The sequence below is a fragment of the Pyrus communis genome, chromosome 10 (assembly GCF_963583255.1).
Source record: "Pyrus communis chromosome 10, drPyrComm1.1, whole genome shotgun sequence".
Lineage (NCBI taxonomy): Eukaryota > Viridiplantae > Streptophyta > Magnoliopsida > Rosales > Rosaceae > Pyrus > Pyrus communis.
Genome location: NC_084812.1, coordinates 65,063 through 345,627, shown reverse-complemented (window position 1 = coordinate 345,627; position 280,565 = coordinate 65,063). Strand labels below are relative to the sequence as shown.

Sequence of the window (280,565 nt, the reverse complement as noted above, 5' to 3'; positions counted from 1 at the left end):
TACACAAACAATCGAAGGAAATAAATATTTTATTACTTTCATTGATGATTATTCTAGATACTGCTACATATATTTGATCCCAAAAAAATCAAAAGCCTTGGAAGTGTTTAAAATTTATAAAACTGAAGTTGAAAATCAATTGGAAAAGAAAATTAAAATAGTAAGGTCTGATAGAGGTGGAGAATACTATGGCAGATATACACAAAATGGCAGGCATCCAGGGCCATTTGCCTTGTATTTACAAGACAATGGAATAGTGGCTCAATACACCACCCCAGGTACACCCGAGCAAAATGGGGTTGCAGAGAGAAGGAATAGAACCCTAATGGATATGGTAAGAAGCATGATTTGTAGGGTTCACTTGCCTAAATATTTATGGGGAGATGCAGTAAAAACTGCAAATTATTTGTTGAATAGAGTGCCTTCAAAAGCAGTTGAAAACACTCCATTTGAATTATGGACTGGCAGGAGACCGAGCTTGAATCATTTACACGTCTGGGGATGTAAAGCAGAAGCCAAAATTTACAATCCTAGTAGTGTTAAACTTGATCCCAAGACAACTAGTTGTTACTTTATTGGTTATGCCGAGAGATCAAAAGGGTTTAGATTCTACTGTTCTAGCAATCAAGGTCCTAAAATTGTCGAGACACAGAAAGCAGTATTTATGGAGCATAATCTGGATGTTGATTCTGGGACAAATGATAATGATTTTGTGTTTGAAGAGGAAAGAGACAATGACACTACTATAGAACATGCAAAGGCTTCTTATCTCGAGACACCAACAATGGCAAGTGAAAATCCAATGCACATGCATAATGACACGGAAGCAATTGAAAATCCAATGCACATGCATAATGACACGGAAGCAATTGAAATTCCAATGCACATGCATGATGACACAAATGAAGTTGAAGGGAACATGAATTCTGAGCAAGGAAATAATGTGGGAGCCACACCACCGATTGATAATGATGTTAATATCAAGCCGATGGACACCGAAGCACTAAACATGCAAACACAGCAAGGACGAGACGGTGGCATAGTTGAAAATCAACCGGTGGTCCTGAGGAAATCAACTAGGGTAAGGAAATCAACCGCCTTAGAAGATTTTGTGTATATGACTGAAGCAGCAGCCAACGACATTGATTTGTCAGAATTTGATGATCCTAAAAGTTTTAAAGAAGCAGTCTCAAGTATAAATGCTACCAAATGGATAGAAGCAATGGAAAGTGAACTGGGATCGATGAAAAATAACGAAGTCTGGGAGCTTGTAGAGAAAACAGAAGATATGAAACCAATAGGTTGCAAATGGGTATTTAAGACCAAAAGAGATTCGAAGGGAAACGTAGAGAGGCACAAAGCGAGACTTGTGGCAAAAGGGTTTACTCAGAGAGAGGGAATGGATTATAAGGAGACCTTCAGTCCTGTTTCAACAAAAGATGCATTTAGAGTTATTATGGCTATCGTTGCACATTTTGATCTAATCTTGCACCAAATGGACGTCAAGACGGCATTCTTAAATGGTGACTTGGAAGAATGCATATACATGAAGCAACCAGAGGGATTTATAGAAGAAGGGAATGAAAATTCAGTTTGTAGATTGAAGAAGTCAATATATGGGTTAAAACAAGCATCGAGACAATGGTATCTCAAATTTCATAGAATTGTTAAAGAGAATGGCTTTGTTGAGAATCCTTCGGATAACTGCATATACTTGAGGATCAGTGGGAGTAGCTTCATAATATTGGTCCTTTATGTGGATGACATACTACTTGCAACAAACACAGCTAGCTTATTGGATGAAACCAAGAAATTGCTGCAACAAAGCTTTGAAATGAAAGATCTTGGAGAAGCTTCGTATGTTCTTGGTATTGAAATTAAAAGAGATAGGAAGAATGGATTACTGGGGTTATCGCAAAAGGGCTACATCGACAAGGTTTTAAAAAGGTTCAACATGGCTTCTTGTGGCACTACTGAAATGCCAATTTCAAAGGGTGACAAATTAAGCAAAGAGCAGTGTCCCAATAGTGAGTTGGAAAGAAGAAACATGGAAGGCAAACCATATGCCTCTCTTGTTGGAAGCTTGATGTATGCACAAGTGTGCACAAGACCTGATCTTGCTTTCACTATCAGTGTTCTTGGGAGGTTTCAATCAGACGCAGGGGAGGCTCACTGGAATGCAGCCAAGAGGGTATTAAGGTACCTTCAAAGAACCAAGGAACATATGCTTATTTATAGGAAAACTGATGAGCTTGTGTTAGAAGGGTATAGTGATTCAGATTTTGCCGGATGTCCAGATGACCTTAAATCTACTTCGGGTTATGTTTTCACTATGGCATGTGGTGCAGTTTCGTGGAGAAGTGTGAAGCAGGCAACAGTGGCAGCCTCTACCATGGTGGCTGAATATCTCTCATGTTGTGAAACTGTTAATCAAGCTATATGGTTGAAAAATTTCATTGCAGGACTTAGTGTAGTGGATTCTATTTCGAGACCAATTCAAATTTATTGTGATAATAATGCAGCTATTTTCTTCAGCAAGAACAATAAAAGATCGTCTGCAACAAGGAATTTAGATATCAAATATTTGATTGCTCGAGAGAAAGTAATGGCAGGATTGGTGAAGATTGATTACTTAGAGACCGGTTCTATGATTGCAGATCCTTTAAACAAAGCAGTTCCAGTTGTGGTTTTCAAGAAGCATGTTGCAAAGATGGGTCTGTTAGCTAGTTTTGATGATGTTAATTAGTGGGAGCAAGTAAATTTTTGAACATGCTTCGTTATCAGTCACTAGTTCACTTGACTGGTATTTATGAGTAAGTATTAATAAAGTTTTCTTCATTGTTAAGGTTTCCCCACTACTGAAGTCTTAAAGCTGTGAGGTTGTTTCAAAGTTTTCCCTCTAGATGCACAGCTTTAGTTATGACAATATGTGTATATTTTATTATGCATAATGGTTTTGACAATATGATGATTGTCAGTAGGACAAACAACCAAAGGGTTTCAATATGAAACATTAAGATGAATTGATCTATCGATTCTTAAGGGGACCAAGTGCAGAATGTGACAAACTATACATCTACAGACACATTTTACACAAATTTTTTGCATCTTGTGGGAGTTCAATGTGTTAGTTAGTTTTGTGAATGTAATTATGGGGATATTGTTCGACAAATTGAACATGTTACCCTTTAGTTCTTCATGAATACTGATTAATGACCTGAACTTGTATTCGTGATTCAAGTTGGTACTGATCTCGTGGCCATTTAAGAATAACTTCACATAAGGCCAGCTACCGTTGAATCAAGTGTCAGCTCTAGTGGGAGAATGTAAGTTCTAATGAGAGCTGAACACTTGATTATCTTTAGTTTGGAAACGTGAGGATATAAGAGATTAGAATTAACTAAGGTTGTAAGCTGATAAGGATTTTGTATAATAGGAGTCTCAGCAATAACAGTCACGATAGTGTTGAAACACTTGTAATGGATGTGAATGTGAGGTTTTGTCGGTGATAAGGTTAGATTAATTAGGATGGCATAATGGGAAGAGTCCTGATCAATCATCATCGTATACGGTATAAAAACAAGGGTCCCTGCGCTCACTCAGATAAGCAAACAAAAGAATACTCAGATCCCATTGATTGAGCAATTGCATCCAGTTGAGGAGAGCTGCAGAAGATCCCTAGTTTACAAGAGATGTCTTCTTCAGGTTAGTGGTTACTTTGGTACTGTGATTATCCTATTCCGCTGACTATATTCAGACTAATCTAACATCTATCTGAACTAAAAGGAATCGGAACTAAAGATACATAATCATGTGTTTAAGCAGCAAATTTAACCAATCATGTCAACAATAAAAATATGTGTTTAGGCTTAATATATAGTTACATAGTCTAAACACAAAAACCTAAATTAAATATAAAACCGATGTGTTATAATCCCACAGTATTGACATATAAACAATATTTGCGTGTAATCACAAAATACCAAAAAGTGTAAAATTCTAAAGGAAATCTCCACAAACATTTCCAGGAAAGCTGCATATTCTCATTCTTTTCTGGATTTCTGTCTCCAGTTATTTTTATTATTAATTCATAAGAAAACAAATCTTCTTTAAAAGAAAAGAAGGTGGACAATGCAGTGGATAAGATATCCACTGGGCTAAGCAAACTAAAACTGAATAACTTACCGAATGCATCAACAGATATAGCAAAACCTAATTATCCATGAGTTTTAAAGAAACTGAAGCCTGTAATGATGCTGAAAAGTGTACCTGATGAAAGGAATGACAAACAACCAAAAAATTTCTACAAATACCTTGAATTTCTATATTATATTACGTTCAAGTTTGGACAATTGAGTACGGTAGAAAGAAGGAGAAAACACGACATTCCCAGGTTAGTGTTACACTGCAATACTGGTGCTTATTAGACTACAAATATGAACATTTTGTTCTCATGAAGTTATACATTTGTTGAAATACTGTAGTATAAAGAACTTTTCTAATCACCTTGTTTATGTTAAAAAGAATTAGGAACTGATCATAAAAAGCAACTTGCTCTTTTTTTTATTCTTTTCTTCCATTTGGCGTATCCTTTATGTTGTCTCATTATAAGGGAAAAATTATATTCTCATCCCTCTTTCTTCTATTGCATTGATTAAAATCTTTTTTCTTTTTAATTTTTTATCAAGGTCCCTAACTTTTAATGAACACCATTATTTCAGTTATAAATTATTTATATATCAACATAATTAAATTTTATTTTTAAAATATATTCAATTAGTGTTAAAACATTACATTTGGTGCATTTATATTTATGGATAAACTTTGTATCATATATTTCTATTTTTATTTTGTACCATTTTTAATTTGTACCTTTTTTTTAATTTTAATTTGTACCCATATATTAATTTCATTTTGTGCCCATATTTTTTAAAATTTTTATTTATACTCATAATTTATTTATAATGTACCCGTTTTTCTTTATAAATGTACCACTTTGTTATATGTAAAATATACCCTTTTTTAATGTAAAATCTATTTATTTATTGTTAGAATGTGTACATATTTATAATAAATTGTACCCTTATTCAAATTTTTTGAACATTATGGGTGTGACATCGCACATCGCCCAGAGGAGTGATCCTTAAATGTATATTCCCATCCTTACCTAGCACGAGGCCTTTTGGGAGCTCACTGGCTTTGGGTTCCAATTCCATGGGAACTTCGAAATTAAGCGAGTAGCGCACGAGAGCACTCCCAGGATGGATGACCCATCGGGAAGTTCTCGTGTGAGTTCCCAGAAACAAAACCATGAGGGCGTAGTCGGGGCCCAAAGCGGACAATATCGTGCTACGATGGTGGAGCGGGCCCGGGAAGTAATCCGCCCCAGGCCAGGATGTGACAATGGGTACATTCGTTTGATATTTATTATTTCAAAGGTATATTGTTAACCTATTTTTATCTATTTATTCAATCAAAATTTTTGAGTATTTTCTTTTTTATTGTAATCGTTTTTAATTTATATGCCATATAATATGGGATTTTAAATCCCATAACATGTTAAGTAATTAATATCAAACATATGAGAATACATATTAATAGCAATAATGAGTTGTACAAAGTCAAGGGACTTTGATAAAAAATTATATACTATTAAGGGTTTAGTCAAAGAATATTAGTGGCTAGGGACCAGATCTAAAGTCTCTCAATTATAAAATAAGTGGTGAAAAATCATATATGATTAGCAACTTAACATAATGTACACAAATAGTCTTACTTAATCATGTTATATAATTTTCTAAGTAGACTTCATAAGGCGGATCAAACTTCAAAGTCAGAGTCAATAAAATTAACTTAATTATCGGAATCAGCATATAAAAGGCTTCAATGAAATTAGGGAAAACTTGATATAAGTCTAATTTTTTTAGCCAATAGTAGGAATAGTCTAATTTATTAAAATAGGTCCAATTCCTTAAATTTAATTATTTTATTATCAATAATTATCTATTCAATGATAAGATTTATTATTTCTTCAAATTATCTCTTTGATTATTTCTTTTTATTTTTATTTTTTATTATTTCTTGTTCTTCCTCCCCATTTATAGATTTTATTTTTAATTTTTATAATCAACCTATATCACAGGTTAATTATTTTTTATGTATCTATACGACAGATTCTTTTTTATAATTAACGTGTCACAAATTAATGTGTCTTGCTTATAGGTATATTATGTTTTTTCCTACTTTATAGTTAGGTTTCATATCTCGCTTGTAGGTATAATATATATTCATAAATTTGTTACTTGAGTTAATTATTTTTATGTATCTATATGACATATTCTTTTTTATAATCAACGTGTCACAAATTAATGTGTCTTGCTTATAGGTATATTATGTTTTTTCCTACCTTTTAGTTATGTTTCATATCTCGCTTATAGGAATAATATATATTCATATATTTGTTACTTGAGTTAAGGTAGAATATTTTGTAGATAATTTATGTTAGTATATTAGTTTTTGTTGTTGTAAGATATTAATTAGATTTTTTGGAGTTGAAAAATGCATAATATTAGAAGATTTTTAATTGATTTTTAATATTTTAAAAAAATATAAAATGAGTATAAAAAAAATAAAAACATGTAATTAGATAATTGGACTCACTCCTAAAAACCATCTATGTTTTTGAACCTAGATCTAAAAGCCCCATGAAATTAAGAGAGTCCATAAACCCGTCATCAGTTAGTTGGAGATTACCCTACCTAAGAAAAAGAGAGATAACAAGTCAATACATTGTAACGTGATTAGGGTTTATTTTTTCACCAAAAAAAAAAAGATCTAGTGTGTTAGTGCGAGGCATGTTAGGCCCATTGGATTAAATCCAAAAAGCTGCATTCAATTCACCATAAGGCCTCGTTCCCAAAGCAGACCAAATGAAAACACAATCCTACCGAACAAATATCGTATCAATAATTCGGTTCAAAGTTCCTCGTCCAAACGCACCTTAAAAGAAGTAACGGAGTGAAATTAGATCGTTTACTTCAAAGGGTAGCATGAGAATTGGCTTCTGAGGGTCCAAAATGCTGGAGGTATGCATTAGCCAACATGTGACCCAACTGAACCTGGGATTTGGTGGTGAGGTGCAGATGATCATCTTTGAGCTCCAATCCCTTTGCATCCACGCACACCACACTTTCATTCAATGAGAAAATTAAAAAGCCAAATCAGATAAATGGTTCATGTGGTTGTAAGGTATTCGGAAAATAGTCTCTGTGGTAAAAAAAAAAAGGGATTTAAACTCTCGTGGTGTAGTTCATTAGCAAATTTAGTTCAAAAATGATCTTTCCGTCGCAGGATAAAATTGTACTTTCAAGCGTGCACTTCTTCGTTAGATTTCCATATGATGCTTATCAGACCTTGTGCTTTTTGTAGAGACAACCACCTTCCCAGCAACAAGAAAAGCAGGGTAGAACCCAACACCAAATTGACCAATCAAGCCATTGTCTGCACCAAGATCCTTGTTTCCCTTCAGAGCCTTCAAGAACTTTGAAGTACCACTCTGGGCAATGGTTCCAATGAAGCCAATGAGTTCCTCTTTTGTCATTCCAATACCAGTACCCGATATAGTGATGGTCCCATTATCTGGATCAGATTTGATACGAATCTGTAGCTCTTCAGCATCTCCAAGCAGAAAGGACCACACAAAAATCTCAACTTGTCCAATGCATCACTAGCATTACTCACAAGCTCTCTAAGAAATACCTCCTTGTGTTGCTCTATAGACTATGAACTATCAAATCCATAAGCCGAGATACCTCGACCTGGTACTCGAATTTCTCACCAGTAGCATCAGTGGCCTCCCCGGCAACGGCCGCGTCGCAGCGGGTGGACACTCGTCTGTTCCTGCTTTCAACCTTCCACTTCGCTTCAGTTCTGCACAATTCTAAAATCAGCACTTAAAAAACCCTATTTTTAAGTGAACATCAAATCAGCACTTAAAAAAACAGGGGCAGATTGTCCACCTTCCTGTTGGGTGCTCTTCCCATCTTTTTTTTATTTGTGCGGTTACGGTTAAGTCATATCAATATTTTATATTCCTATTACTTTTTATCTTAGTATCTCTATAAAAAAATTAATATAAAATGTTAATGTGGTTTAACCGTGATCGTACAAAATAAAAGGAGATGAAAAGGGCATCCAAATAAAAGAACAGACAATGTGGCTCCTAAAAAAACACTACATTTTGTACATCAAATCATGCTCTTAAAAAAGCGTTTTTTTAAGCAAACATCAAATCATGCCCTTATCCATTTGGAAGAGGATTCTTTATCCTCCTATTCTTATTCTCTTCTCTCACACATTACTTTTTGTCTTATTATCTTTATAAAAAAAAATCAATATAAGATGTTAACGTGGCTTAACCGTTCAAATAGAAGGGTAGAGAATCCTCCTCCCTACCCATTTACCAAATGAATTGGATCTATGATAGAGATCCTCATGAGCAGCCCATCCGAGTTGTTCAAACTTAATCTAACGGCTGCAATTATTATAACTTTCAGAGAAGTTTCCTATTTAGAGTCTTTGGATCAAATTTCAACGGTCTAAATGGACTACTCAGGAGAATCCCCATCCTGATCTAGGAGAGGATCCAGTTTCCATTTTGAGTTGTCTATGTTATTAATCTACATTTTAAAAGGATCACAATCTCAAATCAGCATTTAAAAAAAAACGTTTCTTTTCTTATTGCATGCAAGTGAACAGTCATCGTTTAATGAAAATTTTAAATAATAAGTACACCTGTATATATTTCAAAACACACAACCTTTGCCCTTTCATTTATTATATTACAATAATACAATATTTGTTTTAATCATTTAACATAGCAACAACAGTTTTATATAAATATTTATAAAACACTCATACATTTTTTTCTTTTGTTAAAAGCACATTTACAACAAAAGTTTATCAAACGCTCAATAACTTTATATTACAACAGTTTATTCTCACACCAACGGAAGTAATTTTTTTTTTTTTTTTTTTTAAATCACAACAATACCAAATTGCCTTATCTTTTAGCCAGAAACCGAAGCTCCATACATCCTTGATTTATTGTATCACAGAGTTTATGTATACATAATATTACGTGGTTGGTTTCACTTGATTAACCCACACAGAGATCGACGGTGCTGATTGGATGCATTGGTGATGATCAGACTGCAATGCCACAGTGGTCTTTGACAGTGTAAACAGTTCCGTTTGAGTTGTTGAGAAAGTCGGTAAAATATTCAGATTGATCAATCGGTTTGTAGCGGACGGGATGCTCCTCGTCAATCAACTCTTCCGGCGTCTGGCACTTGCCAGTCTTGAACAGAAACAGAGCCAAAACGAACCTTTGCGTATCTTTGCTTATTGTCACTCTGTGTTTGCAAGCTTGTATTTTATCATTGCTCCAAACCTACCAAAAAATATTTATGCCATATTATATACAAAAAAAAAAATATTTGAATACGTGGAACTTTTCATGAATTATTTGTCACCTCACTTTAACTCAATTCTCATCTCAACATTATAAAACATTTTGAAAAAATTATAAGATGGTAGAGAGTCCACGAAGATTCCGACTTTTAAGAAAATCTCCTTAGCATTTCTCATGTTGCAAAAAAAATTTATTAATTATATTGCATATTTATGTCTATTTATATAGCTTGAGTGAATTAATTATTGTATGATGCCGTATACAATAGTAGCACCTGCAAAATATCGGCTGCGATGAAAGTGAAGGACGATGGCGGGGGTTGACAGAGCACCCAGTCCCCGTTCTTGGTCTGCACCTCCAAGCCATGGCTGTCGTTCACCTGATGCAGCACCGTGGTGAAGTTCTTGTCGGTGTGAATAAAAACACCCACGTCGGTTTCAATTTCCTCCGATCGCTCGTACTTGAGGAACGACATGTGGTGAGTGTTGGTGTTAATATGTGTATCATGGTACTGGTCTACACCATAGCTTTCGAATATCATCCTTGTCACTATCCAGTCTAAGTTCATCATTTGCGTTGCATACTCGTTCGAACTTCGACTAGTTAACCAACAAACAAGTTAATATCTGTAAGTACGACAGTCTCACAACATAAACTGCATGCATATCAGCAACTGTAAGTTTATCTGATCTTATAAAAAACTGTAAGGTCGAAATATCAACAATATCAATAAATATCGACAACATAGATAACTTATCTACAGTTTAAAGTATTTCATTAAAAATTTAGTTAGAGAATAACGTGAAATTTTCATTTCCGTTGGGCCAGAAGAGATTGCTGAACTTCTGGCATTCAGCAGCATCTGCGGCGTCGTCCATTGCCAGGCTTTCATGGATCTGAGTGGCGTTGTGATATGCACCCAAGGTCTTCTTGGTCTTGCTCTTGACCTTCATCTTGGCTTCACGGGGGAAATCCATCAACTCTTTGAAAGTCTCCAACATGGTGCTGCGAAGCTCTTGGGGGACCTTGTCGCCGACTAATGCAATGAAGCAGCCCGTTCCTTCGAGTGCACGGATAACATCTTCGCGTATCCCTAGCCAAGAACTCGACCCCGGCTTCAACTCCTCCTCCTTGGAGAAATCGATCACCGGAATCCCGTTCTCCGATTGCGTAGGCATGGTGTGATTAGCTACTTAATTATGTGTATTTTTTTTCTTTTCACACAAAGTGAGCTACTGTGAGATGCATTTCATTGTGCCGTATATAAATATCAGCTGCAGCCTCGTCATCACCTAATTAGGGAAGAGATCCATTCCATTAATATCACCGGATCAAGTGATCCGGGTCTTTGAAATGTCATCTAACGGTAAATCTGTTTTGATCATTTAAAAATTATAATAATTTTTAGACGTTGGATAAAATTTCAAAAATCCAAATTACCTGATTCGGTGACCTTAGTAGAAGAGATCCCGAGATGACCTACTTCCACCTAATTAATATCCGCAAAGATTTTTAAGCGTGTCAAGTGGTATTATACTATCAATCTACTTACTATAAAAAGAGTAATGTTATTTATACCATGTTTTTGTACCATATTTATATATTATCTTAGGTGGCATCTGATGTGGACAGACAGATCGTTTAAATTAATCAAAATTTTAAATTTAATTAAATATTATTTAATGAACCAATAATTAAGAAAAATTAATTAATTAAATAATAATTATGATATACGAAAAGTCTTTCTCCTTACTTCTTCTCTCACTTCTTTGCTTTCCCAATCATGATTTGGCGTGCTTGTTCTGCATGCTTTGTTCTTTGATTAGAATCCCTGTTGAAAAACTTGCAAAACCCACCAAATTCATGGTTTTATGCCCAATGAAAAATATAAAAAACCTATCGGTTGAAAGGGAAGGGGAGGGAAGGAAAAATACTCCTTGTATGCTACAATCATCATTTAATGTATTAATTTTTCTTAATTATTGGTTTATTAAATAATGTTAATTAAATTTGAAAATATGATTAATTTAAATAATGTGGCTGTCCATATCAAATGGTGATATAAAAGCATGATATAAATAAATAACATTACTCCTTGAAAAATTACTAAACATCATTGTCTTAAAAGCTGACTTTATATATTTTAGTCATTAACTATCTAATTTTCTATATAAGGACTAATAAAACAATTTACTTAATTTTATATAAATTGTGCTGATGTTCGTAGTTTCTAAAATTCCAATAATGCATTTCCAAGGTACGTTGCAACACTTGACTATCCCATGCACAATAATATTTGTTTTGCAGACTTGCAGTCGTGATCATTTCTTGTGCTGATGTTCGTAGTTTTTAAAATACCATAATAGTTTACAGGTACGTACACTCGTGAATCATAAGTTGCAGCAGTATGATTAACTATCTCACAAAATAATATTTGTCAATTATCTCACAAAATAATATTTGTCTTCCAGTCTTGATTTAGGTAGGGATGAGATTGTATAAATTATGAGAAATTCTTATGAGATTTTACCCTGTCTTATACTTAGATAATATCTTGATTAAATTGTAATTCTTATTGGGTACTACTATAAAATATATGCACAATAGGATGAGATCAGACATAACTCTGAATTTCATTAAACTCTCTCTCCCCTCCTTGCCGCACCACCCCTCTATTTCTCTCTTCCTATTTGTCAGTTAAATAGGCCTTACAACACGTTATCAGCACGCTTTAGCCCGACGCTGACATTGACGCTAAGGAATTGAAGGTTCATGGATGAGGTTCTACAAATTCAAGGCTTAATTTCAGTTTTAGCCAATTAGGTTCTCCTACAACACAAGTTTGATATTTTATCTGCATGAAAACATTTCCTATGATGCATGAACCCCCAATTTGTATTTTTATACATATATTGTATATTGCATATATTTGTCAATATATATGTTCATGCATACGCAAATGAGATTTAAAATCGATATAACTGGTATGTGAGTTTATTCGTCATCAATCATTTTAGTCATTTTCTGAAAAAAGAAAACCCGTTCAAAGAAAGATAAAATGACAAACATACTCATAATTTTGGTCAAATCATATTGGCCCAATGTTTACTATATAGAGGGTATTTTTGTCCTTTTAGTTCTTATTTAACATAGATTTTTCATAAAATGACGAAAATAATCAACGATAAACAAACTTAATGACCACTTCTATCAATTTTAAATATCACAAACAAAAATGAGAAATTATACTAATGACCACTTCTGCCATCTCCTCTCTCTGTCGATAATACTTCATCGGTGATGTAGCATTCTGATAACACGTAGGCCCTTAGATATTGGTCACGTGCATTAAGCGTGATATAATTAGGAATGGGGCCTGGCCTGACTAATTATTTCTCCAACAGCTTTATAATGCATATGTTGTTTGGTTGTCTTTTTATCCAGTATTTTATTGGGAAAATGTTATTGGCACTTTAAAATTTTCATTTTACATTATTTATAAGTTTATTTTTTTATTCTAATATAGAAAATTTAGAGTGTAGAATAAAATTTTTGAAATGTTAATAACAATTTCTTTTTATTATATGTAAATATTTTATATCGTGGAGTTTTATGTACATCGGCTTCAAAGTTCAGCCGATTTCAATTTCGCCCCAACAGAAAAAGTAAAATAAATAAAAGCTGAGGGCTCAGATTTAAATAAAGCCCAACCTAGAAGTTTCAAGTGGACCCTATTTCCGCTGTCATAGAAGGCATACCCAAAGCCCAACTGTGGAATCAACTCAGCCCATATGTTAGCGAATTTGGGCCACGAAATAGCCCATCCAACCCACAGGGCTCAACTCAAAAGAGTAAACGACTAAAATACCCCTCCACATTGTCTGTTTACAAAAACCCTAGCCCTAGCAGAGTCTTGACTCTCACTTGCTCTCCTTTCGTTCGGCCGCTGATCTTCAACAATGGTGAGCTTCCTCTCTCTCTCTCTCTCTCTCTCTCTCCCCCTCCGTTTCCTGCATCTGAACTAATTTCTGCGCATTTACTTATTTAATCTCGTCAGTAAAATATAGTAATCATTCATTTGAGTGATTAGTGTTTTCTTATTTTCTCTGGACTTGTATTCTTTGTTTTTGTATGAATTTTTTCTTCATTTTACACAAATTAATATATGTTTATGTGTCAATTTATGTCTAAATTTTCGGATTAAATCGATATATAAATTCATTTATTTAATAAATAGATACGTATGCATTGTCGAATCGGCAAAACCGAGTGCAGTTGGTTGATGTTGTTTATGCATTATGGAGTCATTTGCTTAAACACTAATATTTATGGTATCCTTTGTGTTTCTGCTCCATTACCTGTTATATTTACACACACACACACACACATATATATATATATATATGAAGTTTTGAGGAATGATTGAACATTTGGTTGAATTATTTGTTATAGCCGTTCGTCAAGTCTCAGAAGTCTAGGGCTTACTTCAAGAGGTTTCAAGTCAAGTATAAGAGAAGGAGAGGTATTTATTTGTTTCATGATAAATTGTTTTTCCATTTCGCAAATTGTTAGTGTGCATATGATCATTTTATTTCTGAATGTTGTCCACAGAGGGGAAGACCGACTACCGAGCCAGGATTAGGCTCATTAACCAAGACAAGAACAAGTACAACACACCCAAGTATCGGTTCGTTGTGCGATTTGTATCCTAAAAATTGTCGGCTAGCATTTGAGCCTTCCTAGTTTTACTTTATATTTATGTTTTTGATAAAAATCTTCTTTTAAGTTTTTTTTTTAATGTTTCTTTCGTCTGTGGGTACTGAGTTGGAATTTAAGATGGATGCTTTTTAATGTTTGTGCCTTAAATGATTTTTCTGGCATTATATGTGATGTTCCCCTTAACCTGGATTTTAGACCAACAAGGATATTGTTGCCCAGATTGTATCTGCCAGCATTGCTGGCGATTTGGTTCTCGCTGCAGCCTATGCCCATGAGCTGCCACACTATGGACTTGAAGTTGGTCTGACAAACTATGCAGCAGGTATTTCCACCGTTTGATTTATTTGCTTTCTTCATTCTGGCTCTATACATATAAGTTCCTCTTGTGGGTTAGTGACAGTATTTTTATGATCAGCCTACTGCACTGGCCTACTCTTGGCTCGTCGTGTGCTGAAGAAGCTTGAAATGGATGACGAATATGAGGGGAATGTTGAGGTAGTGTGTTATTTTTTGTCTATCCAATTTGTTCCCTTTATATCTACTTTTTGTGTGTGTGGCCTTACTAAATAATTTGTCTGGTATTTTAGGCAACTGGTGAGGATTATTCTGTAGAGCCAGCTGAGAGCAGGAGGCCATTCCGTGCTCTTCTTGATGTTGGCCTGATCAGGACCACCACAGGAAATCGTGTATTTGGTGCCTTGAAGGTGGGTACCGCATTTAATGCTTATTTATATTTGATGTGGCCAAGTTTTTTTTTTTTTTTTTTTTTTTTTTAACTTGTCATGATTAATATGTTATTTTGTAGTGTTCTTTCTTTTCACTTTGATGTGAACTTTCTTATACTGATGACAGTTTCTAATTAACGGTTTTGTTATTTTCAGTCGTTAACATTCCTTTCTGTTGTGATTGTCTGTCTGTATAGCAATGTTTTTTTTTGTTTTTATCCTTGGAAGCCTTGATTAAAACATTTATTTGCATGCCTGGTGATGAAATGTATATTGGTTCCTGGTTGTACTTTATTTTTCATATTGCTTCCCATGCTATACAGAACATGGTCTTTCGTTTAATGTAACTGAATTTTTAATCCACTTGGAATGTGGCCTAATCAGTTTAAATAATTTTCAATTGATTATAGGGTGCTTTGGATGGGGGTTTGGATATCCCTCACAGTGAAAAGAGGTTTGCCGGTTTCTCCAAGGATAGCAAGCAACTTGACGCTGAGGTTCATCGCAAGTACATCTATGGTGGCCATGTTGCTGCATACATGACAGTAAGTTGAATATTCATTTCATGCACCAGCATTAACCTGACTGGTCTAGAATAATGATGTCGTTTGGTCAAATTTCTATATGTTTGTTTCTGAACTGGGCGTTGAGTTCAGAATTCTTGTCAGGCATTCTCATCGCTGAATATTTAAACTGTTTTTCTTGAACTTGTGATTGTTTGATTTTAGACTTTGGCGGATGATGAGCCGGAGAAATACCAGAGTCACTTCAGTGAATATATTAAGAAAGGTATTGAAGCGGATAACATCGAAGAGCTGTACAAGAAAGTTCATGCTGCCATCCGTGCTGATCCTACAATTAAGAAGACTGAGAAGCCAGCTCCTCAAGAGCACAAGAGGTAAAGTTTGATTGATTGCTCTACTCAGTTGATGTTTTAAATCGTGCCCTAGTTTCATGCATTTAAATTAACAAATCACATTGGAGGAGCGAGTATTTGTAGAGTCTTCTTGCTCAGTAGGAAGTAGTCATCAAATGATTCGAATTTTCATTTGTGTAACAGGTACAACCTCAAGAAGCTTACCTTTGACGAGAGGAAGAAGAAGTTGGTTGAGAGGTTGAAGGCCTTCAATGAAGCTGGTAACGATGAAAACAGTGACGATGATGATGAGTACTAAGCATTTAATGGGATTTGTGCTCTAGTTTGTTTCCTCCCTAGGACATCTGTTTAAGTATTCTCGATAAAATCTTTTATCTTTATAATTCAGACATTTGAAGAATATGTTTCTTGTTTCGAGGTTCGAGTTAGAAGCGCTACTAAAGTTTTGACAACGTTATGAAAGTTATATTTTGTTTTGGCTATCCAAGTTTCCTAGTTACCAAATCTTTTATTGCATTTTTTTTTTTTTTGTAGCGTGGTAGTGGGGATATAAAGCTTTGTGTATCTTCTTTTAAAACCATGAATTTTATGCTCATGTGGTTTTATTTTCTCTTGCTTTCATTTCTTAGTTAGTGAGCTTTCCTCAACTTGTTCCGGAACAGTTAGGTCCTGTTTGATAGAGTCCTAATTGTCAAGTAAAAATGGTCATGTAAATTGTGACCAAAACTGTATTTGACACAAAACTAGAAACGAAACAGTTATTGAATGGATCTTGGATCTATATCGGATGTGGTTGGTACAACTCGCAATTTTTGTGGTTTTTAGTTGGAAGGGAGCCGATGGGCTAGGGAATCCCGGCCATTCAAGAGAGAGATTTGTGCCATTCAAGGGTTGGTTTTGTGTGAGGTGGACTAGCGAGACAGACTAATAAGGGCAGTAGGAAATTGAGTGGTTCGAATTTCTTGATCCGTCGGCTTAGGGCACAAAAATGTGGAGATAATCTGAATTCGAATTTGGTATCAAAAGCTCAAAGAAGTGACAATCTGTATTTTAGTTCATTCACTTAGTCATAGGTACGACTGATCTGATTCACCTATTCAGATCATTTTTTGATAAGCTTTTCTTTCTCTTAACTTGGACTAGGTGAATGGATTGGCCATGTACGTTCAAGTTTCTAAAGGTTTAGAATCCAATAATATTTTCCGATGCGTATTATATTTCGGTTTATACTAGAAAAACCCACGGAGGAATGGTATATGCCGTATTCCCGTATCTTTGATGCGATTGTGGACTCAGTTGAGTCAATAGTGACACAGATGAAGTTCACGTTTTGGCTTACGAAACAAAGAAAGGGAAGGGATGGTGTTGATGAAAGGCAGCAAATCAGCCACCCTATAGACGTGGTGGGCCCACAAAACCTTATCTAGTGCCAACCAATGATCTTGTATTCTCAATGACACCTAAATCTTCATATTTCCGCATGAGATTTTCCCCACATCTTCACTATTGACAAGAAGAGTACAGCATATTTTACAAGTGACGGAGATTATGGCGCATCCACTTGCGTCACCGCCACCTACCACCGCCGCAGCAGCAACAATCTCAACAGCGGCAACTGACAAGACTACGCGTTACCGGACAGTTGGTTTCCGAAATGTCAGGGCTTCCCATCAAGCTTCCGATGACCCCCATGCTGCGAACAATAATCTCGTTAACCGCAGGTTAGGTATTTAATTATACATTCATGCCACCATCTATGGATAATGTACATCTATATGGAAATAACAGTTTGACAAAAATGCAATACTAACTCGTTAAAATCGCGTCAAATTTAGGATTTGTCTACAAAGAAAATGACTTGTTATTACATTTAAAAGAGTCAGGCATTTTCATTATGAATATGTTTTCGTGACAAGCTAGTGTGATGTGGGGTTTATGGTGCAGGACTGTGGGTTTGGGTTTGGCGGCTGCTGCTCTGAGCTTCAATGTGAGTAACCCAAATTCAAGTGCAAATGCGGCAGCCAGGAGGCCTCCACCGCCTCCGGCGGAGGAGAAGGAGAAAAAGGACCCTAATGTGAGTGGTGTTTTAGCAAAAGTGCTAGCAAGCAAAAAGAGGAAGGAGGCCATGAAACAATCGGTGGCCAAGCTAAGAGACAAAGGGAAGCCTATCCAAGAGCCATCTGAATAGTTTCTTTCTTTCTGAAATTAAGTAGCGCACTTTGGAATTGTTTGTCAGTCTTCCTTCCTTTTGAGCCACCAATTCTATTTCCAATATTTGATAGGGCGCGCGTTCTGTTGGAGATTCGAACCTAAAACCTCAAGTTTAAAAGTAATGTCTCCTTAACGATTTGAGCTACGAATTTCGTATGCACGTGCTTATTAGTACCACAAAATTACTTTTGTCATTAAATTATGTGGAATTAAAAGTTGAAGCTAAAGCATCTATTGCATATGAAGATCCCGCATGTGCCTGGCCGTAGTCTGATTCTTCAATAGAGCTTGCCCCGTCATGATAACCACAACTTCAAACACAAGGCGGGGCAGGGGCACCATAACCGGAATATATATGGATAATGAGGGTGGTTATAAGTTTGTGGCGGCTGCGGTATATGGATAACCGGCACTTCCATAATCTCCAACAGCACCCAAAACTTCCATACCAAGCAGAAGTATGATTAGGCCAAGTAGGGCATAAGGAAGAGCAAGCTACATGAGCTCCATAACCGTAAAAACGACAAAAGCATGCACAAAGGCAACGAACAAATGCCCAAACAAAGAGAACGAGACAACTACTAATTTGTAAATGAATCATGACTTTCTTGTTTAATGGAGATTAAGATAGTGTAGTTCTATGAAAAATTATAAAGAAATACGTTGAAATAATTTGCACTAAATTCATGTAAAGAAGATTTGAGCAATATGCCAACTTAATAAAGTTTATTAGAGATTACAGATCCATAAATTGCTTGTGGAGTCATATTCAACACTAACAATTCATTTCGTGTTGCAGCTGCTGACTATAATTATTTTTTAGATCCTCTTGTCTTTTGCATGTAGAGAGTTACTTTTAAGATTTTGACAATGTAATCTTTGGCATGTCTACCAAAAAAAGAATTTTGTGACAGATAGTTTAACGACCTGTAATCTTAATTTGGATTTAGGCAAATTTTACTTTGATATCCTCCTTGTTCAATTATTTTTTTTTCATGAGAATCGACTTTAGATGTTCCGGTCTAAATTTAATATTGATTAGTTTTGTTTGGGCAAACCCATTTTTCAAACAAAAAATGATTACATTCAATTATTGTCCTTCAAATTGACATTAATTAAACTCAATTAACAATCTATTCGACGGAAGACATACTATTTTGTTGCATGATTTTAGATAAATGTTGAAAATTAGAGATTTCGTTAACATGTGTTTGACAAAATGGATACAACACAACACCAAAAAAAAAAAAAAAAAACAAAAACAAAAACAAAGCCAACAGAAGATAGACACAACGCATGAACACATAAGCAAAACTGATGGATTTAATTCCACAGGTCTAGCTCCCATAAAATCAAAATCTCTCTCTCTCTCTCTCTCGCTCTCTCTCCCCCTTTCTTCTTCTTCTTGTTAACTAATTAGGGCCGAGGGCCTGAGCTTCTCAACAGCCATTACTACAACCAACCCAAACGGCAAAATCTCAGAAAACATAAAGCAGAGAAGAGGACTCGATTTCAGAAATGGAGGGAGGAGGGCGATCGGCGGACACGATGATGTCAGAGGCGGCGCCACCGTCGCAACCGGACCCTAACCACCCACAGCAACATCCTCCACCGCCACATCAGGCGATGGGGGGAGTGGAGAGCATTCCGGCCACGCTCAGCCACGGCGGCCGATTCATTCAGTACAATATCTTCGGCAACGTCTTTGAGGTCACCGCCAAGTACAAGCCCCCCATCATGCCCATCGGTAAAGGCGCATACGGCATCGTTTGGTCTGTATCTCCCCTCTCTCTCTCTCTTCATTCCTCCATTTCTTCATTTTTTTTGTTCAAATTTTCTGTCTTTGTGAAAGGAAAATGCAAAAGATTCATCATTTTTGGGGAAAATTAAATTTGATTGAAATTTGAATGATTGATTAATCGTGAGAAATTGCAAAACTAATAGCTCGGCTCTGAATTCGGAGACGAACGAGCACGTTGCGGTGAAGAAGATTGCGAATGCATTCGACAACAGGATCGATGCGAAGAGGACGCTGAGAGAGATCAAGCTGCTGCGGCATATGGATCATGAGAATGTTGTTGCAATTCGGGATATAATCCCTCCGCCGCAGAGGAACTTCTTCAATGATGTTTACATTGCGTATGAGCTCATGGACACTGACCTCCATCAAATCATTCGATCCAATCAAGCTCTATCCGAGGAGCACTGTCAGGTTCTGGCTCGTCTTCTACTCTTCTAAATTCTCACATTTTTGGTATTTTGCTCAAAACTAAAGACGATTTCTTTACTTGTAACTAAAGTCATACTTGATATGAGTGTGTTGGTATTCCATGTGAATTGATTCATTTGTGCATTTTCGGGTTATAAATCTGAAAAAGGCAAGTGCTTTGCCGTATTTGCGTGTTTTTCTTGACAATTTGGACAATTGTGGCACGACAAATTGTTCCTCTCGATGTTCTCATTGATAAAGATAAAAAATGATTGGAGAAAATTGACCAAGAGGAAAGTTTTGGTTTGTAATAAGAATTCTCGAGCAACCTTGAAAATAAAGATTAGACATTAAGCTTCTTTCCTTTTCAGCTACGCCGGTTGTTTTCCATGGAGAATTGGTTTCAAGATTAGTTTTATGTACTTCTTATCAGACTTCCTTATATTTGTATTGTGCCCCATCAAAGCTGTGTATTTTATGCAACTTAGATGACCTATGGCTCTTTGAGCACCTAATCAGCAAGTTGCGTAATAAGATGAACCAAACTCTCCCCTCCCTCTCTTTTCTCCCATTACATTTGGTCTGTTCAACTTGGAGTCTCCTGCTTCTATAAATTCATAATCTTTTTATTACTTATTATTATTTCACTGAAGATCTAATAATTACTCTTTTTTTTTCTTTTTCTTTTTTCGGTGTATGCAGTATTTCTTATATCAGATCCTCCGAGGATTGAAATACATTCACTCTGCAAATGTTCTGCACAGGGACTTAAAACCTAGCAATCTTCTCCTAAATGCCAATTGTGACTTAAAAATATGTGATTTTGGACTAGCTCGAGTCACCTCGGAGACTGATTTTATGACCGAGTATGTTGTTACCAGATGGTACCGTGCCCCAGAGCTACTGTTAAACTCTTCAGATTACACTGCAGCTATTGATGTATGGTCAGTAGGTTGTATATTTATGGAATTGATGGATAGGAAGCCGTTATTTCCTGGCAGAGATCATGTGCATCAGCTTCGTCTGCTTATGGAGGTATCTTAGTTATGTTTGCTTGGTTTGTTTCTGCAAACCTAGGATCATATGATGGACAAAAAAATATCGTCATCATTCTTATTATTATAACTGTTTTATCACAGTACAGGGTCCTTGAATAGCATATTGGCTCCTCCATGCCATATTTATGTTACACTTAGACATGAATAATAAGAATAACATGTCTCACACTTTGGACCATTCCATGACGATATGGAATTGGAAATTAGAATCTCCATGTTACTAAAATTGTACATTTGTAGTGTAGATATCTATGAATCAGTGTGATTAATCTTCAGAAACCTTGCAGCTGATTGGCACCCCATCAGAGGCTGAGCTGCAATTTCTAAATGAAAATGCGAAGAGATACATTCGGCAGCTTCCTCTCTACCGTCGACAGTCATTTACTGAGAAGTTTCCTCACGTCCATCCTTCAGCAATTGATCTTGTTGAAAAGATGTTGACATTTGATCCTACTCGGAGAATTACTGGTAAGTTGCCTTTTCTAAAATGTTCACAAGTCTGAGTAAAAATAGTCAGAGTTTCCCCTACTTCTTATGTGCTTTATTGACTCGGAATAACTTGTTGCTGACTCCCATTTAGTATGTCATCTTCATGTGTAGTAAAGTTGAGTACTCCCACATTAGTGTTGCCTTAATTATTTTAGCCACCTTAACTGAATATGTTTGCTTGTTCAAACAATGAAATCAATAAATCACAAAATAGGAGTGTTAGAAAACATCTGTTTTTGGATATCATTTAAAAAAGAAAAAAATTATCTCTAACAGTTCATTTAAGGGCGATGAAGGTTTCTCATTCCCCCTCAACCACCCTTCTGCTAAACTACAACCAAATCCAACGATCAAGCATATGGGTTAATCTTCATACTCCCCGTTATTCTCTATTCTACAGAACTTCCCAAGTTTCATTACTGATGTTTGGATCTGCCATCAGATAATAGAATTGGGGTGGTGCTATACACACATCCCCTTCTTCCTTCAACACACCCTCTCAATTTCCGGCAATCGGATCGAATGAATTGAAGAGGATCAAGGGACAGAAATTAACAGGGAGCGTGTGGAAGGTAAAAAGGGGGGGTGTGGATGCCACCACCTTAGAGTTGTAGCAATCAACAATTTCCCACCTTCTTAGGCTTGGGATGTCAGCTTCCCACTGACTTTAGGTTATTTGTTGTGTGGGTATGATCACCTCCAGAGAATAACGCTTTGGTAGTAGTTCTTACCTTTCATTTGGTCATCCATGGAAATCGGCCTTTTCACCTTCTAACACCTTATAGTCGTGTGTTCATCTCAAATTTTGAGGCTTTTCCTTGCTCTTCCAATACTGGACATCATTGCCGTCAAAAACTTTAACCCTATATAGAATATCTGTTACAAAACCACGTGTTACCATGCATTTTTGTGGGAAGTCTTGCATTCAATTTGGTATTTCTTCCCTAACTACAGTTTTGCTCGCGCTGCAGTTGAAGATGCCCTAGCTCACCCCTATTTAACATCTCTCCATGACATCAGCGATGAGCCTGTTTGCATGACTCCCTTCAGCTTCGACTTTGAGCAGCATGCACTCACTGAGGAACAGATGAAAGAGCTGATCTACCGAGAGGCACTTGCATTTAACCCCGAGTATCAGCGACAGTGAGGAATTTGCTATTTTATTCACGTGGATTTTCATATATGTGATCTCGAGGTTCCATCTGTTCAGTGATCGGGATTGATTTTTCATGTAAATATTTTCCATCCGAGAGTGGAAGGTTCTAGATTTGAATTATTGATTATCTGTATCGGCTAGTTTTGATTTCTGTTTGTCTAATTATTGAATTGAGCATAATGCTGATGAATTAATATTTTCTTTAACACATTTCCAAAAGCTTGAGAATCAATAAAGATCTCCGATCTCTGTTGTTGTTTCATCTGATCGTATTCATGTGCCTTCGTTTTTCTTGTCCATTTCCAGCCGTAAATCCGTGCTGGCATTCCCTTCGACCTGGATTGCACATAGGCTGTGTAGGACGAAGCTGGAATGCCAGAAGTCGACATCCATTTATGAGCCGAATGAGATGAATATATAACAAAAAAGGGGTACACGAATTCTTTTCGAACAAGTGAATATACCGAATGAGATGAATAAAACGAAACTATCTCCTCTACCAAAGAAACCTCACCAGTGCTAACTGCTGAGGCAACTAAATATATCATCTTAGCGAAACAAATGGATTCTTGTAGGCAAGAAGAAGACAATAAAGAACAAACTCATCTCCTACTGTACGAAGATACACACCAATAGCTCATCTGATCCCGTTAGGTCTTCGCATTCCCGAAGAATCTTGAAAGTGGCACGGGACCTTCAGCCTTGTTATCGCCACTGCTCGAGTGTTTGGTCTTTGACCTGTGCTTCTTTTCCTTCTTTGTTCTCTTGGACCTGGACTTGGATCGTCTCAATTCTTGGTCTTCGTCTTCACTGCTGGAAGAATCTGAGGATGAGCTCGAGGAGCTAGACTCTGAAGATCTCCTTCTTGAATGCTACAAAGCACAAAGTAAGAGGAAAATATTAAACCACTTAAACAAGCACAACTACAAAAAAAATTAAAAATTAAAAATAAAAATAAAAAAATTGTGGGCAGTGGGCACCTTTCTCTTTCTGCTGCTGCTGCGTTTCTTTAAATCTTTATCCTTCCTATCTGCGAGGACACATATTCACCTTCAGAAAAGAGGCTAGTAGAGACGAGGAATAGTTTGTGTTTATATTCCATGTCCATGACACCCACCTTTCTTGCGATCAGACTTACTACTAGAGTGGTTTCTTCCATTGGCAAGCTTGCGAGCCCTTTCGGCATCCAGTTGAGCTCTGTATTCTCTCATCATTCTATCGGTATCCTTCTCCAGTTCTCCCTTTCTAATTTCATCTTCCTAGTGCAGCAATACATTAAAATTGACTGAAAATTTGCACGTAGTGAAGAAGACTACAGATGCAGAAAGCTTTTGAAAAAAATGAATGGTAGCAAGTAGACAATACAACCATGTTATGACAGAGTAGGAAGATAAAATATTAGAGCAAATATCAGTTGAGAATTAGCTGAACCCAAACATTTCTAAATGCGAAATGCTAGGCCTAAGTAGTCGGGACTACAGGCCAATATCAACGACAACATCCTCATCCTTCTATCTTCCAAATCCAAATGCATCAGATCATGTAACTTACTATCAGGCATAATCAGAAACTCAATTAACATGTTCCTTCTACAACACATGATATCAAGAAGGTAACACAGCAGCAGAAATAGATAGAGGAACGTCCAAAGCAGAAAAGAATACCTTTTGCTTCTGTTTATACTCCTCCCAGGTAATTGTGTGAGAAGTTTTGAGGCTAGCCAAACGAGCAGCATGCCACTCTGGTGAATGAAATGAACCATCCATCTGCGACAGTCCTCATCAGTGAAAGTACAGGAGGATCCAAGTATTATATTGGATTATCGAGTCAATTCTCTAATAGAAAGATGATACATACTTACATTTCACCAAATGTTTACCCTAAAACCTTAATATGGTACCCTACTTGAAATTGACACGAATTTCACTGTGCATATACCGATCGAAGTAAAGTATGTATGGGGGTGACGTGGTATGGGAATCAGAAATGTGCCCCGTCTGACGATAACTCTTTCGGTGTTTAAAGTCTTATACATGAGTGGCATCTAATTACAGAAGTTTAGTTTCTTGAGATAGATTAATCATTATCATGAATCTGGTAGAGGTACTCCACAAACTGTATAATTGCTCACACTAGTCCCATCAATTGTGAGAAAACCAACAACATCCACCTTACGAGTTAGGCTGCTAAAGACACCGATCTCCAAAAGCTCGTCGTTCATCAACATACTTTTAACACATACAAGAGTTATGGATTATGGAGGATGCACCCATAACTCCATATCTATGAACCCATGCTAACCGTAGTCAAACTAGAGTGGTGATAAAGCATCTAAATTTACAAGTAGATGGTATTCAACACTCCACACGAGATACGACACAAACAATTCCTTTTAACGAACACCACATAATCGTAGAATGTCAGATAATATAACCACAAATTTAGTAAACAGTAAACAATTACAACACACCCGTTAAGAACCAAGATCGAATCTTTTCAACAAGGTTTCCTTAGAAATCACATATTCCATTGCACAGTAAGCAGTTCATCGAGAAAACTAAAAACAGGCAACTGAATTCGAATGCAAATAAATAGCAGAATTGAAGAATGGGGGAGAAAATTGAAACTAGTGAGGTAGTGTGGAAGGGTACAAACCATGCCGTCTTCAACCTCATCAGGGCCAGCAGAGCTGGAGCCGAGCCTGGATCTCTGCATAGCCTTGTAAGCTTGATTTTTGCCCATTTGGAAAGAGACCCAGATGAGAAAATCAATCAATCAAAAAGATACGACTCGAGTATCCGCGGAGGACAACCCATGTACCGAAATCGAGAGAATTTAGGAACAGCTAGAAGAAACGGGGAGGTTGGGTTTGGGTTTTCCAAAGAGGTGTGGCTGTTGCCCCTCGTCGTATGAATTTGGTGATACAATCACAAGGTGAGGCTGTCAGGACGAGGCCAGCAGTTTTGTCAAAGGAACAACGACGATCACGTGTTCGACCTTAGAGATTTAGATGACGTGTTCGACCTTGATTCGTCTGGCTAGAAGTTAATAATATAAACACACACCAACGAGAAATTTTTAGTTATGACAGAAACACATCACGTGTTTTTATATAAATTATGAAAAATTTTAATTTTTAACTCATTAATCTTTTAACACACATATCTCAAATATACTACCTCATATAATGATCATTTTGAAAAATCTTCCAACCAACAACGGATGACTCATCGTCCGTTTTCCAAAGAATAATGCTAACTCCTCCGGCTATCAATCCATCAAATTTCATGTTATTTAAATTTAAATTACATATTAATAGAATGATTTTAAATAAAAAATTTATTTAATTTTCGATCATAATAAAAAAATGAAGGATAATGATGTAATTTTTCAAAATAAAATTTTACTATTTTTTTATTTATTTAAAACATCACATTTTAACAACTCTAATTTTAAAAATTAAAAAAAAAAAAAAAAAAACAAAATTAAACCTATCTTGCTCTCTCACTCTCTCACTCTCTTCCTCTCTTCTTCAATTTTAAACAAAAATAAAACATTTTCATATACACTTTATGTGTGGGCATATACTAGTATAATTTAAAATTTTGATCTCTCCACCATTTTTTTTGTCTAAAATAAAGAAAATATATAACTTATTTGAAAGTGCGGAAGCCATCTCACAATTTTCCGCTTTACAAGGATCCGAGGACGTTTATAACACGTAGGGATGGCAACGGGGCGGATTGGATTTGGATGTGCCATCCCCATACCTAAACCCGTTTATTTTCCCCGAACCTAAACCCATAGAATCCCTGAACAGTTTTCCCCATAACCAAACCCATTGGGTGACGGATTTGTGAGCGGGGAACGATTTTCCCCATTATGATATTTATATATTTTTTTATATTATTAACTTGTACAAGTTTTCAAAAACTAGCATCACTTCACTGTTGGGCGCATTGCACCCTCTGAGCACCACCGGGCATGTCATCGTCCTCATCATAGGCCTCTTGCTGAGCTTGCCGCTGCTTCCTGCTCATCTCCTCCTCCATGTTCACATCATGCAAAGTCGTCTCCTCACACTCGTTCACCTCCATATCTGTCAGGCTTCAATGCATGATTATTAACAATCCTTTTTCATATAATAAATATTTATCTCTTTTTTTTATTCATAGATAAAATGGTTCGGTTTTGGGTATGGGTTTGGGGCGAATACCCCAATAACCATAATCAAATCTGAAACCGAAAAATTTACCCTACGGTTGCCCATAATCGTAAAATACTTGAAATTTTATGCCCAAAACCGAACCATTCGGATCAGTTACTTGTGGGGATCGGATTTGACGGGTTAAATTACCATCCCTAGTAACACGCAATCTTATTCATACTTTGCAAAGAGGTTGTTTTCATGACTTAAACCCGTGACATTTTAGTCACACAAAAAACAATATTTTCGTTGCTCCAAAACTCACCCCTTGATTAAATTTCTAGTATGGAAAACCAAAAATTAAAAAAGAAAATGTTAGCGAGGTCAAGAACTTAGCCATAACGATACTTCGTCGGCCATGCTTCTCTAAAATATCTTACATGAATTTAAATATGCTTATGATGACACGACTTTGGCAAGAAAATACGCTTTATGATCCTCTCCACATTAAGTAAGGTTAATTTTGATATATTCTTAATTGTGTCCGAGTATCAAGTAGAAAATTAAAATTGATTAAAGGTGGACAGCGAAATTGGTATTTGGCAAGTTGGGCTCTAAACAGGCTGTATATAATGCGAAGAAACGTGATGGGCTGTCTTCGGTTTGGACTTGAGAAGTTAATAGTGGGCCTCCAAATTTTTTCTTGTGTGTAAATAATCTTTTAGAATGACCTAAATTTATTTTAAGAAACATGTGGTGTGACGAGAATGACTCGAACTTTCACTTATAATGAATCTTGTAAAAATTTTCAAAGTTGATTTAAAAACATGGGTTATAACTCACAATTTTTATGAAAAAAAAAAAAATTAAAATTTTAGATTTAAGAAATATTTAGTTTTAACGTGATCCTACCATTTATTAGGTCCTGAAAATACTTTTTTTTTATTGATTTTTAAAGTTGAAAAATAGAAAAAATAATAATATAAACTAATAGTATGCCCCCAAATATTTTTTTTGTGTCGAAAATCTTTGGAATGTCCTATATTAATTTTAGGAAACATGTGGAGCAACGACAACGACTCGAATTTTTGCTTATAATTAATCTTGTAAAAATTCTCAACATTGATTTGTAAATGTGGGTTATAACTCACAGTATTTGTGAAAAAAAATTGAAATTTTTGGGTTTAGGAAATATTTTGCATGGGAGCTAAGGAAATTTTTGCAAAATCTTTGGATATGATCCTACCATTTATTAGGTCCTAAATTATTATTTATTATTTTTAGATTAGAAAATTAGAAGAATAATATAAACAAATAGTCGGCCCTAAAGTTTATTTTTTATTTTTACGTATCGGAAATCTTCGCAACGTCTTAGATTATTTAATTTTCAAATTTAATCTACAAATTTATTTATCTAGCGTTACTCTTCATCTTAAGTTAAAAAAGTAGCATAATACATGTAGAAAAAGAGTATTATTATTCATACCATGTTTTTATATCACATTTCTATACCACCTTAGATGACATTATTTGAATTAATCAGTTTTGCAAATTTTTCAAATGACATGGTTGTCTACATCAAATGACACTTAAGATGGTATGAAAATATGATACGAATAACATTACTCTTACAAAAAGCCCTTACTCGATATACGTGTCAGCACTTTGTTTTTTTGTTGTAAATTAAAATAGGTACACAAGACAATGATGGGATATCAGGACATGAAACCTTGTTTGTGAATTGACGAGAGAAATACTAATACAAGATATCACTGTAACACGGTGAAATTTGACATTTTCCGTAAGAGAGGGTGAAGGAGATTGTATTGGGAATTTGGGAGCAAGCAAAGTTAATATTTGTTGACAGCTTTACAGCAGCGGGAGAATAATTCTCTTTACCAGTTTGAGGTGGCATGGCAGGCTCTCCACAGAGAGACAGGGCACGAGCTCCTAAAAACGACGCGTTTCGGGTTCCCAGGACAGGATGTCTGTGAGACTGCGAGGTAAAGGAGGTCCTTGTTAATTCACGGGTTGGCCAAATTGTCAATGCGCGAACCACGGGTTTGTACTGTGCCATGCATGCACTCGCACACTATATATATATATATATATAAAGGTTTGTACGGCTTGGCGACCTCTCCAAACCAGAGTCCATCCATACCTAATTGTAGGGGTGGTTCGGTATGGGATACCATACCGAAACTAGTATCCCGAATCCCAAACCAAAATTTTTCGGGACGGGAATTTGAAGACCAATCTCAAACCAAATTTTCGGGAATCCCAAATTTTGGGAATCCCGAAATATTTTCGGGATTTTGGGACAAATCGGAAATCCCAAATTGAAATATGAAATTATGAATTGTTCTTCAAATATATAATTCAAGAACACATTCATGAACTAGGAATTTCATTTCATTCACACTACCATTTAATTGAACACTGGCATGTCTGACTGTTTTTATCATAGTCAAAATTCAAATTAATTAAACCTTTTTTGCAATCTGTTGAGAGACAAAAGAATCAAGCCTTTTAAAATCATCAGCCATTGCAGCAACAATAATAAAATCCACATGAATATCAAACAGAACATGAAAATATGCAAGGTGTAGGGCATTCCAGGTTGCAGAGCATGAATTAGAAACTACTAGCATCAATTATAAAAGAATAATATATATATAATAATTAATATTATATATTTTCGGTTCGGTATGGGATTCCCGAAATATCGAGAAGCCAATCCCGAATCCCATACCGAAATTTTGGGATCGGTTCGGGATAGCATCCCGAAAATTTCGAGAATTTCGGTTTGGGAAATTTTTGGTTTGGGATCGAGATTTTTTCGGTTCGGTTCGGGATTTTTGGGAAATTTTTCCACCCCTACCTAATTGTGAAGGCCACCAAAAGCTTTTAATTTGGGGAGTTTTAAAAAAATATTTACAGTACTGTTTATTTTTAACGAAAAATTATATTTTTATTTTTTTTTAATATTATTCATTACACCTTTATTTTTTATTTTTCATTAAAATTAAAGTTTTTTTTTAATTTTTCGTTAGTTTTTCTTTTAATTTTTCCTATAACCTTCTATTTTTGTTTTATTGTAGGATGGTATTAAAGATACATTAGCAAAGAAAAATTTAATTGGGTAATACTCTTTAAACGAGAGATTTATCAGTGTATCTAGCACTCGTCCAAATACATTAAATGCATTAATACAATTAATTAAAGATTCAAATTTTTTTTTATAACTGACTGTATTATAACACACAGCCATATCCTTTTTTATAGAGATAGGACCCCACTCCACTCGATGATTTACTTGATTTCTGGATAAAAATTAGATAGTGTAAAGCCTGATTAAGCTATCATCAAAGGTAGATTTATAAAAGAAAAGTTTTGGTAATCATTACATTTCCACGGTGATGCAAGAATCATTTCAAATCCATATGAAAAAGAGACATTATTTTAGGGTCAAACGTGAATAAAAATGACTTTTTGTAACGCCAAAAAAATATTGAATATTCAAAAACCAAAAGGCCCCTTAGCCATCTCCTACCAAAAGATGCCGCCGAATAACGTAAAAAGACTAAATTTTTAGACTAAGTTTTATAAATTATATGATGTAATTGTTATGGATTAAATTACTATTTAAGAAGGAGTGTTATCTATATACTTATTTTTACTTCTCACGCACCTTTAACCTGTTTTCGGCAATCAGATTAAATGAATTAAAGAAGTTAAACGACAGAAGGTTAACAATCTTTATTTAAGTGTTGACTAACTTGCATATTTTATATGAAGTAGGATTTTCTCCCCCTCTTTTTTTTCCTCCCCTTCCCTCCCTCCTATTTGAACAATTACAGTTAAACCATGTCAACATCTTATATTAATTTTTTATAGAAAGAGAAAGACAAAGTAGAGAATGTGAGAGGTGGGGATAGAAAGGGATAGAAAGAGAAGAAGAGATAATTCTAGTCCATTTTATATTGGACATATTGCATTTTAAAATTTTATCCGAAAATTTGATTTACCTAGTATTATTCTGAGCATATGTACTGGCTAGCCTCTAGGCAGCACCCAATGAAATTCTCTCATCGAATGAGGACCCTCTTCGAATCCTCTTCGGATCCTCTTTGTGAGGATCCTAAGGATCCTTTAATCATATCCGTTCATCATACATCGTACGGTCAGTTTTCGTCAGGTACTATTTATATTTAATTTTAAATAAAAAAATTTACAATAATTTCTGATCGCACAATATACGATGAATGAATGTGATTGGAGAATCTTCGAGATCCTCATAAAGAGGATCAGGGATCCTCATTCCTCTCATCTCATGTTCTCCTCCCATTTTTTCACCTTTTTCCTTTATTTTTTTCTATAAATATATTAATATAAGATGTTCAAGTGACTTAATTGTGCCCGTTCAAATAGAATGAAAGAGATGAAAAAAAGAAAAAGAAAATCTTACTCGTTTAAAAACGTCCCCACGCACTAAAAATCCATGGGACCCCCTCACCCCCTTTTTTAAGGCTTTTTCTTTCTATTTTTTTCACTAAAAATCCTACTCCTTTAAAAACGTCCCCACACACTAAATTTTTTACAACTTTTTCACAAGTTGTTAGACCTTGTGCTAAAATTCTACTTGCTCTGGAGTACTCTGTACTCTCGATGACTTAAGGGTTAAAATTTCCTATATATAAAAGAAAAAGATAATTTGAAGTATTCTAAAAAATTCCTGAACTTTGAGGTTTGAGCTGTGAAAAGAAGATAAAAGAAAAAACTTTACATTTTGGCTTTTCATTTTTACATTCAGTCCTCATATTATTGTTTTCTTTTTCGTCCTCCATCATATTTTTTATTTTATTTTTATCTATATAAAAAATTTAAAACAAAAAATTAACGCAACTTAATTTTAATTATTTAAATATATATATATAAAATAAAATAAAAGAAAAGAGAGATAACCTACACCGTACTCTCATGACTGTGTTTGTTGTTGTGTGATAATTGTAAGAATCTTTCACACAGTGACACAGGCAAAACAAAACTCCATATCCCAATAAAAACACAGCATTCTGTCTGTCACAAATTTTAACGCCTCACTCTCTCTCTCTCCTCTCTCCCGCTCCCACTTCAAGATATCATCTTTACCTTTCTTCTCTAAGTTCACACGATCAGAATTACTGTGTATCTCTCTCTCTCTCTCTCTCTCTCTATCTTGTCCGTAGGTGAAAACTAAATGGAGTAGAAGGTCACTGTAATGGCCTGAAATCTGCCCAACTACCATTCTTTTTTGTTTCTTCTACTCACACCACCACCGCCATCACCACCACCATGTAGACTCTTTTCCTCTCTCTTACTCTTCTCTCTCTAGCTCGCTCTCTCTCTCTCTCTCTCTCTCTCTCTCTCTCTCTCTCTGTGAACACAAACAAGTACATTCTTTTCCTACAACAAAGCACAGCACAATGCCAGCCCTCAATCCGCTGATGATCCTCTTGCTCACGACTGTCTACTTCTTCACCACCGCCACTTGTTACCACCACAACCGCCACCTCCTCCACCAGCCCCTTTTCCCCTCTGAGTCCTCCCCTCCAACCCAACCCCCATCCTCCTCTCCCCAATCCCAGCCCACCCCAATTCCCAAACTACCCTTCTCTTCCTCCTCCTCAACCCCTCCCCAAAAACCTTTCTTTCCCTCCTCCTCCCGCTCTCATTCCCCACTGCCCCCTCCCTCCCCAACTTCCCTCACCTCCTTCCCCGCCAACATTTCCTCTATCCTCTTTCCCAGAACCTCCTCCTCCTCATCCTCCTCCCACCGCCACGTCATCGCCATCGCCGTCTCTGTTTCTATCACTGCCTTCATCATCATCGCCTCCGCCGCCGCTTTTCTGTACTACCGTCGAAGCCGGCAGCTTAACCCCACCTTATCCGACGATAAGGCCTCCAGACCCGACAGTCTGCGTCTGTTCCCGCCGAACACCGCCTCCTCCGACGCGGTTCACAAGCATTGTAGTAGTACGTCCAATACCAGCAGAGAGTTCCTCTACCTCGGCACCTTAGTTAGTCCCCGAGGAACTGACGAAGAAAACGCCGCGAACACGAGCAATGCGGGCTTGACGTTCGGGGGGTCGAGCCATTCTGCCTCGCCACCTTATCAGAAACTGGGCTCGCCGGAGCTGCAGCCGCTTCCGCCACTTCCCAAGCACAATTTCAGACGGAGCTTCAAGAATTCCCAACTGGGTTCCGACGACGAAGAGGAGTTCTTTTCTCCCAGAGGATCTTCCGCGAGTCCCAAACATGGTGGCGGAAGAATAACAAGCTCCGACAGAGTGTTGAAGGCCGTCGATGGCGTCAACTTCGGAAGCAGAAGCTTCAATTCGAGAACTGCATCATACCCATGTTCGAAATCTGCTTCCCCAGCAAGTTCTGGGTCTCGCACGGTCTCGCCAGCGTTGAATTTGAGCCCCATAAGCTTGAAATCGAAGTCGCCGGACTCAGTAATCAATTTCCCAGCTCCATCGCGGCCTCCTCAGATACCGGTATCATCGTCTCCATCATTATCCTCGTCGTCCTCAAGAAAATCTGACCTTTTCGGGCTGAAGAATCACTCTCCAGAGAGAAATAAAAGTTTTGTTCCGATCAGACTTTCTCCTCCGCCTCCTCCGCCGCCACCCCCGAGGTTTTGGGAAGCTCCGGTTGGTCGAAATCCGAACACAGGGCCACCGGTTCTTATCACGCCTTCCCGGCCTGCTGTGCTTCAAACTTCGGGACCCATTTTGGCGGGTGAAAGTTCAGAGAGCAATGAGATAGTGGAAAAGAATGAGGAGACTCCAACAAAGCCAAAGCTGAAACCTTTACATTGGGATAAAGTTAGGGCCAGCTCAGACCACGCCATGGTGTGGGATCGCTTGAAATCCAGCTCTTTTCAGTAAGACAAGAACAAATTTCTTGGCCTTTTCTTTTCTGTCAATTTTCGCCGCCAAAGTCGGATCCTCTAGCTTTTTGTTGTTAGTGAATTGTGTTTTTTGTGTGTTGCAGGCTGAATGAGGAGATGATTGAGACATTGTTCATGGTAAACAATTCGGGTTTGGCATCAAATGACAATGTCCGGCGACAGATTCTGCCCTCTGTGGATCAGGAGAACCGCGTGCTTGATCCGAAGAAGTCTCAGAACATTGCAATTTTGTTGAGGGCGCTTAATGTTACCCTGGATGAAGTCTGTGAGGCACTTTTGGAAGGTAAGTAATAATATTCGATTCTCGCTTATTGCATTTTGTCTAATTTTAACATGTTCATTTTGAATTAGTGATGTTGGATACCGCAACTCATGTTCGGAAATGAAGTTTGATAAAATGTGTTTGCATTTATATGAACTTTTGTAAATTTGGCAAGCAGGTAATTCTGATGGACTTGGGACAGAACTGCTTGAAAGTCTATTAAAGATGGCTCCGACCAAAGAGGAAGAACGGAAACTAAGAGAGTTCAAAGATGAATCGCCGTTTAAGCTTGGCCCAGCTGAGAAATTTCTGAAGGCGGTGCTCGATATACCTTTCGCGTTTAAGAGGGTGGATGCAATGCTCTACATTGCCAATTTTGATTCAGAAGTTGATTATCTCAAAAGGTCTTGTGAGACTCTGGAGGTAAATCTTATGTTCTCTTTCGCGTTTAAGGGTGCAATAATTTCTATTTTGTTGATTCGTTCTCATGCTCAAATATCCTGTTGGAGCTAGCTAATGAGCATCTATCTGTTTAAATTCAAACCTTCCTGTCCATATTTGATGATGGGTAGAAAGACTTGAGGCCTCATGATTTTGATTCTTTATGCAAGTCAAAAGTTGTACAGTGAAAAGCAGAATTTTGTTGGCTGCCTTTTCTCTGTAGTTTAAATTTTGGTTCAAAGGAACTGGTTTTGAAATATGTTCAGCGGATGACGTGTTTGGTGTAACCACCGGACTGCCTTCGTCTTCTGTTGGTCACTTTCCACTTCTGGTTGATCCGTCTTCTATTTTAATTGTAGTCCAACCAATTTTACTATTAGTGCTTGCTAATCCGAGCCCGTTAATTCTGTCTGGTGTTGTACGCCGTTCTGGCTTTAAGAACTTGGTGATGGTTACAACTGTGGGGCGTGAAGCTCTCAAAAGTATGATTGGCCGGTCTGCTAGACTCGGGAATTCTGTGTCTGCTTAACATATTGTAGAAGCTGACTTTATACAGAAAACTAAGGGAGTTCAGTAACATGTACTATCTGATTGCAAAATCAGTTTTCTGTCTAATTTTGTGGTGTGAATTATTGTTTTAATTATAATACTTATGCTTCTCAACTTTGCCTGAATTGTTTTGCATAAATATTACCAGCTATTTCTGACACAACTCCCTTAATACAGGCAGCTTGCGAAGAATTGAGGAACAGCAGAATGTTCCTCAAGCTTCTTGAAGCAGTGCTCAAAACTGGGAACCGCATGAATGTTGGCACTAACCGTGGCGATGCCCATGCCTTCAAGCTAGACACACTTCTCAAGCTTGTAGATGTGAAGGGAACAGATGGGAAAACCACTCTGTTACATTTTGTTGTGCAGGAAATCATCAGAGCTGAAGGTTCGCGTCTCTCTGGCATGAATCAGAATCAAACAACCGAGGATAGTCAACAATCTTCTTTCCGGGATGATGTTGAGTTTAGGAAGCTTGGCCTGCAAGTTGTTTCAGGATTGAGTGGGGAGCTCACCAGTGTAAAGAAGGCTGCTGCTATGGATTCAGATGTTCTTAGCAATGAAGTTGCGAAAATTGCTGGTGGAATTACAAAAATAGCAGAAGTAGTAAAATTAATTGAAGGAAGTGCATCGAAGGAGAGTAGCCAGAAATTCTTCGATTCCATGAGTGGGTTCTTGAACAAGGCTGGGGAAGAGATTGTAAGAATTCAAGCTCAAGAGAAAGTTGCATTCTCTATGGTAAAGGAATTAACAGAATATTTCCATGGGAACTCAGTTAGGGAAGAAGCTCATCCCTTCCGAATTTTCACGGTGGTGAGAGATTTTCTTTCTATTCTAGATCAGGTGTGCAAGGTGGTTGGAAAAGTTAATGAAAGAACTATCGTTGGGTCAGCATGTCAGTTCCCCAGGGTTCCGAATGCAACCCTTCCACCGGTTTTTCCAGGACTCAGTGCAAAGCAGCATGATGGTTACTCGGATGATGAAACCGTGATTTCGACTTAGTGCTTGAGTTTATGTTGTATGGATGGGATGAGCATCTGGCTGGAGCTTTTGATGAATTGGTTACCTTTTTAGGTTCAGCACCCTTCCTTGTACTTATATATAAAATACACACAAGATTTTGGAATTGTTCCATCTTGTGTAATATATAGGGGGAATTAGATCAGAAGATAATAAGTTGTAGTAGAACAATATTTTGGTCTGATGTATAAATTTTATTAGTTATATTTAAAGCTTCTGGTTCGGTAACTGCAGATGTCTTTTTTTTTATATTCCCAATTCTCTCTTTTTATTTATTTTTAAATACAAAATGTGCAAAAATTATTTTTACAAAAAAGTGACATCACTTGACTAGGATTTTCCACTGACGCTTGCCTTCCCTCCTTGCCAAGTTCACAAGGCAGCAAACTGGGAGTTCTCAGCATCCATACGTTCAATCACCCGCCGTGCTTCCTCTTCTGTAGCAGGAACTACGCTCCGAATCCGGATCCCATCTTTCATGGCTTCAGGAGGGACAGAGAATGTGAAGTAGAATTTGTTTGATACCTGTTCAAACATATAGCAGATATGAAAAGAATTAAATATCTAAGCTTCCCAGATCAAAGCATTTGTAAAGCAGGAAAAAGGATTTCATTTCGTATTTCCTACGGAAAGTAACTGTCTTTCAGTTTCACACAATTGAGATCAGATTATCTGCCTGAAGATCATTTTTGACAGACTTTCAAAACCAACCCACTCGTTTTCTTTAACCTTCTCGTTAATGTAAGCTAATGTGCTCACCTCACTGGACCTAAGCTCTGGCTGTGTAACATGAGCAACGACTTCCACGTTTATCAGAGGTTCATCTGGGTTTTCAAGCTCTGTATAGAGAACACAAGACTTCAAACGGAGAAAATTTCCTACATCGACCTGCATCAGGAAAACAACCATCATTAGTGACCCCCAAACATGTGCCCAACATTTGATGAAAGTTCTGTATTCATTTTTTTATGGGTAATAGGCTCAAAACACAGAGAATTAACAATTTAAGTTGGATATAAAATTTTGATGGGTAATAGGCTCAGTTACTTACAGGTCTAACAAAATCAACATGATCAACTTCCAGAAAGTGTGGTGCTACACCAGCAAATGCATATGTTGTTGAGAAGGCAATTTCAAATGCTCTTCGCATCAAAAATCCTCCAAAGATCCGACCATGGATGTTCCTTTGCTGTGGCTGGCAAATAAAGGAGTTCTGGAGGCAAGTATCCCTTATAAGAATGCTATCTCGGTCTGCCAGTGCTGGCATGTCACAGAAAACTCGACCTTCGGCTAACAAGGCATTGAGTCTGTCTGTGTCCTGCTTTTCAGTATCTGTTTTATGTTCTGCTCTTTTCTTTTTCCTCATTTTATTCCTCTTATCTGCTTCTTCCCAGAGCAATTTTTCTTTCTCAGTCTCAGGCAATATCTGGTTAACCGGAGCTGATTTTCCAGACTTAGAATCACGGGCTACAAAAGTGAAGTTTGCTGTAAGAGCAGTGGACTCTGATGGGTATGAGGATCCTGCAAATTAAGTTTCGAATCTATAGTCAGCCCAATGAAAAAAAAATCGAGATAATTAGCAACAAGAAACTAGAAATTTGGTTACGTAAACTTCAGTACCCTGCAACGATTGAGTCACTTCCAGCTGAATTTCCATGGATGACTTCCCAACCCATATGACAGCCCCACCTATATTCAAATCAGTGTCGACAAGGATAGGTTTTTTCAAAACCATCTTGTCAACAGAAGCAGTCACCAGTAGCAGAGGCCTTGTTGTGCCATCTTCATTGCAGCAATGCTGGCCAGCAAGAAGTTCAAAAACTAGGATCATTTTCAAAGAAGTAGCAACCCTCAACATGTTATGGATCCCTACCCAACAGCTAATTCAAGAAACAACCCGTTACGCAGAAGGCTAATTCGAGCTAGCCTCAACGGCCAATACATCTCGAAAGTTAAGGCATTTTACAAATCCAATATTTCAGTTAGCGGATCAAGTTGAAACTCGGGTAATATTTCCGGGACTAATGCTCCAATTTATGCAAGAACAAAAACCAAGTTATCAGCCTTTTGTTTTCCCTACCAATCCGAATTTCAAACCCAACAGAAATCAAACAAATACTACACAACAAAATTGCAGCAAGAATTGAACTACTCTTTTAACTAAAAGACTTAAAATTGATACCTTGAATGCAATGGTTCCAGCAAGAGCATCGAGATCCTCAAGCAACTTCCCCATTCTAATCCCATTCCAGGGGTTCCTGTACTGCTCTCTCAGTTTATAATCAGACGAAAACTTGTACAGAATACTGGTCCGACTCTGCGCCGGAGTCCTGGCCACCAATTCACTCTGCGGAGGCGCGTCACCCGATGCGTCCCCGCGCATCTTTGATCTTGCTTCCCACAGAGCATTTGTGACAGGGGAACTGTACATTCCAGGCCATAAACTTATCGGTTTTCGAATAGAAGAGCCTGCATCGATGGGCTGCGAACTGTCGTGGGGCGAAGTCACTGTGGAAACAACCGGGATTGGCTGAGAAGGGTCGGAATTTGCGGTTGAGAAGGGCCTGGTTTGAGTGAATGGCGGGGGAATAGGAACGAAAGGTGGGATCTTGAAGGTGGGTTTTGGCTGCTGTGGTGGATTTGGTATGTGGGTAATGGGTGATTCAGGTGGGTGTGGTGAGGAAGGATGAAGATTTGGAGTGAGAGTGAAGTAGGAGGCGAGTGATTGGAAGGATGAAGATTTGGATTTGGGGGTGAAGAGGAGGTGGGGAAATGGTTTTCTGAGTGGTGTCATGATGGTTCTATCTTCTACGTGTGGAGAGAGAGGAGTACGTCATTCACATTCTGGGTGTACTGGAGAGAAATTCAGGAGCAGCAGCAGCAGGAGGAGGAGGAGGAGGAGGATCTGTTCTGTTTAATGGTTGGTTGGGTTCCAGTTTTGTAGCTGAAGGAGCTATTTTCTGCTCCGATCACTGCGCGAAATGAACGTTATGGTGTTGGCGCTGGCGGCTTAATAAGTCAACGTCTTGGACAAGATCCTTTTCCTGGGGATCCGGATATCGTGACTGTTCATTACATATCGTACGGTTGAAAGTATAAATAATCCTTAATGAAAACTGACAATACGATATACGATGAACGGTCACAATCACGAAATCTCTAGTAGATCCTTTACCATGTTTATTTACGAGTGATATGGGTTACTTCTGTTCAAGAACAGTGTTTTTACCTTTTTTATTTTTAAAACAAAATATTGAAATTTTTTAAAAACGAAACGTTTTTAAAATTTTCATCAAAACATAATCAGAAACACTTTTAATTGTTCCCAAACACTTTTCACCAATAGTGTACGAAATGTGAAATTTAGATGCAAACACAAGATGCGAAAACACTGCGATAATCAACTCATCTAATGTAGAAGTATTGAGGATGATGAATTAAAATATAAAACTTTTTTTTTTCTGAACAATAAAATATAAAACTTCAATGCACGCACTTTTACTTCTTGAATATAAATCCCTTGTAAGAAAATATATATTCAAGGTAGGTTCATTTCGTGATTTTATTCTATTACATATATTTTAAATTCATTTAAATAATGAGATTTGTGTCCCTTAATATCGTGAATAACACTAATTAATGTAATTACGTCTACATGTGCAACTAATTGGGGTTTGACCAAGGAAAAAATAACGAAAAGTAAAAATAACACATGGTGGATGGAGAATAAGGCCCAATCGTGGAGGTTGGAGGTGGGCTTACAAATACACCCCAAGGTCCAAAAATCCCACCCTAATATATACAAAGCTGTGGCAGCGAGAGCTTTGCAGTTATAGTTAATCTCCGTCTCTCTCTCGCGCTCTCTCAAAAGTTAAAAGCACCGGCAGTGGAACCAACAAAGGTCAGTGCTTTTGATCCGCCGCGTCTTCTTCTTCATATTTCACACCATTTTTGTTTCTTCTTCTTTTAGCCTCAGCTGTTATATCAACTACTCGTTTCGTTGTTGTTCTTTTTCAGTTTACAGATTTGAGGGATTTTCTGAACTTGCCCTTTCCAGGGTTCTTGAATTTGAGCTTTTGCCTGAATAAAGGTTGAATTTGGGATGCGTATGACGATGGAAATGCAAATTAGGATAAACCCAGTAGCAGCATAAATGTGTTAAGGACCTTTTATTTGTGGAGAATTTGTTCATGCCTTGGGTTAAGTCTAGCTCGGTTTTTCTTCTTTTTATTTTTTAATTGAAAAAAAAAAATGGTTATCCTTTGCTTGTTTGATGAATTTACATGGCTTTGTTTCGAAGACGTATATTTTGTAATCAAAAGGATGATTCTTTAGCACCCTTTTTGGTGTAGAAATGAGTAATTCCAGAAATTAATTTAGAAGAGATGCTTGTGTAGACCTGTGGACTTGATGCTCATTACGCTTCTCACGTTAGGTTAAGGAGTTGTAAGTTCAATCACAGCAGAATATGTTGTTGCAGAAGGAGGTTGGAAAGGTATTCCTTAGCAAAATTGTTTGTATAATTAGGCGTATACTAGGATCCTTTGGAATATAGCCTTTTGTCCAATGATCTTTCTAATTTTTAATGGCTGTCTTTAGAGTTAGATTGGTTTAGTTAGCTATTATCAGAGCTACAATAGCAATAGGCATCAGTTTAGTGGATTTCTGCTCTTCTTGAACATTTCATGCTCTACGGTCTTTGTACTTCGGTTGAAAGCTTTTCACAACTTTTGTTCTTCTCTTTAGTTTTCTTCATAGATAGTGTCCGTGTTTGTGTAATTAGAGTTAATCATCGGATAGCAACAAGCTATAATTCTTTGTTTGGATTGGATTGTGTAAGAGGGCGAAGTCTGTATTTACTGTGTTTTGCACTGCGATGATTGGTTGATGTATCTCTGTTCGTTTCAGTAGCTCTGCTTTTGCAATTCTTTATGATAGGTACTAGTAATTCATCATGATGGAGTTTTCTTGTCTATCTGTGTTGTCTCCTTTAGTGCTTTAATTTGGTTATGATTTGAATTATCACAGGAGGTACAAGGAGTTAAGATTTAGGATAGAGAAAATGAGTGGAGGTGGAGAGAAAGGGACAGGAACCACAAAAACTCCGGCAGATTTCCTCAAGTCAATTCGTGGGCGACCGGTTGTTGTAAAACTGAATTCTGGTGTTGACTATCGAGGTATGTTTCTTTAATTCGATTTTATGCTCGCCTTTTCATGCCAGTTTGGTTGTATTCAAATCGGGGCCCAACATATTATTGTTAAAGTTTGCAAAGTTATTTTGTGTAGCAAAGATTCAAGCTGCACTGCTGCAGGGATCAGTATATTTTGATGGCTCAATTTTCTTATGCAGGTATTCTTGCGTGTCTTGATGGGTATATGAATATAGCAATGGAACAAACCGAAGAATATGTCAATGGACAGTTAAAAAATAAGTATGGCGATGCTTTTATTCGCGGAAATAATGGTAATTATCTAAGCATTGTCTTGTTATGTTTCTCTTTAGTGTTGCCTCCAAGAGAAATAATTGGATTTGTTTTGTTTGCATTTATGCAGTTCTATACATTAGCACGACGAAGAGGAATGTGGCTGATGGGGCTTAGTCGTTTTATGGAGCCATGTAGATCATCTGCTGTCATGCTTTATGCAATTATGTTGTAATGTAAGCTTACATGGGATCATGAGAAGGAAATAGAACTCGTCGACTCGGTACATTTTTCAGTATCTATTTTGGAATGAATGAAAGAAATGATCTATTGACTGATGATTAATTGTTGTTCAGATTTAAGTCTGGCTTCTCAGGATGATGATTCTTTAAGTCTTGTTTAACGAAGATAACATCTGTCGAGCGTTTCTTCACAGAATTTCGTAGTGGCACCATTTGGTTTTGTGTTAGTCGTGTGTCCTTGGGAGTTTGTCGTGAGAGCTTAAAAAATAAGTTGTGCTTTGCTAGTTTATGCATAAAGTTGCAAGACTTTCATATCAAAATGAGATGGTCAGCATCCAGTTGAAATATCTTGGCGTACAAGAACCAATGTGAGACGCTATTAGTCTTCGAATTCCTATTACAATTATTCGACCCCGAAGGAGAAATAAGATTCCTAATACATTTCCCTTGGTTTACATTCTTTATACATTTTGCTTTTGAACACACAAGAGGTCATGATAAACGCGAGCGGCGACCTGAGATAGGTTCCAGAGTATCCTTTGCTGCTACTACTTTACTCACCAACAGCTTCCATTTAGCCTCGTCTTTCTTGGCCTGCTGCTGCATTTTTTCCTTCAAATGCCTGAAACCACAAGAGTAGTAGTTAAGATGCCTGTGACCGTCAAACCCGAGTTGTATTATTCACTAAAATGGAAAATATAAAAAATGTAACTCCGGCAGTAACAGTATTGATCCGAGGTTATGATACAATATAACATAAAACCTCTGAAAGGGTAAGTACTGACCAAATGCCAACCAAATATGAACTGAAATTGGAGTTTCTTACCCTGAGAATGTAGGGCAAAGAAGTGCATGTGGAGTTCTCATGCTTACCTACACAAAGGGACCTTGCACAATTCAGGCTCATTGCAAATACGAGAATGCAGCTCAAGAAGCTGCCACATGCGTTTGCAGTGAGCACATCCACCAGGAACCCCAGTTTTACAGCCGGAGAAATGACGAACTAAGGTCTCAAGCCCCTTGCAAGCAGGAAAACTACAGGCAACTTGGCTTCCTTTAAACACCTTGTCACGGGGACCTATAGTTCTACATCCATCCCTACATATGTGGAGAAGGGCTTCCATTGCCTCATACAGTTGCAAGTACACTTTTTTCTCTTCCTTTTTCTTCAACCTCTCTTCTTTCCTCTGGCACAAAAAATTGAATCCAAGATCTAAAAATTAAATGAGAGACCAAATGAATATATCATCTCAAAACCAAACATACATGTATTATTTTGTTTCTTCCCCCTACAAATACAGAGTAAGATAAGATATTTGAAAAAGGAAAGAAAAACTAGCTTACAGAATCTGCTTCAACAACGGACTCTAGCAGTTCTTGTTCAAGTGCAGGACTAACTCGCTTCATTACTTTCCAGCCTTCGGTTGATGATATGGCTTTAAAGTCCTTCACAACCATGCGTACACAAATCAAGGATAGCCGCGGTGCATCACACTTCCTTGCCAATTGAAGCACATCGACCACGTTTTCTTTGGTAATCCATCCCTGCTCAAGAATGTATATACAAACTCTTTTCAATGATGGAACTGAGTAAGAGTGTGACAAAACCAACAAATGGAGAACAAATTTCTTCATCTCTTCCTTTTCATAGCTGCATGGGACACAAAAGAAAATATTTTAAGAAATTTAACCGGATCAAGAAATTCAGATATAAAAGGAGGAGCGTACTGAACTACATAATTCAAAAATACCAGGATGAGTAAAGAAAACGGATGAATGCGTAGACAGCTTCATAAGGTACCCCAGGAATCTTAATGTATCTCATTCCATTTCTTACTTTTGATTGCTGCAGGAATTTACCTAGCACCGGTGACGCAATCGTCTGCACATTCAATAAAAAAGGAAACTTTTTAGCCATATCCTTACCTAGAAATTTCATTCAGGATTTGCAAAGGGATGAAATTATTGGGTTAATTCAATTAACTTACCAGAACACTAGAATGAACTGGAATACACGATCCATCCTCGATGCAAATATAGACATCCGCACCATATGCTTCTTTAAAAAGCTTGTCCCATGTATCAATTGTTTCATTTGGGACATAGCAACTCTGTGAAAGCCTGTTGAAAAGTTTATTTTGTGTATATGCTTTACTAGGGACAGGAGGTGGTTTCGGGATATTATGGCTATAGGACGTAGAAGAGGTTGGGTCTTCCAGAACAGGTAAAATGTCATCTGGGTTCGCTTCCTCTATATGTATATTGAAAGATCCAGAAAAGGAATCGTGAGTTGAGGATGGCCAGGGTGAGTCGGGAGTAGATGAAGCCATCGGGCTGTTGCGGTTTACCTAAAAGAACTATAAGCAAAAAAAGTATGATAGAAGATCTGCACAAAAGAATTAAACGAGCTTAATAAACGCTCTAAATGATTTTTGAATGTTCTAACACAAATTTTAAATGCACTAATTACATTAAGATGAAACACCGCACGGAATATTTCTCCTACAATGATTATGTAACAAAAGATATTTCAGAAACATATCTATTTATAGGTATGGCTTGAATGGTATCTCATGGTTGGATCATATCATGAAAATCCACTTAACAAGTAACGTCAACAACTACTAATGAAAGAATGGAAAGACTTCGATGCCCCATATAGGAAAAGAATAAACTGCATAAGCCATCTTGACTTATATGCCAATCACAAAATTGCTTCTGTAATGGAGGGACACATCTTCTTAGCGGTAATTCCAGTTTTGGAAACAAATCTTTCCTGCATGCCTAACTTTGAGATTAGAAATTTCTTATGTGTCAATCTCAACCGGCGATGCAGGAATGTATATATTCCCAAAACCAGAATTACCGCTAAAACAAATAAGATGTTGGTTGAAAAAACTTTGCATATACCTTACATGCTCCAGTTTACAGGAAACAAGGCATCAACGAATCTATACACAAATTTAAAAGTTTATAACTTCAACCGTCCCGGAGTGGATATATTTCTTACTTGAAGTATGGAAACACCAATAATTCAAAAGTAAAAGTCTCCCTAAACAAAACATATCTTAGTTAGTAAGCAAAACTAAAATAACACATCTGATACAAAATCTAATCTTGGTCGTGTAACGGCAACGGTGATTAAATTATTACGCACCAAGACACAAGAGCTTGAGGAAAGTGCCGAAAGGCAGATCCCACATGCACCAACTGAGCCTAATCAAATCTTACTTCTCCACAATTTAAAACGATCACATTTATTTATTTTTGCAAAAGCTAACTAAAAGGGGGCGACCCAACTAACAAGGTTCCCTACTTTGCGAGTGCTCTCGCGGGGATGATAGTCTATAGTATGCAGTCTTACCTTGCTTTGCAAAGAGACTGTTCCCCAACTCGAACCAGTGTCCTTGGGTCACAAAAAGCAACTTTTCCGTTGCAAAAGCTAACTGATAGACTAAAATTATGGTACAATTTTTATTACTTTATTGTAAATAATAGAGCTATTACATATGCTTAGTACTATAAAAATTCACAGGAAAAAACAAACGGAGAAGAAAAATGGATTGAAAGAACAAACTTTGCCAGCTAATTAACTATTCAAGGCTAATTAACTGGATTGTATTAGTCCTAATGCCCTGTTTGGATATCGAGAAAATTCAAGAAAATCTGAATCATACCTTGTATAAAAAAGCAAATATTCTCAGAAAAATTCGAGACTTGCGCCGATCTTCCCCGCAGTCTTATCACTCATGCTAGATACACATTCAAATGCCAAACGAAGCTGAAACCAACAAAATAATCAAAATTTCTAATAAATGATCACAGAAAAAGGAATTGAAAGCAAAAATCTACAGAATAAAGCGAAACTGTAAAAATTATATCCAAAATCTACAAAAAGTCACTAAAATCTACAGAAAAAGGGTAGGAAATAAAGAAATCACCTGATAGGAAGAAGAGAGGTTGGATGATTGGAGGATGTGAGAAATGAGAGTAAAGTTTTGGGAGGCGGAAAGAGATGGAGCGCACGGGATTGCAGAGGAAGAAGAAGAAATGAGTCGGTGACAGAGAGCGACGGACGTGTGTCTGTCTTCTAAAATACGAGGGAAATCGTTCCTTGCATAAACCAAAAACCATACCCGTCCGTTATTTATTACTCACCTTTTCCTCTCTACTTTTTCTAAATATTTTTTATTATTTAACCCATGTTTATTTCTCAAGAGAAATACAAACCAGCTAGATTACAACAATTATTGAATATAGTCACCTTACATATACATACATACATACATATATAGGCTCTTTAAGAGGAGGATCTTCTTTTTTTTTGTTAAATAGGGATTAGTCGTGGAACCCACTCCATATCAAATTTCAACGATTTGAACCGTTTATTTTGTAAGTCTCGATTTATAGATCATTCTTACAAAAATTCAATTCAATCCGAAATCATTTGCCTATTTAATTATCATGATGAAATTTCAATGTTTCTTAGATAACAAAGTGTTCATCAATTTCTTTGAACTCAATTAGATGCCTCAAACATTTCTGGTTTGGTTAATATTTTGCAAGCATGATCTATAACATACAACTTACAAAATAGACGGTTCGGATTGTTAAAGTTCGATGTGATATAAGCCCCACAACTCATTCCCATTTTTATAAAAAAAAATGGGAGTCCCTCCCCCTTAAAGTGAACATTGACAAAAACAAAAATAGTGCCAGACTATGTAGTTAAACTTGGGACCTGATTCACATAGATAATTTGGTAACTACTGGCAAACGACAATCAATACAATGCAAAGAATAATATAAAAAAATCATGAAAGATAAGATTTATCGGAATGTTCATCATGAAGAAGAATTCTCGCTTATCATGTGCTACATATTTATAAAGAATTGTAAATTACATATAGGATTATTGGGTATTTGAGTGTTGGATTATTAGGATCGTTTCAAAGTCAGCCAATATTCCATTTGAGTTGGACTGAATTGTATCCAAGTAAAGCTATTAAACTGAATAGATAGTATAGGTAAGATATTTTCATTTATGATAAAATAGCACACCTAATTGACTAGTAAATAGTGAAGTTAAAAACAATATTATTAGTAGTAGATCTATTAATAGTGTAATACTCAATTTCCTCTCTAAAATCTAGAAATGCCAAGTGTCTTTGTTAGATATTTTAGGGAAGGGAACCCCACAATCCTTTTCCCAATTGCCAAATTGCAGGAGAGTTCATAACTACTGTGATATTATCTACACTAAAGAAGTAGGAGAGTAGGTTAAATCTCACAATGAACTAACAACAATATGATTCAAATTCGTTTTTGATGAGAATCGAACTTAAGACTTCTCATTTATAAGTGAAGAATAATACCACTAGACTTTAGTACTAAGTGAAAACATAAATCATGCGTTTTGATAAGAGAAGATATGGGACATTGTTGGGATGGATGATCTGATGGGCTGTGGTGGTATTCTTCCCTTGCCCATACGATCATTTCGTGGTGGAAATAGAAAAGCAATAAGAGAGTGACACGTGGATGAGTTGAGAGAGAGAAGTGTTGGACGGCTACGACCTACTAGGAGAGAGAGAGAGAGAGAGAGAGAGAGAGAAGGCCAAGGAAAGGGACGGTGATCAATTGGTCGGAAAGGGGAAAAGGTCGAATGCCGCATGGGAATGGAAAAAGACGGGTGGATTGGTGGCTCCACTTGGTCGTAAGAGATTGCCATCTCTACCAAGAGATAAACTTATATGACAACACATATATTGTCACAATGAGGTTTGAAAGAAAATTAATCCATATTTTTGTATCATTGAGACGAGAGGTCGTGTTTTTGTGATAAATAAGTCTTTTTTCTTAAATAAAAGAGATGCCCTTAAAACTAATATATTATATACTGTCTCCATGAGATCATCAATTATATATGTCATCATCATGTATTCAAATAGTACACAAATTGTCCATTAAATGGTTATCAAGCAGTGTTACTAGTTGCAAAATAGAATATCTCCTTCAAACTCAACCCATATTATTATATATTCACAAAATGGAGTTTTCTTGGGAATTGGATCCTCTCCAAGGCAAATCATCGGGATCCTCCTGACCAACTAACACGGATCGTTAGATTTTGATTCAACGACTACAAACAGGAGAATCCCTATAAAAGTTATAATAATTGTAGTCATTGGATCAAAATCTAACGACCGTGTTATTGGGTCAGGAAGATCCCGAGAGTTTACCTCGGAGAGGATCCAATTCCATATTCTTGTACCAAAAATAGTAGTATACTAGTCTTTCAACTCAAAGCCTGAAAAGTATAGTCATACATGAAACGGGCCACTCAAGCTCGGCCTCCTCAGTAAAATTTTATGGGTTAAATTAATAGATCATTCAAACCCAACTAAATAAATTTATAGATCACCCTCCAAACCAGCCCATTAAATTCACAACTCATCTGTTAACACCCGTTCACGTAAATTTACTGTTTCGCATTAGCAAAAGCAAAAACATGAAAAGATGGAGGAAAAAAAAAAGGGTAAATTACACAGAACTATCTTAACTATTGGATCATTAACAGTTTCATACCTCGTTTTTAAAAAGTTTCAATGTCATACCGTATCTTCGAATTTGTTGTAATGTCATACCTTCCGTCAGTTGTCTGTCAATTCTTCTGTTAAATGTTGACATGGCACACTTTCTATTAAAAACACTAATAAAATATTATTAAAAACTAAAAAAAAAATCATTTAATATTTTTTAAATATTAAAATAAAAATTAATTAAAGAAAAGTTATTAAAAGAAAAAAAAAAACCACCCCATCTTCGTCTTCTCCCCCCCTCCCAACCCCCTGCAACCTAGAAAGAAAGAAGAAGAAGAGGAAAAAAAAAAACATTTTCATCTTCGCCGACCCCTCATTCCCTGTAACCTACCCCTTTCTTCCCCTTCCCTCTTCCTCCGCACCCACCCTCGCACCCACCCTTGCTCCCACTCTCTTCCCTCCTGTACACACCTCACTCCTTAAATCCACACCCATTCCCCCCATTTTCTTCGTGCCCAATTTCTCCACCCACGGAATCGATGGAAGACAGGATCTGGGTTGTAGGGAGAGGGGGGTCGGGGAAGATGAAGATGCTTTTTTTTTTTTTTAATTTTTTTGTTATGGGTTGTAGGTAGTGGGTGCGGAGGAGGAGGGAAGAGGAAGACGGGAGGAGGAAGAAAGGGGTGGGTTGCAGGGAATGGGGGGTCGAGGAAGATGAAGATGGGTTTTTTTTTCTTTTTTTCTTCTTCTTCTTCTTTCTTTCTAGGTTGCAAGGGATGGTGGGGGGGGGGGGGGGAGGGAGACGAACATGGGGTGGTTTTATTTGTTTATTTATTTAAATAACTTTTATTTAATTAATTATTATTTTAATATTTAAGAAATATTAAATGATTTTTCTTTTTAGTTTTTAATAATTTTTTTTTTAGTTTTTTTTAATAGAAAGTGTACCACGTCACAAGCCACGTCAACATTTAACAAAGGAATTGATAGATAACTGACGAAAGGTATGACATTGCAGCAAATTCGAAGATTCAGAATGACATTGAAACTTTTTAAAGACGAGGTATGAAACTGTTAATAGCCCAATAGTTGAGGTAGTTCTGTGTAATTTATCCAAAAAAAAAAAATGAGAGGGAAAAGCATCGGGTTAGAATTAGATTACTCTCTTTCTCTGATCATCCCCATCCCAGTTTTCGTGGAAACTAAAATTATAGGTATTTCATTGATTTTCCAATCCCACTTGCGAGAACTGATGAGGCGATTTTATACCATATATTATTTCCTATTCTTGGTATATTTTGTTTATTATTTTGGTGAGATTTTGATGTTTTGCTATATGTTTTTAATGTAGGACATGCGAACTTGTTTTGAGCATAAAGTAATCAAACGGTGGAATTTTTAAGTGATTCTAATTGGAGCGGGTTCGTGAATCTATCAAGAAGGTTGTTCAAAATTTCCTAATTTTATCTCGAAGCATCTGATCGTGGCGAATTAATTTATGCTCAGCGCGCTGTGCTGATAGATTGGGCTGCAGAGCTTATTTGCGACTTTTGGGCTGGAAGATGATGGATTTTGAACTTGGGCTCTTCTTGGAACTTGAAGAGAAGGTCCTTAATTTTAATCTGAGTTATATTAAGCCTGTTTTGGAGCCCTAAAGGTCCAGAAACGTGTCTATCCCTTTGCTGGGCATATTTCATAGTCAAAATAGGAATGTAATTTCTAGTTATATTTTTATTATTTTATTTCCTAGTTGTCACGTCCCGGCCCGGCGCGGGACCACTTCCTAGGCCCGACTCCACTACCGTAGCACGATATTGTCCGCTTTGGGCTTACCATTCCCTCACGGTTTTGTTTTTGGGAACTGACGAGCAACTTCCTAGTGGGTCACCCATCATGGGATTACTCTAGCCTCATTCTCGCTTAACTTCGGAGTTCTTACGGAACTCGAAGCCAGTGAGCTCCCAAAAGGCCTTATGCTAGGTAGGGATGAGAAGGATCACTCCCCTGGGCGATGTGGGATGTCACAATCCACCCCATTAGGGGCCCGACGTCCTTGTTGGCACACCACGGCCAGGGTTAGACTCTGATACCAAATTGTCACATTCCGGCCCGGGCGGGACCACTTCCCGGGCCCGACTCCATTACCATAGCACGATATTGTCCGCTTTGGGCTTACCATTCCCTCGCAGTTTTGTTTTTGGGAACTCACGAGCAACTTCCCAATGGGTCACCCATCATGGGATTGCTCTAGCCCCCTTCTCGCTTAACTTCGGAGTTCCTACGGAACCCGAAGACAGTGAGCTCCCAAAAGGCCTCGTGCTAGGTAGGGATGGGAAGGATTACTCCCTGGGCGATGTGGGATGTCACAATAGTTTTTAGAAAACCTTTTCTATGAGGGTTTTAACTTGGAGTAGTATAAATAAGGCTTTTTAGCCATTAGGATTTTGGGGGGAGAACGCAAGCATTATTTTGGAGAACTTCAGACTTTTTACCTACAAGGTGTTTTCATTTTTTTTTTTCTAGTTAATATATTTTCTTTAGGTTTTATTATGATTGTTCATAATATGTGATTTTATTAATTTGCTTATGATTTTATTAAGCCTTAGCATGAATATGTGATTTTATTAATTTGCGTATGAATTGATTCATGCTTGCTTTGAATTATTAATCACCGTGATTAATCTATCTAATTGTCTTAGTGATTCACGACCATTAGGGTTTTTAGACAAATAATTTGATGCAATTTCTGTTGGAACATCACCCTGAAATTAATTGAAGAGGGCTTTTTGTGATTAGTAATTGTAAGTTCACTTAAAGCGAGCATCACGCTCTTAAGGGTCGCATGTTTTCAAAGGGTTTTCACAAAGCTTAATGAGTCTTGCATGTTTATATTTGATATGATCATCACAGACGGGTTGTATGTTGGATATCTGTTTTCGCTTGAACATCACGAGGAAAATATGTATTTGGAAAGCCTAACCTTCAAAGCTTGTATGTAGAAATTCATAAGTAATTGGTAAAATTGCATAGGATTGTTAAGGGGACTGTGGAACCCTAGGCTTTTACAATTTGGTTTTCAAAACGTTTTCCTTTATTTTCTTTACTTTGCTAATTTCTTTAACCTTTTTAATTAAGTTTGTTTTTATTATTTTAAATTTCAAAATCAACCTTTGCGAACCTTTGTTCTAAATAATTAGCTAAGAATTAATATAAATACAAATTATTCATTTAATCCCTATGAAAAATACTTTACTTGAGTTGCTATACTACGACCAGTGGCGAAGCTACATAAGGATGAGGGGTGGCTGCCGCCCCTCCACTCGTCAGAAAACAAGCCCAGGAGCTCCCCTTTGGTTCGGCCGGAAACTGGAAAGTATGGACGTTTTCTGGCATTTGCTGCTGTGCAGCGCCCCCTGCACGCAGCAGGGTTTGTTTTTATCCAAAAAAAAAAAAAAAAAAAAAAATCTATTTATTAAATAAAACAACACTGTTTTACAACTTCATTATAAAAAAAAATATATATATATTTTTTTTTTGGGAAAACCACTAGTTCCAGTTAGCCATTACCCTATTCAATTTCCTATTTCTCCCACTTTACCAAACACGACAAATCCTCCCATTCCCAGCTTCCATTTCAATCACCACCCAGCCACCATGCCATCCTTCCCAATTTTAGGTAAATTTTTTATTTTCTAAATTTATATTATTTCAAACCTTATTTAATTATTTAATACGAATTTTTGTTTGATTAGTATAAAATCATAGGATAATACATTAATATGGTTATTGATTATTGATATGAATTCTATTGTTATTGATGGGAATAAAATTATTGTTTAGGGTAAAAATTGAATTCTTGATTATTTATTGATTAGTTGAATTATTGAATAATATATACGATTATTCATATTGATTAGTTGAATTGAATTTTTGTTTATGAATAATTTGTATGATTATTAGTATTGCTTAATTGAATTGAATTGTTGGTTTGATTAGTTATTAGTCACATAAGTATAGTCTAAGAGTCTAAGAGTTTTTATTTATTTATTTCCCTATTATATCGTTACGTAATGAAATGATACTATAAGAAACAGTGCTTAAATCCTCCTTCATATATTCCGAGTAGTCCTCCTTCTCCTTCAAATATTCCAAGTAGTCCTCAAATATTCAAGGTAGTTCACAACAAAGTGAGGCCACTAAGTTGGATGAATTATTGACTAATCTTTTTGCAGACCTTGGACATAGACATCGAATGATTGCTTATCCACCTAATTATTGCGAAGCAATTCGTAGACACTATCTCCAAAATGATCATTGTCAACCTAAAGATCACATCATGCCAAGACAAGCTAACAACAATCGCTATTTTATCACTGGCTGGAAGATCAATGGTTGAGTGATAGCATGATTGTTTACATTGACATATATGTATTTACTTTTATTGGCAATGAGCCTATTATGTGACATCTTCATGATATGAAACATCGCCGGCAATAATTGTAATTTGTTTGTTTTGATAAATTGTGGAAGACATTACTATATAAAAGGATTTGGTTGTTGCCATTTTTTTTAACCTTGCACTCTTTTAAGTTCGCCCCTCCCCTCGGCAATTCCTGGCTTCGCCACTGACTACAACAACCTTGTTCTCTTGCAAGTATTTTTAAATATTTTTATCTCTACTTTTGTAGGTGATAAAAACCCTATCAAGAACCTTCCTTATGCTTACAGAGCCTTTTGCTTTTGGTTAATTGGTCCACTCCTCCCCTGCCTTGTTCCTAGAGATCAACCTAGAATTTCCCCAGCAAAAAGAAAACGAAAAACAAAAAACAAAAAACATGGCAAGGGTTTGTGTATTGCTTGTGGTGGTGGTGGTGGTTGGAGTTCGGTGAGGAGACGAAGGGGTAGCGGACCGTAAGGTGTGGTGGTGGTCACTAGAGTTGCGTGAGGGATTTGGGTGGCTGCTATGTTCTCAGTCTTTTATCACGTACCAAATAATTAGAAGAGATAGACCCACAAATCGCCAGGTGAGTTCAAATTTACCCCTTAAAGAAATGGACGAAGTTGCATTTTAATTGGCAACTAAGAGGAAACAATGCAACTTGCATTAGTTTTCAAATAGTATGAGTACCAAGTTTCGATGGTCAATATTCGAAAGCCACGTGCATGGACTAGATTCATCGCCCTATAACATTTTGGTTGAATAATATAATGCCATGCAAAATGAAATGTATGCATAATATTTTATTATTAAACTGAAACTCTGTGAAAAAAATAAACACGTCAACTCGGGGTTATAAGGTGGAACATATTTCAGATTTAATGAATCACGAGGCCTAATTTGTCAAGTCAACGTTATGCATGGACCACAAGTCGTTGGTATTTTCTAACTATTGAATCTTGATTCCTCGTGTAGAAAAATAAATAGGGTAAATTATACAAAATCACTTTAATTACGAATCAAACTATAATCTCATACATCATATTTTAAACATTATAATATTATATCTCAACTTATGAATTCGTGCAATGTCAAATATCAATTAAATTTTATGTCAATTTAACTGTTAAATGATGACATAGTAAAAACAGGATCCACTCATTCCCCCACTGAAATAAAAAAACTAATTAATTATTATTATTATTTTTAACAATATTAATTAAAAAAAAACTGTCTTCCTCACTCTCCCTGCTCTCACTTGTCTCCCTCTCTCACGCTCTCTGCTCTCACTTGCAGAGAAACAATGGCAGCCATGGCCGAGTCTCCCGACTCATCCTCGAGAACCTCGACCTCTCCTATCATTCAACCGAGTATCCCGACTCATCCTCAAGAACCTTGACCTCCGCGGCCTTGTCGTCGGTTCGCTGGGAATCGTCTTTCTAGATCTTCGCCTTGTCGCAGTCACCAACCCAACGTTCCCATCCCAAAACCATCACCTCATTCTTTCCCTCTTACTCTCTCTACTCACACTCCAAACCCCTCATCCACACCCAAACCTCCTGCCCCCGCCTCCACAACCTCCACCAAGTCATCTGCCCGTCCACCGGCGCCCACATCAGACTTGTGCATCGTTGCCCACATCAGATCCCAATTTCTCATCAACACAAACTTGGAGAGAGAAAGGGGCATCACCATCAAGCTCCAAATTGCCGAACATGGTTGATTCAAAGAGTCGGATTTGGGCTGATTCAAAAAGGTCGAGTCTGAGCTTCGTAAAAAAGGGGTCTGGCTTACCATCAAGCTCCCGATTCGTTGAACACGGCCCTACAAACAAGGTTGATTCAAAGAAATCGGGTCTGGCCTTCGTAAAAAAAGGGGTTCGAGTGGGCAGGTAGGTGGACGTTATGGGAATGCTAACGAGGGCAGATGAATGCGAGATTGCAGCTTTGTGGTTGATTGCAGGCGAGACACAGGTGCGGCGGAGATGGTTGGTTGCAGGCGGAGATGCAGGTTATTGTTGATTGTTGCTGTTTTGCGGGAATTGAAGTAGCCCAGGAAGAAGGAAAGAAAGACGAAAAAAGGAGACAAGTGAGAGTAGAGAGAGTGGGTCAGTGAGGAAGAGAGTTTTTTTTTTAATTAATTTTAATTGTTAAATAAAAAATTAATTTTAATTGTTAAATAAAAAATTAATAAATTGATAAAAACTAATTAATTTTTATTTCAGTTAGGGAAAGAGTGAGTCTCGTTCCTAACACGTTATCATTTAACAACCAAATTGATAGAAAATTTAACGAAGGACGTCTGATATTGCAATGAATTCATAAGTTAAGATATGGCATTGCAATGTTTAAAACATGAGGTATAAGATCATAGTTCGACCCATAGTTAATGTAATTTTATGTAATTTATTCTAGAAAATAATATAGAGGGATGATGGATCTCCCAAGTTTCCAAATGGAATATGTCTAACTTGCATTAACTCATGCAATCAAGAAACAAGTAAAATAGGGCTAACTAAGAATGATAATTGCTTCTACTTAATAGGACTGGGGTTTTTAATATCAATCCAATATGTATATATACTTGTTCTTGTTCTCTCCCTATTACTAGCTAGTTCCCATTGCATGAGCTGCTCGACATTGATCGATCTTATTTACCTATGAGAGAAGGTTTTTAGTATGCTGGGAATACAGTTTAGTAAGATAATTTGTCAGAGTCTTTTTTTTTAGGTTTTTAGCCAATTGTATCATTACATTTAATATACCGAGCCGTATTTTCAGCATACTGAAAAATCTCTCTACTTATTGAGCATGTGCTGGACTCGCAAATCGACGTGTAGTGCACGCAAGAGATATATAAAAAATAGATAGAGGCGTTGAGGGTTTCAACCTAACAGTCGTTGTATTACATGCGATTGTGATTTAAACCTACTCAAAATTTATGCATATATGTACATATCGTTTATCAACATGATCTCTAGGTGGCTAGCTACGGTATTCAATACGTGCGTTTGGTTGTTGATGATAAACTTGTCGTTGAGAATATCAAATCCAGTCGAGAAAGAGAAAGACCTTGTATGCGCTCACCCTCTAGCTATATAAACATTGCTTACATTGTCCAAATTATTAGAGAGAGAGAAAGAGAGAGAGAGAGAGAGAGAGAGAGAGAGAATGGAAGATGATAAAGGTTACAGAGCTCACGTGTTGGTAGTTCCTTATCCTGCTCAAGGTCATATAAACCCATTTCTCCAGTTCTCCAAGCGCGTTGCCTCCAAGGGCATCAAAGTGACTCTAGCCAACACCATCTTCATCGCCAACTCTTTGCAGCCCAAATCATCCGGCTCCGTCCACTTCGACACCATCTCCGACGGCTACGATGAAGGCGGCTTTGCCCGAGCTGAGAGCATCGACGAATATCTATCCCGGATGGAAGCCGTGGGATCCAAATCCCTAGCCGAGCTCATTAGAAAGCACCAAAACTCACCCCACCCTATAAATTGCATTGTTTACGATCCCTTTTTACCTTGGGCTTTGGAAGTAGCCAAACAATTTGGTGTACTTGCCGGTGCCTTTTTTACTCAAACATGCACGGTCAATTACATTTACTATCTCCAGCATCGTGGGAAACTGACGGTTTCTTCTATTCCGGGCTTGCATATGCTCGAGCCCCAAGACTTGCCGTCCTTCATTTCTGTCCCGGGCTCCTATCCCGCTTACTTTGAGATGGTGTTGAACCAGTTTTTAAACACCCACAAAGCTGATTTCATTTTTGCCAATACCTTCTACAAGTTAGAGCAAGAGGTACGTACGTCTATGTTTAATTAACTAATTATTAGTAAATATATAATTGAGTTTCTTGGTTTTGGTAAGTCCAAATGGAGTGGAATATTATAGATTATCTTTGTATTAAATATTAATTGAGTAATGTTATTTAGATGGAAACACTTGCTCATGCATGCGAGTCCTATGCAGTAGTGGTTTTGTGCATGTGCAAAAGTTGCCCTTGCACGTAAGGCCTTCAATTTTAAGGGCCTAAAAAGATATCTTCTACGCGTGTACCAACTTGATTTGTGGCAAAAAAAAATGTCATCTTTGAGAATTTTTTTAGGTTCTGCATGTAAATAAAAGAAATATGAGCTTCATGTGTAGGTAATTACATGATTCCAACAATATTATTTTTTTCGTACGAGTTATGTCTATTATTTTTTTAATATGGTAAACTAATTTATATGCGTTACTATTATTATGACACAAGAAAGGTAAAATTAATATCCATATGGATTTAATCGCTCATCATAATTAGGATGAGTAATAACATATGTTGACAAAATTAGAATTTTATGGCATTAAGTTGTAAATGTGTTGTAATAACTGGGTATAAATGTCCACGTGGCAGGCTATTTGAAATTGGAGTTTTATTTGAATTTTTAAAATTAAGTGGGTTTTTATTTAAAAAATAAGAATTTAAAGAAAAGAAAACTAATGAAAATGACTTGAAGACTTTGAGTTTTAACAATAAAAATAAAATAAAATGTAAAATGAATAGTACCATAATTAACTTTTTAAATAAAAAAAATATGATTTTTCGTTAAAATGAATTTTTTTTTTTTTGATATCTAAAGAATCTATTGATTAACGAATATGCAATAATTACGCAAGTACAGGTGGTGGACTCCATGTCAAAAGATTGTTCAAATTTGTTGACAATAGGGCCGACAATCCCATCTACTTACTTGGACAACAGCATCAAAGACGACAAGGATTACGGGCTTCATCTTTTCAAGTCCGACTTGACCTGCACCGACTGGCTCGACACGAAGCCAGCAGGCTCGGTTGTATACGTGGCGTTTGGTAGCATGGCCAATCTTAGTGACAAGCAGATGGAGGAGCTAGCATTTGGGCTGAAGGAAAGCGGCGTCCACTTCTTGTGGGTGGTTAGGGCTTCGGAGGAGGCAAAACTTCCCTCCAAGTTTGTCCAAGAGACAAGTAACGGCGGTAAAGGGTTAGTGGTAAAATGGAGCCCTCAGTTGGAGGTGCTGTCGCATGCGGCGGTGGGGTGTTTTTTCACACACGGCGGGTGGAATTCGACGATCGAGGCATTAAGCTTGGGAGTGCCAATGATTGCAATGCCGCAGTGGACCGACCAGCCCACTAATTCCAAGTTAGTTGAGGCTGTTTGGAAGGTTGGTGTTAGAGTGAAGGCTTATCATCGCGATCTTTACGATCAGATTAACGATCACGATGATGAGAACGCTAATGGGATGGTAGGAAGAGAAGAGATTAAGCGCTGCATTAGGAAAGTGATGGGAGATGACAAGGGTGGGAATGAAATGAAAAAGAATGCCAAGAAATGGAGGGAGTTGGCGATCGAGGCTGTGAGCGACGGTGGCACTTCGGATAACAACATCCAACAATTCGTGTCCAAATTGACAGCCACAGCTTAATTATTACTTAGTATTAAATCATCGTTGTTGCATTCTAATGTCTATTTGTCTTCTTCTCACATGCACTTGAGAAGTTTTATGTTTTATTTGTTCGACGAGTTTAGCATTGATTTATTATGTGGTTTAACTTAACCCATAATTTGTTGTAGGAAAAATAAAAGATGTGCCAAGCATTTCAGTCATTATATATGAATAAGTTTTCTGAATAATATAAGCTATTTCAATCATTATATATGAACAAATTGTCTTATTCTCACATTAAGAAAATAAATTATCGGTTAAATTAAACGACACATTAAATCAACGTTAAACTCGTTGAACAAATAAAATATAAAACTTCTCACTTTTATTATGCACGTGAGAAGAAGACAAATAGACATTAAAATTCAACAACTGAATGCCTAATTATTTCAGTCACTATATATGAATAAGTTGAGTTTTGCGTTGAAAAATAAAAGATGTTGCCAAGCATTTCAGTCACTATATATGAATAAGTTTTCTGAATAATATAAATTGTGGTGAAGAAAAGTACGCCGCCGCTTCTGTTCCACTCTTTTGTCTTTTATGTGAGAATTACATATAACTAATTATTTATTTATTCCAACTGAATGCCTAACACTCACGTGTACAGGAGAAAAAGTGTGACTAATCTCGGTAAACTTCTTCTTCCTTTTTTTTTTTGTCATTTAACTTTAGGTTACGTGGCACATAAATGCAAAATTAAATTTCTGGTAGTGTGCTATCCAAGTACATTTTTGCTTTTACTTTACGCGTGTTTAGTATTTAAAACATCGATATAGCTAGATGGAAATATCAGTATGTAAATTCATAGAAATATGGATAAATATTTCGTATCGATTGTTTTTGACAAAAATTATGAAAATTTGCAATGGAGATATATTAATTCATTTAGATTTAGTCATAATTAAAGAAAAAAATTTGTAAAAATTCATCAAAAGTTTGAAATCTGTAATGAATTCCGGTAAATTTATGTACATTGATTTTTTAATATTTTGGTGATATAGGGTGAAATTTGCATTTCACCTCCTCTACTTTTCCGTATCAATCTTTGATTTTTAAGAGATTTCAACAAAAATATGGAGAATTTGTTAAGTATTATAAAGAGTGCATGTGATTTGACACACTCCGATTGAGATCAGGGCATGCTGGCCGTCACGTGGAAGTGACGTAACCATGTGCACAGTGCGGAAGCTAATAAAATAATACTGAAAATAGTAATACGAATAAATAAAAACTGGTTTACATAAAGTAATAACAAGTGCAAGCATAAGTGTGACGCTAAGTTCAGAGCATAAAGCCTAAAGCAGTCCAAAAGAAAAAGACGCAACAACAGTACACCCGAAGGTGGCTCTACGCTGGTGATCGTCTGTCAGAAATGCCGGGAAAAATCCTCTGGGAAACCACCAAACATGCTAGCCAACTAGAACCTGGAGGGGAGCAAAACAAAAGCGTGAGTGGGCAAAAACAAAGCTTTTCGAAAACCATTTAATAAATGAGTTCTAACCCCTCGCCGTAAAACCTGTATACTTCCCAGAAATATATATATATATATATATACCAATCATGCTCAAGAATATGCTATGCCAAACCTCAAAATGAAATGTAAGCGCTCAGGTAAAAGTCATATCAACATCATATAAACTGTCAGCCGGAGTCACCTAACGTGACCTGTACGGCTGAATCTAGAGCTCAAATCTCAATCTCACTAACTAGACCTGCACACGAGTCGGAACCACTTAAAGTGGTCTGTACGACAGGTCTGGGTGTAATGTATAAATACGCTCAAGTGCTACGATCACGTGAAGGCTGGGCGAATAATCGCGGGTCACCTACAAGTCGGAACCACCTAGAGTGGTATGTACAACAGGGCTGTGCACCTAACTTGGATCCAAGCTGAGCGTGTGGTGCGAGAGGTGAACATCACGTGAAGGACTGTGCCCAACTCTGGGCGGGAGCACTAACACCGGGGGGTTATGAGCTCTCTATGCATCTCAATCACTATTGAATGTAAACATAAATTACACTTACCTGACATTTACCTGTGCGTCCACAACACCAATACATACACATATATAAATGCAACTAACCATGCATAACAAATGGCAATATAATATATGGCATAAAACTAATAAACGTTTAATTCGATTTCTGGGAAAATATAAGTATATAGGTATATACGGAAAACCAAAAGCCCACTCACTGGTATGTGGAAGGGTCGTAACCCCCCTGCCTCGGGATAGGATTCACCTATATGCGAAACAACTACAAAAACGTTAATTTTAAAACACATAACCAACATTTAGAAATAACTTCTCATACAATGCTCAAATGGGGTGTATGAATACACCAACGTGATCTACTCAACCTTAGGAACATTCCCATATTTTTAAAATAATTTTTCACCGTCGCAAGCGCCCCCATGCGCCGGCCACCCGCAGGCACGTGCCTGGCACGCTGACGACGTCAGGAATATTCCGTTATCCCTAACGGTAACCGTCAACGGCGTCAGGAATATTCCGTCAGATTTGACGGAATATTCTGTCGTCTTCTCCGGCGAGGCTCCGGCGCCGGAAAATCGTAAAAACTTCAAACCTTTGTAACTTCTTCGTTTTTCAACCAAATTTCACAAAATTGGTACCAAAATGAAGCTTACAACGAGAGGAAAAAAATCATACCACTTTCAAGTGCTAAAATCCACGGAATCTCACCTGGAAAATCACCCCAACTCCGGCCAACCTCGAAACTCGTGATCCCGACGTCCAAAACCTTCAACCGAACCACCCCGAGCCTCCTAGGGACCTCACCAAGCTTCCTACAAGCTTGAAATTCCCAAAAACATGAGAAATTACGTGTGCATGAACAGTACCAAAATCGGGCATCCCGAGTTCGACGTGAAAACGAAGGTATTCTTACCTGAAATGGGTATGGTTGGACTCCTATGAGCCTCACGAGCATGGATATGTGCTTGGTTTCTTCGATCTGTGGAGGTTTAGTGTGTTTGTGTGTGTGTCCGTACAATGGAGGAGGAATGGGGAAGGGAACTGGGCACGGGATAGGGGGTACAAGGCAGGGAAAGTGTGTAGGTGTAGGTTAGTGTGTGTGTGGTCCAAAACATGCCAACAAAAACCCAAAACAACCACAACACGTAAGGGAAACGCACTAGGGGCAAAATCATCTTTTCACGTGTACGTTTTAAAATTCCCGGGACGGGCTGTCACATGATTGCCCAAGCTGGGGTTTCAACTAAGAAATTTTTCATTGTGATGGGAACACAAGTAGTACACCATGTGTTTTAATAGAAATGGTGGAAAATTTTATTTTTTAAGTTATTAACTTTTTAGCACACATATCTCACCATTTTTATAGTAATACATGGTATACTATCCCGTATACCTATTACGCTGAAAAATCTCTCGTTGGCAGCGGCATGAGAGGAGCTTGGTTGATTGGGTTTGAGTTAATGGAGAGGAGTGAGTGCCGGGTGGAGTGAGAATTAGGAATGCAATATGCTTGGCCGCCGTGGGAATATGACTTGACTTTGACTATATATGTTTTCCTTGCGGAGGTATCTCCCTACAAATAATGCAATCCGCAGAAAAGTAAGTTGTTTTGAATGGACTTGTAAGCACTACTCAATTGATTTCCTCGTCACCTCCAACTAATTATTATTCTCTCTGCAAAGATTTCAACGACTTGAAGCCTTGTAGGGTACGTTATATATATATAGTAATATGAGGGACACTAAATATGTAAACTAACATTTATTAACGTTTAAGTAGTAGTTTAATAGCCACTTAATACTACGGTCTAATGATATTTCTTTTCACTTGTAAGTAAGAGGTTTTATGTTTGAATCTCGTGGACGGTGAATTTGATATCAAATTAGGTTGCCCATTGTATGGTTTAGCCGAACTTCACCTCCCCTTAGTATAAAATATATTGTTGTACTTAAAAAATTCTTAGTGTAAAATATATTGTTGAACTTAAAAAAATAAAAGAAAAAACAGTAGCAGTCCAATCATCAACTTTCATATCGTTTAATTTTCAAAATTTTATTTATAAATTTAGTCTTTCATAACATTACTCATATATAATATATATGCACACACATACCAAATGAGTGGTCGTGGTTGGTTAAATCCACTCCACACCTCTCTCCCCTCTTTTTCTCTTTAGTTTTTTTTTTCTCTCTGCAAAGATGAAATTTTAAGCGTTCAAATAAGAAAAGAGGAAATGAAAGGGAAAAAAAGTGGATAGAAAATCCTTGTCCACACTGCACAATCCACAATTTTTTCTTCAATTTTACTCGATACCCCCATGTTAACTCGTGTGCAATTACCTTCATTTCATTCTTACCGGTAGTGTGTACATACAAAATATAAAAAATAAAGGCATGGCCGACAGTGTGCGAATAATATGAAGTACGTAGGTATATGATGTAGTGATGATGTAGGGTTTGGTTGTTGCCAAATTGAATACATCAAGCCAAAGTCTCATATAAATGGATCTTGTGTCAGTGATTGGTAAGACAACGGAATTAGGAATTCTTTCTAGTTAAGCCTACTTTAACGAATTCGCCACGAATTTAACACAAACAATTTTAAGTTTTAAAGAGTAAAATGATGATTTTTAAATTTTAACAGACAAAGTGAGATCAAAGTTAAATTACAAGAAACGTAGTTAAAAATAAGTCTTCAACTAATTTGAATTTTATTAGTTCGGATACGTAAGCAAAAAAGAATAACCCGCATGATCCACAGATTAAGTTTTCTCCCTTTCCCTTCCGGTTGTAATTCCCTTCATCATCAATATATTCACCTTTCCACAAATAAAGAATATCATCTTTTAATTGTAATAGAAGGGGGGATTTTATATTTCTTATATTAAGTAATAAACATATCTCTCTCTCTCTCTCTCTCTCTCTCTCTCTCACGTCTTTGGTTTAACCAATAGAAGATTCAAAAGCACTTCTCTTCCGTACGGGAGTAGGATTCTCCTCTCACACTCTTCTTTTTCGCTTGTTCTCTATATAAAAATTCAAAACAAGATGTACACGTGGCGTAATTGCAGCTGTTTAAATAGGAGGGGATAGAAGGGAAGAGAGATTAGGAGGAAGATTAGGAGGGAAGAGAATCCTACTCCCTCCCTTCCGTACGTATGGAAAACCAAGCCTATAGGATAGGGTTGGGCAGGAAAGGACAAGACATAAGCTAACCAAATCCACTGTTGGCCAATAACTACAACCATTAAGAATCTGATTCGGGCATAATCAACCTCTCATAACAAAAGTAAGAGTAGGGATATGCAATTATGCATGCTACCATCTTACTCTAAACTCTCTTCTCCTCCTCCTCCTCTTCTGCTGAGTTTGCATCTTCCGACCGACTGCCCAATCTCACAATGTCTTCCACAAGAATTTTCCCATCTGCCACAACACACCAAAAACAACCATCAAAATCAGGAATCAAATCAACGCATACGGAGACCAATGCTAATTAATCGGATGCATTAACACAAGCAGTGGATATTCAGGAGAACAGATGAGCCTAGCACAAGAACCAACACAAATTCACCCACCTTTATCTTTGGAAAGGTTGCCTATCAGTTCTTGGACACCCTCCTTGCCTAAAGTATTCTTCAAGTAGTTCGCAGCGGCTGCAACCTCCTCGGGAGTTACTTTCCCATCAAAATCCCTGCACACACCATTGAAAATATTAACTGCAAGAAGAAAATAAATGCCGATACCATCCTCAAAGCTGTAAGGTGTTTATCACTCAACATGAGTTTAAAATTCAAACCAACAGTTACGGTGATTTCAAAAGTTAACTGTATCAGCTCTTAAACATATGGTAGCTAATAAATTCAATCGAAGGTTACCCCATCAAAGTTTAAAATTTAAACTCACCAGCCATCATGTTTAGACTAATCCTATTTCTGATTATCCTGCCCATTATCACATGCACATCGCAACCAGTAGGGAGTATCGTTTCAATAAGAATGGGAAGATATTCTTATTTAAGAAGGCAGGGAAGATGTGAAAATACATGCTAAATATTAACACAACAGAGGAAGCAAGATTTAAAATCAACAAATCACCTGTCAAGCAATCGCCAGCGATCACCAATTTGAGCATCTACATCATCAATTTCCTTTTCAAGTTTGTGAAGCAGTGAATCAACCTGAAATACACAAAATAAATGATGATCCATCAAGTAAACAATGGTAAGCATGGTATAAGTAGATAACTTGGAATTGAATATCTAACCTTGTCTACGAGGGCTGATGAAACCCCCCCATCATCACCTTCAGCCTCAGCATTACTGTCATTTTCATCTCGAGCAGCTTTATATGCCTTTAAGGCATCCTTTTCACCATTTGTACCCTCTTTATCCACCACGCTATTGTAAAGTTCAATCTGGAAAGATCAAAGAAATCAACTTAAGCAAACTATCCTTCTGAATTGAACATTATATGATAGTGCATGCATATATTCTATAGACAGAAAGCTAATAATTAAATGCCATTAAAAGTCATCAATCTGCACATTCTTCAAACAAAAAGGGACAAAAGCAACAAGCAGAAACATAGAAATGACTCAGAACTGGAGGCAATAATTATGATGTATGGTCCTGTTTAACTGCAAGCAGTTATCCTTACAAATGTGTCTGCCGCATATACTGAGCAAGGGAACACAAGCATGCATACCCAAAGATAAATGCTTTCATCTTAAAAGATACCCAATACAAACTAAGAGCAATTAAATGTTTTAAATTACCTCCTTATTGACAAGCCTCAGGAACTCTTCACGCTCTCTACTCACAGACTATTATTCAACAAACAAAAAATAAGAAACTTGTTAAGCTTACAGTGTGGATGATAGTGCTTGAATTTTGGTAGAGAAAAATGAAAAGAGAACACAATATAAATATTGAGAGTTATTCAGTCCAGTCCTTACAGATGCAGAAGCCAAAACAGCCAATGCACGACTTATTTCGCAGAGCTTCTCTTGCTTTTCTAGTGTCCTTGCCCTGGCTTGGTCTTGTGCTTCTTTGGCTGTTGGAATAGTCATCTCCTTCAATGCCTTATCCTCTTCCTTGGCCTGAGATTCCTTCATTCTGGCTAGCTCTTCTTCCTCTTTCTCTTCCTCCTCCTGTCACATAATAGTTCAGAAAGCCACTCAGTACAAATAAGGCTCAACAAATTAGAGACAGAAGTGAACTGTTACATCTTAAATTTCTTTCTTCAACTAAAGTTTTCTAGGTCAGATGATAGTCATAACATTTTATTTCAGGAGTTTTTCTTCTGCTTATCATTTGTGTTTTTACTTTTTGATTGCTCGTCCTTTTCTTGGTTCCAGACAACTCCAAACCAAATGCATCAAAACTGGCTTATAAAAATACACGTGCACTCACGCACACATATGTTTAGTTCTGGTTACTAAGACACCAATAGCTATTTATAAGACCCTCAAAATAAAAACCAAACTATATTTCAACCTTGATCATTTCTTCCTGCATCTCAAGGAACTCCAATTTCCTCCTCCTTTCAGATACAGAGTCTTCAGAGGGCAATGACGTAACACCAACAGTATCCACCACTTCATCTGGCAGAGAAGACAGTGTAGCTCGAACGGCGTCAGCTGGCATCAACCTTCCAGACACAATGAAGGCCCTGCATTACGCACATCAAACAAGAGTGAAGTTAAACTGGCTCCACTATCAAGATATGCATGAACTGTAGGAATTCTGAATGTAAAAGCAATAATCAAGAATTAAACAAAGCCAAAGAGTTTGGTGTGCATTTTGTGGAGCCTAAGGATACCTGGAAAGGATCAAAAGCGAAGATGGCATGGAGTGATTGAGAGACAAATCCAACCAATCACGAAGCTACATGAAGACGTTAATGAATAAATGAGCACCGAGATCAGCTTTGATATATCATAAATCACCAAGCTACATTAACTACTTATGAAACTGAAAAATATAATTCAGACTCTGAGATTCCCAAAAAGGTAATTGAAGTTTCAACCACCTAATCTGCAAACAAAGAAAGGAGTATCTAGTCTAAGCATAGTATACCTGCTGGCGCATATCTTCCACAGAACGCAAACCAAGCATTCCGCGCTCCCTGCATTCCTCGCGCAGCTCATCTTCTGTAAGGGATTCCACACCTTCTTCTTGAATTAACTTATCATCAGCCTTAATCCTGACCAAAAAAAAAATGTTAATAAACATTAAAACAATACTCAACTTAACTCATGTTTAGCAGCATTTTCGATAAGTTCTTTATCTTCATAGTAAGAAATTCTTTGATCAAATTCTCTAAGAAGATAGTATATGCTCTTCTTGAAAAGAAGAATTTGTATTTCTAATGATTTACTAAAGATTTCATTGATGAAATATGAAAAAACATATACAACATAGATGACCAAGCTTGAACAAAGACCTAATCGAGCAGAGCCCAGCATGAGGAGCCTAATAAATAGCTCTAATTTAGTATTCACTTTACTGTTCTTGTTTCTAAAGGAGGCTACAACAAAACAAATGTGCATCTAATATGCTAAGATATGCATCTCACCGCTGGAGTCTTTTCCGGAGCATATATCTCAAATATGCATCTGTTCCATAAGGGCTGATGTTCATATATTTGCACATACTGACTAACCGAGGCCTGCATGCAACAGAAAACAGAGTCACTAACTTCACTCACAAATGCATCCCCATCACATTCAAACACAAAAACCTTGAGAAATCATGATAAAAGATAACCTGCTGATGTTATCTAGGGTAAGTTCATCATTAAACAACTTGGCAAACCCCAAGATCTCCTCGTTAGAAACACGAGCACCCGTTCTAACCTACACTTAGAAATAGACAGGTTTGCACAAAAGAAATATTGGAGAAAGAAACGTGGAAAGTGGACCATAGGCAATGAAAGCCACACCTTGTTTAAAAATTCATCTAGATCTTCTGCAGTTTGCTTAGCTTCTCCACTCCTTGAGTTTTGAACTTCCTTTGCCATTTCTTTGGCCGTGTCTTGAAGGAACTTAGCGTATTCTATTCTTGCCTTTAGCCTCCTTTTCAATGCTTCCTACACATTCATTAAAAAGTTGAAATCCAACATTCTACAACACAAGGGGAGCAAACAAGCCCCTAAGCATATGTGAATACTTAAGATTGTTTTAAAAACATACTATATGTGAGTACCAAACAAACTATGTGTACATGTATTGAAAACACAAGTTGGTGGGAGAATGGACATGCAGAGACATGACATGGATCATGCAGGCACGCATTTAAGCAAACTCTTGAACTACAGAAGATATCTCAAGAGGGAGAAATGATATATATATATATATATATATATATATATATATATATATATAAATGCGAGTCCTAGGAACAATGACGCAGACGCAGACGCAGACGCAGACGCAGATGCAGAATCCAAGCTAAATCCACTACGAAATATGCAATCTCTACCTCTTCCTTCAATTTGTCTTGAAAAGTTGATGGCAGCATGTTGGGAAACAATTTGAGGAATACTGGCAGCAAAAATTCCATGAAAGGAACAATGATGAAAACCGACAAGGGAACTAGCCTAAAGATGTCAGCTGTTGTGCGGGTGAGCTGTTGTCTCTCCCTTCTAGAGAGAGTCTTGCCGCCAGCAAGCTTTAGCAGCAACCTCGAACATATCCTTATATCGGCACCCAGTAGTTTAATACCCAACCAATAATGCTGCAATGTGGATATAAATTCCTTCTTCCAGTGAACAAGTTTCTTGCCCCAGTCTTCTCTGCATAACCAAACAAGCATGAAAACCGGCATGTGGTAAGATGAAATCGTCTTTGATTAAAAGATGAAATCTTGTTGATAAAAAGAGCTAAGAAATGGGCGGATGTGGGCGTAGCCACACATTCTAGAGCGGACAGCCCACTCGAACCCATCCCGCAGTTTAGATTAGTTTAAAATAGAATATCGCTTGTATAAAAAATAAAGAAAAAGCTGACGAATGGAAAATGAAATGAAATAAATATAACCTATCTATTCTAACCTAACCTGCTCATGGAAGCTATAGCCTTCAAAGCAGGGCCAATTCCCAGGATGGTGGCCCAAACTTTCTGCAACATGGGTTTGACAGCCTTGTACTTATGAGATTCTTGCAACTTCTTCGCCTTGGCGGCTTTTGCAGTGCTCAATCCCTGAACAGCTTGATCGCAGTCCTCCGGAGATGCCTCCTTTCTTTTCTTGGCAGCCAAACGCTCGTTCTCCTCGTCATCACTGGGACTGCCCCCCTCAGTCGGCTTAACGGGCGTCGCCGCCGCTGCAGCTGTGGACGCATTTCGAATCGCCTGCGACATCCACCGATGATGTATCCCCATCGGCGAGATATAGACATACCCCAATCGCCGGAACTCGTCTTTTGCGACGGAAACTTTATCATCATCGTCGTTGTTGCTGCTGCTCTTAAGCGTGAGGATACTGCTGAAACCCTTGGACTCCAATTTCTGAGCGCCATGGGAATGCCCGAGCCACTGGAATCCAGGGCTGGAGCGAGACGACGCCGTTACATGGTCAGTGAGGATTCTGTTCCTCCTGATGATCGCTCTGGAAGCCATTTCTCAATTTCTGCAGTTTCGGATCTCACACATAATCAATTGCAGCACACAACCGAAACTATGTCGTCTCAAGGTTTCTAGAAACCACTCGATTGAAATGAAATTGAAACTATTTACCAAGAAATGCGAATCAAGGAACCCAAATGAAAACCTCAAACCCTGAAATCCTCCTCTTTGACTTCTAGGGTTTAAGGTTTATATATTTATCAATAATAAACAATTTTTTACAGCAACAAAGTTGACCGTTCCAACTCTTTAGGAATATCCAGAAAAAAAAAAAAAAAAAAAAAAAAAAAAGAAAAGAAAAATACGACTTGTTATCCAAGAAACTGACGCCGTCGAAAAACACGATGCGTATTTAATAATTTTTTTTTATAATATTTCATTTCAAGAAGGGTAGTTAAAAATAAGTCTGAATTTAGTGAATTAATTGTATGGTTTTCGTGTTAGAACAACATTTTTTGCGATTGACCAAAAGGATACTAAGGAAAACTAGTGAAGCCTGTGAAGGTATATGCTCAAAGATTCGTTTATATATGCTGAATTCTCACTCAAATTGACAGATATTTGGCAATAAACAAGGCAAGGAGAATTCTTTGATTGCAACACATCCGTAATAAGAAACTACAAAACAACGGATTTGTCAAATTTGCGACGAAATTCTGCGTAGGTTCTTGTCATGAATTGATGCAAATGATCCCCTACTAATTTTCATGATTAAGAGCCTAGAAGCACGAGAGATTTTCCCACCCTTGGCAGCATCGCCAAACAGAGGTTGATGCAGAGATTGATGCGGAGACAGAGGTTGATGCGGCAACAGAGGTTGATGCAGAGGCATGCTGCAAAAAACACCGGCAAACTCAAAATGTGTGGAAGCTCATTTCTTCTTCCCGCCCTTGGCAGCATCGCCAGCCTTGGTCTGCACAAAACAATGAAAATGATGAGAAAATCACAAAATAGTCAAGGCACCGAAAACATAACAAGGTTCAGAAAAGTAAAATCTGCCAACAATTTCAGGTTCAAGAGAACAAAAAAAAGTACCTTCTTTACTCCGCGGATCTCCTTGGCTCTGTTCTTCCTTTCCTTGAGTTGTTTCCTTGACTTCTCCACCTTTATGTCCAGTCCATTCTGCACAAGTGGCCATGGTTGAGCGAGTGAGAGAGATTGAGACTGTCCGCATGTGTAGATATAAGGGATTCAAGAGACAAACCCCCAAGGACGTCCATTTCAAGCCAATCCAAAAACACATGCAACAACTAAAAGATACCCTATTCACCAAAATGATAGCATTCAAAACCTACTAAAAAACACCTATTAACTTGGGAAGGATAGCAAAGCATACTTCTATAGCGCTTAAAACCATTATATACCAGAAGCAGAAGCATCGATAAATCATATTATTCAAATTCTATGAACTCTTCCCGTGGAAGGCGATAGATTACAGGATCGAAATAAATTAATCAACAGAATTTAAAACAGAAGCACCTCCGTTAGTAATCCTTTGTTCTACAGTTTATGAATAGCCTGAAAGGGCCTTTTTATCAAACTCATACGACAAGAAGGAATCCAATTAATGCACATTTGAATGACGAGAAATAAAGTTATGTCGAAGCATGAAGAACTAAAATTTACATGCAATGTGCTAGAGAAAAAGAAGTAAAGTTACCCTGATCAGCCTGTACTTGGGCTCGTACTTCTTTGCATTCTCAATTGAATCATAAATCAAACCGAAATCAGTGGATTTCCCCCCTCCAAAATGGGTGCGGAACTTGAAAACAAAGATGGCATTTGGATCCCTCACTTCATACAACCTTGCCAGTTTCTCCTTCAACTCCGCCTACATTACCACACAAAACAAAAATTCTTTTCAGCTGACAAAACAAACAATCCGCCAACCAAAAAAATAAAGCCACAATCAAAGAAAACGTGTGAATAACAGCACTGGCACGAAATGTACAAATTAACAGCTACAAACCGTCGATACATTACAACCCAAATCTCGAAACCACTGTCTAAGGTTCGAAACTTATCTTTAAACTTGCAAAATACCATTAAGCCAACAAAACTAAAGTTTTCCGTAGTAAAATGTTGACACTAACGTTAGATAATCAAACGACAGAAAACAAACCTTGGAAACATTCGGTCTTCCTGGATGCAGGACATCGATAACCTGCAGCGAAGCAAAGGATTTACACACTCCAAGTTAAAAAGTACAAAGATTTACATTTCTGAGTAAGGATTTTTACAGCTTACGATCCCACATTGGAAGCACAGTTCAGTTTACGATATGGTACGTTTTTCTAGTTGACCAAACAGGAGAATAGTAGTAGGTAGAAGACTCACGAATTGTTTCCTGGAGAGGAGACGGTTGGTCATGAACTTCCTTGTCCGGATCGTCACCGCCTTGCTATCCGCCATTGCTGTCTTTCTCTACCTGTGTTTCAATGCCTGCGCCTCCGTGCCTCTTCTTTCCTTCTGTGCGTGCGTGCGAGCTTTTGGAGGAAAGAAGAAGACAAAGGTTTTTAGATGCTACAACTGAAAATATGTTGGGCCGCTCTCCAAAATATTTCTCAACCCAAGCCCACCAACTTCTTTTTTTTTTATCTTCTTTTTTTCTCAAATTAAAAACACCACTTAAACTTTCAAATAATTTTTGTGGCTGTAAATATTTTTATTAGTATAAAAGAATTCTAAATATTTATTGTAATTTTTTCTTTATATTTGTTAAGAAAATATTTTCCTCACTATCTTTTTCTAAAAACAAAGGCCAAGCGCATAAAAAAAATAAATGCCTCAATCCAGAAATTATTTCTCATTCTTTGTTAACATTTAAGTTTTAGCATGGCCATTTTTTTCTAGACACATTAGCAAATCAAATTTGTTGTTTTTTTTATCAACGTGACGAGAAATTTGAATTTGGAACCTCTTTCCGTCTCTGGGAGAGAAGTTCCACTAAAAAAATAATTAGTTGGCAGGGATCGGATCATTGACAAAACAAAATACAGTCGGACAAAGCCGAACAAAGGTGGTTAATTAAATTGAAAACGTGGCATGATACAATGAAGCAGGTCAAGTTGAAGATAGCAACTAGCAAGGCAACATGAAATAGGATTATAGTATTATCAACGGATGTATCATGTATGTATATAATAGGATAGTATTCATGTACAAGAAGATAAAATTATCCTCTTAATTGATAATTAATTAATTAGATGGCAATGCAGGTGGTGTAGGGTGCGACTGCGAGTCAACCAGGATGGACCAGAGAACATGCACATCTTCGCATGGACAGGACCTCACATCCTTGTACAATATATATATCCCTTTTCCTGCAAGTTTGTACATTAACAAGAACAAAATAAAACAGAAACAAAAAAAAGTATGAAGATCGTATGGATGTTAAATGAGAGCTAGAGAAGAGATAGAATTAGATGGCAAAAGGAGAAACGAGGAATTGCGTACGCTTTCTGTGGCTCGAGTGCAGACGATCCCAGAGCTTCTTCAACGGGGAGACGAGGGAACGAAGCCACCCCATTGAAAGGAAGGAATGAATGGGGAAGGAGGATGAAGCAGTTTTTAGAGTTTAAATGGCGGGTTTGTTTGTCAATCATGCTACAAAGGTATATCACTCTTGTTGACGAGTCTTTGTCACATCCTTTTTCTTCCCCCCTACCAAATTAAGGAGCAAACCCCTTCTCATTTCTCAATCCCAACCATTCTTTTTCTTCCTTTTACACTTGAAAACTCATTTTCCTTCCAACTGACATAATTGTATTCGTGTTGCTTGCGCCTCAAGCCTCTCTATCTCATGCAGTTAATCGGTTTTTTCATGCTCATTTTTGGGTGCTCGTGTTTTCCTCGTGTCAAATACAGCGTTCGAGTTTGTGAATTTAGCAATGAGGTGTAGGAGTCATAGTAGTTAGAGATAATGTAGTAAGGATACAAGCAAGATATTGGATTAGTCTTCCTCTTCAACCTGAAGGAACCTACCTTCCATATTACATTTACAAAGTGGATGCCTTTTTGACCCATGAACGTTGTATGAAAATGCTCGATTAATTCGGATAAAACGGTAATTAAGACTGAATAATTCCATAAGCAAAGTATCGATTACGTACGGAGACAATTAATCTAATATGATTGGATTACATTACCAATTTACACACACATGTGGTTAATTTGTCTACGTTATGGGCTCCATCTTCACCCAAAGGAAAAGCAACTTCAGAAAGGCTTCTTATTCCCTTCTTCTGTACACTTTACAGATCGTACGATAACATCACTCTATAGATCGTTTCTTTTTCGCTGCAAAATGCGGTGATCATCCTCAAATCTAAGGGTTTCGGATGAAAAGATAATAGAATTTCGGAGGAGTACATTATTATCTGCGTTCGTGCGTATGTAAAACAAGTCATCTATAGGAAAAGTTTTTTCTTTTTCACACATGAATCTAGCTAATACATACTAGAAAGGAACTGTTTCAGCTCCATGGAAAACAAAGATTATGGGAAAGTAATTTTACTTTTTACCTAGGCTGACCCGATTGCTTACTCTAATCCAAAGCCTTCCCTCTTGATTATTAATTACACTGCAACGTCAAGGCCCGAGCAGCTAGTCTACCCCTAAGTCCTTTCCTCTATTCGTTTTGCGATGGAACTGAGACTGCCTCCTCTTATTTCCTGCATATCAGTACAGTTAGAAAATGAAATCTACAGTTTCATCGTGTGTAAGAGAAAATACTATGAACCTTAAGAAGATGCACAGAAGATGGACATACCAAGGAAGCTTAAACGTGTCTTTCCACCATCCCTGCTTTGAGCAATTCGCAACTATCCTGTCCAACCGTACAATAATCTCAGAGAAAATGGGTCTCATGACAGGTTCTGGATCCCAACATTCCTCAATCAACCTGCATGCATATCATTGTAGCATCATCATTTAAGCATTACAATTCCCCTTTCAGATACGATGAGAAAAAGTTATTGCATATTAATCAGTAGACCCTTCGGTGACTTGTATTGAAATCAAACTTACTCTTTCACTACAGGGGGATAGCTTTTTGATTTGGTCCTCAACTGCGGTCTTTTTCCTTCCAAACACATCAGCTTCACAGATTCTTCAATAGGCTTGGGATGGAATGGTTGTATTCCCTCAATCATCTATGAGAAAACACATCCACGTAAGGAACAAGTTAACGCTTTATTTCAATGTAATAAACAACAATGTAATGTTTTCCGCAAAGCATAAAAAGAAAAAACCATGCCAAAAAATCCCCCAAATCAGCGGTGTTTTAAAATAAGAATCAAAAGTCAATGTCTGCAAGAGTGCCATATTCACAGCACAGTGTTTATGTGCAGCGTGTGTGCTTGAGAATGCAAAATACTGACAAGAAAGGAAATATATTCTAGAAACCTAGGCAAGTAGAGCTAATTTAGAAGTGCTGAACTGACAATGAATCAAATTTTATAACACAATGAAGATAGTAAATTTGTACCTCATATAATATAAGACCGAAAGAGTAGGCATCCACACTTCTGTCGAAAATTTCATCTTTGTAGATCTCAGGTGCCACATATAAACCTAGAATGAAAGAGGAAAAATTATAATTCAAATTCTGGTGATGTGCATGCGGTCCAAGAAAGTTAAGCAACAATCAGAATTCAAAATTTTAATTATGAATATTTCTCTACTCTTAAAAGACGAATAATATTATCATAGAGTGCACATGGGAGAGATGAATTCAAGGCAAGAAAGTTATTCAGTTGTACAAGAACTTACTTGAAAGGTCAGTGCCAGCACAAGGCTGTGCTAGTTTTGCTTTGTTAGGTGAAATTTTTGACAACCGTATCAAGCCAAATCCAGCTACTTTCAGTTGACCTCCATTATCGAGCAAAATATTTCTGGCACCTTACCGAAATTTCAAATATTAAATAACCTTTCATTCCAACCAGAGAACCATCAAAATTCAATAGGCAAGTATTACACATGTGCATCAACTTATGCATTCGGTTGTCTTACTTTGGCTTTAAGTCGCAGTGGATTATTGGGTCTGGTTTACATTCATGAAGATAATTCATGCCCCTGGTAACAAGAATAGGGAAAGAAAAATGTCATAAATGTGAAATGGCTGAACCTAGCTACAGACGTCAGAAGGAAGAACTTGCTTGAGGTACTCATAGATATGAATCATATGATGCAATTTATGTGCTTTTCATATGAACATAAACTTATTGTGTGTGCGCGTGCGTGTGCTGATTTCTATTTAAATGGGAAGATTTAAAGGAATAATTTGCAGAAAAAGAAACACATGCCTTGCAATGTCAAGAGCAAATCTTAGGGCTTTTGATGGAGATAAGCGCCCTTTCTTTTGAAGATAGCTTCCCAAGTCACCCTAAAATATCACCATCAAAGCATGCCAAGTCATGGTTAAGATATTTAAGTGTATAATGAGTGGACAAGCACACATACAATTTATATGCAGAGAAAGAGAAGATTACTTTTGAATGATACTCTGACACAATCATCATCGGTATATTTTGGGTGACAGCACCAACAAATTGAACGACATTAGGATGCCGAACCTTCTCTAACAACTCCAGCTCATGTTTGAAAGCATTACTGTTGGATTTAAGGAAATATGAAGAAAGAATGCATCACAAAACAGTCATAGAAGTCTATAACATAAAATTGTGCCATCCCACACTGAACTAATGGCTCTGCAATTAACTAAGGAGCAATCAAACAATAACAAGATTATATAAATTGTATTACATTAGAATTAAGTGGTAGTACAACGTCACCTAAACGGTTTTCAGGGAATGAGGGTACATACATGCTTTCAGGGTCCGTGTAGCAATCCTTGTCAAGCATCTTTACAGACACCTTTGTACCATTCCATTTTGCCACTTGATACGATCCCTGTTGAGAAAAACGGAGAAACATATCAGTAATCTATCTAAATAACAAAGCACACGTTACTTGTGTTGCCCATTTGCAGCATTATGCACGTCCTGAAGGGACTCAGACTTTCAATTTTCCCGAGTACAAAGAAACCGCGTTCAATTCACCGAAGACTTTAGACACGACATATCATAAGTACTACTACTAGTAGTAGACTGGATCGTGCATGAACATTGAAAAGTAGAGCAGAAATCTATAAATGGTGGAGAAAAGGGGAAAAGGAACAACCTTTGTGATACCATCGCTCTTTCGAACTTGAAGCTCTAATGGATTGAGCTCATACTCTGGAACTTCTCGAGGATTCGCAACAGTCATTGGTGTTTTCCTGGTTTTCTAGAAAATAAAACAAAGAGAATACAACAAATGCATGAATCTCCACATGTAGACAGGCTAAAATTTTCAATCAGAGAGAAAGAAGGAAGTTGATCGGGGTATAGACCTACCCGAACTTTGGCTCCACGTGCCTTCAGAACGTTGTAAACTTCCGTATTCCCGTAATACTTAGCATCTGCAGCAGCCTGTTCACATTCAACACATTTGAAATGTTCAATCTCCCCCGTTGTAATATCGCAAATAATACGAAATTGTAAGCATATGTTTTTTTTTTCTTAATTATATTTACACTCATAATATTCTAACTAAAATTTGATTAATTTAAGCAAACACATTAACACAGAGAGAATTAATCGAAGGGATAATTATATTGATTCATCATCATAAGATAGATAACAAAGAGCGTAGCAAGGAAGGAGTACCGTGCTGCCCCAGCGATCACGAGCATCGATATTGGCCTTGCGGGAGAGCAACAGCCTAACGACCTCGACGTGGCCCTCGCAGGCAGAGATATGGAGCGCCGTACGGCCGTCCAAATCGATGCTGTTGACGTCGATGCCTTGATTGAGAAGGTCCTCGACGCCCTGGACGTCGCCGCGGCAGGCGAGGAAGAGGAGGTTCATGGTGGAGTCGAGATTCTCGGGGACGGAGAGATCGACGACTTCGTCGTCATCGTCGTGCGAAGGGCTGCGGCGGATGGGGTCGAGGGAGGACTGCCTGCCGAAGCTGAAGCGCAAGTTGTTCCTCTTGGGGTCGAGCGAGGATTGGCGGGTGAACTGGCGGCTGAGAGTCCGCTTCAGCGACCCCGTGGAGAACTGCCGCGATATCCCCCGCTTCAGCTGCGCCGCGATGCTCTCCATTTTAATTATTCTAATTTAATTTAATCACTCTGTCTGTCTCTCCCTGAACTTTTCGATCAACTTTTACTGCAGATATATATATGGTGGTGGTGGTGTTGGTGATTCAGAATTTGCAAACTGCAACTGCAATCTTTGTGATAATTCAAGTGCAGCAATTGCAATTGCAATTGCAATTCAATGGAAGAAGTATGCGCATGCAGCAGCTGCTGTTATACAATTACAGATACATGATCATCCTTGTCATCTTCTTCTTCTTCTTCTTGTTTTTGCTGGGATCAACTTGTTCCCGCCGGTAATGCTGGTGGCGGTGGTGGGTCGGGATCGAGAGCTTGAATGTGGGGTCCTGAGAGAAGGAGTTAGGCTCTCGATTCCGATCGACGAGGTGAGAGGAAGAGAAAATGAGGTCTGGAATGAGAGAGCGAGAGAAGAGGAGAGAGATGAGGAGAGATCCGAGTGGGGCGCCGCGCATTCAAGGAGAGAGAGATGGAGGGGGAATGCTTTTATTTTTTGCCTCCTGTTTCCACACACTGCCGCGGAAAAGCCGGTTTGGATATTTCCTTTTAGTTAACGGTTTTATAGCAAAAAGTTTTGAAATTGGCCAAACTTGAATGTCTTTTGATCCTTTAATTCAGAATCTATCAATATGGTTTCTGAAATTTACCGTCACACTTTAATCTGATCCCTTCATTTCGTTTTTGTGAAAAATTCAGTTTTATTGCCCGCGTGACACGCAAAACAGAATTTTTTATGAAAATTTAACTGAATGATTAAATTAACATGCAATAGCAAATAGAGTGACCATGTTAATTGATTTTGAAATTAAAAAACTAAAACTATTTGCGATTAAAACCTTTGAGTAATGGACAGCTCAATCTTCTTTTTGGACGTATAAAACGCGGCAACGCTACAGTTTGCTTCAATTTCTGTTATTATTTGCGTCATTATTCAAGAGCAATTACCTGTAATTTTGTCAAAGAAAATCATTTCTTTTTATTCATTTTGTTTCCCTTCTAGCTGAATTTCGTTTGATTTGGTAATGTACCGGGCACAGCAGCAGATAAGAATGGCATGGATGATGCCTAAAAGAGGAATTAGCTGCCTCTGCCACTCTGCCACTCTGCCTCTGTGTAACAGCGTATGGTCCTTTTTGTCCCCGCCCAGCACTAAATACTAAATAGGGTAAAATTGGAAAAAATAGATGACTTTCTGATAAGTTTTATGCTTATTGTCTGCTCACGTGGGAGTGACTTTTATGCCACAAATACACCGTTGAATCGTTGATGTATAAATTTTTTTTTGCATACGATTGTATCAATTTTTTGAGAGACGTGTCATGTAAATTAGAGTACTTACGTCTATTTTACGCTTAATTCGCTTCCCCGTCCTTTGAATTTAATTATTTAGCAAAAAAGAATGTGGCTATGTTTACATGAAAGGGATTTTGATTTGAAGTAAGGTGTTAACATATTTGTTTTTGTTTGTTAAAGTTTGGACTGAAATGATGCGATGAGTGGATGAATCCAGTTGCAAGTCATCAGTGGGTCTGGCCGACTCGGTCAACCCAGAGTATGGAACACACAAGTTGAATCAAGCTGTCCCTTCGATTCATTAAAGTATCTTATCATCGTCTCACACAGTGAGTGCCCGTGATGAAACAGATACCAGACAATTCTAGTGCACGGGATAAAAAAGAAAACTAATATATATCTCCAAGTTGCACGTGATGAAAGAGATACAAGGCAACTGGCAAACCCTCACGCGTTAAGAGAGACCAATTCCCCCCACCCAAAATGTTATTCCATGCCATTCTCCAATACTCCCAATTCTCACCAAACAAAGGCAATTGGCAAACCCTCACACGCCCTCCCTCTCTTCCTGTATCCAGGCTTGGGACCGACAACGTAAGACAAACTTACAAAGGCGGAGTTATATATCCAATCCAATAACCACCTCCGGAGAGCAACAATACTTTAACCATATGTTAAGACTAAACACAAAGGTAAGCACTACGTACATGGGATGCCCACTATGCCACCACTTCATCCAAACAAGAGCACCCATCCTAACAAAACAAGGATTAAGGAAGATCATGTCATTCAAACCTTGTTTGATCGGGCAAGATCAATCCAATTTCTCTATGTTATTTGAGAGGCCCTCAAATGAGGTAAACTTTCGCCATGGGCGATGAAATAAGGTGAATTTTCATTCTAACTGATCAAGTGTGCGTTTCTCATCACAAGAGTCCCAGGCACCACAAACCTATCACCTATCTAAAAATTCAAAAGAGGCCAATGATTTCTATAGCATCACATATCTTGATGCATTCAAGCTTATTATTGCTCAAAGCAAGCAGAGATAAGCCTATATCAGAAACAATCAAATTAAACATCTTTGATATTTGCAAGCACCAACACGGGGGAAGAAACTAAGAATGTAAATGTCTATCATCAATTCAACTCAATACCTTGGTGATCATGCAACTTGAAATTGATTCAGCGAATTAACATCAAACACAGTCAATACCAAATAGTTAAGGATTCATTTATCCAAAAGATAGTCACAGCGAAGACAGCTAAGCTACCTACACAATTTAATCCAAAAACCAACACTTTCAGAAAAATGGCAAGGGAATAAGGTATGCAAACCTTGAATGTTTTCTGATGAGTCAAACATCTAAGTGGACTTTTATTGCCATCTGAACTCATCGCAAAGCTAAATTACACACTAGTGTCAACATAAAGAAGTGAACGATAAAGCATTACTTTCTACGCTTGTTGGGACCGGTCTTGTACCCACCCTTGGTAGGCTTTCCCCAAGGTGTTCGAGAACCCTTCCCATGAGACCCACTACTCTTGCTCTTACCCTCACCTCCACCATGAGGATGATCAACTGGATTCATTGCCACTCCTCGAACCGTTGGTCTGATGCCTCGCCACCGGTTTTGCCCAGCCTTATAGAGTTTCTTGGGCTTATTTCCATCACTTGGGACTGTACCAATTGTAGCCCGGCATTTAGAATCAATCCACTTTTCAACACCTGAAGGCAGTCTCACTAAACACCTTGAAACAGTGGGTTCTTTCAAAATCTTTGCAAAAGTGCCTGGTGCTCGAACTAACTTGCCACCTTGGCCCGGGTTCATCTCGATGCTGTGTATTTTGGCTTGAATGTGCATATCAGCAAGCGGCAAGCACCTTCCGTATTGTGAATTGATATCATAGTGAAACAACTGATTACTTGAACCAGCTACTTCTGTGGAAAGTATAACATTACTAGTAAAGTTCATTTCGGCAGCAACTAGATCAATGCACATAAAAAGAAAGGCTTTTCCTAATTTCGACACCTGAAAATGGACACAAACATTCTTAGGATCATTGCTAAAAATTATATGGGTGCAAACTTGCAAAGGTAGTTTAAAGAGCAGAAGAAAGAGATGACACCAAAGAGGAGGAAATGAAATAGCACAATATCAACATAGAGAAGACGGTTGTTCATTCACGGATACAACGGTTTATTGATCATCGTTTTGCTTAAGAAAAACAGAACATCTGTAGGAAAGGAAATAGCACAATATCACCATAGATAAGACGATTGTTCATTTACGGATGCAACGGTTATTTATTGATCATTGTTTTGTTTAAGACAAACAGAACATCTGTATTATCTTATCAAATAGAAACATCCCACATTCCACGAACTATGGCACAAACATCCCTTGAAATACAGCACTTCAGTCATCAAACTCTAGGCGCCTACTACCTACCGGCTCTGCCATAACTCTCTGGTTAACCCTATATGGCATTGACCTTATAGTTGCCGGCTTATTTTTCCTAATTTTTTAAACTAACAAGCATTCGTATATAAATTATACAGACGATAACTTCACTCAAGAATTCACTTCAAATCTGCGTAATTTTTCTTACCCTTTCATTTCTCAGAAACCAAACAGCAATTTGCTCACATATCCAACCCAATGAGCTTAACATGCAAGCTTAAACATTTTTAACAGCTCGAATCAGCTAATTTAAATTGATGTTCAATGAGGAAATGGCATGAAATGAAATACCGGTGGAGAGAGTGCGATTGGAGGCGCGGGTGGGGACATTGATGACGTTGGAGTGGCGTAGGAGCCTATTCAACAGGGAAGACGAAGCAGCTCCAGCTCTCCACACCGCCATACGATCCACTTCTACCCTTCTAGCTCTAGGTTTCCCTCCACCTCTCTTCTTTGTTCGCGCAGCGGCCGCAATTCATTCGGTGCTCTGCGTTTGGCTCCTGTCATTCCTAATACCGCCTTTAAACTGAAACGACCCCGTTTTTGTGTAGCTTAATTATGAAGGGGTTTTCGCTGTGATTCACTCGTTAATTTTGTGAGCCACGGTCAATTACTTCAACTAATTCCTTTTAGGATAATACTTGCATCCCAAATGACGGAATGCACATATTTCTTCTTTTGTGAATAGTACCATATATTGAGCGTATAAACATAATGATTGGAACCATTCGATTTTTTTTAATCATCATTTAAATATTACTCTTACAAAAAAATCATTCAAATCGAAAATCGTTTAATCATCCAAACGTATAAAAAAAACTAATGGACATCATGGATATGTTCCTTGGCACCTACACCATTAATTTGTTCTATACATTTCAATAACTAAATGTTCCTCTCTCGTTAGGTGATTAAAAAATTTAACCTCTAAGAAGAAAAGAAAAATGAGAAAAACACTTTGTCGAAGATTCCCACCCACCCACCACACACCACCATGTAACTTGTAGTTTCTTTTGTGGCCGTTCTTTTACTCTAGCAACAAAAGTGTTTATGATTGTGGTTGCTCTCTTGCCTTATTAATGAGAGACCTTTGTAGCATCTATGACTTAATGCTCAAACTTGATTCTTTGAGTTGCAACTGTTGTTTATTGTTGAGGAGGTGGTTCTTGTATTGTTTGTTGTTTTATGTCCGTAGCTAAGAACTATAAGAGGAAGCTCAGGGTATATTGGAAGTGACTCATAGTAATGATTCTTTATTGATGATTGCAAGATTAATAGAAAGTGTTACCGTTTTATCCCTATGATGTTGATATGATATAGTATAACAACTTAATATGTTTAGTCCTTGTATTCTCGATGAATTTATAATGAAGAAAATTTGGTGCTTTTTTATTTACACTTGACATGTCTTATTAGTTGAAAATCATAGTATGCTTATGAATATATAGAGATTAATAAACATGAATAAATCGAAGAATGAACCGACTACAAACGAATATAATTTTATTCTTAATTGAAAACAGAGATTTCTAACACACTAGTTATAGAGGACTAATCATAATCACATGCAAAAAAACAAAACTCTAAATTTAATGGACTAGGCACAAATTCTAACTTAAACCCTAATTTTTTAATTTTATTTCAAAAAATACTTATTCTCCCGATCGGACCACGTCATTCCCCAGTCAGGCCAAGAATTTGAGTGGGACCGGATTTGGGTTCACTCGGATTCAAATCAGTAGGATTTTAAGAATATTCTTAATCATCGTATATCGTTAATCACAAATAATTTTAAATTTTTTATTTAAAATTAAACATAACTATTACTTAACGAAAACTGGTTTGTATAATAAATTGCTATCCTCACAAAGGGAACAAGATCCTCGCTGGATCCTTCTATCAGGATCCTCCGGCTGCAGTAATCTCGTCCGTTCAACCGCAAATCGGACGGTCAAAAGACAATCACCCGTGTGCTGACAGCAACAGAAGCTGCGATGGCAATAGTGGCCTCGGATCCTCCGCCTCTCGTGGATGTCGGAGAAGACGACGGCCCGGGATCGTAGCAGCGGCCTGGAAGAAGGCGCAGCAAAATCGGCTAGAAAAAATGAAGAAATTTTTTTGAAGAAGCAGCAGAATTGCAGAGAAGAAAGAATAAGAACTGAAGAGGAAGAAGCTGCAGCAGCAGAACCGCATAGAAAAAGAAGAAGAAAGGTGTTGGGGAAGGATCCGGATAAAAGGGATTCGGAGAGGATCCAAAGAGCTCGGATCCTCATCCAGTGGGACCAACGAAGATACTGACAAAGCTGACATGACCAATCCCAAGGGTGTTATCGTCAATCGATTTAACTCGATATAAAATGCTCTGCTTGAATAGCGTCGTGTTCCCATTCGTAATTGGTAAGTCTTAAGTTACACTAGCAGCTCTCTCTCTTTCTCTCCAATGGCGACCATTTCTTCAGCTTCAGTTCGCACTCCGAACTTCTCTTCGTCCTTCTCCTCGGAGCACCTCCAATCCCTCGGGTTCTCTGAAACGCTATTGTTTCCTCTGACGAGTTCAGCTTCGAGATCAATAATCCATAGCCATGACCGCCACAAGCAACTCGCGGTCTCCGCTAGAAGCTTCGACCAGAATATCTCCGACAGCGGCTTCTCTTCCAACGGCTCTCCTCCTTCGACCGCCCGCTCCAAGTATGCACGCGTTATGTATAGATGTAAATTTGCGTGTTTCGTTAAAAAGATTATTCGATTTAATTTGTGATTAGTGATTGATAAATCAGGGTAAGAAGGCACACGATTTCGGTGTTCGTTGGGGATGAAAGTGGAATGATAAATCGGATAGCAGGGGTGTTTGCTAGGAGGGGATACAACATCGAGTCCCTGGCTGTTGGTCTTAACAAGGACAAAGCTCTCTTCACCATCGTCGTCTCCGGAACCGAAACGGTCTTACGCCTCGTGATCGAGCAGCTTAACAAGCTCGTCAATGTTATGAAGGTTTAGCTTCTAATCTAATACAAATTTCTGATTAATTAATGTATTAAAATTTTAATTACTCTAGGTAAAGTGTGACCTGCAGCCTTATGTGAGCTAATATTTAGGATTTTTATGTACTCCTGGTCACTTGTGCTGCAGTATGTGTTAAAATATTGAATGCATTTGTAAATTATTTTGTTTACTGATTTTTCAGTTTGTTTGTTTGTTTTTTTATAACGTGGCGGGTAGGTTGAAGATCTCTCAATTGAGCCTCAGGTGGAGCGTGAACTAATGCTTATAAAAGTAAATGCCGATCCAAGCTATCATGCCGAGGTAGTTATAGAATCATCCCTGGTATTAGACATAGCTAGTATTGCTCAAGGTTTTGAAAATGCCTATGTTTACGATTTTCTGTTTTTGTTTATATTTTACCAGATCAAGTGGTTAGTGAGCATCTTTAGAGCAAAGATTGTGGATATCTCGGAACACTCGGTAACCATCGAGGTAATGATTGGTACACGTTCAGTGCAGATGTCATCTCTAGGCAGGCCTTTCGTTGAGACCAAGTGAATGTTCATACTTCCTCCATTATTTATAAGATTGAGCATCTGTACATTGATGTGAAGTTTGACTTTTACTCAGGTCCCAAAACCAAGTTAACCGTTTTTATATTATTATTTTTATGATATAGGTGACAGGAGATCCTGGGAAGATGGTTGCTCTGCAAAGAAATTTCAGCAAGTTTGGGATCAGAGAAGTTGCCAGAACTGGAAAGGTACCTATTTGATAGAGAATCATTGAAATTCTCTTTTCTTCTTCACCTAAGATCTCATTCAGCAGTTTTGAGTGATGTGTCATGCATCAATATATTTTGTTGTTCTTGCCTGTAGATTGCCTTGAGGAGGGAAAAGTTGGGTGCATCTGCTCCATTTTGGCGATATTCAGCAGCTTCATATCCTGACCTTGGGAGAACAGTTCCTGTGGATGCTCTTGTGGGGGTTGAAAACGGACTAGTTAATGCTGAATCTGATGTGTCTTCTGGGGTATTTTCTTCCACAGCCTTTGGTTTGATTAGTCCTCACCAAATGCATCTCCTGTACTCTGTTTTTTCGTCTCCCATGCTTCTTACAATTTGATGAGATTACGTATGAGGTTGACCCTTTTCTCTGGAGAAAATGGGAATTATCATGCGCTTTTTGATTACTTGATTTGATGTTATTTATTTCAGTCTCGATATACATATAATTCCATTCTAATCATAAGGCCTTTCATAATACAAGAGTCATTATGAAACTTTTTCTGTAGCTATATTATCTGTTGATAAGCTGTTGCTACATTTAAATCTCATGAAAAAAACCTTTATTGAATGCAATCTTTCCCTTCTTTTTAATCTTGAAACAGTGATTCTATTATTTTTGTATGTAACTGCAAATCATCATTGACTTTTCAATTAATACATATACATTTGTTCACGAAGGGTGATGTTTATCCTGTGGAGCCGTCTGATACCTTTACTGTCAATCAAGTTCTTGATGCTCACTGGGGTGTTCTCAATGATGAAGATGTAAGTAAATCATATGATCGCTAAATGGTAATTTTTCAGTTTCTATCTCTTTCAATGGGGGTGCAAGTCATACCCTATCATAATCACTGGGTTTTTCTATTTTATTTTGAGAATACATCAAAACACTCAGTTTCTATCTCATTCTAAACCCTACCTAATTTTGTTGATTATTTTTCTTTGAGCTACGCATTTCAGACTAATGGACTTCGATCACACACTTTATCCATGCTCGTGAATGACATTCCTGGGGTTCTCTACATTATTACTGGCGTTTTTGCCCGAAGGGGTTATAACATTCAGGTATATTTTCTCTGCTGTTATTTCCTCCTCTCTGTCTTCTACTCAGGCAGCAAGTTTTAGGCTTCTGTTTAAATGGGCTGATTTATTGCTACCAGAGCTTAGCTGTTGGCCATGCGGAAGCTGAGGGGCTATCTCGCATTACTACTGTTGTTCCTGGTACAGATGAATCAATTAGCAAGTTGGTGCAGCAGCTTTATAAGCTTGTCGATATTCATGATGTAAGAATGTTAACTACTCCAAAGAAGGCATTTTTCTCGACATGTTAAAGAAAATATGTTGGTTCTCATCTGTTGTGATTTATGCAACGAATAAATTTAATGCCATCTGGTGAATGCAATTATAGTCTATGCATGATTTGTCTGTACTGCACCACATATTCTGAGTCTTGCATTCACATTTTTGACCTAAATTGCCTGATTATAGTCTCCCCTTCTTTCACAATCATTGTTAGTTATAAATGCTGGTTGAATAGCCTGGGAGCATGAAACATCATCAGTCTGTTGTTGTCTTCACAACTAAGTCACTCTCAGATATGATGGAGGGAAAGAAAGAGAATAAGATTTAATTGGGAGGGGATAGTCCAAACCCAGAAGTCCAGCACTTAGATGGCTCATCGCCTTGGCTTCATAACTTCTTTGCACCCTTTACTTTTGTCAGAATAGTTTTGGACCTTTTTTCCCCATAATTTCAGTATCCATAACACTAATAGTCTTTCTTATGTTTAAGTTAAGAATGGTGGCCTTGATGTGAATAACAAAATTTATAACTTTTGACTTGTTCAGGTTCAAGATCTTACCAATTTGCCATTTGCCGAGCGGGAATTGATGTTGATAAAAATTGCTGCGAATGCTGCTGCTCGAAGAGATGTACTTGATATTGGCAACATTTTTAGGGCCAAGGCTGTTGACGTTTCTGATCACACAATAACCCTTGAGGTGAATATTCCCTTTTCATATTATATATATAGAGGAAAATACCTCACTTGCTATGACCCGACGTGAATGACGCTATAAAGTACCTCAAGATGATGTATGTGGGTGATGATGGATGCTAAGGGGCCATTTTATGTTGTTAGAGGACAGATCTCGCTGTTGGTAACTTGGCACTGATCAAATTACTGATTTGCTTTTGTCCAGCTAACAGGAGACCTGGACAAGATGGTTGCATTGCAGAGGTTGTTAGAGCCCTATGGAATTTGTGAGGTTTGTCCTGCAATCTTTAGTCAAGTCTTGAAAATTTTGATAAGGGCAGCTTGCATCATGAGTCTTGGCTTAGTTCTGTGAATGCGGCATAATTTGCCTTGGCTATATTTTATGGGCCGACTCCTTAGGCAATCACAAACTTATTTTCCCTCTAGATTTTTTGGGTGGCATTATTGCTTCAAGATATCAACAATTCTTTATGGATTTGGCAGGTGGCGCGTACTGGACGAATTGCACTGGTGCGTGAGTCAGGTGTGGATTCGAAATACCTGCGTGGATATTCTTTTCCTCTGTAGTTGGCACTGGCTGGTTGATAATGATTTGGGAAACTTGAATGGGAGCACTTGTAAATGTGTGCAAGGTGCGCAATCTTGTGCGTACATATGAGTCAGATGGCAGACTCCAAGTTGAAGGGCTCAAGCAGACTGACTAGTACAACTTCAACTTTGTGCTTACACTTTTTATTGCAGATCACCTTCCGCTAGGATATTTGTTTGTGTTTTTTTTTCATTAGTAGAAGATAAAATCTGTGTTTGCAGAAACAGAACATTGTAAGTATTCTGAACATCACACTAGTATAGCTGATCTGTAATGCGTGTCTTTCTCTACTCGAATTTTGATCATATATGCTGGAAATTGGAAAGTTTGAATTGCTTATCCTCTGTTCTCTTTGTTTGCTCGTTTTTGCCCACACCAACTTCTCCATTCTCTTTTCTTTTCTTTTGAATTCAGAGATGGAGCAGAACAATATAGTGTTTAAAGGGAGTATATTAAGCATAGATGTCATATAGTTTTGTTATTATGTGATTCCGGGGTATTTTGCACTCCAATGTTTTTGGCCGTTAGATCAAAACCTCCGAACTATTTGGTAACGAACGAGTATTTGGTTGTACTATAAAGTCTATATAATTGAATGATAAAAGGTTGTGTAAGATTATATATAGGAAGAGTACTACATTACGAATATTTTGATTGAGTAGAAAGGAATGGATGATAATAGTGTCACTCCTTGGAAACTAAGACAAGTTGCTTTCCTATATTGCGGCCAGAGAAGAGGCCGACGAGGGCTTTAGGAGCATTGTCAAGGCCTTCAGCAATGTCTTCCACATAAGTCAATTTGCCTTGTTTGATGTAGGATATGACCAGGTCTAGGAACTTTGGATAAAGGTGAAAGTGATCCGCCACTATGAACCCTTCCATGCGCACCCGATTCCCGATCATGTACATCAAATTCTGTACACCTGCAGTCTGGCTACCGTCGAACTGTGAGATCATTCCACACGCTGCAATCCGCCCTTTGAATCTCATGTTTAGTAGCACTGCATCCAGCATCTTTCCCCCAACACTCTCATAGTATATGTCAATGCCTTCCGGAAAGTACCTGCATCATACACCCACATCTCGTCGTATACTTTACTTCGAATGAATATTTGGGGATGGGGAAATCAAACTCAGGACGTTGGGTGCAGGGATGAATGCTCTTAAAGTTGATCTCGGTTACTATACCAACCTTTTCAGAGCTGCAACCAAGTCGGTCTCTTCCTTATAGTTGAAAGCTTCGTCGAATCCAAACTTGTTCTTTAGCAGATCGACCTTATATAGTGTAAATAATATTGTAAGGAGATCTATTCAAAGCTAATATAAATGAGAAGTGGTTTTGATTGATGCTAGCAATTAGCATATATAGTTAATTTTAAGTTACCTTTTTTCTGCTTCCAGCAGTTCCAACAACATAGCAACCCGACAATTTGGCAAACTGGCCAACAAGCTGGCCAATCGCTCCAGCTGCGGCGGAAACAAAGACTTTCTCCCCCGGCTTAGGTGAACAAACCTCATAGAAACCGGCATAAGCAGTCATACCATTCATGCCTGCGTAATAAGAAAGTGAAGAGATTCAATCAAGAGGATAAGTATATGTATACGAATATACAGGATCGCTCAAGCGCTAACGGGTTACCAAGAATTCCAGTATAGTAAGAGAGGGGGACATCAGTGTGCTGAATTTTTATCAAGGATTCCGTGGCCGTGATGACACTATATTCTTCCCAGCCGGTAAACCCCCAAACCAAGTCGCCTTTGGCGAATTTGGGATGGCCGGAATCCAAAACCTTAGACACTCCGTATCCGCTTATAGGCTGACCAGGTCTGTACATGTCGAGGGCGTAGGAGGAGGAAGCGTCGAGCTTCTTCATGCGCGCAGCCATGTAAGGGTCGCACGAGAGGTAGAGATTCTTGAGTAGAACGCCGGTGAATCCCCGAGGGAGCTTGAGCTTGATCTTGCTGGTGCTCACGCACATGTTGGAGTCCTTTGGATTCCCACTCATGAGATGCTCCTTAAGTAACACCTGCTTGTTGCTCACTTCCTCCACGCCCTCCGCTTCGACATTATTCGCCATTGCAGCCTCGTCTCCGTGTTAGTAACTTTTTCTCTGTTCAGTTTTGCAAGATTAGAATTAGGAAATCCAGATGCGAAGAATGCAGGGCAAATAGAAGAAGTCCAAGAGAGAAGAAGAGGGGTTTTCGTGAGTGGTAGTGGTGTGGACACACGTGCGATTGTTTGTTCTAGTTCGATGCATGGGCTAGCAATGTCGTCGTGTCCATAAATAAAGGCAAACCTCATGACTCGCCTAAAACGTGTAAATCCTTATCACCTTTTACTCGTTCAATATTTCTATATTTTTTTTTTTTTTTGTTTGATGTTCAAAATCTTCTGTAACTAAAATTTTATATGGTCTCTCTATTTGAGTAACACGTGATTTGAACTCAAGTATTGGAGTTTTAGACTGCTGTTTTTGTCTGGCTTTTTTACCAAAATTATACATATTGACTCTCTATTCAACGGCAGATTTAGAAAAACCTTGAAGGATTTCAGTGTTAAAGTACAAGTTTTTTAGATAGAAATAAGCGCGAATTCACTGAGGCATTTTATTGAATTTTATTGCACACTTGGTGGGTTCATTATCGTCAATCAAACTGATTAGTGATTGATAGAATTTGTTGAGTGTTGTCAACGCGACTTGTCAAAATATGTCTTGGTAGGCACAAAAGAGACTCATACTAAACAATGAAGGGTCCTTGGAAGGGAGGAGGATTCTCTACCCTCCTATTCCCATCCCCTTTCATCCCCTTCTCTCACACACTGTTTTTTATCTTATTATCTCTATAAAAAAATCAATATAAGATATTGATGTGGCTTAACCGTGACCGTTCAAATGGGAGGGCATGGAAGGGTAGAGAGATTAGGAGGGTAGAGAATCCTCCTCCCCTTGGAAGACCTTCAAATGTATATTTTCCATACTCCAGATGGTATTGAGACCATCTTCGTTCAAATGTACATCTAAGTCTCCATGTAAAGCCTTTTCAATTATTGATGCTCTGATTTTTGAAAGAATCTCTTCCCTTGTAATATTGGATGGATTTAGTTAAAAAAAAAATGGTTGATTTAACAATCCAGAAATTTTACTTGAGCTTGGTATTAATACGTGATCATGCTAAGCTTAATCAGAGAACATTTATTAAGGGAACAAAACAGCTCCCCTCAACACAATTATTTATAACCAGAACATGCTGTTACAAAAACCACCTCGTACAAGTTGTCATTTACTAGTTACACACACGCTTATAGGGACTATTGGGCGTCTGTGAGTGATGAAGTCAATCCCTGGAAACTAAAACCCCCTGCTTTCCAACATTGCGGCCGGCAAAGAGCCCTATCAGAGCTGCCGGAGCGCTCTCAATGCCTTCAACTACATCTTCCACGTATGTTATCTTCCCTTCTTTTATGGTGGTAGTACTGTTTCAAGAAACTTCCCGTAGAGATGATAGAAACTAGAAGCCACGAAACCTTGCATACGGAGCTGTTTAGAGATCATTGACGTTAAATTATGCACGCCTTCCTTCTGCTCAAGGTTGTACTGCGAGATCATCCCACAAACTGCGATTCGGCCATTCATCCTCATGTTTAGCAGGACTGCATCGAGCATCTTTCCCCCAACATTTTCAAAGTATATATCGATGCCTTCAGGAAAGTACCTGTTACGTAAATTACACATTCAGAATATACATGTTTAGCCCAATGTTTAAGCAATATATAGGAAGTGGAAAATCAATCCAATGTTTAAACAATATATAGGAAGTGGAAAATCAATCTCACATACTCAAGAACCTTTCATTTTCTAATCTTCTCTCTCCTTCGAAAGATTGGGGATTAGATCTTAAGTTTTGTTATTTATGTTAAGGCCTTTCAGAAAAGGGGTCGTATTGTTGACACATGAAAAACTCAGTCTGCCTTCAGCAGATTAAAATTAGAAACAAAAATGCCCCTTATCACCATTCATAAAGTTCTGATTCTGATCAAGAGTTAAAACACATTACACAGATATATAGGACTGACCTTTTTAAGGCAGCATCCAAGTTAGGTTCTTCTTTATAATTGAAAGCCTCGTCAAACCCGAACTTGTTCCTCAGCAAATCAACCTTAACTCGCAGAAGGGGCATACAAATATATATCATTGAAGTGCTTCAATTGACTCCAGCAGGTTGAAGAATAAAAGTAAACGAGTTTAACACATTTGATGGCAATGATGATAAAAAAATTATTGGTCACCAACACCATTTGTACATCAGCACAAGATGATCTGTTTCATTTTTCAAAATTTGCAAACCACAAAAAATCGTCACACATACATGTCTTTACAAGAATATTCTGAGTCACAGCTATGAATTGCCAATTAATGTATTAATTCCTAATTTCCTATTTATTACCAAATAGCAATGACTCACCTTTTCTTTGCTTCCAACACTCCCAACAACATAGCAACCCAACAACTTTGCGAATTGCCCAACAAGTTGACCTACTGCTCCAGATGCGGCAGAAACGAAGACTGTCTCTCCTTTCTTTGGACTGCAGACCTCATGAAAGCCCGCATAAGCAGTTATGCCAGGCATACCTACATCAAACAAATAAATTAGATGAGCCTTGAGCATCAAGCAGGACATAGCATGCATATAAATTTTAAGCCTTACATATTACTATAAGGGTAATGCTAGGGAAATCAAAATTTTAAACCAAATATTATGGAAGTTGATGATTAGATTATTACTTAACTGTTGATAAACGTGCTTATTTTATTTGGGTGACACATTATTTGGTTTGAAATTTTGGTTTCTCTAACATTATCCTTATCAAAAATATTTTTCACGATGGTTTAAACTGATTAGGATGGATTAATTTATCAACCAGAGTCTAGCAGAGAAGAATGGTACAGATCAAGGCAAGTAAGTTACGTTGAAAATTGGACTCAAGTCAATCAACATATAATAATATGTGACGACATGTAAATTGGACTGAAGACTACTTCACACTTATTCAAGAGGTTAGTCCCTTATGAGCTTCGCACTTAAATTTCATTAGTCAAATACAAACATATGAGATCAGAGAATTCAGATAGCTAGTTATGTGCGGCAGAAGCAGTTTTCCGAAGACATCAACTTCAAAATTGGTGAAAACAGCACTAGAAGCATACCTAGAATTCCAGTATAGTAAGAGAGAGGGACATCGATGTCGTGAATCTTAAACAGGGCCTCTGTGGCAGTGATGAGACTATATTCTTCCCACCCGGTCATCCCCCAAATGAAATCGCCTTCCTTAAACTTGGGATCCCCCGATTCCAAAACTTTAGCCACTCCGTATCCGCTTATAGGCTGCCAGTCCACAGCATTTCAATATCAATGTCATCAAGTTAGTAGTACTAAATAGGAACAAAAATGCAAGCTGTTTTGTTTGGCCAAGAAAAATGACATTGGTTGGATTACGTTCATCACAAAATTAAAATGCAAGCTTGAATTAGTCTCTGTATATTATAAAGCAGAGATATTCAGACACCAAGGGGAAATTGTGAGGATTACGTTCATCTCAAATCCTTCAGCCCCATTTGTAAATATAGAGAAATTAATGCTAACAATTCTAAAAGTTTAACAAGTTAGGGAGATCAGAGAGGGATGATGAACTGACCGAACTGGGGACGAAGCAGCCGACATAACTGCCTGGTTCGCGCTTGGTCATGCGGCCTCTCATATAAGGGTCGCAGGACAAGTAGAGGTTCTTCACCAGAACCCCATTGGAACCTTCTGGAAGCTTCAGCTCGGTGGTGGCCGCGGTGACTAATTGCATGTCGGATTCTTTGGGGAAGCCGGTGACATAGTCTCTCAATATCACCTGCTTGTTGCTCGTCACTTCCATTTTTTATTCTTTTTCTATTGAATTTGCTTCTCTTGTTACAAACAGAGCCGATCGCGGAATGTTTAAATGCGCTGTGAGCAATCAGCAATGTCAAGTCAAGTTGTTAACGGCATTGGTCGTTTATTTCACCTTTGTCGATGCAGCTTTGCCGACTTGATGTCCGCTTTGCCGTCTTGATGTCCGCATCTTGATGTCCCCTTTGCCGTCTTCATGTCCGCTAGTTAGAGAAGAACCTTGATGAATTTTTAACGTTGGTTGAACGAGGAGACGTCTTTCCAACTCAGAGATGGTGGGGAGCCTCCACGTTATAGTAAGTACTTTTCTTCTAATTTGTTTCATCAGATGAATTTTTAACAATTGCACATTAGTAATCAATGAAGAAAATCAATTTATGTGGGGTGGTCCTATCATTTTCATACTTGAATGCGTTGGTTTTAATATGACACAAAAAAAAAATGAATTTGTTGGTTTGTGGTTGGATTTTTGGGATTTGGGGTTTTACTAACTTACCGATTCAAACTAATTCACACGCATTCTACTTTTGAGACATCAGCTTGAAGCAACATGTAGATTTTCTACTTTACTGCGATTTTATTATACTGTTAAGAACGTAAAATTAGAAAGAACTGCAATGAAATTGTATCAGAAAACAATTTCTTTTCTTCTTCTGTATTGACACATGAACTGCACCTACAGAGCAATCCATTTCTTCATTTCTTCAACCTTATCAACAGTAAACCCCAAATCCCATAACAAATTAGTGGATCATGCATTGCTCAAAATGCTGGGGGAGGCAAGTTTCTAGTGACACACATGTACGGGGCACAATATGCAGTGGATTTAAATAGGTACTCATATTCATGCAGAAAATGGGATCTATGTGGTATTCCTTGTTGTCATGCCATGGCTGCGATTACAAGACAACAGAGGAGGCCATGTTGCCCAAACTTCAAAAACTACAAGTGAAGGGTTCAACCAGCACCAATCTGTGATGCATCCAAGAGGAAGCCAAGAAGTGCTACAACACCAATCAGTTATAATTGGAGAACCAAGTGGCAAAACTTCCAACAAAGGTTCAAGCAAACTATCCAAGAGAATACTACTGAGTTCCATAACCAAGCTATGGTTTTCAATATCGATGTCAATGACTACGGTGCGTTCATGAAGTACATCGGAGGTCTTTCCGACAACATTCAGAATGAACTGAAATTATTCACCGTAGAAACTACTGAAGAAGCTACTAACTAGGGCCCTCCCATCGAGGTAAAAAACAAAAGAGCTAACTTAAAAGATGACAAACAGAAACTTGGCAGTAAATCTGATTGGAAGAAAAAAGGGGAGGAAAGAAAGGAAGGTCCAACACAAAAGAACTATTGTGATCACTTTCAAACCAGTAGACATGCCAGATACAAGTGATGGATACTTCACCCTGAGTTATGACCGAAGCAAGTGATCAACAACCAAAGGTGAAATGACAAAAAGGCTACCTTGACTAAGCAAAAAGTAGAAGAGTTTCCAGAACTGAAAAACATCAAGAAGTATGATTTTCGTTTTTAAATCACTAGATTTCGTTAAGTATTGAAGAAGTTATGAACATTTAAAGTTTATCTAGTTTCCGGCAAGTTTTCTAGTTTTTTCGCGGACCAGCCACCATTCAAGCTACTTTACAGCCATCTCCGGCAACCATTGGGCTTACAAATAGGTATAATATTGTTCCACACTTTTCTATCTTCGTTTTGATATATTATGGGTCGAATTTGGTTAAGAAACGATTGAGTTACGAATATTTGAAAATTGCCCAAAGAATTTTTAACGGAATGACCAAAATCATGAATGGTGGACAATCTCATGGATCATTTCTATTGATTTTTAATCTCAATGACCATTTCTATTAATTATGCAAATCTTAGGTATCATTTTAGATATTTAGCCAAAATTTAATCTCTTTAACCTTGGCTATTATCAAATGTTATAGCCTCGGTATCTTGGACTCTTAAGCCATCTCCAACCGAGGGCTGGCCAGATGGCTCGTTTTAGCCCTTTGGCCATCTAAGATATTAATATTTTAATGAACAATATAGGGCCGTATTTGCCTCCGTCTTCAACCGGGGGCCAAAGGGCCATAGAGCCAAACATAATTTATTATTTAAATTTAAAAACTACAACAACTTAAATTTAAAAACTACAACAGTGATTGGCCCAAAAAACCAAAAAAATTAGAACTTAAATTTAAGAAATGGTTTAGGTATTTATAGGAAGGAAAAAAATTAGAATTTTTTAAGAATTTAAAAAAAAAAAAAAATTTGAATTCAACAGCTAGTCAGCTAGCCATTGGATTCAAATTTTTGTTTAAACATTCTTGTCGGTTATAAACACGAATGTATTTATATTTTTTTTTGAATTTCTGGCAAACCCTTTGGCCCTTTCAAATTTTAGAGGACCTACGAGCCATCTGGCCTAACCCTCGATTGAAGATGATTTTCAGACTAATTTTAACCCTTTCATCATCTAGATCCTTCCGTTGGAGATCCAACTGGAGGCGATTTATTTGACACTTTCAGCGGTATCTGAGACACTACTCCACCGTTGACAAGAACAAGATAGCTAGATTCAATATTTCTAGCTAGCTAGCTTATAGGAGTTGTGAATTTCATTTAAATTAAACGATCGACCAGCATATATATATATATATATATATTTACCATCACGTCACGTACTGCTACTTTAACTTTTACATAACTATATAATTTTACCAATATTTAACACCACTTGACAGTTGACACGCACAGAAAATACCGCATCATGGCAATTATTGTGCGAATATGAAGGTAATAAATTGAAGAGTTAAGTACAAAAAATTACCTTAATTATGAGTCAAATGACACTTTCATACCTCATATTTTAAAATTGACAATGTCATACCTCATCTTACGAATTTGTGTCAATGTTATACCTTACGTTAGCTTGGCCGTTTATTTCTCAGTTAAATGCTAACGTGACTTGATCCGGGATCCATTTTTATTAAAAAATTATTAAAAACAAAAAAAATCATTTAATATTATTTAAATATTAAAATAATAATAAAAAAGTACATAAAAAAAAAAAAACATTAGCCATCATCTTCCCTCTCCTTTCGTGCATCTCCCCCCTCTCTCTTCCCCATCATCTTCCTGCAACCCAGCAACCCAGAAAAGAAGGAGAAAGAAGAAGAAGAAGAAGAAGAGAAAAAAAAAAAAAAAAAAAAAAAAACCCAAACCAAACCAAACCCAGTTCATCCCCCCTCCCCCCACCACAAACCCAACCCCCTGCAACCTAGAAAGGAGGAGGAAGAAGAAGGAAACAAAAAAAAAAAAAAAAAAAAAAAAAAAAAACAACAACAACAACGGGAAACCCAGTTCGTCCCCCTGCAAAAGAAGAAGATTAAGAAGAAGGAAGAAGAAGAAGGAAGAAGAGGGAAGAAGAAGAAGAGAGAAGGAAAAAAAAAAAAAAACAGCAGCAAACCCGTCCCCTCCCACCCAACCCCACCCCCCCCCCCCAACCTAACCCGCAGAAGAAGAAGAAGAAGAAGAAGAAGAAGAAGAAGAAGAAGAAGAAGAAGAAGAAGAGGGAAGCAGAAGAAGAGAGAAGAAAAAAAAAAAAAAAAAAAAAACAATGGGAAACCCAGTTCGTCCCCCTGCAGAAGAAGAAGAAGAAGAGGGAAGAAGAGGGAAGAAGAAGAAGAGAGAAGGAAAAAAAAAAAAAAAAAAGCAGCAGCAAACCTGTCCCCTCCCACCCAACCCCACCCCCCCCCCCCCCCCCCCCCCCCAAAACACCTAACCCGCAGAAGAAGAAGAAGAAGAAGAGGAAGAGGAAGAGGGAAGCAGAAGAAGAGAGAAGAAAAAAAAAAAAAAAAAAAAAACAGCAGCAAACCCGTCGAAGAAGAAGAAGAGAGAAGAAAAAAATAAATAAAAAAAACAGCAGCAAACCCGTCGAAGAAGAAAAGAGAGAGAGAGAGAGAGAGAGAGCCTCAAATCTTTTTAAGCACATGCAATAGGTCCATTCTCTTTCTTATGTGGGATTCACACTCTCAACACATCGTTCACATGTGATGAAATTTTAAGCCTAATACATGAACAATACAATTTAAGTGACATAGAGGACATATGCTTGTTCGGTTTCACAAATTAATTATATGGTGAAACCTCAACTTTATTTCGTAATAATAAGTTTTCCTGCACATCCAAATTAATTATAAAACGTGGTGTGAATTAAAATGTAGTAACCAAAATATCCCAAGTCGCGTCTGTTAAAGAAAAAAGTAAAGATGTAGGAAAAATCCAAGTCGTCTGTTTAAGCCAATTTGATAACATCCCTTTCTTTTCCTGCATAATACAACGAATTCAATTCAATCCAAGTCGTCTGTTTAAGCCAATTTGATAACAACCCTTTCTTTTCTTGCATAATACAACGAATTCAATTCAACTCACATGAAGGTTTCCAACCTTTTTCTCTCCTCTTTCTTCCTGTTTTCAAAATTTGAAGAATATTCTTAGTCAACATATAAAATCAATAATTATCAGAAAATTCAAACAAAATTGAATGGATATAAAAATTTCTATTAAAATAATTAAATAAAATCATGGGCAGTAGTTTAAAAAAGAAGTACAGGCATGGAGTATAACTGTAAAACGGTGAACAAAAGAAAGAATGACGAAGGGAAACAACCATTTGAACTGCTTTTGGAAACAAACATAGGGAATAAAATTAAAACTGCTTGTTTAAATGCATAACTACTCAGTTTAGAGATAAATAGCAAGGATGTTCGCACGTTGCTGCCAGTTTTAAAGCCGTATAAAACATGTAAAAGAGTTCTAACTATATAAATAGATATATAATGAGGGACAAAATACATGTCCAAGGGTGGAGTACTATTTACATAGATGTGAAAATTTATGTGCAACGTTATTTACAACGAGGAACCGAATAGTCCAAAGGCGGAGTAATATTTACATACATGAGTAACAAAGTAGATGTCTAAAGGTGGGGTTCTGCGTTAGAGCAGTTCCAGCGTGGGTACCCTCCCCCTCAGGCAATACACTATGTTATCCACACAGTGAACAGTAACCGCCCTTAATGAACAGTAAACGTCTTTTGCATCTTCACCGTTGCACTTCAATAGGCCTAGCAATAGGCAATAAAATAATAATATTTTTTTTTTTCTGGGAGTAAATTCTCTTGCGTTGAAACTGTACCACAGGACACCCAAATTTCACATACATGTTTTGGAATGAAATCAAGTCGCAAAAGTAAAATCTTATGACATTTTCGAGGCCCTACCCTGCTCGGAAAAATGATGTTTCGCCGAAGCTCTCTTGGCTTGGCAATTTGTGCACCACAAAGATGAGGGTTGTAGAAAAGAGAGTTTCAGAAAACCATAACTTCTAAATTTCTTCCTTTCCATCCATCTATATCTTTGAAAAAACAGAAAAAAAAGAGACAATACGACATAGGTCCATCTCTCGATTGTTCAAAATTTGAATTAAAAAATGGCACAAAGAGTGGAAAAGGAAGAGATTCATCGGCAGAAGTGCTTCAACGTCGCATCGGCCACCGCCACAGCCACTTCATCGTCGTCGTCAGCGGCGATTGTTTGAGATAAAATAGAGGAGGATGGAGAAGCAAACGGAGACAAAGAAAGAGGAGATAGAGGGATGCCAACGTCGGTGAGAAGATCGGAAATGGTGGCATGAATCCACCGCCCTGGAGCTTGGGCCTGCTCAGGCTCGCTCGCCAGCCAACGCTGGACTTCCTCCCTCGGGCAATCAGGCCCTGTTCCGCAACCTATCCCTCGAGCAGTTGCTCCCGCTGGAGTTGCTCTTAGGTACAACCCTCTTCTTTCTTATTACATGTAAGTTTTCTTTTGTTTGTTACATTACAAATTGGAAAAATGGAAGTTGTTAGTGTAAATAAGTGACAGTCTTTTGTCTCTCAAATCCTATGTTTGTACTCCAAAATTATCCACAAAAAAAAAAGTGAAACCTACGTGCATATAATGTTATAAACTCAACAGTTGATATGTTTGTTCACGTAACTTATGGCACTAATTAAAAGTGGTGTACCAACCACAATGACAAAGTAAAGAAACTTAAACAAATGAATATCATATGTTGTGAAGAGGCTGCAAAAATTGCAATAGTCAATCGAAGGAGTACCATTCAAGATACTCATCTATAGATACCCATTTGTCTAATAAAGTGGGCACAGAACTACAGAAGCCTTTGAATAATTTTCACCAAGTGAAAAGATTTACACTGTTTTCATTAGCTGTTGCTTTTCTTTCTTTTTTTCTTTTTTTATCATGAAGACAACTTTCATTAAAATAAAAACTAATACAAGGCCCCAAAAGAGACGGGTAAACAACTACAAAGAAGGTAAAAGGCCCAAGCAAAATAAGAGTAACAACCCAAGATACAACGGGAAGCCCATACAAACTTAGGCTCGATGGTCGCTGAAAACAAACAATAAAAAACCCTAATCTTCAGCAGCAAAGACCACTTCGCCACTGCTGTCACATCCTCGGAGAAAGCCAATCTCTGAACCGAGAAAATAGACACTAGATACAAATCCCCTTCACAAACCCCTACAAAAATATACAAATAAAGTAACATATGGGAAGAAGGTGAGTCTAAATGAGTGTGTAACATACCCAACACTAGGCCTCGATGGGATTCGGCATGCCGGTTTGGGAACGGGAAGTGATGGAGGAAAGTGGATCTGACATCCAATTTGTGATCGGAGCCTGCCGATCCGAGCACATGGTGGGATGAGGATGAGGTATCATAGCTGAAAAGGGAGGAAGAGAAATTAAAAGACAGAAAGCAGGTGAAAAAACGCCAGATAAGGGGCATGAAGCCCATGATAATTGAGACTCGGCTCAAGGAAAATTGAGATTAAAACGAGAAATAAAAAGGTAGGGAGAACAGTGAAAAAGGTGAAGGAAGAGGAGGAGGGAGGTAGGGAGGGGGAGGAACATAGAAGATGAGAGGGGAGGAAAAAAAAAAAAACTGAGAAAACTCAGGAGGAAACAAAGAAGAGAGAGGAAAAGAAGAAAGGAAGGAAGGATGCCTGCGGCACCCAAGCCAAAGCCTATGGTCAGTGGTGAAGTTGCTGGGAAATTCTTTCAAAGAGAGAATTTTAGAGAGAAAAATAGTAGACTTTTTAGAGGAAGTTGTTGCTTCTATATATGCCAAAACTTAAAAGATGACCAAAACACTAACATAAATTGAAGGTACCGAAGTCAGTGGGATTGAACATTTTGAAGTAATCTCTTGATGAGGCTGCTTCATCGCCATATACTGAAGTTAGAATGACCAAACTACCTCCAAATCATGTTTGATGAATCTGAATTGAAGCATGCTAAAGAATCATTATCCTAACCCACTCGATAGCCCACTCGGGGCCTAAACGCAGCAGCCCAAACCCATTTGTTTTTGGTGAAGAAGGACCTAAATGCAGAAACCCAATGACAAAACCGTGAATAATTCAAAATCAACTCCTTAATGAATAGTGCAATTTCATCTCCAACTTTAGACTATAGTAACTAGAAAATGTGCCCGCGCGATGCCGCGGGACTTGAATACATGATGTTGAGTTGTCTGATGAAGATATGTTTTATCTGGATAAATTTAACACAATGAAGAATGAAGAGAGGGATAGATGTGTGAATGGGGTTGATAAGATATGTAGTTTTGTTTTTATATACATTCAACTTAACTGATGTGAAAAGACATTGATCAATTAACAGAACGAAAGTGAACGTTTTGGTTCCTTAATAAACAGAAGTAACATGTAGTTTACACAAATGTCGGCCCTGTAGTAAAGGTGGCAAAATAGATGTCATTTGAGTTGGGCACATGTTTGAGCAGTTGACAAAACATATAAAAACTGTTTTGTTCTTATTCTAGCATCATAGTTTTGAAGCACAAACGCGCAAAGTAAAAACTATGCAAGACGTTTGTTTCTTTAAGAAACAGCAGTAACATGTTGTCCACACATATTTTGCCATTACATTTAAGATGACAAAATATGTCTTGTAGGTTGGTTATCTGTTTCAGTAGTTACCAAAAAACAAAAAGAGTGTTTCGTTGTTGTTGAAGCAGCCAAGTTCTTAAGCTAAAATGTTGAAAGGCAAAAAGATGTAGAAAGGCCTGCTGCAGTCGATCACGGAGATTGTGGTGTTAACTTCTTCTGAGAGTGGACATCTTCCGCACTATAACAAAGAATATAAATTATAGTTTAACAAATGCTACCATGATGTTTGTTATGTAGGTGTCTGCTGGAAAAACAAATTGTAATTTACCTATCTTTGGTTTTTTTGGTTTGAGATTTTGTTCTGAGTGTGGCTATCGGCACTTTGTCTGCTGGTTCAATTTTGGGGACAACCAGATTGTGGAATTCTTTAGCAATTCTAGCAGAATTGGTTGTGTCTGTTTGGTCGCCGCAAGGTTTTTTGCTGTCAATGAAGGTACAAATTTATAAGGTTAGAGAACATGTAGGGAAGGGAGAATGGGACCAGTGAAAGAAGACAACTTTGGAAACCCAGCTTCATGTAAATTTCATTTCTCCCTTGCGGCAAGAAGTAAAGAAACATGGAAATCAGTTTGATTTCTGCTGTGTTAGAATTATTGATACAGTGAATGCAGCATGGCCTTCCAGTGTTAAAATTAGTGATACAGGTACAAAAACAACAAAAAATCATGTGCAAATGAATCAAGTGTTGAAAAAGCAAAGAAGAAGTAGATGTTCATTATGAAACCTATAGTAAGAAAAAAGAGAGCTCAAATATGTTGGCTTGGTTTGCAATAGTATAGCTGGTAAGAATGCAAGTGGAAGAATTGTTCTGAAGAGAAATATATAATCAAAAGCAACTAAAAGTAAGCTATTGGAAGAAATTTAGAAACTCACAAACACCAGCACTAAGTCAGACGCAAGCTCAACACAATTTAAATAGTAAAAATTCAAATATATATATATATGCTCTTGAATTGAGAACTTCATCAAAAGAAGACTGAAATATCGTTGAACATTGTTTTGGCTAATCAAAGTTAAAACATAAGAAACCAATAAAAAAAAAAAAGAGTTAAATGGAATCCCATGGTTAATGGGGTATCAAATTGTAAACACTATAAGTCTAAAATTGTAGTATACTTAAGAGAAGCATGGTTTGGAAGATTGTAAACACTATAAGTCTAAAATTGTAGTACACCTAAGAGAAGCATGGTTTGGAAGATTTACACATGAGATTTTAAAGCAAGAGAAAACTTTACCTGTTAGATTTGTCCGGTTCATTAGGAAACAATGCTCTTTTTGAAGTCTTTGTGGGTGCCAGTAACTGGGGTTGTTGATTTGGTCGGTGAGAAGGCATCACTGGGCTGGGGGTCGCTTGAGTCATAATATGTATCCCTACGGAGGGAGTAGGTGTTTTTGGTGTGACCAAGGAAATTGTTGGGCTCGAAAGCGGTTGATCTTGGAGTAGTCCATGAACTATGAAGTCTGTCTTTCCAAAGTCAGTGTTTTGATTTCCAAAAGAGAGCTGAAATTGTTTTGTTGTGCCGACCAAATTTTTTAGAGTTGGTGGAAGTATGAAAGGATCCTCATGTCCATCCTCTATCACCAGAGTGTGGCAAGAAACACGAAGTATTTTTTCGGCATGTCTTCCTATCATGAGGAAGTTATGCTGATTTGTGCTATCTTCCACAATAAGATCTATTTTGAACCTAGGTAAGATGAGGATATTTGGTTGTTAGGAAAAGAATACTGCTAATAGCAATCTTGTGGGTAATGTACCAAATGCAATAGAACCACTGTAATGCAGGGTATGCATGTATAAAATGGATGGAAAGACAAATTATTTAGAATTAATTTACCTCACATCAACATATTGTGCAGAATGAGAAGTGTATGTTTGAAAGTTTTGAGTTAATGAATCATGGAACAACATTATAAGCTGATTTTAGCTGCTGGCTCTATAATGTAGAAGCACAAATGGAAATGATGGTTCCCAAAGTTTGTAAGGCATAGTTTAACAATTAATATGATGTTCAAAAGTTGTGCACTGGAAGTTTAATTCCAAAGTAATGAGCATGTGTAAATATGAATAAGCACGACTAAAACACATAAAATAAGGATGAGTGCAACCCAATGACATAGAAAATAGATTGTTGTAGGCTACATTCTTAATTGGAACAAATTTAAAAGGATATTTGACAATGGTCCTATTTAGAATCACAGCTGTTAAGCAGAAAGTGATAACCAAAGAAGAATTTTTGAAATGATTGTTGAATGTATTTTTTTATAGCAAGGCTTGGGATGCACACCATAGGGGCATCCTTTGTATGGATGAAGGATCATTTATGTATTATGTAATCCTTGGGGAGACGACTTATTTGTCATAATGGGAAGATAATAAAAAAGGATTCAGCAACGTATTATAAGCATCATATGTAAAATAGGTGTAAAAGTATATTACCATGGTTCGGGTAATCTGTTTATGAACCCATGTTCATTGCACTCAAACGATTCAGAGTTTTTCTTGACAACTTTATGGCAAGACGGGCATGATTTGTACCACCAACCCTTAGTCAAATCGAATTCAACAATAGTTGCTTGGCATACGAAACTTGCATTCTGTTATGGAAACATGAGGTTTTGAAATTAACTTTGCAAACATGGAGTATAAACAGATAGAGAAGCAAAGCAAGAGATGGTCAAGTTAGATGCAGCACGAAAATCTATTAGTAAAAAGAGGTGGTTTCGGTGAATAGTTTGGTGATGACAAACTAACCTTGTGCAAGGCAGGATCAAGTAAAAGCAATTCGTCAATTGTTTTTGACTCAGTAGTAGCATTGACTGCACGGCCCGTATACATCTCAGCTGAGGTGGGCAGGATTTGAAGAGGTGATCTGCTATGCTTAAACCTGTTTTGTGCATGTTTAGGGTGAGAAAGATTAATTGAAGAAATATAAACGAAAAAGTTATTAAAGAAGGGTTGTCGATTTACTTGTGTTTGTATTCAGAGAGTTGTGGAATCTCTGGATTGAAAACACAAACGGTTGATCCTGTGCTTCCGAGAACAGGTTTTCCTGTAAATATGAGATAACAATTAACAAACTGAAACTTTAAGTAGTTAGATAAAGCATGGCAGGGTATAACCTTGGTATTGTTTTACTTTCAGGCTTGTGAAAGCACAAAATACGAGTGGCAAAAGTGCTTGTATTCCACTGGTCTCAAAACCTGTTGCAGTCTCTCCCCATAAGGTTATTCTCACTGTTTTGTCTCTGTAAGTAATACAAAAGATGATGGTTTGGTATATGTCATAAATAGGGTGGCATATAAATAATATTTAGAGTTTAATGTAAATAGTAATTACCTAATGTTTTGCAAGTTTAGATTTCTCTTCTTTGCAACTCTTGTGTTCTGGATAGTGATTTCTTCAGTTGGCTGCACAGCCGTTAGGCAACCAAACACATCTACATATAATATTTAATGGGAGGAATGAGTGGACACTGAAGGCAACAAAAACATATAAATGATCAACTTAGATGTTTGAGTGGCACTTGAAACTAAATTTGTTACCTGTAAGCTCAACATCGTTGTCGATTCTTTGATGAAGTTGATTAAGCTCAATTAAATTGAACCAGTGCATTGGGAGTTCTTGACTTGTTTTGTGAATAGGAACGATTGTGGTTTTCCTATTCAATTCAATGATAGCTGCATGAGGGACAACCTTGCTTGATCTCTTGTTGTGAATGACACGAAATTTGTTGATTTCATATGCATTGCCGACACTTAGATGGTCCAAAAAAAATTGGATGTCTCGACCGTTCATGGTTCCGTGAACCGCATCTCTCTTTTAGAAGGAGAATTTTAAGATTAGACATAATACTAAATGAGTGGGATAACATTTGATGCATATAGTTTAAGAATCATGTAAACATGCAATATAGTCTATTTGTGGCTACTTAGATAGCATTTAAGATCATATGCAAGATGACAGTGGAGATTATTCAGAGAATCAAATCGGTAGTAGTTGAAGCAACTTTGCAAAATGACATTTAGTTTGATTTGTATAGGTTAAAAAACAATGAAGAAAAATTAAGGAAAAGAAGACTTGATAGTTCATACTTAGTTTTGTTTCTAGAGGCATAAAAGCTTCGTCAAACAGAACAAAATATAATATTTGTAGTGAAATCCAAAGATAGGGAAAGTGTGCATGGTGCACTGTGAAATTTTATTTTATTTTATTTTTTTTTGTTGAACAAAATTTATTGAAAGCCATGCCATCATATGGAGAAAATAGGTTTTTCATTTGTTGTTTATTTGCATGAACTTGTTAACCCAGTATAAATTTAATGTTAAGCCCAAGATCATATCTAGTGAGACAATTAATCAGACAAATGGTAATTATGTAAGCGATACATAATTGGGTAGCAGAGTGTATAAATCAGTTTCTTTGTGGAATTTAGTCTATGTTTGATTACAAAGTTTGTTGTACTGAGAACATGGCATGCACATTTGGATACGTAAAAATGCTACCATTCAACAATAAGTAAGAAGGTGTAAAAATCTTACATCCTTATCAACGAAGACGCAATCAAGACTTATAGGTTGAGGATTATCTCCAATGCTTTTCGTGACCCATATTCTGCATACCTTGATGTGGAGTTTGTTTGCTGGCTGGTATGGCGTCAGAAAATGAACTGCTTGCTCCTCCATTAATCTAGATATATAAACAATTTAGGACCAAATTAAATTCAAAATTGAATAACGTGATTTAACAACTAAGTAGTGAAGTCATGTTTACAAAAATAAACAAATGCACAAAATAATAATACAAAGTTATACCTTCTTGTAAATGTTTTAAAACATCTTTATAAACTATGTTTTTTGTATAACCGTAGGGCATGTCGCTATTGTGAGCAATAACGATTTTGAGACCCTTTTTTGAGGTGACTCTGGATAGCGCAACATATAGTTGTCCATGTGAAAAAACAGTTTGCGATAGATATAGGCCAACAATTTTTAAGGATTGTCCTTGGCTTTTGTTGATTGTCATCGCATAACAAAGTTTAAGAGGGAATTGTCGCCTTCGTAGAGTAAAGGGATATTTATGCTGAGATGATTCAGTAATTATCCTGGGGATATAAACTTTTTCACCAATGTTGCTTCCCGTTATGATTGTTGCTTGTATAATTCTGTCGTTCAATTGCATCACAACCAATCGTGTTCCATTACACAATCCACTGCTTTGGTTTAAATTTCTAAGCAACATCACTGGGGTGCCAACTTTCAAATCTAACTTGTGGTGCGGTAAACCAGGTAAATCAAGTTGGTTTAGAAATTCATTTGGATAAAGCACATCTAAATTTTCTAAATTTTCTGTTGAAGAAGAGACCGTATCAAAACTAAGATAGGTACGATTATCGCCGGGCACCATACCCAACATAAAAGCGTTTATTTCAGTTGTTGTATCATTTCGTGGTGTGACAATAGCTCTTTCTTTCAAATATGGCACATCTCGGAAATTAGTTTTGAAATTTGTGTACACAGCTGAAACCATAGCTTTGATAGGATCTTCATCAAAACGGATAAGGAATTGTTCTGGAATTTGAACCCAAGAGCTTTCTTCATTAGTTGAAGGTAAAGAGTTGGTAGCAGTATCGTTTCCAATGTCTAATATCCACTTTGCAAAATGAGTGAGTTCTTGTTTTTCTCTTTCGTCCAAACTTGGTTTCGAAAGCCTCATGTTTTGCTTCAAACAAAATTTTGTTAAATATGGCCAAAGGTATGAACTCGTCAATGAAGCTTCGACAATGTCAGCAACACTTCCGTTTGGAACAACAGGAAGAATTTGTCTGAAGTCACCTCCAAAAAGAATCGGCTTACCTCCAAACGGCAAATGGTCAAAACCTGGTTTTGACCCCTTAAGAACATCACGAAGGGACCTATCTAGGGTTTCAAAACATCGTTTATGATTCATAGGTGCTTCATCCCAAATAATGAGAGTAGCTTCACTGATTAGGGTTGCAAGATGAGTCCCTTTTTTAATTTCACAAACTGAGCAATCTGTGATGTTGATAGGAATTTTAAATCTAGAGTGAGCCGTTCTTCCACCAGGAAGTAAGAGGGAGACAATTCCAGATGAAGCCACTGCTAAAACAATTTGATTTTGGGATCTAATTCTAGCTATGATGGTGGTCCACAAAAAAGTTTTGCCTGTTCCACCATGACCATGTACAAAAAACAGGCCAGGTCTGTTGTTGTGAATTGTTTGTATGACACTGTCATAAACATATTTTTGCTCTTTATTTAACAGCTTGAATAGGTTTGAGTGCTCATGTTTTAGTGAGTCAACATTGTAATCTAACTCTTCCCTCAAACTCCTATTTGTAATTCTATCCATCATCAACTTGTTTGGTTGTGGTAGGTGATGCTTTGACAAAGAACTATTCGAAGCAGCAAACAATTTTTCTAACTCGTACAAAAGTGAATTCCTAAGTTGATCTTGGTACTTAGAGACATCTTGTAGGCCAAAAGCATTCATCATGTTTTTCGAAATGTCATCACACATCGTCTTCCAATGTGTTTCAAATAGTGTTGATGGATTAGCAACATTACAAAAGAGAACCAATGTGACAAACAATTACCTTAATTGAAAGGATGACGCAGTGACAACAGCTTCTAACATAGCACTATTCCATTCCTTATCATCCCCTAATAATCCAAGCGAGGTGCATGCAGCTTGGAATGTGGGTTCAAGAATGCCTTTGACAGTCCTTAAATCATTAAAACTAAAGCTGCCTTTTTGGTAATTTAGTAGCAACCTCAAATAGTATAATTCACCCGCAACAGGGTGAATATACGCAACCCTTCCTAGAGATCTACCTCTTTTTCTACGGGTCCACTGTTTTTCATCATTTTTCCAAACATACTTGGTAGGGAACTCAACGTAAGCTAACATACGTGCATCAGGGTCTTGGACATTGGTTTGAAACCATTGGGTTAACATAGTGCTTTCAAGATTTGGGTGGTTAACAACATGGTTTAGATCATCAGTCTCTCTAAAAAGAACATTTTGGTCAGATGGAAGGTGTACAGACAACCTCTCAACCGATGGTTCTCTAAAATGAATGTGAAATTGTAACAATCTCCACACTGCTTCATATGGGCATAAGTATCTACAGTTTAGGTAAGCCACAACCTCATCAAACTCGTCATCCTCAAAAACAGCTCTAGTTCGATCAACACCTTTAGTTATGTACTTAAAAAGATACTTAATGAGTGTTGATTGACAACATGATTCAACGTTTATATGTGCTTGATACTTCAACAATAGCTCACGGTTGTAAGGGACAACAAATGTATTATCTAGCTTGATTCCGTTTTTAAGAACAAACAGATTTTGTATATCTCGACGCTTATATGCAACGAAACCCTCTGTGGAAAAAGTGGTTTCACTTGTGAAAGATTTAGGAAATTTTTTTGAACATTTGTTTTCTTTCATGCAAGGTGAAAATTGATTCGCAACACCACATGGGCCGTGGATCATGTATTGCGAAACTGCATCATAGCCAGCTTTGTCACGTTCTTCATCAGGAAGCTCAGCCGAAATGATAGAATCAACATCGTAAGGAGAATGACATTTATAATGTTGATTGACCCATAGCAAGATATGACAATGAGGAAGACCTCTTTTTTGGAACTCAACCGTGTAAATCACTGTTTAAAAAAATAATAAATATGCAGGAGTATCAAAACCATAGACTCTTAGGACTTGCAGTGATAAAATAGAAACAAATAAAAGGAAAAAATTGGTCAACAATAAAGAACTAACCAGATTCGACATCGCCAAAAGGTTTTCCTGATTTGAGGTATTTAATCAAATGGTCAAGTTTTGCTTTAAAAATTCTGGAAATTAAATCTGGCCTGTCTTCAGCTTTACAACCAGGTTTATCACGCAGATCTTCAATAATTTCAGGCCATTTAGCGTTGCATGTGAAAGTGATAAATAAATCAGGATTTCCAAGGTGGCGACATATAGCCATGGCATCTTGATAATTATTTATCATATATCTAACACTGCTAGTAAATGAAGTTGGGAGAATGACCCTTTTGCCAACAGAAGAACTGGTTGCATTTCCTGCTTTGAGCGCTTCATGAATTCCTTTAAGACCTTCTGTTCTAAAAGAATCTTGATTTGCCCTAATGAAATCTAACCTATCTTCTTCAAGTGTCGCATATGCATCAACTAAGTATTGTTGAAACAATCTGCCGCCTTTCAACAGGGTGTCACTATGTCCTGGTCTATCTTGAATTTGATAACCCAAAAATGCTCTCATTGATACCCCCCCAGTCTTTGGTTTTTTGCCCCTAAAATTTGGATTCCAAGGAAGACCTTTCCGGTACCCATCTTGACCGTATGGGAAAAGAAGAGGATATTGTAGAGCCATGTATTTAGGATGTAACTTTGTGATTCTTTGGAGGCCATCTGTCCTATGCTCCACAACAATATCTCTTTCGGTGTGAAATTGGCCAATGTCCCCAACTATTAAGCCACCTATCTCGTCACATGTTGGCAAATTGTATTGTACATCATGGTTACTCTGTGCACCGTACAAACGTAGACGTAAATTACTTGTGGAGCTTTCATCAATTCTATCCCTGGCTTGCCTAAAAAGTTGAACAACCTCATTACACTCGTCTAGCATTTTAATGAGGCCACTAACAACCTTTTGATCGAGTTTTTCAGATGCTTCTGATCTGTTCAAACAACCGATACGATTACTGACTTCATTTTGAGTGTCATAAATGTAGAGCTGTGCAAATTTAGGATTGTCGCTTTCTGGAGGCAACAAAGAACCCATCAAATGATGCACTTGACCATTAATTTTAAAAACATATGGACCTCGACCTTTGTTGATCGATGGATCAACTTTGGCCCCCATTGAAGTTAATGCCATCATTGAATTATACGATCTAATATTTCTTTTAAACTGTAAAAAGCTTTGAGAATTTGTGGGGTTTAACAATTCATCCAAAAAAATGGGTGTGGGTTTAGCACGTGGGAATTGAACTTTTTGACTCATGCAACACGCAGTAAACTGCGGGGTAGAAATAGAAGAAGTACGCTCAGGATGGTTTTTTGTCTGCTCTGCAGACCAAAATAGAGCATTGCAATATTGACATTGGCAATTTCTTAATCCAAAATCAACATATTCTGGATCATTCCCTATAAAAACAATGAATAATAAAAGCATACATCAAACCAATTGATAGAAGTTAATTAACGAAGATAAGCAAAATTTTGAAATCAGCAGCAAAATGTAAACAAAGTTATATTGAAAGAGTGCATACTCTTTCTTTTTTTCTGATAGGTTGCCTGCCCAGTGATGAGCGGGTTTTTAACAGAATGAATAGTTGGAGCATCTTTGGCTAACAACCGGCGCATAGTGGCATGGTCAGCAAGAAAAAGGGGTACAGAAAGTTGATGAGAACTTGTTCCAGCAGCTGAATGTGAGGTAAGAAGACCTCCAACAGGAGTATGTTGTTCAAAACTTGATGTAAATGTTTGGGGAGGGTTGTTTCCTTTGTTTAAAAATAGTAAAGAGGTTGAAGTATTGTTGTATTCGTCGTCATAACTGATGGGAACATCTTGTAATACGATATCATCAAGATTAACAACCGCAATAGATGTAGGCGAATCAGCACGCTCAGTTCTAGTGGCATTCCTAGATAGCCCTATTCTTCTAGACATAAATCTACATAAACGGAAAAAACCACACAGCAATGGTTTACTTTCTAACAGAAGGAATGTGACGATGAAACAACTATGGTAACCATATGAAATGAGCGGTGAACCAAAACCCATTCAAGCAAAAGGTCTTCAGAATCGCAAACACTTTGTTAACATAATAGTAAAAACATAATCCTAATCTTTTTAGATTAGAATGAAGAATAGAGACAATTGATTTGTAATTGTTTCCTGAAATAGTGTGGTTTGTCAGTGCAGAGTGGAAAATTAATGATTAAAGTGAACGATGATTGCAAAAATATGGTGATAAAGGAAAGCAGCATAAATATCGAATAACGACGTTACTATGATCCAAAAAAGCATGCATTGACGATTGAACATGTAAACCGAGAAAAGAGTAAAAATAAAAAATAAAAAGTTAAAGGTTCTTTAAAGGGACAAAAATCTAACCGTTGTAGAGACGAAAGTGTAGCTGTGAATGAATGCCACCAAAGAACAGTGCAGGACTCCAACGATAAAAACAAAACCTAGAGAAATAGGAAGACAAAATATAAACACGTATATAATTAGAGAGAAGCCAAAGACAGAACAAACATCGAACTATAAAAACTAATGCACGGCTCAACGACATTAATATAAGACATGCATTTATAAATTTGACAGAAACAAACAAATTATTTAGGTCTGACTCACTTTAGACTGATAGATAGTGCAAGATGAAAAGTGTATATTTAAGAGTCTAAGCCCTTAATTTCCAACAATAAATATATTTTAACAGTCGAAGACGGAGTTGCACCTCACGTAGTTAATGAACAACATATAGAAACATTTGTGATGGATGCTAAAGGATATGCATCATTTGAGAGTTCGAAGATTAAAGCTTGCATTCAGTATGTGTTAGATCCTATAAACGTTGGAAAACTTTTTCATTAAATATGTTTAGGGAAACATAGAAATCTACGATGTGATTCCATTGTTCCGTTTCACAAAGTTGGTAGGTTGGACTCTTATTAAACGGTGAGCTTGATACAAATTATTAATGATAGAAATACTCCAGGATGTTTTGAGTTTAAGCACCATCACTTAAACATGTCAACACGTCGATAAGTTGACTGGAACAATTTTATTTATAAGAAGTAAAAATTGAAAAGAATCATGAAAAATCTGTGATGGTGGAAAAAATGGATTGAAGTCAGTCCAAGGTAAGTAAACATAAGAAACATTTTATCATGGTCATAATTCAACTTGAAATTCCTGTCTAACGTGATGAACAACTTTGTATCCATAGCTGAAGACCCTAAACATGTAAACCCCTAATCCATACTTTTAAATTGACACCCTCTAATAAAATTGTATCCAACTTTATGAATCACTCTGAAGTAGTTAAAAACCATTAAGTTGAGAAGTCATTAAAGATCCAAACATTAAAATCATTGTAGAGGAACAGTGAGGCGACCAATGTCGTTTGTTTTCACAGTTATCAACACAACTACGAAACCATGAGCATTAATCTTGCTACCTAGGCAAACCTCACCATCTCTAAACCCACCCTTTGCACACCGCAGGGACCTTTTCTATTTACAATTGTTGCATTGTTTGCATAATATGATGCCTTCCATATTCAAATAGTTACATACCAACCGAGAATAATAATATAAATTCGTCGCTCACCCCTTTTTCCCCATTTGAAAAACCACCCGAAAAACCACATTAATTACCATAGTTTTTAAGAATTCAGATATGGCTGCAAAGAATGAACTAACACAGCATAAAACATATGTTTTGGAGTAACCAATTAAAAATTGTTGAGGGACCAACTAAAATTTTCAAAGTTAAAAATGAGAACAGAATCTTCATAAAAACAACTAAAGTTGCAATTTAAAAACAAACGAATAATATCAAAACATTAATAGAAAAACTGTTTTATTAGTGTATAACCAACAAAGAAGCATGAGTCAAACGATCCTATCAAGAAAAAGAGAAATGGAAAAAATATATAAGCAGAGAAACATATTCCTAGCACGCCAACACTTCATCCTTGAACGGTAAAAGGGTTAATTGTTTACATTATTGATGTTATGACCAAACAAAAGAGGTTTACATGGTGTTTATCTTATCTAACACCCGTTAAGTCTCTATACATTAAAAACCCAGAAGGATGTTACGGTGGAGGCAAGAAAGAGCAACAAAATTCCAATTTTGTAGCAACAACCAAACTTGTAGATCCCACCGAAAACCCGCCAAAAAAACTGTTAAACTTCTTCATTCAACGGAAGTTGTTCTTCCGGTGAATCACTACGATTTGCAGGTGAATGGATAGTGTGGACGACCAATTTGTTTCGGTTTGCACCCTTACCATAAACACGCAAACCCATCCTTGTTTTTTCTATTTTGATTCCTTTCTTTGTATTGGGTCCTGGGGCAGTTTCTCTATATATCTGTATCGTTCTTCGAAGCCTGTTATTGTTTCGAGCCTCAATCAGTTTCTTTAAATTTTTAACCAAAACTCCTCCTAGAATTTGTTGTTCGCTTCGATCAATCTCTTTGACCATTTTATCTACCCTGAATCACAAATTAAATATAACGTCAATACTTATGTTTGTTAGAAAAATCTGTTTAGCTTCTAGGTCTTAGAATAACACAGTAAAAAAAATTTTAAAATTTAAATATAGAAGTTGTGATTTTTTTTTGGAAATATGTCTGGTTTGTTGAGAGATTGGAATTGTTAACATCATTTATTAAAGCACTTCGGGGAGGATGAGACAGTAGACCATCAGATAAACCTAACGAAAAGACCAACCAACCAAAGTAACTAACCTTCGAAGAACGGTTTGGTAAAGTGAGAACGTAACAAAGAAAGGAAGGAACCAAAAGAAAACATATAAAATGTTTAACAACATTTGATAAACAATTAAAAACATTAGGTTATATAAGAATCATAGAGACACCAAGAGACTTTCACACAATAACAGAATTGCATAGACAAAATTTAAATCAAAAAAAAGAAAGAACTATCGGACCTTTGGAGAAACAGAGGTTACAAAGAACTTAGATTTGTTCGGAGAGCGTAGTTATTAACATCACTTATTAATGTACTTTGGCACGGATGAGAGGGTTGACTCTTAGGAAAACCTAACGAAAACACCAACCACACCAAGCACACCAACCAAGCAAAGTAACTAAGGTTTGAAGAGTGGGTTGGAAGATTCAAAACGCGACAAAGAAAGAAAGCAATTGACCAAAAAAACATATAAAATGGCTAACAACTTTTGACTAAGAATTAGGAACACTCGGTTAAAGCAAAATCATAGATGACACCAATGCACCTTTGAACAATAATAGAATGGTTGAGACTAAGTTAAAACCAACAAAAAGAAAGAAACCAATGAACTTGTTAAGTATCAAAAGATCACAGAGATAACGAAGAATGAAAACAAAGCAGGTAGCAAACGAATGACATAAGCTGATAAAACCAAACAATCGACTGAAACATGATAAATCTGCATTAACTCAACCAGAAAGCATGGGGAAACAATGTATCTTAGTTTAGGTGACATACCAAAGCCTTGATTCAGATGCAATAGGTGCGGATCCCTAGATGAAAGGCAGCAAGAAGAGCAGATCACAACGTTGCAATAACACCTTGATCTAAACTACAACAAATCAATGAGATTGAGAGTTAGAATTCGAAGCGCAAACAAATGGATACAGGAAATGTAACTCAATTTGCGACAGTGCAATGGACTCTAACTGGGATAGTTCAATGGACTTAATGTACGAAAAATTCACATTTAACGAAAGAAAAGTTGCTAACAATGGGAATGCATCTTCTGTCACCATATTAATTTAAAAGCCTAAAGTAAGGATGAGGTATCGTAATCGGTTTTGAATTAGTATGGAGGAAACAAACATTTGCTAAAATTTGAGTTTATCATGTCCCCAAAAGCCAAGTCCTCCCACTCAACAGGCAATCTCCATCGTCAAAACTGTTTTCTAAATTCGTGAAAACATGAAAATACAAAGTTCCTAAAAACCTACTTAGCAGTTAACAAAACATATAAAAAGCGTTGTTTGAGCAGGTAAGTCGTCAAGCACAGATTATTTCACTACCTTTTAACAATACACCAGTAAGCTTATCACACTAAAAACTGATATTAGCAAATACAATGATGAATGATGTGAAACTGAAGATGTAATGAAAGCTTATATTAAGTAAGAATGAAAAGCCGTATTTCTATAACTTGAAAACAAAATTTAAGTGAATGGCACTGTAACTAAGGTTATTGAACATGATTAACCATCCGCAACCCTCAACCTTGTAACCTGAATCAAATTGGTTTCACACATACTAATAGAAAATCAAATTGATTATGACATACTTCCAAAAGTATATAAACAATATAATATAGGTTAGAATCGTTGGGTATTAATCTATAGTGAAGGAAGCTGTTAAACATATATGCTTAGGTAACTGAGTTTCAGGCACCCTTATTTTTTCTTGCTACTGGATTGAACAAAAAAAATGAGAATGAAGGGCTAAATCACTTCCAGTTAGTCTTCTTATTAGGCTGTGACCAATCTACAGTACATGTAACATCATATTTGAAATCGAATTAACAGTTTTGAATCCTATTTGGATCACCAAATCTTATTTATTGATTCAGAATCGATTAACATCATATTTGGATAGATCAAAGTTAATTTAAAACCTAAAAAATATTAAAATATAATGAATGAGTAACCTCATTCTTATTACATTTTTCGATTTTAATTAAACCACCACTACAGAAAACCATAAGTAATATAAAGATCAAAGGATATGTTATATTAAGTCATACTATATCAAGTTGGACTGAATTAGCCTTGATTTATATAGATCCATTTATAATATGATTATCAAATTGAGATCCTAGCAATTGCATATTCTTTATTCATGGTACTATAAAAATGGGTATATACTAAGTTGGAATCACTACAGCAACAAAAAAAAAAAAAAAAAAAAAACAGAGAATGCATCATTTTCTCATATTTTCGAATCAATTCTAAACCCTAAAATCGTTACGGCTAGACCTTTTATTCACACCTCAGTTGTTGCTGTATCCCTACATCTATGAATCCAATTTCATTTAGGAAACAATGCAGAGGATAAAATCGAAAAAGAAGTATGTACCCATGATTAGTTGTCTCGTTTATTCTTTACAAACTAATCACATATTTAAAATCTAAGTAGAAAAGCTTTGCAAAGGTAATAAAAAAAATGGTGTATAACTAATTAGGTTTTTGAACATGTAATCAGTGTGCAGAATTGTATACTTAAAGATGGCAATGCAGTGTATTCTTCCTCCCAGAATCAGGGTTCCTGAAATTTCCAAAGAAAGTAAATCCGTTAGGAAATCCGAGAAATTGGAGGACCAAATATCATTAAATTTGAGTTAAATGAGGTAACATACAACAATTAAATAAGATAGTAAACAGATTTCAAATCTATGAAATGTAATGGTTGAAATCCAACCAAATCTAATCGTTCAACCTAATGCTTTTAATCCGAAATCTAATGGTTGAAATCCAACCAAACCTAATCCTTAAACCTGTTCAAATTAAAACCATATGGCAATTGGCAAATTGGCAGATCAGAGTTGAGTGGAAAATGGTTGACTTGACTAATAAGTGAGTGATGAGTTTAAAACTCATCACATTTTCTCACATGCATTCTCCTTGGTCTTGGGATGGCGCAAAAACAAAACCACCACCCCACCACCTCCACCTCCACCTCCACACCCACCTTTACACTCACACAGAGTCGCTAATACAACCCAACCCAACCCAACCTATGTGGCAGACACACATTTCAGACTCCCAATTTATTCACTCATAACTTCGTAATTCAAATTAACATTGTGAAACCAAAGATGGTTACATCCTTGGCCTTCACAAATTTTGGTTAGAACTATAACGTTGTTTCAATTTTTAAAATTTGATAACAGCAAGCAACAGAGCAGATAGTATTAAGATCGAAAATGCATTCCAGAAACCGTGGGAAAACTGTAAAAGCTAAAAAAACTGTGATGGTGGAACGGATTAAATTTGTGAGAGTGCAACAAACAAAGGGTATATCTCAGAAGGGTTTAACTGACGACCAGTCATTTATGCTTGATAATGTTCTGAATTTTTAAAAACTGTTAACTGATTGAAAAACCACACCATTTAAAGAACCGGTGGAGATCAGAATAAGTATGAAATACTACATAGATAAATGAACAGCCATTAATATAATTTTTTTTCTCAGCATGGCAGCAACAATCAGAAAAAGAAAAGGAGAAAATCTATGGGATAAATTTAAAGTCTATTTGAAAGGTTCAATATATTTGTTTGTCAAACTCAGTGATCAAACTTCATACTCATGCTTTCCAAAAAGAAAAGAAAACGAAAAACTGAAATCATTGACAATTCCAAGCAATATAGTAGCTACTATTAAGATCCAAAACGAATTGTGGAAAGTATGGGGACCAAACACTATTAGAAGTTGGAAAGATATGATGATGCAGCAGTTTGACAACACAGTTTGGGAAACTTTGGGTAGGAAATATGCTCGCAAGGAAAACCGACAATGGGTGAGTATGAATCTCAAAGCTGGTTATGTTTAAATTACTAAATTACCATGATCGTTGTTGGTTCGTTTTCACCGATGGTCTACTTTGTATTCAAGTTCTTGTAAAGAAAATTGGTCTTTTAACATGCTCTTTTCTAAATTTTAAAAAGATCGTAATTTATTAATAAATTCAATTCCCAAATTGAAATTGCAAAGAAAGTAGATCCGTTAGATGCTCATGTCTTTCTTGGTACAGATACTCATATTGTGCTTAATTAGCATCACACATCATGATATTAAAGTTCTAATCATGTTAAACCTATGCCATGTCGCATATGCATTCAACTCAATACCCTAAAATTACAGCCAAAATTAATTGATATTATCAAGAAGTTGAGACTTTACCAAAGCAGCAAGGTAGCAGTTGCAAAATTCAGAGTCAAAAGCTTTCACTTTGTTTCGATCTGCAAAATACCAAAAAGACATTTACGATTGAGGAAAGAAAACACATTTGATTAAAGAATGCACTTCAGCCATTATCAAATTGTCAACCGAGCGAAATGTATAAAACTATACAAATTTACACAACCAAACTTTATACTTTTTATCAGCGAAAAAAACAGCAATTTACCTAACAATAAACATGAAATTACATATTCAAATTGATTCAACAGTTTTTAAAGATTCAAAAACTGAACCAACAGACATTTTTTTTAATATCAAACTCATTGTGTCATCTGAATTCACTTGTATACATAAGCTACCAATGCAATCACTCTGCTACCACATTTGGTAAGCTATTAATAGCAGAGGAAAAAAAAATTTACAGAACAAACTCGCAATCAAAATGAGTTACGATCTGAAATAAGAGCGTAGCGATCAAACTATTCGATAAGAAACGATGAATCAAAGCAATTTTCTATCAAACAACTAAGGACCTAAATTGTAACGTCTATAGGGTAAGCTACACTTAAAAGAATTAACCATGCCAAAAGCACGGTATAAATGAACTAAATTATGAACTCGACAAATAAAAAGCGTAAACGTTAAACAATTTAAAAGAAAAGAAAACAGCCTTTATTTCGGCTCTTGTTTCCTTCCCCTTTTATTTTCCCAGATACTTCCTAGTGGGAAATATAAACCTTTAATTAAGTGAACACGTCAGCCAAAAAATTGACAGGATTAGAGCAAAAGAAAGCAACTAAGAGGTCTAACTTATGTGGTTGAGCACTCTGGGTTAACAAATACCCATCTAACCCAAACCACTATGGGTTTTAAATTATTCTATCCAGGTACAGTGATGGAGTTTCACTGGCAGTTGACGACCAGTCATTTATACTTGATGATGTTCTCAATGACCATTCGGATAAAGCTATTAAAATGTGTTCTAGAATTGCACACCCTGTGAAGGGATCAACACCAGACCACGTCCCTAGAAATTGGCCCCAAAAAACCATACTCTACCTCCCTTACCCGTTCCCTTTCTTCCAAGTTAGGTTGCCTTGCTGGATTATGGCCAAGTGATAGATCTACCGGATGAGTTGAGAGTTGGTTATGCTAACCTTGTTCTTGCCAGTGCCGACGGTGACCCTATTAGAGTATCAGAGAGCCACATGTAATGACTTCACTGATACTGCCTTAGTTCAAACTAAGCTATTAAGTCAAGAAAAACTAAGGTTGAGACATGACCTGCAAACTGTGTGCAAGTGCATGTGAGTGAAAGGCTCATGGAGACAAAATCGCAATAGAGAAAATAGGTGAATTAGATCATCAAACACTGTATCAATAAGTGAGATTGAATAGAATGGGGTGTTATTGTTGTGCTCAACTTGGATACCAGTATATACATGCTTTGACGGTTGGTATGTACATATTTCCAAAGATATAATATACATACACATACATATATATATATATATATGTATATATACGTGTATATCTATACGTATGTATATATACATGTGTATGTGTATATATACACATACACATGTATATATATATGTATATATATATATGTATATATACATATATGTATATATGCATACATACATACATATATATATATATGCATACACACACATATATATATATATATGCATACATACATATATATATATATATATATATATATTTATGTATATGTACATATATATATATATATATATACATATATATATATATATATATATATATATTTATGTATATGTACATATATATATATATATATATATATATGTATGTATATGTACATATATATATATATATGTATATATAAGCATTCGTTAAACTTCAGACGTATGCAAAAGTTTTGATAATGTTAAACCAATGAGACCTTAAATAGATATTCCATACATAGAAAAATTACCATATTTGCTTACAACGTTAATATCCATAAGCCAAATTATTCATATGTGAACATAGGCATCTGTAAAGTCTGAAAAACATTGGCTTGTTCATGACTTATAATCAAATACTGCATGAAAGTAATAAGAAATGTAAATCTATACTAACAACATGCCTGAGTCATCCTCTAGACGAACCTCAATTAAATGACAGAAGTAATAATTAGCAAATAGTAATTGTATAGCTTCAGTCTTATCACAATGCAATCATGCTGAACTCTAATTGAAGGTCTAATAGCCATGCATCTTTGCAAATATACAATTATAAACCATCAGAAAAGAACATGACAGATTCAAACCATTATGCAAAAACAGCAACCAATGCAAACCATTAAGCACAGATTCCAACCTGAGCTTCAAACAAAATTATATAGTGTTAATCCACGTTTGATTAGCTTTACAAATTTGTGAAATTTCTACTTGGTAGTTCCATGAAGAATTTCTGGTTTTAATTTTTTCAAAACTGAAGTGTGATTCGTGAAAACATGAAAATACAAAGTTCCGAAAAACCTACTTAGCTGTTAACAAAACACACAAAAAGCGCTGTTTGAGCAGGTAAGTCGTCAAGCACAGATGATTTCACTACCTTTTAACAATACACCAGTAAGCTTATCACACTAAAAACTGATATTAGCAAATACAATGATGAATGATGTGAAACTGAAGATGTAATGAAAGCTTATATTAAGTAAGAATGAAAAGCCGTATTTCTATAACTTGAAAACAAAATTTAAGTGAATGCCCCTGTAACTAAGGTTATTGAACATGATTAACTATCCGCAACCCTCAACCTTGTAACCTGAATCAAATTGGTTTGACACATACCAATAGAAAATCAAATTGATTATGACATACTTCCAAAAGTATATAAATGATATAATATAGGTTAGAATCGTTGGATATTAATCTACAGTGAAGGAAGCTGTTAAACATATATGCTTAGGTAAATGATTTTCAGGCACCCTTATTTTTTCTTGCCACTGGACTGAACAAAAAAAATGAGAATGAAGGGCTAAATCACATCCAGTTAGTCTTTTTATTAGGCTGTGACCAATCTACAGTACATGTAACATCATATTTGAAATCGAATTAACAGTTTTGAATCCTATTTGGATCACCAAATGTTATTTATTGATTCAGAATCGATTAACATCATATTTGGATAGATCAAAGTTAATTTAAAACCTAGAAAATATTAAAATATAATGAATGAGTAACCTCATTCTTATTATATTTTTCGATTTTAATTAAACTACCACTACAGAAAACCATAAGTAATATAAAGATCAAAGGATATGTTATATTAAGTCATACTATATCAAGTTGGACTGAATTAGCCTTTATTTATATAGATCCATTTATAATCGGATTATCAAATTGAGATCCTAGCAATTGGATATTCTTTATTCATGGTACTATAAAAATGGGTATATACTAAGTTGGAATCACTACAGCAAAAAATAAAAAAAATAAATAAAAAATAAATAAATAAAAAAAAACAGAGAATGCAGCATTTTCTCATATTTTTGAATCAATTGTAAACCCTAAAATCGTTACGGCTAGACTTTTCATTCACACCTCAGTTGTTGTTGTATCCCTACATCTATGAAACCAATTTCATTGAAGAAATAATGCAGAGGATAAAATCGAAAAAGAAGTATGTACCCATGATTAGTTGTCTCGTTTATTCTTTATAAACTAATCACATATTTAAATGAGATAGTAAACAGATTTCAAATCTAGGAAATGTAATGGTTGAAATCCAACCAAATCTAATCGTTCAACCTAATGCGTTTAATCCGAAATCTAATGGTTGAAATCCAACCAAACCTAGTCCTTAAACCTATTGAAATTAAAACCATATGCCAATTGGCAAATTGGCAGATCAGAGTTGAGTGGAAAATGGTTGACTTGACTAATAAGTGAGTGATAATACGAAATGATTCTCTCCAAGTTAGAAAAAGGACACTATATACTGTATCAACAAAAAAATAGAAGGAAAAAGTTTTCATGAATAAGGAGATGATAACGAAAGGTTTAGGATATACCTGCTGCTATGAATTACAGATTCCTGTGGATGAGGCTCTTTGTTTCTCAAAAACTTGCAGGTGGTTGAGCTGCAAGGATACATGACATGGCAAAAAATTAGAGGGAAAAAGAGTTTGTATCCAAACACAGTAAGGAGAATTATATTAGAAATTAGTTTGTATAAAAGTTAACAAAAGTTAACAAAATTTTTTTAAATGGATTGAGAAATACCTCAGTAATGGTCTCTTTGGTGGCTGTTGTGTGAATGAGGGGTTTGATGTGTATGCTTTTGCTGGATCTACATGCATATGAAAAATAAAATTTATAAGTGCATCCCAAAAATACAGAAGCAACCAAGAAATGGAAAAACAACCTAGGAACATAGAGATATTCGAATGATGTGAAGTGGAAAAGGAACCTGAAGGTGATTTGGTGAGAAGCAAATAGTAGGAAAGTATGAAGAAACACACAAACGAGCAGAGTGTAACCCCATTATTTATAAAGACAGAAAGCTAAAAAGCCTAAACTCTCTAATTAAAAAACAATAAAGTTCAAAAGCAGATTGAATTTTGTTTACACATAAGCAAAGGAAAAAAAATTTCTGAAAAACACAAATATCAACATAGTGCAGTCCCCTAATTTAGAAAGACTAAGAGTAAACTGTAACAGTTAGCTAAACAATTAAAAATATCTATGACAGCTATAATGAAGGGAAAATTAGCCGTGACAATTTAACAGTGTAGCCCCCTTATTTACAAAGACAAAGAGCAAGCTGTAAACTTAACTAAACAACTTTAAAATATGTATGACAGCTTTAATGAAGGAAAAATGAGCTATCACAATTTTAATAAAGGGAATGGCAAATCAAACAGTCAACAGCAATTGGAAAACAATAAACTGTGTAAACTTAGATATGTTTTACGAATTTTTTTTATTTATTTGTTAAGCTTTCATGTTGCTGTAAATTTAGGTGTTTTCTCTCTGTGTTGGTGTATCTGCTTAAACTTGTCAAACGTTGGTTAATCTTATGGAATATTTGATATACTTCACAGCTTACTGCCTATGTGCAATGGAGCAGCACAAATTTATCTACATTATGGTTGTCAGGACAATGGATTAGGTTGTAGGAAAAATGTGGACATATAGCTAATCCTAGAGGTGATCTAAACAACCTGCTAAAGACTAAGAGCAAGCCCTAATAGTTAAGTAAACAATATAAAATATCTATGATAGCATTAATGAGAGAAAAAATATCTATGACAATTTTAATAAATGAAATGGCTAATCAAACAGTAAACAACAATTAAAAACAATAAACTGAAAAAGAGTTAAATCCTAAGGTGGGCTAAACAATCTATAAAGATGTATGACAATTTTAATGGAGGAACAAAATATCCCTAAGAATTCTAAAATAGAAAAAGATCAATCACACAAAAAGTAATCAAGAAAAAAACAAATTAAATCAGTGGAAGATCGTAATTGACAAAAACAGAGACATAATCTAGCACCCAATTGAACAATTTATAGACATCCGTTAGAATTTGAATGAAAGAACAAAATATAAAAGAAAATTGTAACAAATCAAATGGCAATTAGGCACCAAACAATGAAAACAAAAGCAGTGCAATACCTTTTGAATCAAGGGAGAAAAATGAAAACCCAGACGCTGCCATTCGTCCCTGAGGCATGTCCTCCTCACCGACTCTGTGCGTAACCCCTGAACCCTAAAGAATACACACACCCATGCTTTCCGCTGTGTATCTCTCTCCCTGTCCATCTCTCTCTCTAAAATGGGAGAAAATCCCATAGATCCTGGCAGAGGAGCTAGCAAAATCTTTCTCACTCAGTCCAAATCCCTAGCTCCCATCCGTCTCCAATCTGTCAGGCCCTATGTTAGTCGCTCTGTCCCCTCTCTTCCCTCGCCACAGCGACACCCAGCTGTCTCCGAGTCAAAAATGGGAGCCATTGTCTCTCTCAAATTCGTCAGCCGTGATGTCCGCTTCCCCTCTCTCCCCGAGTCAAAGCTGAAATGCAGGCCCTGTGTCTCCATGCTCTGTAGTCGCTCTGTCCCCCTCTCTCTCCGCTCGACACAGCGACACCCAGTCATCGTCTCTCTCCAATTTGTCAGCCGTGATATCCCCTCCCCTCTCTCCTCGAGTCGAAAGCTGCGAACGGCTGAAATCAATTCTTAAGCCTGAGTGGCAATTGTGTAAATAAAACGAAAGTGTGTTAAAAGCAACCGAGTGGCAATCCTGTAAATAAACTGAAATGTGGTGCAAAACACTGTTCATTTCTACAATGCAATTTTGCCAGCTTCTTTAGACTAAAGTAATTATCATCTTCTTTTTTTTAATTTCTTTTTTTTTTTTAAATTGATTTGTTCAGTTATGTTTTTCTTAACCATGTTATCGTAATTTTTTCTTTGTTTTTCGATGACCTCTAATCAAATGAAAATTTTATGGGCATCATCTGGTATTAGATAATTTAGATTATTTGCCACTTTGCACAAACAGTGATGGCAAAACAAAAGATGTCGCAAATGAATTAAAAGAGGTCTTCATCATTCATCAGGACATGGACATGTAACCCTGTGCTGACACCAGCGCTCACATCACACACTTATGCTGACACCAGAACTGACAAAATCGTATGTGAGTAAGCACTGAGCCAATTACCATCACTTTACCATTATATATATAAATCTTACATCCTCTCCCAGTATATGTATCTAAATTTCTCATCTTCAATTAATATTTCTGGTTTTTCTCTGATTTTAGGGGGGAGAGAGAGAGAGAGAGAGAGAGAGAGAGAGAGAGAGGTGAAAGAAGTGAATTAATTAGCAAATTAAGGAATGGCAGGAAATTATGGTAATGATCGTGAACGTGAAGAGGAGGAAGTGATCAGGAACCAGCAAGTGCTGGCCAGAGATTACATCAGTGCGATCCCCAAGGAGTCGGACATGTACTTGAACACAAGCAACATTAAACTCAAGGTACCTGCAGCAGATGAACATGCTGGCGCCATTTTGGTGAAGAATCTCTATTTGTCCTGTGATCCCTACATGCGAGGCGTTAAGCACAGGGATGCCTCTACTAGTGCCCACGATCGCATTGTTTTCTTTGCCACCGACCAAGTGAGTAATAACGTTACTTGCTTAATTTTTGAACAAACTATATTATCTATACTAAGAAGAAGAGGATCAGCTTGGCCTCAGAACGGACCAGTAACAATGTAATTCGAATTTATCTTTGGCAATAATCAAACCTAAGACCTCTCACTTATAAATGAAAATGAATATTACTATATCGTAGTACTAAGTGATCATTATTCCTTTTCTTTTACTTATTACGGAACTAATTAATATTCCTTTAAACGTTCTACCAGCCAATCGTTGGATATGGAGTTTGTAAAGTTGTAGATTCTAAGCATCCTGACTTCAAGGCAGGTGATTTAGTTTGGGGCATCACAAAATGGGAGGAGTACACTCTCATCACTACCACTGAAAGTTTCTTCAAAATCCACCACACCGATGTGCCCCTTTCCTACTACACTGGAATTCTCGGTACGTGTACATGTAATTCACTCATTCAGTTTTATAGTACTTGTAAATCTACTAATGACGCCGTTATATAGGTATGCCTGGCATGACTGCTTATGCTGGTTTCTACGAAGTTTGTAAACCTAAGAAAGGAGAAAAAGTGTACATCTCATCCGCTTTTGGCGCTGTTGGTCAGATCGTCGGCCAATTTGCCAAACTCATGGGTTGTTATGTTGTTGGAAGTGCTGGAAGTCAAGAAAAGGTGCCGACCCTAATCTAATCCACTTAGTTATTTAATCACAACCTAAATCTTTTGAATACGCGCTTGCGTAAATTTTTAATCTATTTGAGCTGCATATATATATCGTTACTAATTACATTCAGTACTCGTGCGTATTATTCTCCAATATTTAGGTTGATATGTTGAAAAAGAAGTTTGGATTTGATGAGGCTTTTAATTATAAGGAAGAGCCTGACTTGAATGCGGCTTTGAAAAGGTTGGTTTTTACAATAGACAATGACACATAAATAATTAAGGACTGCACTCATCATGCACATATTAAACTAATAACAGAAGTTAATTATTGACTAATTAGTCAATTATTCATGTGTGGTAGATATTTCCCAGAAGGCATTGACATTTACTGGGAGAACGTTGGGGGCAAAATGCTCGATGCAGTGCTCATGAACATGAGACTTCATGGCCGCATTGCCTTGTGCGGGATGATTTCACAGTACAATTTCGAGGAGCATGTAGGAGTCCACAATTTAATGCATCTGATTTACAAGCGCGTTCGTATGGAAGGTTTTTCTGTGTTTGATTACTACCACTTGTATCCCAAGTTCTTGGATCTTGTGGTGCCCTACATCCGAGAAAACAAGATCACTTGTGTGGAAGACATGACTCAAGGCCTTGAGAATGGTCCTGCATCGCTCGTTGGCCTTTTCTCTGGCCGTAATGCCGGAAAAGGAGTTGTTCTTGTTGCTCGCGACTAATCTCTATTTAGTTCCTAATTCTAATTTTTCCACGAGTTGTGTCATTGTTCGTAAATTTGGTTCAATTTCAATCAGCTGTTTGTTGTATTTACTCGATTTTGGTTAATGAGTGTTGATGTTTCCTGCTTAATGGGAAATAGAAAGTGGCATTGTGTTTGTTGGTAATCGTACTTGTGCAACTTTGAACACCTTTTATGTTACATCCCACATCGGCGAGGTGAGGGTTGAGCCTGGGCCTTATATGTGTATGCTCAGCTCTAACTCTCGCGAGGCCCCTGGGGTCGCCAGTTGTCAGGCTGGGTCCCCAGGACAAAACCGTGAGGGGTTGGATGCTGCGACTTGGCTCCAGATCGCAACCCAAAGCGGACAATATCGCTGCGCGACTCTGATCCGTGCGAGGCCTTTTGTGGGTCGAAACTGCAGACACGTAAGCCCACAAGAACAAAACCGTGAGGGCCCTTGGGCCCAGAGCGGACAATATCGCGAGAGGTGGAGGCTGGGGTGCCATAATTTGGTATCAGAGCCGGACTCACGCTCGTTTGGTGTGCCGACGAGGGCGTCGGGCTCCCTAAGGGGGGTGGATTGTTACATCCCACATCGGCGAGGTGAGGGTTGAGCCTGGGCCTTATATGTGTATGCTCAGCTCTAACTCTCGCGAGGCCCCTGGGGTCGCCAGTTGTCAGGCTGGGTCCCCAGGACAAAACCGTGAGGGGTTGGATGCTGCGACTTGGCTCCAGATCGCAACCCAAAGCGGACAATATCGCTGCGCGACTCTGATCCGTGCGAGGCCTTTTGTGGGTCGAAACTGCAGACACGTAAGCCCACAAGAACAAAACCGTGAGGGCCCTTGGGCCCAGAGCGGACAATATCGCGAGAGGTGGAGGCTGGGGTGCCATAATTTGGTATCAGAGCCGGACTCACGCTCGTTTGGTGTGCCGACGAGGGCGTCGGGCTCCCTAAGGGGGGTGGATTGTTACATCCCACATCGGCGAGGTGAGGGTTGAGCCTGGGCCTTATATGTGTATGCTCAGCTCTAACTCTCGCGAGGCCTTTTGTGGGTCGAAACTGCAGACACGTAAGCCCACAAGAACAAAACCGTGAGGGCCCTTGGGCCCAGAGCGGACAATATCGCGAGAGGTGGAGGCTGGGGTGCCATATTTTACTTTCCATATATAGTTTATTTTTAAGGAAAAATTATAGAAATGCTCTCTCAACTTTAACTCAATTAGAGCGATGGTCTCTTAACTTTATTTCCGTGATTATTAATCCTTCAACTCGTCAAAATGTGCAACTATAATCGTTTCCATCCACTCTGTCAATATTTCCGTTAAACCCAGTCACGTGTGTGGCACGTGTAAGGGCAAATAAGGAAACATAGGGTTGAAGTCGATGGAACGGAGCAAAGGGGGCTGGAGGTTACGAAGAAAAACATCCCCAATTGAAACTTCTTCCGTGCCCAATTGAAACTTCTTCCGTGCCAAATCCCATGTACTAGTGCAGTAAAGCCTTCTCCTCTTCCACGCTACATCGTCCATACCCTATTCGAATCCACCAATATTTTGCAGAAAACTTGTCAGTTTTTGTTGTCGTTTTTCTTCACTAATTAAAGCTGATTATTGCCATACATGGTGGGAATTTGAAGAATATGAGAGGAAGTTTCAATTGGAGATGTTTTCCTTCCTAACCTCCAGCCCCCTATGCATGCGTTCGATCGACTTCGACCCTTGCGAAATTATGTTTCCTTATTTGCCTTTACACGTGCCATGCACGTGACGAGTTTAACGGAAATATTGACAGAATAGACGAAAATGATCATAATTGTGCATTTTAATAAGTTGAAGAATCAATGTTACGAAAATAAAGTTAAAAAATCATTGCTGCAATTGAGTTAAATGTTGTGCAACGTTACTAAAAGAAAAGGGGAGATTAAACTTGTGATATTGAATCAGCAAAATGGTTGGAATGGAAATGTCTCGACCCTCCTCGCGGATTCGCGGACTTTATTTGTTCTAATCTCACACGTGTCAGGAATATAATCACACAGCGTCTCCGGGCTAAGAGCGCTGCATTACGCCATGGCCTACGTGCAGTCTACCCCCTACAAACTAAACCCCATTTTTCACCGCTTCCGAATCCATCGACTTGGAATCAACCATTGAGGCAGCAGCAGTACTGCTCTTATCGCCCTCCGCCTACAGAAAGAGTGAGTAAAAAGAGACTCAAGGAAAAGAAAACAGCAATAATCGATCCAATGGCGGTGAGTACAGAGGGAGTGATCAGCAACAAGCGGGTGCTACTGAAAGACTATGTGACCGGCTTCCCCAAAGAATCTGACATGCAACTCATCACCGCCACCACCAAGCTCAAGCTTCCAGAAGGTTCCATAGGGGTTCTGGTGAAGAACCTCTACTTGTCCTGCGACCCTTATACGAGATTCCGCATGACCAAGCCTGAACCTGGCGCCGGTTATGTCGGTTCCTTCAAACCCGGTTCGGTCAGTCAATACATCTATATTATCTTATCCCTCTCTATTTATTTTATTATTTTAGTGTAATTTCTTCTTTTTAACAGTCTGCCTTTACCGCTACTCAGTATTACGGTGTGAGATGTTCTAATTTTATTACCGTGTGAAGCAAATTTAAACAATATTATTATTGGCCTATTGTGAGGCTTAATCTATTCTTCCACCATTTAGTATAGATAATATTATTTGTTCAAAAAAATAAATAAATAACTACCTGCTTCTACAGTCTCTGCCTGCCTTACTAATAATTTGTTTCAAGTCAAAGTTGAATACTTTCACATCTGTGGGTGAAGGCCAAGGCGGTGTGCATTTGCCTTTTTCTTCAAGTTTGAAATTGGGAACTTGAGTAGATTAGAATGTCGCATTGTAAAATAAAAAAAATTATAAAAAGTTGAATCCTTTAGGTATTTCTATATTCACTTCCTTAAGATCTATCAAGTAAAACTAGTATTAATTAATGTGACTGAGGATCACAATTATTAATCACGTCGGATGGTTAGCCTCATTTTTAGAAGTCCCTTGACCCTCGGAAATGGGCAAGCTTTTTGGCTTGGGTCGCTCTTTTTATTGATGTTGGGATGATTTAATGATTTATACTTTGAGACAACTTATCTCTTCAATGCTGTGCTTTCTCTTTATTTACCGTTGGATATTGAAATGCTGGTGTGGCAGCCTATAGGCGGATATGGAGTTGCCAAAGTTTTGGAATCCGGGGATCCCAAGTTTAAGCCAGGCGACTTCATTTGGGGAATGACCGGGTGGGAAGAGTACAGTGTTATCACTGCAACAGAGTCTTTGTTTAAGATTCAGCACACTGATGTGCCTCTCTCCTACCATACTGGAATTCTTGGTATGTTGCTATATATTGGCTATTATTGCTATTTCCCCGCCTTTGGATGTATTTCTTATAAAAATTGCTCTGCCACAAGCAGCTATCTCAAGTCTTGTGTCTTTTATGATGGTACTTGAGTTATATGGCTTTGTAATGCATCGTATATTTAGTTGATGCTCAAAGCTCATCTAATGTATTCATTTTTTGAAGGTATGCCTGGAATGACTGCTTATGCTGGTTTTTATGAGGTCTGCAATCCTAAGAAGGGAGAGACGGTCTTCGTTTCAGCAGCATCTGGAGCGGTAGGTCAGCTTGTTGGCCAATTTGCAAAGTTGTTGGGTTGCTATGTTGTTGGAAGTGCCGGAAGCAAAGAAAAGGTGAGTATGGTCGATTTCAACTATGTCTTAGTTGGCATTTCTGTGATTGTGACTCAATCAGATAATTATTCTTGGTTTAGAAACATGTGTTTAGTGATCGATGTTTGCCAAATTGGCGACTGGGAAAATTTTGATTCTAGAGTAAGGGGAAAATAAGAGAACTTATTGGCAAGTACAGATATTGGTGACCCTTTATCTTCATAATCAAGTGGGTAAAATTCAGCCTTGACCTGTTTTGAACCTGCCGCCTCATCTGGTTGGAAGAATGTTCATATCATATGACACCGCAAGAATATGCTACTTAATAAATTATGGAGAAATGTGCATCTTTGAGCTTTTTCGTCTCATCCCTACAGTTTTCCGTATTGTGAATGACAATGTTTTAACCATTCTTGCCATATTATATCATTTCTGAGTTCAGGTTGATCTGGTGAAGAACAAGTTGGGGTTTGACAATGCTTTCAATTACAAAGAAGAGCCTGATTTGGATGCAGCTTTAAAAAGGCCAGTAGATATGTGTTGAACAGAATCAAACTATTATTTTAAAGCTTTTACTTGTGTTTTAATTACGAGGGGAAAGTCCAATAAAGGCATTAGCAATCTCTAATTTAGTGCCCAATCCTAAAACAGTGAAAAAGTAAGTTGAAATGTGACAGTGCGAGCATGTTGCTGCTGACGAGAAACTCACGTCCTTGTCCTCTTTGTAGATATGGTCCATGGTTTTTGGTGTTTGCTTATAGTCTAATGTGTGATTTGCTTACCAGATACTTTCCTGAAGGCATTGACATATACTTTGAAAATGTCGGGGGAAAGATGCTTGATGCAGTGCTACAAAACATGAGGGTCCATGGCCGGATTGCAGTTTGTGGGATGACATCGCAGTACACCCTTGAACAGCGGGAAGGTTGTCACAATTTAATGTATCTGGTCAGTAAACAGGTTCGCATGCAAGGTTTCACGGTTTTTAGTTACTACCATCTTTACGGGAAGTTTCTTGAAATGCTTCTGCCGGCCATAAAAGAGGGGAAGATAATATACGTGGAAGATGTAGTGGAAGGCCTTGAGAGCGCTCCAGCTGCTCTGGTAGGGCTCTTTACCGGCCGCAATGTAGGAAAGCAGGTGGTTGCAGTTTCCCGAGAATGATTTCATCAGACTCTCCATGGCTCCCAAGTCTCAACCTTTAGCCATGTGGTATAACCGTCTACCGTGCAAATGCTTTTCTTATACATTTACAAGTTTATATTTCGACAGGTTTGTGGCAAGCTTGTTATCCGGACGAATACATGTCTTTTGATTTGCTTAATAATACGTAATACCAAACCACTAAGGATTTGATAACAAACAATACATTTGGTCTAATTAGACAACCCATTCCATGTGTGAAAGCTGCCTTTTTATAAGACAACTCTACTGAATATTTTTCTCCTTTATGCATGTGCCTTATCATTATTCAACTTTTTTTGGATAACAAAATGTAAAATAGTATAGGAAAGGGATCATCGCCCAACCAATAAATGGAGAGCCACCCAACAAATAGAGGGATATGTGCATCCCCACTATGTATCGCGTTTCGATGATCGAACTGTTCATCTTCTAACCCTTCTCTTAAAGATCATCTCTATCAAAAATACCCAAATTCAAAATTATTTGACTGTTAGATGTAATGGTAGTCATATTAATTTTTTTTTTTTTTTTTTTTTGAAAAATCGTATTTGCAAGAATGATCTATCAAATGGAGTCTTGAATCAACATATATATTCTAACAACCAAGTTCAAATACCATTTTTGAAGGCCTCATTTCGTGTCTAGGACTAGTATTGAAACAAAATGGATAACCTAACAGATACCCATGACAAAAACTTATCTATTGCAATCCCTTTAAAATGGCTTGCATGATTAAAATTGATGAGTTTCCTTCGTGTCCAAGTCCAATTTTCTTTTGACCCCTTCCAAAAGACTACTTTCACTGTACCTGAAATTGGGAGGTCAATTTCAATGCAATCCAAAACACTAAAACGAGTCCGTAGTTTTAACAAGGTCAGTTTTAGTTTAGAAATTAGAGTATTTTGGATTAGAGAATCACTTCTCTCAAAACCATTACTAAGAAGAAGAATAAAAAACATTATTATAATTATTTATGAGAAGTTGCTTGCAAACTGCATATAAAAGTTGAATACATCTCTATTAACTGTTACACTCACAAAAACCAACAAAATTACATTAGCAAGCAACAACCAAACTCATGGAATATCTTAAGAATGATCAGCAAAATTTTACAACAATAAAAAAATGCAAACCTCAGTCATCGACCTCCTCTTTAATTTCTCTCTGTAGCTCCTCCTTGTACTCCTCGAAAGTTCCAGGGTAAGGGGTCACCGTGCCATTCTCAACAACCCAAATTTCACTCCTCTCTTCATTCTCGCACACGCGCGATATCAGCCTAGAATCATGACTCACCAGCACAACTCCACCGGTGAATTCATCAAGTGCATCGGCCAGTGCATCAATACTCTGCATATCCAAATGATTTGTCGGTTCATCCAACAGCAAAATGTGGGGCCTTGACATGGATATTGATGTGAACACAACCCGGGCTTTCTGCCCTCCAGATAATTTTGCAATGGGCGTGAGATGGTTGTGGCTGGGGAGTCCGTATTTTCCAAGCTTTGCACGAACAGCCTCTTGCTTGCTAAGCCCCTCTTGGTCTGGATGAAGCCGGAGAAGGTACTGAACTGGGGTCTCACCCATGGTCAGAAGGTCCACAAAGTGCTGTGAATACCTACCGATCCTCAACTTCTGACTCCTCCGTACTTCACCCTCAGAAGGAACCAAATCACCTGCAAGAAGGTTGAGCAGAGTAGATTTTCCAGCTCCGTTAGGTCCAACAATGGCAACACGAGTCCCCATATCAATACCAACATCAACACCTGACAGCCTGAAATCCTCCCGATTTGGATAACTGAAGCTGACTTCAACAAGTTGCAAAAGTGGAGGAGTAAGCTCTGTAGGTTCAGGAAAGTGGAACTCCACACTGTAATCTCTCCACTTCTTAGGAGCCTCAGCTGGTGAATCATCTTCATCAACTTTTCCCTTGGCCTTGTTCTTTGATGCTTCCTTAACTGCTGCAGACTTTGCTTTATCCTTGACTTTATCCTGTTGAGCCCGACTTCCACTCCTTTTGGCAGCTTTCATCTGCTTGTCATAAATTTCAAACTTTTTGTTCACCTCTTTGCGACGTTGCTCATAACCAATTTCAAAATCATCAAAATTTCCACGGTAGATGTGAAGTTTCAGATCATGCAGATGAATAATCTCACTGCAAACTGTGTTAAGGAAATCCCGGTCATGTGAAACAACGACCAAAGTTTTTTTCCAACGGCACAAGTATTCCTCCAACCAGAGAACAGCCCTCAGGTCGAGATGGTTGGTGGGTTCATCAAGCAACAAAAGAGTTGGCTGAACAAAAAGTGCCCTTGCCAATGAAATTCTCATCCTCCACCCACCACTGAAGGACTTAGTGGGACGGCCTTGCATATGCTGTGTGAACCCCAACCCAGCAAGAATTTTTGAAGCCTGAGCTTCAGCTGAATCTGATCCCATCAACTGCAATTTCTCATACAATTCAGAGAGCTTCTCTCCTGTATCATCATCAAAACTGTCCTTTTCATCAGCAGAAGCTGAATTCTGCAAATCTGCAACCTCTTTTCGTATTTTGACAAGTTCTTCATTAGCTGAAACAACTGCTTCAAGAGCAGTTCTGTCATCACCAACTACCTCTTGCTCAACCAAAAGGACATCAATATTTTTTGGTACTGGAATCTTCCTCCAAGCAAGAAGCTTCAGGAGAGTAGACTTGCCCATTCCATTGGGCCCAACCAAACCGTATCTCTTCCCATGTGTTATCTTCACTGATGCGTTCTTTAGAAGTTCCTTTCCCCGAGCAGACACGGAGAAATTTTCTACTGTTATATCCTTAACATTAGCATCGCCATCTTCACCATCAAGCACCGATGCCCGGCTTCCAATAACAACAGTGAAAGCATCGTGGTCGTCTTTAAGGGCCTCCTTCTTAGCCTGCTCAACGGCATGGGCAGCAAGAAGGTCCTTCTGAGCACGCTTTTTCAACTCTTTCTCTGATATAGACACATCAAGCGGCTTAAATTCTTGCCGCTTTTGTTGATTGGATACATTTACTTCTTGTTGGCCCTCTTCCAACACATCCTCATCTTCTTCATCAGAGGAAGGGAGATCAATACCATCAGTGTAAGATTGACGCTTTGGAGCTGCTTTTGCCTTTGCACTTGAGGAAGTTCCTTTCTTGGGCTTATCGGGTTTCTGGTCCATGCTGGCCAACATTGCAGAGACTGATATTTTCTCTTTTTTCCCATCTTTAGAAGCATCTTTGCCAGTTGACTTAGCCTTCGTGGATGCACCACTCTCCTCTGTCTTCTTTCTTCCCATTGCAGTTATCTAGTTAACAAAAAATGAAAAACCATATCAGCTACCTTTAACGTTATAAGAAAACCAATTAACAAACATAACCCAACTAATTAACGAAAAACCTCACTACCTCAGTCCAACATCCCAAAGGTTCTACCGATGTAGTTTCCACAAAACCAAAAGCTAAAATTCAACTTTAAGCCAGCGGCGATTTGTTCGAGTTTTTAGAAAAAAGCCACAACCCGCAATTTCTTGATACATGATTTTCTCTTTAACAAAACAAGTAGGCATTGTTCTGAATCAAGCACATACTCATAGAACTTGCATAGTTTGCAGGGATTATGGAAAAGCAATCAACTTTTCCAATTTCTAAAGATGATGCTCGGAATTCAAGTACCACTTAAAAATAAAATTAAGACGCGCCGCAACTGATTCAATCGGTTAGGAAGGAAATTCGTAAAATATATTTAAAAAAAAAAATATATATATATATATATATATATATTCATAGAGCCAAGCTCCTTTCAGACGCTTAAAAGGGCCGCTCACTTGGATTCGGCAAAGAGACAGCTTCGAAATTTAATCACTCGTATACAAAATTAATTTCCGACAAATATAAAGAATCCGTCCGGAAAGAATACGAGTAAAAATTCAATAGAAAATCAGCTGTATATTAGCCACGTAAAAATTTGGAAAAATGGAAAAAGTTGTAAAATTTCAATGCCCATAGTTAGAATAATCCTCGAATGAATTCTCACATAAGATGAATAAAAATATAAATTTAAAAAGACAAAAAGAAAGGTAATAAAAATACCTCGTTTCTCGAAAGATGAAGCTTTTTCGCTTTCGTCCGACGAAAGATGAAAGCTTGAAGAATTCGACAAAGTAGAAGAAGCAGAAGACGACGACGACGACGACGACGACGATTAATCTGAATCCAGATTGTAAGCCCTAGCTCCTTTTGCACCACAGCCAATGATCAAGTCGGTCGCACTGGGCCGGGCCTAACTAAGCCCACTTCAAACCCCTAAATTTGTATAAAATTTTTAGAACTCTAACGAAAAGATCTCGATACTATTTATTTTAACGAAAAATCATATTTTTACACTAAAAAGGAAATCCTTGTACTATTTACTTTACCCTTTATTTTGTCCTTATCGTTAAAACTCAAAGTTTTCAAGCCATTTTCATTAATTTTCTTAAAATCTTTGGGTTGTAGCTACCAACTGGCACGTCCGAACCAAGCAAGCATTGAACAAGACTCGTATCACACACAATAACAACGGAGTCCTGCATTTATAGGAAAACAAAGATTCAATCCTAAATGCTTTCCCATTTAGACAGGTAAACGCAATCCCTCACAGAAAAGTAGGGAATGAAATATCTTAAAATCTGGTCCCTTCAAACAATCCAATGGTCATCAGCAAAGTTAAAGATGGACAAAGAGGAAAACATCCAATGTGATAAACTGGTCTTGCAAGTTTCACAAACGCAGACATCAGATACTTAGTTTGTCTGTCTGCTGTTATTCATTATATCAATACACGCCTACATTAGGTAATTACGTTATTGACAAACACAGACCTACGATTTAGTCCCACGGAGACGTGACGCATCGACAAAGGCACAAGAAGATGCACAACGGAATGCTCAGCTAAAACAGGGAAACTGAAACTACTTGTTTTCCGACGTTGCGTCCACTAAAAAGTCCAACCAACGCCGCTGGTCCTTTCTCGAGGCCTTGAGCAATGTCTTCTAAATAGACCACCCTTCCCTCTCTTATACAAGGAAGTATAAAGTCCAAGTACTTGGGATAGAGGTGATAGTAATCGCGGACTGTAAAACCTTGCATATGGATCCGCTTATATACGAGACACATCAAATTTGTGACACCTTCAGGTTGATCAAGATTGTACTGTGAAATCATTCCGCACACTGCAATGCGGCCGTGGACTCTCATGTTAAGGAGGACTGCGTCAAGAAATTTCCCCCCGACATTCTCAAAGTATATGTCAATGCCTTCGGGAAAGTACCTGAAAGAAGCAGGTTGTGATGAGTCACCTTGCTTAAACTGTGTATGCAAGTTCCTTTTGCAGAAAGTTGCAGAGATAGATAAAGCTTTGCGTTACTGATTCTTTCAAATTCGTGTGATAGATTGATAGGAGCATATTTATGCTATTTAGTTATGTTATTTCCTTGCATTTAGGGAGTTAATTACTATTTATTTCAGTCTTTTAAGTTATTTTCGTATGTTTTTAGGTCCTAATGGCAAAAGGAGTAAGAAAGGGCATTTTGGAGCTAAATGGAGCATTTTTGGGCATGGATTGGATAGCTTCACCATGGAGTAAAGAGGATGGACGAAATTGAAGTCAAGAAGGACTAGGAAAGGCTACAAATCTGGTGGGAGAAGTCCAAATGCAAAGAAGATAAGGAAGAAGCAAGAAACAAGGAACCTTATCCAACCTTATCTTATCCTATCCTAGAAACCTTATCCTTTCCTAACTCTAACATTATCCTATCTTATCCTATCCAAATTAGGTTAGGACTTAAACCTAGCTAATTAAAGGGAATTAATTACACATTTAAACACCTATTTCAGTTTCTAGAAGCCTTATCCATTTAAATGCCGCATGAACACCATTCCTTGTAGGTTTAAGAATTGCAATCCTTCTCCTACACCTATAGCATATGTTCTTGTCCCTTTAGGTTTAGGAATCTGCCCTAAACACCCCTTCTAGAACACCTTATCTCATCCCTATAAAGATGCCGCACCAAAACCTTCTAGAATTCCCTAAATCCTAGCCGCACTACCTAGTCCATTTCCCATTTGGTTTCTGCCTTGAATTAACCCTTTTTCAATGGGATTGTGCAATCCTTCTCCTTCACTAAGTGTGCCTAATTAGCCTATATAAACAGCCCTATGCCGCACCATTCATTCATCCATTCACTCATTCATTCATTCATACTTTCAGCCATCAAACACCACAATCCATTCTACACCACCCTAGTGCCGCAAGCAAGGAAGCAAGGAGAGGAGGACTTGTGCAATCTGCCATCCAAGGGAGTGCCGTGCATGCCATTGGAGTGTGGAGCGTTTTTCTTGGTTCTTTCTATCCTTAGTCTTAGTTCAATGTTTAAATTTAATTATCTTTGTTTTGCGAACATGAGGAACTAACTTCTTTTTAGTTAGAGGAGAATTTGAAGCCATGATTATATGTTTTATATGAATTGATTACGTCCGGTTATTATTTCTTAAGGCATGAATGTGATTTGCTTATCTAAGTTATTAAAACTGGTTTATGTATGTGGGTTGGGGGTTAACACTTAATTTGCATGCATAAACTTGATGCTAGAGTATAGGAGGGTTTCACGTAATTGTTATTCACTTATATTCATAAGTAGTGGAGGTTGCTAGTCACAATCGCGTTAAGTAAATCCTTGGTATGAGTCTCATGCGTTTCATAGTGATGAATGTCTTGTCAACGCTTATAGTTTTCACAAAACTTAATGACTTTTGATATGTATCTTTGTTATGCATCTCATATAAAGAACTTGAAAAAGATAATTTGGTTGTAATGCGTTTTCATTCAATTCAATGAAATAAGGAAAACTTGAGGGTTAGTTGTGCGATGCAACTAATTTGGGGCATTGTCATTCATAGTCTAAAGGAGTAATAACTGGACATTGGTTCATATGCATATATCATGTGTGGAGAAGGACCCTCTAACTAGGCTTTTACCCATTTATTTTACTTAAATTCGTTTTTCAAAAGTATTTCCTACAAAGTTTTTGTTTTGAGTCTAACATTCGTCAAAAACAATCCCCATTTTACTTAGTCTTCATATTTGAGTCAAAACTTGTTTCCTTGAGTCTTTTGAGTCTAGTCAAGTCCTATTTTCGTCCAAAATCTTTATTGAGTCTAAAATTGAGTCTTTTTGAGTATTGGTTGCTGTTTTAAGTGTCTAAAGTTAGTTTTGAATCTATAGAGTCTAGTTTAGTGTTTTTGAGTCTTATTTACATAGAGTAGCATCCCTAGTTAATCCCCGGTCTAGAACGATCCCTACTTACATATCTACTACAATTGTCACAAATAGGGTTTAATTTGTGTGTCAAGTTAATTTTCACATCATAGATTGACAAAGATGTATAGCGCACAGATGAAGCTCAAAAGTTATACACACTCTTCGCAGGACATAAAAGTTGTTAAAATATGCATTCTTCGGCTTCAGAGCAAAATTCAAGCTCAGTATATATGCAAATATGCACTGACCTTTTCAGAGTTGCGTTCAAGTCATGCTCTTCCTTGTAATTGAAAGCTTCATCAAAGTTAAGCTTACTCTTCAAAAGGTCAACCTAGTAAAAAAAAGGCAGAAATTGATCAGTATTGTTTAAAACTATATTGAACCAGATACAACACAACCCCCACCCCAAAAAAAATGCAACAACCTAGAACTTTCATAATCTATTAAATTTTAGAGCACTTAAGTTATTCTTGGGATAAATAAAGTCCATTTTTAGAAATTTGCACGCAAAAGTGAAAAATGCTTTTGGACTTCTGCATTATATCCAACAAGACAATCATAGCATAGGTTTTCTCAACTTTTAAGAATTTCATAACGACAATTGTTACAATACTTTAACATTGTCAAGCAAAACTAACTATAAAATCCTATAATGTGTTGTGTCTGAAAGCAGGAAAGATACAGCAAGTGAATGGGGGAAAAAGATGCCAAGTTTATACCTTCTCTTTACTTCCAGCACTTCCGACAACGTAACAACCCAACAACTTTGCAAACTGTCCAACTAGCTGACCAACCGCACCAGATGCCGCTGAAATGAAGACATATTCTCCCTTCTTAGGAGAACAAACTTCGTTGAAGCCTGCATAGGCAGTCATACCAGGCATACCTACAGAAGAAGGAAAAAGGAAATGCAAATAACTTACAGGGAGCTTTGAGGGTACATGTCAAAGGACATGAGAAAATCACACGAACTGTCCTAGTACATCTTCCAAACCATTAAAAAGATAAATGCAAGACTCTGCTTTTATAACTCATAAGTCCCAACTCAACTAAAGTCATCTAGGGGACTCAATTCGCTTATATCCAAAAGTCTTTTAAAACTTCTGCCGAAAATCTAAGATCATTAGCAGTTATCATCACAATTTCCAACGGTAAGCCAACTAATTTAAATGATTAAAGGCAACTCAAACACATTCGAGTTCAAAAAAGAAACACATCAAACACTACTTTCGGTTAAAAGTATTTTGGGGCTAGTTTTCAGTGCGACAGCTTGAACTTTGACAAACTAGCCCCAAAAGTATGTTTATTTGACACACACACACACAGAGAAACTGTCAATCTATAGATGATAGTTTCCATTAGTTGAAACAGGCAGATACATAAATATGTTGAACCATCTTTTCCTTTCAAAACTGAGTTCCACACACACACAGAGAAACTGTCAATCTATAGATGACAGTTTCCATTAGTTGAAACAGGCAGATACATAAATATGTTGAACCATCTTTTCCTTTCAAAACTGAGTTCGACCTAAAAATCGTGGGTGACCAAACAACTTACCGAGAATGCCAGTGTAGTAGGAAAGGGGTACATCGGTGTGTTGGATCTTACGGAGGCTTTCCAGTGCGGTGATTATGCTGTACTCTTCCCATTTGGTTGTACCCCAGACTAGGTCACCTTCCTTAAAGTTCGAGTTTCTGGAATCCAAAACTTTAGCCACTCCATACCCACTCAAGGGCTGCAGTGGTTTCATCAAGAATTGTTAGCAGATACAGTCTCAGCACTCTATACAACAACCACATCAAATTTTAAAAGCATACATCCACACACACACACACACACACACACACACACACACATATATAGTTCAACAATTTGACCCGTGGAAGAATTGAATACCACACCAATGTGTTGGAAATCTTCAAGCAATTACATGTTCAAGTTCAAAGGCCACTAAATTTCCAAATTATAAAAAAAAATAAAAAAGGGACTCAAGGGTTGTTAATTTGGACGAAATCTCTGCCTAAAATTAAAAATCGATTTGCTATATTATTGTTTCTACACTAGACATATAATTTTCTGCTGAGAAATGAAAATCAAAGGAAAAGACAAATAAGTAAGACGAGTGTTTACGTACAGAACCAGGGGCATAGGGTGTAAAATAAGCTGAAGTTTCGTCTCCAGGTTTTCTCATAAGGATGCGCATCACAGGATCACATGACAAGTAGAGGTTCTTTACCAACACGGCTTTCGAAGTTTCGTCTTCATCATCAGGGAGTTTCAACTTGATGGTGGCAGCATCTGTAAAGTTCATGTCCGACTCTTTGGGAGACCCTTCCACATACTCCTTGAATATCACCTGTTTGTTCTTCACTTCCGCCATGGCTTTCGATTTTGCTTTCTCTTTACCTGCACTGCGCTACCCCTGCCTCTCTCTGTCACTCGTTCCGGTTTGATGCAAAATTTGCGAAATTTTTCTTAATCTAACGTTTGACTAATTATAAAAATTGAGAGGATAATGCGAGAGTCAAAATTCGTACGAAAAATTAAGAGGATAATTTATTTTCCTTCCAAAATTAATTAAAGCCCCCATTTGATGTATGTGTCCTATTTAAGCCTTGTGGTCCAGCCCCAATATATCTATGGTTACAAAAATACCGATAATGCTATTTAGACATACTTTTTAATAGAGTAGGTTGGTTTTTTTTTTTTTTTTAATACAATGATACATTTATACTAAGAAAGCGAGAAAAAATTAGTTGCGAACTCGTTATTTGCTTCACATTTTTTTAAAAATATATTAAAAATTTGTCAAAATTATATTTTTAAATAGTATTACTCTGAAAAAAAATACATAAAGTTGTCTGAGTCTTTTACCCAAATTAAAAACTAAAATTTTCCAAATAAACCAAATCCATAAAATTAATTGAAAACAAAAGCGCATATAAACAATACATTTAGTTTTAATTTATATTGCATTTATCATTTTCAAGTTACAACATTCCATAATACAAAGCACCAATGCAAAAGAGAATCTCTCCATGCAGTGGGTTTGGATGATGCAGGGCCAGGCTCTAAGGAAGCCCAATAGGCTGCCAACACCGCAGGCTCAAGCAAAATACATCTCAATACATCAACTACCTAGAGCTAGAGCTAGAGCTAGAGCTATAGCTACTACCCTAGAAATATTCTTTAATTCTTATATATATATATATATATATATATATATATATATATATATATATATATATATAGTTTATAGTATGACTAGTCCCTTCTTTTTTATCCCAACTAGTACTGCGAGACCCCGAGTGAGGAGGAGTTGATGGAAAAAACTACAACTCGAGTTAGAAACAACTTGTCGGCTGAACCGTACCGGCAGTTGTTCCGCCTGCATGGATGCATGAAGCTTCAGCTGCTTGGTTATTGTAAGTGAGCTTCACATCTTGCAGTCTGATCCCGTTGCAAGGATACATGGAACTACAATCGAATTTCACCGCCACTTCTGTCGCAGACGTACCATGAATATCTTCATACGTCACATCGCTGACCTTAACTCCAGAAGCTTGGCCGGGGCAACCTTTGTCATTAGGGCAGTAATTTTGATCAATAACGATTGGATTTTGAACATTGGTCATCACAATATGTTGGAAAAGAATGCTCCTAGCAAATCCAGTGCTAGGTCTTCCCCAAGACTTAATTCTGACGCCGTTTTCAGTACCAGTGAATGTAATTGTTTTAACTGTAACATTTTGTACACCGGCTTCTTGTTGCTCCTTCCCTAAACTCCCAATGCTGCACAAGCAAATATTGTTAAAGTTAGAAGTGTATTATTATACATTAATCTAGCTAATAATTAGCTTAAATAATATGTATACAATTTTTTTTTATTATTTTTTATGTAGCTAGATATGTACCTGATTCCGTGGCCGGGTCCACATGCGACGTTTTCAATCCACAAATTGGTAGTGCCGGGGCCAACTGAGACACAGTCGTCACCGGTTGAAATTTTGGAGTCGAGAATGGTGACTCCAGATGACATTTGGACATGGATGCCATCGGTGTTGGGGCTGTTGCCGGCCGCGTTAACCTTGACACCTTGCATTTTCACATTTTGGCAGCCGTTGACGACAATGTGGAACATTTGGCTGTTTAGTGATACTAATCCACTCACCACAACGTTGTTGGAGTTGGAAAAGCCCAGTGTCTACATATGATTAATTTACACAAATTAACTTCCATATACAGATCTAGTACATAATTTCGTATTAACTAAAGTATTAATTCCAAATGGAATTTGGAACTTAATTATTAACTCATGATTCCCCTAGTGCAAGCAATTAAGTGGTTGACCTTCGAAATTATCGACATCAGTTATATAATACCATACAAGCACATGCATTTGTGGGGCTATTTATCATCAATTTTTATGATATTGCTGCTTTGATACGACAATTAGTGAAGGCATGAGGTTGAGTCAGAAATCGTGCGAGGGATGAACGGTAGAGAAAGCAAATTCACTTGTGGATGCATTATGAATATCTAGAAACATGAATAAAGAAGGGATTTGGTGTCCCATGGTGTCTCGGGACGCCTCTCTCGACATGAACACGATATTATGTTGCAACTCCTTGTACAAGAACTCAAGCTAGCTCTTTAGAAGTAAGAACACAATGAGACTAATGTTCTTTAATTAGAATCAGTTACCTGTCCATATTCCCATTTCCCAGAAAACCGAACGACCCATATATAGTTAAAAGTAGTTAATGGAGAAAACCGTCATTAGCACGTTACCGGTGGAAATTGACAAATTATTAATTTAATAATGTTCCACTAATTAATCACTTCCTTGAGTCACCACCAAATTATCTTAATTTTTACTTGATACATGCACGTAATCACAATATATAGTTAATATCTTGCATATGAATGAAAGGTACTGGGACACTGTTGAGACGACGTTCCAACTTTTCTTTATAAAAAAAATTAACCATATCGATAAAATAAGTGAAGAAGTTAAACTTACAGTTGCTCCGCTGGGGCAACTCTTGCCTGAGGACTTGCAATCCCACAATCCGGTGCCCTGACCATCGAGAACTCCACCGGAAATGGTGACCCCATTGACATGCTGGAAGAGAAGCCAATTACCGGCATTTCCAATGACCTGGTAATCAGACGGGGCGACGAGGGTGCCAGCAATGCGGAAGGTGATGGCGTTGTTCTTGCATGGGCCAGAGAACACGGCATTGCCAAGCAAGAACCTCCCTGCTGGGACATAGATGACAGCGGGGTTGATGGAGGCACAAGCATTGGACCACGCAGAGAGGAAGGCCTTGGTGGAGTCAGTACTGCCATCTGCTTTGGCTCCTAAACTGCTCACACTGAAAGTGACGGCTGCAGCATCCACATTAGTAATGCTTATAGCCATCATCAACAACGCAAAAACTGCAGCTGCTGGATATGAGAGGCTTTTGGGGTTTGCCATTTGTGCTGGCTGGTTTTAGGATTTTCTGATTTGAAAAAGGAGTGAGATGGAGATGTAGGAGAAATAAAGAGGCTACTTGTCTTAATTACTTTAGAACGAGTAGTTGAAAGAGGAGGAGGAGATGTGAAGTGTGGAAGTTGCAACGGTTTTGAGCGGTATTTATAGTTTTGAAATGAAGAAATGGATAGTTAATAAAATTGCGATTTTGTGGGCAAATCAATCAGGTAATAAAAATGAAATAGTAAGCAAGCAAGAGGCGCCGAAATTTACGTAGGTTTATTTCTTTATTTTTTATTTTTTTACTTTACAAAAATGACCTTACGTATTGCGGCTTGGGGTACTGTATAAACAATGCACCAGTGCACACCAATACACCTCACCTGAGCCACCTCCATTTTGAGTCATCTTTCTTTACGGTTTACTAAATTAGTATGCTGATGTTATACATAGCTTGGTTGGCTGCTTGAAGCGCAAGTTCAATGCCCTCCATCACTTCGCACCTTTCTTCATTTCATTCTCTGTGATCACTTGACGCTCAATGTCCTCAACTAAAACCGTCATTCATTATATATCTTAATTCTTTCTTAGAAAATCAAATATGCACAAAATAAGATAATTAAATTGTCCTCCCTTCTTTCAAAAATATTTGAAAAACACATCATTAATTCGTTAACAATTAACTAAGATAATAAATATATTAAAAATCCAACGGATGGCTAGCAACGGAGCTTGTTTTTGTTGTTGGTCCAAGGACAATGTTTTTACTGTAATTATGGTTCTGCATATTGGTCCACCAAATTACAGATTGTCATGGGATTCCAAAATATATAGGTTAAGTCCAAATGTGATATCGAACAGGAAATTTGGGCGCAGTTTATTTATATGCTTACATTTCGTCCTCTCCTAGTACTGGTAGGAAAACCGAAAATAAATTTATGGTGGGAGTTGGACTACCGCACACAAATATTTGTGCAGGATCTCCCAACCTTATCCATCTTCTGCTTTTGGACGGTTAGTTTATTTATCTTTTGGTCGAAAATTTAATTGGATGGTTAGATCATGAGATGTCAAATATGTTAAATATGATTAAAAGATATATAGGTGTTCTTCAATGAATATGTCAAATATGATGTGGCAGTTGATTCATTTGACTTTTTGCTTTCTAGCTGTCTTTTTTTACAGCAAACAAAGAAAGAGCCAAATATTTTGAATTTAATTTTTTAATTCATAGGTCCCATTAACAACCAATAGAATAAAAAAAAAAATTAATTATGATTATTTTTTAATAGTTAATTTAACTCTGGGTCCCATAAAATAATAAAATACATATTTGACATATCTATTGAAAAAGAAGAGTATTTAGCATTTGTATTTAATTTGTCACATCAACTAGACGTTTATGCAACAGTAATAACGGACTACGTGCATACAATAGCACTGCGGCACTCTTCATATACATGTGAATGCAATTCAACATTTTGCCTTGTTAGGTTGGGTAGGGTTGCAATTTGAAGGAGGCTAGAGGGTACGTACGTAATTTAAATAGTTATGTAAATTATAGGAGGGTGAAAAGCATTAGCAACATGAGGTACGGGGCAGAGGCCGTGATAAATGCATGCGAATGGAGTAGAAAACGGAGAAACAAGCGGCGGCGTGTCATGTCCAACTACCACAACACGACTCCCTTACCTTCTGTTGATTTTGTTGGTTAATTATTGGACTTTATGTAATGTAATATTCATCTCAATTCAGGTAAATTGGCAATATGCATGCATGGACCCCTCTCTCCAAACACCCCTCCCCCTCCTTCCATTCCATGAAGAGATTTTTCAACGTGGAGGGATTTTTCATTGTGACAAGAATACGTGGTATACTTTCTGTATTCCTGTTATAATAAAAATTTTCTCTTCAATGTGTATGTATTACATTATATGTTATTATACAAGTAGTTAATGGATATTTGAAAATAAAAAATTTATTCCACTTGTATAATGACATAGCACATCACCCCATATTTCAAGTACATTTAACAATCTCTCGATTCCAAGCATCATGTTTGACTGTTTTCATTACCTTCTTTACCTTTTTTTAATAACTTTAATTTGCTGTTTGTGTTTGGACATGGTTCCTTCCTGATCAGGCTAATCTATATATCCTAATCAATCATTTCATACATACTTTCTCAAACCTAAAAATTGTTATAAACTGCGTAACTGTATAAAATATATATAATCTTTATTGGACATTTTGCTCTATATCAGCATAAATTCCGGCTCATCGAATGATCAGATATAGTAACAAGAATTGAAAAATTGGCAAATGGTTAACACAAACAAATTATCATCCGGCCTCCATCGATCTACAAACAAATTAAATATAAAATTATAAAGCATATTAGAAACCCTGGAAGGCTGGAACATCAAAAGAGCGCTTTGTTTTTTCCTTGCGAGGTTATGTTTAATTAGAGCTAGCAGAATATTATATGTATATGTATATGTATATGTATATGTCTATATGTGTGTGTGAGCGTGTGTGTGTGTGTGCGCGAGACCACAATGCATGTGAAGCCTCCAATCCCCATTGAATGTAACACAAGATAAAATTATATATTTCTAGGCTTCTATCTAGCAACAATAGAAATTCCTGGGATTATTAATGTTTTAATTTTCCTTCTTCACCAGAAAGAGAAAATGGGATTGCATCAACTTTACTTCCCGGTCTTAGTGTTTTGCTTGCTTCCATGAGTTTAGGGCATGATTTGGGGTTTCGATCTCAAGCCCTCCAATCATTTAATCAGACAAGTAAGCCATGTAGTGAGCCCAAGCTATCGGCAAACAGCCCCATGTTAATGTTGTGAATAATATTATATGCATAAATAAGTTTTGAATATATTCTCATATTGGTCAACATGTTTTATGGTGACGTTAACTAAAATTCTTTTTGGATATTATTATCGATCTCGTATCATCTTAATTAAACTAAGTTTTGGATATATATTTTCAAATTTCTTTTCATGTTTGTTGAGGACCCAAGTTTGAATCACTATTTAATAGCAAAATTAATTATATATCAATCTATTTCTGCGAGTCTTAACTTTTAGCAAGGATATCAATGGCGGAATAAACTGTAGCACAATAGATATATACAAGTGAATATATGTGGCATGAAAGATCATCTTCTTGGAAGTAAAATATGTGTCTAAATTAATGAGTTATATGGAAAGCAGATGGCGGTTTACCGTTTAACTAAGTGGTGAAAAGCAATAATGAATATCCATTCTGCTGGTATGAATGATCAATCTTCATTGACATCCTTCCCCCCCCCCCCCTTTTTTTCTCTCCCCCTTTAACCCACCAACACTATTGTTTGTAACAAAAGAAAATAGAGGATAAAAGAAGATTAGACTAGCTAGGGTTGTCATGTGAACAAAGAATTATAAAACTTGTAAATGTATCCCACAAAAATGGCATGCATGTGCAAATCCGTTGAGCTGATAACTAATTATTGGCGTGACCATGAAGAGATGATATATGCCATAGCTATAGTCATTGTTGAGGAATGTATGAAATGTACGGGAACTAATTATTTCCCATTAATAAACGCTATAATGTACGTTATAATACAATTATTTTTTCTTCTTTTTTTTGTTCCAGTTAATCCAATGATTGCTTGGTCGCATTATAATTTAAAAAATTTTAAAAAAAAAGAAGGAATATTGATATAATTTTATAACAATTAGTGCATCTGCATCTCCTCCTTTAACGTTGCTCTCACATGCATGCATGACGATGGTTAATCTCGTATACACCAATTAATTTGGATTAATAATTAACACGAATTCCTGGCTCTGGCCATTCACCAAAATTAAGCTTGGCCAGTCCACACTTGTCAGATCAGATCACAATCACAAGGAGCCAGTGATGGTCTCTGATTAACTTTCCCGGAATGTTTTGTCTGGGGAGTCGGGATCAAGCTTTTTGGTCCCATGCAGTAGTTCTGCATATATGCATGCAACATATATATGTTATGCACTCCAATGTCCAATTGTCCATGTTAGGCAGCATGACTCATGAATGCTGGTTGCTTGTTTCAGGGATTCCCTGTTTCAGGAAATTTTTGTTTGTGTGGAGCTCTAGCCCTCGCCATGTGATTGGTGTTGACCTTTATGCTCATACAGATACATCAAGACATATCTCACCGTGTGGTTAGGCTTATGTTACGCTGTGCGCGAAATGTATTCATAATTCAACTAAAAGTCTAAAATTAGAAAATAAATATATGACAAACTAAATATATAGGAACCACCTATTTTAATCTTTACTAAAATTTGAAACAATTTGAGGTTCCGTTACTGAATCAAATTGAAATTAATATAGAAAATATCTTATAAGAATATGCAAAGTTTCCGATATGAGATTCACATTCTTAACGTACGCTCTCTCACAAGTGTGTGTTATGACGTTAGAACTGAAGAAAATACTGTGCATCATCCTACTCCTTTTCCTAACTATTCTGTGAAGAGGAGATGGCATCGAGTAAGGGGCGGTGCAAGTTAGCCCACCTTTTGAAATTGCATGCATGATCTCAAGTTTTGTGCATTCAAAGTCAGGCCATCACTTAATTGACTATGTGCGAACTTTTGTGCTTAATATATTGAATTGTCCACCACATACTCTAGAAAAAGCAACTTAACAGTAGTCGCAATATTCCTTCATTATCAAGTAATAGTGAAAGTAGTGAAAGTTTGGTCCATATCCATGCCGAATTATGTACCGAAAGTAAGTGCGCATGTTAAGTTATCAAGTTTGATAAGCACGATTTCACTTGTTTCTAACAAAGTATATACTTGACCAAAAATTAAGCGCACAAATAAACTTTATTTAACGAACCCTAGCTACTATTTATAGTACTTCTATTGTAGTGTTTCCTTATAGGGGACAAATAAATAAATTAGTAGATGGTCTCAAATAGAGAAATTTTTCACTGTGACCGGAATACGGGTGGTACACCATATGTTTTCATATAAGTGGTGAAAAATTGTATTTTTCAAGTTATTAACTTTTTAACACACATATACCACAATTTGTATAATGACACATGATGTACTATCCCATCTTCCGGTCACATTGAAAAATCTTTCGGCTGTAGTTTTTCTTTCCAGCTTTTTTAGTAAGGATTTGGAGAAGGAATTAAAACCGACAAGCCCAGCCCATCGATGAATTGAGCTAGCCTTACATTTGTTTCAGCAGAACACTAACAAAAGAGAGAGAAAAATACACCAAAAACCCCAATAATATCCCTAAAAAACTAGCTTCCCACAACATAGAGAGGTCTATCAAACAAAACACAGCCCAAATCCAAGGAAAGATTGAATTGGCTTTACCGTTTACAATGACATTCATCTCCCTATAAAGATGCTTGATCTTGCATCGGCAGAAGTTGGAGTCTTGGAGATAAGATCCCGACAAGCCAACTCAACTCTTTTGAATCACTCATCAATGATGCTTAATCTTCTTGATGCCTACAGGTCTTTCCCAAATCTCAATTATCCAATGTTAGAAAATAAAATCGCACAAAGATGGGAGATCAAACATTATTAAGTATCTGGTCGCTAGACTCGCCGCCGGTCCGGCAAGCCTTGGATGGCGTTGCCATGGCAGAGGATCAGTATATATAACCCCCTTTTCTGTTTGTAACGTCGGAATAAACGGCTTAAGCTTATGTGTATTAATTGTACGCATGGTGAAATTTTAATGGACACGCGCTATCACTCAATAATGCCAACCCGTAGTACCGGATCACTGTATAATTTCTCGAGAGGATGAGTGAAACTTAGGGAGAGAGAAGTTACCATCAGTTACAAAAATAACTAAAAGCTAAAAAAAGAATAAAACTAATTACATTTTTTTTTATTAACTTTATGCATGCATAACGTTATAATTCGTTAAATTATTAGAACGGTCGAGACATAGTGAAATGTGAGTAAATGGATAAGCACTAAATGATGAAGCTTCGAATCCTTTTCGGAATGCAGGATAAGCTACTGGTACTTGGTTATTAACCAACTTCCTTAGCAAGCACTTACTGGAACATGCATGAACTTGATGATGATAATTGAGTAGTGGATAGAAAAGTAGATATCGTAATTTTTTGTTGGCTCCCCAAGTTGAAGATATGTGTACGTCAATATCGTTTGGGACCGTTTCTCATGGTTGCTTACAACTCAAGCTTCTTAACGTGTCCTTGCGTAATTAATTAATAAAAATTGTCTTTATAACTTAGTTTGATTAATTTGAAGACTACGTTTGCCTCTCTCGACTTTTCGGATTACAAGATATAGAGCGCAATAATACATTTCTTTAGTTAGGATTTTACCCAAAGAAAATCTATTGTACATTGACTTAACAAAGTGTCGCTATTTGGACTACATTTGCTATTAGATTTATGGCTATACCTTCCAAATATATGTAAGTCCACATACACAATTGGATGTTATTTCCCTTATAGAGATGATTAATTTACAACATAATCAATAAATTTGCAAAAATAGCATTATTCGGCTTAGAATTGTTGGAATATGAGCGTGAGACTAGGTATTTTGGCATGTGCTGTTTAAGTCCAATTAGTTTAAAGAAAGCCTTAATAGAAGATGAAAGCAGATCCTTGTTTGTGAAGGATTCTACTATAATATCAATCTGACGAAGGATGGAAAACAATTACTGTTTTCCATATGGATTCTAATAGGGAGTCCAATGATTATATATGCATATATATATTGGAACCTCTGCTCTCGCAATAGTACGCTGTCTTCTGCAACTAAGTCATATTATTAGTTTGAGCACAAAGTGTATTGACAGAAAGGAGAAGGTCCTGCTGCGATCATCCAAGCTTCAGAGCTTCATGGCATCATCAAGTGAGAATTCTTCAGGTTAGTATGTAGTATTTAGTTAATGGATTAAGGTTTTATCTGTTGTGATTAGTGAGACTAAATATCTCTTGTGGTTTAATACTTTTCATGTGGTATCAGAGCCAAGGCTTTAAGTCCCTGAATTCAATTGTCAAAATCGAATGAATCCTTATTATAAAAAAAAAATTAAAAAAATAAAAAAAGCAAAAAAAAAGTTCCGTGACTTCTAGGTTTCAAAACTGGTTTTAAACGAATTTGCTGAAAAACAGAGTTTCACGAAAACGACATTGCGTTTTCAATAAACAGAGAATTTATTTAAAAATATGCCCGTTAGAAACGTACCTTGTATGGACTTTTGGGGATTGATCTCGCGTCAATTTGACACGCCCCGATCTCGATTTCCGAATGACAACGGGATGGTTACGTGATGACCGACACCCAAGGGTGACGCAAGCCATTTTATGAATGCATATGCCGAGAACATGTGAAACATGCATATAATTTTTGCGCGTAACAACGCAATATAGTAATCAAGTACAAACCTTAGTAAAATATAATATTCAATTGCCAACAATGTAAAAGTGATAATGCATAACAAGTTCAGAGCATACTACTAATTCGAAATACAAGCGAAAATAATATTAGAAAGTGCGATTACAAGAGGAATGGGTCCTACACTGAGAGGACTCGAAGATACCAATGTTGCAGTGCCTTGACCCCGGGATTGTACGTCTCGGTTCTAAATCCTGAGGGGGCGCAAAACAAAACATGAGTGGACCAAGTTTATATATATATATGTAATACTAAAACAGTTATTCTTTAACGTACTAACCCCTAGTTTAGAAAACTCATATAGCATAATAAATAATAGGTTATCCGAAAACCCTAGCATGCCATAAAACCTTCGTAAAACATATATCATATAGTATGCTTAGTAGTGGTATTGCAATCGCCCGTAGGCACTACATCTCTCGACCGAAGCCATATATAGATATCTTTCGCCCGTAGGCACTACATCTCTAGACAGAAGCCATATATGTATCTTCCACCCGTAGGCACTACATCTCCCGGCCGAAGCCATATATAAATATCTTCCGACCGAAGCCACTACATCACCTGACCGAAGCCATAAATAAATATCTTCCGACCGAAGCCACTACATCGCCCGGCCGAAGCTATATATAAGTATCATTCGTTTGTAGGCCCTTCATCACCCGCTCATAAGGATATATAAATATCATTATCCATATGTAAGCATAGAAAATCATAAACATAATCTTTCAAAAATAGATCTCATCGGAGCTCAATAGCACAAATATCATATCATAAATTCATAGGAGCGTTCTAGTTCAAATCCTCATCATAAACCATATTCATAGTATATAATCAGAAGACTTTCAAAGAATGTAAATCCGATAAAGCATGATATTTTAATAAAGCGTAAATCTGATAGCTCATAAATGTTTCGATAGGGAATTTACCACACACGCAAATGGGCTAAAAACTCATATAATACTTGCAAGAATGACAAGGTTATTGTAGTATAAACGGATCTCGTAAAGTCGTTCTCCACAGGGATTATTAAATAATTCGAAACAAATCAAATTCCAACTAATTATTGTAAAATAGATATTTGAGATAATTGATTTTTATGACCTACTTTAAGAAAACGAGTTTAATTAATAAAAATAAAACAATCTGCAATGTTAAAGCTGAAAGAAAAGAAAAGTTTTGGAGAAATCAAATTAAGAAAGCACAGGGTTCCACCATCACCTAGCAATCCTATGAACTTTTACCAATTACTTATGATCTACACATGCCATTTTGAAGGTTAGGTTTTCGTAATTTATATTTTACTTGGAACCTCCAACATAGAACGTATATCTAACATGCAACCCGTTCTGACGTTCGGATCAAATCTGAACATAAAAGACTCATTATACTTTATGAAAACCCTTTGAAAAACCATGCAACCCTTAAGACGTGGTGTTCATCTTAAGTGAAATTACAATTATTAATCACAAGAAACCAGCACCAATTTCAGGGAACCATCTGACCAAAATTGCATCAAATTACTTTTCTAACGATCCTAATGGTGATCAGACATTAAGACAATTAGATAGTTTTAATCACGGTGATTAGTAATTCAAAGTGCGCATGCAATCAATCATAAGCAATTAAATAAAAATCACATATTCATGCTAAGCCTCAAGGCTTCACCCTATCAAAAGGAATTAGTTACACATATTCATAATTGAAATCATAGAAAATATTATTAAGAATAAACGGAATGAAAACACCTTAAAGTATAAAATCTCCAAGAACCCTAGCAATTCTCTCTGTCTCTAAGGTTGCATAAAAGAAAGCGTAGAAAAAACTAAGAACGGAAAAGCACTATATTTGCTAAGCCATCGCACAACCTTAAAACATAGGTCTCTTATTCCAACAAGGAAACTAAATAATAATAAAATATCTTATAAAATAAAGCCCTAATTAAACTAGGGGAATTTGTCAAGTACTTGTCCAGTCACGTTTTAGCCTCAAATCTCCTCCAAATTCGGCCCAAATAGTTTGTTTTGAAGATCATGATGTTTTGAACAAATCTCTAGAAGGCCACAAACCCATTTGAGGTCATCTTGGGCACCAAAAATGCCATTCAAGTCCAAAACGTCATTATTCCAGCACTGCACATTGCTCTTTTATTTTATTGCCAGAAAATCATCGCTTGGTAGAAAAATATGATATTTTGATATTATCAAGCTAAGTGACTCATGATCGTCCTCCAACTGGAATTACTCCAAAATTCGTCCATTTGACCATGTTTTGCTCCATAAGAAGTTGAAAGTCCTATATTGGAAATACAATTCAAAGTATCAAAATTCTTCCAAATTATTAACCAAAATACACTAAGAATAGGGTAAAATATATGACACTTGTCACCATACATAGGTAATAGCATGTCCCAATGCTATCTCCCTCGAAGTTGCTGCTCAATAGAATCTTTTTTTTGGGGGGAGGATCTAATAAATGGACCATAATATGAAATTGACTCATCACGTTTCATAAAATGTAGTCATAAAATCATAATTTTCATGTATGCATTTCTAGTAATAAAATCATGCATTCTGGAAGGGGTCCACTCACCGATACTTCGTTGTCGAAACTAGGGAGGACGGAAACGCCACTGACAAAAGCACCTAAGCATATAAAGGGACCAATTAATAAAAATCTACTAAAATGATTGAATTTGGGAAAATGGAGTGCGGATTTGGAATTAGGACGTCGAAATTAGTCTAGGAAGGTTCTCGGCCGAAACCCCCAAAAAATCAACCCAAAAGTCAACGTTAACGGGTCAACGGTCAACGAGTCAGATCAACAGTCAGCGGGTCGGGTCAAAGGTAAATAGGTTGGGTCAACCCAATCATCGGAAACTGGGTTTTTGGTTGGAACTCTGAGCAATTTTCAAAGCTTCGTAACTTCTTCGTTTCTTAACCAAATTCAACCCATAATATATCAAAACGAAGCTAATAAACTGTAGAACAAGATTGTACCATTTGGAAGCCCAATGGTTGCTTGAGATGGCTGGAAAAATGGCCTGAAAGGTGGCTGGAAAAATGGCCTGAAAGGTGACTGGTCTGTGGGAAAACTGGGGAACTCGTCAGATTTCTAGGTAAACTTTAAACGTTCATAACTTCTTCAATACTCAACGAAATCAAGTGATTCAAAAAGAAAAATTATACTTCTCAACGAGATAAAGATAGTGGTACCTCTCTCGACGATAAATCGCCATGGTTTAGCCAGAAAATGGCTTGAAAGTGGTGGTCCTTGCTGGAAAGTTAGAGAAGCTTTCCCTGTGAGTTTCCTATGTCCAAACATCAACAAAACTTCTCAAACTACTCCCAAACATACACCAAGACACGATCTAAAACTTTTGGATAAGGTTCAAGGCTTACTTCCCCGGAGAATGTGAAAACTTGTCGAAAATGCTCGATGTACAGTGAAGTGCACTTTGCCGCGAGTTTGGAAAGGTTTGGAAGGTTTTTCTTCATTTCTGAAATCACAGGGGTGCCAAGGTTGTTGTGTATTGTTGTGTTGTTGTTGTTGTTGTTGTTTGTGTGTGTAAAGCCTTTAGGTTGGGTGGTTCTAGAGAGAGCCGAGAGGGAGAGTGTAGAGAGAAGTGAGAGTTAGAGAATGAGAGAGTTGAGAGAAAGTAAAAGGGAAAGGGGGTAATGACTCATGGGTAGGGGTAAGAACAAGAGGACAAAGATCCCAAGTGGGACCCATTGGCTCACAGATTAAGGCCACAAAAGACGAAACGTGAAAATATTCGAAAAACATTCGACATTTCGAAACGTAATATCTTCGTTATAAATCCAAAATCGAATCTGTTTGCACCCATGTGTTCATGGCAATGAGTACAGTAAGAATAAACTGAGAAGATTAGTACTACGTATTTCGACGAGATGGTCAACGAAAGTCAACATTCAAGCCTTAAGGGCAATTTGGTAATTTCATGTCTGATAATATAAAAATACGATAAATTTAGGATGGGGTATCACATAGTTGCTAGTGCAAACCTTATTATTTTCATCCTTGCTGCATTGGTGATTTGGGTTTTGAGTTCCTTCTCTCGATCCTGTTAAAATATTTTGAGTCATTGATACAAAATTAATCTTGCTTCCGTTGTCAATTGTTGATGTTCTCCTATAAATAAGGTATGTTTTTTAAACAAGATAATTTGGAATCCAATCGATAGTTCTACTTTAATTTTGTTTTATATTCTTTTTCATGTATATAGATAGTCATAGTAGATTAACTACTTTATGAGCCAATATAATCATCTTTGGAAATAAAGTACGTTTGCCCTTCAATTATCGAGATCAAATTTGAATGAATATGATGATGGGCCAAGCCATTGGGTTGTTTAAGTAGGTTGGGCTAGGTTTGGCTTTTGGAATTCCGTGTGAATCAGCAAGGACTTCACTTTAGTGAATGATCCAATCAAAGGAATAATTGGAACTAATGTAAAAGAGAAAGGACAAGTTTATAATATTATCCCTCCAGCTCCACCAGAGCATTTAAAAAGAGTGTTTATGATTGATCAGTATGAAGTTTTGGGTTACCTTTTTGTGAATTCACTTATTCTATATGTACTTCTCAACTATTTGTTGTTAAGATTATGTATATTGATAATCAAAAACCTAGAAAGTTCATAATATGATTTCATTGGTTTTTTTCCAGTGTCTACAATATCAAGGAAGACCCTAAATTTGGCCAACATTTCAATTCTTACTGGTGGCAGCAACTACAAAAAATGGAGAAGGGAAATTGGATTGCTATTAACTATCAATGAGTTTGATATAACAATTGACAATCCTAAGCCTATCATCACTGATCAAACTACAAGGGCTAAAAAGGCAAATCATGAGAGATAGACAAGAGCCAACAAGGTGGCAGTTTCTATCTTGGAGAGTAGTATGACTGATACCATTCAAGGTGGAATGAATAATGAATTAGCTGTAGATTATTTGAAGGCAATTGAAAAGAAGTTCAAGGAATCAGAAAAAGCTGAAGTCAGTCAATATGTGTCCTTGCTAACCATTTACAAAATTGAGGGTACTGGTTCAATAAGGGATCACATAATGAAGATGACTGATGCATCAGAAAAACTCAACTTCATGGATGTCAATATTGGTGAAAAACAGTTAGTCTTCATGATTCTCTAAGCATTGCCCATGAAGTACAACCAGTTAAAGGTGTCTTATAATACGCAAGACAAAAGCTGGGATGTTGATGAGTTAATTGCACAGTGTGTGCAAGAAGAAACTCAACAAAAACAAAAGAAGGGCAATGAAGTTGAGGATGTCAATTTAGTGCAAATTGGAACGGGGAAGAAATCATTCAATGTTGGAGGTTCCTCTAATCCAAGTAAGAATTCTAATAGATTCAATGCAACTACTAAAGTAAGTCTTTTTCCTAAAAGATCTAACAAATTTAAAGTTAAGACTAAACTTAAATGTTTTTGGTGCAAAATTAAGGGCCATTTGAAAAAGGATTGTGAAGTGTTTAAAGACTATTTAAGGAGTAAAGAAAAAGAATAGGTACTTGTGTGTATAATCCAATCTAGTTGAGGTACTATTGATTTTTGGTGGTTTGATACTAGATGCTCAATTCATATAACTAATTCTTTGAAAGATTTTCACAAGCAAAAGGAAATTGAAAATGGTTTTTACAATGTCAATGTGGGGGAATGGACGAAAGTTGCAATGGTATCCATTGGGGTTGTGAATTTAAAATTGTCTTCTGGTTTTGTTGTAAAACTGAAAGATGTGCTTTATGTGCCAAAGATGAGACGAAATTTAATTTCTGCTTCTAAAAATTATCAAAGATGGTCTTACTTTTCTTGGTGATGATGAATGCTTAAATTTTTTTTCAAAAGAACTGCCTTGATTCAGTTTTAGGGACTGCTTATTTATCTAATAATTTGTGGCAATTGGAATGTTTAGTTGAGTCAATTAATCATCCTGTTTTGAATGTAAGTACTAAAAGAATGCTTGATGTTGACACTTCTTATATTCTCTGGCACAAAAGATTAGGGCATATCTCTAAAGAAAGAGTAGTTTAACTTTCAAAGGCTGAGTTAATTCCAAAACTAGATTTCACCACTACAACTAAATGTGTTGATTATTTAAAAGGCAAGATGACCAATTTTAGAAAACTAAATGCTAAGAGAAGTCAGGGTCTACTTGAAATAATACACACTAATGTATGCGGACCTTCTCCAGTTAAAACAATTTGTGGAAATAAGTACTTTGTCAATTTTATTGATGATTTCTCAAGACTTGGTTATACCTTCCTCATTGTTGAGAAATCTGATGTCCTTAATTGTTTTATAATTTATAAGACTAAAGTGGAAAAACAGTTAGGTAAGGTCATTAAAATTGTTATATCATATAGGGAAGGATAATATTTTGGCAGGTATACTAAGTCTGGGCAACAAAAGAGACCATTTGCACTCTATCTTGAGAAGAATGGGATTGTGGCACAATACACTACACCTGGGACACCTCAATAGAATGGAGTTTCAAAGAGGAGAAGCAAGACCTTGATTGGCATGGTAAGAAGTATGATGACAAGATCCAAGCTACCAGGATTCTTATAGGGAGAAGTTTTGAAAACTGCCAACTACATTCTCAACCGAGTTCCAAGTAAATCAATCTTCATAACACCTTTTCAACTGTGGCATGGTAAAGTTCCTAATTTTGGCTATTTCCATGTTTGGGGATGCAAAGCTGAAGCTAGATTTTACAACCCAAATGAAAGGAAATTGGATCATAGGACACAGTCTTGCTATTTTATAGTTATTTTGAAAAGTCAAAGGGGTGTCATTTCTATATACCAAATAATCATGCAAGAATCTAGGAGACCTACAATGCAACTTTTCTTGAAGACCAAGATGTTTCTTATTTAGCAAAAGAGAATTTTGTTTTAAGGAGATATATCAGCTTCATGATATCTTTGCAGAAATTAATTACAATTAGGTTCTATTATTTCCTCAATCACTACCAACTGAAAGAGAAGAAATAATTGCATATTTGAAGTCTCATACAGATCAAACTACGAAAATTGATCACTAAATTATTGTTGTTGTATCTGTTTTAAATTCAGAACAACCAGTTTTAGTTGAAAACCAACAAGTCAACTAGAGCTCGAAAGTCTATTGCAAACAGTGATTATGTTTATCTGCAAGAAAAGCGATTTTGACATTAGAGACATTGATGATCCTCTTACATATTCCCAGGCCATAGAGAGTCTTTAATCAGTTTTGTGGCAGAATGCTATGATAGATGAATTGGAATCGATGTTCAAGAATAAAGTTTGGACATTGGTGGTGTTTGATTCAAAAATTAAGCCTATAGGTTGTAAATGGGTGTATAAGACAAAGAGAGATGCACATGGCAGAATTGAAAAGTATAAAGCAAGGTTGGTTGCTAAGGGATTCACTCAAAGAAATGGTATTGATTATAATGATATATTTTCTCCAATATCTTCCAAAGATTCCATGAAAGTGATTATGGCTTTAGCTGCACCTTTTGACTTGGAAATGCATCAAATGGATGCCAAGACAACTTTTCTTAATGGAGAATTAGAAGAGAACATATACATGCGACAACCAACTAGATTTATTGAAAGGGGGAAAGAAAACATGGTTTGTAAACTTAATAAGTCAATATATGGCTTAAAGCAAGCTTCTAGGCAGTGGTACTTGAAATTTGACCATATTGTTTTATCATAGGGCTTTGTAGAGAATAAATTGGATGACTGTATTTATATCAAGTTCTCTGGATCAAAATTTATCTTCATGGTACTCTATGTGGATGATATTCTACTTGCTAGTTCATGTAAACAGTTGCTAGATAACACTAAGAGTATGCTGAGCAAGAATTTTGAGATGAAAGACCTTGGAAAGGCACATTAGGTACTGGGAATTGAAATTGTTCGAGACAGATAAAGAAGGCTTCTTGGTTTATCTCATAAGGGTTATGTTGATAGGGTGTTGGTTAGGTTTAATATGGAGAATTGTAACAATGGTTAAGTGCTAATGAACAAGGAAGACAAGTTTTCGGATGATCAATGTCTTTAAACTAATCTAGAATTGAAAAAGATGCAAAGTAAACCTTATCTCATGTATGCTACTATTTGCACTAGACCTGATATTGCCTTTATTGTAGGCATGCAAGGTAGGTTTCAATCAAATCCAGGTGAAGCACATTGGATTGCAACCAAGAAAGTACTGAGATATTTACAGAGAACCAAAAGCTTCATGTTGGTCTATGGTAGAAGTGATTCACTGGAACTTGTGAGATATATTGACTCAAATTTAGCTGGTAATGTTGATGATAGAAAGTCAACTGGAGGTTATATCTTTATTCTAAATGGAAGGAAAAGTGCAAAGCAAACTATTATTGTAACATCTATTATGGAGGCTAAGTTTGTGGCTTGTTTTGAGGGCATGAAACAAGCGGCTTGGTTAAGGAATTTTGTTTTAGATTTGCACATTGTGGGCTTAATACAGAAGCCTTTGAAGTTATATTGTGACATACAACTCTGCTGTGTATTTTGCCATGAATAATAGGAGGACTTCAGCTTCGAGATTGATGGATGTGAAATTTCTTAAAGTTAGAGAACAAGTCAAGAAATGAGTAATTGAGATACAACATATAAGCACAACAATGATGATTGTTGATCCTTTGACTAAAACATTACCAACTGGAGACTTCAAGTCACATGTTTCGCAGATGGGAGTGTTGGAGAGTTTTGAACAATGGGAGTAGCCGATCATCTTCTCCAAAAGGTTGGATTTGTTGCTACTATATTCAAAAGGTCTGATGTAGTGAGTTTAGTCCTTATGAGGTTGTTGTTTATTTGATTTTAGCTAGTTTCATGTCTATTTTTGATAGTCAATTTTCTGTTTCAATAAATGTCATTTGAATTGAGGTTCAATTCTTCAGTGATGAAGTTTTGTGGTTTCGAATGGCATAATAAGTTTTATGTTAGATTCATTTTGATGCTTTGAAAAATAGCTTGTTTGTTTAAGCTATTGGTTATGAATTGTTTTCTGTTTATTTGTCAAACATGTTGCTTTCAATTGTGATTAATATTCATTGATCTTTTGAAAAGTGGGAGCAAGTTGTTGAATGACTTTTTATATTTTGGTTGATCATGAGTTAAATTTGCAAATTGGATATATGTGGACTTGGAATTATATTGCGTTTGATTCGTTGTAGAATATTCTTAGTTCCTATATTTTGAAATGCAATAGAACATTGGTCATGATGGTAGATTCTTGAATAAGGCTGCGTGATCACTTCTTTTGAATTGGTGAGGCAATGTCTAAAATTGATCTCATGCGCAAGTGGGAGAATGCTAGAATATGAGCGTGAGATTAGGTATTTTGGCATGTGGTGTTTAAGTCCAATTAGTTAATTTAAAGAAAGCCTTATTAGAAGATGAAAGTAGATCATTGTTTGGGAAGGATTCTGCTATAATACCAATCTGATGAAGGATGGAAAACAATTACTGTTTTCCGTATGGATTCTAATATGGAGTCCTTATTTGGTTATGACAATGATTATATATGCCTATATATATTGGAACCTCTGCTCTCGCAGTACGCTATCTTCTGCAACTAAGTCCTATTATTAGTTTAAGCACAAAGTGTACTGACAAAGAGGAAAAGATCCTGTTGCGATCATTCAAGCTTCATAACTTCATGGCATCATCAAGTGGGAATTCTTCAAGTTAGTTTGTAGTATTTAGTTAATGGATTAAGGTTTTGTGTTTTGATTTCTTATGATTCATGAGACTAAATCTTTCTTATGGTTTAATAGTTTACAAGAAGGTCATACATGACATCTAAGACTTGTTTTGAACTGCTTTTAAAATGACTGAAAATACTTTTAGAGAAAATATTTTTGGATTCCTAAGGCACTTGTAGTGCTTCTTACAATAAGCACTAATATATGTGCTTCTTGTAGGAAGCACTTCAAGTTATTTTCCAATATTCACCTGCATTTTTACTAAGGATTGGTTCTAAAAATACTTTCACCAAAAGCACTTTCAACCAATTTAAAAACACTACCAAACGTGGGCTAATTAATTCTCAATAAGTCACTGCTTACTGTTAGATTTTTCCAACCCATTATGACTTGTCTTAAGGCTACTAGGAAATACTCTTAGAGATTAAGTTGTTTTCCTAATTGAAGTTGTTTCTCAATTGTAGTAGCTTTCCCAATTGGAGTTGGTTACCCAATTGGAGTTGTTTTCCCAATTGAAGGTGTGTACCCAATTTAAGTTGTTTACCCAATTTAAGTTGTTTACCCAATTTAAGTTGTTTACTCCATATAAATTGTTTACCCAATTGGAGTTAGTACTTCTCAATTGAAGAAGGATCATAACTAGATTTGAATTAGAATTAGTAATCCTTATTGAAGAAGAAAACCTTTAGTATGTCTATATAAAGGGACTATTGTACTAGTTTTGAATTGGAGCAAAACAATAAGTTGTATACTACTCAAGGAGTCAAAGTGAGAGAATGACAAAGTGTGTGTGAGAGAAAAGAAAGAGATAAATAGTGTATTTCTTGTTCTTGTTCTTTCAAGTTTTTCGTCGTCTTAATCCTAGAGGCTTGGCAAGATTATCCGTTGTACACATTATTGATATAATGAAAAATTGTTGTAGCTACCTCATGGACTTAAGCACATACAACGGAACCACGTTAGTTCTTGGTGTTATTTATATTGGTTATTTGTTTTTAATTCTCAAGTTTTGTTTGTTTTTTCAATTCTTAAGCAATGTTCATAACAAGTGGTATCAAAGTTTGTTTGGCTGATATCCGTTTAGAATGAAGCATGCGACCCACTTTAACTATGTTACGTGGAAATCAAGAATGGAAGACATGTTGTATTAAAGGTGTTAAGAGCAAGCCAGCAAGTATGTGTGGTGATGATTGGACCAAGATGAAGATGAGCAATGTTTTTTGGCAAAGAAGTCTACAATTGTCTTTGCTAATGATGCAAAGTTGTTTGATCAGAGAGAGCCTACTTAATAGAAGTCTGATAAAGAGGAGCTTGGTCAAGAGATGTTCGATCAGGGGAGTCTAGTCATGGGTTTTGCGATTAGGAAGAACCCAGTCAAGAAAAGTCTGATCAAGAGGAGCTTAGTTAAGAGATGTTTGATCAAGAAGAGTTTGGTCATTGGTATTTCGATCAAGTAAAGCCTAGTCAAAAGAAGTTTAATCAAGTGGATCTTGGTTAAAGAGGAGGGGAGTCTAGCCATAGTAGTTCAATCAAGGGAGCCTGGTTATGAGTAGTTCGATTATAAGGAGTCTAGTCATGAGTAGTTTGATTAGAGGGAGCTTAGTTACGACGAGTTCGATCAATGGGTTTTTAATCAATAGGAACAATCCTATTTTGGTATACCTTCCTTGTGGTCTAAAGGGGAAGGTTGTTGGGTTTTCCAACCTATGATGAGTTGTCCTAAGGCTATTGGCAAATATAGTCTTAGAGGATTAAGTTGTTTTCCCAATTGAAGTTGTTTCTCAATTGGAGAATGATTCATAACTAGATTCCAATTAGGATTAGTAATTCTTATTGAAGAAGACCTTTATTATGTTTATATAGAAGGAATATTGTACTAGTTTTGAATTGGAGCAAAACAATAAGTTGTATACCACTTAAGGAGTCACAGTGACAAAAGAGCAAAGTGTGTGTGAGAGAAAAGAAAAGAGATAAATAATGTATCTCTTGTCATTGTTCCTTTAGGTTTTCTTCAAGTCTTAATTCTAGAGGTTTGGCAAGATTATCCATTGTACTTGTTATTGATATAGGGAAAGAATGTTGTTGCTACCCCGTGAACGTAGGCACATATCGCCAAACTACGCTAATTATTGATGTTATTTATTTTGGTTATTTGTTTTTTATTTCCGAATTTTGTTTGTTTTTTCTTATTCTTAAACGCGATATTCACAACACTTACGAAAGTGTGTGTGTGTGTGTGTGTATGTAATGAGCAGTACAGTAAACTTCGAATAAGTGGATTCACTTAAACAAAACGCATATAGAAGTATTGAAGCAATGCAACTATGTACTTTGTAAAGAAGTTGACAAGAAAACAATGTATGTGATTAAGAAACATGAACCTTATGTGGTGCAAAAGAAGAATGATGACTATGATAAACATGTATAATTTACAATTTAATCACTAGTGGTTACGTATGTGATGAGCAAGGGCCGCCCATGCATGTCATATGTGTTTGGCTGCCAATGATTAAGTAATGTGATAGAGGAGAAAAATATGTCCTCGACCGCTGACTCATTAATTATTAAGAAAAGCGGATAAAGGGAATATTAGTTAAAACAATAAAGTAAACAATCTACTTGATCATCGGTCCAAAAGTTTTTTATGAGGACCATATATAGTAGAATTCACACGGTACGTACGCAGTGTTAGCTTAATTAAGTTGTCAATTCAATTACTCAATGATTTTAGTAGAAAGGGAATGAATGATATTGACCAGTGTTTAAGGCTATTTGATCGGCGACATCTACGCCAGCCACTGCTCCGGGTTTCCTCCACGTGTCACGTGGCAAATCTCACAGATTGATATATGAACTCATGTTATACAGAACCGACATATAGAAAACCATGGATATATGTATGTATGTATGTATGTATGTATATCTCATTCGTTACGTACGCAAGCGCGCGCCTTGCCAAATCGAGGCTGGGCAGAGGCTCTCCTTGGGCACAATCTGAACCTCTATATCATCACATGCATGCCAATAATGCCATTTGCCCGCCGCCAAAAAATCTCTGTCTCTCTGTCTCTCATCTCGTGTATATTAAGCGTAAGCTATCACATGCATATAGTCTCATGTCTCCGTACATATCACTACGTAACACATGTATATCTAACCCTAAACCCTAAAATTCAACAATCGATCCGCGACGAGCAAATACAATACCACTTTTTGAATTTTGTTACTCCACCATTTTATAATTACCTACGCTGATACGCTCATATGTACTAGTACGTATCAATAAGCAACTATAAATACCTCCAAAGTATTGTTTCTTTTTCAGCATCCAAATCCAATCCAGTTATTTACACCAGTTACTTTCATCGAAATCTTATATCTATCCAACCCTACATCTGAAGTATCATCACAAAAATGGCTTATATATCAAGCTTCTGCGGCAATATTCATAATTATTGTGTAGCAGCTGTAATGCTGTTTTTATCGATCAGCATGTCGTTGTCGCAGTCATCTAACGCAGCGGCAGTTAGCTACAATGTGATGAAGTTTGGTGCACGAGCAGATGGGACGACAGACTCGACGCAAGCATTCGTCAAGGCATGGGCGTCGGCGTGCAGCTCCGGCCAGGGCAATGCTGTCATGTACATTCCCAAAGGAAGGTTCTTGTTGAAGGATGTGGTGTTTAGAGGTCCATGCAAGACCAGACAAGTTACAGTTCAAATAGACGGAACCCTTGTAGCCCCCACAGACTATAGGGCTTTGGGAAACTCAGGCTACTGGATTTTATTCATTAAGGTCACCGGACTTAGGGTCCTCGGTGGTTCCCTCGACGCCAGGGGGGCTGCTTTTTGGGCTTGCAGGAAATCCGGCAAGAGTTGTCCTGTTGGAGCTAGGGTACGTACGCATATATATGCGGTTTTAATAATTACTTACTATATTAATATAATATGTATAAATAATTATAATAATATATGTATACATGTGCAGTCTATAACGTTCAACTGGGCAAACAACGTTCTGGTAAGTGGTTTAACATCGATCAACAGTCAGGCAACCCACCTTGTAGTCAACAGCTGCAACAATGTGGTCGTTCGAAACGTGAAGCTGATCGCTCCGAGCGAAAGCCCCAACACAGATGGTATTCATGTGCAGAGCTCTACCGGTGTCACCATAACGGGCAGCATCTTGCAAACCGGAGACGATTGCATAGCAATCGGTCCCGGCACCAGAAACCTCCATATGAGCAACATCAAGTGTGGTCCAGGCCATGGTGTAAGGTACAGTTGATCAGTCTTATTTATTTGTTTACAAGTTGGATTTATTAAGTAACACAAACTTGGGATGGGTATAATTAGGCATGTATGTAGAAAAGATTAACTTAATAACCAGCCTAATTAAACATTGATTAGAAAATAGCCTAATTACGAATTAAATGAGTGCTGCTCATGATATCTGAATGTGATCTGATGTCTGTATATAATGCAGCATTGGAAGCCTAGGCAGGAATCTCCAGGAAGATGGCGTCCAAAATGTAACCCTAACGAATGCGGTGTTCAGTGGATCAGACAATGGAGTACGAATAAAGTCATGGGCCAGGCCCAGTACTGGCTTCGTTAGGAACATAATCTTCCAAAACATCATCATGAGAAACGTGAAAAACCCCATCATCATTGACCAGAATTATTGCCCCCGTAACCAAGGCTGTCCTTCTGAGGTAATAGTAATACTAACGTCCTATATTATATATATATATATATATATATATATATATATATATATATTCCCTTAATTACTTATCAATTATTGGTTTATTTTTTTGTTCGTTTGATAGAGTTCAGGTGTGACGATTAGTCAAGTGACGTACAGAAACATACAAGGGACGTCGCGAACGGCAGAGGCAGTAAAATTCGACTGCAGCCCAAGCACTCCATGCACTGGGATCAGATTGCAAGATATCAAGCTTACTTATCTGAATAAGGTTGCCACGTCATCGTGCAAAAACATTAGGGGAACCAGCACTGGACTGCTTATGCCAGATCCTTGCATATAGACAACCCTATTATTAAGGGAATTATTTGTAACTTTAATTTGCGCGTCTTGTGTGATTTTACAATATATCGATCGAGTTGTATGATCGTATCAAGAATAATTACCACTGATCAATGGTGATGGATGTGCACACCACACCACATGGATACGTAGTTATTGTAGAACTTCCATGGATGAGTGTTACTTGCAGTAAATCAATTAATTAACACATGCAAAACACATGGATCGATCATCAGTAGTCAACTAATTTAATTAGAAGAACCGCAATTTAATTAGAAGAAGAAGAGAGATCAGCAGCAGTACCATCAGATTGAAATTTAATGGTGGTGATGATCTGCTGCTGCTGCTTCTTAATTACATTTTGCACACACGTTACTACTTTGACTAACTGACTCCGTAGTCTGTTCTGGTACGATGGTATCAATATCATCAGGTCTCACACACAAATGCAAGTACGTCCGTTTGATCTGAAAGAAAGAAATAGACAACTGCAATGCATGCCGCAGTCTCGAATCTTGATTCTCAGTCAAAAAAGGATGCATGCCCAATTCATGCATCTCTAATAACAATAACATATATATGCCAATGGCGCTATGTCATTTTCCTTCAACAAACATTAGGTACGTGTCAACTTTATACACACACACATACATTTTTGAAACGTAGTGGTAAATGATAAATACACATATGAAATGAAACGCATGTGAATTAATTATAAAGTACAAATTAAAGGTGTAATGTTTTTCATTAGGTTAATTCAACGTTAATTTCATATATGTGTGTGTGTGTATCTACAGTTAAAATTTAGAAGACTTAATTGAGTCAGTATCAGTTTCAGTGTACAACAATGAAACATGGCTGCTCTCCAATTTCAGTTTTTTTTATATAAGTTTGTTGTTTTATTTGCCTAGGTTTCACCTACGTCATTGACCTTTTATATACATCAAGTGCCCAACCAAAGGCAAGTGGTGTGCATATGCATATCAACATATGGAGGGGTTCAGTTGGGTGGTGATTGTTCCTAACCTCCTATGGGCCATGGATATATAAATAGCTAGGTTGACATTTATATTATATAATCCAGACTTGCAGCCACAGGCAGAGGTGTTCATTTTACCAATTTTACAATATGAGGATCCAATTTTAACCAAAACGAACGATATATGAAGAGAACAGACACACACACACACACACACACACACACACATATATATATATAGATAATTCTAGAGAAACAAAACTTGTAAATAAAATTTTGAAAACTAAAGAATATGAAAATTCATAATTGATTTATTACTTAAATGTTGATAAACATACTCATTTCTATTAGTAACATATCATTTAGTTTGCAAATTTTATTTCTAAATAATCTCTCTACCATTACTCATACATACATACATACATATATATATATATTTATTTTTTTGCAGCGGGAGCCCACATTTAACATTTTAGCAAAATGTGATTGGTGCGAGGATATCCAAAACCCATTACCCGAAAGAGGATACTCTCCTGAGCTCAGGATGAGAATCCTCTTGACCATGAAATTCGGACCGTTTGAATTTAATCAAACGGCTTCAAACAGAGGGTCCTCTAAAAGTTATAATAATTGCAACCATTGAATTAAATTTGAACGATCCGGATTTCATGATCAGGAGGATGCTCAACCTGAGCTCAGGAGAGGATCCTCTTCCCCATTTCCCTTCCTTTGCTTTGCTTTAAAGATAGAGGAGGAGCGATCAATGATTCAATCAAACGCGGGAAATGGCAAATCATTAAGGATCACGTAGATTTACCACTCTCTGGTTTTTGTAAAGAGGAGGAGGGACCCTTTAACACGTTGTGCTGGTGACAGTGACTGCCCACTGCCCAGTCTCCACAGTCCACAGGGGCCATATATGATATATCTTCTGCAATTTTTCTTTTCAATTAATATTTGTTTTTTGGTATCACCACTTATTCTGTTACTCATAAACAACTTATTATATTTAAGGATACTGATTTGAAAATGATTCTTTCCCTCTGCAATTATGGAGAGGCACATGTATCATGAATCATGGATCCTTGTTTATTTCTTCTCAACAAAACCAAAAATTCTATATTATCTCTAATGATTATGTATTTGTCTCATTATCGCACTGGACTGGAAATATTTGATTTGGAAAAAAATAAATCCTTTTCTTCTTTTTTTTTTTTCCCTTCAAATATCTAATACAGATCATTTGATATAAGACCATTATTATGGACGGATAGTCTTTGCTGATGCATCAATGAAGCCAAGCAGGGAATTACAACTCACCCTATAACGCTGGTCTTAATATTTTATTAACTCATTGCGTTCTTGATTTAAATTTTTATTATTTCTTCTAGATAATTTAAAGTAATAATATAACAAAAGAAAAACATGATTACGATTAATTATCATACAAGGATGGTGAAAAACAGCTTTCTATAAACAGTATGACAGATAAAGGATCTAACTTTGTTTTTTGAGGCAGGCAGATAAAGTATTATCTTACTTAAAATGGTAGAAAACATCATGCGTCTCTCCTCTCCCAACTCCCGAGTATCTATATAGAATTATAGATGGTGTTGTCAGCAGCGGTTTGTTTGTTCTCGCTGTGTGTCTCCTCATACGATCTTGATTTTCATCTAGTTTTGTATTGAGTTGAGTCGAATACAAGTTTATTGGTGGGGTGGGGTTTCTTGTGTTACTCACTGATAAGGTGATAGTGAGGCCCCATCATTTATCAAAAATCTCAGCTTTTGTTTTGGGTTTCAGCCTCGGCCGCATGGTATCTAAAGTTTCTAGCTTTCCAGATTCAGAGCAGGAGAGTAAGGTACAAAGCTCACAATCAAGGTACTTACTTTGTAATTGGTATTCAACTTTTGCTTCTTATCATCTATTGGATTTTGATTGCTTTCTGGATTCTGTTATTTTGATTATTCAACGGGTTTTGATATTTCAAATAGGTGAATTTCAGTTTGGATAAGAAACAGGTTTTGAATCAGAGAATTGGAATCCCAGTGGTTAAGTAGAGATTGAAAAACATATTTCTTGACATATCTATATATCTGCACAACTGGGGTTCTTACTGTTTCTGTGAGGAAAGGAATTTGGCTTGAATGTTTATTGGGTGATGATCGTGGAAAAGTAGAATTTGAGATTGGAGAATCAGGATTCCAAAGACTAGGAAGTTGGGTTTTGTTTGGGATCAACTTGTTTCCGTGAAATTGGTGATGGAGAGGCAGAGCAGTTTTCAGGCTGCAAGGATGGAAAAACTACCTAGTTTCAGTGGGGCAATTGAGCAGCAGTCAAGTTCTCGAGGGGTGATGGAGAAACAGAAGAGTTTTCGTGGGTTTATGGAGAAGCAGAAGAGTTTTCGGATGGTTATGGAGAAGCAGCTGAGCTTTATTGGTGGTGAACGGAGGAGGGGCAAGGAGTCACCGGGTAAAAGAGGTGACTCTCAACTCCATTTGGCGGCTCGAGCAGGGAATTTAGTTAGAGTCAGAGAAATTCTTCAGAACTGTAACAGCAATGAGTCAATTGGTTTATTGTCAAAGACAAACCAGGAGGGAGAGACCCCCCTCTATGCCTCAGCGGAGAATGGGCATGCTGTGGTTGTTGGGGAAATGTTGAAGCATATGGACCTTCAAACTGCATCAATTGCCGCCAGAAATGGCTACGATCCATTCCACATTGCTGTAAGACAGGGCCATCTTGGTAAGATAGTAGTATGAATATCCATTTCATTTGTTGAAATTCAACACACTTTAATAGAAGCAGTCCTGTAATGTTTGTATCATATGCTATGAAAAAAAAAAGGAACACAATTTCTGTAATTCTGTGTCAGAGAAAAGCATATGCAATATGTATCTTCATGAAGCTTGATTTTGAAATGCTTGTTGACTGTCTTCTTCAATCTAAACACGCACACGCATATTGACTTTGATTGTCACCTTAATCATCTGGTGACCTATAAGAGCCTAATTATGATTAGGAAACTATCAAATAATATTTCTTCGAAATATGCATCATGATGATTTGAAAATTGTTTCTTTCTTCAGAGGTGTTGAAAGAACTTCTGCACGTGTTCCCGAACTTGGCTATGACCACAGATTTATCCAATTCAACTGCCTTACACACGGCTGCTACTCAGGGGCATATTGATATTGTAAATCTCCTTTTGGAAACTGACTCAAATCTCGCCAAGATTGCCCGCAATAATGGTAAGACTGTGCTTCATTCAGCAGCAAGGATGGGACACTTGGAAGTAGTCAAGTCCCTACTAAGAAAGGATCCAAGTGCTGCTTTTAGAACTGACCTGAAAGGCCAAACTGCGTTGCACATGGCTGTAAAAGGGCACAATGAGGAGATTGTGCTGGAGTTGCTGAAACCCGACCCCTCAGTTTTGACTGTGGAAGATAACAAGGGAAACAACGCATTGCATACTGCCACAAGGAAGGGCCGTATTCAGGTTCTTTCTCCTTTCTTTTCTTTCAATTTATTTAGTAATTTGATGAAATGTGCTACATGTTATATCAATGATTCAAGTGTCGATCAATATTAAATCCAAATTTCTAAACTAGATCTGAAATCTAGCTTCCCAATTGTTTAGTTTTGTGATCATGTTAAGCATTATGTTCATTGCTGGTAGTTTTAACTCAAAATGTATGCTACGACTCCAATCTGAAGAATGGTTTGGTAATTTCATAGTTGGTGCTTAATTGGTGTATGATACTCATATGTCGTAATGGAAACACCTGTAGTTTTTGGTGTGTGACTTCAACTTTCAATTGAAACAAACCAATCTCAAAATTTGCAAGCTAGCTTGTGACATAATTTTATTATGTTTGCTCAATGCTCATGTACTTTATGTGCAGAATGTACGCCTTCTGTTGTCCATTAATAAAGAGGGTAGTAACATCAATGCAAGCAACAAGGCTGGAGAGAGCCCACTTGACATTGCAGAAAAATATGGGAGTCCAGAACTTGTGGCCGTGTTAAAGGAAGCAGGGGCCACCAATTCTAAAGACCAAGGAAAACCTGCAAATCCAGCCAAGCAGCTGAAGCAGACTGTGAGTGACATAAAGCACGATGTCCAGTCCCAACTTCAACAGACCCGCCAAACTGGTGCCAGAGTCCAGAATATTGCAAAAAAGCTGAAAAAGCTCCACATTAGCGGCCTCAACAATGCTATAAACTCTGCCACTGTTGTTGCCGTTCTGATTGCCACTGTTGCTTTTGCAGCCATCTTCACTATTCCTGGCCAGTATGTTGAGGACGAAACACCAGGGCTTACGCTTGGACAAGCGCACATAGCAAATAATGCCGCTTTCATCATCTTTTTTGTGTTTGACAGCCTGGCACTCTTCATCTCCCTGGCTGTTGTTGTAGTCCAGACATCTGTGGTTGTGATTGAGCAGAAGGCAAAAAAGCAGCTTGTATTTGTGATCAACAAGCTCATGTGGCTAGCTTGCCTCTTCATTTCGATTGCTTTTATTTCTCTGACGTATGTGGTGGTGGGCACGCACTCGAGGTGGCTTGCTGTGTACACAACAGTTATAGGCAGCACAATCATGCTTACTACCATTGGCTCCATGTGCTATTGTATCATTTTACATAGGATGGAAGAGTGCAAAATGAGGAACATTCGGAGAGCTGAGAGTAAGTCTCGTTCATTCTCTATGTCTATGGCATCAGAACACGAAGTTTTGAACAGCGAGTATAAGCGGATGTATGCGCTTTAAGTTTCATATGGGAGAAATGAACACTGGGATTGGGGGACCTATGCTGTATCTTAGCATATAGGGCTAGGAGCTTAAGTACATATGCCGCACCTGCTCCTGCGCACGCATCAGATTGAAATTTTAACGTAATAAGTGATCTAAAGGCATCTATCTCTTAAACTAGATGTATGGAGTATATTCGAAGAAATTAAGATTATCGGGTTGAGCAGGTAAAAGGAACTCATATATATCTGCCTCATTCCTCTTCTATCAGCTCTTGGTATAGCAAGGAATGGCTTCTTTCATCCGTCTGTGTTACTGGCTTTGCTAATGGACTAAGGTAAGCATCCATGTTTAATTGTTGGAGGGCTGTGAGGCAGCTGCATAATTTAATCGTCAGGGCATACCGAACTGAGTGAATGTACCATGCCAAGTTTACGACTACTATTGTTCAAGTATTTGATTAGGAGTTTATAAATAATCTGTATTATGTGCAAAGTCTTGTCATACCAGTTGATGTTTAAATTAATAATGTCAACTACCCTTTTCGGTCTCAGACCTTGGTCGGAACTAATCAGAAATAAATGACGAAGCCTGAGAAAACAGAGGATAATGCAGAGGAAAGGTAGATCACATTCGGACTTATTTTCTATACAGTGATACGATAGTTGATTCATCGAATATGAAATATTGAGCCATTACTCGGAAATAAAACTAGTCAACAGTGATTTGCAAATTGTAAACATGGTTTTAGTTAGAAGCCAACAGTGGGCATGCATTCCCTTTTTTACCGCTTTCCACATACCAACTTACCAAGAAACTACTTCGACGACAAAATTTTCAATGTAAAAATGAATTTGATAATGTAGAGAGGACATGATGCTAAACTGTCTTTAAGTCATAAACAGGTTCACGGAGAGTATTTACACCAACTTTTGTTCTAGACTAGAGTTCTAACTGGAAAAAGAAAGGCACTTGGTAATAACATCAAATCCGTCTTCACTCTTACCAGGCGATTATCCATGTGTCTACAAACTGCTTCATGCTATCCAGTATTTGATACTAGTTTAGTTTTAAGAATTATTTCAAGTTGATTTGGCTTGGTATGTTAAGTTGCCGAACTTCAGACCTGTGAACTGGACTTCCCTGGCCTTTCCTAGAGCTGTTGGATTTTGAGTCCATGCGGACTGTCTTGGCTGAGAAGCAATGCCGTACACGAACTCTGTGACTATATGTTTGAGCTGAGCAACTACCTTGGACACTCAACATTAAAATCACTTCCTTGTCGCGGGTGTCTTCGCACCACCAATTTTGAGGGATGCCATCAACAAATTCTTCCAAGGTATGAAACTCTTCATGATGAACTGAGACCTCCACAGACTCTTCAGGTTTGATCATGCCCGTTGCTGGTGTGATCTATTATTTTGTGTTTTGAAAAACAGAAGAAGTATATTAGAAGAACAGACACCTGCATTTTCCACTCCTAAAAGGAAAAGAAAATTTATAGGACGGAACAGAAGCCGCAGGGAGAAAGTGATACCTCAAGCCATCGAGGAAACCCATGGGCACCTCTCGGGCGATAGTCAGGCTCTTCCCCATCCTCCTTGACAGTGGACTGACCTTCACAGATGATTTTAAATACGGCCGTATCCTTTACACATTTATTAGTGATACGCAAAATGGACGTGTCCTGATTTTGAAGGATTATGTTGTTGGTGTTCAAAATAGTTTCTGGAACATAATTTGATTCTTCAAGCATAGACCTGATATTCTGATTGGACTTTATAATTTCTCCAAACTCCTTTCTCCTTACTGATCTATCAACGTGAGCAATTTGTAAACTTAGTTTACACCGGACAGGTTTGTGATCACTGTCAGTCACATCCATGCATGCCTCATACCTATTTAAAATCGGGCACCAAGTTTTAGAACAACGAAGAAAAAGAGACAATAGGTTACAATCCCAGAAGAACGTACTGTATAATTGACGAGACTACAGGGCACTCTAAACTGCACTCAGCAACTGGTGATGGTCGATTGTCACGATATATTATTCTGTCACACCATGCAGGAATACGTTTCTTCTCACCAGAATCGTATCCTGAAAAGGATGCATAGACAAAGTTTCAAATTAAAACACTCGAAAACCATGTTGTATCTAATTCAGTTTTGCAGATATGCATAATTTACTCGTGTAAGAGAAACCAAGAGCTTTAATAGTAATGCAGAAATTGACCGTTAGTAGACCAAATACCTGCTAAGCCTGCTTGGTGCTTTTCAAACTTGTATGTTGGAGGGAATCTGATGAGTGCCTCACGCATCCCTTGGAAAACTTTCCCGGCTTTCATCTCTGCTCTGAGCTGATCTTTTTCTCTGAGCCAATCAAAGCATCTTTGCGAAACGAAGTCCCTTGCTTCATCATAAGATATACCAAAAAGCCGATAATTGAAATCACCGAGAAAAACAACCATATCTGCTTCTGCTAATTCGGGCCTTACATCTTCAGTGTTGCTACTGACAGCCTAAATCATCAATGGTCTAACACTTAGCTAATTACATTAAAAATTATAAATAAAGGATTGATTTCAGCAATACGAACTAGAACAAGTTCATACATTTGGAGCCCGAGCCATGTTAACAGAAGTTGAGACACCAGCTGCAAGAGAGAGGACCCATGGCAAGCCAGAAGAATAAAGCAGCCAAAATAAATAGGCAGAGAAGGCAAGGGAGCAAGACAAAAACAGGTATGGTAGCATACCAGCTGCTGTGTTAAGTAGAGACGACCGGTTGAAGACCATATTACGATAAATGTGATCAAAATCAGCATTACGGCGATTGACAGCTTCCAAATGTGCAGCCAAATGACAGTTCACAAAGCACATTATCCGATCATAGACTCGGATTCTCAGACCAACACCCCCCTGCTTGAACATAAGTAGTCTAGTCAGTGATCCTTTTTCGTAAGAATAAGAAAGCGATACATTTAAGAAATTGAGCAGAGACAATCAAACTGACTGCATTCTAGTTTATTCTGTAAACAAAAAGGTACCAACTCCCAAATTGTATACATGCCAATTTGCCAAATGAGCACTGTGAATGGAGAGGTACCAACCTTGTTACCAATGGCACGACCAAAGCCACAGGGAACTGCTCCAGCATCAATATCCCCGACATGTTTTCTGAGATTCTTTCTTACCCTATATGAGAATTATGAGCTCATAAAAGGAAAGAAATATATGAGGACAAACTCCACAAGGATAATTTAACAGAGTAGGGTAAAGATGCCTCACTGATAAAAGGAAAGAAATACGAACTGCAGGCTAATTATATTTGGTGATAGCTAATTCCTGAAATCAGTTTCAATGGTAATTGCTTACCAAAGAGATATGAGCAAGCCTGCGAGCTGCCTAGAACCCATGCGTTCGAAAGTTTTTCCTTCTTCTAAGGCCTTTCCTATGTTATCAAGCCACCAGTTACCAACGGAACTCCCTTCAAGCCCTACCTACAAGGGGAAAATAATGGTAAATAAATAAATCAATCCATACGCACGAGTAGAGATTTTGTATCTGTTAAAGTAAGCAAATAAGCAGTTCACAACATCAATGAAGGATCTTACAGTTTCTTTTGCAGCAGACATTGCAAGAAAGCCTGCGCCCATTTCTACTTCTTGCAACCCGACAACTACAATGCCAACATCTGGCACAGCAGAGCCTAACCATGATATTAGTGCATCCTGAGATGCTCTTCCTTGACCAACATTCCATGTGCCTACTAAAATTCTAACATTGTCACTTTTGGTATATACACTTTCTTTTGCAGCCAATTCTGTACGTATCAAGTTGTCAGTAGGTCCTGGAGATTTGATGTTCCATCCGCGAATACCACCATGGGTGGCCAAGCTATAAACAAAACCAGTTCCAACCGCCAGTTTTATCACTGGACTACTGTGTGCAACCCATCCTGCAATCAGATTTCCCTCAAGATCCAACACCTGAATCATGCCACTCACATAGCCTACATATATTCGTGTTCCGATAGTGCAAAAGCATTGGACACCAGAAGAATGGTGATTAAAATCTTGCACACGGTTACCATTTCCATCCCACTGAACCAGTAAACCATTTGTGCATGCACTCCATATCATGCCATCCGCAGTGAGCACTAGCGCTTCTGTCTTCTTGGATTCTTCTACAAATGCCCCTGCCCCTCTTGTTGCAACCCGACGAACAGCATCTGCAGCTCCCATTATAGCATTACGCGACCGTTGTAAAAAGCCCCCGGATTTCTCCTTTTTCGATGTTGAAACAAATTTTACCTTCATCTCATCTTCTACTGCTTGATCTTGCTGCACTGCTGACATGTCAACTCGATTCTCCATCTGACCTTCTACATTAAAGACTTTCACAAGCTCTCTTGTACGAGCATCCCTGACAAATCAACACTTTTTAGAATAATTCCAATGGAAATTATATGTATTAGGATCTCTATCTAAGCAACGATTTCCACTTCTCTTTCTTGATCGAAATCCCATTTAGAAAAACATGAATTGTGCATAAGATAAAAGTTTTAACCATGTAAAACATGTATCAAAACGCACACACTCCCCACTAACACTAGGTTTCAATTTGAAAACTAACCACAAGGAGAAGGACATAGATCCGGCACACCAAACTTTAGCCCTAAAATTATCAGATAGTAAACACTTGACATCTTGAGAAGATATACTACAGACGCCATTCACGGTAACTTGGCTCCTCAGGTCAATGCCTGACCTCTCCACCAGTAAAGCTGCCATATGCCTTTCCTCTGGTTTTAGAGAGAGAGATTTTTCTATGGTTTCCCATGGCCAGATTTTAATAACACCACCCTCGGAACCTGACCACATATCACCTGCATCAAATCAAAGCAACATGATATCAGATAGATTAACATTTACATTGGAAAGTAAAAAACCAAGCAATACAGAAGCACTTGAGGAAGAGGAACAAATAAGTGACTGACCGTAAGCAGTGAAAACCATGGCGAGAACAGGAGCGCGGTGGGCCTGCCAGGAAAGACCTTCCTTAAAAGGAGTAGAAGCATCCAAAGACTGATCCATCTTCCAAGACCTGATCTTACCATCCTTATGGCCAGTCCAAATCAAGCGATTGCCGGTATCAACCATGAGGCAATGGGTGGGAGAGGTGTTGGCGGATTCATAGTATGGGGCGGCATCCTCATCACCCCTCATGACTCTGCCACCAATACCAAAGCCAGGTTCAAAGACGCCCTTCAAATTCCAGACCCTGACTCCGCCCTCCTGGCCAGCCCACAGCTGGGTATTGGTGCAGGCAATGGTCCTGAGGAACCTGCCGACCTGGGTTTCCCTGAGAGGGTGGGGTCTCAGCTCCAAGCAGGGGGGACGACCAGGATGGACGGATGCACGAGTTGGAACCTTGAAGATGCCAGTGCCACCGCCGCTGCCAATAAATTCGGCCAACGGCTGGCATTCTCTGTTGCCATCAGGATCATCACCAGCCTCCATGCAGAGGCTTTGGTCCAGCCTCTGGGAGTGAGTGGTGCCCACGTACACGTCGTGATCACCAACGCCAACAGCATTACTAGTGGTTGTGGTGGTGATGGTGCTGTTAGAGGTGGAGTAAGGAAAGAAATCGTCGTCAGAAGAGTCGTAGTAGTCGACATTATTATTGTTATGAACGCTCTTGGGGAAGACGCTGACGTCGTCGAGGCTATGCTTGCGTATTTGGTGGTGGCGTTTTTGGGCGGAGGTTGCACGCAGCTGCTGGCTTAATGAATGTGACTTGCGGGGTGGAGGAGCGTTGCTTAGCCCCGCCAATGCGTCCCTGTCGTCGTCTTGACTTCTGTCCTCCATAGTACAAAGCAATTAATTAAGGGATGTTTCAAATGTTTGGGTTGATGAATAATATATATGTATATATATATATAGACACACATATATATGAAGAACCTAGTTAACAATCCAAAGGAACAACATCGAGTGTTTATCTATACTTTAAACCAAATGAATATCAAGATGAAAATTGTAAAAAATTCCATCAGAATCGAAAGAAAGAGAGGAACAAAACCAGAAGAGAAAAGAGGAGAGAGAGAGAGAGAGAGGAGAAAAGAGGAGAGAGAAAGGAGAAAGGGTCTAACTCTAAATTTGCAAGGGGAGGGATGGGAGGGAACTCCGGGAAGGGGATCCGAGATGGGAGCACGTCGGTTGGTTGGATGATTGGTGTTTTGTTTTTTTTTTTTTTTTTTTTTGGGACAAAAGGCTGGATGATTGATTGGAAGGCCAAGAGAAAAGAACGAGTGGGGCCATACATTGGTACTTTTAAAATGTCACCGTTTATTATATATTAGTAAATTAGTTAACATTTATTATATATTGGATTTAAGTAGTAATTAATTACCATTTGTATATACTGGATTTAATTAGTAAAAAATTTATATTTATAAAAATGAATATTTATTTATTCATCTTGCAAAAAAAATAAAAATAAGATTTGACGGCATGAAAGTCATCAAGATTGGAATCTTACGAAGTTCCTGCATAGCCATGTATCTTTTTTACTTAGCATTCTTAAAGATTCCCAAGAGAACAAATTGGAAGGAATATATACCCCAAGGCTCAGATCAGTGGGAGTCACAGATGTCCTTGACTGGGCTGTTTGATAAGGGCTTCAACTTTTCAGATCATATACTCAGAAGGTTGTCTGCTCTCCTTTACCTTCTAGTCTTAGTATTTGTTCTGTCGGTTGAGGTCATTTTGTATTTGCAGGCTTCTTTCTAGAGTTGCATACTACTTTTCACGTGGACCATTTCTTAGGTTTTGGATAACAAAAGAATATGATCCTCGCAAAGATCCTGATTCTCGAATGTGAGTTGTAAACAAAGCCTCTTACACAGCCTTTAGCAAATGTTTGCTTTTTTTTTTCTTTTGCATGTAGGTTTCTGTTTCCATCTTGCAATGTTGTTATTTAAAGGACATTGGAAAATTGTATATGGAAGTTTGTTGATTTTTATTTTTATAAGAGACGATAATGATTGACCTCAAAAGTCCAACTAGTTACAATCTGTATTCAGAAATGGAGCAAAAGAACTCCCTCCACCACCACCCACACACACATGTCAACAAAATTGGAACAAGCTGATTCTGGATATTATCTCCAGTTTTGCTCATAGTAATATTTGTTTTGACAGATATCAGAAAGTTGATCATCGGGTAAGCCCACCATTATGAAGTTACAGTGGTGCTAATACAGCCAACCAGTAAGTTTCTCTTCAAAGTTTTCTTTAGTTTTGTTCGAAATCTATTTTAACAATTAATTGAAAGAGAGAGAGAGAGAGAGAGAAAGTGCTTTAGAATTATAGTTCATCTAAGGGACCTTGATTGCTTTGCATTGAATATAGCTCATAAAGATAGCAATGCTGACTTGATGAGTGCCGACAGGGTTGTCCAGTAATTGATTGTTAAGAAACATCAAACATCTTATTTATGTCCTAGTTTCTGTACTATCGTTCATTTTTAGTTCATGCTATCAATGTTGATAATTATGTCTCTCTCCATGCGTTGTTTGGAGGATATTCAAGATGAACCTTGCAACTTGTGCTAGCTTTAAAAATCAAATTTACTCGTTCTAATTTCCAGTTGTTAAGTAAATAACAATTTTTCTATGTGAAAAAGTTCTCTTAATTCTTTTTCTTTTGGGGGTCACTCGTGCAGACTAAAGCGTAGATGGGAGGATATTTGTGCATTGCGAGTGTTCCCTTAAAGTGGCATACAACATTGCAACTATTTGCACTTAGTGATGATTACATTCAAGAACAGATAAGGAAGCCTGCAGCTCAGACAACTTGCTCCGTGAGTTTCTAGAATCAAGACGTGTTGTCAGTTTTCCATGCAAGTTCTTCTATTTGCATATTCCATAAAACCTGTATGATACAAAAGTACGATTGAACATAACTTTTAAATGTTTGAGGATGTTTTGTGAGAATCTCAAGTGAAATGAAGTATGTAAACTCACTGTTCCTCTTTTTATTTTGGGCCATTAAAATTTGAACGCTGGTTAACTTTGAATTTAGCCTATTTATTTGTAGTCTGAGACGGATGGTTTTCGTATAATATGCTTGAGAACTTGAAGGATCTTGTTAAGGTGAGGTTCCTATCCGTATTCTTGAAACCTGGTGCGGTAATTAATTCTTTTCTCTTCAACAGATTATCTGTTAAATCACTGTTTTCTGTGATATCGGTTTCTTGACATTTTCAATAGATTTATCAGGCACGTTACGTTGTGGACTTAATCATGTTTACTTGTTTGAAGGCTGAGGATGGTGAGATTTCTCCGCAGTCACATTCCTGTATCCTTACACCATAACAGTCCAGTTTTTTTTCTTTTTCCTTTTTGTGCGTATTTCATATATAAAAACATGATATTTAAGTTGGCGTGATTTGAAACCAAAAGTGATATTTTTTTCTCTGACTTTTTTTCCATCTTCCGAAGCAAGAAAACATTTTTCTTTTAGTACATTTTTTCAATAATTTTTATACAAATTTGCAAAACCAATTAAAGACCGTGAGCTATTGTTCACATTTTTTCAAACAGGTACTCAAATTTATATTTTTCTGAGGCCTCGATAATATTGTGTTTTAGTCGTGGCTGAGGGAGGGGCAGAAGACCATCCAATATAAAGCAAGGGGATGCTGTCATTGCAGTGTGATCCTAACTTGAACTTGGACTTTGGATTTGCAGAGCTCCAAAAATATTTGAGAACATATTTCTTGATTTGCTTTTAACATTTGTAAATCCTGATTTTCTTTTACTCTGTGCTTTTCACTTGATGTTTTAGTTTTGGAACTGATAAATCAACACAAAATATTTGTGGGACCGAAAAACAGCCATTAGCCATAACAAAGTTCTGTCGATCAAGACATTTTTGAAATATCCACCATGAATTGCATTGGTACGGCGAAAGTTCCAGGAAAACATTTTTCTTTTAATATATTTTTTTCAATAATTTTTATACAAATTTGCAAAACCAATTAAAAATCGTGAGTTATTGTTCATATTTTTTGTGAAAAAAGCTTGTTTGAGTTTCCGCAAGATATTTTGTATGCACAAGGAGAATTTTATAGATCATTTGAAAACAAGAATTATTTATTGAGACGTATAAATAAAATCAGTAACTATTTATTGCGACGCATAAATTTTCTTTATTTAATTTTTTAAGTAAAAAAAAAAAAAAAAAGATAAATTATACAAAACTACCTTAACTATGAGTCGAACCACAATTTCATACCTCATGTTTTAAACATTGCAATGTCATACTTGAATTTATAAATTCGTTGTAATGTTAGAGTTCTAATAATTAATCCATTAAATTGACCGTTAAATGATGACGTGACAAATATAAGATATATATTTTTCTAACATGAAAGACCATATAGATAAAAAAATAAAACCAAAAAATTAACCATTCTCCCCCTCACGTATTCTCCCCCTTCCTCCCTTTCAAGCTGCAACAGCAGCCGCATGCTCCGTTCTTCCCCAAAACCCCAGGCACCATCCCTTCCCAAATCCTTCACCGCCACTGCCCCACCCATAGCCCCACCATCCCAACCCAGACCTGATCTAATCCCTCTCAACACAGACCCGATTCAGATTTCTGCAAAATCTCAACTGGGTTCTGATACTTGATAAGATCCAATTCTCAGTTCCGTTAATCAACCTGTAACACAGAGGATAAAGAGGGAGAGGGAAGGAAGAGAGAGAGCAGAGCTCCTGATTTGTTTTTGTTTATATTTCTTTTGGGTAAATTCTGATCTCCTACATTTGAGGAAGCTGGGCTCATTTTATATAGCTTCTACACTTTTAAATGCCAGCTGGCATATTAACAATTCCTAACAGTAATAAAGCATAAAACCTCAGAATAATTTGGGTTCATAACAATACCAACCCTATTTTCTCACTTGGATAGTCATCAAATCCCACAAGCCCCATAAAAACAGAGATATTGACCACCTTTAACCCCAGCAAATCCACCGGAAAACCCAAGAACTTTCGCGACCTAAATCTGAAATTCAAACCTGTCAACTTCGAATTTGATGAAATAAGATAAAGATTTGGACTTGATATGAAGAGAGGATTCTAAGAATATTAGTTTGGAGTTGTTGGTGGCTGAATAAAGCGGCGCCGTCGCCATGGTTGCCGAAGGGCTGCACCTTGGCTGCTGTTGCAGCGTGAAAAAGGAGAAAGGGAGGGCATACGGAGGGGGAAGAAGGGTGAGGTGTTGGGGTGGGCCCACTCCTCTTTAGTTATTTTTTAATTTATTTATTTTATAGTTGTAATTTTTTATTCACATGGTCTCCCACGTTAGAAAAATATGAATCCTACATTTACCACGTATCATTTAACGGTAACTTTAACGGATTAATTAACGAAGTTCTAACATTGCAACAAATTTATAAATTGAGGTATGACATTGTAATGTTTAAAACATGAAGTATGCGATTGTAGTTCAGATTCATAGTTAAGGTAATTTTGTGTAATTTACCTAAAAAAATATATATATGCTAAACAGAATACACCTCTTCCAATCACGGAATTAACAAAATAATTAACTCCCTCACTATTTCATTCTACAAAGGCATGTGGTTCGGTCGCTTCCATCTAATTTTATACAAACAAAAATATAAGGCGCTCTCACTCCCTCTCTCTCACTCAAAATGTACGGACAGCATGAACAGGGGATGGGGGTGTTCAATCCAGGTAGAAGAGAGTCACAATTTTACGGAGATTTTTGGCCTCTTGACAAGTTTCCATGAGCAATCTACTGTCGTGAAACGCAAAGCATATAACTTGCTGTACATGTGAAATGATGTTCATGTTGCACAACCTACAGGTTCAACATCAAGTCATGAAAACAAATTCACTCCAACAGAAATGATATCTGCCAATCGTATAACATCATGAAGGCTATGCTGAACGTAAAAAGTGGAACTACTATCAACCTGCTCGCTTCTATCAGTGGTAGATGATCATTTTGAGGCTTTTCTATCACATTCTTGACCTGAAAATCCCAAGAAATTATCAATTACAATAACAACATTGCGTTTCCTTTGTCAGGTGGTGGGAAACAAGGTATCATTACTAAACATATTACTGAAATAACAAGAAGAAAGACTCTGAGCACTGGGAATCCATTAAATTCTGTTCAAGGTTATATGTACCCAATCACTTTCTAACTAATTAATAGCCGCCAACTCAATTTCATTTTCTGAGGCATTGTACTGCAGATCTACTCTTGTAATGCCAATAGTAATAAATTGCAGGAACAGTAGTCCTAAGTTCCTAACATAAGAATATGGAGAAATAGCACACCCAATTTCATCCTAATACGGTAATACCTAGCTGTCAAACTAAATACAATAGAAAGGGCAATTTACTGGAGAGATTTTCAAATCACTTCATTAAACGGTGATAAGCTATATACTAGATGCTTTCCTAAATGTTCCCTAACAATGAAATGACTGCAATGAAACCATACCCAAACAAATTTAAATGGATGAAAATTTTGAGCGCATAGGCAGATGAATGAAAATCTTCCTTGGGTAAAGGAAAGATGAAAAACAGACAAGGTCTTATATGAGTTTTTCGTCTTCGATAGATAACCAAGAACAACGCAGAGGGCAAGGTCATAGTGCATAGAGCTACAAAAGCACCTTCCATTGTGGTTAGAGAAACCACCGTACACAAATAATAGCATCAAGAAAATCCAAAAAGCAAAAAGAGGAGCAAAAATCTAAACTCAGAGTCAACTATGAGACAATAAGCAATTGACATCTGCGATTATGTGAATACCATGAGAAAATCTAGTAAAAAGCAAAATAGATGAAGCGCAAAATTTAAGGAATGTCATTTTAAGAAATTCTTACTTTTGACAATAATTCCTGGCTCTCAGGTGGTTGCTTCTTCAAACTCTGGGGCAAGATGACGGTAAGCAGCTCTGGTTTCTCTGCTCTTAAAGCACCCCTGATGACAGCTGCATTAGTGCCGGATGCCCCTGATGTATATATGTGATTTTTCTGCAAACACGAGGTTAAGGAACACACAAGTCAAGGTCACTGATCCCTTCAGATTCAACATAAACTGAAAAGGTCCAGTATTGTCGAATGACTGATAGCTTCATACGTACTCATAAATGCCAGATGTATAATTTCATTCAGTTACAGTTCTTACAGTGATAACCATTGCATAGCTGAGAATCTCAATAAGTTCTTGATGCATGAATCCCATATTCCGGGTCCCAAAGAAACCAATTGCTCTGGGTCCTTGTTGCTGAATGGCTAATAACTCCTGCAGATAATGTTGCATAATATAGGAAGAGTGCTTTCAAGTTGCAATAAAGAAACACTTAAAGACAAAGCATGCACAGCCTGCAAGAGATAGGCTACTTAAGAGTCCTGTAAACATATGGTTTTAAAAAAAACTGGGTGATTGGAATTAGGTTTTTGTAAGTCAATCCTCGTGGAAACGATTTACATTTATATGCATTGAGTCAACAAAATGGAAAGAAGCCAAACTGAAGAATAATCACGCACCTGTAGATAATCGACATCGGCCACTGGTCTAAACTCTGAAACCATAACTGCCCCTGATCCTTCGACAACAGATTGAGCCTGGGTTGGGATTTGGGTGCCTACTTCCTCATCGGAACCAAACATACTCGCCCCTGTGGCGTCTTCATTGGATCGACTATCTATATATTGATCTCTTCTCAAGTGTCCGCAAAGCCACTATACGAGTAAAGAAAAACAGACCCCTGGTAGTAAATCATTAGTGAAAACCAACTGCCCACGAAGAGTGGTAATCATACAAGTCCAAGTCACATGCTTTTACAGGATTGAAACCGGTTTAAGGCAAATGGAGCTCGAAATTATAGAGATGCAGCCTCTTTGAGATAACAAAGAGACCCGCGAAGCACTAATACAAACAGGACCCAACTTTGAAGGAAAATTTGGATTACTATATCTATATGAAGGAACAGAAGCATCTCATTATAGAAAGCTCATTCCAGAAAATGAGGATGAGGATTTGTAAGCCCAAAAAATACTCTATCTTTTCATCACAAACAAACAAGACCCAATATCTCAGAATTAACAAAAAAGCTGATGATTTGAAAACGAACATATAAATATGCAGAGAGAGAGAGAGAGAGAGAGAGATACCTTCCGTTCGGAGCGAGTGGTTGTCCTTTGTCGAGTACATGAGTGGTTGTGAGATGAGAGAGAAGAAAGATTGAAATTAGGGCTTGCAGAGTGAAAGGATTTGAAGGACTTGCAGGGGAAGTGTGAAGAAGAAGGATAGGGAGTAATGGAGGTGAGAGGCTGGAAGAGCCTCAAAGGCAAGGGTGTTGCCATTCCTCCTCAAAGGCGCTTTCTTTCAGCTTTTGCGCTTTTGCGCTTTTGCTTTGGGGTGGGGGTGGGGGTGGGGGTGGGCAGCTGCCAGCTGCTGCTTGCTTCTGCTGCTTCTTTATCTTTCTGCGCTTCTCACATTCCTCCTCTCTTTTAATATCCTCCTCCAATTGGAATTTGGAAAGCCAAAAACAAAAAGGACAAATCGAATAAGAGCGAGCACCCACATTTGATATCTGTTTTATTTGATTTTATATATATATAAAATACAGAAAATTGGAAATTGTAAATTGGAACAGAATTTTGTCAATAAAGCTTTCGTTTCCCCTTTTTCTCTTTTCATTCGCTTTTTGGCTTTTCAACTTTTATTATTATCTTAATTCTTACCCTTTTTTCCTTCTTTGCATATTTTGACCTACGCACGGCACAACCCAACTGAACCAGAGAGAGACCTATCTACCATGTCGATGACACTACAGCTGCCATGTGTCTAACTTAATAGCATGACAGTACGTGATTAACTGCTCCCTCCTTGTTTAGTAGACCGATCCTGTTCGTATAACAAGTGACATTCTCATTGCGTAGAAGATGAGCTTGTAAAAAGGCATTTAGTTTACTGTCAATTGTTTCCGAGACACCCATCGGGACAGTAATACAACAATCCGCTCCAATTGCGATCAATGCAGCTTCATGTCTCACAAGAATTTCATTATACATAATATGAATCTCCGGTTTCATGTACGTGCTGTGAATTTCATATGGATCTCTCGCAAAGGTAATATCTTGAGCTGGAACGACAGAGCAGACAAACATGAAGGACCACATGACAATCCTGGCCACTTCCTTCTTTAGCATCTGATCCAGCAACAACCTCATCAAGAACCAACTGGTTTGTGTGAACTGAACCCAATTGCTTAATAAATAAACACTTTTCCAAGATCATCTCAGCTTTCAGTTTGGGCTGCCCGTCATCTGCTGACTATCAAAGTATTATTTCAACCGGTAAATACAAATCAACTAATGCAATTACAGCAATAAGCATGTCATTCGATTAGCACATTCTGTGCATCGAAACTACACTATCATATTCATATGATATCGAACCACCAGAGTTGCAGTTGAATGTTCATAAAAGGGCACTACACCATATCATCCCATATCCAGAAATGACTATTATATGTCCCATCTCTTTTTAACCCGGAACATCAAAGCCAATGATTGAATGTCATCTTGCGGCACTTGAAGCATGAATTGAACCTTCATCTTCATCGGGGCTGTCTTTGCTTTCCCACCTTCATCTCCAACCTGAAACAACCATAATCATGTTTCCCATCATTTCTTCATAGCAAACAGTTTGACAGCTTACGTGCACTCAACACGTGAGGCACTTACTTCGTAAACCTAAGTTTTGAAACAATTTTACCATGCGATCAACACTTGAAAGAAATCTTCATTGACATAAAGTTTTCTTACCATTTAACTTAATATGTGTTATTAATAGTTTCCGTGTATATCCTAAGGGTTTCCTGCCAAACTCCCTTTTCCAGTGCAACAATGGAAGAAAACTTAAAAAGGCCTTTCTTGTTGTCCTGAAATAATCTACTTGGTTTCCTTGATTATTCATGAGATTCTCCCTTTTCATACGACTTCTAGAAAACTCGATTCATATAAGCACTTACCCAAAGAGATGCCCAGCCAAGGCGCACCTCTGAATCATAACCAGCTTTAAGTTTCAAATCCTTTCCATATGTGTGCTTGTATACCGCGCTCCAGTAGTTGGAATCAAAATTGTACCAGTAGCTGGAGATGAAATCATCAAAATAAGTATAAAACTCTTCAAACAGTCAACAAATAGATGACTGGAGACAAAATGTGCAGATACATGACTGCTTGAAAAACAACCTTAAACAAAATACTCGCATGGTCCAATTATTTTGAAAAGTAATATTCAATGCAAACTATAATTATCCATTTCTCCCTTCATTATGCTCCAATTCTTGAAGGACACATTTCAAGAATAATTTTTGCTACACCAATTAACTATTGGAGACTTCCAAAGAAAATTATTGAAGACAAGATTCACTTTACAATTTCACAAATTCTATGCATAAATTGATCATACTAAGCAGATAACAGTCACACCATGAAACATGATATGGTAATTGGCCAACTCAACATGAGTGGATTTTGTAAAGCACCAAATACAAAGCACCTTATTTGTTTCATGTAAACATTTCTATGTTTACATCTGAATCCAATAAACAAAACAATAAAAGAAACAAAGCAATAAAAAAATTAAGAATAGATGGAAGGAAAAAGAAAGATTTGTAACCTCAACTTGTCAGAAGGACCAAACCGACGCTTGAAAGCAAAGGACAATGCATTCGAAGGCAGACAAAGGGTTGGGATCAAAGACAACTCCTCGTCCTGTAATAAGTCCAAAACTATCAGAAAAGATCACAGAGACGAAACACCAATATGATGGAAAAGCATTCGTCCAGCTATTAGGAGACTGAATATTTTTGCAAAAAATCATCTGGGCTGCACCATTCACACAACCCAGCCATCCCTCCTTTTTCTGTTTATCCTTGATGGGGACCAGTGGCGGAGCCACAAAGAGGCCAGTGATGGCCCAGGCCTACCCTGAAAATTCATTTATGTAAGTACTCTCTGCAAGATTTTACAAAAATGAGCATGTGGCTCATTGGCTACTGGGATTTTGCAATTCCAAATAGCCCGGGTTCAAGCCTTCCTAGCGGTCCAGCATTTTTTATAGATTTTTTTTAAACTGAAAGAAAAAAAGGGTTCTTATAATTTGCCTTATTTTTTACCATATTAAAACTAAGTCTTATTTTTTAATATATATATATATATATATATTAAAAAAAAAAAAAAAAAAACCATATTCTCTTTTTTGGCTAGTTGATATAAAAAAAAAAAAGGCCTATACAGTCCACAGCAAAATCTAATTTTAAGTCGTGATTTTAAATTTTTGTACGACTCTAATGTAATTTTTTTTTATCAAAGCTTGTAAAAAAGTTTTGTTTTTATGATATATTCATTTCAATACTAGGTTTTTCCTACAAAATTTAAAGCTCCACCATTCTTGTTTGATTAAAAATTTTCATGCCAATACAAAAAACAAAACCTTTCATTTTTCTCCCATTAATTATATTTCAAAGGCTGATCTTTCTATGGATTAAAGGCCCCTCCTGATCTGGTTTTCTGGCTCCGGCACTGATAGGGACCCAGCTATCCATCCTGTGCAATTGAAAAACACCCAAAAAAGTAACTGATAGGGACCCACCTTGTATAAATACCGCAACTTCAAATCTTCATCTGCATAATGAGCAGTGCACAACCCGTTCAAAATTTGGCCTTTTACTATTCCATTAATTGATAACATTCTCTGCTTCTCCTCTGCTTCTTTCTCCTCGACAGAAACTTCACCCAGGGGGAACTTTAGGGTAGCTTTCGGCTGCTGCATCAGAATAGTGATTAAGGTAATAAATTTTTTGCTCTAAATATAGAAAGTTTAGAGTACACAATTAGATTTTTCGGAGTGCCAGTAACAATTCTGGAGTGGAGAAGTAACATGAAACTAATAAATTATTTTCTGTTTGGTAAATTTAATGCAGCACGATGTCATAAAAGGACAATTTTTTTTGGAAAAGAAACAAAGCATTCAATAAAATGAGAGTACAACACAGAGTATGTTGTGAAGTATACATCAAAGAAGAAAAACACCAACTCCGAAATCCAAATGATGATTCTGGAAATATGCCATAGGGTGTTGTAATTCAACAATCCAATTCATGAATGCTGAAGTCTGTCTTAAAAGTTTAAACAGATCAATGTGTGACAACAGAAACAAGTTTGAAACACTACTGGCTCGTCGCAGCAGTAGAATTCCAAGATAATGGTCTTGTTTGTGCCTTGTTGGAGTTATACTTAAATGGAACGGTAGATGACAATTCAAAACAAGGGTGTCCTAACATCATTATACTGCAGATATCATGTGATTGTACTTACCAAACCAACATAAGGAACAGGAGAAGAGAGCTCAAGTGCATAGCCAGGGTCAGCAAGCTTCGCGACCACGGTAGCCTCTCCTTCTTGTGCCTAAGAACATCATGACATTTGGACATGAGAGAAGAATGAGTCAACTTGTTCATGCCGATAAGCTTTGAGAAATATAAACAGGGACACGAAGATGCTAATAATTACCTAAGATTGGACGGAGGACTGTAGTTATGAAAAGCTGAAGCCTAGTTAAAATTGGTGTTAGATTGTAATGTTTTTAGTAAGGTTTACACCCCTAAGATTGAATGTGGGATGGTCTCAACAATTACATAACAACATTACATTAGAAAAAAAAGGGATTAAGGAGGTAACCTGGAGATGATGGCTAGCACGGAGAAGCAATCTCGGGCCAACATCGACGGAGCCGTTGATGAGTGTAGATTGATCTTCGCAGTTGTGGTGAACGGAGAGGTTCTTGGAGACAAATGTTAACTGCGGCGGAGAGAGTTCGCCCTTGTGGTTGTTGCTGAAGGAGAGCTTCAGCTTGGCGAAGCTGTCGAGCAGCTTGCAAGAGACCTTGTGGAAGAACACGGAGGAGTCGCTGTCGAACTCGGAAGTGAGTCGAACCAAAGGCCTCTTGGGGAAGCTGAATACGACGGGAGTCCTCGAAGCTGCGGCTGGCGGAGGCGGCGGCGGTGGTGATCCAGCTAGTGGCAATGACGGTGGAGGAGAAGGAGGAACGGTTCCAGTTGCGGGGGCCTGGTAATTAGGGTTAAGACTGTTAGGAAGGATGGGTGTGATTGACTCTGCCATTACTGATTCGCTCCTATGACTCCAGGCTCCCCTGAATCTAAAAGACAGAAAGAGAGAGTGGGCGCGTGCGTGACGGATGGACGAGACTCGCGAGACCGTATCCACCAGTCCGCCGCCGCTGCGCTTCTGTGTATCTAGTGTGTTTGTGTGGTTCATTTAGGCGGAAATGTAGATGCTCATTTACTTTCATCAGTAGCTGAGAATAAAATAAATAAAATTCACTTCCGTCAGTGCTGTCCACTTCATTTTTCTTAATTATTTACTCTGCTCCAAACTCCCTAAAATCTCAAAAGACACAAAATTTACCATGAATGATCAATTAAATGATAAGTTTTTAGCAACAATGATATATTAATAATATATTGATGACTTAAAGATCACATAACAACACGCAATAATGATTCAACGACGATATAATAAACATTGATAATTTATACAATCAAATATAAAAAACTGATTATTTCTTTCCTACTATTTTTTCTTTTGTTTTTAACAAAAAATATTATCTTAGCCTCATAATGTACTAGCATTAATGTGATTCAAATTCGTCTATAATAAGAATTGAACTTCAGACCTCTTACTTACAATCCAAGTGAAAAAGAATATCATTTGATATTTACCCAAAAAAAAAAGCGGGTTTTCTTTTAAAACACCAAAATATATACGTGACGCAATCAAATTTGTAACTTGCAACCGAATCCTCGTCCTCCCTCAACTTTAACCCAGGACACAAACACAAACGGAAGATGTTATCGACATATAATGAAAGGTTCACCCTTAATTACCCTTAACTCGGTACAATATGGATTGACAGCCCTTATAAAAACCTTTGCCATCAAACACCACCCACACCATAAGAGGCATAGTTTCCCTTCCCACCCCCCAACATGTTCTTTTCAGCCAGAGATACCAAAGAAAAAACTCTTGTCAAGTTCCCCCAGTCCTTAATCCTTAGGCGATATTAACAGTAACTGGCTTCCCCCGACCCATTGCAAATCCCCTTGTGCCGTCAGGCATACGCGGCCCAGGAGGCTTCTTCGTTACACCTACATGCTCCATACTCCCAACTGAACTGTTAGGAGGATGCCCCGCATGATTTCCACGATTATTATTATGATGGTATTGACCTCGCCCACGCCCCTTGCCGCGGCCTTTATTACGCCCTTTTCTCTGCCCAACCTCCTTGTCATTGCCATGCTCCTCTCCCTAGTACAGAAAATTTATGCAAAATATTAAATTGATACAAACATAAAACGATATATACAAACAAATTGAATATGTAAGAGCTGGGGCTTCCAAAATAAGCTGAATTCATGCTAGATGAAATGATTATGATACTTGGGTTGATATCATTAAAAACAATAAATAGAATCAAAAAGCTTAGTGAAGAATGTGTATGATGCGTATTAACTCTTTATTTTTTTCCGTCCCCAAGGAACTTGTTGGTTGACATCAGTAAAAGGGGATAACTATCATCCCTAACGTAAAACTAACCAACCAACATTCCAGTACCATACTTGTGCTACCATTTTGTGAAAAAGTGTGTCCAATTAGCACCTGTAAATGCTTATCAACGGAATGCAATTCTCACGACAGAAGACATACATATTTCAATGAGTTCGTTCTCTCTTCGTGTTCATGTGGATGGATATCAGACTGTTGGGAAGAATCTACTGATTGTTTCTCATTTGCCTGTTGTTCAGGGGTAGAAGCATCTTCTTCCTCTAACTGCACTTCCCCATCCTGCCCCTTTTTCCCACGCACTTGAGCAGGTTTTGACTGAGAAATGAGAATGGAACAAACAGAACCACATCATAGACTGATCCACGTCACCAAATCAACTAGGTTAATACACTAAAAGATCATCCAGTCAGATAGCATAGGACCAATCACACACACTCCGCAAGCAAACACAGGTATGATTAACTGAATAAAATGCTATTAATTAATGTCTATATTTATTGTGCAACATTGGTTCACCCATACATTTGAGAAGTATACTTTTCAATCCTAAAATTAGAAACATAAGTTCATAAATTATCTGACACTTGAAGCCGAAAAATAAAATGCAAACTGAACTTCGTTGTAGAAAATGGAAATTTTTTACCAAGAAGCCCATAGTTCCTGTTATTTTAACCAAAACTACATTTTTAGGAACCGAACTGAATAACAAAGATGAAAGAGCCATAGTTTTGGGCATATACCGCTCGCCCAAGCATTAAACGGACTCTAAGGCCACTCCTCCAGTTTGCCTCATCATTAAGCTCTGCAACCTGTACAATAGGAATGCACATTTAATGTTTTAACCAAAATAAGACTTGCATATTTATTTTACGTAATGGGCATGGCATAAACCATATTAATGTCAAACCACTGTAAACACTTACAGCATTCTCCGCTATCTCAGGGGATTCATATTCCACAAATGCATGTAACTACAAAATAAGTGAGTCCAGATATGAGATACTTCTGTCCAACCTTTAACTATATAGGAACAATAATTACTACTATTAACGATTCACTGCATATACTATTTACTCAGTGCAGGGAACTACAAATACCAGCACAAACCATATCAAGTGTGCATTTGTTTGTATGTATACCTTGTTACTGAAAAGCATGCCATCTGCTTTTGCAGATCGGGATGCCGAGGAAGCACCACTATTGGAGCCTTGTGGCTGGCAGGTCCGGATTGTCTTCACACTGTCGAAGAAGAATTCAACGTTATATAGACTTCTAGGATCAATAAAACAAATCTTACATGGACTTAAAGCACTTCAGTTAAAATATAAAAATAAATAAAAATCTAGAACGAAATGTGGTCTTGATACCTCCCAGCAGCAGAGAAAACCTTCATGAGGTTTTGGTGGCAATGATCCTCAGGCAAATTTTCAGCGACAACTATGCGAGACTACAGAAGATCAGAATGCAAATCAGATGATACGAGGAAACACAGATTTACAATGAGCCTTTACCAGAGTATTGTAAAAATAAAAAATAAATCTTTTGCCTGATATGCTTAAAATACCATTTTTTTAAAAGACCGAATCACAAAAATCTTGGCATAAATCAACGCCCCAAACCAAAACATTTATCCTAAAATGTATATAGGACTGAATACAAGCAAAACCTACTTGCAATTCTTCCATATCTAACTGAGTGAGGGGATGCAGACGTCTAACTTTCTTTCCATCTTCATGAACTACCTGCAAAAGATGACATCATTAAAGATCAAAACAAAAGGACAGATGAAAAACCTGATACATGAGTGAGGCGGAATATGTTTTTACTTTTTAGAGAGAAGGATAAAGCAAGAGCATATATATATAAAAGTACGAACTCACCAGCTTTGAAGAGTTGCGCAATACAGTTGCAAGCTGAGAATTACTATTTATGAGGGCCTTAATCTTCTTGAAAGATGCAACAACAGAGATTGGCACTATATCCGGGTGAATATTAAACAGTTAATAATGATAAAATTTCAATCAATGGATATTGAGTCGAACTCTAGAACACATTCGAAAGCATAAGAAAATATTGAGAAAAGGAAAAGAAGAAGAGGTCACCATATCCTTCAGGATCTTTGTTTATGAACCTCATAAGATGATCAGTAGTAGCCAAGTTTAAATCGCTGAAATAATACTCCACCTGCAATATGCCAATATGTTAATGTTAGGCCGACCAAGCCAAACCAAACCAATATGAGGCAGGCAAAGTGAAATTTAAAAAGAAATTGAGATTACACTTTTTGAATCTCAACTTGGCGAATTACAAAAATCACCGGAGTTTGGAATTGCTAACGATATCCTCCTAAGGCTCCTATATCCTATCAAGGGTTTAGGTAATCCTAATAATACACGCACGTGCGTGTTTGTGTTGTACTTTATACTCGACTGTTAGTGTTGGATATTCAAACATTAGGATCTCGGCCAATACAAAAGAAGCTAACAATAACTTGATTGAATAAGCGCTGGGGACAGACAGACAGACTATGAATTATCAAGTAACCTGATTCAAAATCTTGGAGGTAGCTTCATCGGAAAGCCTGTGAGTCTTGGAGGAGGAGGAAACACGATCCGCCTGAGCTTGCTCGCCCAACTGCTGCTGCTGATGATGCTGATGCTTCTGTTTCTGCTGCACGGCCACTTCCTGGTCTCCAAATCCAGAGTAATGATACTGGTGGTGATGATGGTAATGGACCGGCAAGTGATGATGCGGATGAACTGGGACCGGAACCACGTGAGGAGGAGGAGGAGGAGGAGGAGGAGGTGGAGGAGGAGGAGTTGGGATGGCCTGGATCGGGACATGGAAGGGGGCCGAAGGCGGCGGCGGCGGAGGATAGACGTGGACTTGACCTACAGCCGCAGGAGGCGCTGCCGGTACGGATGCGTGCGCAGTGGCGCTGCGATTGGGGACGAACTCCGCCGCCTGGGCGTTGAGGCGACTGAAAGAAACGTTTCGGGATAGGGATGGATCTGATAGAGAATCGGACGACGGCGATTCACCCTCTGCCATTTGATTTTGATTAGTTGTCGCAATCTTGTTTAGTTTGGTTGAGGTCTTTGGTGAGAAGACTGATAGAGTGAGATAGAGAGAAAGCAGCCCTGTGAGGGGCGGAGACGACAGTGGAGAGGACTTCTCGGGTTTCAGGCTGCTTCCGATCCTCGCCAATTTATACCTTTAACTATCATTCTTCGTCTCGGAGTCGGATTGGTCCATGTGGACTTTTGGTGGAGTGTGGGGCCCTCCTCTTTTACTTCTCATCGTCATCTTCTTCTTCTTCTACTTCCTGCCCTTACTACTGCGCGAGTTGTACCATCTGAAGTGAACAGGAACAACACTCCTCTTCAAGATTTTGTCTCCTTTTGTTTCATCTCATTCCATTTCATCTTCTCACATTCTCTATTTTATTTTTTATTTTTTTAATAAAAAATTAATATAAGGTATTAATTTTTTTTTTTTATGAAAAATTAATATAAGATTATTAACGTACTTTAATCATGATTGTTCAAGTATAAAGAGAGAAGAAGAACCAAAAAAGGAGGGGAAAAACCCTACTCCCCTCCTCCTCAATGTTGTGTCCTCATCGTTGTACTTGGACGCGGACTGGAGACTGGGACTTGGGCCTTTCTTTCTGTCGGTGTGACTTGGCTGGCCCCTTACCATACTCATCTCTCTCTCTCTCTCCCCCCACGGCCGATGTCTCTTGAACCATTTCTAAATGAGATATTAAATTTTAAATTTTAAATTTAAATTTGAAAGCTTACATGACATTTTGATATCTTTTAAAGTTTTATTCGCTAACCGATATGCCAAATTTTATATGTATTTTCTTTGCATTGGAAATGAAAAGAAATAAAAGGATAATGCTTTAAACCAATAAACAATTAATAAAAAACATTTAATAATTAATTAAAAAAAATCTGAAGGTGCTGTCAAATTTGACAGCAAGGATGAGAGATGTCATTCGATGTCATGCCATATTATATTTGACTTATCGGTTGGAAAACATTAATGTTGTCTTTTGTTACTATTATTACTGATTTAGACATTTTAACATCTCATTTGGAAATGCTCTTACTATACCCATCACACACACTCTCTCTCTCTCTCCACGGTACACCAACATAATAACGTACCATCCTAATAATGCTATATGTAAGTTTATTTTTTTTCATATAACATGAGTATTGGTTCGAGACACTACATTAGAAAAACACCCCTTAACCTCATTGTTGTTACACTGAATTGAACTGCTATTGCACCCGATTGTTATTAAACCAACCAATAGATAGATTTCAAGTCCTTCAACGGTTGGATTCTATCCAACTTCTTACATTACTAACCTATTTTCAATTGCCAAAATTGATCATATAATCCCATCGTTTAATACGTTTGTTAAGCGACATTGAAAATCTTACCCCTACTGTTCATACTAAAAATAGCAATATGCTCTCACGAACATCTTTGGAGATGATCTTAAAACGATCAAAGAAAGAAGAAGGGAGAAAAATACACAAGTTATCTCCACCTTCAACTGTTGCTTCTGTCAATCTCTTGTCATGATCAAACTTCATCTTCATTAACAAACTTATTGCAGGGCGAGGAAGAGTCAATACACTAGCTGCTGCTTATTTCCTCCTTTTTAATTCAAATTTCTTCTTAATCGCATCCCTAAACGCAGGGATAGCAACTTCGTTGGGAACTTCTTTGAATGATGGGAGGTAATTTACATCAACAATGACATGGTCGCCGGTGCCTTCCTCAATCTGTACCCACATGACACGGAAAAATCGTCAAAAGTGGGACACAATATATCCCAGCCACACATCAACATAGTATTTCAGCTTTACTCACAACAACATCGAAGCCGAAGAAGGTCAGTCCAAGCTTTCTCATAAGCCAATTAGCTGCACTAGTTACCAACTCAAGATCAGTGCAGTTATTAGTGGCCTTTGAGCTATTACCATCTCCAAAATTCAGGTTCCCCTTGGCAGTGAATAAGGATTTTAAGCTGCGAAGGATGATCACCACGTCATGGGTCATCCATTACATGCATCAACAAACTACAACCAACAGGAGAGGTAGAGGAGTAGAAGGGGAAGCAAACGTGCTACCTGTCAAAGACTAACGGTTTGAGCTCATTACTCCCAGATAATTTCTCCAAGCCATCTGCATTTGGAGTAGAGCTCTTAAACGCATCATAAACTTTCTCGCCCAAGACGTAAAATTTGTAGAGCGTTGATGAATGATCCACATATTCCTGCAATTCCAAACGTTTTCAAAGAAAAACCCTGTAAGCTAGCAAGCATGCACACGTGTGACCAACCATATCTTTACTTTAGCACCTATTTTGAATTAAAAAACATTGCATTAGGTTGGAGTAAATTAACTCATATATCAAACATATCAGGTTAAGAGGCTATACCAACTTCATCGAATGAAAATTAAATCTTTATCGCCTGTATAATTGCTGGAAGAGGAACAGTCAAACCCTTGAAATCTTCGACTCTAAAAACTATTGCCTGTAATGTAAGGGTTGAATTTTTAATTTAAACAATACGACAGGGATGGTGAATTTGGATGAAGAAGAATAGCAACTTGATAAATATGTATGCTTCCCAAATCTCATTTCAATATTACTGGCTCAGCAATCAATTCAATTCATTTAGCAAATAGATATAAAGACCTTTCAGAGATGGTGCTAAATGCAATCCAATATGACGCGGAAACGAGAAAATACTATTTGCAGCTATGTGACTATAATCCCTTTCTTTTACTAATAAATAAAGCATTACCATGCTGTGAGCATCAGCCACACCACAAGCAACTTGAGGTTTTTACTAAGAGCTATGTAGCTTCGGAGAGCCTTTTAACCAAATCAGACTGGTTAAAATCATCAACCTGCGCACATATAAATAATAATAATTATAAAATAAAACCATTCTTCTTGTTGTATGCACAAAATGCTCAATCATTTCCTTAAGATAGCCAGTGACTTAGTAGACTACGCTGACAGGATATATCCATGACTATTTCTGCCAAAAATTGCTACAATTTTTACCGAGAAAGTATCTGCAACTTAAATAATCAAACAGATTCCCTTTAGTTTGCGAAACCATTGTGAGAAAGCAAAAAACACACATGCACACACCTTAGAAAATTAGGCCCCCTAATTGTGCAGAAACCTGCGGCCTTGAGATCCTCCAACCCAAGTAGAATCTGTTGAATTTTCAATCGATCTTACTACAGGATAAATAGACCTAAGTGGGTCAATCACACAGAGGTCCAGGTGATGTTACAAATATCTGTGTAAGAAAAAAAGATATTAAAAACAAACCACATGGATACTACTATGTTATATAGTGCTCTTTTGCACAATCCAATACCGGGACACGCTTTGGTGCATGGTATCAAAATGATTATTTGAATACAAAGTACAAGAAATAAAGACTATGAATATGATGAAGAAGGTCTAAAACTAACATTAGAGGGAGGGATATATTTACGGAAGGCTGAAGCGTATAAACTACATACTTATGCATTTACTGATGTCATGTCACAAAACTAGGCATGAGTATAAATGCCACAAAGTGGAAATTCATCTCAAATTCCATGCTTACAAGCAATATAGAAGAAAACATGTCCCTTTTTTTCCAATGCATAGGCCATTAAGCTAGCTGGAGAGGAAAAGCCGAATACATAAAAACAAATAGTCAAAGGCGGTAGGAATAGTAGGATATGGACAGCAGCGTTACTCTGAAAAACCTTTCTATTCATTTAGCAAATAGTCAAGGGAAACTCGTGTAGTTTGTTGATGTACACCATGCTTGAACTCTCACACGTGGATGTGGTGCTGCCTTCAACATCTGAAACCAAAATAATTTGCATTTCAGCCAACAACAGGACACGATTGACGGTCAAAAAAAAATGTTGGGGAAAGCATGAAAGTGTGATACTCACTTAGAAGGGTGATCAGCCAACGCATTTGCTTAGTTTAGAAAACTTGTCTTGCTTGTTGTTGGGAACTAGGTACAAAACACGGGCTCGAGTATTAGGCCAAGCTAGCATAACCCCGTGTATAGCTTCGTCTATGGAGGATGAGGATGCATCTAAGAGGAAGCAATGGATGGAGTAGTGTGCCGCCATTTCTTTGAGAATATTAACCTATATATGCCAAGAGACAAGATTGAAGGTACAATTTTTTCTTTTCTTTCCTTGTTTAATTAAGATGGAAGAAGAAGAAGAAGGGTGTAAGTGTAAGTAACAAAAAAGGACGTGGAGGAAAATGAGAAGCTTTACCATATGAGCTTCAAGACCTGCTCCATAAGAAATTCCCTGCATGCAAAGATAAGCGAAACAAGAACGAATAAAAGAGATTAATTAACAATAATTTCGTTATTTTGATCGGGGAAATTGTAAGGTAAAGGACAAATCAAAGAAAAAGAAGCGAGCGAGCGAGTAATCATGTGATGGTGTGATGGGAAGAAATCGTGATTTGACATGACAGGCTGAATAAACAATTTTAGGCATTACATTGGGCAGAAGAAGAAATGGCCATGGAAAATTGAAAGCAGATGCACAAAATGGGAACAAAAATAGCCAAAGGGAAAGTAGTAGTAGACTAGTAGGAGGATGGCCGACCGTAGGAGCGTTGGAATGGCGGAGCTTACGGAGTTGTCTCGTTGCAAGTTACAGTGGTATCACCAAAAAGTAGACACTCGTCCAATATCACTCATCCGACACCGCTACCACACACGCTCGCCAGCTCTCTTTGTGTCTGAGAATCTTGGTAAACTATTAATGGAAGGAAGAAACAACCATGAGCCACTGATATGTATCGGGCAGGTCATGGACGGCGAAGGCGATGAGGAGAAAGGGAGATTCGACCCACCTTTGATTACATCTTCTTTACCGGGAGTCAAAACTGCACGGCTGCACCTGCACCTCGAGAGGCGAGAGCAAGCGACTTTTGTTTTTTACAGGCTATTTTCGTGAAAAGAAACAAGGAGAAGGGTAGTTTCGTGAAACAATCAAAAACAGCAAAAAATCCACCAAACTGATACTTGTTGACACACTTTAATACCTGTATGGGATTCTCCTCTATTAAGCACTAGAGTGCATATATTACCAAGTGATTTATGTTTCTAAATAATATTATTAGTTAAAAATACAAATTAGAAACTTTCAAGATAAAAGCATGAATATTTATGTTAATTTATAAATGGAAGTTCTAGACTCGTCAATAAATTGTACATAATTCTCCATTTAAATCATGAGCTTGAGAAATGTCAATCTATTTGCAATTCCAACATATCCTACGCCATTGCCTTTTGTTTTATAGTTCACACACTAATAAACTCAATATGGTTTGAGCATGTTTACTTATAAGGAATAGATTTCTAAGGAAGAATTACCATCAGTATTTATTTAATTGTTACCACACCATCATGGCATGGTTGCAAACTCGATACAGTTTTTGGCCATGTTTATCACATATTCATTCTCATAACCCATACACTCATGACTCACTCTTGCCACCAAAGAAACAGCAGACTAGAAACAATTTTATTCTCAATAGTCGTAAGAAGCACGTGATAAATTGTACATGATTGTGCAATGTATCCAAACAGGATGCCTTGCACACCAAGCAAGCGCAACACAACCTAACAGTAGTGACGAACGTGAACCACCTGGAGCTGGAGCTGCTTTTCCCTTCCTGAAATGAATGAAATTGAAGCCAGGTCCTCGAGGCTGAAATCCACACCTGCTGCATGCGTCGCATTTGATGAGCACTCATGATTCGATGAGCCGTTCCATAACCAATTTCACTACTGTGGGGGCATCAACCGTCACTGCTACCTTCACGGTGGGTTTATCACACCACTCTGTCACCTCGCCAAACCTATATATATATAGACACACACACACACACACACACACATACATATATATATATATATATATATATATCCATTATAGTTAAGTAGAAAGATGTCAACAGTAGAAGGTTGCATATAAAACCATGGTATACGTCCATGTCGAGATTAATAGAATATAACAATGTATCTTATACATGCATGTTTGAATTCAAAAAGTTCCTATTAAGTACGCATCTATACAATCCAATCCAGTTGAGTTAATAGAGACAATAGTCAGCTAAACTACATGGAATCTTGGAATTGATAAATTAAGTTCTAAGCCTGATATTTCATCATGGTAGATAACAAATTTTTGGGCCGTGTGACGAGCGGGAAAAAAACTATATCCATTTACCTGTGCATCTGTATACAGATAAAGCATCCAAGCACATACCGAAACAACATTCTATCATGTATCCAATCAAAGAGTATCATATAGCCGGAAAATTTATCATCGATTCATCATCACAGGACAATGCAAAAGGTCTTAAAATTGAGTTTGAGGAAATTGGTGGCCCCGGGCTCTAAGGTATGGTTCTTCTTTTGTCTACACTTAAAATAAAAGTGTTGATTTCTTCTATAAACCCCCATTATCTGTTATGAGAATTTGGAAATTCAACTCTACTAGGAATCAGACACAATGACTTTTCCGTTTTACATTTTATCGGGAATGAATAGAAGGGCTCTACCTTTTCTGTTTGTTGTACAGAATCGTGAGTCCTCTTGTGATGCCATTTGTCTGGACTCTAACAACACCCTCCGTGTAAGTGAAAAGTGAAGGATCAACAGCTGCAACAACTACTGCAGGATCATGAAGGTAAACTCCTACACCATGATTAAATCAACCATCAGTATGTCCTTGATTAGGGAAATTCCAATCCGTTAGGGTTTCATCGACACTTTAGTGAACTAACCTTTTGTGCTATACGCATTGTGATGGTAGGAGAAGTACACATCTATAAGTTTGCACAAGTGTTGAGCAAACTTTCCATTTGACATTGCCAGCTTTTCTCGATCAATGTCTTTCATATATCATAATGAAAGTAAAATAAACTGGATTACAATGATCCACGTAACAACACAATCATGCATGAATTTTTCCTACAGGCATTTCAATTATCAAGTGGCTATTTCCATCATACTGCTTTCATAAATACACCAACTTTATCCATAGAAATGATTAATTTGGCACAAACAAAAAATTTCCGGCATGGAATTCCAAAAGTTGTATTTTACGATTTCCAAAAGAACTATAAAAGGAAGTGAGTTCTGTGGATTTAATGCATACAGGCTAATTGAACTCCTGATGAGGTTTAAAGGCTCTGTGAAAAAGTGTTGTCAAAGGTTACGCTAGAAACCACAAATCTGAGGTATACTTGTTAGAAGGCATTGCTTTGATACATATGTCAGTTGTTATGTAAAACATCATCATTAATAACGAGGAATACAAATTTCCAAATGTAGTACCTGTCAAGACAACTTGATGGGTCACATTAATCCCCATAGCCAAAATATCTGCTCCACATGTAAATACCATATCTGCAGCATCTGGATCCCCATATATCTAGTTTTCCGAATGTAAAGCAAGTTGCATAAACTAAAGTTGAAGTCTTTGAACATTTGAATCTTAAATACATATAGTTCAAGAAATTTACATTGGCCTCTGCTGCTGGATTGACATTCCCATTGACTGCAAAAGCACCACCAAGAAGAATAATCTGCCCTATGTTCTTTGCAAATTCAGGGTCTAGTTGAGTAGCCATACTCTATTACAAACGATTAAGAATAATTTTAAAATTGAAAAACCGTGCAACGTATCAAGAATCTGACCAGTGCAATATTTGTAAGTTGGCCCAATGCTACCACAGTGACCTTTCCAGGGTGAAGGCTTGCTTGTTCAACCAAAAAAGCTGCTGCCTACTGCTCAATTGGCTTTCCTTTTGGTGGGGGGAAATTTTGGTTGCCAAAGTCCATCCGCACCAGGAACAAAATCAGCAATACGAAGTTTTGTACCTTTCTTTTCATGGAAAAAGAAGAAATGGTTGATGAGTTATGAATCTTAATCATGCATTAGCCCGTCAATATATGCAAGAACATAGTCATCAAAACTACATGAGCAAAAGATATAGTCGGCAACAAGAGGTTCCTACGAAACTACTTTAGCTGCTATTATGTATGCTAGGAGTCAGCCTCCTAGGTTTGCTAATTAAGGTTTTGTTGCTAAGTTATTTTGGAAATAAAGGTAACAGATACTCAAAGAAATGGATTCGAAATTTCTGAATTAATCTACAAACAGTGATGTCAGGTTATGCCTTCATTATTTTTCACATTGTGCATAAGTGATGTCAAATACCATCCATGAAAACCATCCACATGTTAGTAGTGTAGCACCATGAATATGACGACGATGACAACTAAACTGAGACTGGTTTCAACTTTATGACACAGGTGTAGTAAACAAACACAATATCAAGACATTATAAAAAGGAAAAACAACTCAAGGCAGAAAATAATAGAGGGAAGACAAGAAGAAGTGGTCATGAAACTGATGAAACATACAAATAGACTAAATTGATTTTTGGGTTGAAAACATGCCGTTATTGTGACGTGAGATCCTTCCGCCACTGGAATATCGGTTCTCCCTGCAACCTCCAACTAAACCCCAAATACAAAGTAAGCAACCAAGACAGTCAATGAAATGCCTAATGCAATGAGAGATAGAAAGAAAAAGCAGATGTTGTAAGATTACCAAATGCAAGGCATTTCTTGTGGCGAGAGTGGTATAAACATTTCCATAAATAGTAGTAAGTCCAATCACTTGCACTTCCGGGGATTGTAATGCCACAAAGATGGCCATGGCAATGATGGCATCATCTGCATGCAGACGCCATAAACACACAAATTCAGAATACTCATTGATTTTCTGAGTCCCCCTCCCCCGTATGATTTGATTATATAAAGAAAAGTCGCATATTTATCAGAGTTTTTGATCTACTTAATTCCTTTTGCTAAAAATAAAAAAACACAGAAAATAACACAAATTGATGACAGCTCGCCATAAAGTTGGCAGGCATGGGTCCTTTAAGTAATTAATTACTGAGCAAGGAAGAGACATGCATATGAGCTTGAATTTGTGGACAGCTTTTACAAATCAAATGATGATGGTACGTAGTAAATAGTAAAAGTAAACAAGATCCAGGATTGAATAGCGAAAACAACTTACCGATACCGGGGTCGGTTTCAATGATGATCTTCTTGGTTTCCTTCGCCGCCCCCCATCTGCCACGCTGGAACTCAGAATCAATCCAGCAGTCAAAGGAAACCACTTTCTGGATTGGATTGGGTTGGAGTGATTGTACCAGAAAAAATTAAAAGATTGGAAATTGGGACGGTTCAATTGGAATTCGACGTTTTCTTTCCATGTTTGTGCTCTGCACTGGCCTGAAAGCCTGATCTGTCTGTTCTATTTTATACGTCATATGAATGATAAAGCTGATCGATGTCGGTGGGTCGTACGCTAGGAAGCACCACTCGGCCCCACCCGCCGAGTGATGGCATTTCAGAAAATATGTCAGAAACTGATGGGCATGTTGGTCAAACGAAGATGACCTTTTCGTACCCATACGGCTATACCCTTCCCCACCCCACCCCACCCCACCCCACCCCCGCCGCGGGGTTAGATTTTCAAATCATTTGGTTTGGTTTCAGATCTGCTGAGTGACGGCCTCCGCACCACAGGCTATGAACCGATCGTTGTCGTCAAAGCTCGCCAAGAAAGCCTCTCCGGCACCGCCACTGGCGACGGCGAACAAGAAGAAGAAGAAACTAAAGGACCAGAGCCCTCGAAATCCACTATGGGATCTCAATGCCATCACCTTTCGCAGTAGCAACAATGGCAGCGATGCTTCGTCTTCCATCTCCGTCGAAGCCCCGCGAGGTTGCCTCAGGTTCTTTCTCTCTCATTCTTCTTCCTCTAATTCCAAAACCCCTCTTTACACACCTAAAAATCTGTCCAAAGCCCCTAAATCAGCTCCTGCTGTGAGGCCTTCAAGACCATCAAAATCCAAGGACAACCGGTCCAAATTCAATGCTTTGGAAAACCCAGAGAAACCCACCTCACGAAATGCAAGTAAATCTAAGAATAATTCTTCTTGCTTGTACCAGTGGCAGTCTGGAAACAAACCCACTTCTAGAAACGGACCAAAGCTGAAAACTTGTTCACTTGTAAAATCAAATGGAAGTTCCCTGAGTAAGTTAGAGTCTGGGTCTGAGGTAGAAGGTAGTATTGTCAGGGTGGTGGGCAATGCAGGTCAGCCCACTGAGCTCAAATCACGTGGTATTGATGGAGATTTTACACCTTTGAGTAAGATACCGACTGGGTTGGGTTTGGACCCCAAGGCTGATAACTCTGAGGATTTGCTGGAGAATTCTGACAAATCTAATAGTAAAACTCCACCAGTTCAGGCCTCCGTATCTCCAGAGATACAATGTGGATCATCTGCGGTGTCAAGGAGCACACTTGCTTGTTATGCTGCTGGCCATGTTCTTTCAGGGATCACTGACAAGAGGAAGTGCAAAGCTAGAGGAATTCTCAGTGTAGGAGAAAATGATTCAGGCTTCAGTAAGGGGATGGCTTTAGGTAGCTTTGAGGATGACGATGATGATGACAGTGGTCAATGTGAAGGCCATGTTGGCAATCTCGATGCTTCTGCGGTTCCTTTACCTACTGAAGCTTCAATGCGTTGGCTTTTATCGCCGTGTGATGAAGGGGATGAGGATCACAAGGAGCATTCCGATAGTAGCTTACTTAATTCTGTAGGGTCCGTTAATTTTTGTTCTCCATTTTCAACCTTAGGTCGTCATGGATTTTCTCCAAGCTTTCAACAAGTGTTGGAGCCCTTAAATGAGCATGTTGGTGTTTTGTCTTCTCTGCATCGCATGCCTGGTTGTGAGGCTGTAAACTTCTTAGAAGAGGAAAGAAAACACCATTATGGTTATGACGTTGATAATTCTCCATTCTCTATGGTTTCACTGGACAGTGGCAATGTTATCTGTACTCCTCAATCAGAGTCGAGTGTAGAAAATCATAGGAAGCACTACTTTGATCCTGAACTGAGTTCAGTGGCTGAAGCTATTCAGATGGTAAACTTGTCCCCAAACACGAACAGTCATGTATTAATTGAGGATCAGATTGATTCGAGTTTCCAGTTTGACTGTCTAACCACAGCCTGTGATTCAATCAGTCGATTCCATAAAGTTTTGGATGATCGCGGTTCCTGGCTCTCCAACTCTACACTAGAGAATTTATCACAATCAGAGATGAGGATATCGTGGAGAGAAGGGTTAATGAGTCGTATATATGATATGGATGAAGATGATTGCTGCAGATGTTTATCTGATGAAGAGGAAGATATCAATGGGTGCGGCAAAGATCCATTAAACGAAGAAGCCAGTCAGAGTCCTGAAATCAATGTCCATGTAGGAGAAGATGAGAATGTAACTTATAAGTTTCGGATGGCAGAAGTTTTGGATGATGGAGGAGTTGGTGGGAAAGATGAAGGAGGTGGCGTTCGTCCTAACTTATCATCTACAGTGTGTGCTACTGCCGAGTCCATAAGCACTGATGGAGGTGGGGGGCTGCTTGATTCAGGGGATTCAGATTGGAGTCAGTGCTACAAGAATGAGTTGTTCCATGCATAACACAGATTATTACCCTTGATGTCTTCTCTTGTATGTTTCTAGTTGTAGTAGAGCAGGTGCAACAATCCTCAACCGGTCCGAAGTGGTGGTTTTGTTTCCTTTTTTACCTGCAGGTGGAATGGAGAAACAGTTACTGCTTAAAGGATCAACAAGAGTGCATGCACTGTTGTATCCTTAGTTGTTATAGTTTGAGTTATGTATGATGTCCGATTCAATTTAGTTGAGAAGTTTCAGATTCGGGGAAACGAGAATGCATCCATTTGTGAGTTTTTTGTTCTTTCTAAAGTTAAGAGGAAAGGAAACTTAAGAATGGTAAAAGTTGAAAAGGAGTGATAAAACTTAAAAGCAATAGAAAGGTGGCTACTGTTCATCTGTTACCGTACTGACTGACTGGTCTTGGAGTCGTGAGCAGCGGAGACAAGTTGTTTGATGGTAAGGATAGAGTGGAGGTGTATGTATTATACTTGTAGACTGAGTAGAGATGACATGACAAGCCCTTCGGTGATATCGTTCATTTCATCGCCAAACCAACAAATTACAAGGAAGGCGGAAGGCAATCGGCCGTATCCCAAATGGGGCAAAATGCCAAATGGGTGGGTGAGTGGGTGGGTGCCAGAAAAACGAAAGCCCATATATGCTTTGGGCCAAGTAAGCAGAATTAAACTGGATATGCTGCTTGTCCTGCTTCTTAACTATTTCCAATTGTTTAATTGTTCATTTAAATCGATGCATCTATATGATAAAAATTTAAAAAAAAATAAAATTCTATGCATCTATCTATACGTATAATATTGAAAAGAGATGAGGACGATGATGAATGAATAAAGTGTTTTGTGCTTGTAAATATTTATTTAATAATCTCATTTCAAAGTTGGTTTTGCGTGTTGTATAAACAAAAGGAGATGAGGACGATGATGAATGAATGAAAGATGCGTTTGGTGTACGTGCTTGTATTTGTTTACTAAAAAAATTGAAGGAGATGACAAGGAAAGGATTAGTCTAGTGATGATGAATTGATGTACTTCGACGACGACTATGTTATGAGTCATTCATTTGTATTCTATTACGTCCCTATCCTTCCTCTTATAGTCTTATTGGGATGGGATTGGTTGGGATGAAAGGCCTTGACCCTTGGATGGGATTGAGTGGAGAAATTTTCAGTTGTGATAGGAACACAAATGGTACATCACGTGTTTTAATAGGAGTAGTGAGAAATTTTATTTTTTAAGTTATCAACTTTTTAGCACAAATATTTCACCATTGTATAGTGACACGTGGTGTACCAACCCGTGTACCGATCACACTGAAAATCTCTCGATTGAGTGGGATGAAAGATCTTGCCCCTTTGATTGGATTGGATGGAATTTCCTTCCATTCTATAAATTTAAAGTCAAATACAAAACTGGCGTGTTAGACAAAATGCCATCCACCAAGACTTATCTTTGTAATTCAGTTTAATTTCAATATATAGATCTTCTTTCAGAAAATTCTATCCCCTCCTCCCTTTTCTTCTTATTTATTACAAGACCAAATAATATAACATTATTATTATTATTATTATTATTATTATTATCATGCGGCTTATTTGTCAAAAACCACTACCAATTCAATTTCAAAACCAAATCGAATCTTAGGTCTCTATGGTATTCCTCTTTACTTGGAAATAAGAAATCTTAGGTTCGAATCTCATAAATGACGAATTCGATACTCAATTAGATTGTTTATTATGTGACTTAGCCGAACTCCCCCTCCTCTTAGTGTAAAAATATCAATGTACTCAAAAAAAAAAAAAAAAAAAAAAAAAACCCAAATCGAATCTTACAGATGCAGATGCAGGCACCAATGAATCACCAAACAAACCAAACAACTATAAAGCATGAGGCCAACAAGGCTCCTGCTTTGTGAGGGTCGAGAGAAACGTTTATCGTATGCAGTCTTGCTTTTACTTTGCAAAAACATTATTTTCACAACTCGAACTCATGACCTTTTAAGTCACAAAGAAGCAACTATTTAAGACTGACTTGCGACAGGCGACTTTCATTTCTTTATAATATGCATGCGTCATCCAAGAATCTTCCTATTGTGTTCAAATAATGTGTGTGTATTTATATATATTGCAAAGAGTATTCTTGCTACTTGGCTATCTTGCTTGTTCATCCATAATCTTTCACAAATTCACAAGAAAAAAATGTCTAAATAGTTAGCAACCTTCTCTCTCCTCATCTCACACAGATACAGAACAGATCATGAGCCGACATCAGCCTAGAGAATAGAGTATAGAGATCGATCGATAAGCTTCATTAGACTAGACCAGATCCAATCCGTAATTATAATTATGGAGGGTCTGATCCCAATGGTTTACAAGGCAATGAAGAGGAACAGAACTCGCCGCCAATACAGCTGCCTCTCCTCCTCCTCCTCATTAGCAGCAGCACCACCACCAGTATCAGGTCAAACTAGTAATTACAACATCGCTGACTTCTACATCGATCACAACAGTTACGTCTATGTTCCCCAACCTGCACCTTCAGCTGATCATCATCTTCCAACGATATTTAATGTTAATGGCGCGTCTTCCCCGCGTGACCAGTCGTCCTTATCCACAACTACAAACATTATTAATCATGGCGGTCGTCAGTTTCAGCACCGCCGTCACAAATCTGTTTCTCTCGGTTCTGCTTCCAACTCTATGCAAGGATTCTCTTCATCGGTGGACGCTGATGACTCCATTAATTCTCCTCCTCCAAAGCAACTTGTCCAGTTTCGGAGCCACCGAAGTTTCTTCTCATGCATCTCTGGTGCCTAGCAGACTAGCAGCAGGCTAGTAGCTAGCTAGCTAATTATCAATGGCCACATGATCAGTACAACTCAAGGTGCTGCTTATTTCAATTCAATTACAGGTTATTTACCACCTCTGCTGTCTGCTCTCTCTCTTCTCAGCTTTCGTCTCATATTTTTATTTTCTCTTGAAAATTTATAAAGAAATATTGTGATGCCCTCCTCCAACTAGATTAGGATTTATGCATCTTTTTTCACCATAAAATCAGTTGGAAATATGGTGGAAGTAGCCTAATTACTTACAAGCACATGCAAAATCATTTTTTTTTCCCGATGTGAGATTCATACTGTCCATGATAAGACACATATAGAAGAAATAAAAGGAACATGAACTCCCGATTTATATACACATTATTAGCATTACCATGCAAAGCTTAGACAAACACCGATCGAGACTCGGCTGTAACTGTACGGCCAGTAAATGGTGAGATGGTGAGACAGAAGGAACAGAAGTGAGGAGATGGATGTAAATTGCTTGCATTATGAATGTGTTTGTTGATGGTCATCTAACCAGAAGGTCCGTCGGTCAAATATACAATACCGCATGTATATATACAACATATACAAATACAAATTATATATTCAAGCGAGCAGATGGATGGAATCATGGAATAACTAGGTGACCAGCAACAAACATATCCACCGCTGCAAATTACCACCACCAATTATACTCAATAGGCCGGTCGGTCGCACACAAGCTTGGCAAAATGATGCATCCATAGTCCATATATACAAGCAGCAAAACAACTCGTAGAAATAAGGAGAAGGATAGATAGTCGATAGCCTTGGGCTTCAGATTCAGCCTGCACTGGGTTTAAAAACTTGGACCATCTCATCTCATCTGATGTTAGGTATTCTGACAGTGAATAGTGTATAAAAGGAATATGCCAAGCACCATTCCCTTGGCTAAAACAGCATATACTTGAGAATCAAACTAGACTCCGTCTGTCAGTTTTACCGGTTGGTTGGAGGTTGGAAGTTGGAACATGGAATGGAAGTTGGTAACTTCTAGAAATCAGATCTACTCGTGTTTGCATCATGCTTATGTCCAAAAAGACCTTGTTTCGAGTCAGTCAGGTGAGGGCGCTGGTGATTTTGGTTTACTACTTAGAATTTATGTTCGAATTTATCAAGTGTAGCTGTGTAGGTCATTCTGTAGTCTAGTATGAGTTTCACTTCCTCTTGAATTTAAGTTTATGAAGCCTAACAAGCCAATCGCTACAGACATAATGAAGCACCCTATGTCCTGTATTGTAACCCAAAGGAAAGGGAAAAGAAAAAAAGAAAATGGTACTGCATTTATCCAATTTTTTGTTATGGCCAATTATCTCCAACGACATTTATTGTAGAATTTGGACAGCCTAAATGAAACATTGGTGTTATCGGAAAACAAAAATGTCAAACAATGTTAACAGCTTATGCTCTCTCCATAAATAATTGATCAGGAGTCCTCAACAGCCTGCAATTGCCATCATTAGCCGCCCTAGTATATACCTAGTACAGTCATAAGATCAGAATTTATCTTTTTTTCTTTTGGGAGAAAATGAAAGTGCATACAAAACTTCTTCATGTCCAGTTTCCACAACTCCACTAAGAAAGAAGGCCAGCCTATTACCAGCTATGTCTTATATTCTTCTACTTAAAAGCCAATAGAGAATCCGCAAGTTAAATTCCATCAATCTAATTAGAAACAAACAAATGAATCTGATAACATCAAGAACCAGAAAAATGTTTTGTTATATATAACAATGTAATTGTCTTGTTAGGATTACCAACAATATATCTATATATATGTATATATAGGGAGAGAGAGAAAGAGAGAGAGAGAGAGAGAGAGAGAGAGAGCGGCAAGGTAGAGAAGCTATGGCTACAAGCATGGATAGGAATTGGCATTGCCTTTCTCTGTACCTACTTGTCCTGGTAATGACTAGTGCATATGCATCAAATGATGACCAAGAATTGAAGAGTAAGCGACTTTGCAGCCAGTGCTCGAAATGTGAGTCAAGTAAATGCCCTCCAAGCGAAGCCTACCCCCATATGACTGCATTTGATGACACTCTTATTGCTGGTGCTTTACAGTCTGACTTTGTGGATTTGAATGACAGAGGAGTTTACTCAGTGCCAGATATCAAAGGTGGCCAATCGCCAAATCTAAATGCTTATTATGGCTGGAAATCTACTTCTGGTTCTGCTTCCGGTTTTCACAGGTGATCCTATTTTCATGCTTAATTTGTTCTGTGAAATTAAGGCCAAACATATAAATAAATATAAAAAACAAATACTATATAAAGAAACACAAGGCCTTTAACCTGTTAGCATTTTCCTCTGTTTGATCTCTGGTTGTAATATACCAAACGATTTTTCTGTAAAGATAAATAGATGACAGACACTTCATTATGAGTGAAAAGTCCAATAATATCCTCGCCCTGCATATGCTCTTTTTCGTTGTGTGCTTCCTAGGTTTAGCAACTATATGGACAAATGTTCAGGTGGACAAACTTACCTCACGGTGGACAAGCACGGCAGTGTTAGCCTTCGTTTATTGAGCTCCCTGGAAAGCTTAGCAGAGGCTGACTGGAAATCAATTAATCCACCCAAGAAACTAAACCATCGCCAATTCCGCTTCTGGGTCTCTCGGAGTGCAAGAAAATGCCTCACTGTATTTGGAGGAAAAACAAAGAAACGAAGAGTGGGTGTGTCCGAATGCAAGTTTAATGGCGCAAACCCGTACCAACTGTTTGCCTTCCGCTTTCATTACCACAAAGCCTTCTGTTGTTGCGGTGTTCACAACGAGTGATAAGTTTTGTTTTAAAAGAGCTTGAAGTCAAAGTTGGCACAATTCAAAATAAGAAGATACACATAAGTGTGTGTGTGTGTGTCCATGTGATTGCTACTCATAGCAAAATATATAACATTTCCATTACAAGGCATTTGTGGTGTATGACTAAATATGGAGTTTTAATATGTGAGACATATTGATAAACAATGCTTAAATTTTTTTTTTCCGGCAATCAATCGTAGAGTTCCAAACTTTATGGCTTTTAGCCCCAATATTTGTTATAAGAAATGTCGAATTATCAGAGAGACTAGTCAAAGACTCACTTTCAACAATATCGATATTGTTTATAACTTGATATTTACCACCTGCAAGTGTAGAGTTTTAATACAAAAGATCTTGGTGTTAGTTGAGGTGAGGTAATCATATTTAAACTCTTATTTCTTTCTTTCTTGTTGAAATGGTACCAGGCATAGTGTTTAGGTTGATGCAAAAGATAAGGGTTGAACCTTTAAACACACAGAACTGGATAAAATTGCAGAGAATTAGAATGCAGAGAGAGAGAGAGAGAGAGAGAGAGAAAAGTATATTTCTTGATTGAAATCGAAGAAGCTACTACACAGTTATAAAAAAAAAAACCTACAAATTAGGAAACAAAGACGCATCTCCAGCCATTCAGGCCATCGAAAGCTATGATCCTTTGACACGCCCCGACCCCGATATTCCCCGAATACCAGGATAGGCACGTGCTGGCCGACACTCGAAGGTGACGAAAGCCATTTATTGAGTGCAAATGCTGAAAACAAGGGATAAATAAGGTTTATAAATATAAAAGAATAATTAATATGCAAATAAGGACCGTGTTCAGAGCACACCTCTAATCTAGAACACTAAAGAAAATAATATAAAATTGAATGAAACCAAGGAGTGGGTCCTACACCGAGAGGACTCGAAGATGCCGATGCGGAAGTGCTTGGACGTCGGGATTGTATGCCTCGATTCTAAGTCATGAAGGGGGCGCAAAACAAACATGAGTGGACCAAGTTGATATATATATAATAAAACAGTTATCAACGTACTAACCCCCAGGTTTTATGAAAACACAAATATAATGATAAACATAGGTTTTCCGAAACCTAGCATGTCGTGCAATGTCTCAAATCATAATTCGCATAAATAATAAAAACTAGTGAATGTCCGATATAACACTTCAGGCCCCATGCCGGCTCCCCGTCTCTGAGCACACAGTCAGAGGAAAATACACTTCAGGCCCCTTGCCGGTTCCCCGTCTCTGAGCAGATAGTCAGAGGAAAACACACTCCAGGCCCTATGCCAACACCAAACCGTCGCCCGGGACGGACCGGATCTATCCCTACGTCCCGTAGTGGAAAGGACCACTAGGTAAGTACAAAACCAGTGAACATACATATATTGAAAATCAACTTCATAGTATAAAGTCATTCATCATCTATACTATAAAGAGGTGTTCTAAACATGTTCTAAATATCATATCGTCATCCATCAGATATTCTATAAGAACATGGGTTATAGGAAAAATAGTAATAATTCAAACTAGCCTCAATAAGCATGTTATCTCGTAAAACGTTTCATAAAACATAATCATCAAATCATGCTTTTCATGTATGCATTTCTACTATCAAAACATGCATTTTTAGAAGGGGTCTACTCACAGTACTTCGCCGTCGAAAAGCCACGTCATCTAGCGAAGAAGGAAACGCCACAAATAATTGCCCCTAAGCACATAAATGGTACACTTAGTCAAACTCTACTCAAACGAATGAATTTGGAAAAACGGACATCGAAAACGGGTTCAGAACGTCGAAATTAGCCTAGGAGGGGTCCCGCACGAAAACCCCAAAGTCAACGGTCAAAGTCACCGTTGACCGTTGACCGGTCAACGTCAAAGTCAACGCTGACCGTTGACCGGGTCAACGGTCAGACCGGGTCCGGTCCGGGTCAACAGGTCAAACGGGTCAGGGTCACGGGTCAACGGGTCTGGGCTTGGATCCAGGTTGGGTTAAAGGGTTTAGGTTTTAGGTGGGTTGGGTTTGGGTTAGAAGGAAAGTGGGTTTGGGTTTGAAATCTCATGGCCCAATGCCCCAATTTAAAAGGGTAATGGGTTTAGGCTTGCAACCAGGGCCCTAAGGCCTTTGGGTTTGGTGGTCGCCGGATTCCAAAGAAGGGGAAGGCCGGATTTCGTCTCAGGGTTCTAGTTGATCTCAACCAACTCGTACCGTCAAGATTTTTCCGCTTCCCCAGATTTCGATGTAGAGCCGACTCTGCCCGCAATTCCTAGGGAACGCATGTCGCAGAGTGGCATCGCCATGTCCGAAACTCCCAGGGAATGCACGATGTAGAGTATCGATCCGACGTTGAAAGTCATCCAACAATCCACTTCATCACTACTGAGGTACAATCCCGACAAGAATTCTTGTATTTCAACCAGAAGGTGAAAATTCAAACAGAGAAAGGTTCGAACAACTATGCCGAGTGACATCGAATCCGGAAGTCGTGACATCCAAATGATGTCATGACAAACACACTACTACAGTAACAGAAAGTCCTAAGTATGCTCTGAACAAAACCACGCTCTGATACCAATCTGACACGCCCCGACCCCGATATTTCCCGAATACCAGGATAGGCACGTGCTGGCCGACACCCGAGGGTGACGAAAGCCATTTATTGAGTGCAAATGCTGAAAACAAGGGATAAATAAGGTTTATAAATATAAAAGAATAATAAATATGTAAATAAGGACCGTGTTCAGAGCACACCACTAATCTAGAACATTAAAAGAAAATAATATAAAATTGAATGAAACAAAGGAATGGGTCCTACACCGAGAGGACTCGAAGATGCCGATGCGGAAGTGCCTGGACGTCGAGATTGTATGCCTCGATTCTAAGTCCTGAAGGGGGCGCAAAACAAACATGAGTGGACCAAGTTGATATATATATAATAAAATAGTTATCAACGTACTAACCCCCAGGTTTTATGAAAACACATATGTATAATGATAAACATAGGTTTTCCGAAACCTAGCATGTCGTGCAAGATCTCAAATCATAATTCGCATAAAAATAATAATCACTAGTGAATGTCCAATATAACACTTCAGGCCCCATGCCGGCTCCCCGTCTCTGAGCACACAGTCAGAGGAAAATGCACTTCAGGCCCCTTGCCGGCTCCTCGTCTCTGAGCAGACAGTCAGAGGAAAACACACTTCAGGCCCTATGCCAACACCAAACCGTCGCCCGGGACGGACCGGATCTATCCCTACGTCCCGTAGCGGAAATGACCACTAGGTAATGTACAAAACCAGTGAACATACATATATTGAAAATCAACTTCATAGTATAAAGTCATCCATCATCTATACTATAAAGAGGTGTTCTAAACATGTTCTAAATATCATATCGTCATCCATCAGATATGCTATAAGAACATGGGTTATAGGAAAAATAGTAATAATTCAAACTAGCCTCAGTAAGCATGTTATCTCGTAAAACGTTCATAAAACATAATCATCAAATCATGCTTTTCATGTATGCATTTCTACTATCAAAACATGCATTTTCAGAAAGGGTCCACTCACAGTACTTCGCCGTCGAAAAGCCATGCCATCTAGCGAAGAAGGAAACGCCACAGATAATCGCCCCTAAGCACATAAAGGGTACATTTAGTCAAACTCTACTCAAACGATTGAATTTGGGAAAACGGAAATCGGAAACGGGTTCAGGACGTCGAAAATAGTCTAGGAAGGGTCCCGCACGAAAACCCCAAAGTCAACGGTCAAAGTCACCGTTGACCGTTGACCGGTCAACGTCAAAGTCAACGCTGACCGTTGACTAAGTCAACGGTCAACGGGTCAGGGTCACGGGTCAGGGTCAACGGGTCACGGGTCAATGGGTTTGGGCTTGGATCTGGATTGGGTTAAAGGGTTTGGACTTGGGTTAGAAGGAAAGTGGGTTTGGGTTTGAAACCTCATGGCCCAATCGCCCAATTAAAAGGGTAATGGGTTTGGGCTTGCGACCCGGGCTCTAAGGCCTTTGGGTTTGGTGGTCGCCGGATTCCAAGCAGAGGGAAGGCCGGACTTCGGCCGGAGAATTCCCAAGCTCCGTTGGAGCTCAAAACTCAACCAACACATGTCATTCAATATACCAAATTGAAGCCCCGAAGGTAAGGAACAGAAATATACCCTTGGTTCCCGTCATCGTGGTCGGAGTTGGCCGGAAAACAGCCTGGAAGCCACGGGTGTCCGCCGGAACTGGGTAAGATTCAAATGAGCATAACTTCCTCAATACTCAATGAAATTAGGTGAAACAAAAAGGAAAGTTGTAGTCCTCAGCGAGACGAAGAGATTGATACCTCGCACGCCAGCCAACTCACCGTGGTTTGGCCGGAAATTGCCTCGAAAGGGGCGGTGCTCGCCGGAAAACTGGGAAATGTCTCCGAGGTGGTTTCTTCATGGTTTGACGTCCAAAACACAACCATGGGGTTAGAAAAGAGTTATAGGTGTGGGCATGGGTGTGTGTGTGTGTGTTCTTGTCGGAGGAAGAAGCACCGAGAGGGGGAGAAAGGAGAGAGAGCATGGAAGAGAGAGTGAGGGAGAAGACAGAGACTTTTCAGAAAAAGAAAAGAAAAGAAGGGAAAGGGAAAGGGAACCGGGGAACAAAAACAGGGGGTGGGCCACTTGGGCTCACTAATTAAGGCTCAAAAACAATTTTAAAAAGGAAAGTATCCCCCAAACTTAGTGAAAATACAAAAATACCCATTTTCTTACGTAAATCCCGGGACGAGTTATTACAATTATCATCTGCAGGTTGGATTTAAGCTAGTATGCAGCTTAATTCTCAACATTTATTTCCCTCACCAATGTGGGATACTCAACAAGGAAGACTTTACCAACAACCACAGAATATACAGTTCAGCATCAACCCCACATTGACACGCCCCGACCCCGATATTCCTCGAATACCAAGATAGGCACGTGCTGGCCGACACCCGAGGGTGACAAAAGCCATTTATTGAATGCAAATGCTGAAAACAAGGGATAAATAAGGTTTATAAATATAAAAGAATAATTAATATGCAAATAAGGACCTTGTTCAGAGCACATTTCTAATCTAGAACACTAAAAGAAAATAATATAAAATTGAATGAAACGAATGAGTGGGTCCTACACCGAGAGGACTCGAAGATGCCGATGTGGAAGTGTCTGGACGTCGGGATTGTATGCCTCGATTCTAAGTCCTGAAGGGGGCGCAAAACAAACATGAGTGGACCAAGTTAATATATATATAATAAAACAGTTATCAACATACTAACCCCTAGGTTTTATGAAAACACATATATAATGATAAACATAGGTTTTCCGAAACCTAGCATGTCGTGCAATGTCTCAAATCATAATTCGCATAAACAATAAACACTAGTGAATGTCCGATACAACTTTCCAGGCCCCATGCCGGCTCCCCGTCTCTGAGCAGACAGTCAGAGGAAAACACACTTCAGGCCCATTGCCGGCTTCCCATCTCTGAGCAGACAGTCAGAGGAAAACATACTCCAGGCCCTATGCCAACACCAAACCGTCGCCCGGGACGGACCAGATATATCCCTACGTCCCATAGCGGAAATGACCACTATAAAGAAGTGTTCTAAACATGTTCTAAATATCATATCGTCATCCATCAGATATTCTATAAGAACATGGGTTATAGGAAAAATAGTAATAATTCAAACTAGCCTCAATAAGCATGTTATCTCGTAAAACGTTTCATAAAACATAATCATCAAATCATGTTTTTCATGTATGCATTTCTACTATCAAAACATGCATTTTTAGAAGGGGTCCACTCACAGTACTTTGCCGTCGAAAAGTCACGCCATCTAACGAAGAAGGAAACGCCACAGATAATCGCCCATAAGCACAAGAATGGTACATTTAGTCAAACTCTACTCAAACGATTGAATTTGGGAAAACGGACATTGGAAACGAGTTCAGGACGTAGAAATTAGCCTAGGAGGGGTCCCGCACGAAACCCAAAAAGTCAACGGTCAAAGTCAACGTTGACCGTTGACCGGGTCCAGGTCAACAGGTCAAACGGGTCAGTGTCACGGGCCAACGGGTCAGGGTCACAGGTCAACGGGTCAGGGTCACGGGTCACGGGTCACGGCTTTAGGATTTTGGGTTAGGGTTTTGGGCTAGGGTTTTAAATGGGTTGGGTTTGGGTAAAAACAGAAAAGGGTTTGGGTTTTTGATCCTCACGGCCCAAGGCCTAATTAAAAAGGGGAAATGGGTTTGGGCCGCAACCAAGGCCCTAAGGCCTTTGGGTTTTTAAAATGAAACAAAATAAAAATAAAAAGGAAAAGGTTTAGGGTTTTGGGCCAGAGACCAAACAGGCCTAAGGCCCGTGTGAGGGTGGAGAACGGCCCGAAGGCCTGGGTGCGCCGGAGAAGGACGCCGGAGCTTCCAAGGAGGGGGAAGGCCGGATTTCGGCCGGAGAATTCCCAAGCTCCGTTGGAGCTCAAAACTCAACCAAAACATGTCATTCAATATACCAAATTGAAGCCCCGAAGGTAAGGAATCGAAATATACCCTTGGTTCCCGTCATCGTGGTCGGAGTTGGCCGGAAAATAGCCTGGAAGCCACGGGTGTCCGCCGGAAACTGGGTAAGATTCAAATGAGTATAACTTCTTCAATACTCAATGAAATTAGGTGAAACAAAAAGGAAAGTTGTAGTACTCAGCGAGACGAAGAGATTGATACCTCGCACGCCGGCCAACTCGCCGTGGTTTGGCTGTAAATTGCCTCGAAAGGGGCGGTGCTCGCCGGAAAATTGGGAAATGTCTCCGAGGTGATTTCTTCATGGTTTGACGTCCAAAACACAACCACGGGGTTAGAAAAGAGCTATAGGTGTGGGCATGGGTGTGTATGTGTGTGTGTGTGTGGGTGTGTTCTGCTCGGAGAAAAGAGCACCAAGAGGGGGGAAAAGGAGAGAGCACGGGAAGAGAGAGTGAGGGAGAAGAGAGAGACTTTTCAGAAAAAAATAAATGAAAAGGGAAAGGGAAGGAACCGGGGAACAAAAACAGGGGGTGGGCCCCTTGGGCTCACCAATTAAGGTTCAAAAACAATTTTAAAAAGGAAGGTATCCTCCAAACGTAGTGAAAATACAAAAATACCCATTTTCTTCCGTAAATTTCGGGACGAGTTATTACACACATAGTACAAAACATTCATTGTAATATCATGGTTGGGCATCGATGGGACATATGGAATTACTTCCTGCCTATCTCTAATGCCATTCAAACAAGGTGGTCTGGCTACTCCATAGTAAAAGAAAGCCATCACCTTTGACTACTCATCTCCACTTCAAATTTCAGAATAGACAACATAAAAAAGGAGCTAAAATCATGCTGCAATTCGGAGGCAAGAAACAAACGCCCATGTTCTAAAATAAAAATTAGCTTTCTCGCAATATAAGTTTAACACGAGAATTTTCTGCGACAAATAACACAAGAACACATGAACAAAATAAATGATTTTTATTAATGTAGGGTTTAGGGGTATAATCTCTTTTTGCAGTTTGAATCCTCCTATTCGTTCTCTGGGATGAAAAATGTGTGTTGTTGTTGACGAAAGAATCAAGACTTCATTTTGAGCTTGGTCCGTGATTTGACTTCATCGAATAATCAATCACATTTTAAACTTAAATCAATTAATTTGTTTGATTTAGGTTAAAATTAATCATGTTAATAAAGATTCCTTAATTAATTTTCGCCAAATATCGACACGTGTCACTTTTGGTGACTCGTTCAATTTTGATGAGTTAGTGCCATGCATACAATATGTGAGACTGACAATGCAGGCCACGTAAGCTATGCATGTCCAAATTTAATGGGTTGGTGAACATTTACTTCACCAAAATTTCGATGCCTACAATAAGATCTTGCCAGCTCTAGTGAAGTTGATCTCAGGAAGACAGACACTTGGAGAGTAGATACTAAATCATAGTCAGTAACAGCATTAATTGCAATACACTATTAAATATGAAAAGTAAATATTAGCCAGAATGATCAATAAAGGGGTGTGTGAGAGGGATGAGGATCCTAGGGATCCTTACATCATAATCGTTCATCGTACATTGTGCGATCAATTTTCATTAGGTACTATTTGTGTTTAATTTTAAACAAATAAATTCAAAATGATTTCTGACCGTACGATGTACGATAAACGGCTATGATGTAAGGATCCCTAGAATCCCCAAACTTGAATCCAAATGGGATCCAAATCCCTGTGAGAGGGTACTAAGCACAAGTAGACTGTTACAGTAGGGGTGTACCCTTACTCTTGGTGAAGGTAGCCTGCAGTTCCATATGATGTGTATAGCCTTATCCAGTTCAATCTGATTTTTTTTTCATTTTCTTTTGGTCTGAAGAGAGGAAGAAATGTTATTATAAAAGTATGATCTAACAATTTTCTCATAAAGAAGTATAATTGAAGCAAGGTGCCGAAATCATAAATTTGATAAGAGATAAGGTAACAAGGCATATACAGCAAGAAGGACATCAAGAGAAAAATGGAAAATCAGACCTTGTGAGCGATTGCGTACAAGAATGATTAAAGGGCTGATGTCTTTGAGAACAGTCTCTTCCCATTCTGCACTTGATACATCTTTAATGGGACGAATGTAATTATCATCTTCATTCTTGCCACACTACTTCATTGTCGCTGTCGTCATTATCACTATCATCCTTCTTTGGCATAGTCTTGATGGTAATCTTGTCAAAGAATTCATCCAGCTTACATCCTCAGGCCATTCGGGATCCTCCTCCTCCTCTACAACAAGCGGACAATAGGCCAGAAGTTGTTGCACCTTGTTTGTCCTTTCAATAGGGTCTAACTCCTCCTCAACATCGGGGTTAGTACATAAAACTTGTCTAATTGTATTTCTCCATTCACGTCTCTCTTAAGAACCCATGAAGTAGGGATCATCTTTGTCAACAGAAGAAGGTTCATCAGCATCATCATTATCATCATCGTCGTCGTAATCATCAGAGTCTCCCTTTTGTTGGTTATGTTGAAATGTCTCACATCGACCGTATCAATGACAAAAGAATAGTTTAAACACCTTAATCCCACTCATACTAATACCGATGCCTTTTGTGATAAAACTCCACACTTGACAGATTGTGCAGGTGGTAATTACCAAGTTGGTGATAATATCGGTATTGTTGGAAGTGGGTCGTATGGCCCGTCTCTCTGATAATTCTACAGGTTATAGGGTTTAGAAGCATAGAATCTAGTTTAAGTTGGAGTTAGGGACGTGTTGGGACAGTCGCAGCAGCAGTGTTGATCCATATTCTGTTGTGAATAGGTTGGGTTTGTTGGGAATGTGTTGGGTGTTGATCCATATTCTTTTGTGAGTAGGTTGGGACAGTTGCAGCAGCGGTGTTTATCCATATTCTGCAGCCATAATTTCATCATTCACTTTGCCAGACAGATCACCCCCCACCCTCAGAATGATGCATTCATTCTTCATGAAAAATACAGACTTTACAGCCTATCCGATAATGCCCAAACAAAAAGCAAAGCAAAAAATGAAATTCTTTTACAAACATATCACGATCCATATGGGACAATACAATGCAGGCAGCAAGTTTTATTTAAGGCGAAATAGGCAAATCCAACATCTCGGAATCATGATGAGAGGCAAGTGGAGATGGAAGGAGCCAAGCAAAGAATCCAGCATCCATCTCTCCCTTCAATCTCTGCAGCATTGAGTACTCCACCACCAAATTCCACAGATCTACTGTCCATTCATGTGACCCTATCCATTGAGTTACCTACTCCACAAAGTGCAAAAAGTAAAATATAAACATGCTATACACACAGAGGCATAAAACTTTGGCATTAAAAGAAATACCTGGTCTATGTTTCGCAATGCCTTTATGCCAAACGTGTAGTACAAAATGAATGGTACAAAATGAATGGTCTTTTCGCCTGAAACAACTCGGGGAATTGTCTGAATAAGCTAAAGATTTCACACATGATATATTCCATTCAGGCTTTTTTACAAAATTCTCCCTTTAGTTGCTTTGAAGGCGTAACTGTTGAGAATGAGTCTCACATTGATAGGAGGGACCTTGCATGGATTTATAAGTAAGTTAGGCTACTCCCCATACTGCCAATTGGTGTTACGATGGAACCTCCATTTTCTTCATTAACATTAAACTACCTGGGAGGCAGCTAGCCACTGAACTATGGACTTCACTTCATGATCTCCACCAAAAGCACAACATCCCTAATTCCCAGTTGCAATCCCAACTTCATCATCCTCATTATCCAGAGATGACATCTCCTTTGAATCTTTGATCCGTTGGTGTACAGATTGTTCTCCAAACATTTCATCAGAACTTATGCTAGTTTCCTGCAACTATAGAAAAGTAAAAGTCAAAAGTCAAATAAGCATATTTTCTTGTACAAGAAAAGCAAGTTCAGATGATGCTAAACCAAATATAAACTTCACATTAAGAGCTAGGCTAAAGTTAGTAATGCACATATCATTTCCAAATGTAGAACATCACCTAAAACCACACACACACACACACACACAAACTAAGATAAAATTGATAGATAATTCATACCAAAAGATTATCACAACACATGTCATTGGAGTCTAACGTCTGGATGAAGCTAAACTCCAAAACATCCATCCTCTCAAAACAATCTCTTGTACTGCCGATATTTCGATTGTTAAAAAAATCCACAGAATGCCTTATTAGTTTCCCTGTTGAAACCAACAAGTAGGAGAGATAAAACTTCGGCAAACAACTAAGCTACACACAAGTGTGACAATAGTCCAGCATAATATCACCAAGAAATTGAAGGCAAGGGTTTAAGATTAGAACAAAGTAGAAAACCAAGGGTTAGGGGTGCTACTTTATGCTTGTGAAGAGTAATTTAATAAAAGTAATTTGGAATGCTTGAAGCCTTCCTCGAAGTTGCAGGGACCAGATTAGCATAAAACAATGTAAAATCCTTTGGCTAGGTAGATTATGGGTTTCTATTCTGGAAGCATGACTATTCCATATGATTCAAATAATCTGTCTGTGCTTAACTAAAATATAAATACCGGAGGAGGAACTCTTGTTTATATTGTCTCATCACTGGACTGCATAATGCATCTATTGCAGTAATTCTGGTTTTACGTCTTCTAAGAGAGTGAATATCACTTGTGTCCACATAGTCACCAGCAAAACGAAAAGAAGCAGCATACCTACACCACTTAAAAAATTTGATGACAATTGGAAAGCAGAACCAAACTAAAGTCATATGTATGTATGAATAACAAATGTTTTTCTAAACAAAATATACGTGACTATTGTCGAACAGAAACAAATAAGCAAACAATATGTTATCAATCCTCACCCTGTATAATTTGAAAACCTTTCTGCACCAATAATTTCTATAGCCTCATTATCTTCCATGGAAGGCATGAACAGCATGCTAGCAATTAATTCAGGATTGATCAAGAAACGGATCTCTTCCTATGTGAGATGATAAAAACAAATAAAAATTAGGTGCTTCTGCAACTAGATCATGGCCTGCATGATCCAAGAAAAGGTAAAACATATAAAAAGATAGTCCAAAAGAGCTGGCACGCACACTTACATGAAACATATAAAGAGTCACAAATCAGACCTGTACACAGCCCGTGCGAAGATCACCACCTCCTATATACTTATTTGCAAAGTCGATTTCAAGAGCTCAACTTGATTGATCTTCTATTAAGCCTGAGCTGTGAACCTAGAATGATATGAAAAGAGTACATAGCAAGGTATTGCAATTGCGAAGCTGTATTAAGCGGCAGAGAGGAATGACTGAATTGCGAAGCTGTATTAAGCGGCAGAGAGGCTTATTATTTAATACATCTGCTCATCTTTTACCTCAAAGCGGCAGAGAGGAATGACTGAATTGCTCCAGAAACTAGCCTTGGGGTAAGAAATGCTTAAAGGATCAGGTTTCAGAGGAAGAACTTTCCACTCAAATGAGACAAGGCATATGGAAACTTATCCTTTCAAAGTAGTGTATAATGCACCTTATCTTATTCTCCTGTTGTTCATTATAACCGTCATATAAAGTCCTGAAAGTACATTCGAGGAGGTAAGTATGTTTACTACAACTCTATGTGTAGTAAAAGTAAACTATAAGTCTAGAAGAAACAAGTGCCACATAAGAAATCAAAATGACATACGTAAACAAATCATCGAAGTTGGTGGTTGGGAGATGTTTGGCACCTCGTTTATTGGTGGGGAACAAACAAAATAAAGAGCACCCAAGAAGACCACTAGTTAGTTCCTGAAAAGCAACATGGACAATAATCAGAAAAGTAATACCGCGACTAAAGGAAGTTTTAACAAAGCAAAGACAGAATGAAATCTTCAGCATGATCTTCCCCATGGGATGCGAGCCTTTATGGTTCTTCAGATAAAAAGCCTAAATAATATTCATGAAGTGCAAGCAACAATGAAGATAGAGTCTTATGGATACCTGGCTGAGGACCACGATTCCTGGTTGTTATGAATCCAGTAGACGAAGGCCAGTTTTGTGTCCATAATAAGGCCATCCACATTTTGATACTGGTCTTCTAACAGGGAGGGCAACCGCAAGAGCAAATTTGCCAATGCTGGGACAACTTCTCCAAACCATTTCCTTGCTTCCTCCCTGGAAATGAGCTGCACAACCCACGTGTTTCTATTCAGAATAATATTTTTTTCTTAATGGAGCTAGTTATATGATTGATTGTCTTAACTAATTAGAAACACCTTCTAATCTATTTCCATAGTTCAACCCAATATTCAGGACAAAACAAACTCATTTGTCCAAATCCAAACCATTATTATTTATCTCATCAAACACTTTGAACAGAAAAAAGGAGATTAGAAGTGCTCCGCGGGGGAGAACACTTCTTTTTTATTTTCTATTTTCTTTTTTGGGAGTCCACGTCCTATTTCCCAGTTTTTTTTTAATTATTATTGAAACAGAATTACGGAGTTTGTTGGACTTATTTATTTTGAGCTACAGCCTGTTGGACCAAATCTAACGATGTGAGGCTGCTAACGAGTCCAAAACAACAAAAAGAGAAACTCAAAATTTTCAAGCGGTTCGGGGTGGGCATTTTTTATGGCAGATACTTATCAAGCAAACGAGCATCTTATCTATTTTTAAGCATTAAATTGAACAAAATAATGTCACGCAATTACCACACACTGCAATTTCCAAGATTTGCATAGCTTCTCTGTTATGTTAGTGATTGGTTCGGTGTTGGTTTAATTTTCAGTTGAACCTCATAATTTATCGGCAAAACCGGAGCATCAAGTTAATGGTAATGGCCCTAATGGGTGCATACCTTGATTTAATGGTATTTCTCTTTTCGTTGTTGGAAAAAGTCACAAGTTCAAATCTTGCATTCCGATACCAACATCCAAGCAACTTAAACCTGCTATAAGCACGCTCCTGTACTGCCTACTTTAGGCCAGCTCATCTGATCTGAAAATAGAGAACCTTTTTGCAGCAACAGCATTAGCAATAGTTAACAACCATCATTTAGTTTATGTACTTCATTGAACGGCCGGACCCGTCCTCTCGACTTCACAAACCAAGGCAAGAAAAGCCTGCTCAACGTGCACACTACCATATCGACCAACACTATCTCACATAAATGTAAACTTACATAACAATATCTCCTTGAACCAAACTACAAAAATTTCATGCTCCCAAAGTTTTACAAAACGTTAGCAGGAAGGAAAACAATAACCGAAAAAGATAATGACACGCTCCGAGCCCGATATTCCCCGAATACCAGGATAGGCACGTGCTGGCCGACACCCGAAGGTGACGAAAGCCATTTATTGAGTGCAAATGCTGAAAACAAGGGATAAATAAGGTTTATAAATATAAAAGAATAATTAATATGCAAATAAGGACCGTGTTCAGAGCACATCTCTAATCTAGAACGCTAAAAGAAAATAATAATAAAATTGAATGAAACAAAGGAGTGGGTCCTACACCGAGAGGACTCGAAGATGCCGATGTGGAAGTGCCTGGACGTCGGGATTGTATGCCTCGATTCTAAGTCCTGAAGGGGGCGCAAAACAAACATGAATGGACCAAGTTGATATATATATATATATATATATATATATATATAATAAAACAGTTAACAACGTACTAACCCCCAGGTTTTATGAAAACATAAATATAATGATAAACATAGGTTTTCCGAAACCTAGCATGTCGTGCAATATCTCAAATCATAATTCGCATAAATAATAAACACTAGTGAATGTCCGATATAACACTTCAGGCCCCATGCCGGCTCCCCGTCTCTGAGCACACAGTCAGAGGAAAATACACTTCAGGCCCCTTGCCGGCTCTCCGTCTTTGAGCAGACAGTCAGAGGAAAACACACTCCAGGCCCTATGCCAACACCAAACTGTCGCCCGGGACGGACCGGATCTATCCCTACGTCCCGTAGCGGAAAGGACCACTAGGTAAATACAAAACCAATGAACATACATATATTGAAAATCAAATTTCATAGTATAAAGTCATCCATCATCTATACTATAAAGAGGTGTTCTAAACATGTTCTAAATATCATATCGTCATCTATCAGATATTCTATAAGAACATGGGTTATAGGAAAAATAGTAATAATTCAAACTAGCCTCAGTAAGCATGTTATCTCGTAAAACGTTTCATAAAACATAATCATCAAATCATGCTTTTCATGTATGCATTTCTACTATCAAAACATGCATTTTTAGAAGGGGTCCACTCACAGTACTTTGCCGTCGAAAAGCCACGCCACTAGCGAAGACGGAAACGCTGCAATTAAACGCCCCTAAGCACATAAAGGGTACATTTAGTCAAACTCTATTCAAACAATTGAATTTGGGAAAATGGACATCGGAAACGGGTTCAGTCTACACATTGCCTCGGTATCTGCCTCCAACTCAAATAACCGACTCTGTAATTACAAACAGTGTAATTGGAGATGGTTGCATCCTCAATGTAAGCAGAGCATAGCATTGTTCGTGTAGGATTTTGAATTGTTTCTTCAAATTTGGTCGATTGGATGTCTCCAAAGAAGTAGTACATACTCTACTGATGTAAAACTGAATGCATGGGAGTTTTGGACTTGTTCAAGAGTAGGGATGCAGGATCAAAGGCACAGTACTTGGTATGAGGACGAGAATCGGAAATGGGGCTATAGTCGAGGATTCAGTTGTCATGGGTTCAACTATGTACCAAGTAAGGACTAGGGAAGGATCCATCTCTTTGACATTTGTCGTTATCTTTCTTGTTTCTCTGTATGTTATTATATATTGACGGAGAGAGTGAGACTCACAGATAGAAGATAGAGGGAAGAGGAAAGGCATGGCGGGTGTGATCCCTGGGATGGGAATTGGCGAAGATACTCATGTAAGGAAGGCTATTATAGACAAGAATGCAAGAATTGGCAACAATGTTATGGTATGTATGAATGTATACTAGTATTTTCCATTATCTTCAAATTTTGATCACAGCATGAGGTTCTATTGGTGAGTCAGGGATTTGATGATATTATTGTGGACTCACTGAACTGGTGTGTGTTTTTAGTGCAGATCATTAATAAAGATAATGCGAAAGAAGCGGACAGAGAAGGTGATGGATATGTCATCCGTGACGGAATACTAGTCCTTCTTCCGAGTGCAGTGATTCCAGATGGCACCATTCTCTGATCTGATCATTCATTCATTCATTTCATTTCATTTGATTGTCTTAGTGTTACAACTCCATTCAGTCTCCAGTAGTGACAGAGAGTAGCTAGTCAGATGAAATAAAAGATAAATAAATAAAGGAAGTTGGAATATATTTGCTGAGCCAGTGAGCCTTCCCTTCCTTCACTCCACTTCTTTATTAGTGTGATGCAAATTGTACATAAACTATATATACATATATATATATATATATATGTATATAGATTATAATTCGGATGGATATTCTCATTCTTTCCTTGCGTTGTCGAGGATGACCTGGGCCCTGGCGATTTACTTATTTTTCGTTCAAACGTGTTCTTAGTTGGCGAGATAAAAGTGCTTTTTCGCACTCGCTTGAAGTTGTGTATAGAATCAGAGGGGAAGCTACCCCCTCTCAGTTTATTTACTTACCTTTTTTGGCCAAATAAATTACCGAACATAGTAAAAGAAAAAGATTTTACAAGCAGATATTAGGTGTGAGATAGTCCACTGCTGTGCTGCTTCAATAATGCATCACTGATAAATGTGATCAGCGGGCAAAAAGACGTAGTTCACTGCTATGCTGCTTCAACTTATATTGGATTGAATTTTCTTTAATTCTTTGCGTCTCCTGCTGTTTGTGTCGTTGAGGTGAGGAGGAGCTTTCACTAACAGTAACGGGTAAGTGCTTCGATGATTGACCTTTAGATCTCATCTCATCTCATCACATCACATCTCATCCAAAGACTAGAATTTTAGAACCATTATTTAGATCTCTCATCTGACATGTTCTTCTTCTTTTTCTTCTTTTTCTTAGAAGAGAGAATTGAGTTGATGTAACTGCTTGTTGCTATCAACTCTTCAAGTTGTCGAAAACAACCATATAAGGGAATCAGTTGTAAATTTATAAATACTATAGCGGAATCCATGGCATCGTATTCGTCTGATGGTAAGCCAGAAAATGTGGATCGGGGTGCTAAGGTGAAGAAAGATCACAAGGAGGAGGAGGGATAGGATAAGGGTGGATTTGTTGACAAGGTGAAGGATTTCATTCATGACATTGGGGAGAAGATAGAGGGTACCATTGGATTCGGCAAGCCAACCGCCGATGTTACTGCCATTCACATCCCTAGCATCAATCTCGAAAAGGCCGAGATCGTGGTGGATGTGCTCATCAAGAACCCTAATCCGGTTCCCATCCCTCTCATCGACATTAACTACTTGATCGAAAGTGATGGAAGGAAACTTGTCTCCGGGCTGATCCCTGATGCTGGGACAATCCATGCCCACGGGGAGGAGACTGTCAAAGCTCCAGTCCACTTGGTATACGATGACATCAAGAACACCTACGATGACATCCAGCCTGGAAGCATCGTTCCATACAGGGTCAAGGTCGACCTCATTGTGGATGTCCCTGTCATCGGCAGATTCACTATCCCGCTTGAAAAAACTGGAGAAATCCCCATCCCTTACAAGCCTGATGTCGATGTTGAGAAGATAAGGTTTCAAACCTTCTCCTTTGAAGAAACCGTTGCTGTCCTCCATTTGAAGCTGGAGAACATGAATGACTTTGACTTAGGCCTCAATGTTCTCGACTACGAGATTTGGCTCTGTGATGTCCGCATTGGAGGTGCAGAAAGTCTGCCAATCTTGCTAAAAGGGGCATCACTTATGTTGACGTTCCCATTACCTTCAGGCCTAAGGATTTTGGGTCAGCGCTCTGGGATATGATTCGGGGAATGGGTACCGGCTACACCATCAAAGGGAATATCAATGTGGACACGCCCTTTGGAGCCATGAAGTTGCCGATCGTCAAGGAGGGTGGTACTACACGCCTCAATAGAACTTTTACGGAATGTTTTTTGTATTACTTATTCTGAAATATATACATGTACAATCTACGTTCCACAAGGAAACAAAAGCTTTAATACAAACCTACTTAAAAAAGAACTCCTATTATTTACATTCCTTTTTTTCCTAATATTGACTCATGATCAACACTCCCCCTCAAGTTGGTGCATAGATATCACACATGCCCAACTTGATAAGTGAGTCATCAAACTCTCGACTACATACTGCATGAGTTAGAACATCTGCAAGTTGCTCATCTGAACTCACAAACGGGATCGATACAATCTTCCTTTCAAGTTTCTCTTTAATAAAATGTCGATCAACTTCCACATGTTTTGTTCTATCATGCTGTACCGGATTATCAGCTATATCTCTCGCTGACTTATTATCACAGTATATTCTCATGGTCTCTTTTGGCTTGAACCCAAGCCCCTCAAGAAGTTTTCGAAGCCAGAGAAGCTCACAAATGCCGTGAGCCATCCCTCGAAACTCGGCTTCAGCTGAGGATCTTGATACTACCTTCTGTTTTTTACTTCTCCATGTGACTAAATTGCCTCCTACAAAAGTAAAATATCCCGAAGTAGACCGTCTGTCACCTACACTTCCTGCCCAATCAGCATCCGTGAACCCCTCAATCCTTAAATGTCCATGCTTCCGATAGAGAACTCCTTTTCCAGGTGCAGACTTTAAATAAGCTAAGATACGCATAACAGCAGCCATATGATCTTCACTCGGTGAATGCATAAATTGACTTACTACACTTACTGCATAGGCAATATCTGGTCGTGTATGAGCCAAATAAATTAGTCTCCCTACAAGTCTCTGATATCTCCCCTTATCAACCGATTTCTGATTCGGATCCAAACATAGATGATGTTTTTCAACAATAGGAGTATCAACTGGCTTACATCCCAGCATACCAGTTTCTTTTAACAAATCCAAAATACACTTACGTTGTGACAAGAAAATACCTTTCGACGATCGAGCAACTTCGACTCCAAGAAAATACTTCAAATCCCCTAGGTTCTTCATTTCAAACTCAGCCGCAAGATTTCTCTGCAGCCTTGAAATCTCATCACAATCATCCCCAGTAATAATCATGTCATCTACATAGATGATTAAGGCCGTCACTTTTTTCTGTCTCCGTTTGACAAACAATGTATGATCAGAATGACTTTGGTAATACCCAATCTTTTTCATAACTTGAGTAAACCTATCAAACCATGCACGAGGCGATTGCTTAAGCCCATAAAGAGACTTACGCAACCGACATACTCTGGTACTTCTACCAGCACTGTACCCAGGAGGAAAATCCATATATACTTCTTCCTCCAAGTTCCCATGAAGAAAGGCATTTTTCACATCAAACTGTTTTAATGGCCAGTTCATATTAGCAGCTAAAGATATCAGAACTCGTACCGTATTCATCTTGGCAACCGGAGAGAACGTTTCTTGATAATCTACACCATATGTTTGGGTGTATCCTTTAGCTACCAACCTTGCTTTGTACCTGTCGATTGATCCATTGGCTTTGTATTTGACAGTGAACACCCAACGACAGCCAACTGTTTTTTTTCCCTCTGGTAAAGACGTCACCTCCCAGGTATTATTCTTCTGTAGCGCTAACATTTCTTCATCCATTGCGTTTGCCCATTTTTGATCCTTTAGAGCCTCCTCCACACGGGTTGGTACTTGAGTAGCCTCCATATTGTCCACCAAAGTTTTGCGCTCTGGTGCAAGACCATTGCATGAGACATAGTTGGCTATTGGATACTTCACTTTGCCTTCCGGAGAAAACCTGTTAGGAGGCACACCCCGATTTTGTCTCGGTGGCAGCTTATATGTATTTACATCATTACTTGTATTAGTTACATAATCATCCACAATACTTACCTCAGGTATATCCAGAGAAGATTCATTGGGCAGCACTGTGGAGCTAGAGAGAGAGGGGGGTACATTAGTAGGCTCGTCAACAACCTGTCCTGACTGCATGCTGCTCTTGGTGACTGTTGGAGATTTATCACTCTCGGGATCACTCTCATCTGGAACTGGTCCTGACTGCATGCTGCTCTCGGCAACAATTGCAGATTTATCATTCTCGGCATGTATAATCACTGCCCCATTATGCACGGCATCAACCACAGGGATTCCTTCCAAGTCCAACCATTTCAGATCATCACTAGAGCTCTCCCCCTGGGGATCTGAAGATGAAGATACGGGAGCATAAAAATACTCTGATTCAGAGAAGGTCACATCCATGGTAACATACATATGACGAGTCGCAGGGTGATAACATTTATATCCTTTTTGGTGAGAGGAGAAACCAACAAACACACAGCGAAGTGCACACGGATCCAACTTAGTGCGATGAATTTTCTGAATATGCACGTACGCCACACACCCAAAGACCCGGGGTTGGAGAGTATGAGAAGACACCACAGGAACATGTTGAGTGAGGACTTGAAACGGAGTTTGAAAATGAACCACCCGAGAGGGCATACGATTAATCACGTAGACGGCATAAGTAACAGCTTCAGGCCAAAAAACCTTAGGAACAGAAGCACCCAGAAGTAGTGCACGTGCCGTTTCTAAGATATGGCGATTTTTCCGTTCAGCCACCCCATTTTGCTGTGGAGTATAGGGGCAAGTTGTTTCATGGAGAATGCCTTGATCACCAAGAAACTCTGACAACTCACGATTAATATATTCACCACCATTATCAGAACGAAGAACTTTAATCACAGAGAAGTATTGGGTCCGAAGCATTTGAGAAAAATTCCGAAATACCATACCAACATCACTCTTATTTTGTAACACATATAGCCACGTCATACGAGTGCAATCATCAACAAACGTAACAAACCACTTAATCCCAGAAGAAGTAACAACCGGAGATGGTCCCCAAACATCAGAGTGCACAAGTTCAAACGGTAAAGCTCTTTTATTCATACTAGGCGGAAAAGAAGCACGATGGCTTTTAGCAAGAATACATACTTCACAATGTAAGTCTGATTCATTTATTCCACTAAATAAACTAGGTAACATATGCCTTAAATACCCAAAAGATGCATGGCCTAACCGACGATGCAACAACCACACTGCTTGTAAATTACTAGACCGGGACGCGCGAACTGCATTTGCTCTTCCAGAAACGACGTCGTCCACGTAGTACAACCCCTCTCTCTTAGTGCCACGCCCAATTATCTCCTTGGTCTGAATATCCTGGAGTAGACAAAAAGACGGATACATTAGAACAACACAATCCAATTGTTCAGTAACCTGTGGTATGGATAATAGGTGATGGGATAAAGACGGAACAAGCAAGCAATGATGTAAGGGAAGTGACGGGGTGAGATGCACAGTGCCGGCACCACACACGGGTGCCAAAGTACCATTGGCAGTGGATATATTTTTCCTGTGAGATGTAGTCATGTATTGAAACATATTTTTATCATATGTCATATGATCCGTTGCCCCAGAGTCCAGAATCCAACCTGTATGGTGCTGTTTCTCGGAGGCTAAGAGAACATGTCCCATGGTACCTGTGTCGGACGACGAGGCACCCTGAGTACGAGTCAACAAATTCTGACCAGAGTCACTGGGGCTAGGCACGGCTTCCTGAACAGTGGGTGTAGCCGCAGCAAGGGAGGCACGGCCTCCATTGGACCCGGCTGCTCCACGCTCCTTGGCACGCAATTTTTTCTTTAACTCTGGGAACCAATCAGGCACTCCATGCTTAGTAAAACATGTATCCTCAGTATGACGGGTTTGTCCACAGAAATTACACTTCAAATCATCTTTATTTTCTCGGTTAAAGGGACGAGAATTTAAAGATTGATTAGAAGAATTACTAGAACGATTTGTACCAGCCGGCCGAGAGATCATTGCCATGGACGGCAACCCTCCTTGATTGTTACTTCCACCCATCATGGTAGCATGTCGTTGAGCTTCACGTCGAACAACAGAAAACACCTCCTCAACAGAAGGTAAAGGTTGAGTACGTAAAATATCACTACGCACTTTATCAAACACATCATCCAATCCCGCCAAAAAAACGTACACACGATCAATCTGAACTTCTTCTCGAAGCGTCTTGAGATCCACAGCACATACCATCCGGATTGGTCTCCGCTGATCTAACTCCTGCCAAACGGACTTGAGATCAGCATAATACACACCAACTGGCCGACCCTCTTGACGGAGTCTGAACGATTTAACCTTTAATTCATAAATCTGAGAAATATCTGACCCATCATAGTAGGTCCGAGCTACCTCTTCCCACACTTCTTTAGCAGTACGTAGGTGAATGAAAAAACCCATAATAGTAGGTTCCATGGAGTTGATCAACCACCCTTTTACTATTGCATTCCCTGTCTCCCACGTCTCATACTCAGCACTAGCCTCAGTCGGCTCCTTGATACTCCCAGTCACAAAGCCCTTCCTACCGCGTCCAGCGATGTGCATCTCCAAAACCTTGGACCAAAGAGGATAATTTGATCCATTTAACTTCACGGTATTGGGTACAGCAGACGCATCACTCTGAATAACGATAGGATTCACGACTTGATTATTGGTTGAGTTACTGCCCCCTAACCGCATCACACCACTGCCTCCTGAGTCCATTCGGTGTTGATCACCAAATCACCAAAACTGTGCAGGACACGCAAACACCGAATCACCAAAAACTGTGCAGGAAACGCAACCACACCACACAAACAAAAACTGTGCAGAGAACACAGCAGAGACTGTGCAGAGAACGCAGAGAACACAGCAACAAAAACTGTGCAGAGAACACAGCAGAGACTGTGCAAAGAACACAGCAGAGAAGTCCAACACTATACTGAAGTTCAACACACACCACACAGACAAAAACTGTGCAGAGAAGTCGGCTCACACTGTTTTCTGTAGAAAATTTGCAGAAAAAACGCAGGTACCCACGCACAGCGGAGCACACTAGGGTTTCGGCCTGCTCTTGATACCAAATAGAACTTTTACGGAATGTTTTTTGTATTACTTATTCTGAAATATATACATGTACAATCTACGTTCCACAAGGAAACAAAAGCTTTAATACAAACCTACTTAAAAAAGAACTCCTATTATTTACATTCCTTTTTTTCCTAATATTGACTCATGATCAACAGCCTCAAGAAGAACAAGGAAGATTGTGGTGACGACGACGATGATGAGGTAATGCGTATGTATGTAAACTATGTGTGCATTCTGCATGATTCTTCTAGATTAAATAGTGGATCGTTTTTAGTTAATATGATATATATCTTTTGGATCCATTATGTAACCCAAAACCCTGAAACAAGGATCAACTATTAGACTCTGTGTTAAATAGTTAATACTAGCATGGCCCATGCGTAAACAATCAATATGATATGGTGCAACTATCAGTGGGCTCTTTGTATGGTGTGTGGGGTACGTTAACTATGAGTCATAATGTTTGCAACTTTCCCATTGAGGAAGCATCATATGCCCTTTCCCATTGAGGAAGCATCATATGCCCTGCAGTTGCAAATAGAACTCATGCGAAATAAGTATCATGATGCTTTCTTTGTTTTCCCGTGAACCGAGTTGACATACTTTTAACTTGATGCACTGCCTTCTTGTGGTTGTAACTAATTTGAAATGTTGTGTTTGCAGGAGTGGAGAGGGATGTTGGGTTGGCAAGTGAAACTAGTAGTTGACGTGGTCTGTTTATCTGTACTGGTGCTTGAGAATAATAGACAAACAGGCACTTGAAGTTGAGGCATTATATTTATTTATAGGTTAGCTTCAGAGCTTGTGGTGGTAAAGTATTAAGCTGTTTTGAATTGAGGAGAAATTTGTTGCCGTATAATTGCTGTGGTTGGAACTTGGATGGATCATGGAAGCGAAAGTTGTTATTGTAATAGCTAATAAAAATGCAGTTTGCGGTTTGGGGTAAATAAGTGAATCGATTGAGCAGATTTTTGTCTGACCATTCAGTGATTGTATGATAATATGATTATTAAGGTTGCTGTTTAAGTTGCTGTGGAAAGTGGAATCAACCTATTGTTATTGTGTATATGGACTGAAGAGCTGGTTAATGGGCTCAGATCATGTTGTGGATGGATGGATTGTTGGTTCACAAGGTTGCATCATCATCATCATCATCATCATCATCATCTGGATTCTGGATTCTGGTATACAAACAAGTTTGTAGCAAATCAACGTTGAGATTTGAGATGGTATGATGATAGAGTCAAAGTCAAACATAGGAAGAGAAACAAACAAAACTTGAATATTTGTATTTGTTTGTTGAATCAAAATCAAAGGTTGGCGGAAGTGGAACTTGGAAGGAATTAATAAATATGGTAACAATAATAATTCGTTAAACTATTAAATAGTACATTTATTATGTATTTATAATAGCGTATCACGTATTATAATATAAATAAGAAATAATTTAACATTTCATGTATTGGTTTGTATTTTTGAGAGTTCATACATTGAAAAAATCTCTTATATATGTAACTTTAATTGGAGCATTTGCCTACCAATGCCAATATGCAATATTGTGGGTTGTGGACTGTTTTTATTCTAATGGTCGTGGTCGTGTGGTTTCCTTGATTTGCCTAAAGGGCTGCGGCTGCTGGTGCGGTGGAGAATGAATCTGGGTGGCGTGGCTGGGGAAGTGGATGGAGCGTGGAAACTGCAAATAATCTGGAATTAGGATTATTTCCCCTCCTTCCATCCCCTTCTATCAATTTCTCTCACATTCTTTTTTTTTTTTTTTTCTCTTATTATAAAAAATTAATATAAGATATTAACAATATTTAATCGTAACCTTTTAAATAGAAGAAGAATAAATGAAGAAAAAAAAAAAATCTCCCTCCAATAGTCTAATCTTCTCAACATTCATACATTTTAAAAAGGAGAGAGACAAGACTGAGAGGAGGGCATGGCAGTAAGGACAAACAAAAGGGGTTGTATTGTATTTTATGTGTACGAGGAAGGAAATATCTATCTCTCTCTCAAGAAATTGTGGTCTCTCAAGTGGGTGAGTCTCCTCTCAGGTATTGATTGTGATGGGATGGGTTGGGATGGGATTATGGGAAATGGGAGGACGCAGAATCAATCAGTGAGTGAGAGAGTTGCATTGCATTTGCAAATTGCATTAATTAATTAATTAATTGTATGGTGGTGGATGAAAGATGCATTGAATTGGGTAATGAAGGTCCACATCACACATGCATGCCCATATGCCATCATCATGATTCATCCATAATATATGCTGCTGCCATGGCTGCATATCAAATCTATCTCCCACTACCACTACGCACACTTTCCTTTTAAGCATGGAGGACCTCATTTAAGTGTTTAGGATTGGATTAGATTATAATACATAGATTGGAAAGAAATAAGAATGAATTGTAATACATTTTCTTCCTTGTGACTACTTCACTTTTCTTGAACTTCAACTTTGTTAAAATTTCAAGTTTTAATATCTATTTTCTAATTAAATATATGTTGAATTTCACAAGTTAACTTGGCATTTTATAAATGTTAGCTTGACGTCATTGGATATATGTGATATGAATCATGTGATGCAGCTTGATGGTGACACATCCCGATCCCAATGTCTAGTTGACACTAAATTCGAGGCATGCTAGGCATCACCCGGATGGGTGATGAAGCCATAATCAGCAGAACTTCCTCGAAAATAGGGATAAGCTCAAATCAAAATACCTACAAGTAATTACATTTGTTTTAAACACATCCTCGAAGGGCCACGCTTAATGGGTCTTCGACTCTCTGTCACATGCATGAGAATGGGTGTAAGTTCCCACATCGCCTGGGAGAGTGATCCTTATATATATATATATTCTCATCCCTACCTAGCACGAGGCCTTTTAGGAGCTCACTGGCTTCGGGTTCCATGGGAACTTCGAAGTTAAGCAAGTAGCGCGCGAGAGCACTCCCATGATGGGTGACCCACTGGGAAGGTCTCTTGCGAGTTCCCAGAAACAAAACCGTGAGGGCGTGGTCGAGGCCCAAAGCGGACAATATCGTGCTACAGTGGTGGAGCGGGCCTGGGATATGGTGGACCCTGGGTTGGGATGTGACAATGGGTTCACAGCATAATTACCAGACATGTCCTATTAATATATTGAGTAAATACGATACTCGGTAAAATATGTTAAAGTTGATGAAAAATACCTCAACGTCGAATATGATCATTAATATGCCTACTAAATCATGTATTCGCTGAGAGATGATAGGTACATATATACTGAGCTGACACTTACGGATGGCAAGACATACAATATCATCCATTAGCCGTAGCTATTGGAAGCTGGATAATATAATCATGTCATTGCTGACTAATCTCTAAGCAATGACAAGCTGAGAATACATATGTAATCATGTCATTACTAAGTATCTCGAGGTAATGACAAGTTAAGAATATAACTGTAACCATGTCATTACTGAGTAATCTTGAGGTAATGACAAGCTGAAAATATAACTTTGGTACCTCAATACACATGTAAGCTAATACACACACACACACACACACACACACACACACTAGCCGTAGCTAGTGGAAACTGAAAATATAATCATGTCATTGCCGAGTAATCTCGAGACAATGACAAGCTGAAATGACATGTCCACGAATGTGGACAAGTTGGAAATACTCATACACGTCCAAGATGTATCCTACGATTGTGAATGTGGTACAAGCTGAGAATATAATTGTGTAATCATGTCATTACTGAGGAATGTCAATGTAATGACAAGCTAAGAGTATAAATGTAGTACCCCAACACGTGTAAGCTGATATGTAATATCATCCATTAGCCATAACTAGTGGAACTTGGAAATATAATCATGTCATTGCTAAGTGATCTTGAGGCAATGATAAGCTGGAAGGACATGTCCACAATGTGGACAAGTTGAAAATACTCATACACGTGCAAGTTGTGTCCTACTACCGTGGACATGGTATAATACTTTAAATTTGTATGGGTGTATGTGTGCCACAAAATAAGTAATAATAAAGGAATAACAATCATGAAATCGTCCTTGTCATACAACATAAATCATGTATCATAAACCATAAATCATAATTTCTAGTAGTAAAATCTTGAAATCTGTCTAGTTCGTAAATCATAAATCTAAAGGTATATCATGAAATCGGTATAATTCTTAAAATATAACTGAAATCCATTATATAGGCATGCATAGAATTTAGATAAATAAAACTTTCTGAATTAAAAACCCATTCACCTCCAACTAGCTCGCCCTTGAGGAGCCTTGTCTTTATCAATCTGATAAAGTATGCACCTTGACCAAATCACAATAATATCACTTCGGGAAGACATGATACACTATTTAATTTTATTTAATCTTATGACTGCATTTTAACTTCTAAGTTAGATTGCCTACGTACCATGTGAAGGGATCAAGCCAATTGTAATTCATCATTCATACGAGAATTTCAACATATACTACTTAAACATTTAAACATCGTACTTAGTAGAAATGAATATCTCTCTTAACCACAAATATAGAGTGATGATGGGCAGATTCTGACTGCTAGGGTCTATCAGGCCTTTAGTGATGCTAACATCAACATTCGAGAAGATTCGGAACATGTTGGCCCTAATTCAACCCTCAGTTAAAATGGTTTATGATAAAGTCAACCACCCTAATTATTCTCATTGTGGAAGATTTGCACATCAAATTTCCAATGTAAATGTTTATGAGACCAACACATTACTTCTACAATAACATATTACACTTTCATAACGATCCAACGATCGGATCTCTACCTATTACAAATTCAAGTGGCGGTCAATCATGAAATTGTGTTCAAATTATCAAATTTGGAAAAACGGAGTACGGATCTAGAATCAGCACGTTGAAATACCTCAGGAGGGGTCTTGGGCTGAAAACCTAGAAAAATACGTAAACGGTTAATACCGGTAGAATATTCCGTCCCTGGACAAAATATTCTCTTAAAACTAACGAAATATTTCAAGGAATATTTTGAATTGGATTCGAAAAAGGATCGGGTCGGATCCGGTTTGCCGAATACGAATTGGGTTCTCAGGTTTGGTCGGCCCGGTTCGAGGTGGTGGATCTGTTGGTTATTACAGAAACCCGCCGAAAAATATCGAGCTTCGATGAGCTCCAAATGACCACCATTGTTCACGAATCTTATATCAAAATGAAGTTAAAAGAACGAAAGACTCGAATTTACCTTCCATACGTTGAATTTGTGGTCGGAGAGGTCGGACAACAGCCAAGGGAGCTCGGAAACTCATCAATGCTCATTTCCTTGCTGGAATTGAAGAATTCTTTCTCATATCTTGCTACACGGTGAGTTGGATGGTGTGTGGGGAGTTGTGGTCAGTTAGTGATGCTAGTTGGTGGTTGAAATCGTCAAGAAATTGACAATGACTGAAGCTTTGGCAAACATAGTAAGGTAGGGAGTTTAGTTCCAAGTTTCTTTATCAATGATTTATGGAATAAATGGGTTGTTTGTAAGATGAATTAATGTAGGAGTTTGAGACCCATGGTTGTGTGGATTAGGCTTGAATATAATATAGCCTAAATACAATTAATATTAATTAATTAAGACAAGGCCCAAGGGCCTTCGGGCCTTGAAATTTAAAATTAATCAGATTCATTAATTTTAATTTTCGGACTAAGTTTTTTAATTAATTTATTAATTAAAAAACGTTTTGATTAAAAGACACATCTATTAGAAAGAGTTGTATGTTTTGATTAAAAGACACAGCTATTAGAAAGAGTTGTGTACTTTCAAATACACTGAACAGGTATTTGAAAGGGTATGAAACAGCCTATATATTTGCAATCACAGTATCTAAGTGAGGATCATCTTTTCTTCCTCCTTATCTTCCGTACAAAATTTCCAGAGAGTAAAAACACAAAGCAATTCGCTAGAGTTCTACAATCCAGTGCGGGTTGTAGAATTAGGTAGTTGTAGGGGTGGAAAAAATTCCCAAAAATCCCGAACCGAACCGAAAAAATCCCGATCCCAAACCAAAAATTTCCCAAACCGAAATTCCCGAAATTTTCGGGATACTATCCCGAACCGATCCCAAAATTTCGGTATGGGATTCGGGATTGGCTTCTTGATATTTCGGGAATCCCATACCGAACCGAAAATATATAATATTAATTATTATATATATATTATTCTTTTATAATTGATGCTAGTAGTTTCTAATTCATGCTCTGCAACCTGGAATGCCCTACACCTTACATATTTTTCATGTTTTGTTTGATATTCATGTGGATTTTATTATTGTTGCTGCCAGGGCTGATGATTTTAGAAGGCTTGATTCTTTTGTCTCTCAACATATTGCAAAAAGGGTTTAATTAATTTGAATTTTGACTATGATAAAAACAGTCAGGCATGCCAGTGTTCAATTAAATGGTAGTGTGAATGAAATGAAATTCCTAGTTCATGAATGTGTTCTTGAATTATATATTTGAAGAACAATTCATAATTTCATATTTCAATTTGGGATTCCCGATTTGTCCCAAAATCCCGAAAATATTTCGGGATTCCCGAAATTTGGGATTCCCGAAAATTTGGTTTGGGATTGGTCTTCAAATTCCCGTCCCGAAAAATTTTGGTTTGGGATTCGGGATACTAGTTTCGGTATGGTATCCCATACCGAACCACCCCTAGGTAGTTGTATCCTGGTCGAGCAGACGTTGTAGAACCACAAGCACACGAGTGGGATGGAAATACTGTTCGAAGAACATAGTGTTTGCGCTAGTCTCTACCTTCAATTCATTCAAGTTAGTATCATTTTAATTTTTTATAATTATTGTGTTATTGCATTCCGTATTGCAAGTATTTTTGACTAATAAAGTATAAGTATTTCGGTTCTGTATTTCTGTTATTTTATTGTTTCTAAATTATTCTCCAACAATTAATACTTTGAAGTTAAATTAGGGTTTGTGTTTCATGTTAAGGCGTATGGTTGTGGAATAAGTTTCAGGTTTTGACGTGCTATGAAACTGGGATAGAACAATTTATGGTTCCAGTGTCCAATTGCAGAAATTTGTGAATTTTTTTCTGTAATGTGCATATGGTGTGCATGGCTACATCTTAATATGAGAAGCGGAAATGTTCACTAGTTATGATGCACGTATGTTGTGCCCTAAAATTTAGCAAGTATAACCACAACCTAGCTGGTCTCAGCGAAAAACTAAATTAAGAAAAAGCTTAGAGGATGTTAAGGATCATGCGTGTTCATGAAATAACGACAACAAATACCACATGCACGGTTAACCGGTGATTGATATACGTAACAAGACTTTACAAACTGCCACTGTAACCTTATGTACGTAACAATTATGTTTTAATTGTATCCACTATACCAATAGGTTGTTGTTAAATTTTCTTATTAATGCGAAAAACAGCTCGTTACTTGATCTTCAGTTCTGTGCATATTATGTGCATGTACTGTGCATATGATATGCATCTGGTGTGCATATAGTGTATATGGACACGTGACGACATCATTTTTTTCCGATTTCAGAGAGAGTTGTGAGCTCTGGGTTGTTGGGTTGGCTTAAATCTGTGAGGATATCATGTGAATGTCGTGTACATACAGTGAGCAAATCCTAAAAAATTCATCCAACAAAACACCAGCATTTAATGATTGGGCTTTGTTCCCACCCTTGATGCGAGTCGAGCGATGGTGGTCTCGAGCCTCGATTGTTTGTCGTGTTGCCAGAAAATGGCCAGAAAACTCACGGCCTGCTTAAGTTTCGATCCCAATTATCGGGGATGAGATTTGTGATAAGGCTAGGTGTTTTGGACTCATGAGGACGAGATGAAATTGGTAGTGGCTTCGATTTAGACGGTATTGGTCGGAATGACTGTGCACTGTTTGTGCACAGTGAGAAGGGAAGAGAAAGTGCATGAGGGAGAAAGTGAGAGAAGAGAGAGAATGAGGGAGAGAAAGTATAGAGAGAAATCAGAAAATATGAGGAAATAACCCATTTATATATGAGCACAATTTGGTCATTTCAAGGTGTAAGAAAAATCCTATTTTTGTCTGATTGTTGTACATGTCGTGTGAATGCCGTGTGCATATTCGAAATATCCTATTTTTGTCCCTGGATTAAGGAATTTGGAATTGTCCTATTTATGAGTATTTCCTAAGAAAATAAATATCCTCGTGGATCCCACATAACTAATACAATTCTCTTGAATTGGATTGGGTTTCAAAAATACAATTCTCTTGTTCCGTTTGCGCCTATACGTTCATAACAACAATTATTACAAGAATATGCTCATTAATGCGTCGCACGTATAACGAAAATAAAATCAACAAAAGTCAATGTGCACAATAAAGTTTTTGGTCAAATTGCACTGGTGAGTACAAAATTACCCTGAAATTAAGGACGGGTCATTATAGTTATCTCCTACATGCGCGCGCACACACAGACACAGTACAAAATAGGCCAAGATCTATCTTGGAATTTAACTGATTTATATTTGATGTTTTATAGTTTATGCAATAAAGAGTATATGATCCATTAGTAGTAGAGTTTCCAGCAAGTCAAGGCCTTAAGACTTGTTTATGCAAACACTTTTTCTGATTTTCTTACCATGTAATTCTTATAATTAGCCTTGTTTTAGCATATAAGTCTTTTGATGCCAGCTACCTTTTGTTTTTTTTAAGCCTTTTTTTTTTTTTTTTTTTTTTTTTTTTTTGTTAGTTCATATAAAACAAGATATATACAATCTAGAGGAAGATCTAATTATGTTAAAAGAAAAATCTCATAGTAATAGTTTTGAGCTAGCCATAACTTTAAATTTTGGTTTGAATCTAATGTGTGAATTTTTTTTATTTTTTATTAAAGGTCGTAAATAAGCTCTATTCTTATGTATAATCATCTAAATGCTAAATTTTTAATACAAGCTCCATCAATCTTGTTTGATTAAAATTTTTCATGACAATACAAAACAATATAAAGAACCTTTGATTGTTCACCAATTAATTATACTTGAAACTATTTTTTTTTAGTTTATTTTATTTTGCTTAAAGGCCCCTGATGAATTTTTGGCTCCTCCGTCAGATTACACGCACACCTCTAAGATGCCACTTACTTATTTATTTATGAGCTTCAATGTATTGTCATTTTTGCCTGTTTGGATTAGAGTAAGAGATGGTGATTAATAATGAGGGAATACGATTCTCTCTGGATTTTTTTTTTTTTGTAGGAATCCAGATGATCAATAAATTGTGTATATTCATGTATATTGTGCAGTAATAAATTATTTTAAATTTTAAAATTAAAATTAAATATAAATAGTACTTAAACAAAACTGATCGCACGGTATATGATAAACGAATACGATTGATTGATCTTTGGATCCCCACAAAGAGGATTCGGATCCTTGTCCAATATTGAGGATGCTGTGGGCTGTGTATGGTTTGTTTGTTTTAAGACGGTTTGGTTTCATGAGTCCTGACTACCAAACTAGTATAAAGAGTTTTTCTCATGTTTCGACGATCGATGATTAGGTGATTAGGAGCAGCGTAATTAGATGAAATGTGTGTGGTCCGTCTGATTGACTGGAACGGGGATGGGGGGCGCACTGTGTGGACCCATTGCAAATGCAAATGTAATCAAGACTCGAGACATAGCATACTCCATACATGGAATGGAATGATTCCATTACTTGACCACTACAGATTCGCTATTTGCAATTTTGCAAAGAAAATGAATGAATTGACAGAGTGGACCCAGCCCATCCTCCTCTCTACGGGTTGTCCTTCTTCTAGAGAGAGAAAGAGAGGGAAAGAGAGAGAAAGAGAGAAATGAAAAATAAGATTATTAAAAAAAAAAAAGAAATGAAAAATAATAATAAATAATAGGGAGAGAGTGAAATGACTAATGATGGGGAGTCCAGGGGTGAAGAACCTTGGGGAACACAGTCCTGATTTTCCAAAACCAGCAACTTGCAACTTGCATGTCAGCAAAGAGAGCCCCACTTGTCTATGTGTACAGTCGAATACACCGAACCAAACCATCTTTCTCTCTCTCTCTCTCTGTCTCTCTCTCTGTCTCTCTCTCTCTCTCTACATAAACATAATCATAAAACAAACATTGGGAAACCTAATAAAAAAAAAGTAAATTACTAGTAAGGGAAAATAGGAGAGGGTAGCAACAAGAAAGGGAACTACAGGTGCAGCGCATCAAAATTCATTTCGTTCCTTAAAACACCTTAACCCGTTTCTTTTTATTCTAACACCAACACTGGAACACATTGTTAATCCAATCCAATCCAATCCAACGCAACATCCCTCTCTCTCCTTGTTTTAGTTTCTCAAAGTAAAAGGGCGAGGGAAGGGCACTCAAACTCAAACTGATGAGATGGTAAAAGCGCACAACAACTCTGTTCCTTGCTGCTGTTGCTGCTGAATCCTCATCCTCATCCTTTCAGAAAGATTCACAGGTAGGTAGTTATGTATGTATGTGTTGTATATATGAATATGAACCTTAATTTTATCCTTGTGTTGCTCAATTTGGTTGGCATACCCTCAGCTTTCTACTGTTGATTTATGTGTTTCATCCCCTCTAAAGTCATTTCATTTATGAACACTTTTTTTTCTTCCTTTTTTTAAAATAAAAAATATAAATTGTGGTTCAGTTGTTAACATTGATATCTTAACATCATCTCTTGAGTCTCGATGGATTATGATTATGGGGACTTTTCTTTTTCGGATGGAATGGAAGATGGATTTTAATTTTGAAGGGTGACGGAGTGAAAATCTTCATCTCTTGAGGCTTCTTGATTTCCCTTTCAAATTATGATTCTAGATTCTTCTCTTCTCTATTCTGTTGGATTTTATCTCTTGATTGCTTTGTTTGTGTTTGTGCATTGTATTGCATTCAAAGACTTTAAGGAAGGAAACAAGGAAAGATCAACTAATCCTCTTCTCTTTTTCTTTCTTGCCGTTTGTAGCTGTATCTCAAAGCCAAGTCTGAGCGTCTTACTTTGCAAGTTGAGATCCTCCCAGGACAGCACAAAGCGAGCGAACCAGATCGAGGGAATTGTGGCCTACGTTCTCCATTGCATTGATTGCCTCTAGTTGCTATAGTTGTATAAAACTAGCATTGGTCAAGCGTTGGAGATTTTGAGTTTTAGGCTGAAATTACGTCTGTTTGAGAGATAATTTCCTTCATTTAGGTTCTGTGCGGTGCTGTGCTGTGATTTGATCTAGGGGAGGGGACCAACGCATCAGTAAATGAATTTTGATGTTCCTGAAGTAGATCGGCTAAGACTAGTACTGTCACAGGGTTTTATTCATTTGCCGGATCGCTCTTCAACAAGTTGCGTTATGGATGTTAAAACTAGAAAAGTTTCTGGTGCCCATACGCTAGAGCCCTCCCCAACGGGTCATGGACAGAAAGTGGAGTATTATCATCAGATTCAGAGACAAGGAAAGGCAACAGAATACCGGCGAACCTTATCTCACGGTAGAGGGACTGGCAGAAGACTGCTGCCGGCCAGCTACTTTAGCTTGGAGTCGTTGCTTTTGCTTGTATGCCTCACAGCGACTCTGCTGATCCTTCCTTTGATACTTCCGCCACTACCTCCCCCGCCTTTGATGCTGCTGTTGCTTCCCATTGGCATTCTAGCTGTGCTTATGATCTTGGCTTTCATGCCGTCTAATGTGAGGGATTTGACTTATACATACGTCTAGCAAAGTAAAATGAATGAATGCTTGCGTTGCGTTGTCTATCATACAATTTTTGTACTACTAAAATGTTCAATACAAGAAACAACACTCTTCTTCTTTTTTTATTTCTTTGTCCTCTACTTTAACCAGACACTCAACGCAAGAGAAGAACAAAGACAACTCTTAAGCGTCATGCATTACGTACGGAAGATTGTCTATGAATGTCGGTTATTAGGAGTGTGGGCATGGGTTGGTTTGGGTCGGTTTTGAACCAAAACTGAAACCAAACATAGGCGGTTGGGTCAAAAGTGTAAACCAAAACCAACCAAACTTGTGTCTAAAACTGATCAGGTCAATTGACCGACAGTGGATGGTTGGTTTGGATTGGTATTCGGTCTGTGTGCAAACCAAGTTTCTCTCCTAAAAGTTACATAAAGTAGCATTAATGTAAGTGATTGCTCAAAGAAATGTATAAATGAAGCAACTCAAGGAGAGCATCAAAGCTGAAACAGCTGTTGCCTTCTCCGAATGGTGCCCCTGCTCTTCTCCAATGGAACTCTTAAACTAATTATAAATAAAAAAATAATTAAATATATGCAAATCAGTTCGGTTAACTGCACCTTAAGAATTTCGAAACCGATTGTCAAACCAATTATGCCGGTCCGGTTCGGGTGAACAACATAAAACTAAAAACAAAAAAAAGAGTCCAAACTAAACTAAGTCGCCGGTGCGGGTTCGGCGGTTCAATCGGTTTATTTTGTTTTATTAAATGCCCAGCCCTATCGGATACATTGCGCATTTCATTTCATGGAATCACATCTTACATCCAAACCCTAGGAGGCTAGGACTTGTCCATCTAGTTGCTCTGAAAAATAACCATCCCGACCAAAAGTAATTATGATTTTGTATGCTGTATTATTCTTGTCAAAATCTTTCACGCCAGAGAACCGCGTTTCAAGTTCTCCAATTCCTTCCGCCTCGAAAATATGCCAATAAATCAACTGTAGAATACAACAAAGGTCCTTATTTGTTTCAGGAATAATTCCACTGCCGACTCGCGGTCAAATAAAATACCCCATGTGGAATATCACATGGTTACTTTTCAGTTGGGTTGGAATTAATTTCATTAAATAATAAAGGCAAACGAAATATAAGACTCCCAATTCTATTCAATTCCATGTTTTGGTCGGTGGCCCGCTGGCTGGCTCCTACATGCACACGAAAGAAAGGTGGCAAAGAAAAAAAGGGGCTGCGGCTGCTGATGCCATAAGTACCACTTCATCCAGGCCGGTCGTCAAGGTGCAGCGGCATTCCATTCCATTTGAACTCGGAGCCGTCTTTGACAAATTACTTTTCTACATTCAAACACATTAAGGGCAGCATACAAAAAAAGAAACAAAAGTTAACCCCCACCCCCCATACGATACATGGCAAACGAATTAAAAATACAACTGGAATGGAAGTGTCTAGAACTCATATCAGATAGCCAAATCTATTATACGACAGGCGCATCAGATTTTGACAATAGTTTCTCTGTCTTAAATGATAGATCAACTCAACAACATGCACATTTAGAAACATATATGCGCCATGTACATGAACTAAATTACAAGGCAACAACATATGATGGATAGAAAATTGACAAACCTTGGCTTTGTCACCTGACCCCATCTCTAAACTGTTGTTATCATCCATTACAAATTTATCAGATAGCCGAGGACAAATGGAAGCTAAGTCCCAGAACATATACGAGCAACACCTTGCTGCACTGAGCTAGGCAGATCAAGTAAAAAATGGAGGGAGATGATGCTCCAGAAGAGCCAATAGCTCTTTGCACTGGCTCGCCCCTTCTAAGACTCCACCGCCAAGCCTTCTAACTGCTTCAACAAGCTGTCCTCTCAGCCTTTGTGACAACAAACAGCCACCAGCCCTCACACACTCCCTATACAGTGGCAGGTAACCGATTGCTATCCCTAGAGGGGTTGGAAGATCTCTTAAGCAGATAGGAGATTCACCCCATTTTAAAATCCTCACAATGTTCATGTAATGTTCTTGTCCTTGTTTAATTCCATCCAAGAAAGCTTCCTCTGACCAGTGCCCCCGAAGAAAAGCCTTTAACTCAGGAGCTATACCCTCATCATCAGACAGAGCAATACTGTTGGCAACAGCATAAGTAGCTGCAGGATCACCCATGAAGTTGGAATGAAGAAGAAATGCAACACCATCAAGAGAACCACCACTTCGTTCACCAGCAGCCTTCAGAATTTCAATGCTTAGTGCAGCAAGGACATGATGAGGAACATGAGGGAGGAGATAGGCAGCAATGTCAACTTGGCTGCTGGAAGTTGCAGCTGTGAGAGCAAGGCAGAGCTCCATGTCTCGGCAACCCCTTTTCACAAACCACTCAACAACCTGCATACAGCCCCTCTCAGCAGCTCTCATCAGAGGGCCCAAAAAAGCTATCGCATTGCCTTCTTCCACAAGACATTCCATCGTACCAATCTTGCAGTAGTGAGAAGCAAAACCCAAAGCCAGGTCAACATCAACATCCAAACTGTTCCTTTGGGCAATCTACCAACACAAAACAAAACCCATATGCCAAAAGAAAATGAGAACAAAGATGCCACACAAACCATCTATCATGAAAGAAAATCTTGGATCACGATCATCTTCTCAAAATTGTCCTCGTTTACATACATAACCAAATCATATAACCAAGAATGCATACTAGAAGCATAAAACGAAAAATGTCAATGTCAACAAAAATATTGATATTCCAGATTTACATAAATATTAGTAAAAAATAAGAAACGACGTAAATTTACTTTAAACATAAAAAAAGGAAGGTATTCAAATTTTAGGAAATGTCAAACGGACAAAAATGCATTTATTAAGCATGTGAGTGGAAAACAACTTGCACTACTAACAAACATGTGCTTGAAACTTGAATATCAATATACAAAAAGATCTTTGCAATGACAATTCAAAAGAATGATGGTTATAGTCATATAGCTAACAATAACTATTGTTCTTCCTAATTCTTATTTAGGGGTTTAGTAAAATAACTAAGTATTGAACATTGATCATAAACCAAATACAGAAAAATGATATCCAAAGGCTAGGAATGCAACTAAACATTAACATGACGTACAAACGTATTGAAGTCACCTGCAATAAGATGCGCACAAGCTCAGTACTCCCAAAACGAGAGGCTTCAAGGAAACACTGATTGACATTGTCTGCACCTCCCTCCACCAACATACCCAGCAAACCTTGAATTGCAGTTGCCGATATCCCAGATGCCCAGCCAGAATCGAATGAACTAGAGAAGAGAGTTAGGGGGAAGCAAGCAGCATCAAAGGCCTCAGTGAAGTCCTTCCCAGAAAGCTGGTTACCAGCAAGATCTATGAACGCCTTAAATGCTGATAACTGGAGTTGGATCTCAACCAATGAGCTGTTGTTAACTCTATCCTTATTACCTTGGGAACGAGAATGAAAGCCTATACATTTCAGAGCCCATTCAGTAAACTTTTGAACCTTAGCAGCAGCTTCTGCCTTCAAGACCTCATCTCCATTGCATTCGTGGAGGCGCTCATGCAACCTATAAAAAAAGAAGGGTAACCAATAAAGCAAATGGCACATCAATTCCAGGATTAAAAGGAAATAGATGGGCAAGGTGCTTAGAAGACACAGTAAACAATACCACGCTACACTCTCGTAGCTCAAATAAAATAAATAAAAGCAGGGGACATCCAAGGATTTCAAGGAATGAAATTTGATGCATCTTAAGCTTTCTTGTAGCAAGTGGGGCACTTCATAACCCACCAAGCTTTCTATTTTACCCAAGGTGTTGCCAAAGGACTAATTCTAATTCGTGTAACACCCAGGTTTTCTACATGTATGTTCATGAAAAGATTTCCTGGTAGCTTATGAGCTGACATGGAAAGACCACATAAAATCAAGCTGAGCTTGCTGACTTCATTAAGGAACTAGATTAATTTTATTCTATCTTACACATTCATTAAGGAACTAGTTTAATCTTATTCTACTTTGTAAGATAGATAATGCATCCTATTCTGCCTAGTCCGCCTCTTTAATTTAAAAGTCTTCATTTTCCATTCTGGAAAAGACTTCAGTAGTCTTTATGGACCCATTTACACACACCCAAACAATTTATCGCTATAAAATTGTTAAGTTATCAGGAAATACACAGCTTGACCATACCTTTGGGCCATTACTGTGACTGTATCAGCAAGACTCATTGTTCGGCTCTGACAAGCAGAAACACACGAAGCAAGAAATGAAGTGCGCAAGGCAGCTCTCGTGAAGTCATATGCACCATTGACAATGATCTTCTTAATCAATCCCGTTATCCCATAAAGCTCTTCGTGAGTGCTCAAGAACCATATTGAATCCAAAGTCATGCACAAAGCATCATTCAGGGTTTGTGGATCAGCCACCAGGATCAAACTCTCAGCAACTTCCCAATCATGGGAACTCACTGCACCCTGAAACATGCGGCCCAATTCAATCCTATCTTGTCTACTGAGCTTCTTCTCTTGCCCAACTTTATCCTTCCTCTCCGGGTTGGAGTGTGCCGCATCCACCTGAGATTTGAGTTTCTTGGCACTGCAACTACAACTAGTGGGCATTCTTGACTCCTTCCTGACAAGAGGTCCTTCTCTAGAGGATACCACATTACTTCCCTCTCCTTTGTCTGATGCAAAACCTTGAATGCCATTCTTCGGACTATCAATCACATATTCAGTTTCCATGTCGATATATATGGGGTCTTCGGAATTAGTCTCATTCACCACAATCCAACCATCATTACCCTCAAGAGGTGCCATCCCCTTTTCCATCCTCGCCTTTTATATAGACTATGCTATCCCCGCCTTCTCCCCTACTTTCCGTAATTCAAAAAATAAGATTAAAGGGGGGAAAAAATCTCCAACCAGATAAGATAATCACATATATCGCCCAAACAGCACCATCAAACAGCTTAAAGTAGTAACTACAAATCGCGGAAGAAACCGATTGCTCGCCAGTGGGATTCCTGTTCCAACAAAACCAAAGGATTAATGACGAACGGGTTACAAAATTGCCTTTATCTTTTTTTGTTTCTCCTCCGCCTTGGATGACTGCTCCGCTCGGAGTTATGCAAACGAATCGAAAAGCAAAGTCCCCGTCTCCAACAGGCAACAGGCAGCGAAATTAGAACCAGCCCTCAATTCTCAAATTCCTACGCATGTTGGTGGAAAAAGGCAATCCAAAACAAGCAAACCAGAGAGAAAAGTTCAAACCTAGCAACCATACATACCAGTCAAATATCAAATGTCAGATAAGACCTCAGTCGCAATTACATAACACTGGAAAACCCTAGACTGGAATTATGGAACCCCCTCCTTCCTTCCTTTCAGCGTATATAAAAGGGATTCCAGCAATAGAATCAAGGATCGAGAAGAGAACCAACCCTACAGCACCACCCACAATCTTTTCATCAACAATTTAACAAATTTATAAAAACTGAAAAGAATTCGTTAGGGAAATGAGAAAATAAAGGAAATGGAGTAATAAAATGGAAAATGAGTGCATAAATAGTAACAACCAAAATATAGAGTGGAGCAAAACTAGAAATATACATGAAATATAGATATAGCAAACCTCTGATTAATTGTGGTGTGGGAGAGAAAGACTCATCACAGAGTCTTGTCATGTTTATTCATTTTCCTCTCTTTTCTTCCTTTTCTTTTTAATTTATTTGTCTACAAAATTATCACAAGGATTTTTTTTTTTTTTTTCAGTTTTCATGATAAATGTTCCCCAAAGTTTCTCTAATTCATCGTTTTGATCTCTCACGTTTCAATTTGAAAAGTGTTAAATGGAAGTCCATTTAAGTGTAGATGTGTTAGTTGAGGCGATAAGTGATGATGTTTGTAATTGTAATGATATTATAAAGTATCCATAAGCATCCGTTAACCATCTCTTCAAAGCAATTAAAATCATCTTTAGAATCACCGCATTCCCCTTCTCTAAACCCTATTCCTACAACTTCTAGAGGATAGATCGTAAATTCCTAATATTTTAATTTCATTCTCCTCAAATAATTAGGTTTGTGTTATTAAGAACTATTCATGGTGGTTCACCAGTTTATAGATCTCTATTTAGAGCACAAATTTACAGATCACCAAGTTGGAGCATCAACCCACAAAAATAATGTAATTAAACTTATGTTTTGAGGGTATTTGAGACTATTCAAGTAACATTTTTGCTACATATAAAATTTTTAATAGAAAAAGTTAAGTTTTGGGTATTAATGATAACTCATCCAATATATAGAGAATAAAAAAGTTTTTAAGCTTTTACTAGTTGACACACTAGCATCCATCTTGTACGTTGTAGAGTATATCAATCAGACAAAATAGAAAAATAAATAAAATAAATAAAGAAAAGAAAAGTAGCAGGGGTAATAATTATGTTCTAAAAGACACTAGTCGGTAGTCAGACAACGGGTTAAGACCTAGCGCCTAGGCGGTTGGACGGGGCCTAGGCCAGCACCTAGGCGGACTAGACAGATTTAAGTAAATCTATAATATTTTGTGTAAATAAATGTGTTTATACTTAAAATATACATAATTTCATCATAAATTACAAAATAGAATGACATACATATTATTTCATATTGGAACATAATGAAAACATGAAGAACAATGATAGAAGTATGTTCATTTAAGTGAGGAACAAGTCTTTTACAATATATTAGAAAAATAAAAGTGCAAAAAGAAAAATTATATATTTTCTGTCTAAGTGAGTCGCGACTTAAGTAGGTCTGGACGGGCAAGGCAAGTGCCTAGGCGGTCTAGCGGGTGCCTCAGCAAGTCCAGTCGCCTTTTCTTATTTTTCAAATGTTTAGGTATTAATCGAGACAGTGACCAGACGTCTAGCACCTAGGCCCCTCTGTAATTTTTAGAACAGTGGGTAATATATTAGTTGGGTAAATTACATTTTCATATCCCAAGTTTGGAGTTTATTTCAATTCTTTACAATATCTTCAAAACATTTCACTTTCATACCTTAAGTACTATTTTATTTCAAAATAATACATCCGTTACATTTTATATCCATTGATCCGTTAAATACTGACGTGGCTGCCAAATATCTTTCCACGTGGCAAAAAAAATAGTTTTTTAATTTTAATTTAAAAAAAAATATGAATTAAAAAAAAAAAAAAAAAAAAAAAAACTTGAAAAGGCAGAAACCGACCCCACCCCCGCAACCCCTCTTCTCCCTCCCAAGCATCTCAACCGCCTCCCTCTCCTCCACTCTTTTCACCTCCCCAACTGACCCACATCCGTTGCGTTCAGATCATAGGATAGGATAGGAGGAGCGACTGAGCGAGGAGGAAATGGACGAAGAGTATGACGTCATAGTGTTGGGAACAGGTCTGAAAGAATGCATCCTCAGCGGTCTTCTCTCCGTTGACGGCCTCAAGGTCTCTTATTCCACCACTCTCCACTCCCCCCTACTCATTCTACTATTTCTTTTCTTTCTTCTCTCCTGACCTTTTCAATTTCAACATCAAATCTCATCACCAATGGACTCTTTTTTCTGTACGTTTCCTCTGTGATTTCATTTCGTTTGATTTGTATGGGTGATTGATTTGCCAACTGGGCCGACGGGATCTATTTGCAGTTGGAACCGGAGGGATGTAGCTTCAATGTTTCAAACCACCTTCGCCTTCTTTTCTATTTTCATTGGATGTTTATTTGATATTCATGTAATGTAAATGCATCAACTGATTTTCATCTCAACACATGAATCCAACGCTCACGCTCTTTAACCTTCAACCTACTATCAATCTTATTAGACCATAACAAGAAGGAAAGTTAAAAAAAAAAAAAAAATCTTACTTGGAATGATGAATATTCATCTGATTAGTAATAGGTTTAGCGGCTGCGTTTGAAACTTGGAATTTGGAATTTCATCTGATTCCTCAGCGACTACATTATTATCAAGTGTATGACATGATTGTTATCATTTAAAACCAATGCTTTGTACATTTATCATTTCTTTATTTTCTGTTGAATATGACAGAATGTTGATCAAAACACTTGGTACTTTTATTGTTGATACTTGTATTCTGTGAACCAGGTTCTGCACATAGATCGGAACGATTATTATGGTGGAGAGTGTGCATCACTTAATCTTGTCCAGGTTCCCTTCTGCCATCTACTTGAAAGCGTCTGATGAAATATCACATCTGTACTTATGTTGCACTGTCTCTCTCTCTCTCTCTCTCCCCTCCCCCCCCTTCTCGTGCCCACTCGCTCGGTCACTCAAACTTTATACTCTACTATTAATTTTGATCTTTAAATTATCATTAACTTGCAGCTATGGAAGAGGTTCAGGGGAGATGACAAGCCCCCAGCACATTTGGGATCTAGTAGGGATTATAACGTGGACATGGTCCCTAAGGTATGTTTGTGTGTTTCATTGATTTTTGCATTGTTTTTGGCTCATTATTATTTTTTTTGTTTTTCTTTTATATATTTGTTTTCATGTTTTCCTAATTTGTTGTATTTTTCTTTGTCTAGTTTATGATGGCCAATGGCACTCTAGTGCGTGTCCTCATTCACACAGATGTCACCAAGTATTTGTACTTCAAAGCTGTGGATGGTAGTTTTGTCTATAATAAAGGAAAGGTAGTTCCGCTAACTCTTTGGAAAACTGCATTTAGTAACTACACTCACAAAGACACTCACACACTGTTCTGTATAAATTTCAACTTAAAACTTATGGGTGGGATCTCAATTGTTGCAACAGGTTCACAAGGTTCCAGCAACTGACATGGAGGCCCTTAAATCTCCACTCATGGGTCTGTTTGAAAAGCGCCGTGCACGCAAGTTCATCCTATATGTTCAAGATTATAGTGAAACTGATCCTAAAACACATGAGGGAATGGACTTAACAAGAGTGACAACTAGAGATTTGATTGCGTAAGTGCTAGGGTAATATCCTTTTTGCAAATGAACTCTATAATCATTCTAAGAAGAATCATAACTTGCGGTCTTTACAGTCTCATTGGTACCAATGCTTTGTCTCTGTTTTCTATTTATAGGGTTCCTTGTAGAAAAGAAAGGTGGTCTTGTTTTGATAAAGTAACAATCCAAGAACATTTGTTTATATTTTTGTGTGGTTAATGTTTTGACAGAAAATATGGTCTCGATGACAACACTGTTGACTTCATTGGGCATGCTTTGGCACTTCATAGGGATGATCGCTACCTGAATGAGCCTGCTCTAGATACCGTGAAGAGAATGAAGGTAAATACTGGTCGGGGTTCATGGATGATTATTTTTATTTCTTGTTTTTAAATTCTCATTGTATTAATGTTCATTTTTGTAATTGAGTTTAACACGTGGTTGTGTCATAGCTTTATGCGGAGTCATTTGCACGTTTTCAAGGAGGATCACCATACATATATCCTCTGTATGGATTAGGAGAGCTTCCCCAGGTATCTTTCTCTCTATTTAATTACAGTATTGTATTTCATCTCAAAGTTGGTAAAGATATTCAATTTTGTTTGGGGTGCTTCATTTAGGCATTTGCCCGACTTAGTGCAGTTTATGGTGGGACTTATATGTTGAATAAGCCTGAGTGCAAGGTAATCTTTACACATTTTTCTTGGTTTTAACACTCTTTCATTTTGCATTAGTTTGTGTTTAATTCCTGTCTAGACACTGAGTTTGATGCATGATGCCAGGTAGAGTTCAATGAGGAAGGGAAAATTATCGGTGTCACATCTGAAGGGGAAACTGCTAAGTGCAAAAAAGTTGTCTGTGATCCTTCTTACTTGCCTAACAAGGTAAACCTTTCTGAGTAAAGTATTTAAAGGTGGTGGGATGTTAATATTAGTTTTCTGTTCATCTTGTGCCTTACAAGTATGCATGTGGTTGTTTTTATTTATAGGTCTGCAAGGGACACAATATCTTCTCTGTTCTTCTGTATCTTTGCTTGAAGGGTGAAGAAAAATGCTTTTTCCCAAACACTTACTGAAAATTTATTGCATTTTGACAGGTTAGGAAGGTTGGTAAGGTTGCAAGAGCTATTGCCATCATGAGCCATCCAATTCCAAACACCAATGAATCTCACTCAGTGCAGGTTATCCTGCCACAGAAGCAGTTGGGTCGCAGATCAGATATGTGAGTTCTCTTATCTTTTGTTTGGGACCAATATTTATTTTGCAATGAATGTCGTGTGCATATTTGAGAAGGTCCTTTGTAACTGTTGCTTTAGAAAAAACAAACTCATGACTAGGTTGTTTTATGCTATGGCAAGGAAATGGGTCTTCTTTAATAGGAAGAAATGAATGGTATAGTTTATATGCATACAATGTCTAAACCACAATTTTTAAATTTCTGTTGTGTAATTGGATATGCAATTGCAATGTTATATTGGGTGGAGGGTATAGTCAATTATATTATTCTTAACTGTTGGAAGGTTTTCGTGGTAACACTTGCTTGATGCATGTTAATATTATCCTACTATCATTTCGATCCCAAACTACTACCAAAAGGAGAAAACAGTGGTATTTAGAGCAGGCCTCTTGGGAACTCGTGTATACTTTGAACCGATAGCTTGTTGGTGGATATTTATTCATCCCGAGTTATCCATGTTTCTTTTTTGTTGTATCTTCTTATTACTGGGGGCCAATTCTTTGGTGCTTTATTGACTGAACAGGTATCTTTTTTGTTGCTCCTACTCTCACAATGTTGCTCCAAAGGGAAAATTTATTGCATTTGTATCAACAGATGCAGAGACTGATCATCCCGAGACTGAGCTAAAGCCGGGGATTGACCTTTTAGGGCCTGTTGACGAGATCTTTTTTGAGACTTATGACAGATATGAGCCTGTTAATGAACCCACTTTGGACAATTGCTTTATATCAATCGTAAGTCTTATTCAAGCCTTGAAGTGTACTGGGCACTCTTCAATATGATTTATGCACACTTGACAAAAGGCTTCTTATGTTTAACAGAGTTATGATGCCACAACACACTTTGAGTCCACCATCTTGGATGTACTCAACATGTACACCTTGATAACAGGGAAGGTAAGAAATACAATTTTATGCATTGCCCAATTAGTTTGGTTCTGTTGTTTTCGATTTCATGTCATCCTTAAAGTCGATGGACGTTTCCTTGATTAACTAACTTGCCTTTGTTTCTTTTTACTGTTTCATAGAACCATGTCTTTCATTTAAGGTTTAACCAAATTTCCTGGAATGTTTGAGCAGGTTCTTGACCTCAGTGTGGACCTAAGTGCTGCTAGTGCCGCAGAAGAATGAATAGCAAAGCTGCATGTGGTGCTTGTAGTGATAATTGTGCTTTGTTCCAAGTACACTGAGCTGCTTAAGTTTCCTTACTCGTGGTGGTGGTAATCCTCATACTGTGGAGGATTATATGAGTTATCGCTCATTTTTAATTATAGACTTGATATGTTATATATTGTCATTTAAATGTACTTCAAGTTTCAAATGTCGTTTCAAATGAAAAATTATATGTCTAGATTTTGGACATGCCCTTGTGTTGGTTCAATGTATTTTCAGGTTGCAAGTATGTGTGGAAGCATGTAAACAAAATGATAACTTGTCAGAGAACTATTTCTGTCAAGTTAATGATGTGTGGGGTGAATTCGATTCTAATCTGTTTAGTTTTTTGCCCCTTGGAAAAAGCTTCTGGTGGGCTGGTACTGATAAACCACCCACCCGTTGCCTTAGGGCAAGGGTAAGGGTTTTTTTAGCCCCTCAACCTCAAAAAGGGGCTCCAACAGTCCAGATTCAAGAGGGCAGTTAGTGGGCCATGCCAAGCCTGTCCAAATACCCCAGCGATATAAGCTTAGCCTTGTGCCACACATTTTCTGATGCAGGGCGATATTGAAAGAAACGAATTAAGGTCAAATGAGAAATGAAATATAGAGTCCACTCTCTCCTTATGTGAGGAGAGGTGAAAATCCAAAAGAGTTTCTTCTAGTACTACCCTACAAGGCTATAACACTGTTGAACTAGAAAACAAAAACTGTCAATCTCACAAAAGAGGCATGATAGAGTGAGAAAACTTTGATAATTTCTTTCATAAAAAAATGTCCAAATCTGTCGCACCAGAAGTGGGTTTAATGGGAAGGAGATTCTTTCCGAAATCTAATCCTCCTCATCAAACAATTCGGACCTTTGAAATTTGATCCAATAGTTAAAGTTATTATAACTTTTAAAGTGGGCCCGTGTTTTTAGCTGTTGGATCAAATTTCAAGAGTCCGAATTGTTTGATGAGAAGGATTAGGTGGAAGGGATCTGGAAAGGATCCTTTTCCGGTTTAATGAGACAAGGATCCTCTTTGTAGGGATCCAGAGATTAATCAATCATGTTCGTTCATCGTACATCGTGCGGTTAAATTTTAAATTGAATATACATAGTATTTAACGAAATTGGTCACACGATGTATAATGAACGGACACGATTGATTAATCTTCTGGATTCCCACAAAGAGAATCCGGAGAAGATCCTATTCCAGTTTAATGAGCACTTGTAACTCAGAAATTGAAAAGACAACGAAATTAAAATGATAAAAAAAAAACTGAAAATTATGTAAAAAATAGTAATAAGATGAATGCTCCATGGATGCACCGACCAACCAGTGATTTAGATTCCTTAGAACATTTTCAAAAGAAATGTCAAATCCTAGTTGAAATGTCACTGTGCATATTTGACATAAAAAAAAATTTATTCCAACCGAAGTATTATTTGCTAACTGGATTTGAAGCCCTTGTGATTATGAGTCAAATTTGATATCAATGTCACATTTTATTATTTTTAATTAATTTTAATGATGAACTCCTTATTTCACTAACATTTTAACCAGTAAAAATTTTGTTTCAACAGTTTTTTAAATAAATACAATCATTTAAAGTTCTATATTAATAAGAAAATAACATTTGACAATTCAGTTGAAAAAATACAAATTTTAATGGTTATAATAATTTGACATTTCTTTTGTAGTTGGGTCTCATTATCCCAAGAAAAACTGCTCAAGCTTGCTCTTGCATCGCGACTCTTCTAAATGTAATGCACATGGTGGGTTGACAGGAGGAGTGCTTCCAGACGATATTTGGCAATTGGTACCATCTTCTTAATAACATACAGTTAATTTAAAAGCAATACACTGAACAACAACACATAGGCTATGTTCAACTACCAATTCTGCTTCTTTGTTGACTCCTCCGATTTCATCTCCTTTTTAAGATCATTAGTCCATGGTGTTGGCTATGTATCCTCTGTAACCCCTGACTCCTGAGGTTATGGGAAGAAAAAAGATTGGGGATAAAGGTCCCCTCTAGTTTGTTAATTCTTTCTTCTCTCAGGTTCAACATGACTTTTCAAGAATGCTGAGATGATGTGATGGAACAGATACAGAGGTAGACACAGATGAAAGCGGATGCCCCTTTTTCTGGACAAGGAACTTGCTGCCAGTGGGTTTACTAGGAAAGATCAGGAAGACATTGAGAAGGTATCGTATCGTTGTGAAGCATGGTAGATTCATGCTACATGCTTGATGTATACTTGTGGAGCCTACATGATACACCCATTTAAATTTCTTTACTTTTGCATGTAGTATGTTCCACCCTTCTGTAAAAAACACTTCCCTGGGTTATCGAGTGTATATTGCATGTTGTGGTTACAGTATGCCTCGTCCAATTATTTGTGATGAATTTCATTTAACCAAAAATTCTTTTTCAATCATATGCAAGACATCTGTGAGTCCAATATTTGTTCACTTTGGCTTTTTTTTGTATGTTATAATGTTCTCAATATCATGTTGTTACATGCAGTTAATTGAAGGAGGTTTCGATAGGGATGCTAGTTCTTGTGATGAAGAAACTGAAGATGACACACACCTCTGTGTTAAATGAAACGAACATAGAGGGGTGTTGATTCATTGCGTTTGCTAAATCAGGTACATTGTTTACTTGCTGTCATGTCATGAAGAAATGGAAGTGTCTGAGCAACAATCTGAGGTCTTAAGTGATTATTTATGTACAAAATGAAGATTAGTGAAATCATAACTGATATTTGCAGAGTAAATTGGAAAGTTCTTGTGTTCGTATAATAATAACGAACGGCTTGTGATGAAAATGACTTTTACAGTCTTACTTGTATAATTTTATCTTACTTGGAGAGGCATTCTGACAAATTCACTTCGACCAAAAAAAGGGTTCTTTGTTTATGCAGTCCTTGTCTACTTGGAGATGCATTCTTGCATCATGCATTGCATTTGCAAGTTCGTACTTGCACTTTTGCAATATATCAGGATCAGACTTCAAATTTAAATCATGAAGAGAAAGGAGTGGATGACGGTCTAAGAAACTGTGAACCAGGCCCAAGCACTAAACCTGAATGTGAAGATGTGAGTGACAAGGTAGGTCTTGAAATTGTTTTTATATTGTGCTTCCTACATGGACTTGAAGTTAGGATTTATCTAGGCATTGGAGTGTGCTGTCTATCATGGCGTAGCAGATGTTAGGTAGCTTATGTTTACGATCTCATGTGTAAAGATCTTGTGGATCCATACCTTATTGCAGTTGTAATATGCTAATAGCAGTTGTCTTCCCTTGTGTTCCTGGGGTTATATGTGGAGTGGTCTGTACTAAGGTTACCGTGGGAGTAAGGTCCTTAGGTTTGGTGTCTACAGGATGAGGACATATAACAAGGGACTTTATCTATTGTTTGAGACCCTTCTGCTCGTTTTTGTACGCTACACTCCAATGGTATGGGTTTTGCTTCCGCGGGGGGAGATAATGACACCGAAAATGACTATGATGGTGAGCTGACAAAGTGCTTAAACAAGCAGGCACGAGGTACCATAACAGCAGTGCGTGGAGGCCGGAAGAGTCTTTCCTCCAGAAATACCTACAAAGATAAGGGCGATAGATCCTCTTAACAATTCCAAAATCCAGAACCAATTCAGCAGCTGGAAGAATATATGAAGTCCCAGCACAAAATCCAAGATGTCCGTACAATCCGTGTGCCAAATCAATTAGATTTGCACGCCATGGAGGCTGCCTGCATTCGTATGAAGGAGAAGATTGTTTATGTTCATTAATCAATATTGAACATCGGCTTTGAAACTGGTTATGAAATTTCTTGCCAACGGAGGCTGCCTGCACTCGTTTGAATGAGAAGATTGTTTATGTTCATTAATCAATATTGAACATCGGCTTTGAAAGTTCTTGCCAGTATTTATATAGCAAGATCGTGCATAAACTATGTATATATTTGAATGTATGAAAGTTGGGGCATGATTGAAAGTTAAATTTACAAGAAAAACTAGATGACAAGTCAAAACTAGGTAAGTTATGGATAACAATTTAAGCTTTTGGGGGCGTTTGTTTGCCCTCACTAACTCGGATTGGACTGGACTGGACTAGCTATTAGTCCAATACTGTGTTTGTTCCATGCTGGGACTAACATTAATGAGACTAAAGGGGACTAGCATGGACAAAACCCTTCACTAAGAGGTCTTAGTGAGACCCCCCAATAACCATGGGACTAGCTAAGACTATCCTCTATTTCTCGTCCTTGTCATGCTCAACGACCACTCTCGACATACTCCTCGTCATCGCCGGTCACCTAGATCGATCATTAACTTCCCGACTCTCTTTCAGATCCATTTCACAACCAACTTTCATATAAAATATACCAAATTGAAGCTGGGAGTGACAAGATTACGATTTTACTTTAATCGAGGCCAAAATGTGGTTGAATGTGGCCGGAAAATGGCCTAGAAGTCTCGGCCTGTTTGGGCTTCTTCAAATCCATGACAAATTCGAGCATGCAAAGCTAAGATCTCGGTCCAAGGATGGTGATGAATTTTTTGGCGGTGCTAACTTCATCCAATTTAATGAGGGTTGGCCAAAAAACGCATCGGGAAACCTGCAACTCGTCGGAAAAATTGGAGCCGTGAGGTTTCGTTCGAACAACGCATAGCTAGAGAGGGAGGGAGGACAGAGAAATAGAGACTGGAATTAATAAGGAGTTTGACCAGGAATGAGAAAGAGACATGAATTGAAAGGTCTGAGAGGAAAAAAAGAGGGAGAGGGTGGGACGATGAGAGAAGAGGAAAAAAGTGGGACGGAAATGGTAGGAAAAGATGAAGAAAAAGATAAGATCATAATAAAATATTAATAATTTATATATTAAATAAAATAATATTAGAATTTGTTATTATCTAGCTTCTTAGTCCAATACTGCACCAAACGCTTCACTAAGTTAGTCTAGTTTAGTCTAGTCTAAGCTAGTCCAGCTTAGTCCTTGAAGCTAATCCAGTCCGAGATAGTCCGGCGCAACAAACGCCCCCTTACTGTTAAATAAATACTGGGACTGTCAAGGGCCAAGTGCTTTATTTTCACCTAAAAGGACGGATGCGTATTTATTTAGAAACCTTAACGAAAAATTTTCAGTACTGTTCACTTTAACGAAAAATTATATTTTTACACTAAAAAGTCAATCCTGGTACTAATCATTTTATCTTTAATTTTGTCTTTATCGTTAAAACTCAAAGTTTTCAAACTATTTTCATTAATTTTCCTTATTTATTTTAACAGAGATGAACAGTGCGCAAGTCCAAAGATTTTAAAAGTGCTTTATATGTGGCATTGTGGGTGACAAACCTTCTTTCACACTGTACGTCTAACCCAATCGGTTTTACATATAAAAAGCTACTTTATGATGGCATTTTGATAGTTTTGAGAGGAAGAAAGCTCGAGTATTGTAAATTTTTATATTTTGTCAGTAGCCACATCAACAACTGAAAGCAGAAAGAATTATTCTGAGAGTAAAAAGCTTAAACAAGAAGAATGTTTGTTTTATATAAAGCAGCATAAAAGAAGGAAAAAAATGACAATCAAATAATAACACAAAAAAATTAACGCTTTGCAAGCCGACCTGTTTTTTTAAATTTCTTTTGTAATCTAGTTTCTTTGTACATGTATTCATGTTTAAAGCTTTTGCTACATTGCCTGTAGTATCAATTTTCTTTAAGAAAAGTTTTTTTAAAGCACTCAGAAGCATGCAAATTAGCCCGACTAGCAAGAAAGTTTACCTGACCATGTCTAATCTATGTTAGAATTGCAAACTAAGTTAAGCCAAGAGTGTTAGCCAGTTTGTAGTTATCATTTGGCAGACATAAAGAAAATATTTGAAGTCCTTTCTAAAATAAGGCATTAAAAAACAAAAAAAAAGAAAAAAACCTAACATGGATCATAACCCCATTCATGGCACAATTGTTTTTATTAGAAAATCAGTTTACTTATGGTGCAGTTTACATTCAAATAACATTACAATTCAACATTTAAGTTGGTATTTGCCAACAGTGGCGCGCTTGATATAACAAATCACTTGTTTAAAAGAGCCTCATGCCTACTTAAAGTGTTACAAGCATTTTAAACTGATAAGAGTTAAAAAACACTCGCAGGGAGAATTGTATCACCAACATCCACTTTGATAGCATAATGCAGTGTATGCCGCAGCATATGATCCAATCGCAATGCTTGATTTCTCCGGCAGGTTTATTGAAGTTTACTTTGCTGTATGAGTGGTTGTTGGGGCTCAATTTCTACGGCAGTCACAGCCGCAGCTGCACCTGTAGAAGTAGTGTCATGACGTTGGAGAGAAGATCCCTCCTTGTTTCCAACTTCTAGTTTTTGAGCCAATTCAAGTGTCACTGAAGCCTCTTTCTCTTTCTCTTTGAGACCTACACCTACGCCTACTTGAGTAGAACCGGCACCAGCACCAGAACCAGAACCAGAACCAGAACCATTTGCATTAGCTGCGTTTCTCAACGCCTTATTCTTTTTGGCCGACCGAGCCCACCCAACAAGCCCCTCTTGTATATGTTCTTCAAATATAGCCTTCTTGAACGAACTTCCCATCTTGATTTCATTACAAGCAGTAGACATTAGATGGATAGAGCAACAAGGGAAGGAAAGCAATTGCAGCAATAACTCTTCTATGTGTGTGTGTGTTTTCCCGCAATGCAACTCACCTGTGTGACAATTGCGTACAGTGGCAAGGTACTGTAACTGCAGACGAACTGAACGAATACTCTTGAGACATTGGCATTTGGACGAGAGAGAAGAAAGAAAACATGTTAGCAGGTTTATGAACATGTGTTGGAATACGAATATATCAAACATTTATAATTAATGAACATGGTTTTATACCCAATTACAAGCCTTGGGATAACATAACCAAGTTCCCCCATCATGCAGGAATGAAATTTATACTGAACCTGCAAGAGATTGAAGCACCAAATGTGAAATATGAGAAAGCAATCTACTAGCACTAGCATTTTGACCTTCAATTTGATGATTTTGAAGAAAAATGTTACCAATATCCAGAAGAAAAATGCGAGTTCAAACGAATTTTGGAACAGGATGATATGAACGAGTAAGAGAACGAGTCTGGGCCGGTGAAACCAAAAATGATCATCTGAAGGCTGAACAACCAAGTCACCTTCGATTGCAATGTGTTTCTCAGCAACCTCATGGGCCAGTTGACTTATTACATGCTCCAACTTAGTCCCAACCGCAAGTAAAAGCTGCACACCAATTCATAGACAATCAATAAAATTAAGAAATAATCACAACAGATGAAACAACCTTAGATTAAGTTACCTGCTTAGCCTGTAGATTTGGGGAGACAAAACGAGAACTAGTGCATTAATTTTTTAAGTATAAATTTGTCAAACTTACGATGAATGGAATGAATGCTATCCAGAAATAGGCATGCCAACCTGCGTACAATTAAACATCACAAGTATGTGTGAGGTGTCGATAATGATCTTCATGCGATGCAGCAGGTTCAAATTCTTGCCAATAAAACTAATACAATCCCAAAATTGTAACAGCTTACCCGACACATTCAGCAACAAGAAGATGACCACAAAGATCCAAAGATACCAACTGTCATTGCAAATAAAAACAAAAAGTTAATAGCATCCTCAAAGTAAGAATGCCTTGTGACAGCAGAGGGAACATTCCAAAGACGATATATTCCAATATAAAATCTCATGATCCTCCAAGTCTACGAGTAAGGAAGTGAGCTAATTAAACAGCTAGCAAGAAGATGCAGCTAATGGAACTATGAGCATGATACTTGTGAATCTATGATGTTATCGGTGTAAGTGTAACTAACCTTATCCCAACGACTCTTTTAAAGTCTGCTTCAAGGGCACGAATCATGTACTTGTGGAAATTAAAATTTGGATTTGCCTTGCAATGGGTCTACAGAAGAAAGAATTACTCTGAATTTTGAAACAGCAAGTGTAATTTGTGTGGAAACATTCAAAATGTGCAATATCGAGCACCACAAAGAGAAAAGAAAATAATAAACGAAATCAACTTACACTGATGAAGCCTAGTCGCATTGTCATATAATCTGTTTTGGTCACAGAGCCATAAAATTGCTTGAAAAATGCATGCTGAAAAAGAAGGGATCTCTTTAACTCAGAATTTGATATTATGATGTAGCACTAGCACTAGCAGGCAGATGCAGATGTAGACACAGACGTAGAGAGAGTAAGTTGATGAAGCTTAGCTAATTAAGGGAAAAAGGATTGTCAATACCCTGGATGCGCATTTAATTTACTCTCAAAAAAGAAAGGAAAAAGGATTGTCCATGTTGATATGATGACTCACCAACCAGCCAAGAATAGCTGAATTCTTTCCAATACCACGAAAGCGGCCCCTAATAAAATCATGATCGTGGACGTGGGTGAACTTCATTGTCAAAACTGCACACATAATATTTCATTAGTGAGGAACAATTATCCATCTGAATCCTGATCAGTGGTGTAAACATTACATTAACTGTTACTTGTTAGTTAACCAACAGTACCAACAGTATGTATTAGTGTTACCTTCTTGTGGGTTGTACTCCTTTTTGGTGATAGAATCCTCCCAATGTTTCCATTCACGTATCTGCTCCATCGATGGTAATATAATTGATGGTATATCCGTAGAATGATTAGTGAATTAGATGGAGAACAGGAAGAAGACAATTAAGAATAAGAAATCAATTAAAGATGACAGTTAGTTAATTAATATTACCTTTGCTCCTCCAAAAAGAATGGTTAGAACACAGAAAGTCACATGCACCACAGCCAGCACAAAAATGAAGATGTGAAGATGATGCAATGCCGTGGTGGATAACAGAGGGACCTTCCCCTGGAAAAGAATTAGTTAGATTAATTAGATATACATACATATATTATGGAGTCGGTTAGATTGGTTGAGTTTTGATTGTCATGTCAAATCATCAGGTGGAACAACTCCAACATGTGAAAGTAGAGGTAGCTAGGTACCTCTGAACAGGAGCCGGACGTGGTGGAAGCAGAGTCTTCAGCAAGAAGGCGACGGGCAGCACTGCTCCAGGGAAAGAACACGGTCTGGAAATGGGCACTAGTACTAGTACTGGTGGTCTCTTTCTTGCAAGGCAGCCATTGACCGGCCTGTTTTTCGGTTATACAGATTTTGGCTATACGTCCTTGGAACACCGTCAGCAGCAGTGATATAAACCCCAAAAGCATCAACTCTGCATGCATGGCGCACCACCAATTGGATTCATCATATAAATAATTCAATGGTATCGATTCATGAATGAATGAAATGGAATTTGACCGACCTTCTTTGATCTTCTGCAAGGCCTGAAAGAGAGGTTTCTGGTTGTGTTTTTTGAGATACTGAAGCAAGCAAACAATCAAGGAGGGTTAACTTGATTAGTTGTAGTCTCTTCTCTTATTAAAAAGTGACATCATTGATACTCATGGATAGGATTGGATTGGCTTGCCTTGCCGGTGTAGTGAAGGGTTCTCTCGAGGAAAAGTGATAGGATGACTATGACACTAGACACCAAAGCCACCACCCAAGTCGGAGTGTACTCCAAGGTTGTTCCTCCTTCTGCCATGACGGATTGGAATGGATTGGATTACGTGCAGCCTGCTGGAGATCACAGCGGAATGGAATGTGTGACGGCCAGCAGAGGCAGCCTACTACCTCTGTACGCGGTTTGTCCTGTGGCGGCTATATCTGTCTGTTGACTGAGAAGTGCCGTGTCGTCCCATGAATTAAGCGCGTCGCATTAAAATGGGATTGGTACTAATTAGTCCGTTGAATTATTATTAGGAACAATGTCCAATTCAAAGCCAGGGAGACTAGTCATTAAAAATATAAAATTTATAAAAGCAAGGTTAGGCTACGCTGTAAGGATGGATGTAAGGCTGTAATCGTATTTATATGCGCAGAGTGAGAGTGACGATAAAGAGGAGAATAATTGAGGAATTAGGTTTTGGAAGCTGTTAAAGCAAAAGCAGCTAGAGGTTCCGAATGCTATAATATTGTTAATTAATTAGCAGATGATTAATTCCCTTTTAGCCTACCTGCTTCTTTCTTTCTTGTGAATTGCGTTTCTAGAGAATATATTATAAGTGATGATAAACTTACTTCACTATCTTATTTTCCCATCTACATTTTAACACTAATTTTATCATTTGTAAAATGACATCTAAGACCAAAGAAAAAAAAAAGAAAAAAAAAGAAAAAAACCCATTGGCAGGTACATTATTCAAGGCTTGTCTATATACAATCCACATATAGATTGAGTTCGATTCACACAAAACAAAATCCAACCACTTTGCAGATGAAGTGGTAGAGGTTTGAGTCGATGTTGTGAAACCCCGTCCTAAATTTAGGGTATTTTCATATTGTCGGACTTATGAAATTACTTTTTTACCCTTGAGTTGACTTCATTGACCGTCTCGTCGAAACACGTAGGTTTAATTTAATTAAGTTATTCTTGTTGTACTCATCACCACAAACATGTAGGCACGAACGGTTTCGAATTCGGATTTATAACGAAGATTCTATGTTCGAACGTTGAACGTTTTTAGGATATTTTCGTGTTTCATCTTTAGTGACCTTGTTTTGCAAGCCACTGGGGCCCACATGTTTCCTTCCTTTTTCCCCTCCCCATGACTCTCTTCTCCTTCTTTTTGAAAAGCAACTCTTTCTTTCTCTCTCACAACACTCTCACCTATCTTCCTCTTGTAGATCTCTCTCTCATTCTTTTCTCGTTCCCGAGGACCATCACACTCACCCACCCACTCATCACAACGGCAGCACCGCCACCAGTGTCAACCTTCTCCCTCCCCTTTTATGAAGCACAGAGAACCCAACAAACCTTTCCGGCGAGGTCCGACGGCTTCGAGCCCATTTCTCGACCACTTCCCGACCACGGTTAGACTTGAAAAAAGGTATAATCTTAATCTACGTTCTTTAAGCTTCATTTTGGTGGGTGGATCGAGTCTTAGGCTTATGTATCGGAGTTGAATGGAGCTCGAGAGGCTCCGGCTTCCTCTTCGCGAAACTGGCTTAAAAGACGAGTTGACCCGACCTGGTAACCCTAAACCCAGGCATTTGGGTTGTGCAAACCCGGGCCTTCGGTCTACTAAACCCAGCCCAAGTTTAATAGCCCTAAAGCCCAAACCCAAGGCCTTCGACCCTATCTGAACCCAAACCCAAACCTAGGCCCAGGCCCAACCTTGTAACCCAGACCCATTGAATCTTTGGCCCAACCCATATGGACCCAACCCAGATCTTAAGCCGCGCTTGGGTGCCTACCTATGCTGGTGCGTGAAGCACACTCGCTTCCACCGGAGGTACTGTGCTCCGTCGTCCACTGTCAGTGGCACAGATAACTTTTCCAACCAACTTTCCGATGACCCATCTCGGCGCATTGCCGCCGGGGGGGGGTACCCAAGGTCTCCCTTTATGTTTTTCGACATCCTGAATCCATTTATGATGTTTGTTTTATGAAATTCAATCGTTATGGTAGAGTTGTATTATAACAACCTGTCTCGGGATTTACGGAACAAAAAGGGTATTTTTGTATTTTCACTAAGTTTAGGGATATTTTCCTTTTAAAAATGGTTTTTGGGTCTTAGATGGTGAGCCCAAGGGGCCCACCTCCTGATTTGTCCCCCAGTTCCCTTCCCTTTTCTTTTATTTTTTTGAAAAGTCTCTCTTGCTCTGCAATCACTCAGTTCTCTCTCTCAAAACCCTCTCACTCCCTCAACCTTTCACCCTTGTTCTCCCTCCCTGCACACCCTCGTCTCCCTCATCATCAATCACCACAACAATAACAAAACATCATCACCATCACCATTGTGTTCTCAAAAAAGAAGAAATAACACCCCAAACCCTTCTCTTCCATTCGGCCGGTATTGTTGATCGTCTTCCCCGATGAGTTACGTGATTTCCCAACGTTGGAAGCTTCTAAAAACCCTTGGGATGTGTTTTAGAGTTAGATCGAAGCTTGTTTTAAGTTGTGTATACGTTTGAATCGCAAAAAATAGCTTGGAGTAGCTTTTCCAAATTTTTCGACGAGCACCGCCCCTTTCGAGGAAATTTACGGCCAAACTATGGCAATTTGGCTGGAGCGCAAGGAATCAATCTCTTCATTTCGTTGAGTACTACAACTTTCATTTTTGTTTCACTTGATTTTGTTGAGTAACGATTAAGTTATGAGACTTGGAAAATCAACCCATAAACCGGCCAAATGGTGGCCTAAAAACCACCCTCAACCCAGGCCTTTGGGCTGGGTTACCTAGCCCATTTGACCTAAACCCGGAGCCCAAATGTCCAGAGGCCCAAGCCTCGTAAAGCCCAACCCAAATACCTTTTTATTTAAACCCCAAAACCCTTTTACAGTGGGCCGAGCTTAAAGCCCAAACCTTTTAAACCCTTGGACCCAAACCCTTTAGGCCCAACCTGGTCCAACCCAAAACCCTTGACCTGGATCCGTTGACTTTGACCCGGTTTGATGTTGACCTAGTCAATGGTCATTGTTGACTTTAACTAGTCAACGGTCCACGTTGACTTTGACCGTTGACTTTTTAGGTTTTCGTCGGGAACCCCTCCTACGCTAATTTCGACGTATTGAACCCGTTTTTGATGTTTGTTTTCCCAAATTAAATCGTTTGAGTAGAGTTTGACTAAGTGTACCCTTTATGTGCTTAGGTGCATATATTGTGACGTTTCTGTCTTCAATAACAACGCGGCTTTTCGACGGCAAAGTACTACGAGTGGATCCCTTCTAAAAATGCATGTTTTGATAGTAGAAATGTATACATGAAAAACATGATTTAATGATTATGTTCTATGAAACGCTTTGAGATAACATGCTTACTAAGGCTATTTTGAATTATTACTATTTTTTCTATAAATGGTGTTCTTATAGAATATCTGATGGATGATGATATTATATTTAGAACATGTTTAGAACACCTCTTTATAATGCAGGTAAAAACCAATAGACTAAGGAGAAAAGTGAGAAGTATGCATAATGTCTAAAACAAATGTCATATGAGATGAAAGTAGTGAACTCAATTGAGTATGATCATCCCATAATGGGTGTCTCATCAAAACCTCGTTAGGTAGCAAAAACCTAATGGGAAAAATGCTCCTAATCGTAGGAAAAAGAGTACATTAAGATCAAGTGAGTATGCTTCTGGACACTCCCCTTGAGTTAGACATAACTTCCAAATAAGATAACTACAAGCAATTCAATTCAGATAATTTATGCATATCGATTCCTTAGACGAGTTTCTTAAAAGGAGACTTGGGCAATGACTTGGTGAAGAGATCGACCAAGTTGTCTTGGAAACGGATTTGCTTGACTTCAATGTTCTGATGCTATTGTTATTGGTAAAAGTAAAAGAACTTCGGCGCTATGTGCTTGGTGTTATCTCCCTTGATGTATCCTTTCTTTAACTGCTCGATACATGCTGCATTGTCTTCAAAGATTGTCGTAGGAAGGTCAACGATAGAATTAAGACCACTAGTGCTTCGAATATATTCCATGATTGCTTTTAACCAAAAGCACTCACGCGAGGCTTCATGCAAGGCGAGAATCTCAACATGGTTTAAAGAAGTCGCAACTAGCATTTGCTTGGTAAACCTCTAAGTTATAGCGGTGTCTTCAATGGTAAAGACATAACCTATTTGAGAAAGTGCCTTATGTGGGTCAGACAGATATCCAGCATATGTGTAACCAACAAGGCGAGAATCGACCCGATGGAGGCGGTGGCTGTTCTCGAGGATTCATGGGTTTAGAACAAGCCCAAATCCGTCGTACCCTTGAGGTAGCAAAAAATATCTTTAACACCATTTCAGTGGCTGCGTGCAGGCGCATTGCAGTATCTAGCCAAAATATTAACAGCGAAAGAAATGTCAAGTACAATGCATTGAGTCAAGTACAATAAAGCACCAATTGCACTTAGATATGGAACTTCAGGCTCCAAAATCTATTCTTCATACTCCTTGGGATGAAAATGATCTCGTTTAGCATCTAGAGTCTGAACGACCATAAGAGTACTTGAATTCTTCGTTTTATCCTTATTAAAACATCGCAACACCTTTTGGATGTAGTTCGATTAATGTACTAGGATTCTATCCGAATAGTGCCCGATCTCCAAGCCAAGACAATATCGAGTTTTTCCAAGATCCTTTATCTCAAAATCCGATTTCATGTGAATGGCAATTTTCTCAATCTTTGTGGGAGTTCCGGTTAGGTTCATGTCGTTGACATAAACTGCAACGATCACAAATCCAGAATTTGACTCCTTGATGAACATGCATGGGCATAGTTCGTTGTTCACATAACTCTGACTTATCAAATATTCACTCATATAGTTATACCATATCTACCCGGATTGTTTCAATCCGTAGAGTGATCTCCTCAATCTAATCGATAGAGTGTTTCGTGGTCTAGAACTATTTGAATCAGTCAATGGAATGGAACTTTCATGTAGATTTCTATATCTAGATCCCCATAGAGATACACGGTTACCACGTCCATAAGCTGCATATATTCAGTTTTTCAGAAACTGCCAAACTGATAAGGTTGCGGAACGTTATGACATCTATTACGGGGGAATACATATCTTCGTAATCAATCCCAAGGCGTTGAGAGAAGCCTTGCGCTACAACGCGTGCTTTGTATGGTACTATTTTATTCTTCTCATTACGCTTCCTCACGAAAACCCACTTGTAGCTCACGAGCTTCACATGTGGTGGAGTAAGAACTAGGAGCTCAAATACCTTACATTTCGCAAATGAATCAAGTTCGACCTGGATTGCTTGTTTCCAATTTGACCAATCTGTTTTACATCGACATTTATCAACGAAACATGGTTCAATGTCATCGCTAAGCATGATGTCAGTATTTACTGTGTACACAAATGCATCGTCGACAATCATCTTATTCCAATTCCAAACCTCATCCAATACTGTGTAGTGGACTGAAATCTAGTGATTCTTGAGAGGCCAATTTGTCTTATCTAAGACATCATCGTAATCTAGAATAATCTCATGCGTTGGAACAAATGATAAACGATGGTTGGAATCAGACTAAAGTCACTAATTTGTGTCGTTTTCTTCTTCTGTGGTTATAAATCTTTTAAACCAGAGGGTATGCCACACTTCAGGGTAGGAGTAGATGATTGGCTAGTCACCAATGTAGCATGCCGCGTGGGAGGTGTGGCCGCCTTACCCTTGGGGATAGTTTGGCCTTCCAAGGCAATGTTACAGCGTACTTTAGGTACGCCGATCCTTGTAGGTGCATTTGCAAAAGGGTATATGTGATCTCGTCACCTTTGCTAGATCAGTAAAAGCATCTGACATGCTTTGAGTAATGATTTGAAGATCTAGAATACGATGCATTTCAGTTTCAGACTGAGTAGTGTGGGGATCTAAATGAGACATAATAGGAGTATACCACGACAATTCGCAGCGTTCTACAAGAATGTTAACGTTCTTATCCCTTAACGACGAGAAGATTGTCACATCGAAGTGACAATCTGCAAAACATGCAGTAAATAAATCTTCTGTCAAGGACTCTAAGTAGCGAATAATTGATGGCGAATCATAACCGACTTAGATTCCCTTTCTTCTGTGAGGACCCATTTTGGTACGTAATGGCGGCACTATTGGCATATAAACTACGCACTCAAGCACATGTAAATGCAAGATGTCAGGCTCGTATCCAATAACCAATTGTAACGGTGAATGAGGTTGGGTAGCGGTGGGCCTTAGACGGACCAACATAACTGTGTGTAATATTGCATAATCGAGGCAGATACCGGCAATTTGGTTCACATAACCAAAGTCCGAGCTATCAATTGAAGGCACTTTATGAAAGCTTCTGCCATGCCGTTTTGGGTGTGAAGATGAAGTACATGATGTTCAACATCAATCCCATTAGACATGCAATAATCGTCAAAAGTCTGTGATATAAACTTTCTAGCATTATCCAATTGAATAAACTTGATCGGATAATTAGGGTGGTTGATAGGAGCATATTTATGCGCCTTAGTTTGCTTGTTTTCTTGCATTTATGTTGCTAGTACTTAGTAATTTTAGTACTTTAAGCTATTTTCGTGTATTTGTAGGTCCAAAGGGCTAAAGGAGCAAGAAAGTGCATTTTGGTGCATTTTGGAGTAGTTTGGGGCATTAATTGGATTGCATATGCTTAAAGCCAAGTAGATGGACGAAATTGAAGACCAAAGGAGGCTAGGAATAAATAAAGGGATGAAGAAATGAAAATGAAGAACAAAGAGTTCACATTCATCACCAACACAACCATGCATCCACACATTCTTTCTCCATCATTGCCGTGCATAACCCACCTCTTTCTAACCTAATCCACATGCATTCATCATCATAACCTAGCTGTCATTCCACTCCTTTGTGCCGTGCATTATTCCCCCTACATTCCAGCCAAGCCACATGCTTTCCCAACAATATAATTGAGCCAACACATGCACCCATCACCCAACACTCCCCTTTGCCGTGCAAAACACCATCATTCCAGCACAATCCCTTTCTTTGCCGTGCACATGCACCACCAATTCAGCCACATTCCACATGCATAACCAAACTAGTGTCACTCCCATTCTTTCCTAACAAATAATTCAATCACATGCACCCATCATCATGCACTCCCCAAGCCGTGACACTCTTCATCATTCAGCAATTTTTCCCATTCATCAACCCGTGCATTCATTCACTTCTCAACATAAACAATCAGCCACATTTTAATCATAAACAACCTAGCTATTTTTCCATTCATTCCCTTTAATCATTCAGCCACCATCATACATTTATTCTCCCATAAACCATCAGCACATGCTCCCCCTTTTCTTGCCGTGCACTTTCATACCCTTTCCAGCACATCCATTCACTCTTCATGATGGCAGCCACATTCTCTCTAGCTGTCATATTCCCTCTTTTAATCATTCATCTCCCTATAAAACCATGCATTCCCTCAACAACAAAGGAGGATTCATTCATACACAAATAGACCACAGAAATTCATCCATTCACTCCACCATTTCATCCATTCAATCCCAAAACACACGGCACAAAAACAATCCCTTTGTGCCGTGCCTTCATTCCATTCCAGAAATTCATACACACTTCCTCCACCACTCCCCATCCATTCATACACAAAACCTATCATTCTACATCATCCATAATCCCCAAAACTCACCTTAGACCTTGTGCAGCAACAAAGAGGAAGAGAAGAGGACCTAAACGTTCATACAATTCAAGTTTGAGTTGTTGGAATGTTTAGGTGTTTCTTTGATTTCAATGTTTAATTTCAATTCTCTTTGTATTGTACGTATGAGGAACTAAACCCCCTTTAGCTAGGGGGTGATTCGAATCCATGTTTATGCTTGCAATATGAATTGATTACGTTTGGTTGGAATTTCATAAGTTGTGGATTCAATTTGTTTAACTGTTTGATTGATAACTTATTTATGTATGTTTATTGAGAGTGCACGCTTAATTTTCATGCATGAATACGACGCTAGAATATAAGTGAGTTTCACCTAATAGTTATGAACTTATATTCACAAGTAGTGGAGGTTGCTTATAAACAATCGCGTTAAATGAATTCTTGGCACTAGTTTCATGTTGTTCATAGTAACGAAGGCCTCGTCAACACTTATAGTTTTCATGATGCTTAATGATCTTTGATTGTATCTTTATTGTGTTGTTCACGTAAAGGACTTTTGAAGAATGTAGTGAATTGCGTTGCGCAAACCCATCCAATTCATTAACTTAAGGAGAACTTGACGGTTAATTTAAGCGGACCTAATTAACCCGGGGTGTTGAGTTTCATAATTTATCGAAAGACCAACTGAAAATCAATCTTGTATGCAAGTGTAACATGTGTGGAGAAGAACCTTCTAGCTAGCCTTCATTCCATTCATTAAATCCAAATTCGTTTTACAATCTGCTTAGTTATTTAACTTGTTTTGTTATTTCAATTTTCGTCAAATCAAAACCCCCCTTTACTTTCTTGTTCTTTAGTGCTTAGAATCTGTTTAGTTTATGTTTTAAAGTGTTTTGAATCAAGCCATAATCTTAAATTCGTCCAAAATTGGGTTTAAGGTCAGAAACTGCCTAGTTAGTGTTTTTAGGCAGTTTTGAGTCTTTTGAACTTGTTTTGAGTCTTTTGGTTTGTCTTAGTGTTTTAAAGTTTAGTTTTGCATTCTTTGAGTCTAGTATAGTGTTTTAAACTTTATTTTACGTTTTTGAGTCAAATCCAAGTGATTAACAATCCATCCTAATCCCCGATCCAGAACGATCCCTACTTACATACTTACTACAATTTGACAAAAAAAGGGTTTAATTTGTGTGCGTATAATTCTCGCATCAGTGGTGAGCCCTAAGCTTAATAATTTGTGCTAGGAGTTTCGCAAATGTAGCATTGCATGTGGACAATAAACAAACATGTGACCAACGTGTCGATGCATCAACCAACACCATAAAGTATCTAAATGGTCTGCACGTTGGTTGGATAGGTCCACAAATATCCCCTTGAATCCTTTGAAGAAACTTAGGAGGGTTGTGAATAATCTTTGTACTTGAGGGTTGAGTATTCAACTTCCCTAAAGAACAAGCTTTGCAAGGCGGGAATCCAATGTAGAGAGGTAAATGATGCCCATGTGATAATTTGAGGATACGGCGCATTATGTCACATCTGGGATGTCCCATATGGCCATGCCAAAGTAGCAAAGTGTTTTAGAACCCAGGCACAACACTAGCCAAATTGTGGGCCTCTATGCCGTAAATGGTTGTAATGTACAAACCACTCGGGATATGTTCCAGCTTTTTGTGAATACGCTTCTGGCCATACTCGTAAAAAGTGATACAAAGAAATTCAAAACCATTCTCTGAAATGGTTTCAACATGATATTGATTATCTCAAATATCTTTAAAGCTTAGCAATGTTCTTCCTGAACATGGAGAATAGAGGACCTCTTTAATGGTTAAGACAGTACCATCGGACAACATTGTACAAGCCTTTTCGTATCCTTCAATCTGGTTGGATAAGCTTGAGAGAGTTGTCAGAGGTGCATTTTTAGGTATGAAGTTAGTAAAATAGTGTCTCTCACGCAATATGGTGTGCGTGGTAGCACTATCAGCCAGACAACTAACTTCCCCACTAGTCATACCTAGAAATAAATTAATTGAATTAGTCACATACATAAATATAATTCTATTCATTCAATTAATCAATCGAGAAATAATATCCATAAAATAATTTCGGCCACTAAGTGTAAAAACAAACAAAAAAATGTCTAGAAAAATAAAACTTTATTCTTCCATAGGAGCGGATGTCTCCTGAAAATTTGATATCTATATGGATGAAGTAGCATCTTTGGGATATTCCACATGGGCAAAGTTAGACTCACGACAGGAATGATACTTGGCAATGGCCTCGGGGGTAGCTCGACCGTGACTAATGATCCTTTGATCCACAACGGTAGCATATGTCCAGTTTAGGGGAAGTTAATTGAACAGTAGCTTTTCCCTTGTTCTTGAAGTTTGGGGCCTTAGGGACAATGATTTGACGATTTGGGGTCAAATTGAAGGAAAATTTGTTAAAAACAAGTTCATTTGAGCAACATCAACAACATGCAATTAACAATTAAAAGGCGGAATCATGTTTATATGCACTCAAAAACAAAACTTAACCCATGAACTTCAAAGCCTAGTAGATAGGTGAACCAGGACTCAACTCAAAACAAAGTGAGTTGAGAAATCAATACCTTTGTAGATTCCTCTTTGCATAAGCAAAGGCTAATCACCCAAAGAGAGGGCCTTCATTCCTTGCATCTTAGATCCATGGATTTGGATGGATGAAAAGGTTTCTCCAAGTTCCCAAAATTGAGAACCTCTAAGTCTCCACACCAAGGTAAGATTGCTAGATGTTTTCCTCAAGAGTGGCCGGCCATTTTAGAGAGAAAGGAGAGTTTGTTTTCATCTTTACTCCTTAGAAAAACCCTTAGGATGAAATGGCTATAAAGATGTCTTTATACCACCTCACAATGGAGTGACAAACTTGCAATTAAGCCAAGTTCACTACCCTCCTCTAAATGGCCGAATTTAAGGGGATTTATTGGGCTATTTGGGCCTTTGTGAATCATTATTCATTAAGTTGTCATACAACTTAAGTCAATGGACTTGACGTTCGAAGCCCATTGGGCCTTAAGGTCCAAAACTATCCCGAGGTCTTTAACGAACTTATTCGTTTGATTAATTAACATATTAATTAATCCTTGCCATAAATAATTAAACCATTTAATTATTCTTACTCATCTCCGTTGAATCTTCAATCTTTACCTTACACGGTGTACGATCCATTAGGTTCCTTTTAGCGAGGCAGTGGGCGATTCAAACTCTTTCAAATCGATTGTGAATTGGAACTTACTTTCAATTCTCCCGTCAGTGATAATACACTTTTAGGGCTTCCACAAACCATGGTTGACGCCTAGCAGCATGTCATGGTTACCCAAGCTAATCAGAAGAGGTGGAGAACCTATTCAGTTTTAGGATTACAAATGCAATACGGTCTTTCTCTAATACAATACTCTTGACCACATTGTTTGGTTTGATAGTTTATTCATGTCTACTATCCAATGTGAGTCTTGTGCTTATATGATTACCTTGAATGTGATTTGGAACACATTCCAACATCTCATTCATACTCTGGCCAGAGATTCTAAATCATATCATAGAGTATTCTCCCTCAAACAGTTTGAAGGTTAGAGATCCCTTGTTGCGCATTCACTTGCCTCCATGGCTAAGTGGCTTAACCCCAACGATGCCGTGGACACCCTCCTGATGGAGTGACTTTGACATAATCAAAGATTAAGGACCTAACCACAAGACAACTGTGATGCCTCAGGTCAAAAGACTAATTTGCATTATCCCAACCATGAGTTCTCATGTGACATGAATATGAGAACTCTTCGTTGATCGTGTTCAGTGAACTCATTCTCTATTGAGCACCTACGTACTTGTCTTGATGTCACACACACCAATGACTCGAGACTAGTCACTCTCCCTGAGAGAAGACATAGCACGTACTGATCTTAACGGACTGTCAATGCCCAATTGACAATCCTATGATCAGGAACGTTTAGGATGTGTCAACGAAATAATGGTCTCATGAATCTAACTTCTTTAGATCGCATTCTTCCAATCACATATTCCTTGGACTTATCGTTTAAGCATATAACATTTATACGAGACGGCTCAAACAATAATGTTTGCCCTTAATATTAAACTAGATTAGTTTAACATGTGAAATGTCCATAAAGTATCATCATATGATTGGTTTTAGGGCACATTTCCAACACAAATTTCCTCCCTTAGGTGGACCTTGGCTTTGTGGACCTTGGACCAGTGGGTGGGCTTGCCCCCCATTACCATGGCCATGATGATTCTTTCGTCATTTATGGCTGCTAGAATTAGTCGTATGCGCTTCAGGCGGAGTGTTCCAAACTGGTTATACTGAGATTAAATCCAAAAATTTGGTGAACTTATGTGCTCTGTATTGGTGCTGCAGGACAATATTGGTGGCATTGAAGGTTGAATAGGTCTTCTCCAGGAGATCCTCATCTCTTAAGTCAACTTTACAGAACTTAAGTAATGATCAGATTCTGCAAACTTTAGAGTTGTATTCATTCACAGACTTAAAGTCTTGGAAGCATAAATGCTGCCAGTTGTCTTGTTTAGGCAAGTAAATGTCTTTCTGGTGATTGAAATGGTCAGCCAGAGTAAGCCATAGGGTGCGTGGATCCTTATCAGCAAGGTTGTAAAACCCCTCCCCAAATTCTTTGTAATTTTATACCAAATATTGATGAAATGACAATTTTACCCCCAGAATCTTACCCTATCTGGATCCCTTTTCAGATTTTTCCCCTCTTTCTGCTTACCACGTGGTAGCCCACTAACTCATCTCTATTTCTCTCTCAGCTCAACTCTCTATCTCTCTCACACACTTACACTTTCTCGTACCCTCTCTCTCTCATTTTCCCTGCGACACCCAACGACACCACCACCACATTCACAAAGACCTTTTCTTCCTCTCCATCATCTTTGTCAAGCTCTAGGGCACCCAAAGAAAACCCAACCTAGGTCCGGCGAGCCCGCGAGTCTCGAGCAAAAATCCGGCCACCATTCGACGTTATCAAGGTACGAAATCCCTTCCCCCTCGTCCATACTTTCTTTTTTGTAGTTAGATCATAGGGTTTAGTGGTCAAACAACGACGACCGGAGCTCGGGAGGCTTCGACTTTCTTCCCTACCAAGAAATGAGCTGACTAGACCCAACCCATGGAGCCTAAAACCTTTGAAAGCCCAAAACCAAAACCCTTGTTAGTTTAGGTCTTTAGGTCATATAGGACTCAGGCCTTAGGCCCGTTAACCCTAAATCCAAACCCATTTAGTTTTTATTTATTTTCTTTTTAAAAATCCTAAAGGCACTTG

The 280,565-nt window shown here is 37.9% G+C and overlaps 34 protein-coding genes, 2 long non-coding RNA genes and 6 pseudogenes across 44 annotated transcripts; 17 read left to right on the top strand and 25 right to left on the bottom strand.

Annotated features, from left to right (window-relative positions):
- Window positions 1-9,205: 9,205 nt before the first annotated feature.
- Window positions 9,206-10,650, bottom strand: LOC137747084 (probable 2-oxoglutarate-dependent dioxygenase AOP1). The gene is made up of 3 exons (XM_068487093.1): window positions 10,274-10,650; window positions 9,747-10,071; window positions 9,206-9,451 (listed from the first exon to the last, which is right to left on the bottom strand). The coding sequence occupies exons 1-3, from the start codon at window positions 10,648-10,650 to the stop codon at window positions 9,206-9,208; spliced, it is 948 nt and encodes a 315-aa protein (XP_068343194.1).
- A 2,710-nt stretch (window positions 10,651-13,360) lies between these two features.
- On the top strand, window positions 13,361-16,275 carry LOC137746755 (large ribosomal subunit protein uL18z-like). The gene is made up of 9 exons (XM_068486765.1): window positions 13,361-13,434; window positions 13,925-13,994; window positions 14,084-14,175; window positions 14,387-14,513; window positions 14,607-14,686; window positions 14,779-14,895; window positions 15,327-15,461; window positions 15,645-15,814; window positions 15,977-16,275. The coding sequence occupies exons 1-9, from the start codon at window positions 13,432-13,434 to the stop codon at window positions 16,089-16,091; spliced, it is 909 nt and encodes a 302-aa protein (XP_068342866.1). The 5' UTR covers window positions 13,361-13,431; the 3' UTR covers window positions 16,092-16,275.
- A 1,010-nt stretch (window positions 16,276-17,285) lies between these two features.
- On the top strand, window positions 17,286-18,231 carry LOC137748515 (uncharacterized). The gene is made up of 2 exons (XM_068488675.1): window positions 17,286-17,514; window positions 17,738-18,231. Exons 1-2 carry the CDS (start codon window positions 17,342-17,344, stop codon window positions 17,979-17,981), a joined length of 417 nt encoding a protein of 138 aa, XP_068344776.1. The 5' UTR covers window positions 17,286-17,341; the 3' UTR covers window positions 17,982-18,231.
- A 1,076-nt stretch (window positions 18,232-19,307) lies between these two features.
- On the top strand, window positions 19,308-23,126 carry LOC137747040 (mitogen-activated protein kinase homolog NTF4). Its single transcript, XM_068487042.1, has 5 exons — window positions 19,308-19,776; window positions 19,949-20,216; window positions 20,916-21,248; window positions 21,559-21,739; window positions 22,732-23,126. The coding sequence occupies exons 1-5, from the start codon at window positions 19,523-19,525 to the stop codon at window positions 22,905-22,907; spliced, it is 1,212 nt and encodes a 403-aa protein (XP_068343143.1). The 5' UTR covers window positions 19,308-19,522; the 3' UTR covers window positions 22,908-23,126.
- A 188-nt stretch (window positions 23,127-23,314) lies between these two features.
- On the bottom strand, window positions 23,315-25,864 carry LOC137747041 (uncharacterized). The gene is made up of 5 exons (XM_068487043.1): window positions 25,572-25,864; window positions 24,581-24,682; window positions 24,034-24,175; window positions 23,897-23,946; window positions 23,315-23,788 (listed from the first exon to the last, which is right to left on the bottom strand). The coding sequence occupies exons 1-5, from the start codon at window positions 25,656-25,658 to the stop codon at window positions 23,567-23,569; spliced, it is 603 nt and encodes a 200-aa protein (XP_068343144.1). The 5' UTR covers window positions 25,659-25,864; the 3' UTR covers window positions 23,315-23,566.
- A 6,296-nt stretch (window positions 25,865-32,160) lies between these two features.
- Window positions 32,161-36,508, top strand: LOC137747322 (formin-like protein 1). Its single transcript, XM_068487415.1, has 4 exons — window positions 32,161-33,991; window positions 34,102-34,301; window positions 34,459-34,703; window positions 35,448-36,508. Exons 1-4 carry the CDS (start codon window positions 32,529-32,531, stop codon window positions 36,270-36,272), a joined length of 2,733 nt encoding a protein of 910 aa, XP_068343516.1. The 5' UTR covers window positions 32,161-32,528; the 3' UTR covers window positions 36,273-36,508.
- A 21-nt stretch (window positions 36,509-36,529) lies between these two features.
- On the bottom strand, window positions 36,530-39,253 carry LOC137747323 (acyl-coenzyme A thioesterase 2, chloroplastic-like). Its single transcript, XM_068487416.1, has 5 exons — window positions 38,473-39,253; window positions 37,911-38,088; window positions 37,342-37,811; window positions 37,050-37,178; window positions 36,530-36,815 (listed from the first exon to the last, which is right to left on the bottom strand). Exons 1-5 carry the CDS (start codon window positions 39,082-39,084, stop codon window positions 36,663-36,665), a joined length of 1,542 nt encoding a protein of 513 aa, XP_068343517.1. The 5' UTR covers window positions 39,085-39,253; the 3' UTR covers window positions 36,530-36,662.
- Window positions 39,254-40,111: 858 nt separating this feature from the next.
- On the top strand, window positions 40,112-42,051 carry LOC137748748 (sm-like protein LSM36B). The gene is made up of 4 exons (XM_068488929.1): window positions 40,112-40,191; window positions 41,319-41,467; window positions 41,641-41,754; window positions 41,844-42,051. The coding sequence occupies exons 2-4, from the start codon at window positions 41,353-41,355 to the stop codon at window positions 41,888-41,890; spliced, it is 276 nt and encodes a 91-aa protein (XP_068345030.1). The 5' UTR covers window positions 40,112-40,191; window positions 41,319-41,352; the 3' UTR covers window positions 41,891-42,051.
- Window positions 42,052-42,269: 218 nt separating this feature from the next.
- On the bottom strand, window positions 42,270-46,066 carry LOC137748747 (BTB/POZ and TAZ domain-containing protein 3-like). 2 transcript variants are annotated; one of them, XM_068488926.1, is made up of 7 exons: window positions 45,897-46,066; window positions 45,633-45,736; window positions 43,944-44,341; window positions 43,707-43,837; window positions 43,300-43,606; window positions 42,829-43,142; window positions 42,270-42,577 (listed from the first exon to the last, which is right to left on the bottom strand). In XM_068488926.1, exons 3-7 carry the CDS (start codon window positions 44,283-44,285, stop codon window positions 42,448-42,450), a joined length of 1,224 nt encoding a protein of 407 aa, XP_068345027.1. In that variant the 5' UTR covers window positions 44,286-44,341; window positions 45,633-45,736; window positions 45,897-46,066; the 3' UTR covers window positions 42,270-42,447. The 2 variants fall into 2 exon arrangements, with proteins under 2 accessions (XP_068345027.1, XP_068345028.1); XM_068488927.1 differs by having other exon boundaries at window positions 42,456-42,577; window positions 42,782-43,142.
- A 9,888-nt stretch (window positions 46,067-55,954) lies between these two features.
- On the top strand, window positions 55,955-58,574 carry LOC137748243 (UDP-glycosyltransferase 74F2-like). The gene is made up of 2 exons (XM_068488362.1): window positions 55,955-56,735; window positions 57,599-58,574. The coding sequence occupies exons 1-2, from the start codon at window positions 56,106-56,108 to the stop codon at window positions 58,376-58,378; spliced, it is 1,410 nt and encodes a 469-aa protein (XP_068344463.1). The 5' UTR covers window positions 55,955-56,105; the 3' UTR covers window positions 58,379-58,574.
- Window positions 58,575-63,605: 5,031 nt separating this feature from the next.
- LOC137748293 (uncharacterized) lies at window positions 63,606-69,213 on the bottom strand. The gene is made up of 14 exons (XM_068488424.1): window positions 68,458-69,213; window positions 67,882-68,194; window positions 67,343-67,489; window positions 67,168-67,256; window positions 66,977-67,069; window positions 66,478-66,604; window positions 66,221-66,285; window positions 65,896-66,070; window positions 65,355-65,549; window positions 65,175-65,222; window positions 64,665-64,814; window positions 64,496-64,578; window positions 63,977-64,092; window positions 63,606-63,824 (listed from the first exon to the last, which is right to left on the bottom strand). The coding sequence occupies exons 1-14, from the start codon at window positions 69,015-69,017 to the stop codon at window positions 63,730-63,732; spliced, it is 2,256 nt and encodes a 751-aa protein (XP_068344525.1). The 5' UTR covers window positions 69,018-69,213; the 3' UTR covers window positions 63,606-63,729.
- A 420-nt stretch (window positions 69,214-69,633) lies between these two features.
- Window positions 69,634-71,495, bottom strand: LOC137748972 (small ribosomal subunit protein eS24z-like). Its single transcript, XM_068489157.1, has 5 exons — window positions 71,361-71,495; window positions 71,146-71,187; window positions 70,684-70,854; window positions 70,059-70,145; window positions 69,634-69,936 (listed from the first exon to the last, which is right to left on the bottom strand). Exons 1-5 carry the CDS (start codon window positions 71,433-71,435, stop codon window positions 69,895-69,897), a joined length of 417 nt encoding a protein of 138 aa, XP_068345258.1. The 5' UTR covers window positions 71,436-71,495; the 3' UTR covers window positions 69,634-69,894.
- A 1,840-nt stretch (window positions 71,496-73,335) lies between these two features.
- LOC137747268 (integrin-linked protein kinase 1-like) lies at window positions 73,336-77,721 on the bottom strand. Its single transcript, XM_068487345.1, has 12 exons — window positions 76,733-77,721; window positions 76,421-76,495; window positions 76,206-76,310; window positions 75,850-75,935; window positions 75,515-75,635; window positions 75,329-75,408; window positions 75,036-75,098; window positions 74,796-74,917; window positions 74,512-74,597; window positions 74,052-74,176; window positions 73,795-73,926; window positions 73,336-73,696 (listed from the first exon to the last, which is right to left on the bottom strand). The coding sequence occupies exons 1-12, from the start codon at window positions 77,168-77,170 to the stop codon at window positions 73,690-73,692; spliced, it is 1,440 nt and encodes a 479-aa protein (XP_068343446.1). The 5' UTR covers window positions 77,171-77,721; the 3' UTR covers window positions 73,336-73,689.
- Window positions 77,722-79,639: 1,918 nt separating this feature from the next.
- Window positions 79,640-81,439, bottom strand: LOC137748273 (large ribosomal subunit protein uL2my, C-terminal part-like). The gene is made up of 2 exons (XM_068488400.1): window positions 81,234-81,439; window positions 79,640-80,419 (listed from the first exon to the last, which is right to left on the bottom strand). Exons 1-2 carry the CDS (start codon window positions 81,343-81,345, stop codon window positions 79,929-79,931), a joined length of 603 nt encoding a protein of 200 aa, XP_068344501.1. The 5' UTR covers window positions 81,346-81,439; the 3' UTR covers window positions 79,640-79,928.
- A 1,337-nt stretch (window positions 81,440-82,776) lies between these two features.
- On the top strand, window positions 82,777-87,640 carry LOC137746682 (acetolactate synthase small subunit 1, chloroplastic-like). Its single transcript, XM_068486687.1, has 12 exons — window positions 82,777-83,630; window positions 83,720-83,933; window positions 84,162-84,245; window positions 84,348-84,416; window positions 84,604-84,687; window positions 84,803-84,955; window positions 85,390-85,476; window positions 85,672-85,776; window positions 85,872-85,994; window positions 86,559-86,711; window positions 86,913-86,978; window positions 87,191-87,640. The coding sequence occupies exons 1-12, from the start codon at window positions 83,383-83,385 to the stop codon at window positions 87,272-87,274; spliced, it is 1,470 nt and encodes a 489-aa protein (XP_068342788.1). The 5' UTR covers window positions 82,777-83,382; the 3' UTR covers window positions 87,275-87,640.
- Window positions 87,469-92,641, bottom strand: LOC137746683 (2-alkenal reductase (NADP(+)-dependent)-like). Of its 2 annotated transcripts, XM_068486689.1 has the most exons (5): window positions 92,504-92,641; window positions 88,936-89,407; window positions 88,681-88,847; window positions 88,489-88,571; window positions 87,469-88,359 (listed from the first exon to the last, which is right to left on the bottom strand). In XM_068486689.1, exons 2-5 carry the CDS (start codon window positions 89,372-89,374, stop codon window positions 87,981-87,983), a joined length of 1,068 nt encoding a protein of 355 aa, XP_068342790.1. In that variant the 5' UTR covers window positions 89,375-89,407; window positions 92,504-92,641; the 3' UTR covers window positions 87,469-87,980. The 2 variants fall into 2 exon arrangements, with proteins under 2 accessions (XP_068342790.1, XP_068342789.1); XM_068486688.1 differs by lacking the exon at window positions 92,504-92,641 and having other exon boundaries at window positions 88,936-89,538.
- On the bottom strand, window positions 90,554-93,416 carry LOC137746685 (2-alkenal reductase (NADP(+)-dependent)-like; annotated as a pseudogene).
- Window positions 93,417-107,899: 14,483 nt separating this feature from the next.
- LOC137746842 (uncharacterized) lies at window positions 107,900-111,010 on the bottom strand. The gene is made up of 4 exons (XM_068486852.1): window positions 110,611-111,010; window positions 110,352-110,485; window positions 109,091-110,249; window positions 107,900-108,975 (listed from the first exon to the last, which is right to left on the bottom strand). Exons 1-4 carry the CDS (start codon window positions 111,008-111,010, stop codon window positions 107,900-107,902), a joined length of 2,769 nt encoding a protein of 922 aa, XP_068342953.1.
- Window positions 111,011-124,823: 13,813 nt separating this feature from the next.
- LOC137748469 (2-alkenal reductase (NADP(+)-dependent)-like) lies at window positions 124,824-126,700 on the top strand. The gene is made up of 5 exons (XM_068488623.1): window positions 124,824-125,159; window positions 125,411-125,588; window positions 125,660-125,826; window positions 125,979-126,061; window positions 126,182-126,700. Exons 1-5 carry the CDS (start codon window positions 124,878-124,880, stop codon window positions 126,558-126,560), a joined length of 1,089 nt encoding a protein of 362 aa, XP_068344724.1. The 5' UTR covers window positions 124,824-124,877; the 3' UTR covers window positions 126,561-126,700.
- Window positions 126,701-128,620: 1,920 nt separating this feature from the next.
- On the top strand, window positions 128,621-131,693 carry LOC137747479 (2-alkenal reductase (NADP(+)-dependent)-like; annotated as a pseudogene).
- Window positions 131,694-132,406: 713 nt separating this feature from the next.
- Window positions 132,407-135,679, bottom strand: LOC137746423 (ABC transporter F family member 4-like). The gene is made up of 2 exons (XM_068486443.1): window positions 135,548-135,679; window positions 132,407-134,763 (listed from the first exon to the last, which is right to left on the bottom strand). The coding sequence occupies exon 2, from the start codon at window positions 134,752-134,754 to the stop codon at window positions 132,592-132,594; it is 2,163 nt and encodes a 720-aa protein (XP_068342544.1). The 5' UTR covers window positions 134,755-134,763; window positions 135,548-135,679; the 3' UTR covers window positions 132,407-132,591.
- A 490-nt stretch (window positions 135,680-136,169) lies between these two features.
- On the bottom strand, window positions 136,170-141,291 carry LOC137746424 (2-alkenal reductase (NADP(+)-dependent)-like). Its single transcript, XM_068486444.1, has 5 exons — window positions 140,893-141,291; window positions 140,316-140,493; window positions 139,475-139,641; window positions 139,004-139,086; window positions 136,170-136,766 (listed from the first exon to the last, which is right to left on the bottom strand). The coding sequence occupies exons 1-5, from the start codon at window positions 141,136-141,138 to the stop codon at window positions 136,388-136,390; spliced, it is 1,053 nt and encodes a 350-aa protein (XP_068342545.1). The 5' UTR covers window positions 141,139-141,291; the 3' UTR covers window positions 136,170-136,387.
- A 404-nt stretch (window positions 141,292-141,695) lies between these two features.
- On the bottom strand, window positions 141,696-144,370 carry LOC137748664 (polygalacturonase-like). Its single transcript, XM_068488832.1, has 3 exons — window positions 143,782-144,370; window positions 142,673-142,962; window positions 141,696-142,550 (listed from the first exon to the last, which is right to left on the bottom strand). The coding sequence occupies exons 1-3, from the start codon at window positions 144,238-144,240 to the stop codon at window positions 142,103-142,105; spliced, it is 1,197 nt and encodes a 398-aa protein (XP_068344933.1). The 5' UTR covers window positions 144,241-144,370; the 3' UTR covers window positions 141,696-142,102.
- Window positions 144,371-164,880: 20,510 nt separating this feature from the next.
- Window positions 164,881-166,516, top strand: LOC137746576 (polygalacturonase-like). Its single transcript, XM_068486593.1, has 4 exons — window positions 164,881-165,360; window positions 165,454-165,743; window positions 165,952-166,180; window positions 166,298-166,516. The coding sequence occupies exons 1-4, from the start codon at window positions 164,881-164,883 to the stop codon at window positions 166,514-166,516; spliced, it is 1,218 nt and encodes a 405-aa protein (XP_068342694.1).
- A 2,377-nt stretch (window positions 166,517-168,893) lies between these two features.
- Window positions 168,894-172,801, top strand: LOC137746861 (ankyrin repeat-containing protein At5g02620-like). 6 transcript variants are annotated; one of them, XM_068486882.1, is made up of 5 exons: window positions 168,894-169,136; window positions 169,298-169,375; window positions 169,500-170,239; window positions 170,584-170,993; window positions 171,400-172,801. In XM_068486882.1, the coding sequence occupies exons 3-5, from the start codon at window positions 169,756-169,758 to the stop codon at window positions 172,264-172,266; spliced, it is 1,761 nt and encodes a 586-aa protein (XP_068342983.1). In that variant the 5' UTR covers window positions 168,894-169,136; window positions 169,298-169,375; window positions 169,500-169,755; the 3' UTR covers window positions 172,267-172,801. The 6 variants fall into 6 exon arrangements, with proteins under 6 accessions (XP_068342983.1, XP_068342979.1, XP_068342982.1 ...); XM_068486878.1 differs by having other exon boundaries at window positions 169,489-170,239; XM_068486881.1 differs by having other exon boundaries at window positions 168,894-169,355.
- Window positions 172,802-172,940: 139 nt separating this feature from the next.
- LOC137746862 (type I inositol polyphosphate 5-phosphatase 13-like) lies at window positions 172,941-178,309 on the bottom strand. The gene is made up of 10 exons (XM_068486883.1): window positions 177,247-178,309; window positions 176,883-177,135; window positions 175,862-176,672; window positions 175,623-175,747; window positions 175,358-175,442; window positions 174,861-175,166; window positions 174,500-174,767; window positions 174,223-174,346; window positions 173,786-174,146; window positions 172,941-173,661 (listed from the first exon to the last, which is right to left on the bottom strand). Exons 1-10 carry the CDS (start codon window positions 178,115-178,117, stop codon window positions 173,326-173,328), a joined length of 3,540 nt encoding a protein of 1,179 aa, XP_068342984.1. The 5' UTR covers window positions 178,118-178,309; the 3' UTR covers window positions 172,941-173,325.
- Window positions 178,310-182,805: 4,496 nt separating this feature from the next.
- Window positions 182,806-185,727, bottom strand: LOC137748307 (uncharacterized). Its single transcript, XM_068488443.1, has 6 exons — window positions 185,477-185,727; window positions 184,850-185,044; window positions 184,488-184,604; window positions 184,184-184,333; window positions 183,260-183,318; window positions 182,806-183,144 (listed from the first exon to the last, which is right to left on the bottom strand). The coding sequence occupies exons 1-6, from the start codon at window positions 185,666-185,668 to the stop codon at window positions 183,009-183,011; spliced, it is 849 nt and encodes a 282-aa protein (XP_068344544.1). The 5' UTR covers window positions 185,669-185,727; the 3' UTR covers window positions 182,806-183,008.
- Window positions 185,728-185,732: 5 nt separating this feature from the next.
- LOC137748306 (outer envelope pore protein 37, chloroplastic-like) lies at window positions 185,733-190,686 on the bottom strand. The gene is made up of 6 exons (XM_068488442.1): window positions 190,058-190,686; window positions 189,695-189,784; window positions 188,970-189,143; window positions 187,995-188,089; window positions 187,342-187,462; window positions 185,733-186,967 (listed from the first exon to the last, which is right to left on the bottom strand). The coding sequence occupies exons 1-6, from the start codon at window positions 190,652-190,654 to the stop codon at window positions 186,836-186,838; spliced, it is 1,209 nt and encodes a 402-aa protein (XP_068344543.1). The 5' UTR covers window positions 190,655-190,686; the 3' UTR covers window positions 185,733-186,835.
- A 449-nt stretch (window positions 190,687-191,135) lies between these two features.
- LOC137748305 (la-related protein 6B-like) lies at window positions 191,136-195,340 on the bottom strand. The gene is made up of 10 exons (XM_068488441.1): window positions 194,507-195,340; window positions 194,065-194,146; window positions 193,843-193,937; window positions 193,633-193,704; window positions 193,330-193,409; window positions 193,102-193,201; window positions 192,886-192,933; window positions 192,703-192,771; window positions 192,104-192,277; window positions 191,136-191,704 (listed from the first exon to the last, which is right to left on the bottom strand). The coding sequence occupies exons 1-10, from the start codon at window positions 195,011-195,013 to the stop codon at window positions 191,450-191,452; spliced, it is 1,482 nt and encodes a 493-aa protein (XP_068344542.1). The 5' UTR covers window positions 195,014-195,340; the 3' UTR covers window positions 191,136-191,449.
- A 1,289-nt stretch (window positions 195,341-196,629) lies between these two features.
- On the bottom strand, window positions 196,630-200,485 carry LOC137746841 (inositol 1,3,4-trisphosphate 5/6-kinase 4-like; annotated as a pseudogene).
- Window positions 200,486-204,660: 4,175 nt separating this feature from the next.
- LOC137746840 (uncharacterized) lies at window positions 204,661-206,619 on the top strand. The gene has a single exon (XM_068486851.1). The coding sequence runs from the start codon at window positions 204,661-204,663 to the stop codon at window positions 206,617-206,619; it is 1,959 nt and encodes a 652-aa protein (XP_068342952.1).
- Window positions 206,620-208,954: 2,335 nt separating this feature from the next.
- Window positions 208,955-209,425, top strand: LOC137746839 (uncharacterized). The gene has a single exon (XM_068486850.1). The coding sequence runs from the start codon at window positions 208,955-208,957 to the stop codon at window positions 209,423-209,425; it is 471 nt and encodes a 156-aa protein (XP_068342951.1).
- A 1,895-nt stretch (window positions 209,426-211,320) lies between these two features.
- On the top strand, window positions 211,321-212,254 carry LOC137748750 (uncharacterized). Its single transcript, XM_068488931.1, has 2 exons — window positions 211,321-211,664; window positions 211,918-212,254. Exons 1-2 carry the CDS (start codon window positions 211,321-211,323, stop codon window positions 212,252-212,254), a joined length of 681 nt encoding a protein of 226 aa, XP_068345032.1.
- LOC137748752 (uncharacterized) lies at window positions 211,556-212,100 on the bottom strand. Its single transcript, XR_011070114.1, has 3 exons — window positions 211,961-212,100; window positions 211,767-211,820; window positions 211,556-211,692 (listed from the first exon to the last, which is right to left on the bottom strand). It is a non-coding gene; the product is annotated as an uncharacterized lncRNA (long non-coding RNA).
- A 2,606-nt stretch (window positions 212,255-214,860) lies between the features above and the next one.
- Window positions 214,861-216,836, bottom strand: LOC137746528 (uncharacterized). Its single transcript, XR_011069864.1, has 3 exons — window positions 216,626-216,836; window positions 216,456-216,524; window positions 214,861-215,165 (listed from the first exon to the last, which is right to left on the bottom strand). It is a non-coding gene; the product is annotated as an uncharacterized lncRNA (long non-coding RNA).
- A 2,538-nt stretch (window positions 216,837-219,374) lies between these two features.
- Window positions 219,375-222,973, bottom strand: LOC137746837 (thioredoxin-like fold domain-containing protein MRL7L, chloroplastic; annotated as a pseudogene).
- Window positions 221,964-227,354, bottom strand: LOC137746836 (poly(ADP-ribose) glycohydrolase 1-like; annotated as a pseudogene).
- A 1,108-nt stretch (window positions 227,355-228,462) lies between these two features.
- On the top strand, window positions 228,463-229,923 carry LOC137746835 (uncharacterized; annotated as a pseudogene).
- A 16,254-nt stretch (window positions 229,924-246,177) lies between these two features.
- LOC137746833 (protein AUXIN-REGULATED GENE INVOLVED IN ORGAN SIZE-like) lies at window positions 246,178-246,636 on the top strand. Its single transcript, XM_068486847.1, has one exon. The coding sequence runs from the start codon at window positions 246,178-246,180 to the stop codon at window positions 246,634-246,636; it is 459 nt and encodes a 152-aa protein (XP_068342948.1).
- An 847-nt stretch (window positions 246,637-247,483) lies between these two features.
- On the bottom strand, window positions 247,484-252,345 carry LOC137748259 (ankyrin repeat protein SKIP35-like). 2 transcript variants are annotated; one of them, XR_011070041.1, is made up of 5 exons: window positions 252,277-252,345; window positions 250,837-252,086; window positions 249,781-250,213; window positions 248,260-249,183; window positions 247,484-247,967 (listed from the first exon to the last, which is right to left on the bottom strand). XR_011070041.1 is itself a non-coding variant. In XM_068488385.1 (5 exons), the coding sequence occupies exons 3-5, from the start codon at window positions 251,472-251,474 to the stop codon at window positions 248,395-248,397; spliced, it is 1,860 nt and encodes a 619-aa protein (XP_068344486.1). In that variant the 5' UTR covers window positions 251,475-251,668; window positions 251,933-252,086; window positions 252,277-252,345; the 3' UTR covers window positions 248,091-248,394. The 2 variants fall into 2 exon arrangements, 1 of the variants encoding a protein (XP_068344486.1); XM_068488385.1 differs by lacking the exon at window positions 247,484-247,967 and having other exon boundaries at window positions 248,091-249,183; window positions 250,837-251,668; window positions 251,933-252,086.
- Window positions 252,346-253,952: 1,607 nt separating this feature from the next.
- On the top strand, window positions 253,953-258,292 carry LOC137748370 (guanosine nucleotide diphosphate dissociation inhibitor 2-like). The gene is made up of 13 exons (XM_068488517.1): window positions 253,953-254,104; window positions 254,764-254,826; window positions 255,004-255,087; window positions 255,207-255,314; window positions 255,436-255,608; window positions 255,824-255,935; window positions 256,046-256,126; window positions 256,214-256,276; window positions 256,376-256,477; window positions 256,690-256,814; window positions 257,353-257,563; window positions 257,651-257,725; window positions 257,909-258,292. The coding sequence occupies exons 1-13, from the start codon at window positions 254,018-254,020 to the stop codon at window positions 257,957-257,959; spliced, it is 1,335 nt and encodes a 444-aa protein (XP_068344618.1). The 5' UTR covers window positions 253,953-254,017; the 3' UTR covers window positions 257,960-258,292.
- A 5,609-nt stretch (window positions 258,293-263,901) lies between these two features.
- On the bottom strand, window positions 263,902-267,790 carry LOC137747255 (MLO-like protein 1). The gene is made up of 14 exons (XM_068487328.1): window positions 267,512-267,790; window positions 267,347-267,404; window positions 267,027-267,256; window positions 266,773-266,889; window positions 266,583-266,643; window positions 266,362-266,456; window positions 266,070-266,144; window positions 265,859-265,947; window positions 265,577-265,626; window positions 265,417-265,457; window positions 265,053-265,262; window positions 264,886-264,953; window positions 264,708-264,768; window positions 263,902-264,594 (listed from the first exon to the last, which is right to left on the bottom strand). Exons 1-14 carry the CDS (start codon window positions 267,626-267,628, stop codon window positions 264,232-264,234), a joined length of 1,635 nt encoding a protein of 544 aa, XP_068343429.1. The 5' UTR covers window positions 267,629-267,790; the 3' UTR covers window positions 263,902-264,231.
- Between the last annotated feature and the right edge of the window lie 12,775 nt (window positions 267,791-280,565).

Bases quoted from the DNA above. Each gene is read 5' to 3' on its own strand.
- LOC137748293 (XM_068488424.1), bottom strand. From the start codon at position 69,017: ATGGCTTCCAGAGCGATCATCAGGAGGAACAGAATCCTCACTGACCAT. The intron at 64,093-64,495 runs GTGATTTGTTGA...TGGTGTGTGCAG, and splicing joins CGCTGGCGATTGCTTGACAG to GGATTTTGATGGGAAAGTAA. The intron at 63,825-63,976 runs GTGGGTGAATTT...GTGTTGTGGCAG, and splicing joins CAACCTTTCCAAAGATAAAG to ATGGGAAAATTCTTGTGGAA.
- LOC137746861 (XM_068486882.1), top strand. From the start codon at position 169,756: ATGGAGAGGCAGAGCAGTTTTCAGGCTGCAAGGATGGAAAAACTACCT. The intron at 170,240-170,583 runs GTAAGATAGTAG...TTCTTTCTTCAG, and splicing joins TGTAAGACAGGGCCATCTTG to AGGTGTTGAAAGAACTTCTG. The intron at 170,994-171,399 runs GTTCTTTCTCCT...CTTTATGTGCAG, and splicing joins CAAGGAAGGGCCGTATTCAG to AATGTACGCCTTCTGTTGTC.
- LOC137748370 (XM_068488517.1), top strand. From the start codon at position 254,018: ATGGACGAAGAGTATGACGTCATAGTGTTGGGAACAGGTCTGAAAGAA. The intron at 257,564-257,650 runs GTAAGTCTTATT...TATGTTTAACAG, and splicing joins ACAATTGCTTTATATCAATC to AGTTATGATGCCACAACACA. The intron at 257,726-257,908 runs GTAAGAAATACA...ATGTTTGAGCAG, and splicing joins ACACCTTGATAACAGGGAAG to GTTCTTGACCTCAGTGTGGA.
- LOC137747084 (XM_068487093.1), bottom strand. From the start codon at position 10,650: ATGCCTACGCAATCGGAGAACGGGATTCCGGTGATCGATTTCTCCAAG. The intron at 10,072-10,273 runs GTTATTCTCTAA...TTGGTTAACTAG, and splicing joins AACGGAAATGAAAATTTCAC to TCGAAGTTCGAACGAGTATG. The intron at 9,452-9,746 runs GTGCTACTATTG...ATTTTTTGGTAG, and splicing joins TCGCAGCCGATATTTTGCAG to GTTTGGAGCAATGATAAAAT.
- LOC137748259 (XM_068488385.1), bottom strand. From the start codon at position 251,474: ATGGAAAAGGGGATGGCACCTCTTGAGGGTAATGATGGTTGGATTGTG. The intron at 250,214-250,836 runs GTATGGTCAAGC...CTTTTTTTATAG, and splicing joins GTCACAGTAATGGCCCAAAG to GTTGCATGAGCGCCTCCACG. The intron at 249,184-249,780 runs GTGACTTCAATA...TTGTGTTGGTAG, and splicing joins TTGTGCGCATCTTATTGCAG to ATTGCCCAAAGGAACAGTTT.
- LOC137748243 (XM_068488362.1), top strand. From the start codon at position 56,106: ATGGAAGATGATAAAGGTTACAGAGCTCACGTGTTGGTAGTTCCTTAT. The intron at 56,736-57,598 runs GTACGTACGTCT...ACGCAAGTACAG, and splicing joins TCTACAAGTTAGAGCAAGAG to GTGGTGGACTCCATGTCAAA.
- LOC137748972 (XM_068489157.1), bottom strand. From the start codon at position 71,435: ATGGCGGATAGCAAGGCGGTGACGATCCGGACAAGGAAGTTCATGACC. The intron at 71,188-71,360 runs GTGAGTCTTCTA...GCTTCGCTGCAG, and splicing joins TCCTCTCCAGGAAACAATTC to GTTATCGATGTCCTGCATCC. The intron at 70,146-70,683 runs GTAACTTTACTT...CCACTTGTGCAG, and splicing joins CCAAGTACAGGCTGATCAGG to AATGGACTGGACATAAAGGT.
- LOC137748469 (XM_068488623.1), top strand. From the start codon at position 124,878: ATGGCAGGAAATTATGGTAATGATCGTGAACGTGAAGAGGAGGAAGTG. The intron at 125,589-125,659 runs GTACGTGTACAT...GCCGTTATATAG, and splicing joins CTACTACACTGGAATTCTCG to GTATGCCTGGCATGACTGCT. The intron at 126,062-126,181 runs GTTGGTTTTTAC...CATGTGTGGTAG, and splicing joins TTGAATGCGGCTTTGAAAAG to ATATTTCCCAGAAGGCATTG.
- LOC137746423 (XM_068486443.1), bottom strand. From the start codon at position 134,754: ATGGGAAGAAAGAAGACAGAGGAGAGTGGTGCATCCACGAAGGCTAAG.
- LOC137748664 (XM_068488832.1), bottom strand. From the start codon at position 144,240: ATGGCAAACCCCAAAAGCCTCTCATATCCAGCAGCTGCAGTTTTTGCG. The intron at 142,963-143,781 runs GTAAGTTTAACT...AATCATATGTAG, and splicing joins GTTGCCCCAGCGGAGCAACT to ACACTGGGCTTTTCCAACTC. The intron at 142,551-142,672 runs GTACATATCTAG...TTGCTTGTGCAG, and splicing joins GGACCCGGCCACGGAATCAG to CATTGGGAGTTTAGGGAAGG.
- LOC137746833 (XM_068486847.1), top strand. From the start codon at position 246,178: ATGAATTTTGATGTTCCTGAAGTAGATCGGCTAAGACTAGTACTGTCA.
- LOC137746424 (XM_068486444.1), bottom strand. From the start codon at position 141,138: ATGGCGGAAGTGAAGAACAAACAGGTGATATTCAAGGAGTATGTGGAA. The intron at 140,494-140,892 runs GTACGTAAACAC...AAACCACTGCAG, and splicing joins CACCCTATGCCCCTGGTTCT to CCCTTGAGTGGGTATGGAGT. The intron at 139,642-140,315 runs GTAAGTTGTTTG...CTTCTTCTGTAG, and splicing joins CTACTACACTGGCATTCTCG to GTATGCCTGGTATGACTGCC.
- LOC137748750 (XM_068488931.1), top strand. From the start codon at position 211,321: ATGGCTACAAGCATGGATAGGAATTGGCATTGCCTTTCTCTGTACCTA. The intron at 211,665-211,917 runs GTGATCCTATTT...TGTGCTTCCTAG, and splicing joins TCTGCTTCCGGTTTTCACAG to GTTTAGCAACTATATGGACA.
- LOC137746576 (XM_068486593.1), top strand. From the start codon at position 164,881: ATGGCTTATATATCAAGCTTCTGCGGCAATATTCATAATTATTGTGTA. The intron at 165,744-165,951 runs GTACAGTTGATC...TATATAATGCAG, and splicing joins GGTCCAGGCCATGGTGTAAG to CATTGGAAGCCTAGGCAGGA. The intron at 166,181-166,297 runs GTAATAGTAATA...TTCGTTTGATAG, and splicing joins ACCAAGGCTGTCCTTCTGAG to AGTTCAGGTGTGACGATTAG.
- LOC137748747 (XM_068488926.1), bottom strand. From the start codon at position 44,285: ATGGCTTCATCTACTCCCGACTCACCCTGGCCATCCTCAACTCACGAT. The intron at 43,838-43,943 runs GTAAGTTAATTG...TTGAATGTGCAG, and splicing joins CAGTTCATTCTAGTGTTCTG to ACGATTGCGTCACCGGTGCT. The intron at 42,578-42,828 runs GTAAGCATGAGA...TTGTGGTTTCAG, and splicing joins TGCAAGGTCCCTTTGTGTAG to GCATTTGAAGGAAAAAATGC.
- LOC137746755 (XM_068486765.1), top strand. The intron at 14,176-14,386 runs GTATCCTAAAAA...CCTGGATTTTAG, and splicing joins ATCGGTTCGTTGTGCGATTT to ACCAACAAGGATATTGTTGC. The intron at 15,815-15,976 runs GTAAAGTTTGAT...TTTGTGTAACAG, and splicing joins GCTCCTCAAGAGCACAAGAG to GTACAACCTCAAGAAGCTTA.
- LOC137746840 (XM_068486851.1), top strand. From the start codon at position 204,661: ATGAACCGATCGTTGTCGTCAAAGCTCGCCAAGAAAGCCTCTCCGGCA.
- LOC137747255 (XM_068487328.1), bottom strand. From the start codon at position 267,628: ATGGCAGAAGGAGGAACAACCTTGGAGTACACTCCGACTTGGGTGGTG. The intron at 266,145-266,361 runs GTGAGTCATCAT...CTTCTTTTTCAG, and splicing joins CAGCTATTCTTGGCTGGTTG to CATGCATTTTTCAAGCAATT. The intron at 265,458-265,576 runs GTAAGCTGTTAC...AATTGTACGCAG, and splicing joins CTTGTTGCTGAATGTGTCGG to GTTGGCATGCCTATTTCTGG.
- LOC137746839 (XM_068486850.1), top strand. From the start codon at position 208,955: ATGGAGGGTCTGATCCCAATGGTTTACAAGGCAATGAAGAGGAACAGA.
- LOC137747040 (XM_068487042.1), top strand. From the start codon at position 19,523: ATGGAGGGAGGAGGGCGATCGGCGGACACGATGATGTCAGAGGCGGCG. The intron at 19,777-19,948 runs GTCTGTATCTCC...CAAAACTAATAG, and splicing joins GGCGCATACGGCATCGTTTG to CTCGGCTCTGAATTCGGAGA. The intron at 20,217-20,915 runs GTTCTGGCTCGT...CGGTGTATGCAG, and splicing joins TATCCGAGGAGCACTGTCAG to TATTTCTTATATCAGATCCT.
- LOC137746683 (XM_068486689.1), bottom strand. From the start codon at position 89,374: ATGGCGAATAATGTCGAAGCGGAGGGCGTGGAGGAAGTGAGCAACAAG. The intron at 88,572-88,680 runs GTAACTTAAAAT...ACACTATATAAG, and splicing joins CTGCTGGAAGCAGAAAAAAG to GTCGATCTGCTAAAGAACAA. The intron at 88,360-88,488 runs GTTGGTATAGTA...TGTATGATGCAG, and splicing joins TTGGTTGCAGCTCTGAAAAG to GTACTTTCCGGAAGGCATTG.
- LOC137747322 (XM_068487415.1), top strand. From the start codon at position 32,529: ATGCCAGCCCTCAATCCGCTGATGATCCTCTTGCTCACGACTGTCTAC. The intron at 33,992-34,101 runs GTAAGACAAGAA...TGTGTGTTGCAG, and splicing joins TTGAAATCCAGCTCTTTTCA to GCTGAATGAGGAGATGATTG. The intron at 34,302-34,458 runs GTAAGTAATAAT...TTTGGCAAGCAG, and splicing joins CTGTGAGGCACTTTTGGAAG to GTAATTCTGATGGACTTGGG.
- LOC137747041 (XM_068487043.1), bottom strand. From the start codon at position 25,658: ATGGGCAAAAATCAAGCTTACAAGGCTATGCAGAGATCCAGGCTCGGC. The intron at 24,683-25,571 runs GTTTGTACCCTT...GGACTGTCGCAG, and splicing joins ATGAGGTTGAAGACGGCATG to ATGGATGGTTCATTTCATTC. The intron at 23,789-23,896 runs GTGCCCACTGCC...TGTGCTTTGTAG, and splicing joins GCAGCAGCAGAAAGAGAAAG to CATTCAAGAAGGAGATCTTC.
- LOC137746682 (XM_068486687.1), top strand. From the start codon at position 83,383: ATGGCGACCATTTCTTCAGCTTCAGTTCGCACTCCGAACTTCTCTTCG. The intron at 83,934-84,161 runs GTTTAGCTTCTA...CGTGGCGGGTAG, and splicing joins AGCTCGTCAATGTTATGAAG to GTTGAAGATCTCTCAATTGA. The intron at 84,417-84,603 runs GTAATGATTGGT...TTTATGATATAG, and splicing joins AACACTCGGTAACCATCGAG to GTGACAGGAGATCCTGGGAA.
- LOC137746862 (XM_068486883.1), bottom strand. From the start codon at position 178,117: ATGGAGGACAGAAGTCAAGACGACGACAGGGACGCATTGGCGGGGCTA. The intron at 175,748-175,861 runs GTAAGATCCTTC...TTCCCCTTGTAG, and splicing joins TGTCTGCTGCAAAAGAAACT to GTAGGGCTTGAAGGGAGTTC. The intron at 175,443-175,622 runs GTAAGCAATTAC...ATTCTCATATAG, and splicing joins GGCTTGCTCATATCTCTTTG to GGTAAGAAAGAATCTCAGAA.
- LOC137748305 (XM_068488441.1), bottom strand. From the start codon at position 195,013: ATGGCAGAGGGTGAATCGCCGTCGTCCGATTCTCTATCAGATCCATCC. The intron at 193,705-193,842 runs GTGAGTTCGTAC...CATCTTTTGCAG, and splicing joins TGCGCAACTCTTCAAAGCTG to GTAGTTCATGAAGATGGAAA. The intron at 193,410-193,632 runs GTAGGTTTTGCT...GATCTTCTGTAG, and splicing joins TAGATATGGAAGAATTGCAA to TCTCGCATAGTTGTCGCTGA.
- LOC137748307 (XM_068488443.1), bottom strand. From the start codon at position 185,668: ATGGCAACACCCTTGCCTTTGAGGCTCTTCCAGCCTCTCACCTCCATT. The intron at 183,319-184,183 runs GTAAGAATTTCT...TGGGATTTTCAG, and splicing joins GCCAGGAATTATTGTCAAAA to GTCAAGAATGTGATAGAAAA. The intron at 183,145-183,259 runs GTTGATAGTAGT...TTGAACCTGTAG, and splicing joins CCACTGATAGAAGCGAGCAG to GTTGTGCAACATGAACATCA.
- LOC137748273 (XM_068488400.1), bottom strand. From the start codon at position 81,345: ATGGCGGTGTGGAGAGCTGGAGCTGCTTCGTCTTCCCTGTTGAATAGG. The intron at 80,420-81,233 runs GTATTTCATTTC...TACTTTCCACAG, and splicing joins CAATCGCACTCTCTCCACCG to AAGTAGCTGGTTCAAGTAAT.
- LOC137746842 (XM_068486852.1), bottom strand. From the start codon at position 111,010: ATGTCTAGAAGAATAGGGCTATCTAGGAATGCCACTAGAACTGAGCGT. The intron at 110,250-110,351 runs GCGTGTTGCATG...AGCTTTTTACAG, and splicing joins TTTCTACCCCGCAGTTTACT to TTTAAAAGAAATATTAGATC. The intron at 108,976-109,090 runs GTTAGTTCTTTA...TTTTTTAAACAG, and splicing joins TTTTGGCGATGTCGAATCTG to TGATTTACACGGTTGAGTTC.
- LOC137748748 (XM_068488929.1), top strand. From the start codon at position 41,353: ATGAGTGGAGGTGGAGAGAAAGGGACAGGAACCACAAAAACTCCGGCA. The intron at 41,468-41,640 runs GTATGTTTCTTT...TTTCTTATGCAG, and splicing joins TTCTGGTGTTGACTATCGAG to GTATTCTTGCGTGTCTTGAT. The intron at 41,755-41,843 runs GTAATTATCTAA...GCATTTATGCAG, and splicing joins TTTTATTCGCGGAAATAATG to TTCTATACATTAGCACGACG.
- LOC137747268 (XM_068487345.1), bottom strand. From the start codon at position 77,170: ATGGAGAGCATCGCGGCGCAGCTGAAGCGGGGGATATCGCGGCAGTTC. The intron at 75,936-76,205 runs GTTGTTCCTTTT...TTTTCTCAACAG, and splicing joins AGAGCGATGGTATCACAAAG to GGATCGTATCAAGTGGCAAA. The intron at 73,927-74,051 runs GTAAGTTTGATT...ATATGCATGCAG, and splicing joins TATCCCCCTGTAGTGAAAGA to GTTGATTGAGGAATGTTGGG.
- LOC137748515 (XM_068488675.1), top strand. From the start codon at position 17,342: ATGGCGCATCCACTTGCGTCACCGCCACCTACCACCGCCGCAGCAGCA. The intron at 17,515-17,737 runs GTTAGGTATTTA...TTTATGGTGCAG, and splicing joins AATAATCTCGTTAACCGCAG to GACTGTGGGTTTGGGTTTGG.
- LOC137747323 (XM_068487416.1), bottom strand. From the start codon at position 39,084: ATGACACCACTCAGAAAACCATTTCCCCACCTCCTCTTCACCCCCAAA. The intron at 37,812-37,910 runs GTACTGAAGTTT...CTTAATTTGCAG, and splicing joins AGTGACTCAATCGTTGCAGG to GATCCTCATACCCATCAGAG. The intron at 37,179-37,341 runs GTAAGTAACTGA...TTCCTGATGCAG, and splicing joins ATGTTGATTTTGTTAGACCT to GTCGATGTAGGAAATTTTCT.
- LOC137748306 (XM_068488442.1), bottom strand. From the start codon at position 190,654: ATGAACCACACAAACACACTAGATACACAGAAGCGCAGCGGCGGCGGA. The intron at 189,785-190,057 runs GTTACCTCCTTA...TGATGTTCTTAG, and splicing joins GTGCTAGCCATCATCTCCAG to GCACAAGAAGGAGAGGCTAC. The intron at 186,968-187,341 runs GTAAGTGCTTAT...TGGTTGTTTCAG, and splicing joins TTGGCTGGGCATCTCTTTGG to GTTGGAGATGAAGGTGGGAA.